General features: G+C 40.5%; 5 protein-coding genes across 7 annotated transcripts in view; 3 read left to right on the top strand and 2 right to left on the bottom strand.

Annotated features, from left to right (window-relative positions):
- Positions 1-16741: 16741 nt before the first annotated feature.
- On the top strand, positions 16742-22162 carry fsta (follistatin a). Of its 2 annotated transcripts, none has more exons than XM_056250586.1 (6): positions 16742-16940; positions 18184-18375; positions 18687-18905; positions 19130-19354; positions 19740-19970; positions 21467-21581. In XM_056250586.1, the coding sequence occupies exons 1-6, from the start codon at positions 16847-16849 to the stop codon at positions 21487-21489; spliced, it is 984 nt and encodes a 327-aa protein (XP_056106561.1). In that variant the 5' UTR covers positions 16742-16846; the 3' UTR covers positions 21490-21581. The 2 variants fall into 2 exon arrangements, with proteins under 2 accessions (XP_056106561.1, XP_056106560.1); XM_056250585.1 differs by having other exon boundaries at positions 16743-16940; positions 21490-22162.
- A 1627-nt stretch (positions 22163-23789) lies between these two features.
- Positions 23790-40916, bottom strand: ndufs4 (NADH:ubiquinone oxidoreductase subunit S4). The gene is made up of 5 exons (XM_056250583.1): positions 40762-40916; positions 35562-35640; positions 24420-24592; positions 24261-24334; positions 23790-23981 (listed from the first exon to the last, which is right to left on the bottom strand). Exons 1-5 carry the CDS (start codon positions 40842-40844, stop codon positions 23878-23880), a joined length of 513 nt encoding a protein of 170 aa, XP_056106558.1. The 5' UTR covers positions 40845-40916; the 3' UTR covers positions 23790-23877.
- An 8754-nt stretch (positions 40917-49670) lies between these two features.
- Positions 49671-277462, bottom strand: arl15a (ADP-ribosylation factor-like 15a). 2 transcript variants are annotated; one of them, XM_056250580.1, is made up of 5 exons: positions 277177-277462; positions 194863-195007; positions 180784-180843; positions 135316-135524; positions 49671-50032 (listed from the first exon to the last, which is right to left on the bottom strand). In XM_056250580.1, the coding sequence occupies exons 1-5, from the start codon at positions 277228-277230 to the stop codon at positions 49880-49882; spliced, it is 621 nt and encodes a 206-aa protein (XP_056106555.1). In that variant the 5' UTR covers positions 277231-277462; the 3' UTR covers positions 49671-49879. The 2 variants fall into 2 exon arrangements, with proteins under 2 accessions (XP_056106555.1, XP_056106556.1); XM_056250581.1 differs by lacking the exon at positions 180784-180843.
- Positions 277463-279762: 2300 nt separating this feature from the next.
- hspb3 (heat shock protein, alpha-crystallin-related, b3) lies at positions 279763-280596 on the top strand. The gene has a single exon (XM_056250582.1). The coding sequence runs from the start codon at positions 279867-279869 to the stop codon at positions 280347-280349; it is 483 nt and encodes a 160-aa protein (XP_056106557.1). The 5' UTR covers positions 279763-279866; the 3' UTR covers positions 280350-280596.
- Positions 280597-285399: 4803 nt separating this feature from the next.
- The window catches only part of snx18a (sorting nexin 18a), a 25899-nt gene continuing 22940 nt past the window's right edge, over positions 285400-288358 (top strand). Inside the window, exon 1 of the mRNA XM_056250579.1 lies at positions 285400-287200. Within this exon, the coding sequence (XP_056106554.1) occupies positions 285736-287200 (1465 nt within the window). The 5' untranslated portion in view covers positions 285400-285735. The remainder of the gene's footprint in view (positions 287201-288358) is intronic.

Here is a 288358-nt window from a genome sequence, read left to right as displayed (position 1 = left end):
TTCTATAGTATTGCATTTTTCTCATGGGTATTTAATAATTTTACTTTTCAGTGGGAGCTCAATCTTTTTGGCCAATTTTACCTGTAAAAGAAATCCTGCTTAATGCACATCTGAATATAAGGTGTTTTTCACTTCCAGCACTGGTTAACAATTATATATCACTTATAAATGATTATATGCTAAATTAATACTAGTTATTAAGACTGATGTGGTTTGCAATTGGTCAAATGTGCTTGAAAAAAAAAATATGATCAGAATATTGACTAGCCTAATAATTATGCACACACTGTAGATATAGATTTAGACATATACATGTAACAGTAAGCCATTAAAATCAACCAGATTGTCTCCTGTGTGACTCCATTTGGATAATGCTGGTCAGTGGCTCACAAAAATAATAAAATGTAGAATTTCTCTAGCATACCATTTCCAATTTCTATTCTGCCCAGAATAGCAGGTGTATTTTAGATACATGAAAATGGTATTTGAGAATATGTTTGTCAAAAAAGCATGTCTGTCTGCCAGTTGTCCTATTCCTAAGTCAACACAAGGGGATACATGTATACGGAGGCCACCCCTCCACTCCTCTTGACCTCCAGCAGAAAATCATCTTATTCCTCACCCTGAAGGAGAGGGTGGCTTAATGGGTCTCTAGTGCCACCCTTTGGCTGCTGTGATTAGTGACCCACTCTGAAGCCACAGCACAATTGACTAGCGAACAGACGCCCTGAGAAGTCCCTATTCAGTTCTCTCCATGCAACACTTAATTTCTTTAATTATACAGTTTATTAGTTTTCTTGGTTCAGCACGCACTAACACATCCTTCGTATGTTGTTGTTTTAGAGTGTCAAGAATGGCAAACTCCAATCAAAGAAAATTCAATTCCATTAAATAGCAGCCAGTGAAGCAGTTTGAGTTCTTAATGAGAAAGCTCACACTGGGGGCCACTATGAATGTTGTGTGTTTGCTTTGCTGGTCTCTCTCTCTCTCTCTCTCTCTCTCTCTCTCTCTCTCTCTCTCTCTCTCTCTCTCTCTCTCTCTCTCTCTCTCTCTCTCTCTCTCTCTCTCTCTCTCTCTCTCTCTCTCTCTCTCTCTCTCTCTCTCTCTCTCTTTAATTGTATGAGAATGCATTTGCTTTACTCGGTGAGCTAATTATGGATTAGACCTCTTCTCCTGCATCACAGTGGGAAGAGCCTTAATTATAGACCTGAGCATTATTGGAAACATGTCAACAAAGCCATGAACTGCAACATGTACACAAACAATTTTAGCAGTTTACCCCATTCTTTTTTAATTAGTTATTTACACTGTGGTGAAGTGTTTTTGTGCATTCATTGGGGAAAGGACAGAACTATTTTATTGTATTGTATGAATTATGATAGCATGTTATTAACTTAATTTTATATAGTTTCCCAACACATTAAACATGCGTTACAGAAGACATTACAGGCAGTAACAGATTTCAATGTCCTCCTCATTCCAAAGCCCAGAATAATAGACAAAGTTGTTTTAGATTCTCTTATCTCATGGAATTGATAGGTCATTTTGTGGGGAGATTTATTTTTTTGTTCAGCTTAGAAATAAAATGTGAGAATGACACTCCCTACTGGTGAGAAGTTATTTATTAATTTATTAATGATCCCATTTTTATACCTATCCATTTGTCATTACAGAACATCGCTACTGTTAAATAGCAGACTTTTTTCATCCACTATTGGAAATGTGATGTCAACTTTACTGGTTATATGGTCATATTTTATACCAAAGTGTCTATATTACACACTTGCATGTTAACAAAAGGACTAATTATAACAATGTGTGAGCTGCTCCAGGAAATAAGCAGTGTTACATGTAACGCAAGTTACGTAATCAATTACTTTTTCAAGTTACTAGTAAAGTAACACGTTACTTTTAAATTTACAAGAAATTTCAACGCATTCTCATCCCAAAGCGTAATATTTTGACTCTTTTGCCAAAGCGTCTATATCCAACGCATATGGCACCCTTTAGCGTCAATATAACACGCTTCGGTTTTGGGTAGGTTTAGGTCTGGGGTAGTGTTAGGGTTAGACCACTAGGAGGCGCCATATATCTGCGTCTCATATGACGCTAAAGGGTGCCATGTGCGTGGGATATAGACGCTTTGTCAAAAGAGTCAGTATATTACGCCTTGGGATGAGAACGGGCTCGAAATTTACAAGAGTTACTTTTTCAAATAAGCAATGCAAGTTAGCCTACTTTGTTTTCCCATTTATTGACTGACAGCGTCCCCATGTTGAGAGAAATTGGGAGTAATACAGAGGTGTTGTGTGCGATGTGTAATAATAAATGTTTATTGTAGTTCTAATTCCTCAAAATGAATATAACGCAAAGTCGCAATAATTAAATATGTTTTTTAAATTAAATAAGTATTTTAATCAATGTCTTTGCTGCTGACCTTCAATGATCCAATTCACCCATACTAATAAGCAAAAATGACTTTAGATAAACATCACATTTGTGTTTCATTTTTTGTTTTTATTCCTGTGTCCTATTCTTCTGCGCACCAGAATGGCAGCACAGCTGAAAGGACAGTTTGAGCTGCGCTTTACAGCGTATTTCACTTTTGGTGTGAAAGGGTCTTTACATTTGTCAAAAATTGCCATATGTATACACTCACCAAAAGGATTATTAGGAACACAATACTAATACGGTGTTTGACCCCCTTGCCTTAATTCTACGTGGCATTGATTCAACAAGGTGCTGAAAGCATTCTTTAGAAATGTTGGCCCATATTGATAGGATAGCATCTTGCAGTTGATGGAGATTTGTGGGATGCACATCTAGGGCACGAAGCTCCCGTTCCACCACATCCCAAAGATGCTCTATTGGGTTGAGATCTGGTGACTGTGGGGGCCATTTTAGTACAGTGAACTCATTGTCATGTTCAAGAAACCAATTTGAAATGATTCGAGCTTTGTGCCATGGTGCATTATCCTGCTGGAAGTAGCCATCAGAGGATGGGTACATGGTGGCCATAAAGGGATGGACATGGTCAGAAACAATGCTCAGGTAGGCCGTGGCATTTAAACGATGCCCAATTGGCACTAAGGGGCCTAAAGTGTGCCAAGAAAACATCCCCCACACCATTACACCACCACCACCAGCCTGCACAGTGGTAACAAGGCATGATGGATCCATGTTCTCATTCTGTGTACGCCAAATTCTGACTCTACCATCTGAATGTCTCAACAGAAATAGAGACTCATCAGACCAGGCAACATTTTTCCAGTCTTCAACTGTCCAATTTTGGTGAGCTCTTGCAAATTGTAGCCTCTTTTTCCTATTTGTAGTGGAGATGAGTGGTACCCGGTGGGGTCTTCTGCTGTTGTAGCCCATCCGCCTCAAGATTGTGCGTGTTGTGGCTTCACAAATGCTTTGCTGCATGCCTCGGTTGTAACGAGTGGTTATTTCAGTCAAAGTTGCTCTTCTATCAGCTTGAATCAGTCGGCCCATTCTCTTCTGACCTCTAGCATCAACAAGGCATTTCCGCCCACAGGACTGCCGCATACTGGATGTTTTTCCCTTTTCACACCATTCTTTGTAAACCCTAGAAATGGTTGTGCGTGAAAATCCCAGTAACTGAGCAGATTGTGAAATACTCAGACCGGCCCGTCTGGCACCACCTTTCTTTCCCATTCTGACATTCAGTTTGGAGTTCAGGAGATTGTCTTGACCAGGACCACACCCCTAAATGCATTGAAGCAACTGCCATGTGATTGGTTGATTAGATAATTGCATTAATGAGAAATTGAACAGGTGTTCCCAATAATCCTTTAGGTGAGTGTATATATATATATATATATATATATATATATATATATATATATATATATATATATATATTGGTGTTAATAAACAAACAAGCAAGCCCAGCCCAGATGAGAAAAAGTAACGCAAAAGTAACATAACACATTACTTTCCATAAAAATTAACTAAATAACACAATTAGCTAGGGTGAATTCAGGTTGATTGGGACACTTTTTCCAAGACATCTCAATGGCAAGAAAGTGTCCCAATCAACCTGAATTCTTTTTTAGGCAGTAAAGCAATATTGCAATGCATTTCTTTTAAAAGTAACATTCCCCAACACTTAAAAATAAGTATATTTTAAAGCTGTTGTTCATTAGAATTAGTCACTGCATACTAACTTTTTAGCAACTAATTAGGCCTTTAAGCAGATATTGATATGATAAAAATGTTGGTTTAAAATACCTCCCTCCCACTACCACCAAAGAATGATTGCATTTTACTACTTTTTATGCAGCAATTAACATAAAAAATGTCAAGTTTACCATCTCAGGACTGAAGGATCTTTTATGATATTTCTTAACAGTAGTTTTTACTATCACAAACTTTAGACCTCACACAATGACCCATGAGTTTGTATCTTGTGACATTGTCCAGACATTGAATTGAGTCTATACTGTCAAGATACTTGTGTTTTGCAGCCAATCAAAGTGTTGGAGTCCTGTGAAATGAAGGCCAGCTCTCCTCCATAGTGAAATTGCTTATGGTAGTCAAGCCATACTTGTTCTCTGGTCTCTAGTGCATGACATATCACAGTCGGAAAAAGCCCATTAGCAAGGGTTTGCCCTCTGTTAATGGCATTTATAGTACTTCAGCGGTCTCTCACTGCTATTAAAGCATATACATAATGAATATTACTGGACAAACCATATATTCTCTTCCAAGAATCTTTTTTTTCTTCTTCTCTATAAGTGAGAGACTGAATAATATCACTCGGAACCATGTCAGACTCCAACTAATGATTTATTTATCAGAAATAAGATTTAACCATTCTTGCTCCTGTCGTCATTACGTGGCAGTTTTACCCAGCTACTGAAACAGCGAAATCTTTTTTGCGTGTGTGTAGTTGCCAACATTCCCGGCCAAGAGTTGTATTGATTGATTAACCACTCTGCCAATGAACTAACAAATACTGACCTTTTAAAGTCCACAGGGCATGTGCCAAAAAAGAGAAAAAAGTCTTTACTACATTGATTATTTAATGGAACCTCAAAATGATGCTTATCACACAGCGTTTTGTCACTTGTCAGAGATCAATAGGCCCTCAATACATTGACCTTTCTAGAGATAAGCTAGTGAGATTCTAATGTACTTAAATGCTGTTTACTTTAGTTGCTGTAATTTAAAACGAAATCTGTATTTAAAAAAAAAAAGTGAGCAAATTGCCATTGATCATCAGTTCGAGGGTAACAGGACCGGACTATTGTGCAATCTAAAAAAAAAGAATTCATAGCAATAGAAATAAGCACAAAACGGTCTGGGTTAAGTAGTCTGCAGGCACATGGCCTTCATGTTAAATTTCAAGTTGTAAGTAACTGTAAAAAACATTGGCCTTGTAGATTCACCCCATCACTACACTGTAGACTGTCCCATCTGATCAGTTTGTCAAATCAACTGAATGCACATGATAAAAGGAACAACAATGCAGCTGATCCATACATTTTTATCGTTGGCTGAGTGGACTGAGATATGAAACGTCTGGAGCAGGACTGGCTTTCTCAATAGACATCAGCCACATTGAGACAAATGGGAGATGACATGGAACATAATGCACCAACTAAATGCCACACGGGGCTGCAGTAATGGGTCAGAAATCCAGGAGCCTGGAGCAAAAGCTGTCAAAACTAGGCAGCCCACGAACGGCTAATGTTTTTCATCCATTTTCCCTTGCAGCTAAAAGCGGATGTCCAGTATCCCGAATCTAATGCACCCCTCCCTTTCTCTTTCCCTTTTTCTAATCCGCACTGTTCCACCCTGCAGTGCGAATCAGCCAGCCGTGCTAAAAGACGTTTGCTTTTTAATTAATCACCCTGATACGATGGCCGCCCCGTTGCTCCCTCCCTAAATTTAAATCAATGACGCAAGCCATAGCTCCCTGTCAATATTGTCCATAGTGCAAATAAATAAATGCTCAGAGTTGTGGCTTGGGTTGACCTAATAATGTACCCTGAGGGGGAACTGGCACAATAGTGCCTTCACCTCCCTATGATGGTCAGACTCCATTGTCCCTGCTAGTTCAATGTTGCTACAGGCTACAGTGGAAATCAACCCATCCAGAGCTCAAGAGTTATGCACAGCTAGCTTCCTGAGTCCTGACAGATATAAAGAGATATATGTTTAAGTAGTTGTATTTTTGGAACAAATACTGAAGATGTATTGTAATTTTAAAATCGTGTCCCATTCCAAATCGTGTCTTTTGTATTAGTAATGGAATGGACATTATGGTGCAGAATTTATGCAATGGACTGAATTTGCTTTTGTTTACTTTTTTGTTTCATTATTTAAGTGTTATACGGAGTGACATTTGCGAATAAGAAAAACCTTGAGGCTTTCGTATGTGCACGAGTAAATTTTGGCATACAGGCATAAGTCTCTTTTACATGCACTTGGTGCAAAATTTAACATGAGCTCAGGAAAATGTTTGTGTCCACACGTGTTAAATAAGCAACATTTATGTGAAATTTTGCTGATTTGATTCCCGCAAGCAGATTTTGCAACAGGTTCAAGTTGATGTGGATTTGTCACGTTTATCAACAGAAAGCTGCTTGGGTTGAAAGTGACTTTTGTTCGAGCTGCGCTTCATACGTTGCTGCACTACTGAAAATAGAAATAGATCTTTTTGTCCATGAAATTTCGCTGATGTGACCGCATCTCTACCATTTCCAGTTAATAAATATGTAGTTTTCTTGTGCATGCGCACATGAAATCTCATGTTTTTTTCTGCTGTGTCACTTTAGGAGCTTCTGGCTGCTGGCCAATCAGACACTGGCTATGTTTGCAGGTTTTGATTGACACTTCTCCAAGAGTTGCTGATCAAAGATTAGTACACCCCTGTTCATGATATGTGTTATTTGAATCGGTTTCATATTACATCAACGTCCTAAAATCACTGTTACACAAAAGCAATATTAACTTTGATCTGCTGGTTTGGATAGCAGATACCAGCTAACTGCTCAAAAGAAACATATAGGTGAGACCACAATAAAAGCCAGAGCAAGTCAGAACACCTCCTCACAACTTGTCACAAGTGATCTAATTTTCATCTTTTGATGCTGACTAATAACTTTATTGCAGCTACATCAACCTTTTGATCTGAAACTCCATCAACAGAAATACATTGTCATGAAAGCAATAATGTCTAGACTAGGTTATCTCTTATGGTGGGTTTATCTTTTATTGACCTTGTCAGGCCAACAGCTGACAGAGATTGATTTCAGCTTGTTTTTCCTTAGAAATGGGATCCTTGTGGAACACCATGGGAATCGTTCAGCTCCCTGATCAATGTTGTGGGACCATGTGTAGTCAAAGAGCATCAGGATTACATTGTGTATCATGGAGTCAGTGGAGTGTCCAGTGCTCCTTACCTCATCGCTACAGCCTCCATATCAGCATAATTATTAACATTCATTTGACTACCCTAATAATACACTTAAATGCAAAGCCATGATTCCTTAAACAGCGCTGTTTCCATTCCAGTCAGAGACTTTATGTTTGAAGTCTAAAATGTTGATAAATGCTGCCATCTATAGGAAAAGCGCTGCATTGTTAATAAATATGCTGAATGTCACATGCGCAACAAACTTCCTTATTCTGTAAAACAGGTTGCATTGCTTCCGGTTCAGGTCTGTATGTTCTTTGTTAAATATTGAGCTGTTTTATTCACGATGCCTTCAAAGAAGCTACTAAAGATTAGCGTGGCCAATGTTCATCAGATATGCAGATTGATATCTAAGGTTTTTCTATTATTATTATAATAAAAAAAATTCTTCTTTTTACTAACATTGGAATATTAAAATTGAATAAAAGGCAAACAATAAAAAGAACTAGCTAGGTTAGCTGTTTACGGGATTGCCAGGTCTGTGTAACAAAACCAGCTCAAGCACCACTCAAAAAATAGCCCAAAACAAGCCCAATGACCCTATACAAATATCAAAACTCAACATATGCCACTCCCATAAATAAAATACATCTTTTACAGTCACTGTTATGCTTTACACGTTACCAGCAACAAGGTAAAATTATGTCAGATAAGGCAAACTCCTTTTCAGCTTATAATGGCAAACCAAGCTTGTTACTCTGCTGAGATGCAGCATGAAATCACAGGTAGCCTAGTCTGTAATTATTTTGGTATGATACTGTCACACCGTGTAATTACTTATTGGGAAATTGAGCAATCAGTTTTTGGTATTTGTATTTTGTTCCATAAACACACAGGTAACAATTACTAGTTAGGCAACCAGTAGTCATTACCTTTGAACACACACACACACACACACGCACACACACACACACACACGGTGTTATTATTATTATTATTTTATACAAATGTCCCCAAAAGGTGGTTTTGTCAGTTTTAGCTAATTTCTTCCCCAAAATATAGGTATACAGACATGCACACACACACTTGCCTCTGACAAAATGTACACAGCAGAAGAGTCCACATGAGGCATGTTCAGCAGTTTTTAAAGACTCAATAAATCCAGCTTGATCGAGGACCTTAACATTAAGGATTAATGTAGCTGATATTATATGTATCTTCTGTGGATTATGACAAACTGAAAGAATGCCTTTGACCCAGCTTTTCTTAGATGATTTTGTATATAGACTACTAATAATGTGTTATAATAATAAAAAAGATTATACATAATAAATTTAGTTATGGATATATTTAGAAGTTTTTCAAGTAGATTGATTCAAACTGATTTTAATTTAAATGTTGGGACTGTAGTTCAAACTATAAACTTTTTTTCCTTCTGCCAAGCTGTAGAGTGCAGTAATGCAGGAAAGACCAAGACCTACTACACCCACACACAGAGTCATATTATGATAACTGCATATATATATATATATTATACTTCAACTACTATTAGTATATAATTATATTGCATCACAATGTTGCATAAATTGTAAGAGAGGGCTGGGATTGGCCCAACGGAGGATAAACGGGTTTGGATGGCTGCTGGAAACATACTGTTCAGAAGACTTCTGTGGTTCCTTTTATAATCCACTAGATGGTGCTCTTGGAAATAGTTTTGCATGAACATTGGTGCTCATGTGCACTATTTCCACACTTATATTGGGTTTTCAGTCAGTTGCTGTTGACTATTTGAGCATCACCTATGGTTTTGTACTGTAAGTAGACTTGTACTGTTAAAGACCCCCTGTGGTAAAAATCAAGTTTTTAATGTTGTTTATATTTCTATGTGTTGTTTTTAATATGCTTTACATAGCCTAAAACCAGGGCTTAACATTAACATCAGCCAAATGCGGGTGTATTTCAGCAGTGGCTTGTAATGCAGTCACTCCTATAGCCACTTTGGCGGGTTGAATTTTATTTTATATTATTACTAATTTTACGCAGAATAGATACACAATACCAGTTGTGCTTTCTAGCTCTCTCATCTCTCCAACACCGAGTTAGAACAAATCCGCCTCCTCTCACTCACTTGTTACTAGCTCTAGGGCTTGAACTATGGCACGGGATTGTGCGTATTGCTAATAATTTTACTCATTCCTGTAGATTTTGTGCTCACACCCAAAGTGTGCACACATAAAGTCGCATCTCAGTACTATATTGAGTTCTTTTTAGCTGCTTATTGCGCTTAAACAGTCAAATAAACACAAAATGTCAAAATGCCGGTCTTGGGGAGTATTCACGTAAATAGTCAGTTATGTTTTAAGTGAACGTATACAGTTGAGAAAGAAAACCAATTGCCACAGTGGCTGGTGAGCAAAAAAGTGAATGTCTAGCCCTGCATAAAACGTATTACCATTCTGAGACATCGACTTGCAGACAAGCCTGTATAATTCGCTCTTCTTCTTCTTCTGGATCATTTTCTGGTTGAAACATATGGCTGAATTAAACCAATATTTCCACTTGACATTGTGCAGTGTTTACAGTAAAGTTGTCAGAGTGGATCAGGTTGTCCAAGCTGTGAGTGAGGGGAGGTGGGGACTAATATGCATATTCATGGATCCGCATATACTAAATGAAGCAAGGGTGTAGAGTTACATTCAAGCTATTTTAAGGCATGAGGAAATCATTTTCACTGGATTTTTCTTTTTTTAAATATGTCCTTTTGGTGATTAAAGATGAGTTTTAATTTACATTACATTTAATTTACAATTATTGACCACATGGTGACTTTAAATGTTTCCCAAGGCTGTAAACAGTGTGTTAAGTGCAGAGCGAGTCTAAGCAGAGGTTATTGAAACACTTACTAACTCTATTGAATATTATCAAAAAAAGAAGAAGAAAAGTACTGGACTTTATCTGTGAGACACTTCCTCTATGATCCACAGACTGACACTAATGATAATAAGTGATTTTAGGTTGTATAATGACGACATGTTTTTCACCAATGTTCAATAGCTACATTCATTATTATCAGAATTAATAATAATTCCTCCAAATAATATAGTTCATTATTATAACTGTAGGCTGTGTGCAGGTGCCAAGCAAATTCCTAAATAGCGCATTAATATGGAATAAGCGGCCACATAATTTATAGGGCTTTGAATGCAGCTCGTTCACTGTGTTTAATAAATGCTTTTTGAGCTCAGTGTACAATTGGAAAAAACAACAACTATTTAGAGTCTAAATTTAGCTCTGAGAGTTTGCTTTTATTCTAAGGTTAATCTAAAGTTACTGCACAGTCACAATCCAAATGTGGTGACTTGTTTTACACTGCTTTTACTGCATTTCTTTTTACTGCATTGCAATTATTATTATTATTATTATTATTATTATTTCTTTTTCCAAGACAAAACAACAGAATTACTTAGACAGGGGCGTTTCCTCCGAGGGGTCAAGGGAGGCGGTGCCTCCTCAAAAAATTGGATGAGGAAAACAATCCATATTGTAAAAATAAAACAACGCAATGTGACATTATGTAATTTTATTACGTAAACGTTTTAAGCAAGTAACACTATCCACCCGCGACAGCAGCAGGTAAAGTTGCAGCGGGAGGCCTCGTCTCTTGCCTCCCCTGAGCCCATTGAGTTTGATGACTGTGGGGTTTTTAGTGACCCATAAGCTTGGTGAAATACTTAGATCTTCGTGTCTGGGACACGTGTTTACTGAGCTTGATGCCTGATGCTCTGAAAATTAGTTGACTATTAAAAAGAACAGCTGAACATCAGTTCACAAGTAAAATATATTGTTTAAAATGTTACTGCCTTTAGTTATTGTTTTGGAATGAATATAAAAATGCTTAACTCTAACTTGACGAGATTTATCCTTGGTTTTAATAAATAGAGCATAAATTACATTGTTTATGTAAAATCCAAAATCCAAAATCCAAAATATGGTGATGTAATTTAAAGTAATGTTCTTTTAACCAGGGAAATGTGACAAAATTAAGTGTAACTGCATGGGATATGAATTTACATTTTATTTATTTAAAAAAACTGAGGACTCCTCATTTCAGAACACCACTGCATGCAACTGTAATCAGATATCAGATATTCTTGCTTATTTTCTCTCTTTTTGCTTACTCCTTAAATGGTAAAACAGGATAGATGATGGGCAGTGTCATGACAAGAGGTTGAGAAATGAGTGGAAAATATGTGCAATAAAGCACAAGAACATCCAGCACCTCAACGCTGCTGCTGAACTCTATTCTAGCGTGTCTATAAAAAATTGGTTTTACGTTTACATTTTGTCATTTAGCAGACGCTTTTATCCAAAGCGACTTACAAATTAGGACTAAATTATAAGCGAGTCATTGTGAAGAGGCAAAACCGACGCAAGAAGTGCTCAAAATACAAAGTGCAGGCATTTCTCAGAGTAGAATAAGCCAGACAAGGGAGGATTAAGGGAAAAGGAAAGAATATATATATATATACTGTATATACAGTGGGGAGAACAAGTATTTGATAACACTGTCGATTTTGCAGGTTTTCCCACTTACAAAGCATGTGGAAAGCCTGTAATTGTGAGTGACGGAATCTAAAACAAAAATCCAGAAAATCACATTGTATGATTTTTAAGTAGTTCATTTGCATTTTATTGAATGACATAAGTAGATCACCTACCAACCAGTAAGAATTCCGGCTCTCACAGACCTGTTAGTTTCTCTTTAAGAAGCCCTCCTGTTCTCCACTCATTACCATATTAACTGCACCTGTTTGAACTTGTTACCTGTATAAAAGACACCTGTCCACACACTCAATCAAACAGACTGTGTAAGGGGATAAGGGATAAACATCAGGGATAGAATTGTAGACCTGCACAAGGCTGGGATGGGCTACAGGACAATAGGCAAGCAGCTTGGTGAGAAGGCAACAACAGTTGGCGCAATCATTAGAAAATGGAAGAAGTTCAAGATGATGGTCAATCTCCCTCGGTCTGGGGCTCCATGCAAGATCTCACCTCGTGGGGCATCAATGATCATGAAGAAGGTGAGGGATCAGCCCAGAACTACACGGCAGGACCTGGTCAATGACCTGAAGAGAGCTGGGATCACAGTCTCAAAGAAAACCATGAGTAACACACTACGCCGTCATGGATTAAAATCCTGCAGCGCACGCAACGTCCCCCTGCTCAAGCCAGCGCATGTCCAGGCCCGTCTGAAGTTTGCCCATGACCATCTGGATGATCCAGAGGAGGAATGGGAGAAGGTCATGTGGTCTGATGAGACACAAATAGAGCTTTTTGGTCTAAACTCCACTCGCCGTTGTAACACAGTTCAGATGTTATGGGAAGAAGGAGGTGGGAACCGGCGAACATTCAACAATTTAATAATAAAATAAACACATACAAAATGAAAGTAAAAGAAAGCAGCCCCTCACGGACGACTGCTGTCACATAATAAAACACTAACAATACAAAACACAGGAACAGGCCTGTTCCTCTCTTGATCTTCACTGTCGTCGCTCCTCCTTTATGCCTCCGCTCCTCCGTGAGAGATACGAGACCGGTGCGTCATGCAGGTTTCGCTCATTATCAATCACGCCACCGGCCTTGCGCCGTTCTCCCACGGCCCTCGACCTCGTCCTGCTCGGACCTCGTCCTGCTCGCCACAGCCGTGTTTGGAGGAAGAAGGATGAGTACAACCCCAAGAACACCATCCCAACCGTGAAGCATGGAGGTGGAAACATCATTCTTAGGGGATGCTTTTCTGCAAAGGGGTCAGGACGACTGCACCGTATTGAGGGGAGGATAGATGGGGCCATGTATCGTGAGATCTTGGCCAACAACCTCCTTCCCTCAGTAAGAGCATTGAAGATTGGTCGTGGCTGGGTCTTCCAGCATGACCCGAAACACAGCCAGGGCAACTAGGAGTGACTCCGTAAGAAGCATCTCAAGGTCCTTGAGTAGCCTAGCCAGTCTCCAGACCTGAAACCAATAGAAAATCTTTGGAGGGAGCTGAAAGTCCGCATTGCCCAGCGACAGCCCCGAAACCTGAAGGATCTGGAGAAGCTCTGTATGGAGGAGTGGGCCAAAATCCCTGCTGCAGTGTGTGCAAACCTGGCCAAGAACTACAGGAAACATATGATTTTTGTAATTACAAACAAAGGTTTCTGTACCAAAAGGTCTGCTTTTCTGATGTATAAAATACTTATGTCATGCAATAAAATGCAAATGAATTACTTAAAAATCATACAATGCGATTTTCTGGATTTTTGTTTTAGATTCCGTCACTCACAGTTGAAGAGTATTGTTGAATTACAGACTTCTACATGCTTTGTAAGTCAAGTCAAGTCACCTTTATTTATATAGCGCTTTTTACAATACAGATTGTATCAAAGCAGCTTCACAGTGATAACATGAAAATAATACAAGAAAGTTTGTTTCTAAAAGAAAATTGCGTGGGAAAACCTGCAAAATTGGCAGTGTATCAAATACCTGTTCTCCCCACTGTATACATATATATATATATATAAATATTATGAGGTTAAGTGCTCACGGAAGAGATGAGTTTTCAGTTGTCTTTTGAATGTTGTCAGGGATTCTGCATTCCGGATGACGGTGGGGAGATCATTCCACCAGCATGGAACCGTGCATGAGAATGTTCTAGAGAGTGATTTTTTGGCTCTCTCAGTATTGTTCAACTGAGTAAACCTCTTTTTCTTTTTCTTTTTTATTCCCAAAGATTTAGTTTCAAAACCCACTTGTTTTAGTCCAGTTTTAATAAAAGAGTGACATTTGTGAAGCTTCCTAGTTTTGTCATTTATAAAAACATAATTCCAACCATATTTCTAGGTCTGCTATGAAAACCACATTCTGATAAATATTCAGAAAATACTTCCAGAGGGGAGGGATTAGCTCAGAAACCACTTGGAACTATTACTCACATCTTGACCTTTTTACCTTTCCCAGGTGCCTTTATTTTCAGACCAGTTTGTTTCAGAACATTCTGTTTGTTTTGAATGGTTTAAAAATCCACCTGCTGGGTTCATGTAATTTACTGGTTCCTGAGGTCTGAGCTAAAGCTTGTTTGCAGTATTTTTGGAAGCAATCTAGTGGATACTGAGGCATGAATAATACATTCTGTTCCTGATCTGATCTTTGACTAAGGTAATCACGTTTTGATTTTGTATTATTTTGTGAGTCGCTGTCAAATAGCTCCAAAACCTCTATGTTATAATGTCTTTGTGTCTAAATGCAAAGTTAGCAACAACTGTACAAGCACTACACTGCCACTAGATGTCAGCATATTATTATTCAATAAAACTGTTAAGGTGACGACAACAATATATAGCTGGAGGAACCTTATGAAGGTTTTGGCCTTCATAACAAAAGTATAAGGTGACTTTAGCTATATTTGTTTATATATATATTTGTTTTATTTACTTTGGTTTCCACCGTATTTTAACAATTCGTAATAAGTCAGGCTAGGTTTATTTATCATTTTGCATATCTGGAAACACAGGACATCATATTGGTAGTTAGAACATCAACTAAATATTCTATCGACCAAATATTATTTATTCATAATATTTAAATAATGGGGGGTTTGGAATGTGGATTTTGTTTTGGATACGTGTTTTTGAAAAGCAATGCTTAGTTGTCTCAACGTGCACCACGTGACCCAGGACAAACATTGCAGCTAGGGAACTTGTTCTAATGATAGGCTACACTCCCAGTCATTGGGCTATGCTTGTCATCCGGTTGGCTCATTGTAACTGACAGTCAGTGGAAATACGTGTAAAATGTTTTATAATTTCTTGGCTTGAACAAAAATGTTTTAGCCTTCATGCTTTGATCAGACCCTGAGACTTTGTCAAACGCAGATAGCCTATTATTAAAATGAAATCACTGCCAAAGTATTGGGAAGTAGACTTTGTATAAAGTCTGTTTGTGCCAAAAGTTAAACGTACAGGCTACAATTAGATATACTCTCCTGGAGTTTTATGTAGCCTATTGGCTATAGTCTACAAACATGAAGTTAAAGTGTCAGAAGGACAGTCAGTTCTGAATGGAAAACATAGGCTAATCATTTTCAAATAACATAAAAATTAGGCTAATCTGACTCAAACAAACTGGAATTTTTATTTAATCGATTAATTATAGCATAACTATAGCCTAATTGCAGATTGTCTGATTTGTAGAAAAATATATTTTAAATACGGTTGGCTTACAAATAGACACATACAGAAATTGTAGCCAAGATTAATGTGCAATTCATCGCAATTAGGCTATCATACACACGTTTGTATAATGACTGGTTTTGCCTAAATAAAAATAAAATCTAAAAGTTGAATAAAGAAACAGATACTCCGAAATCTCGTGTGTTCGCTACAGTCTCCTTCAACATACGATACTCCCGTCCTCTAAACTAACATGTAGCTAATGGCCTAAGTGAAGTGAAGTTGAGCGTGCGCGCACACGTCTGTTTTCTGTGCTTCAAGAATCTTGCAGAAGAGGTCGCGCGTGCGCCTCCAGCACAGAGGCTAAATCCTCCTCCAGTCAGTCTCGCGTCGCGTGTCTCACTTCTATGGAAATGAATTCCGTGTAGTCTGCCTCGCGCCACCGCCGTTCGGAAATTGAATGGGATATAGATTGTGATCCCGAAAGGAGACCGCAACACCTGTCTCGTCTAATAATAGTCTTTCTCGCTTTTATTCTGTAATCCATTGTCTCCTTGCTCAGATCACCTTTCGGCAGTAACCTTGTATTAAATTAACACCCTTAGGCTACTGTTAATCAGACCTGTCATGGCCTAGAAAGTTGTGACATTTCCCATCTCCGCAAAGGTTTGTGGAGACTGTCGCAGGCTATCAATGTGCAGTTGTATTTGTAATTCACACCCGCCTATAGAGTCTTAAGGCTATCGAATCATTCACCTACAAACATGTTCCCTTTTGTTAACACTAAACACGCAATATTCATTGGTAACTGTGTCTTTGGTGTGAGTTTAAAAATGCTGTTTATGCTAATATTATTTCCCTGTGTAATTGTAAAGTCACATCCACGTCTGATCAGTTCTGGATATCCATAAGGATGGTTCTTGGTTACAAGATACAAATTGGACCATCTTATTTAAATGCTTCCTGCGACTTAGTATTCTGCAAAACTCTGATGTGATTTAGAGGCAAGAGAAAGTTTCAACCAGCTATGTCACCTGATTTGGATTGAAAGAACTTGGGGGGGAAAAAGTCTTTCTCCCCACCCCCACAGAGAGGAAGACCGCCCACACCACAGACAGTCGGCCCGAGACCCCTTATACACTTAAAAAGAGGTGGCACTCTGAGAGCAGCGTTCATTCAGCACTGCCTGAGTAAGAAGATTACTTTTGCGCTGCTCGTCTCAATACTCTTTCTCTCTTTAAACATGCTAAGGATGCTAAAGCGTCAGCACCTCCACCCGGGAATGATTTTATTACTCTTATGGCTATGTTATTTGATTGAAGATCAAAAAGTGCAAGGTGAGTGCACTTTTTCTATATTTGTTTCTTCAAAATTATTCTTTGACATGCTTTAGACATGGGCTTGGGCTGCAGTTCCTTTAGAATTAAAGTATTCCTTTAGAATGTAGAGAGCTGCTTAAATACTAGACAACTGTAAAGTTTTGTTCTTGGCTCGCGCCTGCATTGGTATCCTCGAGACAGGTGCGTCCTTACATGCACCATTATCTAAAAAAGAAAAGAACAGCCGAAATTCAGGCTAAATTAAGAAATGAACATTTTAACAGAAAATTGTATCGTTGTCTAAAATAAATGCTCACGTCAAGATTGTCAAAACTAGAGGACACCGAGATGCAGTTCTTGTCTTGATAATAATGAATAAAATGTTGATCAATATGATAGTATTTTTTGTCTATCAATAATATGAAGAATGAATGTTTTGTTTAAATGCATATTTAACACACTCTCAAATAAACCCTTATGCATTAGACATTCGATTGCATTTTTTCTCAAATAGTGATTTTAGACTGTCTACTCGTCTGGCTTCCAAATATCAGTGGACACACACACACACACACACACACACACACACACACAAACAAAAATGCATTTAATTATTTGAATCGCTTTGCGTATCTGTCATTAAAAGGGCACGATCATTTTTTAAACAAAGTTTGATGAAGCTCGCGTGACTGTATGATTTAATTGGATTGTCTGGCTCGTGGAAGGCTGTCCCCGGCGCGAATGCCTAATGTAATAAATAAACACGACTAATTCCACTCATGGTTGACCCGACAGTTAAACAAAAATATCTGAACCTTATTATGAGCAGCGGATACATGCGTTTGTGTTGGTAAAAGCAGCGTTTGTAATGCTCCTGTAAGTGTGGTGAAACGTGATGAGCGCAGACAGTTGGCACAGAGCGCTCGAGGAACTGGAGTCTAGACTGCCATGCACATTGTTTAAATAGGTAGGCTATACGAGTCTGACAGTCTGCCACTTAATTTAAGACAATAAGTCTCTGCCCGGTCATAACATAATCGACGACAGGAAAAGCATATTCCCGACCAGACCCAGAGCCCTTGAGTTGTCTGGGTGAAGGCATGCAAGTGTAAAATAGTCGCATTACGTTGGGAAAAATCAGACAAAATACAGCGGGGGAGGGGGAGCAAGAGAGCTCCAGCTAATACAGGCTGCACGTGTTGTGTCTGGGTCATTGGCTTCAGACTTTAATACGACTGGCTCTTTTTCTTTTTGTTTACAGCTGGTAACTGCTGGCTACAGCAAGGCAAGAACGGGAGATGTCAGGTCCTCTACATGCCTGGGATGAGTCGAGAGGAATGCTGCCGGAGTGGGAGGCTCGGTACATCTTGGACCGAGGAAGATGTGCCAAACAGCACATTATTCAGGTGGATGATCTTCAATGGCGGTGCTCCAAACTGCACACCTTGTAAAGGTAGAATCCCATGTTCGTTTTTTTCAGGTGGAAACGTCTAATACGCATATGGTTGCTATTATATGTAATCAAAACGTATTACATGCATATTTCAAAAGTTATGCATAGAAACTGTGCCGCAGTGTCCCCGTCCTCATCTCTCACACTTTCTTGCTTTAATATAGCCTAAATAAAAACAAATAAATACAATTAATTAATAATAGATTATTAATGTGTGCTATGAGTGTATAATAATAATAATGAATAAAATCTTTCAATTAGATTCAGCTGCTTTTAAATGTCATGTTCCTGTGTGCCTCTCTGAATTTTAGAGACATGTGATAATGTGGACTGTGGCCCTGGGAAGAGATGTAAAATGAACAGGAGGAGTAAGCCTCGCTGCGTCTGCGCCCCAGACTGCTCCAACATCACCTGGAAGGGGCCGGTGTGCGGCTCAGACGGAAAAACATACCGAGATGAATGTGCCCTTCTGAAATCCAAATGCAAAGGGCACCCAGATCTGGAGGTGCAGTATCAAGGCAAATGCAAAAGTATGTAACACTGCTTTCACACAAAAAAAGTCTTACAAAAACAACAGAACTGTCTAATCATAAGAGAGATTTCAGCACTTTTATCCAGCCCTGCAGTACTTACAATAGGTATTTATACTAAATAAAGTCACACATGAAATACGAATAAAGAAATATTTTGGTCAACTAGGTCACTGGTTGTGAAAATAAGAAAATCATTCAGTCTTCCCTTCTCATCTTCACAGAGACGTGCCGTGATGTCCTGTGTCCGGGAAGTTCGACTTGTGTGGTGGACCAGACAAACAACGCGTACTGTGTGACATGCAACCGCATATGCCCAGAGGTTACATCTCCGGATCAGTACCTTTGTGGCAACGATGGGATTGTTTACGCCAGCGCGTGCCATTTAAGGAGAGCCACGTGCTTGCTCGGTAGATCCATTGGAGTGGCATACGAAGGGAAATGCATCAGTGAGTTATTTTGACACAAATTTTGCTAGGAGTTGTGATGTTTCATTTAAATGAGAAAAGTTACAAATATAGAAATAGTGCACTTTGGTGGGGTATTGGTTCAGAGTGCATAATGCAACAATGGCGAAATCCCAAATGCATTCTGTTCCATTAGTCTTTCGTAACAATCCCAGTTGGGATTATTACTTGCAAAGGAAAGTCATTGGCGTCTAATTGTTTCCTGATGTTGGCAACAACATCATCTCCTCTCGTGTGTTATAACAAACTGAGCGTGACTTGCCTACAGTTCTCCACAACAACAACTACATTTATGTATTTCTTTGTATGGAACACTGGAGTGTTATCAGTAGAAATTGACGGTTCTTTTCCTCTGTTGTGTTTACAGAGGCCAAGTCATGCGATGATATCCAGTGCAGCGCAGGGAAGAAGTGTCTATGGGATGCCAAGATGGGTCGCGGGCGCTGTTCAGTTTGTGTGGAGTCATGCCCAGAAAGTCGCTCGGAGGAGGCCGTGTGCGCCAGCGACAACACCACATATCCCAGCGAGTGCACCATGAAGCAGGCCGCTTGCTCTTTGGGGGTTCTCCTGGAGGTTAAGCATTTAGGATCTTGCAACTGTAAGTAATACATCTTAAAAGACAATCCAATGCTGCCCCAAGCAACCTCCTCCCCAAAACCTCCCACCCCTCCAAATAACGCCTCTTCATTCCCTTCCTGCTGCTAAGAGTTAAGCTACAGAAAGGACTTATGATTGGAAGTTCTTTGCATGTCCTCTTTGGCTGGCTTCATTCATTTTGCATTTTCTTGAGAAGAAAAAAACGAAAAGAAACAAAATGTTTATTTAAAAAAAAACTACTAAATCAATGGAAATCAATGAAAACAATGTATAAAAAAAACAAAAATGTTTCAAAGAGCTCTTTCAAGGAGTCCTTTGACATACTAATTTTCTTCATTTAACTAACAAGAAAACATGTGCGGACTAACTTTTGCAGTTAGTGGACATCATCATGTTTGAATTCTAGTTCGCTCTTACCTGTTACTGACCAGCAGGTTGAGTTCATATTTCCCCCTTTGTTATAGTGTAATGTAGAGACTTATATAATCATATCAACTTGTCAATTCCATATTCATGGTTATTATGTAAGTGTTTTATAAATTTTGTTTTTTGTTTGATTTATGCGTTTGGCTGTAATCAATGATTTCAAATGCACTATGACATAAATAGCCCTGAGGGTTTGAAAAGACACGAATCCTTTTCCTTACACTCGCATAAGGTGATTGTAACATTGGTGCCATTGTTTAAAAGTTAACTAGACTACCTATTTCGACAGATGGTTAACTAGCTTTGAGAATGAATTGATGAAGCTAGATCTGCTATCAATAATACAGCATCAAAGACATTCCAATTTGTGCTAGCAAACCAATCAAATGATCAATGTGAACGAATCGCTTACCTTAATGTTCTCGTGCCTTAAGGTATCATTTCAAGGGACCAACTTTATGATCACCTCATGATTTGAATGACTCCAGCATTTTACAGTTTGCAGGACAAGATTGTTATTATTTCTCAGTCTCTGCTGTTAGACATCTAACATTAGAAAGGTGAATATGTGTGTGCAGTTCTGCTGTGATCGTGTTGTCCTATTTGTTTGTGAGGGACTATTTGTTTCATTGCTTTGCCTGTGTCATTTTTTCAATGTAAACTTTTATGTAGAATATATATACCTATATATATTATATACCTCAGAACTGTGCCATTGCTTGACCACGTAGCTACGGTCGACCGGTGCACAACAGTGCATCCAAAGTGATGGATATAGACGCAAAACCAGAAAAAAAGCAGCCAGTCGTAGAATGCAAGAGCATTTTATTTTTGGTCTTGATTCGCAAATCTGCCAAACAGACCTGAGCCATTAAAGCCTCTGATCAGCCCTGTCCCGTCACACCAGTGACTTCCTTTATTATGTACATCTTGTTGCATAAATTTGGGAGCCAGAGCACCTGGTCAAGCTGGCAAGTAGCCTAAAACCCACTAGATTGTCAGAGGCTTTGGGATAAAAAGACAAATACTCACATACATTCTGCGCTGTTGTGGTCTATATTCATGCAACAGCTACCATGTATTCTCCCATATAGCCATTACTGAAGACCAGGAGGAAGATGATGATGAGGAAGACCAGGACTACATGGCTTATATCCAATTATCACCTGTACTGGATGGATAAAGCCCTATCAACCAGTGGAACAGTCCTAGGGCACGGAATCATGTCCACACTGTACATATGTGTATGCTAATTTATTTTTCAGAGAAAAAAGAAAGAAGTATACATGTAGTTCAGTCTGCTTGATGTTTATTTATACAGTGTTCTGTTTTATAATTTATACATTTACAGTGTCTGGCTTACTTGTCTATCATGCCATTTTGTTATCACTTGTGTTGTCTTTCCCTTTTCTTTCTTTTTTTAAATTATGACCGAGAGATATATTTGTCCAAAGAGAAGCAGTGTTATTTATTGTGAGGTAAAATGCTATCATGTAAAGTGTGAGTCTTCTGCAAGCTGTAAATTGCATTCCCTGAGCTGTATAAATGCTTATCAATGTCAATTCTGTATCACAGATGTTTATTTCAAACATACCTGCATGTTAGCTTGTGAGTTTATTTATTGGAAAAAAATGGAAATGCATAGGAAAAAAAATGTCACTCTTTAATGTACATGTATATTTCTGGTTTTGTTTACAGTTTAGTGTAACTGACCAAAGGGATTTTCTCGCACGTTCTTCAATGTTTTGTGATATGGTGCAGCAGGATAACATTGAAAATGAGCCGTTTCTCATATAGGAAACCCCTGATGATTAACTTGTACAAAATGCTATGTGTCATCAACAGCAACAGTTTGCGATGGGTTTAAAGAAATTAGCAGTGGGTGATACTTGTTTGAGAAAACCGTGCCATGCAACTTTTTGTCTTGTTTTTGCCAATATTCTGCTCTATATTGCTCTTGCAGAGCTAAAGAAAAGGTCACAAAGAGGACTCCGTATCAATATATAAAATGTTCACTTTTTCACTGTTTTCACTTTGTTGTCAAAATGCATTTTTATTTTCAGACATCTCAAGATAAAAACAAAATTCAGTTATAAATATATAGTTTTGTATTTTTATGTAAATGTCATATGTATATACAAAGTTTGATGTATTTGTACAGATATTAAGAGTGAAATCAATAAAAAAAAAAATACATATCAATTGGTCAGTGATGGGGATTTTTTTTCAAGAATTGAGTTCTGCCATTGGTAAAACAACAATATTACTCTCATTATTTTGTATGTAATTGCAGTGTCTTGAGTTTGACCCAAAAAAGGTTTGTTCTATATCTAATCTATAGCCACAAAATACACAGAGCTTTTCCCACACAATCCAACTAGTAGGGAAATCATTTTAAACTGAATCATGCCAATGTTCCCACAAGGACAAAACTTTTAGATTTAAACTGGTTCTCTCTGATGAAACCCAATCACACATGACCACCATACAAGATGATAAAGCAGAAATGACTCTGCATTTAGGCTAAAATGCTCTAGTCTAGTCTGACCTCACAGGATCCCACAATTCACATCATATCCTGACAAACTCCAAAACATTGTTCTTTCAGAGGCTGTTGTCTTGCAGTTTGTGCCACTCTTCCCTAAAGGCCAGTGTTATGCAGAGCTCCTCAAAGTCATCTTGTGCTCATTTCCCCTGTACTCAAGTAGCTCCTTCACAATGATCTGTGTGGTCTCTCTCACTTTCTGTTTGCATAGAACTTCTCTGGATGTTGCACTTTTCTTGAACTTTCAGTCACTCACCAATTACTTCTTTTACATGCACGCCATTATAAGGCAATGGTGTCATGTCCAGTTCAATCAAGTTAGGTTAAACACATCAATCACTCATTCTGACTTTCAAGGCTTAAAAATGTAAACCACATTTTAACGCTTCCAGATAACGTAGATTTGTAATGTGATGTAAAATGAACATGGTTTGAGTAGTAACAGTTACTGTGCAAATGTGCTAGCAGAGACGACAGAGTAAAACGATCACTGCTTTTTCAATTGAACATCATTTGGAGCAGACAGGTGTTTTCCTCATCTCAGCTCATCCCTGGAGGAACATGAGAGTAAACATAACTAGCCGCATTCAGTCTTTGAAGCTTGACATTTACCTCATCTTGCCGTTTCAGAAACATTAACACTAAACTGTCTTCAAGAGGATTTGAAGGGTGGAAAAAACAAACCACCTGACAAGAATTATTTTCTGAGGAAACGGAGATGACATTTCAAAGCACACAGCTAGAACGAACAACAGCTTCAGTAATAAAAAGTGCTAAATACTACCATGGATATTGTGTCATTACAATGATTCGTGAAGTAATCTAAAGGAAGCACAATAAAAAAACAGATGTTGTAAAGAAAGTTTATTAGATACGTAGAGTATATTATTTTTTACAAGTCTGTTAAAGATAACACAGACAGGCAGAGATGGGACAACTACTTGGCCGACCTTCTGGTCCTTTTGTCCCAGGAAAAGTTTGCTCCATATGACTTCACTCTCGGCTTCGGGACCCTCTTTTCTGTTATATCATAACTCCAACCTGTAAAAATAAACAGGCGCAGAGCAGGCTCAGCCAAGTATATCTTACAGGCTGGATTTGGGATATGTCCACTGCTGCTGATGTGCGGTGTAAACACCAGGCCGAAGAAGACAGGGTGAGGATAAATGCAAATCTTTATGCCACAAACACAAACACATTTCCTTTTCAAAGCTAAGCACCCTCTCTCTCAAGAGACATTTTTGGATGCGATTCTAATAGGAAGATTGTCGTGTTTAAAAAATATGGTCACGATAGTGGAAAAACGTCTAAATGGATTACCGTTCTTCTCTGCGAAAGCGATAGCCTCCTCCTTAGTGCTGAAAGCAAGCACCATGTTGGACAGGGGGTCTCCCCTGTATTGGGAATAAAAAATTATTCAGACAATAGATTTCATCAGGCAATTCAAAAAGCCCATTTATCATAATGACGCCCACTCACGAGGAGGCCCAGCCCATCAGTTGGTTCTCCCAGCGCTCTCTGGTGTCAAAATCCATCTTCCACTTTTGAGTGTTTTTGACGCCGGACTGCATGGCATTGCGGGCGGGCACAAAGATACGGACTTTGCGCGTCTTAATATGCTCCTCGGGAACACCAGTCAAAGCTGTGATGTCCTGACAAAATGAGAGAGATAAGAGAACACTTTCATACGGGTACAATATGACTAAAGGCAAAACTGTTCATCAAATCCTAAGAGTTAAAGGGGTGCTTCACTGCTGGCAAAATGGGCTTTCAATACAACTTTGCGGCCTATACAGACTAGAAAAAAAAAAAAAAATTGGAGAAAGGCTGTTGTCTTTACTGTTGCCAAATAGGTAGGAAAACTTCAACACCCATAATGCACTGGGCATGTTGCCGTCCAAGGCCACTCCCAACAGTGTGCTATGGATATACTTGACCAGAGTAAAATACCACCGTGCTTTAGTGGGAAATGCTTCTTCACAAACTTTTAGTTGTAATTGTGTCGCCTTGTATTGTTCCCGGGTGCAAGAATTTAAAGAGTAAAAATTTAGTGGGAGTGAGTTATTTTCTTTTTCCAGTGAAGTGGCTAAAAGCTGCAAAGAATCGTAAACATGGAGAGAACGCCGCAACGGAAAATCTGAAAAACCTCCAAAAACTAGATTACCACGAACACAAATGGAGTGTAAAAACTGCAAGAAACTACTGTTCTGTCAGTTTGGGATTGCACGCTGTCTGACGGGAGGCTTTCTGTGCGCACGCTTCGGTGTGTCAGACAGCGCCAGTACCGCGCCAGTACCGCAATGAGTCATTTTCTGCAGCTTATTGAGCTTAACTCTAAAATCAAGCAAACACGCGTGCAGTCTATTCTCTGCTATATGCGTCGACTTTTCACAACATTTTGAAGTAGCCTATTAAAATCATTCAGATATCGCAAGTCATTACAATATGCTTATCGCAATATATGTAAATTTGCGATATTACGATATATTGTGCGGCCCTAATGCTGTTTAAAGACTAGACACATTACGACTATGATACAATTTTCAGTGTTTTTTACTCTTACAATAACTGTTCTGTTAATAACCCTCGGTCAATTAAAAAAATTCAAAAGTGTAATCTGTAGACTTCACGAAAGCCCTGAAACTGTCAAAAGACTTTTGCTGACAATTAAACGTGAATTTCTCGGTCCAGGTAACACTGAGAAAGAGTAACATTGTTCATTTATACTACGGACACTGTAACAATACAAAGCAGGTGAAAATCGGTGAAGTTACACTTTAATGTGCTCTTATAAAAAAAGGCATAAAAAGAAGTTTTGCTGTTCTCACATATTTGTACTATTCCCCAAAGTGCATACAAGCCCAAATGCTTCCTTTTTTGAATGCAGACGTGCACTTGTCTAGACAAGCTAATTTCTCACACTCTCAAAATGCATCGAGACAGTCTATTGTGATCTTCACTGCAGGTCTCCAGTAAGAGGTCGGAATCCTGGGCTTTCAGGTGTGAAAGTGAAAAGAACACTGCGAACTTGAATTGAATAGTACATTAAACCTGAAGGTTTCGATCTCAGCAGGTGAAATATTCAGGGCAGTTTAAGCTGGATTGCCTTAAAACACACCAATATTAGTGCTAGGTTAAATGAATAAATGAAAAATATTAATAATAAAAAAATGGTCAGAAATGTACTTTTCCATTAAGGGAAATTGTTTGCCTCCTGGAATTGATTTCCAGGGTCATTTTTTAGATTCAAAGGCAATTTTTATAATTACTGTAGGCATGCAGGGCGGGTCACCTGCGACCCACACCAGCTTCGAGTGTGTCACGGAGAAGCTCTTCGACTCGGCGCATATATATCTATGGACTCTGCGCAGTAATATCATCATCACTATATCATTTTTCAGGAGTGATGATATTACTGCGCCGAGTCGAAGTGCTCCCAAGCACTTGCTATGGTATTCCGCCATACATTATAGTTATCCACTTTACACGCTTAGAAAAGCGCAACGTTTCATTTTGTGTCACCATTCTTGGTCGAGTTACACTACTCGTGTAACTGTATTTAAATAGAGAAAACGTGGAGGTGTTTGGTCGCTTCTCTGCTTGGATCCTAATGAATGAACTGGGCTAAGCTAAGTGCTAACAAAGTTTCGCCGCAAGACAGAGCGATTTAGTGCACGCACTGAGACGAGAGAGGGATGCATCAACTCGTCTTAGTTAAGTGAATAACAGTTTAATATGAAAAAACGGTGGAGTATCCCTTTAATTGTGCAGTGGCCAATTTTCAAATACTTTTTGGCTTCAAATCGCAGTTTGTAAGGTTATGATTGGCTTGGTTCATGGCTTAAACTGCTTTCACAGAGACTTTTTTGAAATCCCGATGGGAGAAATAAATGCCATCCCCTAATACCTGGAACATTGTCACCATATTCTTTACGGTGAATTCCTGGCAATCACAACAGCTGTTATTTAGTGTGAATTTGTTTACAGTGCACACCTGATCTTGATTTTTTAAATCCCAAGAATGGTTGTTTAGACCATTTTCAGGGACGGCATGAAAGTGTATTTGTACAGCGATTCCACCCTGAAGATGGCCTCGCTCAACTTTTAAACTTAACATTTGTATTAATTAACTAAATCACAAGGTTCCCTGTATCAGTGTTTCCTAAGCCCTATTCGGACGGGACTAGTTTTCTAAACGGTGTTTGAGTTACATTCTTATCACTCGATGTCTGTGATTTCATGTACCGATTCGGACGGGACTAACACCCCCGTGTTTATTACAGAGGTCAAGTGTGTGTTTTCTAGACGTGGGTGTTTCAGATGGTCATGTGCTGTTCTTGCGGGCATCACGTATGACGTATATGTCTTCATTTATTATTTGTTAATATAATTTCAATTTATTATAAAAAGCCTATTTAAGTAAACTTCACGAGTTTATAGCAGCGGCTGTTTATAACAAACTTACATAAGTGAGCAGCGAAATCTTAGACTAAGTATCTTATTCTGACACTAATATTAAAATGGACAGTCTTCGCAGTTTCCATGATTTGGCTCTATTTATTGATTGTATATGATATTTTTTCGTCGGATACCATCCATATTGAAATATAACGAAAGCATGGCAAAGATTGGTGCGGAAACAGTTGCTTAGATAGGTCAAAAACACACGAGAAGCGGTAGAATCAGCAATCACAGACATTCGCATTCGGACGGGATTAGATTTCTCAGAGGACCGTTGAGTTCAGGTAATTTGCTCGGGAATTTTTACTGAGGTTGCGTGAGAAAAACACTGTGCCGATGTCACGGTTCGGTGCATACAGTCAGACGACGAACACAGTCAGTTACAGGAAATCCACACTCCAGGTCTTTCTTCAGTGCATGTACATCATGTATAATAAAATGAAATGACACAACCCTGTCTCTTTTAGTTATATGTCAGTTTTAATGATCAATATCCATTATAAAAGTATAAGTATAAGAAGCTATACAATAAGAAATAAAGACAAGCAAACAATTCAGTCAAACGTACAAAATAAAACTACCTCATGCTGCTAGGCAAACTGTAATTTGCACTGCTGTCTGTTTAAAATAAATGAAAAGAAACCTAGCATTGGGGATTTGTTGCCTTTTCCTGTTGTACCAAACTTGTATCGAACCGTGAAACCAAAACTGAGGTACGTACCAAACCGTGACTTCTGTGTACCGTTACACCCCTAATGGTTTTAAAACACTTACTCATGTGCATAGCGAGTGGGCGTTGATACAGTTTCCTATGCAATGACGTCAGGCAATCATAACAGTGGCCGTTTATGGAAAAGCCTTAAAGGAGCCACCCCTCCGGGTTATTTCAGACAGATGGGCAGAATGAGGGTTGAAAACAATAGTTTTTCCACATTATATATATATATATATTATATATATATATATATATGTGTGTGTGTGTGTGTGTGTTTTTAGCTTGTTTTTTTAGAAAAAAGCTTTATTAACATTATAAGTGAACCCCAAGGAACATTTTTAAATAAAATAATCCATGCCATGACCCCTTTAACAGTGCTCATGGTTTATTGTATAAAAAGAATAAGAGAGGACTGTTACAAGAAGGTGATCTGAAAGATATGTGTACAGTAGCATGCTGGATGGTCCTAGACTCTAGTGTGGTGCTGCTGAGCTAAAGGAGTCTGCTGAAAGGCAAAGAGAGTCCAATTCCTTTAGGAATTAGCGACCAGCAATGGGAAGTCGGCAACAATACACAGACAAACCTCCCAGCAAGCAACCACCCAAGGTTGTGAATCCTACGAGCAGCTCTCTTTTCAATGCAGGAACTTCACACATTTCAATGGCTATTACAACTTCAAAGAATCAAATTTTCATCATTGTCTATCATCTGCCACTTGATTCATATAAAGGAGGTTCTTTAGCATGAACTGTGAACAAAAGGCCTCCAAACACTGACTTACACAAAGTCTTCACGTGACACTCCAGCAGGCTGGGAAGAAAATACAGTACCATACGCTCCATTTTACAGGATAATTTGAGTAAAAGGGGGAAAAGATGTTTGGCTATATAATGAATAAATCTTAAAAACTGTCAAAGATTACTTAAACTACTAGCTCAGAACCACACTAGTAACTTAAATGACAACAAATATTTGGCAAAATGTCAGAACTTTCCATGATGTGGATATCCAAACCTTAGGATCAGATTCAGTTAGCTTGAAAGTTGAAATGGCAAGCATCTCTACATGATATTTTTTTCTGTTACAAATGTTTAGCGCAATGGACAGAGAAGAAGGGGTCTCGTTCAAAGACACTGCTGAGCAGAATGACAATTAGTCTAAACAGACTTAAATTCAATGTCTGCGCTTAAACCACAATATATATTTCTGGTTAAGATAAATAATTTAACAAGTATTAATTAAATCATATTTAATTATACTATTAGTTATTCCATATATACCCTACCTTCAGACCGAATAATATCTTAAATATTTTCTAAAAAACTAAAATACTTTCCATTGTCCTGCAAAAAAAAAATGGGGAAAAAAATAGTCTAGACTTAGTCTTGCCTGCATACATTAAGGACAACAAAAACTACGAGGGTGATCTAAGCAACAGACGAATGCACAAAGGCACATAGACAAAGCAAGCGGCTGTGCCTTAAATATGGTGCTTCAAGGGGGAAAGAAAAATTAGGCCAGAGAGAGGGACCACAAAAGGAAAACACTGCACTTTTCTCCTTGCATGTACAGGAAGCAAAATGAGAACTATGAAGTTTGACACTATTCAATGAGCCCTTCAATACCTGTATGTGCAGACAGAATGCCAGGCTTAAGAGAGAGGGAGAAAAGACTGGCAAAGTCTCCGTCACGTGAAAGCGTGTCTATATTTCTGACACCTCTGGCTCCTCTGTGAATAAAGAGCATGAGAGCCTTTTCAGAGCGGCAGACTGTGGGGCCGACTGCTTGAATGAGCCCTGCGTGCAGCTTGGTAGAGCCAAGTGTGGCCGACAAGACCGATACCCAAGTGTAAACAAGAAAGAATTTGGTGTACGAACAGAACTACAAGAAAAGAAAAAAAATGCTCTTGAGGTGACACTTTTGAATTCTCAAATGATTTGAAAGCACATGTGATAACCACAAATTCATAAAACTGACATTTTTAAACTTTAACAGTCCCTTCAGAAGAGGTTTCTTGACTTTTGCTTGATCTCTCTGATATTCAGAATGTGAAATACAAATCAGTCTCCCACACACATTCGACAGCAGATTCATACAGTGATGGCATCTGTTGGCTGTTTCTGACATAGTGGACTCCAAGTTATGTACTGGCATGTTTTAAGCTCAGACCGACAATAATATATAAAAGGTATTGGAGGGTTACAGGTGGAGCCTCTGATGGCTGTAGTGTCCGTATATAAATCAAGTTCACATTTAGTTGTTTTTAATAATACTCCTCCTTCCCTGTTTCAGCACAATCCCTTCAGAATCGTTCTGGTGCAATTCACATAGTGATTAATAAAAGAAAAAAAACATCCAAACATCCAAAACAAAAATGACTTGGTAAGACATTAGGCCTATAGGTTGGTGTGTCCACATACAGAAATGTACTTTCTGGTTAAAAACCAATTTGTGACCAATGATGGATGATCCACATGATAAACAGAGACAGACTAGTAACATAAACATGTGAATTCACTCTCCAAATGAGAATGAGAGATCTGCACATCTTTGGGGATCAGCAGACATGACAAGGTTTCTTTAGTGCTTAGAAAGATCTTCCTATCGGCCAGGCATTTATAATCTTTAAATAACCGAGGGCCGAAGGAGTAGATTAAGAGAATTTTTCATTTTTCAATTCTGTTTGGTGCCACTATGTGAGAAACAATACACTTCAACTTCATGAAAATACTTGGAATACACGGAAAGTGTTTAAATGTGGACTTGTCTTCAATGTTTTATGGGCATCCACCTTATTGTGCAATAAGCAACATGATGTTCTTCAATTGTAACACTATATGCCCTCTGAACAAATGTGTTTCTCATTTAATCTAATAGTTTGAAGGAAGCAATTTGCTAAAATGATTTAGATACTAGTCAACAGGCAAAACACTCAATGAAGAAACAACAAAAACCTGTGGCATTGAAAACATGTTTAAAAATCATGTTTAAAATCACATTTCTACATTGGGTAGCCTTGTCTTTAATGCCATTACTGATTTGAAAATTTTCAATTTGTGAACAATGTTCCTCTGAATCTGTTCATTTTAAGGACTTAGTTAATGAGTTGGGAGTGGGACCAGATTGGTCTGAGTTAAACTCATGAGTTAATGTTCTGTAATAGTTTGTCCGATTGTGAGGTAACAACTTGACTATAATCACCACTTTTGGTTATTATACAGGCTTTAAACGAGCCAACAACCACTGATGGTGACAATGGATAGGTGATCAGATCCCATCAGTACTTGCCGCAATTAGTTTACTGATTGGGTGACAAAAACAGTTGCTACTTATAAATAATATTGATTATTAATTAATAAATTAAAACATTTCAAACATGTTTTGATAACGAAACTTGTCAAAGAAGTTTGACTTTAAAAAATACGATGTTTAATACGATGATACAAATAAAATCACACTCAAGAGTTGCAAAAATAAATGTTCAATGAACCATTATTATTGCCCATCCTTATTATATTAAATTTTGAAGTTTAAATAAAAACATTACTATACCTTCAGATGTTTAAGATCCCACTTCATAAAAAAGGATATATATCAGAAGAACTGTAAATTCTGATTTTACTAATAAATCAGTGGCATAAAATGGTCTTGAAATGACAATAATATTGCATATCGCAATTATTTCTGGTACAATAAATCGCCCAACAAAAAAGTAGTTATTGTGACTGGCCTAATGGCAATTACAATTAATAAAAGATTTATATACGAGTCAGACAACCCAATTATATAATTATTACTAAAGGCCAAACAGCTACATTAGCATTCATATTTTTAGACAATGAGCGGTCGAAAAAAAAGTGTGTTGACCCTTTTGGAAGATCACAGGATGATGAAAAAGAAGTGAGGAACAGCGTGCACTACAGCTGGTGCAAGTGTCCTTCCTCTGCCACACAAAGGTGCTGTTGGGCACTTTAAAGGTTACTTTAAGTGTTAAGCAAATGAAATACCATTTAGTGACTAATACACAAAGCCTCTTGTCAGATCCTCTTTAAAGAGCCATATCCTTTAACCTACTTGCCGGCCTTGGTTTTTTTTTTCCTCCTCGGACAAGCACCTGGTATGAGGGGACAACTAGACAAAACAGACACTTGAGATGAACACTGAAGGGAAAGAGGGGGAAGGGGGAGAAGGACAGAATCACGTCTGGATCTTGAATTCTGTCTACCCTGGAGCCTCTAATAACGCTACACGTTTGACAGCTATTTTAACAAGTCCATTCAATTTACGGCTCCTGCTAAACAAAATGCCTCTTGCTTGCAATTAGGCATAATTTCACTGCTGTTTGCATTTATTTTCGTATGCAGAATGGTTTGCAAAAACATTTCAATATACATGCAAATACATGCACTTTCAGTAAATGACCGTGTAATTTCTAGACCACTAGCAGCAGATAGCAAATAAATGACATAACATGAACACTATCCCCTGTCTGCCATTGGCCGCCAAACAGACTCCATCCCAAACTCACACCATTGGTTGAGCCACAGTTGGTGTGTTGGGCTGATCAGGATGTTCAAACTAACAATGCAGTGTTTCACAGCACCACAGAACCATATTGATTATGCTTTTAGGGAAATACAAATGGCTCACTTATAATGGTCTTTTTCATATTAAACAGAATCGACATGAATGAGAATTACACATCAGCATTATAAAAAAAAAAAAGGAGTATATAAAGATATAAAGGAGTTTCACAAGCAGATTAGATCCTCGTGCACTGCTCATTCAGAAAGCTCTGGTTATATGAGCTCTTGCACGGCTCAGACATTCCTTGTGAAGCTGTGTCACTGGCCAGCCATGCAGGCTTTCTCGTGGCCCAGCATGCTTAATCAAACTGTAATTACTAACAAAAGCAAGTCAGTGCAGGCACCAGAGGGTGAAAGTGCCCAGACTCTGCCACAATCACGCAGGACCTTAATTACCGTCATTTGCAATGCCACACATTTGACTGCACTGCAAAGTGGCACATTTGCAAGCACTTTCACTGGAGCTCGAGATTTCTTTATATTTCCCTTTTCAAAATTAGATGTTCAGAAATAGTAGACTGAAATATCATTCATAAACACTAGAGCTTGATTTTATAAAATATAATTCTCTCTTTATTCATTTTACCTTTTGATATCATCCGATAAATCTCTATCTAGACTTAATGGAATATAAAATATAAATGACAATAATATAAAATATTTCCCAATAAATCAGACTATAAATTATTTCATCCAAGTTTATCAATCAACCAACAATATGATCAATTATATTTTTCATATTTTCATTTTCATCTACTGCTGATTTTAGTCAAGTATGATGAATGTAGTTACTCAAACACACTCTTAAAAATCCATTTTGTGATCACATGATGCACATTCAAATTTGATTTGAGATAAAAACTAAACAAAAGCACTTTTTTAGTTAAAAAAAGTAATAAATCTGTCTGTGCTGAATTTGATGCTCTTTGTGATGCATTCTCCCTAGTCCCTTCCACATCAATCCTGGTCAACATGTCTCCACGTTTCGGTGTTAAATTACAGGGTAAACAAATAAAGAAGTGTGAAGTCCGCACACTGAAAATTACTGCTCCAAAAGAATTTATGAAAAGGTAACGTTTGGACCCTCAGGTCTTCATCAGGCACAATATCAATGTAGAGTGAAGTCAAGTTTAAAAATCGTCCTGAAAAATCGTGCTTCCACTCATGTGATTTAATTCGTTGTCCTTGAGGTCTTGCATACGTGGGTAAAACATTCAGACAATTACGCACTCCTATTAGTGAACATCTCAGTAATATTAGAACTGGAGATATGCGCAGTCCTAGCGTCTCTGCGCTTTGCAGTATATCGGTATAGAAAAGAGAAGAAATTATTGCAGAGCGAATGTTTTTGGATTTATACTTTAGGCACTTTGTCACCTTTAGGGTTGAATGAGGATTTGGATATTAAGCCATTTTTATAGTGATGTGTAATTATTAATAAAAGTTTTTTTTTTTTTTTTGTGACTTGTAAATTTTTTATTTATTTATGTTGTGTGTGTGCCCAATTGAGGTGACCTGTGTCTATTTAAAGTTGACTTCCCTCTACATTGATATTGTGCCTGATGAAGACCTGAGGGTCAAAACGTTGCCTTTTAATAACTTCTTTTGGAGCAGTAATTTGCAGTGTGCGGACTTCACACTTCTTTATTTGTTTATATCACTTAGTTGTCCTGCACCTGAGCCCAATTTGGGTGTTTGGGATGTGCACACCATTTTTGTATTTTTTGAAATTACAAGGTAAGCCATGAAAATTAGAGATCCAATTGTCTTGTAGAATTTATTTTGGTCAAATACAAAAACACCCAATATAAATTCTACAAGACATTCAGAGATGACCTCAGATCACTGAGGCCCTGCACATCATCTTCACCCCTTGAAAAGATGCTTTCAATTCAGACAATACTGTAGTCATATGCTTTCCATATGATCTACAGACATGCCATAAATGCACACAAGTTAAAAAGAAAGGGCTGTCCATACAGTACTTCCATAATGGAAAAAATGTATTGTTTCTTTTCTTCCTTCTGCAATCTTGTGTAAGAGTTACATTACCACTACTGCAAATTGTATGATGACATTTACAACAAATATGAATATCTATTACAAGGCGGCTCTCTAAAATGTCTTGAATAAGACAGGTAGTCCTCACCACAACCAAATATCCCGCTCAATGGGCACAGCTCGACTGAGAACAACAATGAAAGCTCTGTGGCCAATTATAAAAGGACAGCCGCCGTCTTCCTGTGAGTCTGCTACTGTCGGACTGTTTTCCCCCCTTTTTCTTTCAATCCCCTCTTTTTGGGGGTCCTTTTGCAGCTTTACTTTAGAGTGGCCCCTACTATTAAACGAGAGCCCTCAACCAGGCGGGGTGTACTTGCCCGCTGACAATCAGATAGTCTGAGAGTCCACCCAAACACGCCACTCTGCCAAAAACTGTCCCACACATTCAAGCCAGCAAAGTGTCTGAAGTCTCATAGGTAAACAAGGTCATTATTGTTTCACAAGGACATGAAAAAAAAAAAAGATTCGAAATCTCCATTTCAGTATAGATGGATTTTATGAGAGGATGTTTTCCTCTGTCTAATGCACAATAGCATTTATTAAAAAATCTTTATTATTAATAAAAATAATCTACAAATATCGTGATCTAAATATTTGTGTAAAATGTATATATAAAACAAATTAAAATACAGGAAATATATACACACCAAAATACCTTTGTATTTCTTTTTTTTAATGACTATTTTTTTTAAGTGTTAAAGAATTTGAACTTTTACAGAATTACAAAAGCAAATAAGAATTGTGACCCAGTACAATCCAAAAGCAAACGCAGTAAAACAAAACAGCCAACGTTCATACCAGTTTCTCATCCACAGTGATGAGCTGGGATCCCCGTCCCTGCTGTTCTGCAAGCCTCCATCCTGACGTGCTTATTGACCTGCAAAACAGGAAGATGAATTTAAAAAATAATAGAGATAACAAGCAGACACATACACAAAAAATTGTACTTGGGTATAAACAACAGCACAGTGAAATGTTTTGGAGGAGGAGGATGTGTGTCGAGGGACAGGAGAAAGGAAGGCACACATCTCTCGCCTCGGCCCCCATTAATTCTGCCTGCTGACTTTCTGGCAAGTTAGCAACAAACAGCCATTGGTGTAGTCCTGCCAGTCTGCAGTCACAAACAATAATTCAGAAGTACAGAGCAACAAAATCGCTTACTGATCTCTCTCATTTCAATTAAGTAAACGACACACAGCCGACAGGTGAGGAAACATAAAGCTGCTTTTACATTTGGGCAAGATTCGAATTACTGACTTTTTGACAGGAGGCCACAGTCCAACACTTCAATGGATCTTATTCATTTCAACACCATAAGAGTAGGTTTTTGCATTAATCATTCAGAAATATGTTCCTATGTAAACTGGTGCAATAAATTGAATGCAATGATATATTTAAGATCTGTTTCACAAATTATTTAAACAGAAATTAGCTCTGCATATGTTTGTTTCGCGAATAAGGCCCAAGGTGTTATGCAACCAAATGTGATGTTTATAACCTACATTATGAACATTAGCCAAAAAAAAAAGATAATAATAATGAAAAACATTCAAATCAACTAATAACAGTATAGAGAAAGGGAACATGCAGGGCGAGAGCAAAAAGTGTGTGCATTTTAAACATGACAAAAGACACAGAATTGCATAAACAAATGCGTTTTGGCCTTTGCCACATTTTATTGATCAACAGAAAATCAAGTGTAGAGAGAGAGGGGGCCAGAGTCAACCCAAAATCTAGGAAAGTCTGTTTACTCTGCAGCCATATTTGCAAAGCCTCCGGGCAGCTACAGTTGTGGTCAGAATTATTGGCACACCTGGTAAATATGATCAAAGAAAAAAAAAAGAAATCTGCATTGTTTATCCTTTTGATCTTTCGTTTAAAAAACTGTGCAAAAATGTAACCTTTCATTGAGGTAAAAGAAAAAGAGTTTTTCTCCAAAACACATTGGCCATAATTATTGGCACCCTTTTATTCAATGATTTTTGCAATCATCTTTTGCCAAGATAACAGCTCTGAGTTTTCTCCTATAATGCCTGATGAGTTTGGAGAACACCTGACAAGAGATCAGAGACCATTCCTCCATACAGAATCTCTCCAGATCCTTCAGATTCACAGCTCCATGTTCCCACTCATTTTCTAGGGTTCAGGTCAGGGACTGGGACGGCCATGGCAGAAGCTTCATTTTGTGCTCAGTGACACAATTTTGTGTTGATTTTGATGTTTGTTTTGGATTGTTGACCTGATGGAAGATCCAACCACGGCCCATTATAAGATTTCTAGCAGAAGCTATCAGGTTTAGATTTTTTTATCTGTTGATATTTGATAAGAGTCCATGATGCCATGTATCTGAACAAGATGTCCAGGGGCCTGTTTCAATAAGGAGGATCAACCAACTCTGAGTTAAAACTTGAACCGAGTGTTGATTTACCCTGAGATGGGAAACTGAGTTTTCGGTTTCAGAACAGCTGAATTGAATTAGTTCAATCAACTCTGAGTTGGTTGACTCTGAGTTAAGCACGTGCACCACGACTATGAGAAGCCATGATCAATGGAGCTCCGAAATTACGATTCACCATGGCAACAGCACCCGACAAAAAGACGTCCACATACTTCCGAGTCAATACGCTGATTTCACGCTGCCGCCATTTTGAAATCGAAAGCGAGGCTCCGGTGGGAAGAACCCCGGAAGTACAGATAAACAACAATGCCTTGGACTACCAACCTGAAGCTGCTGCCGCGATTTACACTATTGGATGTTAATATCCAACATAGGGTATAGTTCGTTCCTGCTTCTTTTTTTACGTTCTGAATTATATATAAAAAAATGTTTTATTTATAAATTAATTTCACTGTATATATAGTCTAAAGTATGAAAGAAATGTATGTACATTTTTAGAATAACTAATTTCTACATTAACACAACAATACGCCATCGCATTCGCGACTCTCCTATGATTAAAAGCGACACTTCCGGTTTTCTTCCCACCGGAGCCATTTCAAAATAGCGGCTGCGTGAAATCAGCATATACACAAGTATAATTCTTAATCACTGTTATATTATCAGATGAAAACTGACAGACAGAAAGATAAGTTATTGAACTAATACTTATTTTCATGGTATCCCACAGAAAAAAAAGAACGAAAAAAGAACGTGGCAGCAACTAAAAATGAACAATAAATTCATAATTCAATCAGTTAAATCTTTAAGCAGAAAAGGTTCATGGCTACATGACTTTACAAACATTTGATATATTAAATAAATATAATTCAGTGTCTATTTCAATGTGCAGCAGCTGTTTCCACATAGTGCAATACTCTTTTCACATAATTAAATGTTCTCTAATCCAACCTGTTACATTTTTTAAATTAGGCTAATGAAATTAACATTTGACTTCTACTGGGCCAACAGCAAGAAGGCATAGGCTGGACCTGCACCACCACTGATAGATGAAGAGGAGATACACAATATTGGAAGAATATTAAAATCCAATATTAAAAACAACAAAATCCAATCTTGGACTATCCTTCCATCTGCCATCCTTCCATTCCATACAGTAATCTGTTTTATTTTCGGAATATGCACTTCATCAATGCATCCAACCACATTGGAAATCCTAAAGGAAATTCTAATTATTAGGTTCGTTTCAGAGGTCACAGCAAGATGTTATCAAATAAACGTCATTTATCAGATTAGCCTCATTTAAACTGCTTTCTCCACCACTGTCCTGCAATCCTGTGAAACCCAGAGTTTCCATCATTTCAAGGTTAACATACTCAGAGTTTTCACTTAACCTCCTTTCTGAAACAGGCCCCAGGACCTCCAGCAGAAAAATAGGGCCACAACAATAAAGATATATTTAATCGTACACATGGGGTGCTTTTTATCCTTGTGTGCAGCTGTGCACCAAACCCATCTGGTGGGTTTGCAGCTAAAAAGCTTTGTTTAATCTGACCACAGAACCCTGTGCTGTTTAAAATTCCAGTCTTGTCTGACAACAATTTGCTGGAGTTTGTTTTTGGACGAGCGAGGAGGATTTTTCTTGAAAGCCTTGTTTGGTAGGCTTTCTGACCCCAAGACTCAACTAATCTCTGCAATTCTCCATCTGTGATCCTTGAAGAGTCTTTGGCCACTCAAACTTTCCTCCTCAACATGCATTAAGACAATATAGACACCTGTCCTCTTCCTGGCAGATTTGTAACTTTTCCTGTTGATTGGAACTTCTTAATTATTGCCCTGATGGTGGAAATGGACATTTTCAATGTTTTAGCTATTTTCTTACAGTCACTTTCTGTTTTGTGAAGCTCAACAATCTTTTGCTGCACATTAGAACTATATTATTTGGTTTTACTCATTGTGATGGATGATTAAGGGAATTTGGCCTTTGTGTTTCCTCATATTTATACTCCTGTGAAACAAGAAGTCATAGCTAGACGATTTCATTTTCCTAGTCACCCTGGTGTGAAGAATATTAATGAGAATCAGAATATACTTCAGAGATATTTTACTCATAAAATATTCTAGGTGTGCCAATAATTGTGGCCAATGTGTTTTGGAGAAAAAAAAATGATTTCATAATGTGATGATTCCACCCATTCTTTGGTCAAACCCTCACATCACATTCGAATGGCAGCTCATTTAGCTGGAGCACTCTGACAGCAACCACAAGGTCAACAATTTAACAGAATTATAAATCCTCTAAAAATCCTCAGATCATATTTATTTATGAAAAAGATCAGCAAAGCGTATGTGCTTGCATTTCATTTTCTAGTATGTTGTTCATTCATAACCTAAATCTTAATTAAATCGAAAGAAATGTAGTCATATGTTACATCCTATAGGGTCTGCACAGTGCCTACTGTGTCTTGATCTGATATTCAGCGGACAGAAGAGACAATTTAAATATCAGCATGAATGAAACAGAAGTTGTAATGATCTTTTCTTCCCCATTGTGACTTATATCCAAAGTGAAACTTCTCAAAGAAGAAAAAAAATGTAGGGCGAGACTTGATTCTGTCCATGGGGAACTGATTGGAGGGTTGTGGTTTGCCATTGCTGTGATCTCATGTGAGTGACAGTTGCCACCGCCCTCACGCCAATAAACATGTCATCAGAGAAGAGATGTCCTTACAATAGGGAGGGGAAGTTATTTCGATTAAAGATATTGATAAAAAATAATGATGTGCGCAAATAATAAATACTGCACTATTCCATAAAAAAAACTGAATTCATTTCATGTTGACTTTAAGATGAGACAATTATTGACTTGAATTAAAGTTTTAACTTTATTGTAATAATTCTAATGACATGTTTTAACGTATATCGGACTGAGTAAATTGGTACTAGAGCATAGCAGCACAATTTCCAACATAATCTGTCAGATGTTTACAACAATGTGATGTGAGAATTATCTTGCAAATTCCAGAACTTCGGTAACAGATAAAGAAACATCTGTTTTGTCATATTCCAAAGATGAACTCTTTTCACTGGTTTCATAGTACTATATCATAGATGTTAATATGTTACTTAACATATTCTGAATTTTCAGCTTACGTTCGAAGCACGGGCTAACAACCTTCACACTAACAGTCAGCTCAGTCACACTGACATCTGACAATAACAATCAATAAATCAGCATAGAGGAATTAGAACAATATATATATCACTAATATTAGCCAGTTTCATTCCTGTAACGTTATGTTATAAATGGAGCACATCTCAGATTATAGCCTATTGTTTGGTTGACTATCATAAAAAGTTGTTACCCGTGTAACGTGTTAAGAACATAGGAGGGACGATACAATCTATTACGATACCACAAAAGATATGCGTCAAACAGACATCTTTTAAAACTAAAGAATTAACAGATGACACTCTGACTGTTAGTTAGCTAGCCGGCTAACACTGTAACTCAAAACAGGTAAACAAACCGAGCAAGCGTTATTTCTTTGCATCTAGATATATAAATGCAAAACAATTATATGAATTGCTGGTTATTACCTGGCAGGATTCACAAATGTTTTTGTGACTGAGTTCAGAGAGATAATTCGGCTTAAACCAAAGAGTGACATTGAAGACGCCATGTTGATGTCTGACCGCTGTACGGCAACACACAGCGTCCAAACGCAAGCGATGCGTATTTCTTCTCTTCATGAAGTGAGAGTAGAGACTTTGAAGTGGGAAAGTTTCTGAAATTCTTTGTGATGTTCAGCTTAAAATTACAACACCTCTGGATGTGTCTGTTACTGATACAGAGCAAATGACAAATTGAGCTAATAACTTTATAACAACTGATTTTGATTTCACACTGTTTTATGGTTGCATAATTTGCCCTATAGTTTTGGCTCATGTTAGAAAGGTTAATCTAATTACCTAATGCATCAAATGAATCATAATTTGTACAAATGGGTGCCAACTTGCACAAAAAGTACAATTTCTCCATAACTTCATAGCAGTGTTAATAATTGCATGTTTATCACCAGGTGATGATTTTTTCAGTTAACATGGCAATAGGGTTTTGTGACAAGTGTTTGCTAATTCTGATAGCAAATAACATTTCTCTCGTTTTATAGGATCGTTTTATAGGAATGTCATAGAAAGGCAGTTAATTTAAAAAATAATTAAAAGCACTCAAAAATGGTAAATTTGCAGCAAACGAGTTGCCTAATTAATAACATTAAAATGATGCTGCTGAAAACATGCAACTTTTATTTGATTAAAAAGTCTCCTTGTGCTTTTTGGGGAAATTTGAAGCATGTAATATACAACGCATGCATAAAACATAAATTAGCTTTCACATGTTTTTATTGTTAAGTTTATTTGGACTCCTTATTTGTTGCTTAAGCTTGAAAGATATTTAGCCTATATATCCCATGAAAAAAAAGGGCTCTTATAGAAGAAAAACAGAAGCAAGCATCCATGGCATGTCCCTTAATTTGAGTTCAGGTCTCTTCAAAGGCTCTCTCTAGATGGGTCGATTTCCTCCTCAGTTCTCAGGACTGGACTAAAGCAAGACAGCCCTCTCTTGGGACTTCAGGCATGCCACAGCATGATACACTCATTTTCTGCTATTTATCAGTTCCCGGATCCTTCTTTTACTTTTACATTTCCCCATTCATTGCCATTAGGTTGTATATGTGTGTCGCCTGTATAAAGGGACCAGGAATCTTCTCTAAGGATGAGATGAAAGTTCCTATTGATCATTGAAAGAACTGAGAGGTCCAAGGACCATCCCCACACTTCAGTGCCGGAATCTCCATTTTGCTTTAATGAGGCCCATTCATTCATCTACACTTTACCACAGAGAGGGCGTGAGTGTGGCAGTCCTGTCTTGGACATAAACACGTTCATTTCCATTTTGAAATGTGAAATCAGCAAGGATGATGTCAAAATGCCAATTTAATCTTTAATTTAAAATTCAGGTGAATTTTCACCTTATCTGCAAATATAAATAGCATTTAGATGTATTTTTAATTTAAATGTTTTTTGTTTTTTTTGGATGTCTAAATGTCAAACCTGTGTATCGTTTATAATATATAAACATTATAATCCAACCTGTGGCGATAAACTAAACACAAGTGATAAGTAACACATTGTCTCTCAAAGAGTTAATCTATGGGAAAGCAAAAGGAGAAAAACAGAGTGGCTTTACTTTTCTCTATTTCCCTCCCTTCCTCCCTCCCTCTCTCTCTCCTGTCCCGTTTGAAGGAGATGCGAGCTGGCAGCACAGGAGAAGCTTGAAGATTAATGGTGTAAAGGGGGGCTCTGACAGCCTTTCCGCTGGTTGCAGTTCTCCTGGGTGGCCCGATTGGTCTTGGATGTCACTTTTGCTACTTAATCTTGTGTATGTGAAACAGCCTGACATGCCTGAAGAACTCAGTCTGTCCACGTCTGTATAGACATCAACCTGTGAGACAGTAACTAAAGTACTTTTCATAGGATGTCCACAGCTCTAATTTTAAGAGCCAACAAAGTTCTTAGAATCTTTTTGATAGGATTCAAAACAGCATTTATTTGATCAAAAATACAACCATATTATTGTGAAATATTATTACAATTTAAAACGGTTTTCTAGATTAATACATTTTAAAATGTTATTTATTCCTGATGGCAAAGCTGAATTTTCAGCATCATTACTCACTCCAGCCTTCAGTGTCACATAATCAGTGTTGAAAACAGTTGTGCTGTATTTTCTTTTGTGGAAACAGTGAAATATATTTTTCAGGATTTTTGATGAATATGAATTTCAAAAGAAAAGCATTCATTTAAAATATATATAACTTTATGACCTTCAGTTTGGATCAATTTAATGTATCCTTGCTGAATGAACATATTACTTTGTTTAATTTTAAATCTCACTGACCCCAAACTTTGGATCAATTTAATGTATTCATGCTGAATTAACACATATTGATTGTTATTATTATTATTTTTTATCTCACTGACCCCAAACTTTTGAACGGTACGGACGGTGTATGTAAAAACTAAAGCACAGCTTGTTATCCAGTTGTGTTATGGTGAGAAGGGATTCCCAGACAGATTACTGATCTGAGAAGCTCAGTTCTCTGGAGAATAGTCTGCCAGCCTGTCGTCCTGTGGCTGCAGGGTAAATCCTAAAAAAACAACTAGGATTGCCACAAAACGTGTAGAGATATATTACTCAATATAGTCTGATACATTTGATGCTGTAATCGGTAATTGTGGGAAAAGTATAGTCTATACTTTTTAGTATCCGTGAATGAGTTATTCTGTTTAATTGGGCTAAAAGTTTAACATTATAGCCGTCTTTCTATTTCAGCAAGAGATGAGGAAATCATTTTCGATGAGACGTGGGAATAAATGTTTCTGCTGTTAATTAGACATCTTTTCCCGTGCCTTCAATTAGTATTTTAGACATCAGCAGAGTGGATGTGAACTGGTTTCTTGTGTGACCTTTGTGACTTTTAACCCTAATCCTCTCCCCCTTAAAACCCACTTTCTGTCTGTCACCCTGAGCGTTTTCTCATTATCTATCCCCTCGCTCGCCTTCAGAGCGACAGTAAAGCTTCACTGTATTTTGCCTCTCTTCTCTTATCCTACTTTTAATCTCCTCACACCTGCTGTGGCTCCTTCAGCCTGCATTTGAAAACATGTTTTGAGAAAGTCCACTTCCTGTCCACTGAGGCGTCATTGCAAAATCGTGACTTGTTGGTCACCTGATGTACTCTAAACAACGTCATAGTCTCAGTTTAATTTGTAAAGCCCAGGTGTCCTGCATCCTGGGAAACTGTGTGTTTACTAGTTTGTGATGACGAAGAAGTTGCTCTTTCTTTTAAACCTCAGTTTCGTGTATTTCTGAGCCGTAAGCTGCCCACATAGTGTCGTAAGTGAAGCTGTGGCCTGGTGTAAACTGTTTGGACAAAATGAAATAATCCACCTACAGCGCTTGGAGCACAGCCCTAGAGGAAATCAAATAGAGTAATCAAATATTTACAAGACGAAAACGATTCATTGAGTGTCCCATGGTATGATTTACATTCGGTGCTTCTTTGAATGGGGATTATTTGTCTCTTCAAAGGAATCCATGTCACCGGAGGTCTAATGCCATGTTAAATGTTTCCATATGGGATGACATTTGGCTTCAACAATTAAGTAATTAGTGAGAAATAATTACTTGAACACACATTATAGGAAGATAAATAAACTACTCGGTGTGTAAATAAAAGTCTGTAGTGAGTGCACAGAGGAAAGCATTTACTGAATTTTGTTTACTGAAACAAACACCATATCGTTCAAAAGTTTGGGGTCAGTATTTTCAACGTTTTTGAAATTAGTCTTTTATGCTCATCAATGCTGCATTAATTTGATCAAAAAAATATAGTAAAAACTGTAATATTGTAAAATATTATTAAAATTTAAAATAACTGTTTTCTATTTTAATACATTTTATTACTTATTATAAATGTTGAAAAGTTGTGCTCTGTAATATTAAACTATGATATATATTACATTTTCTGTCACATTTGAACAAATGAATGCGTCTTGAAATTTTTTGAATGGTAGTGTAGTGAATATAAGCCAATTACCACAAATAAGGTACAAAATAGACCCTCACATTTTTGTTGTTGTTGTTGTTTTTTTTGCAACATATAGTCGGTGAAAGAAGGTACTCAACATTCAGGAAAAGTTGACTGCCAACTTAAGAAGTTTAGAAATTTAGTTTAGTTTTTTTTTTTCCAATGGGGTATTACAATTTTTGCAAGCCTGTTACCAAAATATCTAAATATAGTTTAAAAACATTTGAACATTGTGTGTGATTTTGTGAATTGTATTTAGGACACATTAAATCAACAAAAAAAGGAAGTTATATAGAAATTATATATATATAAGTAAAATAATTACAATAGTTGTACAATACTTCCCTTGAAGAAAGGATCCAATAATCTTATTTTTTTGGGGTGTCACAATTTTAAGTAATGTTATAACACCTTAAATTATTTTAATTGTTAGATATAGACGAAAGGTTCATCTAAGGTGGGATATACAGTATTACTTAATTTATTCTGAATATATAAAAGGTTAAAAAAAGGACACTAAAGTGTATTCATGGAATGTAAAAATCTAAAAACCTCAAAGACTTGCTCAAAAATGATGACATGCTTATCTTCTTTAGGACTCCATGATCTGTTACATGAACTATTAAGGCGCTGCGTCTGGACGTCTAAATCTTCCACTCAGTATATCTGAAGGGGGAGTTAGTCCAAAGTGAGGTCAGTTGGATAACCTGGATTGTCTTTTCCATTCATGCAAGGAACACAATGGCTGCAATGACCACCACTCGATGACCTTTTCAACAGACCTCATGCCCTCGTTTGATTGACATTTCTCTTTGACAGCAGGGGGCGGAGACAGCTTTTGGTGGGCAATGGGGAGGGAAGATTCTCCTGGGTAAATCCTCATCCACATCTTTTCCTTTGGACAACAAAGAGTGTGATGTTTTTGTCTGAAATAAGGAGCCAGATCCCTTGTGTTTTGATGAGTGGGCCACCTGGGACACACATCTCCATCATCGCGCCAAAAGATGAGAGAGAAAATAAGATGGGAAGAGAGGAGATGAGGACGGAGGAGAAAGAAATCCTCCAAAGGAGCACAAACAGAAGCTTGAATGACAAGCTCAATGGAGACTGTTGTTCAGCCAAGTGACCAAACCTCTTGTCTGTGTCATTAGATTGTCTCTTGCAAATGAACCAAAAAGAGCAGCTCAGACACTCCAGTGACGCAAGCAAGTGAAGTTATCTTTCCAACTCCTACTCAGAGTAATCTGCATTGGTTACACAAAACATGGCGGTAGAAGGGTCAGAATGTTCTGTCATCATAACTAGCCCACTTACTTAATCGTTTCTCTTTTTTTTTCTTCCTCAGGTTTAGTCATTTTTAAACTAACTGTAAACAATGACCAGGCATTTCAAGTGTCTGAAATTATTTTTGCCAGTGCCAGCTCAATTATTCAATTATTGACTTTGTGATGAATTAAGATTCAAAGCTGAGAAGTAATTTACTGAATAAGTGTCAATGATGAAGGAAAAACATTTGTGATAAACTCTTTTATATGATTTTGAAAAACTTTTATACCATTTTCGAGAGTTTTAAATTTCGAGAATTTAATCACAAAATGTCATGTGATGTAACCCATCAAGTCAGGTAAGATAACATACTGTAACATATTTCTTTACACCTTGAAATCGTGTACACATCTTAATTTTTATTTTCTAAAATACAAAAAACTACTGTAAAATTATTATTATTATTATGTATACACATCTTAATCTTTGGTTTCTAAAAAATAAATGAATAAAGAAATGAAGGTAAAACTTCAAAGTAAAATTATTATTTTAACAAATATCATGAATTGTTCATTTATTTTGGGGAGTTTTTCATTCCATGTATGAATTGCATTTGAATGTATTTTTTTTATTAGTTAAATAGCACAAAAGCTTCACCCTTAGTGGTCCACAAATAAATAAAAAGTCATATGGGATTAGAACAAACTGGAGGATGCGCAAGTGACATGATTTACATTTTAGTGTGAACTAATCCTTTAATATTTGGCTCTTATCTGGGTTTCCCACTGCAGCTGATATCACTGATAGCTCACACATGTTGTTTGCTTTAGTGAGAAGATGTGTGGTGCCATGCTGAGAACCCTGACATGCATAGGAAAACACCTTTAAATTAACCCTGGCCGTATGTCAATTTCCTTCTCTCTTCAAAACACAAACACGGGAACACAAACAAGATCTCGCTAGCTGGCTTTTGTTCCGAGTCCTGTTGTCAAGACCGACTCAGGGTGCGAGAGACTACTGTGTTTATTTTTAATCCTGGGGCTTTGAGTAAAGTCACCGGTGGCACTGTATCCCGGACGGTCATGCATAAGACATGGGAGATCAGCCCCCTGACTGGGGACAAGCTGTAACTGTTAAAAAAGAAAAACCCTTCACAGTGTGGCACGGCACTGGATCACGAGGACCAGATGGATGTCAAGGGAACATCTGTTGCATTTCCACAGGGGCAAGCCCCTTCAACAGGTTGTGAAAGCTTGAGATTACTCGGCTGTTTAGACTGAGGGAGAGCAAAACATTCGCCGTTTGAGAAAACACCAACGAACAAGCTTTGTTTTCCTTGTAAACAAAAAGGTTCCTCGACGAGTCACGCATTACCATTTCTGACTGAGAGGACTTAAATGATGAGGCGAGCAAACAGAACTGGGAAAAGACTTTTCAGAGGAGAGCAAGCAAAAGCATTTCCCCTCCTTCTCAAAAGTCATCCTAACAAAGATCACCACGCTCTGTTCCAAGTCTTTGTCAGTTGCTGGTGAATTCCTGCTAAGGAACTAAAAATAATCTCTGTCTAGACACAGCAAGTGTGAAACTGAGCCAAGCGAGAAAAATGATATGCAAATAGAGTTAAGACTGGCATTATAAAAACATCCCATGTGGGAGGGTTTTAAGACAGATCCCGCTCGGTGGGATAAAAAGCAAGACTGAAGCCAAAAACAAAACAAAAACAAAAAAGCTGGGATGTGTTTGTCTCAGTACCTACAAGGTGTCACGGTGTGTATCTAATTACATTATTGACATTCAGATAGTGTCGCACGAAGCATAGGAATGGGGCATTTAATAAGTTCCTGGCCCTAGGGCCTGTGCAATCTGTCTGTGGGCCTCTTATTCGGAGAGACAAGCCAATTCTAACAGGCCAAACTGGTTTTCTGCAGCGTTTCTGCTTTGAGGGTGGGCTCCATTAGCGTGACCAAAGGGAAGCAGAGCGCCCAGAGAAAGAAGGGGCAAAGGGCTTTCTCTGAGAGCGGATAGACAAGAGCAGCAGACTAGAGAAGAGCGTCAGACGCAGACAGAGGAAGAGCAGATCAAAGAATCGCAGGGGCAACCTGCGTGACAGACATTGTATCAAAGCAACGTGTATAGTTTGAAAAGAGAGGGAGAAAAAAAATGAACCTGGCTGGATCAGGAACCCTGTCTGAGAAACATTAACTTCCCTTTTTTTATCTACATCAGACCACGAGCGCATGGAATTTGTGTTCGAGACAGAGATTAGATGGGGAAGCAATGATACGATGGACAGTTTGATTATTTTACTGGCTTGCTTTGATTTTGCCATTGAGAAGCCAATGGCTTAAAAATAACCAGCAGCATATCAGATGTATTTTACACTGAAATGCCCTTGTCAGCAATAATCAACAATTCCACATAATAAATAATTCCAAATAATTTGTATTTATAGTAATGAAGACAACACGCAGATTCAAATGTGAGACGGTGATCATTTAAAATAAGGTTAACATGAATGTCATAGCTAAAATAAACTAACATCAAACTATTTTTTACAAGTTTACAGCATTTAATAAATATAAATTGTTTCTAATAATTTGATATTTAATAAAAATCTTAATTTCAACAATACATTTTTAACATATATTATTAACAAACATAAAATTAACAATAGTATCTATTTAACCAAACATTAACCTAGATTAATAAATGCTCTAAAAACGGTGAATGTGCAGTTCATACCTTATAGATTAACTAATGTTAATATATTTAACCTTAAAGTCGTGAGGATTGTAGGTTGAGGGTATACTAAGGATCACGTGATATATCTAACTGGTACATGTGCTCAAATCGATTTAAAAGCAGTACAAATGGTTTACCCCCAAAATAAGACATCAAGTGGCAATTGGCGGGCAAAACATACACAGGTTAACACCATAAATATACAGAATATACAGAGTCCTAAACTACTCTGGAACAAGTCTGGTGACAAAATGCACATCAGAGAGGTGCACAGTCAGGAATCTAAATTTGTGGAGAGGAATTTGGATAATACCAGCAGGAAGCAGAGGGGGTGAGGCCGCCGAGCGCGGTTGGGCAAAGAGTGAGGTGGCAGACGGGGAGGAGTCTCCACAGATAGTTGGAGGGCTTAAGCCTGGCGGACAGGGACTTGTCAAATGCAGCTGTTGCGGACACTGATTGATAGAGTTTGTATTCCAGCTCAAACCAGTGCCAAGTAAATGGGTGTGTCGTATTTTCGAACAACAAAAAAGAACGTAGAACTCATTTTGTCTAGGAAGTCATTCTAACATTCTCTAAAAAGAAGAAAGAATAATGAGTTCAAGGGACACTAGATTTGCTATAATAATAATAATAAACAATACAATAATATAATATATAATATAATAAAAGTATTTTCCATAAAGGTGCTGAATGAATGCTCGGATTTTAAGCCATTATAAGAAATATGGATTGGTTATTATTAACATAAATTCCACACACACACACACACCACATGACAACCAACTAATAAACAACATATAGCTTATCATCAGCTTATTAGTTTTACTAATAATGGTGAAAATTTCTGAAGGACTTTGGTTCACCTGCTACTAAATCAGCATATGTGTGGCCCTTGACCTAAGGGTGACAAATATGTCAGTCAGCTCATCAAAACATGTGGCTTTTTGCATCTATGTCTCCAGTGGGTTATAAAACAACGACGAATGAGAGGTCCAAAAAATTCCTTCTAGCAAGCAACACTTCAAACCCACTTTCCACTTTGAAGTTTGATTGAATCATATCCTGCTAGGTAGCACCTCCTTTTCTTCCAAAAGGCTGATGAGTTGACTGAAACTCTCTCTCACAGCCTCCATGTTGTTCGTTGTGGTGCCTGCAAGAATCCACCGCTTCCCTCGGTTCAGCGGCTGCAATTCAAAGTACTTCTGTATCTGAAAAATAAATAAATATTTAATTATGACCACTCTCTAAAAAAAGCACCAAAAGAATTTTGGCTTGTCTTCCATAAAATACCTAAAATGATTGTGCAGATTTGGTGAGAATCCAGCAGGCAATTACTCAAATTCAAACTGAAATGCTGTTTAAAAAATAACTGAAAATTGAAAGGAGATATATTTGACTGTTTTTATGTTTGGGATACAAATTAATCTTTCATTTTGCCTTCAAATTCTTCATGTTCCTCTAACCTAATTAGAACCCAGGAAGCAGATACCATTAAGCCTATACTATTATTACACAGTATCTCTGTTGTATCTTAAAGTATGCATGCACTTGTCCTTTTTTTTACCTTTATTTTACCAGGAAGTCTCATTGAGATCAAACATCTCTTTTACAAGAGAGACCTGGCCAAGGTAGCAGCCATACATAAACACAACATATTAAAATGCTACATACAAGGTAGTAGCCAGCCATACATAAACACAACATAGTAAAAAATGCTATATACACATACATACAATCATACAAAGATCATTTAAACACAATGGCCTCTCAAGAAAAACAACCACATGTCTTGCAGGTGATCAGTATCCATTTGATGTTATTTCTGTTTGGGGTTAATTTGACCCCAGCAAAAAAACACTTTATAGAATAATTATAATGTGAAAATGCATTGCATTTAATCATGTTTTACATTAGAAGTCACAAGACCCCAAACATACAGTATGTTGTCAAATCCTTTTTAGAGGATCTTTGAAGTGTGTTGTCATGTCGAGATATTCAAGCTATTAAAATGGCCTTGTTTCTGAGACCCTAAAACATAATATATGGGATATTTTACTATAACAATAAGACTTTCTTTCGAAACAAACCCTCTAATAATCTCTAAATAGTTCAAGGTAAAAAGGTAAAAAGCTTGGTATCTACTTATTAGTTCAAAACATTCCTCACAGAACAGCAGAAATGTGTTTGTGTCCAGGCGGTGTAATGTGAGGCAGGGAAACTATGCAGATTTGGTTAATATGTAGGCTACTTGGTATATACAAAACTGATAGTAACAGCTGATTAAAATGACCATATGTCAAAGCTTTGTGCTCTGTCAAAGCTTTCTTGATTATACTTTTATGTCAGCACTTCATTATAGCACTAGCAGATCAGAACCATCTGTTAAATTTGATCAAGTCAAGGAATATCATACAGCTTCTGCTCAAAAGTCACAAGACTAACTCTGTAAGTCATAGCAAGGACATTTTCAGTTTTGCAGGAGTCATTTGTGTTAAAAAAAAATACATTTAATGTAGAAACAAATTTGATGTCCTTTTTACTTAACCGATCTTGCTTCACAAAATCTATCAGGCTATTTAAGGTCACAAAAAGTCTGGACTATTGATATCAAAGTCCACCAAAGGGTGTACAGCTTTTTTTGCATTTGCCTCCAAAACTCTGGAACAGCCTTTCTGATAATGCTCAGGGCTCAGACACCCTCAGGTTTAATCTAGATTAAAAACCTCTCTTTAGCTGAACTTTCACAAAATGCATCTCATAACCTACAATTTCAGTCATGTCTGATGAAATGTTAAATGCAAATTATCATCTTTCTGAAATTTGAACAGCAGCTTTTTACCACAGGATGCCCATAACTAAAGACATTACCAGCTCGAGTTTGGACCCAGCCTCACTTGACAGCAGATAATATCAACAACGGATGGACTTACATGGTCCTTATTGCAATGGTTACGATCACAACCTGTATTTACTGCCTTAGCGTTGCCAGTACCACAATAGTGTTACGCTTTTACATGCTTCACATTACACACGTACATCATTCATCATTACTCACCACCGTATCATCAAGCTATATGCAAGATCTATATCAACATCAATCATAATGCAAATTGAAAGGCGTCACTAGCTTTTTGCTCAGTTTAGAGTGACAAATCGTGGAGGTAAAAAAGGCAACCTACTACGCAAAATGCATAAAGATTTGCAGGCCTGTATATTGTCTTGTTATATGACATTATTTTGTTGCTACAGATAATAGAAACTACTGGGATTATTTTTTTTTTTTTTTTTACATTCCACTGTGGCTGGCTGCTCACTAGGGCATTGATTTAATCCTAAATTCCCTGTTAATTAGAATTCAGTGACATCATTGTATCATTGAAACATGTGTTTTCTGTAAAGCTGCTTTGAAACAATGTGTATTGTAAGAACCACTATACATATAAAAATTAACCAAATTGCATATGAGCTAAATGACAATTACACCTTATTGTACTATCAATCTTTTATCCACAGAAAATTCACTAACACACAGCAGTGCAAAAAAACAAACAAAAAAACTACCGTTCAAAGTTTGTGGTCTTTTAAAAAAATATTCAGCATAGAAGTATTAAATAGATCGTCTCGGTTACATATGGTAACCCTCGTTCCCTGAGGGAGGGAACGGAGACGTAGGTCAGACTGACCAATAGGAATCTCGCTAGAGAGGCCAATCTACTTCGAGTGAAACTAAAACAAGCCAATGCACATTGGCATGCAATCATTTGCATCAGCTGCGCGTCCTCGTCAGCGCGGGTATTTAACAGCAGCTGTTATGATTGCACACTAGTTTTTTGCTGAGGAGCCAAACCTGAAAAAGCTGGCCGCCCCAGCGGGCGGCAGCAGATGTGGCGACGGGACCTACGTCTCCGTTCCCTCCCTCAGGGAACGAGGGTTACCATATGTAACCGAGACGTTCCCTATCGGTCAGTCACTACAACGTAGGTCAGACTGACCAATAGGAATCCCTACCAAAGCACCACAGCTGCTGCACCCCATCCAGCGCCCCATGCAAGCCTCTACACCTTCTTGCCTAGAAGGACGATAGGAGGAGGCTACACACAGAGTGTATCTGTCAGTGTTGTTCCGTAATAACCCATACAGTGAGATTATTGGATAACACTGGGAAAGCGTGCCCTTCAGTTAGGAAGGAGGACGCTGCGGAATCCACTTACTTCAAGGAGTTATGTGGGGAATACATATGGACTAGCCCGAAGGCTGTACTACATATGAGATAGTGGGTGACTTAGCCCAAGGGAAAGACACGGGCTTCCGTTAGGAGCAGCCGTGGAAAATATACACATATGGGATCCCCGTAGGGTCACACATATGGAACCCAGCCCAGATCCGGTTCTCAAGGATTCAGCGGATAAAGGCCTGGCACCGGACGCTCCGCCATGTCCGGGCCGAGGGGTTTTTGGAGGACTCGACAGGTTTTTCACTCTGGAGCAATAAGGGTGCACAGTAGGGTGCAGCAAGCCGACAGAGCCGGGCCTCTCGGTGCTTCTACCCGTTTAGGGTGAGAACACGGGAGGAGACCGGCTCTACACGTAGGCTATAATATCTAGCGAACGTGTTAGGTGTCGCCCAGCCCGCAGCTCTACAGATATCTGTTAGCGAGGAGCCACGTGCCAGCGCCCAGGAGGATGCAACGCCTCTCGTGGAGTGTGCATGCAACCTGAGCGGGCAGGGCACGCCTTGAGCTTGGTAAGCCAAGGCGATGGCATCCACTATCCAGTGGGCCATCCTCTGCTTGGAGACAGCCTTTCCCCTCTGCTGGCCTCCATAACAGACAAAGAGCTGGTCTGAGGTCCTGATGCTTTGAGTTCTGTCCACGTACATACGCAGAGCGCGAACGGGACAGAGCAAAGACAGGGCTGGGTCTGCCTCCTCCAAAGGCAGCGCTTGCAGGTTCACTACCTGGTTTTTGAAGGGAGTGGTAGGAACCTTGGGCACATAGCCTGGCCGGGGTCTTAATTCCACATGGTTGTCACCCGGCCCGAACTCTAGGCACGATTCGTCGACCGAAAATGCGTGCAGGTCTCCTACCCTCTTGACAGAGGCCAGTGCAACCAGTAGCAAAGTCTTCATGGAAAGAAGCTTTAAGTCTACTGACTGCAGAGGCTCAAGGGGAACATCCTGAAGTGCTCGAAGCACCAGGGGAAGATCCCAAGAGGGTATGGAGGGGGGTCGAGGAGGATTTAATAGTCTCGCCCCCCTAAGAAACCTGACGACCAGGTCGTGCTTCCCCACTGTTTTGCCATCTACGTGGTCGTGATAAGCTGAAATAGCTGCAGCATGTACTTTGAGGGTGGAGGGAGACAGGCTTCGCTCCAACCCTTGCTGCAAGAAGGAAAGCACAGACCCTATCGAACATCTTCGGGGGTCTTCTCGGCAAGAAGAACACCACTCGACGAACAGGTTCCACTTCAGGGCGTAAACACGTCTCGTGGACGGCGCCCGTGCTGAAGTGATGGTGTTAAGTACCTCAGGGGGTAAGTCACCTAGAACCTCCGCGTCCCATCCAGGGACCAGACATGGAGTTTCCAGAGGTCTGGACGCGGGTGCCATAGGGTGCCCCGTCTCTGAGTCAGAAGATCCTTCCTCAGAGGAATGGGCCAGGGAGGGACTGTCCCAAGGAGCATGAGTTCTGGGAACCAAGTCCGGGTGGGCCAATAGGGAGCCACCAGAAGGACCTGCTCCTCGTCCTCCCTGACTTTGCACAGTGTCTGTGCAAGTAGGCTCACTGGGGGAAACGCATATTTGCGGAGGCCCCGGGGCCAGCTGTGTGCCAGTGCGTCCGTGCCGAGTGTTCCCTCGGTCAGGGAGTAAAACAGCTGGCAGTGGGAGGTCTCTGAAGAGGCAAACAGGTCTACCTGAGCCTCTCCGAACTCTCTCCAGATCAGCTGAACCACCTGGGGGTGGAGTCACCATTCTCCCGGAAGCACAGCTCGTGATAGCTCGTCGGCCACACGGTTGAGCACGCCAGGGACATACATGGCTCGAAGCGACCTCAGACGCTTCTGACTCCAGAGGAGGAGATGGCGGGCGAGTTGCGACATGCGACGGGAGCGTAGACCACCTTGTCGGTTGATGTACGCCACGGTCGCAGTGTTGTCCGTACGGACCAGCACGTCCCTGCCCCGTAGCGGCCTTTTCAGGCGGCTCAGAGCGAGATGTACTGCTAGCAACTCGAGGCAATTGATGTGCCAATGCAGTTGGGGAGCCGTCCACACCTCTGACACTGCATGCCCGTTGTACGTGGCACCCCAGCCGGTGGCAGAGGCATCTGTGAAAACCACAGCATGCCTGGAGACCTGTTCCAAGGGGACTCCTGCCCGAAGGAACGAGAGGTCTGACCACGGGCTGAAGGTCTGGCGGCAGGCCGGTGTGATTGCCACCCGGTGAGTGCCATGATGCCACGCCCATCTCGGGACTCGGCCGTGAAGCCAGTGCTGAAGCGGTCTCATATGAAGCAAGCCGAGCGGAGTTACCGCTGCTGCCGCTGCCATATGCCCCAGGAGCCTCTGAAAAAATTTCAGTGGGACCGCTGTCCTGCCTTTGAACGTGTTCAAGCAGTTTAGCACCGACTGAGCGCGCTGCTCTGTGAGGCGCGCTGTCTGTGCGACCGAATCCAACTCCATACCGAGAAAAGAGATCCTCTGCACAGGGGCGAGTTTGCTCTTTTCCCAGTTGACCTGAAGGCCCAACTGGCTGAGGTGCGTGAGCACGAGGTCCCTGTGTTCGCATAACTGATCTCGAGAGTGTGCTAGTATAAGCCAGTCGTCGAGATAGTTGAGGAGGCGAACGCCCTGTTCTCTCATGGGAACAAGGGCCCCCTCCGTGACTTTCGTGAAGACACGGGGAGACAGGGACAGCCCGAAGGGCAGGACCTTGTACTGATATGCTCGACCCTCGAACGCAAAGCGCAGAAACGGCCTGTGTCGAGGAAGAATCGATACATGAAAGTACGCGTCCTTCAGGTCGATCGCTGCAAACCAATCTTGGGGACGGATGCATCCGAAAATGCGTCTCTGCGTGAGCATTTTGAACGGTAGCTTGTGGAGGCTCCGATTCAAAACTCGCAGATCCAAGATCGGTCGTAACCCACCACCTTTCTTGGGTACAATGAAGTAGGGACTGTAGTGCCCTGACCCCATATCGGCTGGAGGGACCGGCTCTATCGCGTCCTTCGCCAGTAGGACTGCAATCTCCGCACGCAAGACATGGGCATCGGCTGCTCTCACTGTAGTGGAGTGGATGGCCCGAAACTTGGGGGGACGCCGGGCGAACTGAATCGCATAGCCGAGCCTGATGGTCCGAATGAGCCAGCGAGACGGACTGGGGAGCGCTAACCAGGCTCTCAGAGACCGTGCAAGCGGGACCAAAAGGACTGTAGGTGTACCCGGAGTGGGGCAGCGAGGTGGAACACAGGGACGTGGCTCGGGAGGCTCTCTCTGGGAGGCGGCCCGTAGCAGGGTCTGTGTGTGCTGTGCAGCACTTACCTGGTTCCACGGGGCAGGAGGTGCAGGAGGCGGCTCGGTGGCGTTCTCGAACTGCACACTGCTGCTCACTGGCGACAGAGGAGGCGGATGAGAGTGGTGAGGATTCTGTCCCCCCACTGCTCTCCGGGTCCTCTTCGGACCCAGAGATGGTAGAAACTGCTCTTTTATTGAAAATTTGGGTACCGCTGGTTTTAAGGCCAGCGGCGGAACAAAACGAAACACAGGATTTTCCACCCGGCCCTCTTCCGGGGGAAGGAGCGATGCGGTCATCGTCTCCTGGAGAGCAGTCCCTTCCATCTCCGGGTCGCCCGTCCTGGGGCCGCTTACCTCTGGCTTTGCCACCCTTCTTGGCGGGGGCCTGGACGGGCGGGGCGGCGTGCCTGCGACTGGCTCCACGGCGCCGTTTAGGTGGAGGCTGCTGCTGCAGCGCGGGAGCAGGGGCAGACGCAGGAGGACGCCCCCGGCGACGAGCAGACTGAGGAGCCGCAGGCGGTGGGTTGGAGGCAGCAGCTGACCGCCGCGGCAGGATATGCTTGATGGCCTCAGTCTGCTTTTGTACAGCCGAGAACTGCTGGGCGAAGTTCTCGACCGCGTCGCCGAAGAGGCCGGTCTGGGACACGGGGGAGTTGAGGAACCGGAGCTTCTCAGCCTCACTCATGTCTGCCAGACACAGCCAGAGATGGCGCTCCTGGACCACCAAGGTGGACATCGCATGACCCACTGACGGCGCGGTGACCTTCGTCGCACGAAGCGCGAGGTCCGTTGCGGCACGAAGTTCCTGGAGAACTTGTGGATCATGACCACCCTCGTGCAGGTCCTTCAGTGCCTTGGCCTGATGGACCTGCAGCAACGCCATGGCGTGCATGGCAGAGGCAGCTTCCCCACAGGCCTTGTAAGCCTCGTCGAATAGGTCCGACGAGTACCTACAGGCCCGGGAAGGAAGACACGGTTCTCCGCGCCGAGTGGAGTTAGGGCACAGTTGCATAGCAACGGCCCGTTCCACTGGCGGGATGCGCGTGTATCCCTTAGCTGCCCCGCCATCAAGGGTGGTGAGGGAGGAGGAGCCACCGGAACGGTTTCTGGCAGTAAAAGGTGCCCTCCACGTTCCCGTAAGCTCCTCATGCACTTCCGGGAAGAAAGGCACTGGGGTGGGTTGCTGAGAACCAGCGCGCGCCACCCCGAGATACCAATCATCCAACCTCGAGGGTTCGGGACACGGTGGAGGATTCCACACGAGCCCGACCCCGTTGGCGGCCCGGGAGAGCATGGCCATCATCTCCGGGTCCGTCTCAGGCACCGCTGGCACCCCCGAAGGAGGCAGCGGTGCCGAGTCGTCGTCCGCAGAGAGGTCTGACCCACCCTCCGATGCAGCGATCGACATCTGGTCACTGGGAGCCCCAAAGGAGACAACCGGTACACACCTCGAGGATGGTCCAGCTTTCTCCAATGGAAGCTCAACTGGCTGCGGAGCATGAGAGGGGTGAGGGCTCCTAGGGGGTTGGTTCCCCGAAGGAGACGCGCTCACCGTGATCCTCAGGTCACCCGCGCCCCCGCCCGAAGCAACCCTCTGAGGAGGATTGGAACGAGGCAGAGGCACGGGGACTCCGCCCCTTTGCAGGAACAGGAGTCTCGACCGTAGCTCCGCGATGGTCATCTTCCCACAATGGGTACATGACTCATCCACAAACGCTGCCTCAGCGTGTTCAATGCCCAGACACACGAGGCAGCGCTTGTGACCATCCTGTGAGCCCAGGTAACGACCGCATCCAGAAACACACAGATAGAAAGTCATCTTTTTTTTTTTTTTTTTTTTTTAAGACGCTGTCTATCTGTGTAAGCTCTTTTAGGGACTACTCTCACTGGTGCTGAAGCACGCAGGGGAACAGTCACTGCGAACACAGACGGGAATGTGCACCCGTCTGTGCGCTGTCTCTCTCTCTCGCTGGCAGGTCTTACCGGCTGTGAGAACAGCCTTTGAGCGCTGAACTGCGCACCTTACCAGCTGTTAAAACAGCTTTTTTGAATTTGCTCAAAAAAACAAAACAAAAAAGACAGACAGAAGAGAGAGGACACAAGACTGCTCGCGCTGCCGTGCTGTAACGCCCGCACCGAACAAGGAGAGATCCAACGAAGGCTTGCCAAGTTTCACACTCTGTAGGATTACCATGAAGCGTTTGGCTCCGAAGCAAAAAGCTAGTGTGCAATCATAACAGCTGCTGTTAAATACCCGCGCTGACGAGGACGCGCAGCTGATGCAAATGATTGCATGCCAATGTGCATTGGCTTGTTTTAGTTTCACTCGAAGTAGATTGGCCTCTCTAGCGAGATTCCTATTGGTCAGTCTGACCTACGTTGTAGTGACTGACCGATAGGGAACAAAAGTGACAGTAAAGACGTTTATAATGTTACAACATATTTCCATTTCAAATGTATTGCCGTTCTTTTATTACTTTCTATTCATCAAAAAATCCTGAAAAAAAGATCACAGTTTCGATATTGAGCAGGATACCTGTTTTGAACATTGATAATAATAAGAAATGTTTCTTGAGCAGCAAATCATCATATTAGAATGATTTCTGAATGATCATGAGACACTGAAGACTGGAGTAATGATGCTGAAAATTCAGCTTTGTCATCAGAAATAAATTACATTTTTAAAATGTTCAAATAGAAAACAGTTATTTTAAATTGTAATTATATTTCACAATGTTTCTGTTTTAACTAAATAAACGCAGCCTTGGTGAGTAAGTAACTTTCAAAAACATTTTACAAAATCTTACCGATCCTAAACTTCCGAATAGCAGTACATATTTAATTTTTTTTTATTTTTTTTTATCTGATTGAACATTTTATATGAGATAACAATATATGACACGTGGTGAAACCATGATATCCATACACATTGAGATACACAGAGATAATAATCTGTTATCAACCATCTACCTTCCTCAACACAAAAGAGATACAGCATCAGATGTCCCTAACCAAATGAGATAACCTGCAATGTTTTGGCAGATAAAAGCACAAGGAAATACAGTTAATGGGCACATAAAGTAAGACCTGAGGATAAGTTGCTACAACAAACAGATGCAACTACGTCTATCATTTCGCAATCTGCAAGCATGATGGACACTCGCTGCTAATCTATTCATAACAGAAAAGAAAGACCTGAAAAATCAAGCAAAACTGTTCAGTGTAATGAGTGAAATGTACTGTAACTGAATTCTAATCGAAAAGAATCACAAATGTAGCACTTGGTTTTGCAATGCAGCGCAGGCGTCTAACTGTGCCATGTTGGGTTTTATTAGTGTCTGCTGTTTTCATGACAGCCTACTTCAGTGAGTCAGAAGATTGTGTCTCATCTTTCCTCCAGCGGAGTCTTTAGGGGGCACTGAGCTGTGCCTCGCTCATAGTGTAACAGGAGTTTAATGACAGATTAGGTCACTTCAGCCCGGGGCTCGACCGACCCAAACAGTGTTAACAAATCTGTCTTGGTAAAAGGAGCTGCCCCGGGCCTGCTGGCTTACCAGTCCGTCTGCATGTCTGTCTGAGGCAGGCCCCCTTCTGGTGAACACAATGTTTGCACTGGATCGCTTAGGTCATTCTCATAAATGAATAATATTAAGTGTAAACTGTGACAGAACATAGAACAGTTTCCTTTAGCTGAGCTCACATTGGTTTGAAGGTGCATGGCAATGTGGACATGATAAGCCTTGCTTACATCTTGTGGCAGATGGCTGTTTGGATGACCACTGGGTCATACAGTCTAGACTCCAGGAGAGAGCAGAGAGCAGCTTACAGCTTTGAAAAGTTGTCTACTGCCATTAAATTTCTCTTAAAATCACAATAGGCGGAAAGTGGAGGAACAACAAGAGGAAAACAACATTGTAAATTGTAATTGTACTATCCAGATAACCGTTTTTATCTACCTGGACTATAAAAGTTCAATCTTCAAGCCATTTTTAGATTGGGCTTGGGCTTCTTTTGATCGGGTTGGAGCGGAGAAAAATGCATTGGGCGGGTGGACAAATTTTTTAAATAAAAAGCAGCCAAAGCAGCTGCTTTTTCCCCTTCGCATTAAACAGCATATAAATCAAAACTGCCTAAAGTTACTGAATGAAATGTCGACCCAGGACGAGGTATAGGACTGTAAAGCTTTGGGGGTGTTGATGGACTCGATCTACTATATACATGTTTTGATCACCGTTCTGAATCCGATCTGGATGAAGTCTTTGACAAAAACAAAATTTTCTCTCATTAGTTGACAATGAAAAATACTTCTAAATCATGTATTAATCTTAGTTAATTGCAGCATTTAATAACATATTATTGAAGTCAAAGTAACTGTATTATTTAATGGACCTGAGATAACATGAACTAAGATGTTGTATTTTTTTAACAAGTTAACAAAGAATAATAACTTCTGTAACAAATGTAGCTATTGCTCATTGTTAAAGTTAGTTAATGCACTAACTAACGTTAACTAATGAGACTTTATTGCAAAGCGTTACTTGTTCCTTATTATTTTTTTGCACTTAAATCTGTTCAAAACATTTATTCACTTTACACATTTTTTTGTATCGCTTTATTGTATTTAAATGTTCAGTGCTTTTTGTTATAGGAAAAAAGTTACTAAACCTGTTATGACAACACTATTTTTGCAACTTATTTTAATATCATGATAATACCATATACCGTGATAAAAGCTTCAGCAATTATCGGAACATGAAAATCCGATACTGTCACATGCTGTACATTGTACATTGTACTGTACATTGTATTTGTTTTTTGATTTACTGAAAATATTGAAAGCAGAAAAACTTAAAGCATTTTTTTTAGGTTCAGGCGTAGCATATGGATAAACATAAAAAATATCAACCTGTTCTTTTGATATAGAAAAACAACGAATGAAAAAACACAAATAAACCAGACCTGTTTGCGCCCTCAATTCAAATTCAGCAAATACATTTTTAATGACACAAAAAACGCTGTTACAAAGGCACCACACAATCACAATGAGACAGAGAGGGAGTGATATGAAAGAAAAATCAATCATTAAAAAAATCAACATGACATGTTGTTTTAAAGCCAGCTGATACAACAAAATGCTAATGTGTCATGTGTCCAAGGGTGGTTGATAACTAAGACTGGCCCACACTTGACTGTAACTTCATAGGGGGCCGAGTGCGCCCTGCTGCTTTTTGGCCTGCAGAGATTACTATTACATTTGATGCTTTCAAGAGAAGAGCAGCGAGAATCAGTGTCTTCACAGGAGTCACGTCTTTTTCTTCAAGAAACACAAATAGGGAATTGTCATTCTTTCAAAGAAAAACAATGACAAAACAAAAGAGCAAATGCACATTTATACAGTGTGTGCAAGAAGGCATAACTATTTTGTATCAACCATTTATGCAAGCTAGAATTTTCTGACCCGTCTATAGGATGAGATGACATAATCCGCGGTCATGTGAGGGGCTAGGGCCAGACATGGCACGAGCTGAATGGGCTGTCTGGCCTGCACAAATAGGCCAGTGGCCAGAAGCCAAACTGTAATTCCTCTTGTTGCTCTCTAGCCAAAGCGAGCTGCAATGGATCCAGTTCTTCTCTGGAATTCTCACCATTATTTATGTTTTTCACAGTCAGCTGCAGATATGAATGTCTTTTCATTTCCATTCTTGAGGTTGGGGTTTTACCAAGGCAATTCAGGTTACATGTCATTCTCTTGGGTGCGATGGATAAATTCCATGTGGGCTCGGAAACCACAAAAACTCTCTGGTTACTTGCCCAAGCAAACAGCCACTGGACCATTTCATAGCACCAGTCAGAGTTAAATGAACATAAATGAGTTCATATGTTGAGCTGTGCTTGGATAGTGGTGCATAGTACTGTAGATCTGAATTATATGGCTGGGCTGCATAACTTCCAGAGGGAAATAAATATCTGTTAAACTCATGGTTTATTCGTTTGAAAAAGGAAAATGAATAATCAATATGTCAGAGTACGACTAAAAAAAACTGTCTGGATTCTCATGTTCAATTGCAATATTCATTAAGTTTGTGTTTAAATTAGCTCAAAAGAACAACTGAAGAACATCTCCAGGCCTGTACCTTGGGCATATAATTTTGTTCTCAGATATCAGAAAGCCAATTACTCTGTGTGACAAGTTTCTCCCTGAAGATATCAGTCAGCTGTGGAGAACACATTTGAAAGAAATGTCTAGATATCGCCAGATGCACTTACCATGAAATTGAGCTGGTCTTACTTGTTTTTTTTTTTTTTCAATGTCTAAAGAGCCTGCAGTTATGTGCTTGGCAAGGCACACGACTTTCAAAGAGGCCCCATAAAAAATCACTTACAGACAATATCTAATGCTTTGGACACATTTAAAAAGAAGCAAATACCTTGACTTGGAGGTGGGTCGCAGACTGGGAAGGTACAATCTTTTAAGAAGTATTTTGAAACGGAGATCAGCTTGGTCAATTGAATAAAAAAAAAAATCATTTCTTCAGTTTCCTCAGTCTAGCAGCATGTGAAGCATGGTGAGGTGAACATGTAAAAACAAAATTTAAGTAAGACGTTTATACAAACAGTCCCACCTTTCTACACTCTTCGTTGTCTGTGGATGTAAGTAATATAGGGGAGCGCGGGGCACAACCTAACGCAGGGTTAAATGTAACACGGACCATTTACATAGTTAGTCAGGGTCAAGCAGGTTGTGTTTCCGCTTTTTTTCTCTCGCTGCCAGAAGACGGTCTCCCGTGGATTTGTGGAAAGTTTTGATAAGATTTCGTGAAGATACTGGACAAAGAGTGTTTTGACACCATGCAAGTAAATTTTTTCATCATATGTTTTTTTTCGGTTTCTGAGTTAGGTGTGTACGTCACCAAATCTATCTTTATATTACCTTAATCACTGTCTTGTTGGATAAAACATAGCAGCATTTTGAAACATATCAGCAACTCCTAGCAACTGTTAGCTATAGGCTTAAAATATTTTTTACACTGCGGGGTTAGTTGTAGCACAGTGTTACAACTAAGCCGCCAAGTGTACAACGATAATGAAATGAAAAACTTTTCAGGTTTTGAGTATTTATTTATTTATATATTCATTTTGCCACATTTAACTTTGTTGGACTTTCACAAACAATGTTGGAATTTAAATGTCAAAGTGTGATTTTTTTTCACATTTGTTAAATATGCATTGATCACTTGTTTTTTATTTAAAAGCATGTTTTTCATGCGATAAACCCTTTAAAATTTGATTTTGAGCTCGTTTTTATTATTATTACTGTTATTATTAATAATAATAATTTTGCATGCAGCTGCCACACACAAATATAATTCAACAGCAATTACAATATTTGATTATTTTATTTATTTATTTATTGCAAAACTGTGCAGCCATTTCATATATCTCTATCCATGATATTGATCCATAATAGAAGGATGTTTGGATGAGGGATGGATGTATGGATATCTATCTATACAGATGTACAAACAATATCGGTAACACTTTACAATAAGGTTCATTAGTTAACTACATTAGTTAGCATGAACTAATAATGAACTGTACTTTATACAGCCTTTATTAATCTTTGTTAATGTTAATTTCAACATATACTAATACTTTATTAAAAATCTTGTTAACATTAGTTAATGCACTGAACTAAGATGAACAGCTGTATTTGTATTAACTAACATTAACAAAGATTAATAAATACAGTAACAAATGTATTGCTCATGGTTAGTTCATGTTAGTTAATGCATTAACTAATGAACCTTATTGTAAAGTGTTACCACAATATCAAACTATACAGATAAAATAGTACTGACTTATGTGTGTTATATACACAAGTGTTACAACTAACCCCTCTGTCTGTTACAATTAACCCCGCATAGCCTATGGGGTAAGTTGTAACATTTGCACTTCTGTCACTTTCAGTGCAACTGTACGAAAATGGTAGGTCCTAGAAAAAAACTTTAAGTGTTCATTTGTAGCAGAGATGTGTATGTTGCTTGTGTAAAAAAAAAGATTAATCTAACCTAATTATTTTTTTAATAATTGAGCGAAAACTAAAATGTGTTAGGTTGTGCCCCGCGCTCCCCTACTCTCCAATAACAACCTGCTTTCCTGTATTCGGGAATTCGCACTGCGTCGATTGATGCTTTGGGGAACGCCTCAGGCGTGACAGGTGTCTGAAATCACTATCAAATCACGGCAATCCTATTGACCGGCCATGACATCATCACCGTGCGACCTGGAAGTATAAAAGGGGCGCCTTGCAAACATGACATTCATCTTTTCGTCTTCAGGGACTGCTTTGTCTGTAAGCGCTTGAAAATCAGGTAATTATGAAATGCACTGAGAAGGCAGAGTGCTTTCAGAAGTGTGCAGACCCGGGCTCAAGATATTTGCCGCCGGGTGACACACACGAACTGTGCATTTTCTTTCTGGGAAGGAAGAGCACACACAGGCAGTTCTCAAGGGAGCGCGCATCATGGGCTTCCCAGATGGAGCTCGCCGATCATCTTGAGAGGGGTGTAACCCTCTCAGACGATTCGGCAGCTGACGAGGGTGAGCTGCAGTTTGAAGATTTCTCTCCTCCTCTTAGCCCAGCAGCGAGTGCTCTTCAGGATCAGCAGGAGATGACTGATGAGGGTGATGATAATCAGATTCTGAACCCTCTCAGCCACTATCCTGAACTGGTGGATGTTATGGATCGCGCTGCGGTCAGGCTGCAGTTGCCACGTTAGGGGAGAGATCGCTCGCGGTAGGCTTGACGATCGGTTATAAACCACCAGATCAGGTGAGCCTTCCATTCCTTCCCGATCTTCATATGCCGCCCATTGACAAGATGTTTGCAAACTATCTTGCATCCGGGCTGGCATCGACACTGAGAGCTCTAACCCTGCCATCCAAACCTTTGAAAGCAACATCGCGTTTGAATGGCAGAGCATACACGGCAGCGGGTCAGGCCGGTGCTTCCCTGCACACCATGGCGGTGTTGCAGGAGTACCAGGCCGATCTGCTAGGGGATCTCGAACAGGGGGCAGGGATGTCCCCTGAGGTGGTTGCTGAGCTGCGCCGCACCACAGATCTAGCTCTCCGGGCCACTAAACAAACAGCGTGGGTTATTTTTGCCAGCTAGTAAGACCACTGTCAGGCGGTTGGCTTTATCAGGCCACCATGAAGCAGTCCCCAACCTTACTGGTCCATGGCAGTCAGTTTCTTACCTTAGAAAACTTTCAGGCGGCCGGCCTTAACAGACTGCTCTGAGACTGAGCCCCAGGACTGGGCAGCTGGGCTTAGCAGGCCACTCTGGGACTGAAACCCAGAATCAGGGTTTATAGCAACCAGTTTTCTAGCTTGCTATCAGGTAGTAGGCCTCTCCAGGCCTCCCTGAAGGCGAGTTCCCACATATGGGCGACTGGACAGCTAGCCTGACTGGTTATCAGGTAGTAGGCCTCACCAGGCCTCCCTGAAGGAGAGTTCTCAAGTATGGACACTAGGTAGCCAGCCTACTGGTTATCAGGTAGTAGGCCTCACCAGGCCTCCCTGTAAGTGGTTTCCCAGCGATACTGGGTTCTGGCAGCTAGTGGTCGCTTGCTATCAGTTCAGCTGGCATTAGCAGGCAGCTTCTGAAGGCGAGCTTGCGCCCTAGCACGATTAAAGTGTTCACTTTCTGCTACTGGTTCCCTCTCGGAATCTCTTTTTTAGCCTACAGCCTGATTTGCCTACCAGGCAGGCCATGTGCTCCCCTCACTGAGGGTCACTATGAGTAAGCGGCCTCCTGAGACTGGTCAGACGGTTGTAGGCCTCTCGTGAGGCCTCCCAGTTAGATCAGTCCTTAGGCCTTTTCAGGCCTCCTCAGTGCTTTGAAACACAAGCGCTGGGTATCTGTGGATCGAGCAGAGAAACTCCCCTCGCTGACAAGGGTTGTAAGCGCTATGCTGAGTCATGCTCTCCTGTATACCCCGTCTCTGAGATCCGGGCCGAGTGGTTCACTGTCAGCTTCGCAGTCCCTCGGGTTGGATGCCTTATCTAAAGGCAAGTGTCCAGAGGCTCTGTCTTCGGACAGACAGGAAGTTGGCCAGACGGAAGTGTCCAATGTAAGTGACGCCAGGTCAGGCCTTCCTGGTGGCATTTCGAGTGAGTATGTTCCCCTGAATAGTGATAGGCTGGGGCTCCTTCGGGTCCCCTAGCCACATTCCCTAGAAGGGACCCGTTCTAATTTGAAGCTGTGGTCCTAGGCCCTTGACCAGGCCCAGGTAGAACTTTCATTAAACAAAGTTTATGGAGGTTTTCCTGTGAAGCCTATAGCTTGGGCTATGACCGTAGGGAATGCTGTCACTGACAGCATAGTGTGACCTGAGGGTGAGTAGTTCTGGCATTTCATTTGAATTTTGCTGGTTCTGACAGTCCGCATGTTGGTGTTGGTATATTGTTCACCAAAGCGTCAATCGAAGCAGTGCGAGTTCCCTTTCGAAAGGGAGCGTCTAGGTTACGACTGTAACCTCTGTTCCCCGAGAACAGGGAACGAGACACTGCGTCTTTTCGCCATGTTTCGGGGCCTGCCAACCAAACAGTCCCTTCAGACAATAAGGTGAATGTCATGTTTGCAAGTCGCCCCTTTTGTACTTCCGGGTCGCACGGTGATGATGTCATGGGCTGTTGCCGGTCAATAGGATTGCCGTGATTTGATAGTGATTTAAGAAACCTGTCACGCCTGAGGCTTTCCCCAATCGACGCAGTGTCTCGTTCCCTGTTCACAGGGAACAGAGGTTACAGTCGTAACCTAGACGTTTTTCCAGGATTCTCTGATAAATAGAAAGTTCAAAATAAATATGATAAAAAAGCTTAAAATGTTTTTTTTTTTTTTATAAAGTGTGGATTTGCGTAGTATGAATAGAATTTATACATAGTACATATGGGCATTGTCATGTGACCAGTGACTCTCGTATATCATGACTCCTCTCATGTGGCCTTGTGGGATAGTAAAGTGTCTATCAAATGCACACTTTAGAATCCTGGAGAAGGTCATCTGGGTATGTTTTGCTCTTTAAAACTCTTTCATTAATACTGCATATTTAGGTACACTACTCATTTGACATTCTATTTGAGGAAAGAAGGCATTTTCAGACAAGGGGAATTAATTGTTTCTGGGAGGTTAGTAAAAAAAATGGGCTTGCGCAGTAAAATATACGGTGTGCACAACTGTTTGGTGAAATGGCCAAGAGGTTGGCCGTGAGCGGTGAAGTGAGAGTCCCTATAAATTTGCATGGATGCTAAGGTAGGTCCCAAAATCCCAGTGAGGAGAGTGAGCAGCCCTAGCCAAGATCAATAAGCCCAATGCTTCACTGGAACACCGCCAAGGTCTTTCAGGGCAACAAATGAAGACTTTAAGCAGTCCTGTGCCGCACAGGCTAGAGATTTACTGTCTTGTGCCGCTCATATGGGAGAGCAGCTCCCCAAAAAGCGCAGCCTTGTAAAAGTTCAAAGCAGACCGATTCTCACTTCACTCTTCTAAAAGCCAACTGACCAGTGCCAGATCAGAGCTGTCCTCCAGAGGATCATAAATCCAGACGGCACAGGGACACTTACCGTGGTCCTTTCCAAGGCTTCAGAACAATGCTATTACACTTAAGGCCCAGGGACTGTGATAATGTACTTTCCATATAAGCAGCGACTACAAATGCATATAAAAGATGTCTCAGATATATTCCCATTTGGACAGAGAAGAGCTTGACCTTTCTTTCTTTATTTTTACAATCCCTAATGTTTGTATTTATGCTTTTTTTTCTTTATTTTCACTGGGATTGAATGATTACCAAAGCCACTGGCTGTTGTTTTAGTGAACTACCAGATTTAACTTGCTCCAAAATATATATGGGAGACCACCATGATGTGGTAGGTGAAACGTATGAGTGCCATACTGTCCATAAAACAACACAATTCCATTGAGGGACGTCATACACCCAACGTTTTTGAGGAAGCACCAGTGACACTTCTGCAGTGCCAAATCATATATAATGCCTTTTATGTACATTTTAAACTCCAGCCTAGGTTCAGAGTGTCACATATTTTGGGTGAGGGTAAATTGCACCTCACCTCAGTGTTTGGAAGCATGTTTTGTGAATCAGGGGCTGTTTTCTGTAGTGATTCAGAAAAAAGTGTGATGCCAATGGGATGCAGATTCTTGTGCTTGTGCATGCAAATTGTCTAGCAATAAGCTTTTTCACACATAATAAATATTGAAATATATATATATATATATATATATATATATATATATACCTTTTGGCAACATTTTAGATTTAAAACGGCAGATGGCATTAAAAGGTTACGATGTTTACTTATCTATCTAAATGGGGACATTCCATAGACGTAATGGTTTTTTTTACTGTACAAACTGTATAGTCTCTCCCCTTACACTAAACCTACCCCTAAAGCTTTCTGCATATTTACATGAAAAAAAAAAACTTTAATTACTTTATTTTTATACCAGATTTTAATTAATTAAATTTATTCAGCAAGGATGCATCAAACTTATCAAAATTGACAGTAATTTTTACAATGGTGTTCTTTCTTTCTATTCACTAAAGAATCCTGAAAATAAATGCGTCACGGTTTCCTCAAAAGTTAGCAGCACAACTGTTTGCAACACTGATAATAATAAGAAGCATATTAGAATGATTTCTGAAGTATCGTGTGACACTAAAGACTGGAGTAATGACTATGAAATTTCAGCTTTGCAATTACAGGAATAAATTACATTTCAAAATATAAAAAAAATGTAAAAGAGTTACTGTTAATTAAATAAATGCAGCCTTCTCTCAGAGACTTCTTTCAAAAACATTAAACAACCTTATTGATCCAAACTTTTGACAGTAATGCACGTATTTTTTAAACATACATTTAAACATAAAAGACTATCATACATGTATACATACATACAAACACACAAACGACACAAGCTTAAATATCTACTTCAATATCTGCTCAAAAGTCTGAAGGGCACTTTGAATTCCCATGCAAATGTCACTTCCACTACATCCGTGCAACTAACAGGGGCAGTTTATTACTTTTTAAATGATGGTCATCCACATCCAGCGTCAGCCTGTGAACTGTTGTCACTGCAGCTAAACTGTTATAAAAGTGAAATAAGGCAGTGAAAACATGCTCTGTGTGTATAATGGAAAACCCTCTTTGCCTGGATTAGTAAATAATTGGCAGGGTCAATGACTGGGTCTCAACCCCTGCGCTGACGGCAACCCCAGCACCATTTATGGGGAAGCAGAGGCTGTGACACTGCTTGTCTGGACTTAGTACAGATTTACCGTGACTCATTCATTACAAGCTGGGAAAATCACCCCAATAGCTAACATCTGCGCTGTGCGGTTTTAAATGGGAGAGCTGGCAGCCTCCGTAAGCCATCACATCCAGAATCCATCTGTGTGCACCTTCTCCAGACCAGCCCAGCCCCGAACAGCCCCTCTCTACCTTGGCGGTTGGAGGAGGTCTGGGTGGTGGCACAGCAGACCACACAATGGGGATCAGGGGGCCTGTGAAAGAAGATAAAACAACAACCACCCTCTTCTATTCCCTTCGCTGGCCCACCACTTTTTACTTTCCCAGCACTGACAGGTGAACCACAGGAGAGAAGCGCAACAGAGCGTCTCTCAACACACACAGCATGTAGAGAATCAAAGAGATCCTCTCAAAATGATTTAAAACACTCTGAGGTGAAGCCCCAACCCCTTTCCTGTACCTAATGTCTTGGGACCTCAATCTGAAATCTGGGCTTGCATGCAGTTTTTTTCTCCCTCTCTCTATTTTTTGTGTGCCCTTTCCTCACTGAAGTCTTGTCAACAGCTTAAGGATGACAAAGTCAAGAATTGGGACGTGGGGAAGGGGATATGGGGTGACTGTTTTCAGTAAATTGAAAACATAGCAAGTGAGCCCATGGATATTGATGGTGCAGGGAATAAGAGTCCAAGAACAAAAGAAAGTAATGAAGAATTATTCTTTTTCTCAGTGGCTCAAATCATATCTGATGGGGTTCATATTTAATCATGTACCACACAGTACAGAAGTATCACAACCTGTTCATATTGTTTTCCAGAATATATTAGTCATTTCATCTACTCTATATCCCTAAACAAAATGTATCCATTTAAACTTGCATCTGCGCAGATTTCGTAAACAGAGTGTACCTAAATTTCTTTAAATTGTTATGTCTGTGCACCAGTAAAAAACACAGTGTCAGCATATACCAAGCTATTGAGACTGGTGGATTCACTAGAAGGTACGCAGATAGACAGACCAAGATATTACATATCACAAATGGACAAATAAAAACTTGGCAGCAGAATATGTGGGCCTGTAAATCCTGATTTAAGTTAAAGCATGCTACTACCAGGGTTAGCCCTCAAGTCATAAGAGTAAACTTAAAGGTACACTATCAAACCTTTGGCTCTGTAGCAGTTAAAAAAACAAAAACTGCATGCATTTTGCAGAAGGACATTGGGTAACACTTTACAATAAGCTCTCATTTGTTAACATGAATGTATTAACTAACATGAACTAACAATTTTTGCCATCAGACTCCCCTCTGTTCTGCGTTTTCTTTTAAATGGATGACGCCCCAGAGGTTGGAGATTTATCGTGCTCCTTGTCAACCTTTCTCACTCGTTGTGACAACTAACCTATGCCACTCCCACACCATACACGCATCAAAGTAGCCAGAGTAACTTTTCTCTATTTATGGACATGACGAGACACGCACAGGCGAGTGACATATGTATGCAATTTCCTGAGAAAACCATTCCATCAGGTCTAAAATATAAACAGTTATAATAGGCTTATCATAGTAAATCAGGGTAAGACAAAACAAGTTTTGGAAAGAGGATTGATGATGTATTGATGTATTATTTAAATTTAGTCAATTTTGAACAAAATAAAAACATAGTTACATAGTGTACATTGTGTAGTGTAGTGTAAAGAGTTGTTTTAATTCATTTTACACTTACATGTAACCATTAAATGTATCACTAACATCCTCTTTAGCCTTAGTCAGTCTTATCCAGCCATTAGCATTACACAAAACAGCCATGCTGATGCCTTTTGAAACGGTAAACCATTCACACTCTCTCTCTCTCTCTCTCTCTCTCTCTCTCTCTCTCTCTCTCTCTCTCTCTCTCTCTCTCTCTCTCTCTCTCTCTCTCAAAAAAAAAAAAAAAGCATTTGCATCTTAAACATCCCCATGCCCGAACAGAAACAAATGCTTCTCTTAAGAATATAATTTGTCACTTTGGTTGCTCTTCAAACAGAAAAACACCAATAGAAAAAAAGATCTGGGAGAGAGAAGCCAGATTCCCAGCGTTTTATCCCTATGACTCAGCACTGAATAGGGGGTCAGGTCAGATGTGAATGGGCTTACGGAAGTCTTGCTCTAGCCTGTAGCAGCCAGTCTTCTGACCTCGCCTGCTGGCTAGACAATGGAGAGGCGTTGACCACAATGTGAGTCGGGCTTTTAAATACAGGAGCGACACTGAATAGAAATTGTTGACTGAATGGAGTTTCTTCCCGCCATGGTGAGGACCTTGAGGGGTCAAGGTTCATCCGTGTCCGGCAGAGACGTGTGGGAACAGCAAAGCAAGATGCCCACACAGCTTGCCCGGTGCCCTCCATATTAAGACCTAACCCAGAGGTGGACTGACAAGCAACTAAATACCTGCAAAATATAGCCTAGACTTAAGAGTAAATGTACACATCAGGGGGCGTATTACAGAAAGATCTTAACTTTAGAATCCTATCTTATCTGTTTGGTAACCATGGCAATTTCAGTTAGGACCTCATTTAGGACAAAAGCTATAACAAAATGACATTTCTTAAGTGCATAATCTTATCCTAACTACGGATAGGAAAAGGGTATTACAAAAGCATCCTAACTCCACAAAAAATCCTAAAAACTTTCTTAACTTTAGGACAACCCCAATGGTGTCCTAACTTCAAAATAATTTGAAAGCCAATTGTAAAAATCACAGAATAATAGCCCTGTCTGAGAATGACGTCACATTTATTAATGATACAAGATGAAGAACAGCGATGTTTTATGGTGGAAAGACTTTGTGAACACCCAAATGATGTGCTGCACTTTGATGACAAAACTCTGACAAATAATTACACACTCCTATGAAATAAAAGGATTAAACTGCCTTTTCTACCAAGCTTATCAAAACTTAATTTAATAAAAAGCACCACTGTGGCAAGCAGGGCGAGGCCGGTGGCGTGATTGATGATGAGCGACACCAGTGCCGCTGCACGGGTCTAGTATCTATTACAGAGGATGCGGAAGCATAAAAGGAGGAGCGACGAGAGAGGACCAGGCCTGGACTTTTTATGTTATGTTATGTTTATATGTGGTGGCAATTGGCTGTGAGGGGCTGCCGCCTTTACTTTCGTTTTGTGTTTATTAAAGTTGTTAAATGTTCGCCGGTTCCTGCCTCCTCCTTCCCACAATGACATGCCTTCGTTACAACCACTTATTTTGTTTCTTCATTTTAATCTCTAGAGTTTTTCCGTTTTACTTCGCAGCTCTTTGTGCGTCGTAGGTTGTTTGGTAACAGACCTGAGAGTTGATTACTGAACTCGATGGAGGGGTTTAAGATTTCCTAACTACAGATAAGATGAGATTTTGTAAGATAGGATAAGAATCCTAAATCAACTTAAGATTTGCTTCTGTAATACGAATTTGTGAAAAATCCTAAATTAACTTGTCAGATCTTAACTTAAGATATAAAGTTTCTGTAATAAGGTCTTCAAATGTAGAAAGCAACGCTATACATTCTGAAGGACACCTTCCTATACAGGTTTAAATGCCCCGAAATATTCCCAGTGAAGTTCTTTTTCGCTCTTTGCTTAGCGGTAAAAAGAAGTCGAAATACCTTTGCAGCGATATAACGAACACCCTGATGCCATCCACGCTGCTGAGAGTGGCATTTAGATCAATATGTGAATATGTGCTGCGCACTTTTCTCTGTCACAAAATAAACACACTACAAAAATGACAGCAGTGAGAAAACAGAAGTTAAGAAAGCACCTGACCCATTATGTTAAAGTACATTTTGTTAACTTTTTGCCATTTGTCTTATAATAATTGTATAATAGTATTGTATCAGGAGTTCAGTATCGTAAATTGTATTGAATCATAACATGACGTTACACCCCTACATCCTTGCTCATACAAAATCTTAGATAACATTATCTTGATGATAAATAAGCAGAACTTGCAAAAACATTAAAGAATAATTCAAAGAAAAACAAATGTTTAAATCTGCATGGCATAAAAAAGGATGTACAATAAAGATCTAAGAAAGACCTATTTGTGTAGAATTTTCTCCATCCTTTCATCCAATGTAAAGCACACTGTCAACTGTTTATACCTAATTTAAAAAAAAAATTGGCTTCTTATTCATGTATTTACTCAAGTCTTGATGAAGTAGTGTTTTTGACATTATATTGTTCTGGTTAGCATGTCTATAATTAGTGATGTAATCTACGGTTCAAAATCAGTTTCCACAAAAATATTAAGCAGCACAGATGTTTTCAACTGTGTTAATAAGAAATGTTTCTTGAGCAGCAAATCAGCATACTAGAATGATTTCTGAAGGATCATGTGACATTGAAGACCGGAGTAATGGCCGGATGAATGAAAATTCCGCTTTGACATCATAGGAATTAAAAACATTTGTAAAAACATTTAAATAGAAAATAATTTTAAATTGTAAAACAATTTCACAATAGGGTTTTTACTGTATTTTGGTCAAATTAATGCAGCCATGGTAAACAAGAGACATTGTCTTCTAGAGGTTGTAAGTTAACCCACTAGAAGACAATGTAGAACTAACGCACCTTGGCTATCCATGACTGTATAGTTCGTAAAAGGCCCAACCCCAAAAGCTTGCATTAGTGTCTCCTCTTGTGTTGACTGAGAAACACACGAGACAGTGGATTTCTGGATGTCCCACTTTCAAAAAGGAAGTACAGACCCATCAGTCTACACGCAAAATGCCTGTTCTCTCACCCAACAGGGGCTGTCTTAAGAAGTTATTGTATTCTGGGGAAGCAAATGGTGTTTAATAGGCACTTGACTCTGAGCATGAATTGAGGGTGTGCGTGGCCATATTATGTGTATGTCATCACACACTATATTTGTATCTACAGTAGAGCTGTTATCCTGTATTTAGAGGAAGTATCTACTACGTGTAAGACTAGGACACTATGCACACTTGCCAGAACCTGCCTGTTGACACCCTTTGTTCTTATGGGCACAACATTTATGTACAGTACCTTTTAATTAATGTGTTAAGACACCTCTTAAAACCACTACTTCCCCTCAAACAAGTAATGTTTTAGATGCAAGCAAACACATATGAACGTCACATTTAATGAACAACCAGCTGGGACTTAGACGTAGTCTTAATGGCACTTTTAACCCGTATGCCTGTTTAATCACATCACTTCTGCCAAAAACATGGTGAAATAGGCTCATCTGATCACTCTCATCTGATCTGAAATGACTCTCATCTGATCTTTGAGCGACGAGCAGCACCTTTGTTGAGTCAAACACAAAATGGAATTAAATGGAAAATCTCTCAAATTCATGCATAGAACTGCTGAGTGAGTATGGTAAAATGAATGTCATCTTGAACTGCCACAAAAGGTTCCTATAAAAGACATCAAACATTTATGCGGTAGCTTAAACTGCATGCAGTCATGTTGGTAATAGACCTTACCCATTTAAGAGTCTAACACCTTATTAAAACATACAAACATCTGAAGTGGCTAAAACAGGAAATTTGCTCTTGTATGTGCATGTGAATGTGTTAAATATACTCATAAAGATATCTAATAAACTGGGTACAGGATCCAAGAAAACTGATGAAATTAACCTTCAACAAAATGTACAAACTGTAAAGGTTTTAAATTCTGTGAAATGATTAACATGACATATTTTACTGAGCATGTATTATAACAACTGTAAAGGGATAGTTAACCCAAAAATGAAAATTCGGTCATTATTTACTCAACCTCATGTTGTTCAAAACCTGGAAGAATTTCTTTTTCCTTTTTTTTCAGTGAAAAACAAAATAATATATTTAATTGTTTTGTCTCAAAAACAACCCTGGACACCACTGACTTCTGATTTGTGGACAAAAACAAAATGTTATTTTTTTCAACAGAAGAAAGTCATACAGGGTTGAAACAAAATGACAACAGAATTTTCATTTTTGGGTGAACTATCCCTTTTAATTATTTACAACATTTTGGACACAGTGCAGTCAGAGGAGAAGCAACATAGGGACTTTGGTCTATCCATTGGTTGTTGATTGGCTGGAAGCAGATCTTAACGTGAGATACAACCTTAGATACAAGTAAAATAAAAAAAATAAAAAAAAATAAAAAAAAATCACATAAAACCAGGTACGTTGGAATAGGGTCCAACTGACATGTGGTAGATTTATGTCCGTTCAGGACAAATTAATCTGTGTTCGTTTGGTAACGCCTTGATGCATGTGTTGAGTATGCAGCTGTTTTGGTCTGAAATGGGAGTTCTCGTTTAAAAAAAAAAGTAAAGTGAGTTGTGTGCATTAACCTCTTGTCCAGCGTCCTTTTTATATGCAACATTTGGCGACGAGGATGGCTGAATTTTCACTTCCTCCTCCACCTCCTTTCCTCGCACTTCCCGGTGAGCCCACAATACCGTGGAATCGCTGGCATCAGTCTTTTGAAACATACCTTCAAGCTACGGGACTAGCCGACGTGAGTGCAGTTCGGAAAACAGCTTTGCTGAGGCACTGTTTAGGAGTCGAGGGACAACGCGTACTGGAGACGTTAACCGGCAACGGGACAGATACAGACTATGCAGAGACAGTTAAACTTTTAAAAGACCAGTTTGCTGCCCCACAGAGTGCTTTATTGAGACGGTTTATGTTTAGACAACGACATCAACTCCCGGGTGAGTCTGTCCATCAGTACGTCTCCAACTTGAAAGGTTTAGCCAGCCATTGCAAATTTGGCGCGTTGACGGACGAGATGATACGAGATCAGCTGATTGAGCACACTACACAGTCTAAAATCAGGGAGACGTTACTACTCGAATCAGATGATTTGACACTAGCTAGGGCTGTTGCCATTGCATTCCAAATTGAAAGTGCAGCTGAATGTGCAGCTAAATTAACACGGACAGAATCATCATTAAGCCAAGCAGTATGCATAAGTGCACAGTCACATGAGCAGCAACAGCAGCAGCAGCCATCTAGCGCTGGGTTGGATGTACCAGACACAGCCCCAGACTCAGTCATGCATCTCACAAGACAACAAGGACTGCGTCAGCGTCAAAGGCAGCTTTCCCGTGGTAACTGTGGATCAAACACACATGCCACCAGAGCCCAGAACTGTCCAGCTAATAACCAAACATGTCGTAACTGTGGAAGAAAAAATCACTTTGCAAAAATGTGCCGCTCTGCCCCCTCCAGGTCGGATGGACACACTCCCCGTGGTTCACCCACCATAATTCGCCATGTAACATCGTGGCCCATGCAGTTCAAGTCATTTACAGTGAATATTAAGGGGTGAATATTAACACAGTGTGTATTCCCCTGCTGTTAGACACAGGCGCAAGTGTCTCCCTCCTGAATGCCAGTACATACCATAAGTTCTTACATTTCTGTCCACTGTCTACGCCCACTGCTGTCCTACACGGGTATGGTGACTCACAAATTGACCTGTTGGGGTCCATCACAGTGACTGTTAGCTATGGCACTAGGGTCTTGCCCTCCTTTGTTTTCAATGTGGCCCGACGAGGGGCGAATCTAATGGGGCTGGATCTGTTCATGGCATTGGGATTTTCACTCATTGACACAGGGGGGGGCTGCCATCATGACTGTCGCTGCCGGACCGCATCAGAAGTGGTCATCACTGTTTGAAGGGATGGGCTGTCTGTCTGCCTTCGCACATCAACCCCTCATTGACTCCTCTGTGACTCCAATCGTCCAGCCACTGCGCCGTATTCCACTGGCCCTGAGGGATGGAGTGTCCGTTGAGCTGCAGCGGCTGCTGGATGCCGGTATCATTGAGCCGGTTGATGCTTCACAATGGATTTCGAATTTGGTTGTGGTTAGAAAGAAAACAGGGGCTCTGCGCATCTGTGTGGACCTCCGTGTAGTAAACAAAGCAGTCATCGCAGACAGATACCCATTGCCCACGTCTGAGGAGCTCACGGCACAATTTCACGGCTCCACTGTCTTTTCAAAACTGGATCTTAGAGAGGGCTATCTCCAGGTGCCCCTCCACCCTGAAAGCAGAAACCTTACGGCCTTCATTACACACCTCTGTGTTTTCCGCTACACGAGGATGCCATTTGGCCTTAGCTCCGCCCCCTCCTGCTTTCAAAAGGTCATGACCTCAGTGCTGGCTGGTATACCAGGTGTGGTTATTTACCTTGATGATGTGGTGGTACATGGTGCTACTACTGCTATCCATGACAGTCGGCTGCAAAGTGTGTTCGAAGCCCTAGCCAAGCACAGTTTAACCCTCAATGGCAGCAAATGTGTTTTTGCGGTGCCGGCCATTGAATATGTAGGCTTCCGACTTTCCAATGAGGGCATCTCTCCCCTTCAGTCTAATGTGGAGGCCATCCTCTCCGTTCCCGAACCAACCTCGGCTGCCCAGCTCGCTTCATTTCTGGGCATGACGGGCTACTACATGAAGTTCATGCCCCAGTATTCAGCCATAACAGCCCCACTGCGCGAGCTGCTTCGGAGAGATGAGCCGTGGGTCTGGTCTCTAGAATGCACTAAGGCAGTGCAAACTCTTAAAGCTCAACTTACCTCACCTCCAGTGTTGGCGCATTTTGACATATCTAGTCACACCCTGGTCACCTGTGACGCCTCGGCCATGGCGATAGGTGCCGTACTATCACAAGTACAAAATGGCGTGGAGAGGCCTGTGGCATTTGCCTCCCGTGCTCTGAACCAAACCGAACAAAGATACTCAGTTGGGGAGCGGGAGGCACTCGCTTGCATGTGGGCTTGCGAGAGATGGCACCTCTACCTTTATGGCCGCCAGTTTACGCTGAGAACAGACCAGCAGGCATTGACAGCTCTGCTCTCCTCTACAGGCACCGGTCACAAGCCGCTGAGACTGCATCGTTGGTATGACCGCCTCCGCCAATACAACTACACTCTTCAATTTACCCCGGGCCGGGATAATGTCGTTGCAGACCTTCTATCTCGGTCAGTTCCTACCCAGGCCCCACCCACCAGCGTCAACCACATCGAAAGTGAGATTATTCACATGCTACACACTCCGCTCGAGTGCACGGTCACTCTAGAGGAACTGAAGGCAGCCTCAGAACAGGATTCAGTCATCTCCCAGCTCTGCACCTACATTCGTCAGGGATGGCCAAGAGAACTACCAGAGGAGCTGTTGGCCTTTTCTCGGGTCAAGCAGGAGCTCTCTTGTTGGAATGAGATATGTGTGGCACGTGGGCTTTGCATTGTGATTCCACGGGCTCTTCGCGCCCGCGTGCTGGCCATGGCACACGAGGGCCACCTGGGCATAGTAAAGCTTAAACAGAGATGCCGCGACCTGGTGTGGTGGCCAGGCATAGACAAAGACATTGAGGCTCTCGTTAAAGAATGCCCAGCATGCCTCGTGAGTGGAAAAACCGGCCGCCGACCCCCATCACTCCTGCAACCTCTGGCCTGGCCCTCAAAGCCATCTGCAATTAGACATATGCGGCGAGATCCACGGTGCCCCCCACTATCAGCGGTTCTTGGTCGTAGTGTATGACTTACACTCCAAATGGCCTGAGCTGACCACTACCGGCTCTGTCACTTCCCAGGTCATTGTGGACTTTCTGGAGTCCCTCTTTTCCCGCTGGGGCCTTCCACAGACCATTACCACCGACAATGGTCCACAGTTTGTATCTTTGGAGTTTACTTCATACCTGGAGAACAGGGGCATTCGACACATCCGCACAGCCCTGTATCACCCACAGGCAAACGGCGGGGTGGAGCGCTTCCATCAATCACTAAAAAATGGCATCAGAGCACATCAGGCTCAGGGCTGTTCCTTTAAACAAGCCATACGTCTAACACTGCTACACTACCGTGCTACCCAGCATTCAACCACAGAGGTTTACCCAGCCTCACTCATGCTGGGTAGGGAGTTACACCTACCACTGGACAGGCTCCGCCCCACTGCAGTCCAAAACACACTCACACCAGTCAAAGCCTCAATCACCCGCCGTCAGAAGCGGATGAAACAGTGGTTTGACAGGAAAAAGAGGGTTAGGATACCAGATATCACTGTGGCAGACTGGGTGAGAGCTCGCCGACCGCACAGGGAGAACAAGATGGCATCATTTTGGTCCAATCCACAGCAAGTGTCCCGCCGACAGGGACCAGCCACATACCTCCTAGATGATGGCACCCGCTGGCACGCCAGCTGCCTTCAGAAGGTGCCAGCACCTCCTGCAACCTCAACTCAGAACAGCGGGGACATAATGCCACCCAGAGCAGAGCAGGAGGACTTCTTACCTCAATCAGCCGCATAGCCTGAAGATACTCCCTCGTTGTCACACCCAGTACCCCCATCACCATCGCCACTGCCCCTGTCTCCAGCCTCCACACCACTGTTCGCCTCATCTTCAGCTGTGTGTCCTCCACGGCCAGTGCGCACGAGGGCACGCCCTGATTACCTGAAGGACTATGTTTCAACCTTTCATATTTGAACCCCCCAGAGAGAGGAAAATGTTATGTCCGTTCAGGACAAATTAATCTGTGTTAGTTTGGTAACGCCTTGATGCATGTGTTGAGTATGCAGCTGTTTTGGTCTGAAATGGGAGTTCTCGTTTAAAAAAAAAAGTAAAGTGAGTTGTGTGCATTAACCTCTTGTCCAGCGTCCTTTTTATATGCAACAATTGCAGTAAATCGCGCTGATTAAATCTAACAATCACTTATAAGTTATCATATCACGCAAAACCGTGCAAATTATACTTTGTTCTCAAATTGTTAATGTTAACAACGTCAGCATTGCGTAACAACATGTAATGTCCTTCGGATATGTATCCTTGTTTTCGCATGGGTCCGGTTGCGGTCTCTTTTTTTCTGTAGCCACTCCGAAGCCCGAACGAAGTCTTTTGCATTTTACAGCGGGTGAATCTCTAGTTGTCACTGATGATTGTCGTTTGAACCTTTCTGGATCCGCCATCAAATTGATAAGTTTAATTATATCAAGTGCTGTGAGAAAAGGCTATAAATCTCCACCTCCAGCATCCTCACACGCAATATAGCCTACTAGCCGAGACTCCTTCTTTATGTGTACAGATGTGACGTAATGACGCAAAGACATGCTCGAATCTCCCGCGGAAATCCACCAGTACCACTGGAATTAAAAACATTATTACAAGCTTACTTTTGCATGACACTTCACATACCCTGATTGCATTTGTTTTCGTTTCGAGTTGTACAATTATACTGACTTTAATTTTTTTATGTTGCTCATTTCTTGTCTTTAATAAATACATTATTATAAGAAATCAAATAATCCGCATGGTCTCCCCTCTCTGTTGCATAGGCCGGCACAGGCGGTATGTAACAACATGAACTAAAAATGAACTGCACTTCTACAGCATTTATTCATCTTTGTTAATGTTAATTTCAACATTTACTAATACATTATTAAAATAAAAAGTTGTATTTGTTAATATTAGTTAATGCACTGTGAACTAACATGAACAAACAATGTCTGTATTTTTATTAAATAACGTTAACAAAGATTAACAAATACAGTAACAAATGATTATGGTTAGTTAGTTAATATAACTAATTACTAATTAACTAATGTAAACAAATGAGACATTTTTGTAAAGTGTTATCGAAATGTTTTAACCAAACTGCAAGATTGCAATTGCAAGATAACTGTAAACATTGCAACTGAGATATGAAGTTGCAGTTCGTGAGATTTAAAGTAGGGATGGGCATATTTGGGCTCATAAATATTCGAATATTTGGGCTCATAGAAACGATTAATCATTTATTTAAATGAACTTTAACGAGAAAGACATTATTTTTTAATCATTACGCTTTTGTCAATTTCTGAACAAGCTTATGATTAGGCAATTTAAAAAGTCCCTAGAAAAAGTTTCCAGGCATGTTGTTGTCTCAACAGATGCCTCCACAACTGGCTTGGGTGCCAAGTGCAAAGGGCATACTGCTTTGGGCTCCTAGACAGGACCTTGGCTGCAGTGACACATCAATTGCCTTGAGTTGCTAGCAGTATGGCTTGCTCTGTGCTGCTTCAGATCGCTGCTACAGGGCAAGCATGTGCTTTTCCGGTCAGACAATACTGCGGCCGTTGCGTAGATCAAACAACTACGCCTTTGTTATTGTAAGAGGTTAGCGACCCCTAGTGGCGAATTCTTTTTTTTTTTTTTTACATATTGTAGCTTTAAGATAACTCAGTTTCACCCGACAATGTTTGCAAATGACATGATTAATTTGATCAAAAGTAATTCCATTTTGTAAGATCATTTTGATCAAAGTAATTCCAAACTAAAGGCAGACGACAACATTCTTCGATCAAATACAATCAACTTGTTTACATGCTCCACAGCGCCACCCAATGCATTTAATTTGCATGCTTAGGATTTATCATGGATTCACTGCATTTGCGGCCAGCAAAACAACATGCAGCAAAATGTGAATAATATTTATAATAATATAATATTACAATATATATAATAAAATAATATTTACAGATAGAATATTCGACTATTCGTGCACACCTCTAGTTTAAATTCACAATTGTGAGATATAGTTGCAATTACAAGAAATAAAGTCAACATTCCCTTTCTATTTTTTTATACTCTGATGAGCTTTGACACCTTTGTCTACCTTTAGATGACACTTCTACTTTGCAGCTTTTTAACACGAGTCAACAAAAGGACATCTTTTGAATGTGACAAAACTACAAAGGAAAACGCACAAGAACACTTGATTAGCTTTGTTATAGGCATTTGGCAGTGGTAGCAAACAGCATTGAATGTTGCTTTTAATGTGAATGTGGTGTTAATGGTAATGGTATGATAGACATGATTGACTGGATTACGTAATGCCCTATTTCCCGTATTTCCATTGGCTAAGGCCCGACCTATTTGAGTTTTTTTTTTATTGAACAGTGACCTCATTCGAAAATGGCTGCCAAAATACCTTTTTGGAAAATATCTTAATTACAGAGAGAGACTTACTTGGCTGTGTGCTCATCTTAGCGCACGACTCAATGCAAAAGGGCTCTCAGCAAACTGACATCTGCTGAATTACTCTAAATAACTTGAAATCTGGCAGCACGCTCCAGCTCTTTGAAACTACGACAGTGCAGACTAAATTTCATAGATTCATCCTGATAAAAATCACAACATACTCCTCATGGCTCCATCAAGTGCGTATTTATAGAACAGGACAGAGATGAGGAAAATTGTCGCTGGTGCAGCGATGATTTTCACAATCTCTCTGTTTATAGAGAATCAAAGCTGGTCAGCCTCTCTTCTCAGGACACCCAAAATATCACAGCACTTTCCTTACCTGAAAAATAGTCTGTAAAAACAAAACAATATGGAGAAGATAACGGCTGTAGCCCACCATGCTTTGGACCATCCCTGAGAAACATTCATACCGAGTAGTCTGTTGAGAAGCGGTTTGTTTATGCTCTTCTTTTCTCTTGTCTTATGTCTTTCCTAGTGAGACAAACCGTTTCATCAAGTAATGTCCATACAATGATACTTTACGATACAAATGTACTCAGGGCAGCAATAGCAACAACAACAAAAAAAAGGCTTTAAAATGCATTTCAAATGTTTTGTTCCTGGTTTCTATATCACACATTACTTCTGAGTGATCTCCATAAATTCTGAAGTCTTTAAGGTTAATGTGGTCAAAAAGGGAAAAAAAAGGGGGGAAAAACAAAAAAAAGGAAAAAGGAAAAGGCAAATGATGGAAACTTGTTGAAGTAAATAAGCCCATTTAAGTAATGACTCTGTTTTCTATGACTGTTAGGCTTAACCTTCCAAATCACATTCTTACATAATATATCATTTTTAAATATTTATTTTGGTACTTTTTGCTTTTGCTCACAAACACATGAGACACATATAACTCATATATAAATCAATTAGGTAAGAGAAAACTTTGTCTATTCACCTAGCGATTGGTCTTCAGAATAAATCAACACAGTAAACTGCTAATGTTTTCTTGTATAATTACTTGGTTTGCATATCCAACAGAACCTTCTAAGATCCCTCTCATTGCAGTTAGACTTTGAAAGAATAATTCCCAACAAATTGACTTTTCAATAAAATTAGGGTGAATACAGGTAAAGTAGGGAACTTTATGTGCATATTTTTAAAACAAAACCAAATGATCAGAATGTGTCTCTCTAATTTTGAATCATATCAAAATTATGAAATGTATAAATTAGTAGTTCTGCTAACTACTATTGTAACACTTCATTCAAATATCATCTTTGAATATTAGTATAAATGGCAAAAACAATACAATAAAAATTATGCTACAGATCATTACACAACAGTAATTAAAATAATTCAAATTAATTTTTTTTGTGTCGACCAAGTAAAATAATATTTTCTCCAATAATGAAATACTACAAAAGAATTACAAATTTATTTGAAAGTATAAATGTTTTTATATTGCATTCACTTACCTAGACTGTAAGAGCTCATTAAACAATTTATAATTATAGAGACAAAAGCCAGTATTTCAAAGAATGAATCCATGCCAGTGTTGGACAGAATTTTCAGACCCCTACCTGCCTGATGTCCAACACATCCCTCCCACCCATAGACTCAGTGCGGACCACTAGCGTCACATCTGACACTGACATACACAATGTGCGAGACGACTGACAGAGCATTTATGGCTTTTTTTGGAATCTGTGTGTACGATGTGTAACGTCCTGTTTGCATATGCAACCCACCGTTCCATGAAGGAGGGAAATGAGGACGTAGTCGACGTCGACTGAATGGGATCACGCCAGGGAGCCAGTCATCTTTGAGTACTATTGAACGAGCCAATGGAATTTGGCGTGCGTGACTTGCATTGCACACTCCGCCCCTGCGGCGCGGGTATAAATACGGAAGTGGATGCACGCACTAGTTGCTTTTTCGCTGAGGAGCCGAGCGAGCCAAGCCGATCCAAATACTCTACATGAAACATACACTCACCTAAAGGATTATTAGGAACACCATATGTGGCATTGATTCAACAAGGTGCTGAAAGCATTCTTTAGAAATGTTGGCCCATATTGATAGGATAGCATCTTGCAGTTGATGGAGATTTGTGGGATGCACATCCAGGGCACGAAGCTCCCGTTCCACCACATCCCAAAGATGCTCTATTGGGGTGAGATCTGGTGACTGTGGGGGCCATTATAGTACAGTGAACTCATTGTCATGTTCAAGAAACCAATTTTAAATGACTCGAGCTTTGTGACATGGTGCATTATCCTGCTGGAAGTAGCCATCAGAGGATGGGTACATGGTGGCCATAAAGGGATGGACATGGTCAGAAACAATGCTCAGGTAGGCCGTGGCATTTAAACGATGCCCAATTGGCACTAAGGGGCCTAAAGTGTGACAAGAAAACATCCCCCACACCATTACACCACCACCACCAGCCTGAACAGTGGTGTCACTCACAAGTCATGATGGATCCATATTCTCATTCTGTTTACGCCAAATTCTGACTCTACCATCTGAATGTCTCAACAGAAATCGAGACTCATCAGACCAGGCAACATTTTTCCAGTCTTCAACTGTCCAATTTTGGTGAGCTCTTGCAAATTGTAGCCTCTTTTTCCTATTTGTAGTGGAGATGAGTGGTACCCGGTGGGGTCTTCTGCTGTTGTAGCCCATCCGCCTCAAGATTGTGCGTGTTGTGGCTTCACAAATGCTTTGCTGCATACCTCGGTTGTAACGAGGGGTTATTTCAGTCCAAGTTGCTCTTCTATCAGCTTGAATCAGTCGGCCCATTCTCCTCTGACCTCTAGCATCAACAAGGCATTTTCGCCCACAGGACTGCCACATACTGGATGTTTTTCCCTTTTCACACCATTCTTTGTAAACCCTAGAAATGGTTGTGCGTGAAAATCCCAGTAACTGAGCTTATTGTGAAATACTCAGACCGGCCCGTCTGGCACCAACAACCATGCCACGCTCAAAATAGCTTAAATCACCTTTCTTTCCCATTCTGACATTCAGTTTGGAGTTCAGGAGATTGTCTTGACCAGGACCACACCCCTAAATGCATTGAAGCAACTGCCATGTGATTGGTTGATTAGATAATAGCATTAATGAGAAATTGAACAGGTGTTCCTAATAATCCTTTAGGTGAGTGTAGATCTTGGCATTTCTTACTTACCGGTATTTCAGACTCTGTACATGATCTTTTTAACATATTATATTATGATGTTCTTAAAGTTTAACATATGAAGTATTACTAAGCAAATCTAGCTTTTAAAATACTGGAGGCCTCTGGGTTGGCTTAGAGTCTGGCTGGTGGTCCCTGGGTCTCTAAAGGTTGAAAACCCTTAGTGTAAGAGACTACATATGTAACTAACATGAGGCTAAATTCATTTATCACTGTCATCATTAGAGAAGGGAGAAATAACTAAATTAATTTTAGGAAGGACCCTTTCTATGGCCATTGTGGTAATTCACATCTTCAACATAAAAAAGAAGCCTATTAGTGCAAAAAAACTTGTGGATCTGATTCATGCTATGAACATTAGAGCTGCCTGCCATTTATTCACACTCAAAATGGATTCGACAAAAGGGCCTGTATACGCAGGCCTGGGATGAGAAAAGGATAACCTACAAGGGCTGGAGGCCAGGGTGACACAGATGGAACAAAGCCATCTGATTTGGCTGCATTCATCTCAAAAAGGTATTTTCCTGCCCTGAAGATGATCATTGAAACTTAAAAAAGGAACATTTTAGTTGTTGGGAAAAAAGAGAAACCCTGAGGCCCGGATGCATGTTGCACTAAATGTTCCCCACTGAGTGTGTATGAATGTGTTAAGAGGTGGTAAAACAGGATTTAACCCCCCTGTTGCCGAAACATATCAATGGCAGAAGATTTTCCGAATAACAATCTCTTCAGACTAGGGATGTTCATTTCCTTTTTTTATCCCCTAATCGACAACCGAAGCTTGTTAACCGATCATTTACCGTTAACCAACAAGATGTTAAATTAGAATTAAATTAAATTAGAATGGACAGGTTTAGATTTACATGAAAAATAGCAGCATAAACAGAACATGTGGATTCATCATCACATCACGCACCTGCAGCGTGTGTGCAGAAAAACAGAATCGAATCATTTATATATAAGGAATAAATCCGCAAAATACATTTCACTTAAATAATTAACAGATTAACAGGATAAAATAAAAATCTGGTCAACAAGTAGTATATGCTGAGTTTCGGTACATTTTTTAACATGTTTCAAAAACAACTTCACGGAAACTTTGTTTGTTTTCTTCTTTATTTTACAAAAGCACAATGGTTTGTTTTAATTCTGAGTGTTCACAAATAAAAATCAAATGATGTCTCACTCTAATCTTTATGACCAGTGCTTGAACTGGAAAAAAAGTGCCGGTACTCTCGCTTGGACTCGCCGGCAACATGTGAAAAGTGGTGGTACGCAAAAAAAAGTGAAGGTAAACTTAAGATTAAAATACAGAAGTGTCGGTACAGTGTACCAGTGTATACAGGGCCACTTCGAGCACTGTATATGACTATAAATGACGGATAATTTTAAGTTGTTTCCACTGTTATAAGGAAACGATTCATGTGATCACGCAGATGCTTCACATAGACACACAACATATCGCTAACTTGACATCACAGCCTGTTCATTATCAAAATAAAATACAGAAAACCAAACATATAAAAAGGTGCACTGCTCATTTTAAATAGTCTGTAGTAAAATCTGTGATGTTCTGCCCCTCTGTGGTGTTAGTCAGCGGTTGTCCAGCAATAGTGGTGAAGGGACTACGTCTCCGTTCTCTCCTTCAGGGAACGAGGGTTACCTAGGTAACCGAGACGTTCCCTTTCAGTCGCTCATGTTCGACGTAGTCGTACGTTACAACTGATTGGGATTACTATGAAAATGCCACTGGTGCTGGCACCTTCCAGTGCCTAGACAAAAGCCTCCTGATCCTCCAGCATCTTGAGGCGGAGATGGCAGGGCTTAGGCCAGGGAAGTCACTGCTGTTCCACATGACTACTGGGAAAGCGTACCTTATCAATGGAAGGAAGGGACACTGCGGAAGCCACATCCTGCCCGAAGGAAGGTAACATGTGGAAAATACACATATGGACTGGACGGATGACCGGGGGTGGCTCCAGCCTATGACAGGGGGAGACTTAACCGGACAGTGACGGCAGAGCAGGCTCTGCCGAGGGAAGACACGTGCTCGCCGCAGGGAGCCATACCGTGGAAGAAAACACATATGGGATCGCCGTAGGGATCACAACATATGGACCCAGCCTAACACAGGTTCCACCAGTGCATACGAGTGATAGGCCTGGCTTCGGACGTTCCGCCACGTCCGTTGCCGAAGGGTATAGAGGAACTCGACAGGGTTCGGCTAATAAGGGGAACTCAACTGGAGCAAGAATTGTGCATGTATCCAGTCCATAGGAGGGGAATGGCGCAGCAAGCCGACACTTCGAACCGGGCTTACAGTGAAACTGGCTTCATGTGAAGCCCCCAACTCTTATTAAACATCTGTTCAGCGAGGCATTCTGTGTCAGTGCCTAGGAGGGAGCAATACTCTCACTTAGGAGGAGCTCACCACCCAGGTGGGAACGTGCATCTTGGGAAAACTTTCTCACCAAAATGAAGGTAACCACTATCAAGTGGGCCTACCTCTGCTGGGAAAAAGCCTTCCCTTCTGCTGGTCTCCGTAACAGACAAGAGCTGGTCTGAGATCCAGGCTTTGCATTCTGAGCACGTATAACCACAATGGAGCGGACGGACAGAGAAAAGCCAGGGCTGGGTCTGCCTCCTACGGCAGCGCTTGCAGGCTCACCACCTGGACCTGTAGGAGAGGTAGGAACATTGGGCACATATCCAACTCCCACACTCCAACCCATTAGCAGGAAAGCAGCACTGAAGTGATCGAACACCTTCGGGATCTCCTCACGGAGAGAGGACTTAATTCAACAAATAGGTTCCACTTCTAAGGGGGGCATGCCTAATTTTGAGAGGGTGCTCTCACAGAAGTGATGGTCTCCACGGCATAAAATTTTCTTGCGGTAGTAACCAGAACCTCCGTGTCCTGTTATATTTAGAACCAGTGGAACTTTCCAAGGACGCGGGTGCCATCATGCCCCATCCCTGAGAATGTACTCAGAGGAAGGGAGTCAGGAAGGGCTGTCGAGAGGAGAGGTACGGATGGGGCAATAAGGGGCAATTAGCAAGAACTACTCCATCTCCTCCCTGACTTTAACACAGTTTTGTGCAAGAAGGCTCACTGGGGAACGCATTTCTGCGGGGGCCCCAGGGCCAGCTGTGGCCAGAGTCTTTCTGTGTCGAGGGATGTCCACTCAGACAGGAGAAGAAGAAAAAAACAACTGGCGAAGGGACGAGTCCGGAAGGGCAATATATGTAACTGTGCGGCCCCGAAGTGGTCCCAAACAGCTGGACCGCCTGGGGACGGAGTCTCCACTCTCCCTGGGCCAGAAGCTGTCGTAAAGGCTCATCAGCGGCACGATTGAGCAGGCCGGAAGAAAATAAGTGGAATGCGAAATGCGAGGGAAGCTTAGCGCAACGGTCTCAGTCATTGTCTATTCAGACCAGTACAGGCTCGCTGAGCAGCGGTGTCTCAAAGCGAAGGGAACTGCAAGCAACTCGAGGCAATGGATGCCAATGCAGTCGGAGGCCCGCCCAGACCTCTGTACTGCAAGCCCTTTGTATGTGGCCCCTCAGCCGGTATTGATGGACACTCGTTCTAGGAGTCGTTGGCCCGGAGAAACAAAAGGTCTGATCACGGGCTGAGAGTTTGGTGGCCGGCCAGGGTGATTGTCACATGGAGCGTGCCGCTCTGCCACGCTCTCTGGGACTCGGCCGTGAAGCCAGTGCTGAAGCGGTCTTCATATGGAGGAAGCCGTGCGGATGCATCTGTCATATGCCCCAGGAGCCTCTGAAAAGTTTCAGTGGGACCCTTTCTCACCTCTTCTTAAGAGACGTGTTGGACCGAGTCCATCTCCATACTGGCAAAGAGATCATTAGCCCGAGGGCTAGTTTACTCTTTCCCAGTTGACCTGAAGACCCAACTGGCTATGGAGCACTCGAAGGGTAGGACTTTGTACTGATACTTCGAACGCAAGCACACAGACATGGCCTGTGGTGCGGAAGGATAGAGATCTGAAGTACATGTCCTTCAGGTCAAACGCTGCAGACAAACTTCGGGGATGGAGCACTCGAAAATGCATCTCTGTGTTAGCAACTTGAACGGAGGCTTAAGAAAAGGGCCTGTTACAAGAGTCATAGGTCCAAGATGTCCGTAACCAACCACCTATCTTGGGTACAAGAAGTACGGGCTACAGAAGCCGGCCTTCATAACGGTTGGGCTCCATCGCGTCCTTCGCCAGTAGGACTGCGATGTCCGCACTCATGACAGGAGTGCATTTGCTCAACACCGAGGTGTATAGAATAGCACTGAACTTGGGCGGACGCTGAGCGATATTGATCACAAGCCGAGTCTGCTGGTACAGAGGAGCCAGCTGGACCAGTTGGGAAGCATCTTAGGCTTCTACGAACCGGGCCAGGGAACCAGAGGTACTAGAGATGTACCCAGAGTGGGGCAGTGAGGTAGAGGATAGGGACCTGGCTCGGAAGGCCCGAAGGTGTGGTGCAAAACACTTACCTGTCTCCACGTGACTGCAAGGGGTGCGTGATAAGGGGTGACCGGGTCCTCGAACCACACCCAGCTTCCGGCTGGCGATACAAGAGGGGGCTGAGGGGTGCAAGGCTTTACAGGGTCGCACACCGCCAGTCTGGCCCTCTTGGGACCCAGGAACAGAGGAATTTGCTCTTTCTTTTAAGTCGGGTACCGCTGGACTCCGGGGAGCCAGCGGCGGAACAGTAACCATCTCAATAGCTCATTCCCCCATCCCTGGGTGGCATGTGTCACCTCTGTGACGCGGTGGAGAACCGCGCCCAACAGTTCTCTGCTGCCAAAGCGCAGTCGGAGGCCATCCGGCACATCCTGCCCCGGCGGCCTGCTGCTGCCTCCACCCCGCTGCCGGTGGCAGTTCCTCTGCCTGCTCGTCGCCGAAGGCGTTCCCCTGCCGCCGCTCCTGCTGGGCCTCTGCAGTAGCCTCCACCCAGGACTCAGTGTGGAACCAGCCGCAGGCCGCCGGGGCAGGATGTGCTGCATGGCCTCCGTCTGCGCTTTGGCAGCAGAGAACTGTCGGGCGCAGTTCTCCACCGCGTCGCCGAACAGCCCAACCTGGGAAATTAGGGAGTCCAGGAACCGAACCTTGTCCGCACCCGCCATATCAACCAGGTTGAGCCAACGATGGCACTCCTGGACCACTAAAGTGGACATCGCCAAACCGATCACGCACGCCACAACCCTCGTGCCCCAGAGGGCGAGGTCGGTTGCAGTGCGGAGCTCACCTATGAGTGCACGGTCTGGGCTACCCTCGTGCATGTCCATGAGTGCCCTGGCCTGATAGACCTGTAGCAGCGCCATGGCATGCAAAGAGGAGGCGGCTTGCCCACAGGCTTTGTAAGCTTTGTCCGTCGGAATGGATGAAAACTCACAGGCCTTAGGGGGGAGAAGAGGATCCTCCGTCCAAAAGGCAGCAGCCGCCGGACACAGGTGCACTCACTTCTTTGCCCTCTAACCAACCGTCAACAAACACACAGAAATTATGCTGTTAAAATAGCAGTTGAGAGCTCAGAAGCTTTCAATCACCGCTGCACTCGCGCTGTAGAACCACCAGCACTGGGAGAGTCTTCCAGAAGAACACGACACACTCGCTCGTTGAAAACAACAGCACTCTTCAGAGACATCAAACGATCGGCTCCGAAGCGAAAGGCAACTAGTGTGTGCATCCACTTCCGTATTTATACGGAAGGCGGAGTGTGTGATGCAAATCACGCACGCCAATTCCATTGGCTAGTTTTCAATAGTACTCGAAGATGACTGGCTACCTGGAGTGATCCCAATCAGTCGTAACGTACGACTACATCGAACGTGAGTGACTGAAAGGGAACTAAAATAGCCTATAGCTATGGTATGTTTATAATGTTCCTAATGTTTGTAAACATTTCGCTTTATTTACTGGTATACATTATTTCTGAATGTAATAGCCCAATAAAATACGACTTTAAACTAAAAATGAGTGTTGGTCTACTCTTAGACATGTCTCACACCAATGTTCAAATGAAACTCACGCCACTGCTAGATTATACTGTGCTCAGCATATGAGGACAACATCCTGCCGGTAATATCATCTGCGGTTCTTAAAGTGGCTTTTTTCTTACAGACTAAAAAAAAAAAAAGAACATTATATATGCCCCAGAGAAAAAGCGATTCCAATTACAGGTAATCCTACACTAAAGTGTATGGCAGACAACAGAAAACATGTCTCTGACAGGATAAAAGAGAAAATGCTTAGTCAAAGGACAATCATCTCAATTACTTCAATGTAGCAAATGCCACGAGGAGTACACAAATAGTGTATAATATGATCTAAATGTACATTAAAAAGCAAGATGGCTCAAGCCAGCTTGCTAAAAAGCACTGATAAAAGTGTCTGCTTTTACCTTTGCATAGACTTTTAATTTGATACAAAAAAAATCCATGACTTTTGGCTTTTGTTGGACATGTTCAGACGATTTTAATTGCAGGAAGGGATACAAAGTGTCCTGTGGCCTAGTTACAGTGATTAGAAAGAGAGAAAAAAGGATGGAGACACAACGATACTGGCATCAATAGCTTGACTGCTCTGAAACGCTGCCTCCAAAGGTGTAGCTGAGTGATATGTTGGTTAGCTTTATCAAATAATTGGCCTGCAGGGTACAATGTCAGAACATCCTTTATTGCACAATGGCAGCCTTCAACCCCCTTGTATTGCTTGCACTGTACCTGAATTACAAGCGGTCATAACATCTTAAATTTTCTGAAAAACAGACAATTACCAGGATGTATAATATTACAAGAAATATTGTGGAAAGAAACTCAACTTTCCTTTGAGTGAGAGCACCTGGAATGCATATGCTCTGCCCCAGAAAGCATGTGTCATGGGCAGCCTGTACAAAACACAAAGCTTACATTGAACAAAGAACAAATCGGAAAATGCTTGAACACACGCTGTATTTCAACAGTCTTTGGCTCTCAGAAGCATACAAACATAGACCTGTTGCTCTTCACTGTGGATAATAATGGCTGCCGATTCAGTCTAATCTAATCTGGCCACATCAGTGACACAGAGCTGGTGGTGGACGTCACCTTTGTGTCTGGGTGGTCTGTCTGGGTACAAATGTTACTTGGTACAATCCAAACTCAGCCAAGCACCAGAAATATGGCATTCCGATCAACATGCTCCACATTTTTCACACTATAAAGAAAAATCAAAGAAAGAATATGTAAAGTAGGCTGTACCCACTACTAAGAAAACAGCAGGGGGGTCATCAAAAACATATTCTAGTATGAACCAGATGGTAAAGTTTTTGAATCTTTCTACCAGCAGTGGCTAACCGGACAAAAATGTACCCCTTAAGTAGACCAGCATCACAAACAACAGGATGTTCAACAAATTTGTCACAGATAGCAGGTCCAGAACAGTCACGCTGTTATTTTAGTATTATTCATATACTGTTATTATTTATATAGTATTTATTAATACTTTGAATTAGCTTTTACTTTTATATTTTCAGTTTTCATTTCAATCTTAGTTAACATTTAATTTAGTTATAATTAGTTAACAATAACAACAATGATCCAGGAAGTGTTGAAGTAAACGCTTATCACAGCCAACCTAAATGTATTAAAAATGAGCAATAAATTAAAGCTGCTGTCCGTAGCTTTTTTTGGGTTAAAAATTATCCAAAATACATATTTGATAAAATACATAACCAGCCAGTGTTCAAAACTATCTGCTTGCCTTAGCTCGATGCAAAACGGTAAGCTTGTAATAATGTTTTTAATTTTAGTGGTACTGGTGGATTTCCGCGGGAGATTCGAGCATGTCTTTGCGTCATTACGTCACATCTGTACACATAAAGAAGGAGTCTCGGCTAGTATAAGCTATATTGCGTGTGAGGATGTTGGAGGTAGAGATTTATAGCCTTTTCTCACAGCACTTGATATAATTAAACTTATCAATTTGATGGCGGATCCAGAAAGGTTCAAACGACGATCATCATCAGTGACAACTAGAGACTCACCCGCTGTAACATGCAAAAGACTTCGTTCGGACTTCGGAGTGGCTACAGAAAAAAAGAGACTGCAACCGGACCCATGCGAAAACAAGGATAATATCGGAAGGACATTACATGATGTAGTCACGCAATGCTTGCTGACGTTGTTAACATTAACAATTTGAGAACATAGTATAGCTACTTTGCACGGTTTTGCGTGAAATTATAATTTATAAGCAATTGTTAGATTTAATCAGCGCGATTTACTGCAATGTCAGAACCAGAACAAAAGTGAATGTTTCTTACTAGTTCAGATGACATTTCCCGGTGAAAATTGTTATGTTGGTCATACTTCCAAAAAGAATAATCTGTGATTCTGAATGACAATATCCACATCGGCGCGGTGACTGACAGCTGCACACTCTCCTCAAACATTGTGTTCATCCGCGCTGTGCCGTGTCAAGGGTGTTGAACTACAACTCACGTAAAGTTGATAATTCCGCGAATGACTGCAATTGCAGATTTCGAACAGAGATGGCGACAAAGAGGAAAAATGCCGGACTGCAGCTTTAAATAATTAATAAAAATTAAATTCATGGATGGCACAATTTGAGCAAATACAAGGATAGTTGCTTTGTTGACTGAAAGAAACATTGGTGTCTTTTTAAAATATCAATCCTTTTGTGACTGTATAACTAAAGCTTAAAAAAAGGCACAATATGTAGGGTTTTTTTCGCCACAAGAGGGCGCAGTTTCCAACAATAACAAAGGCGTAGGTTTATGACGCAGTGATAAGCGGAATGATGGGACTTGCTGTCAAGCTGATGGATCTAATAATGTTTATGGATGAGTGCAAACATTCATGTTTTTTAACATTACAGTGGTATGAAGCAGGTCGCGATTACTAAAGAGACAGATATCACACGCGAGTCCCGCGGATATAAAGGAATAAGGACATTTAATTCTACCGAACTACCCGCAAGTGCTGGATTACTCACACAGGTCAGTTTATTAGACGAATTAAACTTGTGAGGTAACGCAGCGCTGCTTCACTTGGTCTAACGTTACACGAACTGCGTGCCGCTAAACGTTACGCACTACGCAGTTGTCCACGTCTGTCGCCATGGTTACGTCATGGCTATGGCAGTATGCGGCGACATTTTTTTTCCGGGACGGCCACTTATTTAAAATTGGAATTTCTCTGAAATAAAAAATCTTTGGAGACTTTTGGGATATTGTAAGTACACAACTGCAGGAAATATATCACACTGTGCAAGTGGTTTTTGGATATTTTATTACAAAATTCTTATATATTGTACCTTTAAAAAAACAAAAACAAAAAAGGTAGTCAAGTACACTAAACTTTGTGAAATGTTTATTTCTTTCTTTTGTGGAAGATTAAGATTATATACTTTTTTATCATCTAAAGCCAGATTAGAACTAACAAACTTACAATATTACTCATACAATATGATTTACAAAGCATTTCTGTGTACTTACAGTGTACTTACCTAGAAAGTACTGGCTAATATAAGGTAAGTACATGGGTTAGGGGTAGGTTTAAGGGTAGGTTCAGGGTTAGTACCTAGTTATTACCCAGTAATTGTAATTACTATAATAAGTACATAGTATGTACATAGGTAACAGGACTGTAAAAGGAAGCGTTACCTGCATACCTGCATAACTATGAGTTAAAGTAAACTTATGCTGTTAGTACATGTTCTTTGAACAAATTGACTTCCAAGAACATTCACAATGCATAAGTGGCAATTACCACAACAGGAAGTAACAATTCAATTTCAGGTGCTTTAGTTAAGCTTTAAAGTCAACATGGACCCAGTTTACTTTCTTACGTACCTATTTTCGTTCCTGGTATTATTTATGAACAATCTGTGAAAATGAAATATAAAGTAAATGATGAATCACTGAAGACGAAATGAGTGAGGTAAGTAGAAATGTTCTTTAAGTATAAAAGTATATTCTTTAAGTAATTTTTATAGAATAATTCATGAGAGAGGGATAGTATGCAAGTAGGAAAAGCCCCAAGTGATCCTAAAGTGTTTTAACCTGCATGAGTGAGAGTTCAGAGATAGAGGAACAAGGTGGAGTATCTAGCTAGCAGCTGAGCTGGGTTATATAGTTTGATTAAAGACTAGTATCAGGGCCGGGTTAAAGTCTACAGACAGTGTGTTTAACTTAACTCTGGCATCTACTGATAGCTATTATAGAAATCTGAAGAAAGTAGCAGCATGAGAGAAACTATCTCTATAGGTTGACAGCAATTTTGATGCTAAACAGGAGATGTGGCCAATGGGCTGAAGTCTTGATTGACAAGAAGAGGAACTCAGTTTAGTTCAGGCTGAGGAGAGGCTCTGTTCCAACTTCAAAAGACAAAAATTTAAAAGCCCATTGCAAAGGACAAACTAACTTCAAGTCACCAATTAAAACACAAATAATCAACACTCTTTGGGTTTAATAATTGTTCACTTCATAAATCCACATATTTAAGACACTAAAGTGACCCTGCTCTGGTAATACCCTGTATCCCGCTCTCAGATTTTCTTTCCAGATTTTTCTTCCTTCCTTTTTTTTATAAAGTAAGTCATTAAAAATCATGTGTGACAGAAAATTGTTGTATATAATTTTATTATTTGTGGCTATTGTATTAACTTAAGTGGCTAATGACATGCTGAGCATACCCAAACAAACACAGGGAACTGGATGAATAAAAATAGCAGAATGGAAATGGCAATCTCTGACAAACCTGAATGGATCATAAACCAACTGGTCGATATACAACCAGACTTTGTACAAAACTATAGTAACATCTGAGCAGTATTTTAACCTCACACATTTCTACTTCCACTACGACAACTGATATACTACTACTTATAGAAATAACAAGAAGCAAGAACATGAACAAGTTAATATTGAGTAACTTACATTTCAGACAAAATTGGTCAGTTAGTTCTTCTCCTCCACACAAAGTCAAAAGAAACCAAAGCACCAAGTTTTGGGTGTCGTCAAGCAACAAACAATCTGAAATCGCACGTGAGAGTGAAGCGGAGCGACAGATTTCTCATCGTCTGTAATCACTCAGTTCCAGCTCCACTTCTGGTTTTCCATTTCCCGCTACTCACTGGTGAGAGAAACCCCAATCCGAGCAATCCTTTAGTGAGGAATCAAGAATAGCCAATCTAAGTCAGTACTCGATTAGCAAAGGAATGAGTCCTCCAAACACACACAATTTTTACCATTACGTGAATGCAGAAAGCATATTCAGCACAAGGGTTTCAGATGTTCATGAATGATCTGAAGGATAAACTTTGCAAAAGTTTTAGTGGGACTTCCAAACATTTGTTCTATATAACATCTCTTCCCAGGTATGTGTGTTTGTAAATCTTTGTACAGGGATTCAGGTGTGGGCCCCCAGGCATCTATTTATCTTACTAAAGAAGTCATCACATTCAACCATGTAATCAGGCATGCGCCCAGAGTCAGGCTTACTGATAGCGCTTGTTTACTGGCATCTGCTTTGGATATCTGGCATTGATGTAACGCACAGGTTATGGCAGAGGTGGGTTAATGTAGTAGTTTTTCAGAGAAAGAAATGTGATCAAGAAAACACTTGTCTTAAAGGATTAGAGGCATTTACAGTAGGAAGGTTTCAAAGAGTAGGATACCATTACTTTTAAAAGCATGTGACTACATCATTGAAGGAGTTGTCAGACTGCAGCAAAAGACAATGGGTTTCCACCACTCAACACATCCCTTAAGGATGATAACAATGCTTTAAGCTGCACATTGTGTAGTGGAGATAAAAGATGGATCCTTCTGTTAAACAAACTTGTTTTGATTTACAGGTGTTGATGTTTCAAAAATGACCTAGCTGGATTTATGTAATGATAGACCACATCTAAAGATATGTCTTTAAGTTATCATCCGCTGTTTTTTTAAACCCTTTGGCTGATCCTACTACAGGTGTTATGACTAATCTTTGCAACTGCACCACAATAGCAGTTCAGTGATGTGTCTTTTTGTGGTATTCAGTGATGTGTCTTTTTGTTTTATCTTCTGAAATATGCTTATAATACTTGAGGCAACATTTTTATTTTGTTTTATTTTATTTAACAGACAGACATATAGACCAAAATAGTGCAGTAACGAACAATCTAGTAATTCCATAATTCCAGAAGTGAAATAAAAGTGTGTAAATGTATAGTGTGTGTGGGTGGGTTTGAGTGTGGGTGTGTGTATGTGTGTGTATGCATAAGCAAAGTAACCATTTATTATTACCATCATCATTACCATCACCATCACCACTCCTCACTACCACCATACTGCCAACATTGTATTAGTCAATTTTTATTTTTATTCTTATTTCCATCTTTCCTCCTATGTAACAATTACCCTTGTCAGCACTCTCCAAAAATAAAAGATACTATAATAAGATAATATAAGATAACCCTCCCCCACATCTCTTCAGTCCCTATTTTCTCCTTTTTTTGTATGTTATGTGTAGTGTCTAAGGTGCATTAAAAGAAGGGGTACAGTGTGAGAGTGTCTCAACTTGGGACAGAGATGATGTCCCATGGAAACCACTTCTCGCCTGTCTTGCCAGCCTAAGTGTGTATGAGGTTTTTCAATGTATATATATACATCTTTTTTTCTATTCTAGGTTGTGGTGCATTAAAAACACATGAAAAGATTAGGGGGGAATTTGGAAACAATCAATTGATTTAACCATAGCAGTAGTAATAACAATAAACACCAGGTTAGTAATTCCAAAACAGCACTAACAATAATAATAATAATAATAATAAAAATGATAATGATGATAATGATGATGGCAATGGTGATAGCAATGATGAGAGCAACGACAATAACAACAGCAATTACAACAATAATTAAGATAAAAAGTAATCATAACAGTATCAGTAATGATAATAATGACAATGATGACAAAAATAAAAAAATGCAGTAATATCCGTGGGTTGATTAAAAAGGTGGGAGGAGTCGGAGTTGAGAGGAGAGAAAGGATTCATAGTTGTAAGAGGTCAGAAAGTGTTGGATGGCAGATGTCGGTTTCAGATGTGTAATTATAAGGGGGAGATGTGTATTCCATTGTAATGGAGTCTGTAATAAGATTTTTCCAATGGTTAATGTGTATGTTGTTACGAGTTTTCCAGTTCATGAGGATAGGCGATGGTTAGAGCTATGAGGAGCATTTTAGAGTTTATAGTTTTATCAGTGGTTATTGTGAGGTCCCCCAGCAAGCAGATGGATGGATGGATGGATGGATGGATGGATGGATGGATGGACGGACGGACGGACAGACAGGGGGATGGGGGAAAAATCAATTCACATATGAATCGCGATTCTATCTTCTGCCGATTCCCATCGACTCACACATTTCCAAAAATCGATATTCTAAAATGTTACATTTCTTAAACGTTGCTGATTCAAATCTCAAGTTGTAGATGAAAAAAACGTCTTGTCTCAAACCTGGTTTGAATGGTCCGAGCCATTTATGTATGACAGATAAAAATGTTAAAATAACCACATCATCTGCAGCTCTTAATGTGGTGCTTTAGCTTCTTTAGCGAGAGAGAAACAACGCACACAGAATGGAAAGAGCAAGAAAATTCTGAAAATCACTCACTGCTTTTGACTGAATCACTTTTGTATCTTTATTATGATTCAATTTATATTTAATTCATACAATGAAGACTAGTGTTTTATTTTTACATTTAATAATTCAATTTATGTAGTATTTCTTGAGACATGTTAAATAAAACTATATATATATATATATATATATATATATATATATATATATATATATTCACCAAGAAGAGAACACCAAGCTTTCATATATGAATAATGTAATACAGTACTGATAAAGGCCTACTATGTTTATGGGATTAACATATTAGTCCCAAAGCTAAAAGGAGTATTGAGTCTAGAGCTGAAACCTGGCCCTTTTATAAGATGGTGTCTGACTTTTCAGAAGATGTTTCCAACACGGAGAAGTCTAGTCGCAAGGACAAGCCTAGACACATCTCCTGGGCACTGCCACAGAACGCTGTGACTTAATTCTGGAAGTGAAGTGCTCATATCACATTGCCAGTGCGTCTCCATGTTTACTCACTGACATAAGCAGGAACTTAAGGGGTTACTGAGAGAGTGACAGACTGCATTGCTTCGACAACACTTGAGAAAGGGGCCAAGCCATTACTTGGGTGTATTACATTGCTCTTGTACTGATGACAACCTCAAGAGGTCGGGGGTGTTGAGGGGGAGGGATTTGTCTTCCTGTTTAGTTATACTGGATAAAACTAGTCTTGGATAATTATACAAATGCCTTTACAAAAATACAAGAAAGTAGCAAAAAGGAAACAGAAGCTACACATAATATATTCCATATCATCTTTGCAAGCAATAATAGGGCAAAAACTAAAAGAAAAACAACAACCAAAAACAAACAAACAAATCTATAAGTCATTCGAATAAACGAATACATAAGTACAAAAAATGATAGAGAATAAATATATATATATATATATATATATAAAACATAAAATATTCCGGGTCAGTGAGTACTTTTATTCAGTATTTTATATTCAGTAATGTTACAAAAGATTTCTATTTCAAATGAATGCTGTTCTTTTGAACTATCTATTCATCACAGAATCCTGAAAAAAATCACGGTTTTCACAAAAAAAAGCACACCTGTTTTCAACGTTGGTAATCAATATTACTGTTTTTACTGTATTTTTGATCAAATAAATGCAACCTTGGTGCGCATAGAGACTGCTGCACCGACCCCAAAGTTTGAACAGTAGAGAGAGTGTGTGTGTGTATATATATATATATATATATATATTGTACATTTATCAATTGTTTATATTGTTATAAAACCATTTAAAGGTTGATGTAGTGATGAAATTGCAACCAAATTAATCACCACAAAGGCAATGAATTCAGTTTTGACATTAAATAAACTCCACAACTAAACTAGACAAGCATGAACCCTTTTAAGAGAAAAAAAAAACCTCATAAGGATGTAATTACTTCATCACCCCCAACATATAAGACAGGAGTCAGGAAGTTCAAGTTGCCTGTATAAGTAAAGTTTGCTGCTTTGGTGAGAAAGAGAAGAACCCAAAGCAGAGGTGAAGACACTGAGTGTGTGAGTACAGAAGTGGAGGACCATGTCGGCCTTTGTGTCCCTGAGGGCAGAGTGCATTCTCCCTGTGCCCCTAGACTCCCATGGGCCTCATTCAGAGGTAATGTACCAGACAACAAAGATGACAAACTTTTAATGCTCTCTACTCGCCTGAAGCATTCCATGCCTCTCCGCCGGTCCTCCCAGGCTCTGTTTTCACAGCTAAGGGCCATAGATTCTTAAACATAATAGTGTCTCAGTCCAAAAAAAAAAGATGAAAGAGTGCAAATGAGATCAAGGAAAGTGCCACCAAAGTGGTTGGAAGAGAGCCAAGAATCAATTTATATTAATAATAGTAATATTATACGGCAAATCCATCCAGGTTTTTATTTCAGTGCATGTTTTCCTTAAAATTAGCATTGCTAATTTTATATTCAAAGGATAAGATTATTTGAAAGAAAAAGTCCGTCGGAGGGCGAAAAACATAATTTTGCAGCATGCGGCAGATTTTTTGACAGCTCCAGGGCTTTTGTTATAACTGCAGATTGAACTTCCACATTTATGTATTCCCGCCAACTACAGACAGTTGTATCAACCAAGGTGTGGTGCCAAAATCAAAAGTACATTTCTGTTTTTGGCAAATGTGAATACCACAACCCTTTTTTATGTTTCCTCTAGTTATCTAGCCACGTTTAAAAACAGAGAAAAATGTATTAACATTCGAGCTTTACTAAATGCCCATCTTACCAGTGATGAATTCTCCCTTAAAGTTTTCAAGTTACGATGACTGTAGAACTTCTATAAACTAATATAAAGACACTTGGAGAACTTTTCTGATAGATGGCTCGTCACAGCTTTTGTCTTCCAATTTACAAAAGGAAAGAGAGAGGTGCTGTGCAATGAGGTGTTGACGGCAAATACACAGACTCTTTGACTTCAATGATCCACCAAAATCTCACTAAACACATACATTACCCTTTTGCCACTTTTAAAAAGAAAGGGGGAAAAAAAACATGAAAATGAGCTTCAAGGCAAGGTCAGTTTACAGATGTTTCTAATTCCCTCTGAACAGCAGTCTTGACCTGTCAGTTGTCTGTATCTCCTGTCTACCGCACGAGAGGGACGTGAGCATCAACAGTGGCTTTCATCAAAGCAGTGATAACAGTCCTAAAAGGCATCATAGTGAAAGGGGAGAGTGGGGGCTACAGAGTGTACACTGACAAAAGATGGGCAAAGAGAAACAAACAAACAAACAAGCTAAGAAGAGAAACTGCTGCGCCTTATCCAGTTATCTTCACTGTGAATGTGTCCCACCTGCCCCAGTCATTCATTTTTATTGGCATTGAAGTATCTTTTCACACTTGAGTAATCTACATTGCTCCATGGACCTGTTTGACCCTGTCGGTAAACGTTATTGCTCACGATTAAATTAATCAAGCATTTCTAGGGATCATTTGGGAAGTCTGTGTTATTTGGGTTGCTCAGTAATCGCACAACAGTGATTTCCATTACACGAGAGTAGATGTTAAAACTTCATGCTGATTTGTACTCGGCTTTCGCCAAGATAAGCAAAACTAAGACGTAGCTTTACAGTAAACTATGCTTCTCCATCCATTTACGCTTCTTTCCATATGGTGGTGTGACTCCCCTTCTGTCCGGCGTTAACGGCTGCAGTGTACTTGGCGCGTCAGCACACGTGACGGCTGCAACTACAGGACCAGCACGACAACCATCTGGATTGAGCCGAGTAGGGGACATCTCTAGGGTCTTCAAGTGGGCACTTTCCGTCCTCAGTGTTTCGTCGTCTAGCCCACGACACCTCAAGAGGGCTCGGCAGTGACTCTGGCGTCCCAGAGTCACCCCCTGGATATATTTGCATCTGATTTCAAACAGCAATTTTGTAATAGTAAAAGTAAATATTCTGAATGCCTAAAGTCTTTAACAATATAAAAAGTCGAGATTAGTCGAAAACAGATCTATCTTTAATTAATCAAAATAAATTAGGCATTCAAATGTAGAAAGAGCAAACCTAGTCTGATTCTAAAACATGCTAACTATATGTATGTGTTACAGTTACCAAGATGCTAATGAAAGTAACTAATTACAATCTGGGGTGGCAACTCATTTAAAAATATAGATCTCTTTTTGCACATTTTAAATGTTAATGCACGTACAGTTCTTTATGTAGTAGTGTGGGATTGGTTTTCCCCTTTGCCTGGTTACCTCGTTATGGGAGTGAGTGATTGGGATAATTAGAAGTACCTGTTTATTTAAAAGCTTGGGTAGGAAGCGTTATGACGTAAGCTCTGTCATACCCGCCCCTCTTCCGGTTTCCAGTGTTACGATAGCTGAGGAAGGTGGTTGTTGCTTATGGGAAGTATTGCTTGTTTTGTGCTCATAGTGAGTAATTGTTTCTCTTTATTTTAGTTTGCTGTAGCAGTTACGGTCAAGTCTTCTGTGAGTTGCGTCAAGCACTCACTAAAGTTGTTAGGTATGAAGGCCATTGCGATGTCATGTTACTTTGTTTAGTATTATTATTTTGAATCATTGTTTTGTATTGTTTGTTTTTAGTGAAACGAGCATGAGGGAACTCTAATGTTATGTTCCCTTGAATTTGAGTATATGATCTAGATATTGCTTTATATTATTTAGATTTGCATGTTTTTGAGAATTATGTTTTAGTTTGCAGTACTTTGTGGTTCGTTCGGCGGCCAACTGTGGGTCTTGCTGCTGTTTTTCTTGTTTTTTCCTTCTTTCTTTGTTTTATGATATGATTGTGTTTTTATTTGGATATTTCTTGTTTTTTTTGTTTCATTATTGTGTACCAGGTTGTTCAAGCTGAGTATGTAAATCTCTAGGTGGGTAATGTATAAAACTTATTTGGTTTTGTGAGATTTGTTTCTGGTTTTGGGTAGTTCTTGTATTAATGTATTGAGAAATGTCCCTATTTAAGCTAGTGAGTTTTTAACATTATTGTTAAAATAAATTTGTTAATGGGCATATGATTGGTTTGACTATTGCCAAATCCTCTCTTTTAGCATTTCCTTTTTGGTGCATAAGGATTAAATAAAGTGTCCCTTTGTTGTTAAATTGGATAACACGTCCTTGTCTGTACCACCGAACCTGTGTTTCTTTGAGTATTTCTTTGGGTGAAAATCCTAGCTGGTTGTCCTGCATCCTCGATAAACAAGCTACAATTAGTCCAAAATGCAGCTGCTAGAGTTATTACTAGGTCAAGAAAATACGACCATATAACCCCAATTTTATCATCTCTACACTGGTTACCTATTAAGTTCCGTATCAATTACAAAGTGACCTACAAGGCCCTAATTGATTTAGTTCCTGTGTATTCAACCAATCTTTTATCGCCTTACAATTCATCATGCTCTTTAAGGTCACAAATCTCTGGGCTTCTGATAGTACCTACGATATCTAAGTCCACTAAAGGAGGGAGAGCGTTTTCACATTTGGCTCCCAAACTCTGGAATAGCCTTCCTGATAATGTCTGGGGCTCAGATTTACTCTCCCAGTTTAAATCAAGATTAAAGACACATCTCTTTAGCCTAGCATTCATATAATGCATCTCCTAACCTTATACAGTTGTATCAGATCAAACGCACATGATTATCCTTGCTTAATGTTATAAACAGCAAAATAGATAGAGTCTTTATTGTCCCATAGGGATAATCATTTTCACACATTATTTTTTCCTTGTTCCATAGCACAGAAATATCACATATGAGGAAACACAGAACATGTAACATATCCAAATACATATACAAACACACAGCTCATAAAGAGACCCAGATAAACACATCGAATGAGAAAACTACAAAGCAACTGAAGTGGGGGGTGGCAGTATTACAGTTTGTTCAGCACTGTGATGCCGGTGGGGACAAAACTTTTTTTGTAATAGGCTTTAGTCCAGGTTAGTGCTCTGTATCTGCGACCGGATGGGAGTAGTATGAAGAATTTATTCAGGGGATGGTCTGTGTCAGCTGCTATTGCACGTGCTAGGCGTGTGATGGCTGTGTCATTCATGTCTGATAGGCTGGGTGTGGGGAGATTGATAATCTTAGAAGCAATATGTGTGATTTTAGTGAGTTTGTTTTTGCAAGTGACAGTTAACATTGTGTAGAAACAGGTTGAGCAGTACAGCAGGGTGGGTTGAATGATGCTTTTGTAAAGTAGGAGCAGGAGATGTGGTGCAACAGTGAGGGCTTTCAGTTTGCGTATTACATGTAGTCTTTGTTGTGCACGTTTCTGGATGGCAGTGACATGTTCCTTGAAGTTGATTTTATTATCTATAATGAGTCCCAGGTATTTAAAGCTACTGACCTGGGGTGTGTTTCCCAAAGCCAACTATGGTCGCAAGTTCCGCCGTTACCAATAGAGTTCAATGGAAATTGCGATCATAGTTGGCCAACGATGCTTTTGGGAAACGCACCCCTGTTCGATTAGTTGACCGTGGATGTGGGTATGGTTCAGTCCAGGTGGTGATTTGGATGTGTACATGACCAACTCTTTTGTTTTGTCTGTGTTTATTTGAAGGTAATTGTTCTGACACCACTGTGAAATTGAGTCCTGATATGCTGTAATGAATGAATGAATGAGGCATTTATATAGCGCTTTCATATGTACTACTGTACACCCAAAGTGCTTTACAATCATATCAGGGGTTCACTCCTCAACCAGCACCAGTGTGCAGCATCCACTTGGATGATGCGACGGCAGCCACAATACAACGGCGCCAGTGCGCTCACCACACACCAGCTATAGGTGGAGAGGAGAGAGAGTGATAGAGCCAATTCAGTGGATGGGGATTATTAGGAGGCCATGATTGGCAGGGGCCAATGGGTGGAATGTGGCCAGGACACCGGGGTTACACCCCTACTCTTTACGAAAAGTGCCATGGGATTTTTAATAACCACAGAGAGTCAGGGCCTCGGTTTAACGTCTCATCCGAAGGACGGTGCTCTTTGACAGTATAGTGTCCCCGTCACTATACTGGGGCGTTAGGACCCACACAGACCACAGGGTGAGCACCCCCTGCTGGCCTCACTAACACCTCTTCCAGCAGCAACCTGGTTTTCTCAGGAGGTCTCCCATCCAGGTACTAACCAGGCTCAGCCCTGCTTAGCTTCAGTGGGCAGCCAGTCTTGGGCAATAGCTTATGATAAGCTGATGGTATTGTTGTTGTTGAGTAATCCAACTATGGCAATGTCCTCAGCGTATTTGTAGTAAGTAGTGACAGGTGATAAGCTATTGCAGTCGTTAGTGTACAGGGTGTAGAGGAAGGGGCTGAGAACACAGCCCTGTGGGACACCAGTGTTGGTGATGATGGTTGATGATGTTGTTGAGCCAATTCTGACGGTCTGCAGTCTGCGGTCTATTGCTGAGGAAGTTATTGATCCAGTGAATGAGAAGTGGGGGGATATTGAGGTCATGTGATTTCTTGATGAGCTGGTGACGTTGGATTGTGTTGAAAGCGAAACTGAAATCAATGAAGAGGACTGATGCAAAGTTTCCAAATGTCTGTAGGTGTTGAAGAATAGGATGGAGAAGGCATGCCACTGCGTCCTCCGTACCTCGCCTGGGTCTGTATTCAAATTGATGTGGGTCCAGGTGTTGTCTGACAGTTGGCAGGATGAGGTGGAGGATTAATTTTTCCAAACATTTCATGATTATGGGTGGTAGTGCAATCTGTCGATAGTGGTTAGAGTCTAAGGGGCGTGGTTTCTTTGGGATTGGTGCAATGAGGTTTTCCATAGGGTGGGTATTGAGGCTGTCCTGTATGACTCCCAGAAGACGGTGTGGAAGATGGGAGAGAGCTCCATGGCACAGAGCTTAAGCACCCTTGCTGAGATGCCGTCTGGCCCTGTTGCCTTAACAGGTTTGCACCTGGCCAGCTGCTGTCGGACATCCTCCTCTGTGAAGGGTGGGTGTGTGGGGTCTTGGCGGGAGAGGGCACTGAGCAAGTCCTCACATGTGGTAGAAAAGTCATGGGTGTCAAGCCGAGCAAAAAAGTTATTTAGGTTGTTGGCAAAGGTTAATGGGTCTGGTGCTGTGATGTGGTTCTGTTTTTGTTCCTGTCCAGTTAGTATTTTGACTCTTTAAAAAGCTTGTTTTGTGTTCATGTTACTAAATTCTTGCTCCATTTTGTCTTTATATTTTATTTTGGCTTTGGTGGTCATTTTTTGTCTGTCTATTAAGTAGTTTGACTTTGAGAGTGGTCAAGTCCTTCTGCTTGAAAGATTTTTGTTTTTGTTTGAGAGTGAGCTTGATATGAGGGGTGATCCAGGGCTTAGAATTTGGATATATGGTGATATTCTTTGTCGGAATCGTTGTCATAATGCAGAACTTTATGTAGTCCGTAATTAGTGAAATCCGCTCATCCAAACTTCCCTGAAAAACGTCCCAGTCGGTTCAGGCAAAAGAGCCCTGCAACTGTGCAATTGCGTCTTCCGGCCATTGGGTGACGCTGTGCATTTGTGGCTTGATGCGTTTCAGTTCCGGTTTGTATTGCGGAAGGAGGAACACGACATTGTGGTCAGAGAAGCCGAGTGGAGGGTGAGCCCGAGCGCTGAAGGCATCAGTTATAGTACCATAACACAAGTCCAGAGTGTTCTCTTTTCTTGTGGGAACATCCACGTATTGTTGGAAGGATGGCAGTACGTCACCGAGGATGCATTTATTAAAGTCCCCTAAAATAAACGCTGGTGCCTCAGGGTAACTACGCTAATTATTTTCTATTTGCGTCTGTTTTATCTTGGGATGCTCATCCTGAGGTAACTAGAGAGTATGTCAGCTCCAGTTTGGATCCAGCCTATTATGAAGACTTCAGATGACGCAAACTCTGAATCAATATGCACCAATGCTACATTTTTCTAAATGTCATAATCAATCAAGTAAGTATTTATTACTTCAATGAACATATTGTTTCTGCCTTAAATTATTACATTGTTTAAATGTTTAAATAATTTTTTCGCTAAATGTGATTTTGTATATGTACATTTCTAAACAACATAACTTAGACAGTTACCTCTGATAACAGATCACTCTAAATTGTAATGTACATTTTCTGTCAAGCTGCTTTGAAACGACTGTGAATTATGAAAAGCGCTATACAAATAATAGTAATAGATGTGAATTGAATTGAAAATCCCAGGCTGGTGTAGTCATTGTCATCTGAGTCTAACCATACAGAAAGTACCGCTGGTCACATTTATAATGGCAAAAAAACATAGATAGGTTCCTGGAAACCGCTGAGGAAATACTAAATCATCATGAACAAAGACAGTACAATCACCCTGCGGCGCTGCAGTTAGCCTTTGTTTGAAAAGTATATAGCTTGGTTTCAAGACATGACTTAAAATTAGCTAAAAAATTTAAATAGCTTTACCCCATGAGTTAGTAAAATAAATAGTCTCATGCAACAGCACAAAGTCAACTGTAATATATTTTTATAAAAATCAAATAGCTTGTGGAAATGTTTCATGTGATGCTGAGATTAAGGACCATGAATATCTTCATATTGAAATGTGCTCCGCGTGAATTTGTCCACTGACTACTTCATTTTTTGCTCCATTAAGCTAGCATAATGCAGAACCTGCTTTATTTAATTTTGTTGTGTGTGTGAAAATTTACTAAGCCTTTTTTGGAAAGTTTGATGAATGAGCCCCATGGAACCTCAACCTACATTTCTGGACAGGTTCAAAGCCTGTCCTTCAGCAGTCATTCAGTAATTACTTGTGAAAGCATAAAAATGCATGTAGTCTGTTGAAGGCATTTTTCAAAAATCAGACTGTTTATATTAAATTGTTTTGTGAAGTGATTACCTTCTCCATCCCACATAGCATACCTATTTCCACCTGGAAGGATTTCAAATATGTGACAGACTGAATATCACAGCACCTTTATATCCTCTGCATGACAGTGTAATTCCTCCTGCCCTGTGGCCATGTCTACAAAACTCAGACAGTTTACTTGTTCATGTAGCTACACCTACAAAAAAAGGGCTTTGCCAAGAATTTGTGCATTTATTACACCTTCACACTCTTAGTTAACCCTTTTAATATTTAAACCATGCCACTAGAACTCACGCAAACAGTCTAAAGTATGGCTGTCAGATTATTAATTAAGTACACTTAATTAATGTAATAAAAAAACAATTAATCCCTGACCCATGGAACAAAAAAAAACTTACATAACATAAGATTTTGACATCTTTTTAAAACTTGTTTGAACTGTTTTAACTTAATAACGTTCAAGGTGAGTGAGATGGGGGAAACAAATCTAATTCCAGTCATTTCAACATGATACAGGAATTTTGCGCGAGGGTGAAATATTTCCCCACACAGATTTCGTAACATACAATTTGGTCACAGGATTTGCCACGTTTACCACCAAAAATCAGTTAGGTTTGAAAGTGACTTCTATATGAGCTGTGCTTCAATATCGCTACACTATTGACAACAGACAATGGACCTATTTTGCTCATGAAATTTAGCTGAACTATAGCTAATGTGTCAGCACCTATGTTTAATGATTTTGAAATAAAACAATATTTCGACTTTTAAAGCCATTTATGTTGTTAGTTCAGTGCTTTACTGGTCTGCCAAAAATTTGTAACTTTTTTGAGGGATATTTTTCAGCAAAGTCGCAATTTATTGCAAATAATTGTATTTAATTAATAGGCATATTATGTAATAATTATATTAAAATACATATAATCTTACACTTTAACAATGATGACCATGTTGCAACTTAAAGAAGCCAGGAGTATCATATTCCTTTCATTTTCATTACAACCCGAGTATTTCTTACCCTTGGGATTATCTTATTGAATTTTGCTAATAACTTAACATGTACAATGTATATTATACCTTGGCAGTTACCTCAAGTTGATTTTGACACACCTATCATTTGGCTGAGTAACACTAGAGACGGATGGTCTGGATTTATAGGCCAAACTACACTCAATCTCATGCAGGCAAGTCCTAGAATAAGTCAACTTGAGGTCTTGTATGTAATCACGTATGTGAAAGTACCTTGCTTCAACCTTACCTATCTAGGTCACAAGGTTAGAAGAGTGAGGACTAATCCTGTCATGAGTGTCTGGTCACAAGTGCTAAATGTAGGTGAGATGGCATCTGTTTGCCATTAACACTAGCCTGAACTAATTACCACATGATATGGTGGAGCACAGGAGATACTTAATTATGAGATATCTGAAGATGAGTTATGGAATTCAATGACGTTTCATTAAGCCCTAAAAGTCAAAATAGTTTTTCAGATATGTTTTTATTTTGTAATGTTTAACACATACCCTCTTCAGGATGGTCAATCTACTGAACTACTGTACAGTCTGATCAATTTACACTTAAACACTACATTTTAATTACACTACATTTTATTCAGCAAGGATGTATCAAATTGATATTTTTTTTCAACATTGTATTTATTGATTTTAGAAACATTTACATTAAAACAAGCACAGGAAAATAATAAAATAATAATAATAAAAACATCATAACATGGTGAATGTTATTCCTGGTTACACCGAAAATAAACTATTTGGTTTAGCTTCCTTCAAAAATTCTGTAAAGGGGTTCCATACTTTGAAAAACTTTCTAGATTTTCCTTTAACAATATATGTGAGTTTCTCCAAAGCCAAACAACCTGACAATTCCTGTAACCATTGTTTTCAAATTGATATTTAGACATTTATACATTTTACATTGTTACAAACATTTTATTGTTATTGTTAATTGTTGTCTAAAATTTCAAATAAATTATTTTCTTTTGAACTTTCTATTCATCCATTCATCAAAGAATCCTGAAAAAAAATGTATCACGGTTTCCACAAAAATATTAAGCAGCACAACTGTTTTCAACATTAGTAATAATAATAAGAATATATGTTTATTGAGCAGCAAATCAGCATATTAGAATGATTAAGAATGATTAGAAGGATCATGACACTGAAGACCCTGAGTAATGGTTGCTGAAAATTCAGCTTTGCCATCAAAGAAATAAATTAAATTTAAAAAATGTTATTTTAAATTGTAATAATACTACAATAGTACGCTTTTTACTGTATTTAAATAAATATATGTATGTGTAAAAAAATAAATAAATAAAAAACGCAGGTGAGCATAATCTTACCGACTCCAAACTTTTGAATGGTAGTGTATAACAATTTATGGTTGTTATGTTGTTTGTTTGTTACATGTTCCCTGGTTTTGTTTTTTTGTAATTTAACTATAAATATTGTATTATATTGTTGTTTAATGAAAACAATTATGTGTTCTCTCTATAGGCCATATCATACATGGGGTGCAATGCAGCGCCAGGCGCAACGCAAGTGTTTTTTACTAGTTTCAGCCTGACGCAGTTATCATTTTCACGTCATGTGCCACGTTGTTTAAACAGCAAATGCATTTGTGCCCATTTGTTCGCCCATGGGCGTGCTGGTCTGAAAACGAGGTGTGTTCAGGCGCATTGTTGGCGCGTTGCTATTTTGAGGCAACTGAAATAGACCGCGCCATTGACCAACAAAAACCTGGTCTAAAGTCAATGGCGCAGTATTTTTTTTTTGTTATTTAAAGAGCGCGTTAGTAATGTGCGCCTATAGGCGGGTGCACAACGCACGTACACTCTGCTTATTACACACACAGAGATGCGCAGCAGTACACAAACTAGCCATGTATAAAAAATGAAAGGATTACAATGTAAAAGATTATTATTGGGAACAAAGATATGGTGGAATCCAGCTTGTCCCGAAGATGGTCGGCTTGCGCGCTTTGACCTCGTGCACGAGCAGATCCGTTTCCTCTCTGGAGACGCGTTCAGTCTTTCCGCTTGCAAATTATGCCATGTAAATAGCTAATCCGCCATGGCGCAAGCGCAGCTGGCTTTTAAAGGGAATGGAAGATGAGACTCTGATTGGTTTATTGCACATTACGCCCAAAACACACCAATTACTCATTAAGAGAATAGGGACAACCCTTTTAGACCATGCGCTGGGCACGCCGACCATTTAAAAAAAATTTTTTTTTTTTTTTTTTGCAACTGTAGTTACCCTTGTTTTTTGCAACAGATTGGTTACCTTCACCTGTTCCTAGTTAGCCTCTCCATATCCCATGTATTTATACCCCATGTTTCCCTTGTTCAGTGTCTGGTGCTATCCTTTGTGGCTGTATCGCGTTAATTGTTGTCAGTTCTGTTTTTGCCTGTTTCTCCTTGTTTTTGGATTTACTCTGTTTTTGTCTACATCTCTCTGAGCATGGATTTACTCTTGTTTTGTACATCTCTTAGCTGTACTTTAATATGATGTCATTGAGTGCTCAATAATCAATACATGGACGTAAACCCCCATCCTTTTTGGCCACGGAAAAAAAACTTGAGGCTGCCGGAGAAGTGGACAGACAAATGTATCCCTGCCAGAGTGCCCCCTCAACATACTCCTCCATGACCTTCTGTTCTGGGCGAGAGAGGGAATAGATACGTCCATGAGGAGGTTTAACGCCAGGCAGGACGTCAATGGTGCAGTCCCACTGCCGGTGAGGTGGTAGTGCGTGAGGTGGGCAAGTGCCTCTTGAGAGGAGAAGAGAGAGTGAAAATCTTGATATTCCAGAGGAATGTGGGAGTTAAAATGTGTGGCTGGACTGAACAGTGGTGGCACAAACTGAAGGAGATAGAGGGTGCACACTGGGGAGAAGCTAGCAGACAGGAAATATAGAAATGTAATACAGTCACGATAGCACTCCTGGCTCCACTGAAGAATTTCCCTGGTTTTCCAGGAAAGTTGAGGAGAATGCTGAATTAACCAGGCTCTTCCTAGTATGATGGAGGTGGTGGAGAATGGGAGTCCATAGAAGATGGTTTCCTTATGGCAAGCCCCTACATGCAGTTCTAATGGTGGTGACTGATGAAGGGTGATTTGTCTTCTGCCCAAGAAGAGGCGAAAATCGGGACTCACATGTTATCTGCACCCGAAGCACGCGCACAAAAAGAGAAAGAGAGAGAGAGAGGCGCGTTTCAGACAGCGCTTGAACACCGAATTGATTCCTCTTTCGTGTTTCCTTGCCATTGAACGGACACATAAACACAAAATTATGTCAAAATACCTGTCTAAATACCCATCTTGGCAAGTATTCTCTCGTTTATGTCATAAGTGAACAGTTGTCAGTTTTTTCGGTCGGAGCAGTCGGTCTTAAAGTGACAGCAGACACCTAATATTCCTACTGTTGTCTGTGTCATTAATGTTAATAAAACAACAAAATACAGCTTTAACAAAGATAAAACTATATTTAATTTCTACAGTGAACAAATAGTGTTATTTTACATTTAGACTTAATTATTAATTTTCTGTACCTGAATACTACTGTTGTTTTAAAAGACTTTGTAACTTTGTTTAGTATTCACCTCTGCTTGTAATTTGTGTAATTGTTCTTATTTTATTACTGACTGTTACAACCATCAGTAACAACCATCTTGTACCCTTCCACCATCTTTGGTGCATTTTCTGGGTTATGTCATTGGCCCTCAGGGTGTGCAGATGGACCCGTTATGCGGCACGATCATGGCCTCTTCCACAAACAATTAAGAAACCTATCCAGTGGACCTTGAATGAGAGGATTGTCTTGGCCACTCTCCAGGAACCAGCCCCTACAGGTTGTCAACCCGAGCGAACATACGTCCCCACGTTGTTGTGGGAGGAACTCCTAGAATCAATTAATTCTTCACCTGGTTCTGGTCCCCAGGTAGTCTCCCAAACCCTTTCGCTTCTTCGCAACAGGTACTGGTGGCCACAAGATTTTCCAGAAGTGGTCCGGTTCGTCAGGTCCTGTCTGTGCTATGGCCAAGAGTCCTCGCCACTTACCATCTGGCAAGCTCCAACCTCTTCCGATTCAACGGGGCCCTTGGTCACACCTAGGAGTGGATTTTGTTACGGATCTACCACCATCAGACGGCTGCACGACGATCTTGGTTGTAGTGGACAGATTTTCTAAGGCCTGTAAACTGATTCCATTTAGGGGCTTACCTACGGCATTGCAGACCGCAGAGCATCTCTTTCAAAACATATTCAGAAACTTTGGCATTCCTGAAGACATTGTGTCTGACCGTAGGCCGCAGTTCATCTCTCGAGTCTGGAGAGCCTTCATCCGACTCCTAGGTGTGACCATTAGTCTATCATCTGGTTACCACCCCCAGTCAAAGGGGCAAACCGAGCACAAGATACAAGAGGTAGGACGCTACTTTCACACTTACTGCCATGACCAGCAGGGCCAGTGGAGTCGCTTAATCCCTTGGGAAATGCACAGAACTCACTCAAAAAGTCTACCACGGGGTTAACACCTTTCCAGTGTATACTCAGCTATCAGCCCCCACTCTTCCCCCTGGACCGGCGAGGCGTCAGTGGTTCCAGCTATCGATCATTGGTTTTTCGCCAAAGCGAAAGGGTTTGGGATTCAGCACATCTTCATCTTTAGCAAGATTTACACAAATATCAAAGTCAGGCTGATGTCCGAAGATCTACATCACCTAAATATCAACCCGGGCAGAAGGTCTTTCAACAAGAGACATATGGCTGCGGCTCCCATCAAAGAAGTTAAGTCCCCGGTTTATTGTTCCATTCCCCATCACTAATAAAATCAATCCTGTCACATACAGACTACAAATTCCAGCACAGTATAAGATCCATCCTACTTTTCATGTGTCTATGCTTAAGTCCTTTCACCGCTGTCCTTCCTTTACAGAGCCAGGCGGTGATGGTGAAACCCCTCCTCCGCTCCTGGGGACTCAATTTATGAGGTTAAGGATATCTTGGACTCCTGAAGCTGATGCAGTTGTCTCAAGTACCTGGTGGATTGGGAAGGATTTGGACCGGAGGAAAGATCTTGGGTGGCTCGAGACAACATTCTGGATCCGGCCTTAACAACTACCTTTCACACTGCTCATCCTGATCGTCCTGCACCGCGTGGAAGAGCGCAATTACCCCTGTCGTCTTGCTCATCGCCTGATATCTATTAGACAAAAAACCCTCAAAGATATTTTTTTTTTGTGAGAAGTAGACATCATAAGACTTCAAGACAGTAAACTCATTGAGCAGACTGAACTTACCTCACAGTCTCTTTTTCATTCTCCTAAAAAAATACAGTGTCTTCGTTAAGGTTGTCTACAACGACTTTCATAGTGCTAATTGATAAGTTCAGATGTCCGAGCCACAACAGGCAAAGACAGAAGTGTTTGCACATGAATTACAAATGTACACCTTTTTTGTTATTTTTCAATCATAAAATAAGTATAAAAAATAAGATTATAAAATATATAAAAAAGTAAATTATGCATGCAACATTTATAACCTCATATCAAAAAAGAGATAGATAAAAAAAAATTGTTACTTTCAAAAATGTAGCACACAGCAGAACTATTTAAAATAATTGGCTGCGACACAATGAGTCACAACACCTAAAATATACTATAGCGGCAGCCAGTAACCGCTAAGAGGCTGAGTAGAGGGCATGAAGTTGACGCGTTTCCACTGCGTATCTGGTGGTTTATTGTAACATTGAAAATGACAGAAACATGATGAATGATGACAGTAAAGTAAGCATAAAACAATTAAATGAAAATAAAATAAAATGAAATGAAAACGGTCAACAGAAAGTGAGCGTCCCAGCTACTCACCCCCTTCGTACATGCTGACCTCACGCAAACTAACAGGTAATATACACCTAAACCAAGTGACGTAACAAACTGAAAGTAAAAATTTCAAAATAAAATACATCAACCCAATTCTGGCACCTACATATACCATTTTCCTTAATTTCTAAATGTAATTTAAAATTTTGATTTAAGCTTATGTACATATTGTGTCAACTGGCCATTTGGAGGACTAGCCTTATGTTTCAGCTTCCTTAATCGATAAAATATAGTTGTCAGCTTTGAGAAATTAGTGTATCACTTTTCTTATGACCTTTTTCAGCTCTAAGGACACAATGCAAAGCCACTCAATTGACTGCCCGATTAGGTCAGTGTAAAGGATGCGGCGGTGTTGGAAAGGTTTGTATAGAAGATCAGTAGACCAGGTCTGGCAGGAGAGACACAGCTACAGCCCTGCCCTTGCTCATCCCGGGTCACCGGACGCACTGATTACTGGCCAGCCCTTGACAGAGCAAAGCCAGGTGCTTTTATCAGTGCCGGTGGCTCTTCCCCAAAGCTCTGTTATAGGATTCATGTTTGCAATTAGTGCAGATCAGAGTCAATTAGCTTTTGGCAAGCTGCTCTGATATGTCACATGGCACCTACTTTGCCTTGATGGTACCTGACAGCGTGGCAGATCAATGATGACCACGCGGGAGGTCTGCCAGAAACAGGCCTAAACCAACCCTGGAAAATGTGCAGTGGAAGCATTCTAGAGCAGTAAAGTAGTACTCTATGAGCATGTAAACAAGTGTATTTTAGGACAGACTTAGCAAAAATGCAGAAATTATCTGCAATCTACTGCAAAGAACCATAACCTACTTATTTCAATAATTCTTACAAAATGAAATATGATCCTATAAATGCAATTCAACCTGGTCTTTACAGTCAAACCTTTAAAAAAGTCATGCAATTATACAAACACATTAAAAGCTCAAACTAGGCTACAATATTCTTAAGTTCTTCTCCTTTTCTTACCACATACACTGGAACTTTTTTGCAATAATATTAATATATTAAGATCTTAAGAATTTGAGACATAATGATTAATCTAGATCTGGGGGTTTTCAAACTGGGGTCAGGGGACCCCCAGGGGGCTGCAAGGGAGTGACAGGAGGTCCGTGGAAAACTGTGGAAAACAAAAAAAAAGTAATAAAATAAAAATACATTTGATTAAAATAAATACAACACTGTCAATAAATACACAAATAATGTCATTAAAATAGTTCAAACTTATTAGATAGTTATTAATCTATTAAATATGTTAAATTAGATTAAAATAAATATTAAAAAATCTAAATAAATAAACATTACATTAAACTTAAATAAATAAATAATACATTTAACATTACAGTACTATAGCAAGTTGAAAAAGTATATAATAAATGTAACGTAATATAAACTAAATTTAGATGTATAATATTAATTTTTCAATGTATAAATTAGGTGTTTATGAAAAAAAATGCCTTTTAAAATTTAGAATGGGAGTCCCTCACACGAGGGTGATCATATTTGGGGGTCCATGGCATCTAAAAGATTGAAAACATCTGATCCAGATCTGTCAGTGCCTTAAATAACTCAATAGGAACCCTGCAGGGAAAAAAAAAAAACTTAACGTAGATTGTTTAGCTGGGATTAGGTTGGTCTTCCTTCCTGATCAAGCTGTTCTTTAACTAGCTGGACTCCCAAATTGATCAGCTGAAGAAGTTCCCAAAACCCCTAAAAAACAAGCCAACAGATTGGCTTGACCAGGCTGAGAGACCAGCTAAGATCACTAAGCATGTGGTGTTCATTCGACCTTGTCATAAAGAATACCACATGTACAGAAAGCCAAACATGGTTGTGGCATAATGGAAGTGAGGTCAAACAAATTAGCTTGGTTTAGGTTTTATATTACATTATGTATGGTTTTACATTAATGATATTTGTTACAGTATGTGAATAAATATACAAAAGCATCTCCAATAAGCTGATTATTGATGAAAAGGGCTTGTAATGGTCAAATTAAACATGCCTAAAAAAGCACCACTTGTAACCTGCAACTTTTCTATTAACATCACTTTTTCACAGTTATGTAAACTACAGAATATGGGATTCAACATTCTCACTATATGCAGCATGTATCCCCAATCCTCCAGTGTTAAAAAAAATCCCCCAAAATATCCTAGACGGTCTAGACGGAGCGGTCGCAGGCCAGGCATGTTCTGGCGGCACACCTCATCTGATAAAGCCTTTTGAATCTGGATGACTTGTGGAAAGTGGAGACAAGCCGAGAATGTAATTATGAATGCAAAATGAGAAAGCACTTTGAGGAAGCGCTCAAATCTTGTTTCTGTGATAGCAGCAGTTCATGTGTGGTTAAGGGAGATGCCACATCCTGAACATGAAAGATCCAGATGATGCATCCCATCAACACTTTGTTAATTACTACAGGAAAGCATCAAAACAAATATTTTTGACTTGATCTACATTGCAGTGTGGTTGAGATATACAAAACACATCATGAAGAAGAGTTATTTACACAATTCTGCATTATATATTTATGCAGGAATCATATCTAAACATCAATTAAATATGAACCACATATTTTGTTTAATCTCAAATAAACCAAATAAACTAAAATGTCAGAGCATTTCCTGCCACTGTTACAAAATTTCAATTTTCAGCCCTAATTTTCTCATTCATTATTGTCTGTATTTTTTGCAATAATATCTGAACCACCAGATCAAACTGCTTTACAAGACTTAAAAGTTGTGTGAATATATTTCAACTGCAATCACTTTATGTGACAACTTCTCATTGCCTGGAACTTGACCAAAGCATAAATCAAACTGTTGCAGCAAACTCACAACCACTGACGTATTATTTGTTTCTAAGCACCATCAGGTGCAAATGCTGCAAAAATTGTGGTACACTTAAAACCACTGATGACTGTTCCAGAGTTAGAAACTACTCAGTCCCCTTATGAAGTCATGTAAAACTAAATCCAACATTAATCAATCTAATCAAACAAAACTTCCTAGATAATCACGATAACAGCTCTTGAATTATTTATCACCACAGAAAGAAAAACAATCACTTGACCAACAATTTCCGGCAATATACATAATTTTGCTTTTTACTTTTCATCAAGTAATGGGGATTCATTTGTGGTATTGTCAAGGTTCTAAATGAGGAACATTTGAATGAAGAATGAAGCATAAAAAATGATTGGGTATAAAGAGAACAACTGTGTATTAGTCATCATAAATGGCCACTTGCCTGAGGATTTTGGATCACTGCTGGCTCTATCAGTGCCACCAAATCCGACTAATGCTGCATCCTAATTCGCCTACTTATACTATGCCCTAAACTAAAGTAATCTTTTTGTGAAGAAAAAGTACATTCTAAAAGTAGAGTGTGTAGCAGAAGAGTAGGCAAGCTTTGGGACATCGTCATAATTGCGTCTTTAACAGACAGTTGTCGCTTAGTTATGTGCGTCCTCTCACCATTTAAACTGCCCTGTCAATCATCTTGTCACAGTTAAAATCCTCAACCTCAATTTAATTTCATTTCCTACCGAAGAGAAATGTAGTAGCACGTTGGTCTGCGCTTGATGTTTAAACTTTTTCCAATCGCTTTGGATAAAAGCGTCTGCTAAATGAATAAATGTAAACTGGCAGGACTTAAAAGCACATACAAATGATAAACTTTCACTCTATGATGGTTAAACTTTGCAATTAATCCGTGAATCACATGCGTTCCGAATCGGGGGGGCAGCTGGCCGGACCGGACCATAGATCAACTACGATCCCTACACTTGACGTCGCAAATCCTGCGATGCGATTATCGCAGATACGCACATTGTGATATCATTGCTAAAACGACACATAGTGCAGCCCTAGTTCTTGTTTCCTTTGTCTCAGTTCATTAGTTGCCATGGTTTTTGATCTGCCCTCATTACACCTGTGTCTATTTAATTATCTTGATTAGTCCCATACTTCTTTTGTATTTACAGTCCTGTGTTTGTTACATTATTTGTCAGATCTCGTCTCATAATAGTGGTTGTTCTGTTTACAGTGTTTTTGTTCCCTGATTACCTGAGAAGTGTTCATTTAAGTTTGTGTTCATTAAAGAAACTGCTTGCAAATAAATCCATCTGTTTATTTTAGTTTTTGCAGCATCCACTCCGTGACAGAGACGTAAATTACATGATGTTAGTTTGAACTTCTACTGCTGATAATGTGCAACTACATTAATTATGGAGTAGAGATATTGAATATTTGATCGCCAACAAATTTACCAAGCTACCATTCGAACAGCAGCTGCAAATTAAAAATGACGGAAGACCCATGTTGGATATATGCTTCACTTCGCTTGAATAAACGGCCGAACGTGCTATTTAAACAAAGACATTTAAAAAGGACAGAAGGATGGATTTTTGCTTCAAGTGATAGGCTAGGTAGTCAAATAATATTTATATTGTCTTGCTGTATACATTAGGGATGCTCCGATCAGGATTTTCAATTTCTTGTCATCATGACCTTTCAAATTTTGAAGAAAATAGATTGATCATTTTTGGAGGTTCTTATGTTAAAACCCTGAGAAACTCCTTAGAAAATGTGATGCAATTTACTGATTAATTTTATTATTATTCGTGCTTGACATGATGACTATTAGAGCCCGCCAGCCACCACTGATCTGATGTTATCTTAAAAAAGAAAAAGAAAAAGGAATCAACACGCAAAAGGCACAGCTGCATATATTGTATACAAGGCTAAGGATTTATACTCACGTCAGAAGGTTGAAATTTGGCACGGATCTGTGTGAATAGGTGTTAACAGACTCTTAGATCTCCATAAGAAGAGTTACAGAGATGAAGGTTTGACCTGTGACATCCATTTCCCCCCACGTGAATCGACAATGACAAAATAGTTCAATAAAAACCAAACTGTCCTTCAACATCTGGTGAATGTAAGAAATGTAACCCTGTGGGAGGATAATACTGAGCAGGGATCCAAAACAGTTAACTAGGACCACCCACTTAAAAATATGGAAATGGTAATAATAGTGAATATAACATTATAATAATTGTTCATTGTTATATTATTATTAGTATAATTAAGTTTGGTTTAAATATTGGTGGGAACACATTTTGTTTTCATGTGTGAAATTATTGTTGAGGTTCATGTAAAAGTCCTTAGATACTGGGAAGGACTTGAGCTATATAAAATTCAAATAGCTTGTGTACATTATTATGTAAGACCATTTTATTAATTCCATATAACAGTCGACTGTCATATGATCATAACCAGAGATCATATCCCAGAGCCTTTGCTGCTTATCCTGTGGCTGAATGTAAGAATCCTGGATTTCATCATCTTGAGTCACTTTGAAAGGTGAAAACTATAATGTATTACTCAGATACTCACGGGTTAATCCATCTCAAGTGATCCAATGAATGTTGCGTGACCATTTCAAATTTTTTTTGCTCTATGTATTGGCTTTACAAAACATGTTTTTTTACTTCTATTTTACTTTAGATGGACTGACCCTCACTTTATCATCACATAGTGAGTCCGTGTGAAACCATGAGAATAATAATTAATCTTTACTAATACATTAATTCAACACCATCTCAAAGTCAGTTATAACAGGGATGAAATTACCTAAAACGTTTACTACAGTTTTGTATTTATCAAATTACTTCATAAAAGTTAGACCTGTTCACTGCCATATGAGGGGAGATGTTGCTCTAGTCTAGACTACCTCATTAGATGGGTAAACTAGCCTGTATGTAGTCAACCAGACCACCATTAAAGCTTCTAACCCTTTCTTCATTCAAGTGGAAAACCAGACAGTTCCGTCTGGTGTATCCCACTGCCAAATCAGTTCAGGTCAACTGAGAGATTAAAAAAAAAAAAAAAATCCAACTCTTCAGACAGGGTCAAAAAGATCAATGTTCAAAAGAGGAGAAAGACCCCTTGTTAAAGAATATACTATATCAATCCATTGATTTAACAGGACCCAACAATACATACAAAAAAGAAACACAAAAATAGAAAGAATTGGTATTTACTCATCGTTTCTTCTAAGAACCATAGAATAAAATGTTTTTGACTAAAATCATTAGTGACTCCCACCATGTCAGGATGTCTCAAATCTGCTATACATGTGGAACTGATGGACCATCAAAAAGAAGCAGATAATGGCAACAAATCTCTGAAAATCTGAAAATAATGCACCAGATATTTACTGAACCAAACTCAAAGCACAGAACTAAGATACAAAACGTGGGAAATTTAAACTGTTACACCCCTAGTATACACACATAATAAACATGTACGGATATAAATACACAAACAAGTGATAAACAATGAATATCGACTTTCTAAAAAGGGTTGTACCGTAGCGTGAGTAAAACATGGCTTCACTTCAACACTACCACCCAGGACTGTACTCTCCAAAAAAAAAAAAAAAAAATCTGCTAGAAGACCCGATAGGACAGGAAATATTCTTCTTCATGTGCCAATGGAATCACACTATCCACATCTGATTAACAAATGAAAAGATGTTTTAGACTTGGAATGAAGTCCTGTACACACTAGTTAAGATGTGCAGAAAAACAAAGACATTTCTGACCTGAAGTTTCCAGAATAGAAAGCTAACACACAAGGAAAGAGCTGGATTCATGCAATTTCCACATCCACACAAACCTTTTGGAAACAAATGACACATACTAGCCTTGGTTCCTCAGGGAACATGAATGTCAAACACAGCAGATCTTTATGATTAATTATGTGTTTGAGGCAGTGGGTGCATGAGGTGGGAGAGAATCGGGGTCTGTAAACTGAACTGTTGAATAGTTGTGTCGTGAGGTTTTTTCTAGTATGAAAAGTAGACAACACATTCTGTAAACAAACACATATTTTGGCTGAAAGTTACAGCACAAGTAAGTTAAAAGTCCCAAAAGGTAGAGCTTGAATGCAGCTTGATGGCACAGTTACTTGTGTTGTATTACTGTCACAAATTCAATTGGTAAGCAACATGAGTTATAAATTTGGTTCACTGAAACCAGATGTGAACTAATTCACTCCTTACAGAGAGCATTTTGTACAGTCATGTGGACTGTTTACACTTGGTATTAATATTCATCTTGGGTGATCCGATCGGTCAGCACTGAATACAGGTGTAAACAGGGTCCAAAATGCTTAGTGATCTGATTACTCAAACCACATTCACAGACAGATGAAAATGCAAGTGATTATATGACATTGGTAGTGTAAATGCTAATCCAACCTAACCCAGACAACATCAACGGACTGCCTACTTGCCTGTCTATCAATTACTGTATTTAAAGAAGTGCTGTGTCCGAAACCACATACTTTTAGAGTATGCGCTGTTTTCAACTAAGAACACACTTTTTGACTGTTGATGAAGTATGTTCTGGACAACAAACTGGATCACATACGACTGCTGAGGTCAGCGAACCGAACAGTGAGTAACTGCTGTGTGTTTATATTTACTGAAACCTGGTTAAATGACAACATTCCCGACTCTGCTGTACAACTGGAGCAATTAGCATGCTACCGGGCGGACAGGGCCCTCATAGACGGAGGAAAGACGCGTGGCGGAGGAGTCTGTGTCTATATCCGCAACGAGTGGTGCCGAGACGCTGTGGTGGTGTGCAAACATTGCTCACCACTGGTGGAGTTTATGATCATGAAGTGCCGACCATTTTATTTGCCTCGGGAGTTCAGCGCGATCTTGCTAGTTGCGGTTTATTTACCTCCCACTAACAACAGCAGCGATAGGAATGAGGCCCTAAATGAACTGTACCAGGCTATCAGCGAACAACAGACAGCACACCCAGACGGTTTTATCATCCTCGCCGGGGATTTCAATCATGCTGACCTCAAGACTGTCCTTCCAAAATTACATCAGTATGTTGATTTTCCAACAAGGGGAAATAATATCTTGGACTTAGTGTACACTACACACAAAGGAGCCTACAAGGCCGTTTCCCTCCCCCACCTCGGACTCTCTGACCACAGCACTGTTATGTTAATACCAGCATACAGACAGAGAGTGAAAGCCATCAAACCTGTTAGGAAACAGGTAAGAGTGTGGCCAGAGGGAGCAACTTCGGCTCTTCAAGACTGCTTTGGAAAAACAGATTGGGGGATGTTTAAAGACGCAGCCACCTACAATAACCAGACAGACATTGAGGAATATACAGACACTGTGACCTCCTACATTACCAAGTGTATCGATGATGTGACCCACACAAAAAACATCATCACTCGGGCTAATCAGAAGCCATGGCTAACAGGCGATGTCCTCAGGCTGCTGAGAGCTAGAAACATAGCCTTCAGAGCCGGGGATGAATCTGGACTGAAAACAGCGAGAGCCAACCTGTCCCGTGGCATCAGGAAAGCAAAACAGGATCACACACATAAGATAACCGCTCACTTCAGAGAGAGTGGAGACGCACGGAGCCTCTGGGAGGGCATTCAGGCCATCACGGACTACAGGCCTGAGCCACAGAGCTGCGAGAGCAACCCCTCTCTGCTCAACAGCCTAAATAGTTTCTTCGCACGCTTTGAAGAACAAAACAACACAAGGCCACAGAAGACCCCTCCCCCCCTCTATGATCAGTCCTTGTGCCTCTCCACCGCCAGTGTGGACACTCGTCACTATCAACTCACGCAAAGCAATAGGTCCAGATAATATTCCGGGTCGTGTACTGAAGGACTGCGCAGAGGAGTTGAAGGAGGTCTTCACAGATGTCTTCAACACTTCCCTGAAGCAAGCCACAGTTCCATCATGCTTCAAAGCTGCTACCATCATACCTGTGCCAAAGAAACCCGTACCATCCTGTTTCAATGACTATCGCCATGTGGCACTAACACCCATCATCATGAAGTGCTTCGAACGGCTTGTCATGTCATACATTAAATCCGTCCTCCCCCCTACCCTGGATCCCCATCAGTTTGCATACCGAGCTAAACGATCTACAGAGGATGCAATCTGCTCTGCCCTTCATCCAGCCCTTACCCATCTGGACAAAAAAGACACATACGTAAAAATGCTATTCATAGACTTCAGTTCAGCATTTAACACATTAATTCCGCAACAACTCATCTGTAAACTTCATAAACTAGGACTAAGTACTTCACTCTGCAACTGGCTATTGGACTTCCTCAGTCAGAGGACTCAAGTAGTGCGTGTTGGCAATAACACCTCAAGCAGGATCACACTAAGCACAGGGGCCCCTCAAGGCTGCGTGCTCAGTCCACTGCTCTTCACGCTGCTGACACACGACTGCACAACAACTCATAACACTAATCACATTATTAAGTTTGCAGACGATACAACTCTGGTGGGTCTCATCACCAAGGGAGACGAGACTCACTACAGGAAGGAGGTAGACCTTCTGGCCACGTGGTGCAGAAAAAACAACCTCCTGCTGAACATTAGAAAAACAAAAGAGATCATTGTTGATTTCCGGAGAGGTCACACCGAACACCGGCCATTGTCCATCGATGGTGCTGATGTGGAGAGTGTGAGCAGTGCCAAATTCTTGGGGGTGTACATTAGTGAAGATCTCTCCTGGACCACCAACACTGCATCCCTGGTGAAGAAGGCTCAGCAGCGCCTCTACTTCCTGCGCAGACTCAGACGGGCAAGTGCTCCACCACCCATCATGAGCACTTTCTACAGAGGCACCATTGAGAGCATTCTTTCCAGCTGCATTACTGTGTGGGGTGGGAGCTGCACTGAATATAATAGAAAAGCTCTTCAGTGCATAATTAACACAGCTGGAAAGATCATTGGTGCGCCACTCCCCTCCCTGAAAGATATATATTCTTCCCGTCTCATCCGCAGAGCGACCACAATTGCGAGCGATGAAAGTCATCCAGCTCACAATTTGTTCAACCTCCTGCCATCTGGGAAGAGGTACAGAAGCCTCCACTCCCGCACTACCAGACTCAACAACAGCTTCTTCCACCAGGCTGTTAGGATGCTGAACTCTCTCCCCTCATCCACCAGGTCGTCAAGAAGATGACATACCCCACCCCCACGGTCGTTAAGAAGAGAAGAAGTCATAGCTCGCTGCCACATCACAAATGGTGAATTTATAATTGTTTTCTTTATATTTAAAACATTTTCAGACTTTTTTTCTAAAATAATTGAATGGATGCTATCTTTTGAACTCTTGGTATGAAAACAAACTAGGTTTCTACAATTTTTTTCATGATTTTTCATGTTCATTGCTATTTCAAAATAAAGGTCTGAACACGCCTAGGAGTATGAAAATATTCTTGTTGCAAATTGATACATTACGGCTCCTCTGTAATTTATTTTGAAAATCAATCACCAAATATGGAAACTAGAGATTGTAAGCTTTCAAATGATATATAGTTTGTCAATATTACTCAAGGTTTTCACTAAGATATTATTGTTTTAAAAATATAATGGTAAACGTCCCACCTGTGGGACGGTGACAGTTAAGTTAACTACATGTTTAATTATACTTTTTTTTCTTATACTTCACCGTGGGATGGAGGGAAACGTAATTTCGATTACTTGTATGTCTGGAGCATGTGAAGAATCGACAATAAAGCTGACTATGACTAATGTTCTGAAGGAATACAGATGAGTAATATAAATTCCTTGTACATACTACATTGTCCTTTGACTCGTACATTCCCAGACCAATCAAGAAAATAATTTACTGACCGTGAGGAACAACTTTCTTGGTACCTGTAGCCTTTTTTGAATTTCATGTACAGTAGGCTTAGTATATTGAAAATTCAAACATACTACTCATGTGATGTGCCGCTTTATTGTAGGGAAGTGTAGATATTTGCATGTAGGGAAAGTTTTAAACTTTTGCAGTTACTTGAAGCTTTAAAAGACTGCATGTAATAACTGATCGAATATTTGAAAAAACGCATGAAATGTATTTTTACAAAACGAGAGACCCTCCCCTTATAATCTGATCAAGCATGTTATCACCAGGTGAACACGTCAACCTATCTCACTTGACTTCTAGCGATAGACGGTTATGGTTTCTTTTGATAGCCAATGCCAATATCCTGTGTGGATGATGACAAATATAAAGCAGATATATGATATCACACTCTTTATCTAAATAACACAAGCTGCAGCATTTATCCCTTCTGTTACTAATAATAGAAAAGCAAACACTTTAATTCTTTCACATACCTTTTAATTTCTTTATTTGCTGCTAATTCATTAGACAGAACTATTAACAGACAGTAAACTAATGAAGACAGAGAATGAGTGCTCCTGTGAGTCTGCGCTCAAGCACTGACGTTCACAACGCTGTCAATGGCTACATTTACATGCAACCAAATAATCCGTTCGTAATCGGATTGACGGCTCAATCAGACGGAAAAGCCTTCATGTAAACACCTTAATCGATCTGACTGAGCTCGATCGGATTGGAAGGGGTGGTTTATTCCTTTTCTAATCCGATCAATAGGACATGTAAACACTTGATTGGATTGAAAACCGAAACAGGAAAGTACTGCGCATGTGCAATAACATAGAAATGGCATAATGACGTATGACGCGTGGAACAAGCTGTTGTTGTTGAATGAAGTGTCATAGTTGACTGTTGTGTCATACTAAAATTCCCCAACCACTCATCATCTGTGAAGTGGAGCAGGACAACGTCCCACCAGTCCTTGTTTCATACTCTCGTCCACAGACGGCTGGTTTTGGTCACGAGTATAGGGGCATTTTTACTGCGTGATAAATATAAGCAGCACGGCACAAAGGTTTCATATGCTCATTGTCTCCTAATTAAGACCGGTAATCAGTCCTTCCAGAAAAACGCAACGTTTTTTTGTGATTGTTGCGGGCAAAAATCTGGCCCGTTTTCTTAAAAAATGCGATGGAATATGCGGGATATTTATGCAATTTTATGCAATGAAAGTGCGGGAACTTGCAAAAATTGTGGGAACTTGCAAAAACTGCGGTTTGATGAAAAAGAGAAAAAAAAGTGACTCCCCAAACACCCTGTTCTCACTAGGCTACTACCTTAATGTAAAGAGTCATTTCTTATTACTTCCTATGATAAGCAAGCATACTACATCACAGAAAGTGCTGGGAATATTTAAGTTCTCATCTTGTTTTATTTCAGACTTTAATAAAAACATCAAACTTACAAAACATTGATGAGTCAAACAAGTTCTGTAGCTTTACAACAGGAATATGCTACAACTTCTGTAAAAATGAATAAATAAAATATATAAAAAATAAAGTGTGCTCCTGTTTTACAGCTTTTCGATGATGTTCACGTCGCGTAATTACGTCACTTCATGACATTCCCATGGCAACAGGGGGAAATGGCTGCTCTTGTGTGAAGCAAACTTTTTTGCAACGAAAATGCGAGGATTATGAAATCATGCAAGCCCTGCATATTTTGCACGGAAATCGGCAATTTAAGCGCCGAAAGTGCGGGTATTTGAAAAAATGCGGCCCCCGCATAAATATGCGGACTTTGGCTGATTATGCATGCGATCGCATAATCGCGTTTTTCTGGAGGGACAGAGGCGGACAGAGTACAGAGCTTTGTTACTTGAGTAAAAGTACAGATACCCCTTGCTAAATTTTACTCAAGTACAAGTAAAAGTACTACAGTCAGATGTCTACTTAAGTAAAAGTACTAAAGTACTTGTTTTTAAAAGTACTTGAGTATCAAGAGTACAAGAGTAGATTTTCTAAATATTGCATTAGTAATCTACTGCCACAGTGCTTACATTTATGCACAGAAACGTCCTACATGGAGTTATGAAAAATGTTAAAGTTAATACCTTGGAGAATGTAAAAGGAATTGAAAGTAAAATCTAATTCTAAATCTAATTTAATTTAATTTTTGGGGGGGTCCCATCTTTAAATGCGGGGACAACACACACACACACACACCACATGTAAGGGTGGCGCTGCCAATAAACCACCTAAAAGCTGTCACAAAGAACCGGCAAAAGGAATGATTATGAATATGTAAAATATAGCAAGGAGATATTTTAATTGTTTATTAATAAACACTTGTTAATAAACAAGTGTTTTCTTTGTCAGTGTCGGCTAAGATGAAGTTGACGATGCTGACTCGCGATATTCAGTAGTGAACGCGCCAGAGAGAAATGCACATTTCATACGGATTACATAAGCAGAGAGCAGTCTGTAGTCTGTTTTCTTTCGTTTTGAATTTTTCTGTTTAAAAGTAGACATGTCTGTGAGAGGCAAGTAGGCTACCTTATATGAGGAGACGAGACGAGACGAGATCCAGTTCACGTGCCGGCGCCTCCATTTCTTATCTATCGTCTGCTATTTACTTCTTATTTATTAAACCCAGGCAACTGGTTGAAGAAACATTGATTAAAATTAAGATACAATTAATGCAAAAGGAAATTCAGGTTAAAGAAAGGTTTTGTGTTTTCTGTTTGATGTCTCTGTGAAAGTTTTAAAGCATTTTTTATGCCGCTTTCAGAGCGCTCACGTCCGTAACGGAGAACACGTCCATAACATTGTTTTTTCCTCATAAATGCAAACCCGAAAAATAAAATAAAACAAAATTAATATTTTATGTACTGTGGAGACTGAGCGCCAACCCTTCTTCATTCGCTGGGTAGTAGCCTACTTTGGTTTGCGCAGTGTAATTCACATAATCAGTAAAAATATATTTTGCCTCCTAAAGTTTTTTTTTAAGAAATCAGAAATCCCTCGTGGCTACGCCACTGCCACATTTGAACCTGACTGTGTTAAACACACCACATACTCAAGAACATCAAACCAAATGCTTGGCTTACATTAATGTGTAATATAAAATCTGACCATGGAGTTGACTTTGGCGGAAAGCTGAAAGTGATTGCTGATAGGCTGTCCCAATCAGTGGCGCCTGCACAATCCAATCACGTTTGAGAGGGAAACAACAAATTGAGGGTTTCCGAGATTTTTTTTTTTTTTTTTTTACTCGGGTACTCACGGTTATGGATAGAAATGTATTGGAGTAAAGAGTACAATATTTGCCTCTCAAATGTACTTGAGTAAAGTCATGAGTACTCCCCAAAAATGATACTCGAGTAAAGTACAGATCCCTCAAAATTGTACTTAAGTACTGTACTCAAGTAAATGTACTCCGTTACTGTCCGGCTCTGGGACTGGGTAATAGAAAAGTAGCAATGTAGGAGATTTGTGCAAACAGCGGGAAATTCTGTATATTCTTGCAGTGTGCGCATGTCAAAAACTCAATTATGATTTTATGCTTGTGACAAACACGCACATCAACCCGATCACTTTATTTAGAGTTTGTGTAAACACTACATTCAGATTCACCAATCGGAATGAATTAACTCTGATTGAAACAAAAGTTGTGCATGTAAACATAGCCACTGTAAAAGCCCAGCTTCCATCACTTATCGGGTGATGCAGATGATTTAAAAAATGTTAAATATCACCTGATATCAGCTGACGACTAGATCAGATCATCTGAAATTGATCTGGAGACTTACAGGGTGATGTTGTCAGACCTGTGATGTAACCTCTGGAACATCAGCACAGACTCTGTGTGGAACTACGGTTGATTTCCTCACAGTTGATAATATGATGTCTTCTCTATCCTAAGATCAGTTCCTCAGCCCAACATTAGCGCATTCATGCAGGGAACCTTCATAAAACAAGAAAGCATTGGGGGAAAACATCCACACAGCGTGCTTTGTTGAGGTGTTGTATCAACATATGATGCCCCTCTCTCTGCTCACTTCCTCCTTGGGCCCCAACAGCAGGAGGTTGGTGTCAACAAGGAATTCCGTCCCATGAATATTTCCCTCCTGAAAAAAAGTCACACACAGGGCCCTAGTGAGGACTTTACAGGTCCAACGAGTCTTTTAAACTTCACTGCGGCAATGTAAAAATGAGAAGTCGCCAACATTATGCCATAAAACGATACCAGGCAGCGCTAATAACTAGCTTGCAACAACACAGAATGCAGAGTGTACACACTGGGTGCTGCTATGCTTGGGAAAACCTAAACACAACTTATCTTTAAAACTATTTACCAGAAACAAATAATACCTGTTACATATCAGCATAAACAAATATTTCAATGTACAAAACATCTAAACCAGTCTGTCTGTAAACAGCATTTAGTGTGACGTGAATCAACTCACCATAGTCCAGAAAAGTTTCTCAATGGCTTAAGATGCTAACGTCACAATTTTAGCCTTCGACTTTGTGATGAAAGCTCAAATCTGGTCAGTTATGACAGATGGCAGTGGCACTTCTGAGAGAAGAATAAGAGTCAGTTGTGTAGCTGCTTAGTGGGCAGTGATGACCTGTTGATTATACATCATGACTCAGAGTTTGAAGGGTGTTTAGTCTCTGCAGCTCTCTGGGCAGGTTACTGAGCCTTTGCAGTAAACCTCATCAGAGTTTGGATCATGTTCTTTTAACCACAAATTCACAACAACACCTGCTATACAAAAACAGTGGATATCTTACAACCCCAAATACGTCTGAGAAGAATTTGATTATTATAATGAAATCAGATGGCATGGTGCACAACAATTAAGAAAGTTTAATTAATCTACAAAGATGAATATTCTTATTTAGCTTGTCCATCTTTATCTAACCCTTTTCTCACATGAAGAGTTAAGCAAACAATTTGCTTGTACACGCACTGAGAGACATTTAGTATGTTTCATTTAATATTAAGTATGCAAGTTCTGCACGAAAGCACCTCAACAAGACATCTGGATTATTTATGATGGCACGTAATGCCTGAAAGGTTTGTTTGAACTAAGATTCAACTATCTGAAGCTTTTTATCATGGCGAATGTTGAAATGTTCAGGTGCAAGCATTTCAAAACCTCCAAGAGAATGTGAAGCGCTTCTGCTTTAAATAGATGTGGAACAAGATCCAAAATAAAACATGTAAACATTTTAAATTTGCAATCTTTTAAATGAAAGGAGTGTGTGGGGCAAAAAGAGGTGAGGAAGAAGGAAGCGAGAAATGCAACTACAAATGCCAGTTCCCCTCTCAGGGATCAAACCCGTCTCTGGTATCCTGCTCTGCTATTCCGCCTCTCTGCTTTGATGGGTCAACCACAATCAATCTCAATCTCAATCTCAATCTCAATCTCAATCTCAATCTCAATCTCAATCTCAATCTCAATCTCAATCTCAATCTCTCTCTCTCTCTCTCTCTCTCTCTCTCTCTCTCTCTCTCTCTCTCTCTCTCTCTCTCTCTCTCTCTCTCTCTCTCTCTCTCTCTCTCTCTCTCTCTCTCTCTCTCTCTCTCTCTCTCTCTCTCTCTCTCTCTCTCTCTCTCTCTCTCTCTCTCTCTCTCTCTCTCTCTCTCTCTCTCTCTCTCTCTCTCTCTCTCTCTCTCTCTCTCACACACAAACACAAACACAAACACAAACACACACACAATGCACAGACAGCATGAAAGTTGAAATTAATGCTTTCAGTCTTTGCATGTTTGAGTTCTATGATACCATTTAATACATTTATTAAAGACAAAAAAATAAAACCGCTAGACAAGTGACAATTCAAACACTGTACCTCCCTCAGATACCTAGGACAGTTAAATGACAATCTCTTCCACACACAGATGTAAAGTAAGTCAGGCCATATCCCATTCAATGCGATTGCCAAGTATGTCAGAGATAAGTGAGCATCGACTTGTGGGATTCACTGTGACAGGACACGCAGTATCCCTACAACAGGAATAGAGATGACACCGCAATCAAATAAAAGGCCTGTGGCAGAGCTCACTGCCTCTCTAAGCCAAACTCACGTGGCTCTGGAAGTGTTTGCAAACAGCTAAAAGAGGTCAAGCGCTGTGACTTCAACTTCTAAAAATAGACCAACACATGGCAAACTCCCCAGTAATGTGGTTTGCGCTGATCAGATGCAACTGACCACATTTATGAGCTTAAACAAAAGAGGGGTCTGTGTGGTCTCTCTCGGTTGACCACCAACTGAGTGAAGTCAACACCAAATACAGTTTCCTCAGCATGCACTCACACAGTACGTCACGCGTGCTGTTAGCCAATATCAGGATATCTGCTGACCAGGTGGCACCGTGGCACACAACCCTACAGGCTTATACACTATACAAATCAAAGGGTACCAGCGTCTAAGTCTTTGTTATTTTTCATTAGTAGTTGTCAATAAAATCCTCTCTGACATGCTAAGCATTCCAGCAGACAATGTTTGTAATTACTTTATGCCTGTTGCACAACAATGCACACTCGAGTATAATGTGATACTCATTTCCATCGTCAGGGCCTAAGCTTTCAAAAACATCTCCAGCATATTTCCTTATGTCAAGAGTTGGCAACAGGCTTGTCTGAAATACGTTGCAGGCTCCTTCTCTCACTGCCAATTGAGTTCTCACTACGACCACAATACATGCCTCTTCAGTTGAGAGAGTCTAGCAGTGAAACACAAGTAGAAAGTGGAGGTGGCTAGCCAAAACATCCCACACCGAACAACCGCACTGGAAGAAGGCAGGTGTCACTTTCACATGCAACCACAGTGAGTAAATGCTCTTCCCTTTACTTAGGCCAGTTTCACAGCGCATGCATAAGCAGCGTGTACTGTAAGCAAAGCTGCAATGCGACATTTGACAAATTGTCGATAGAGCTGCATTGCTATTGAGAACTACTATACCTGAATCTGCACTGCAGCCAACCCCCAAAGTAGTCTTTATATGCGGAACTTGTGTCAAGCCTGACATTGGTGTCTTTTTTCAATCAATAGATTAGTAGATTTTTATTTTCTTAAAAAACAAACCTATATTGCAAAATATTGAGGTGATAAATAGGTCTAAAATGTCTATTTTTTACGTATCTATGTTTTATTTTCCATTAATAAAGACCCATTTGCAGTGTGACAAATAAAAATATTATAAATAGGTGTAAAATGTTATCTGGAAAATATGACCTTCTTAATTCCACCCACCATTAAGGGAGCTGTTATGTAAGTGTATAAGCCTGAAAAGAAACACAAAACTATGGCTGTCAATGTAATAAAATAATTTTAATTAATTTCATGATTTCTGTAGTCTTTAGCAAGAATGAAACTGTAATAATGTCAATTTTGGTGAATTTTTTAAAAACATTTTAATTTTAAAAAGCACAACCGTGCTATATGTCGGAGCGCTGCCCACGAGGCTATCAGCTCCGACAAATTTTGTGAATTCTATTTGTTTAAATGTAATTTCATTTAAAATTTACAGCAGACAGAATAGCATTCCCTTGCGGCCCCCTGAGCTTTGAGGCAACATGCTGTATATGCATATAAGAACAGCGAAATAAATGTGCTCCCCAGGCCTTAATTTTCCAATTATGAGTCACATTTATCAGCCAGTGATATAATCTGTAGTTAGCAGCAGGCGTTTGTTTGGTTTCTTGAATTGCATCACAGACAACAGCTTCTGTGCCATGCAGCTAAAAGGTGCCAAATGCAAGATTAACGGAACTATCTGCATAATCAAGAATAAACAAAAAAGCTAACAAAATGTGATGTATACAAAAATGATGGGAATCATTTGGGCTGACGATGCCCATGTCTTTCCTTCACATTTAATAGTGAAAACTTAAAAAAATATATATTTTTTTTTTTCTTTAATTTTTATACCTCAGCACAGTTGAATGAGACATCCCAAATGTTTACATTATGACTGGTTTAAAGAGATTTTAGGGAAATTATCAATATGATTTAGGATTTTATGAATGGGCAGTTTTCAGGAGAATAAAAAAAACAGGTACCATCCACAATTTATTTTAATTTAATCAAATTAATCTATGAAATTAGTGTGATACTAGTGGGTTTTAAACAGCAATTTGTTTAAACCACTGCTGACAAATTAAAAAAAAATCTATTATTTATTTTCATCTTATTTATTAATTAAATTAATAATCTATCAGTGATTAACTACAAATATTACTTCTTGTTCCAAATATTCAGCCTAGCATGTTGAACTAAAATATGACGTCAAAGTTTAAATTCTGGCAACCTGTAAAAATGTGTACTCATGGTATTTACATAGATTGATCATTTCCTGTCTCGGATGCATAACTCCAGCACCAAACTGTCATACTTATGTCAATGTCTAGATTTAATACATACTTGGAAAACTTCAAGTGCCTCCTGCAGCATACTTCCTCCTGAGGAGAACAAACTCTACCGGGTTTTCTCAGCGTGTGGAAAAAGACTATTAGTCAGCCAGCCCACGTCACAGCATGTTTACACCATCAGCTCTGGTTCTGTGATGCAGTAGGGAGGGCGAGCTCCACACAACATCCTATCCCAGCCCTGGTCAGTCATCTTCCAAAACTGACCATAAACATCAGCTCTTATTACATAGCAACAGGACGCTTTCCAAAAACCACGCTTCCCATTGCTCAGTCCAAACACTTCAGAGAGTGTGTACAAACAGAGGCCAGCAACCCTCAACAGCAGCGAATCACAGAGAAGATGGTCGGCACTTAACATAGAGCTATATTTGGTGTGGAAAGTTACCATACCTCCGACACAGAGTGGGCAGCTGGTGAATCCTGGTGGTTGGCGAGAATGAGGAAAGGTAGGGTGCACAGCTGAGGATGCTGCATGGCCAAGTGGAGCTCAGACCGGGAAGCCTCCATCTCTTCATCTGATGCAGTACTATTGAGGACAAACACTACACCTTGGGAACCTTGATAATATCGGCTCCAGTATATCTTGATGGTCTCAGCTCCTAAAAAATGGGAAATAGTTATGATGTACCATGTGACCCTCTGTTCATATACGATGTGTAATTTTGAATTGAATTAGCTATGCCCTACAGCAAGATGAACTAAAATTTGAATTCAAAATGACAGGAAGAAGAATATACAGAGTTGTAAATGAAAAGAAAATAAATACAGATAATGCATTCTGTGAAAAACTGTTTTTCCACTGTGGTCCACAAAAGTTAACTTAACAAATATGAAGAAATGTGTGAATTTAACAAAAATAATTATAGGTGGTATCCATCCAACATCCATTATTCAAGGTTTTTAAGCCTTTTTCCCCATTATTTGCAAAGCAAACATGTAATAGTTTGTATTGAAAAACTTTGATTTTCTAGCTTAAAAAGTTGTTCATTTTTATTTCACTTCCTTGCATTCAAATTGCAATTCTGTATCCTGTTCGCTACCTGAATTCAAATTCAAAACGAGGAATTTAATTGGAATTTAAAAATGCATTCTAACTTTAATTCAGAATGGCACACAATCCTGGTTTAAAGCCATTACAAGTCTTTCATTTCTGATGCTAGTAGGTTCACAATTCACATAGATTTGGTCTTGCACAAATCTGAAATATTCACTGGGATCTACATGGCGGTCTCACTGAACAGATCATGTAATAAAATATTCCTCATCCTCTTTATTTATTCTGTCACAATAATCATCAGACCAGAAGTCAAGTCATGTAAACAAATCTAGTGAGATCTTGACGCAAGTTTGTAGAAAAAAAGTGTTCTTGAAGTCTCAAAACAACATTGTTTAGCAGAAACTGCAAGAAATAAATCACACTCATCAGAAAAGAAGCATTTTGCATGCAATAGTGTAAAATAACAGCACACAAGTCTCCTGGGGAGATGTGAAATGACAGTATGGTCATTTGCTCAGTGTTTTCTAACAGTTCAGTTCAAATTTCTCAATGATTTGGTTCTGCCATCTCATGCGTCTGTGATCAAGATTCTAGTAATTCAACAACCGATTTAGAGTTTGAGTTGAACTTTATTGTCCATTCTGTTTGTCACAGAGCGGAAGCTTGTCTTTGACACTGGTGACAGATACATTCACATTAATGCTTAAAAACACATGCCACATTAACAATACAAACACAGAATTCACAAAATTATACAATTAAACACTAATTAAATTAAACTACAATTAAACACAAACTACAATTAAAATAAGTACAAATGAATAGTACAGGTGTAGTACAGATGTAGATAATGAAATAAGAAAATGTATTTCCATTATATAATAAGGGATTTAATGATTACATATAATTAATTGTCAAGACAAATCGGTGTCATCACATGTATGACAAACATGTACAAACCTGTTTGTATTATCACAGAAATGTTAATTTACCTACATCTATTTCAAAGAGACTGAATAGAGTTAGAAATAAACAGTCAGTCTATCATCAGAAAGACACGGTTCTGCAGCAAGTTTCTCTGTAGAGTAAATGCACAGGACTTTTTAGGAACTATACAATGTATGGGGTTCTCTTGGTTGCCAGCTCAAATGTTTTGCTGGTTTAGAGTCCACATATGGTTCTTTTTTTAGTGCTATAAATTGATGTGTATATCTTTACTATGCCACCTTAGCTGTTTTTATTACACAACTCTCTGGAACACTTCATTCTGATTTTGACATTCTGCAGTCAAATGCTTATGTAGAATGACTGCTAAACTGTATATTTGATCGTTGTCGGACAACCGATTCCCACAGCTGTACATTGCAGCACTCAACTGCCTCATTTTTTCACATCACAAAGTAATTTCAACTCAAATGTCAATTCATTTATTTATTTGGCAAATAGTCATGTAATAAGCGGGATAATGTACAGACAGACAATCGTAATGGCAAAACCCTATCAGGGCTCATTGTGCAATAATGATCCTCTTACTGTAGGTTACGCCCTGTGCAAGTTTGCTGTGAATGAGCCCTACATGCTCACAAGGTGAATCATCCACTAATCTCTAGTCTTCATTTACACTACAAAACCTCATAGGTTTGAGGGCATAAAGCTTTTTAAAAAAAAATTATTTTATTTTATTCAGCAGGGATGCATAAAATTGATCAAAAAGGACAGTAAATATATTTATAATGTTACAAAAGATTTCTATTTCAAGCAAATGCTTTTCTTTTGAGCTTTCTATTTATCAAAGAATCCTTAAAAACATAATATATTTCCACAGAAATTTCAAGCATCACAATAGACCTTATTCAGAGCAGCGCCATGGCAGGTATGAAAGCGAGGCTGTGACGGATAGACTTACCGTGTTTTCAATGACATCCGCTGTAAAAAGCTGTATAAAACTCCTAATTACTCATCATTTTCCACAGCTCATATTTTCTGGAGTTTTTGTCAACTGAAATCTCTCAGAAAGATATTTTTGCAGTGTTTCGTTAGCAGAACAATTCAAAAACACATTAAATAACAAAAGTACAACCCACTGAAGAGATGTCTATCCCTCACATATTTCAGCCCATACTCACAGCCTCACTTTTATTCCCATTAAAAATCAAAGATGGTACTGCTGTGAATATGTTCTATTGTTGTCAACATTGATAATAATAAGAAATGGCTCACAGGAATAAATTACATTTTAAAATATAACGGTTTTCTATTTGAATATATTACAAGTTTTACTGTATTTTTGATCAAATAAATGCAACCTGGGTAAGCCTAGGTAAGCAAAGACTTATTTTAAAAACATTTTAAAAATCGTACTGATCCCAAACTTTTGAATAATAGTGTACGTCAAGTACATACTGTAAGAACCTCATTTCAGACTTCATCCAGATGATTCACCACATTTACTGTTTTCCAAAACACACTAGGAATAACAGCAACAAAGTACACACAAGCTGACTGCATAGTGTAAAGGTAAGTAGAAGTGTCTGCAAAATATAATCTCAGGCAGCATCTGATGACTTTCTTTTTTCAGCACTGATTTTAGGGCAAATCAGTGGAATTCTTCAAAATGGATTTAAACATGGAGAAATGTTAAACAAAGCTGTACACTACACTTAAATTACTGCTATGTGAAATCATGGTCAAATTAGACAAATTCTTGATAAACAAAATGATCTGGAAATACAGTATGTGCATTCTGAGGAGTTTTCTGTGGAGTTTAGTGGGTGAAGATAGCAAATAGGCCTGGTCATCTATTTGTATCTGTGTACATGTCCCATACCCATCTATCATCATACTGACATCTTCTGCCACCTATTGGTCAATGGCCCCGTCAGAAAGTCAAATGTAAATTTGATGGGAAAACATACTCAGAAAACCACAGTCATTGATGTTTCTGTGAAGCATCTCAAGACATAATTCAAAACATATTCTGGTTTCTTCAGACAGAATAAAGGAGTACCCACTGTACATATGATGTTACAGGGCACCATTATGTAAGACATATGTGAGACTAAAAATGAAATTTAGCAAAAACAATCTACTTCTCCTAGGACCTGTTTTCTTGACCTGCCAAAAGAGATGTAGATATGTTGAAACAGTCTGTCTTGGCTGCTAGTCTATCCACATCTCCATGGTATAGTGTTTCATCTTAACTCATTAAATGTCAATCATTTCAGTCTGGATCACATCAGAAAGCTTGAGTTTTCAAATGCCTTTCCACAGCTCAGATCCAGGTTATGGTATTTAGCTCGAAACCATCTAACCACAGGCAGCAGACAGTACAAACAACCAAGCATAACAGAGTCTTAGGTTTCTTTTCTCTTTAAAGGGGACATATCATGAAAATCTGACTTTTTCCATGTTTAAAGTGCTAAAACCAGGTCCCCGGTGCATCTACCAACCCAGAAAACGTGAAAAGTGACAACCCAGTAACTTTGTTTTGGTAAGCCTTTCTCAGCAAGCATGTCAAAAAATAAGCCGATCAGATTTCTCTCCTCTTCTGACGTAGGAAGGGGATCTTATAATATTATTAAGATTATAATATTACCGCCCCTTACTTAATCTGCATGTTTCCATCCACGGCGCCACCATTTGGTTTTCGCAAACAACAACCTTGTAACCAGTTCTAACGTAATGGCAAAAGTTCAAGCAAAGCATGCAAACTGTTCTGTCTTTGGCTGCACAGACGAGCACAGAACACTATTTGACCAAAAATGTCACAGCTGTCTTATAAAGACCTCAGGGAAAAGTTAAAAGTTAAACATGACGGTGCATGCAAGTCGATGAGATGAATCAATGTAACAACTACATAAATGTATCCACTAACCATTCAGAAGCATCCAGGTGTAGTCTCTCCGTAAAGGCCAATTTATACTTCTGCGTCGGGTGCGCGCAGTAGGTACGGCGTAGCATACGCACAGACGCGTACCATACGCCGTACCCTTCGCCGTAACCTGACGCGCACCTCCTCAAAAATGTAACTACACGTCACGACGACGCGGACCGCAAGATCTGTGATTGGTCGGCTTGGTAGCATCGCGTTTCCTCCTATGCATTTCCGGCGTGTTCTTCTGCACCGCCCGCCATTTTTAAATTCTAAGTACAGCGAAACTGTTAAAAAAAACTAAAAATTTACTTTTTCCACCTCGATAAGCTCCAACTCCAACATGATCTGCTCTCTTTCAGTCGCCATTGCTTGTAGTAACCTAAACTCAAAACAGCCCCGAGGAATCTTCTTCTTCTTGCCGCGAGGAATCTAAACACAGTGGAACATTAAAACCCTCCGCCGCCAACTAGCGTTTCGGCGCTGTACTCCAGAGCAACGCAGACCTAAACGCAGAAGTATAAATGCTCATGACGGCGTTGCCTACGTGCGTAGCCTACGCCGCACACTACGGCGTACACTCGACGCAGAAGTATAAATTGGCCTTAAGGCTGCACTCCGCTACTGGTTATTTCTGAGATTTTGGATGAGTACAATTATTTGCGTGTTTTGTTATTGCCGCAGTATCCGAAGCTCGTTTTAAAGGATCGTCCGTCTTCTGAACGGGGGCAGGGAGCAGCAACTCATTTGCATTTAAAGGGACAGACACAAAAATGGCACGTTTTTGCTCACACTCAAAAAGGGGCAAATTTGAAAAGCTGTAATAAATGATCTGGGGGGTATTTTGAGCTGAAATTTCACAGACACATTCTGGGGACACCATAGATTTATATTACAACTTGTGAAAAGGGGCATAATATGTCACCTTTAAATATAAATGAGTAACATACTTTGTACATCATAAATAACATGAAAATATACTAAAATAGAAAACAGTTATTTTAAATTATAATAATATTTCACTAATTTATTGTTTTATTGTATTTTTGTTCAAATTAAAACAGCCGTGGTGAGCAGAAGACTTTAAAAAAAAAAAACCATCTTACCAACCACAAATTTTTTAATTTTGGGTGTATATGTAGAAAAATATCAAACAAGCAGGTTGGGTAAATCAGTGCAGCATTTATGTGAGTGATTTTGCTTTTATACACAAATCTTATTAACAAGAAGTTATTATAAAGTAACTTGGTTTTCAGACTAAATTTGGTCAGTTCACATTTTTTGGTTGGCGGAGAAAAAAAGAGAAAGCCAATGTTTCATGCAAAAGAGACTGGGAAAGTGTTTATGAGTGGTGCAAAATGACTGAGATTTCTGTTCTGATCTGGAGCACTGGAAAGATAGAAAACACGGACGAGTGATGCAAACCAATTGACCAATCACATTTGAGAATGCTGTCATCCAGAATCCTATCCCCCTCCTCAATGCCTGATCAAAATTGTTGCAAGTTACCGTGATATCTTGTTCCAGCTAATCAGAAGAGCTTTTCTTTACAGTTAACACTATGCGTTATTTTAACAAGAATAAATGAATGCTTGAATGAATTAAATAAATAGGGTAACCATTCAAAATTCTTATCCAATGAAATGGTTGACAATAGGATTCTGCAGGGGGATAGAATAAGACAGCCAAGGCTACTTATGCATGGAATATTTATTTATTACCCAAGGTCTAGCTAAGACCAAGGAGCAGGACCGGAGTACACAACGTTTTAAATGATTTTGTTAGTACAAAATGACTAACGTTTCGACTTCCATGCGTCTTCTTCAGAGTCAAACAGTCAATGGCAACGATGTACAGAATTAGAAACGATGTAATAAACGCCCCCTCAAACTACGCATTGCAGAACACAAAGCAGCAATTCGGAACCGTAATATGGACTATGCAATTGCGAGGCATTATGTACAAGCTAATCATGGCTCCAATGCGTCCTTAAAATTTTGGGGTATTGAAAAAATTCTACCCTCCTAACGAGGAGGTGATATAATGAAGCTCCCTATCAGGGAACTCGAGCTGCGTGAAAACGCTGTGGGAATGCCCTGCGTGAGTGCGTTATGAAGCATGTATGAAATCAATCCAATGGCGAGACGGAACGTCATAGGCGGGTGACGTCATCGACCAGGAAACTATAAAGCACTCCCAAAACACAAGCGCGTCAGCTTCTGTTACTTCAGCAAGCGCTCTGTGTGTGAAATCTGCCAATACTGTGTTTTTGTCTGTCCTTAGTTGATACTAGGCAGGAGTTTTTCACTTATATATCACATATATATATAAAAAAACCTATATCTCATTATGGCGAGCGAGCAACAGTTTAGGAAGTGTGTTTTCCCCTGCACTTGTTTTATCACTGGTGGGGATACACACCAACTATGCGTTGCTTGTTTGGGAGTGCAGCATGCCCAGTCAGCTCTCGAGGGGGCTGACTGTGAGCATTGCGAACGTCTACCTCTACGGACGCTGCGTTCCCGCCGATCGCTCTTTGAGGAGGGCGGTTCGGTGCGCGCTCCCCGCGGCTCGGGTCCCGCTTCTGTAGAGGCAGAGCGGTGGCGCTTGTTGTGGGGATCGCAAATGGATCTAACAGAGGGGTCTGAGACGGGTTCTGCCTTATCTCAACCTTTACCTGTTAGATCCAGTGCCCCAGTCCCGGGTTTGGAAGCATGTGCTGCGGTTTCTTCCGCCCAGGCTGAGGCACCAGTTCTTCAACTATCCAGTTCTGAGGAGCTGGATGTAGAAAGTGTTGACACAGTAGAGACTGGGGACTCGTCACTTCAGTCTCCCGCTAGTGAGGAGCTTATGGAGGTGCTCACTCGAGCTGTAGAAAAACTGAGTATTGAGTGGCCAGCTGATAGGCAGGAGTCTAGAGCAAAGAGTAAACTAGACGAAAGATTTTTGCCTTCCCGTGCTATGCCTCCACGCTGGTGTCTGCCTTTCTTCCCAGACCTCAACACTGAGGTGTCGAGGTCCTGGAAAAGACCGGTATCTTCACGTATATATTTAGTCAACAGACTTCCACTTATTCTAATATAGCTGGGGCTAAAGTTTAAGGGTATGGGGCGATGCCTAAGGCTGAAGAGACTCTCGCCAACCATCTCTCTGATGAGTTGGCATCGTCTTTTAAGACACCGGTATTGCCCACCAAGCCTTTAAGAAATACCTCGGTGCTGGTGGGCAAAGCTTATTCGGCGGCAGGTCAAGCAGCATCATGCCTTCATACTATGGCGATACTTCAAGCTTATCAGGCTGATCTGCTTAAAGATGTGAGTGAAGGGGATGAGATTAGTGCTGACGTTATTAGAGAGCTTCGTCAGGCAGCAGATTTGTCTCTCCATGCCACCAAGGAGACGGCCAAGTCAGTGGGCCGTTCTATGGCAGCCCTGGTGGCCACGGAGAGACACTTGTGGTTAAATCTCTCCAATATGAAAGAGAAAGAGAAAAACGTCCTCCTGGACGCCCTGCTTTCAACTGCTGGCTTCTTCGGTGACTCAGTAAACTCCGTCATCGAGAGGTTTCAGGAAGAAAAAAAGCAGGCGGTGGCGCTCCAAAAAATCCTTCCCCTTCGTGTTCACGTCTCCAGGGCTGCTGGGCAGGGGCAGTCCCGGCCGTCGACTAGCTCCTCACACCGGGCGCAACAGAAACAGAGTGTTGCGTCTCTTGCTCCTCCTCAGCAAAACTAGGACGAGACGCAGCGCTCTCAGGCGAAGTCTTCGAGGGGTAAGACTGATCTGAGGACAGTCATTATCGCCAAGAAGGCTTCGTCAAAGAAGTCCTGATGCCACTGGCAAGAGAAAGGAGTTCTCTCCCCACCGTGAGAGAAAGGAGTTCACCGCATTACACGGTGCCCATTCTCTCTCTGTGCCCTCAGGGGTCCGTTCTACCAACCCTGCCTTTATGCCGGGGCGTAGACGGTCGAGGAGGGGTTCAGAGCTGTCAGACCAGTTGTTCCCTGCCGGTGCGCCGTTACAGGGCATTGTGTCTGCAGTTCCAAATATTCCAGAGGCCAGCCTCGAGAGGCTGGTACCCTTAGTCTATTTTTTGGCAGAGTGGAAAAGCCTTATAAATGTATCTCGGTGGGTCCTGCAGACAATCGAAAAAGGTTACGCTATTCAGTTCAGGTCTCGTCCGCCTCGATTCAGGGGGATCCTGCCTACAGTGGTGGGCCCCGAGCAGGCTCTGGTAATGGAGCAGGAGGTAAAAACTCTGCTGCTGAACGAAGGCTATAGAACGAGTTATTCCTCCCAGCAGGGAGTCAGGTTATTACAGCCGGTACTTCATCGTTCCGAAGAAGGATGGGGGGTTGCGTCCAATTTTAGATCTGCGCCTGTTAAATCGTACAGTAGGGAAGCTCAAATTCAAGATGATCACTCTCAAACAGATCGTGTCACAAGTCAGATCCGAGGACTGGTTTGTCATGATAGATCTAAAGGACGCCTACTTATATGTGTCTATCCTTCCACAACACAGGAAGTTCCTGAGGTTCACTTTAGGTGGCGAAGCGTACCAATATCAGGTACTTCCGTTCGGCCTAACTCTCTCTCCCCGAACGTTCACGAAATGTATGGATGCAGCTCTGGCTCCGCTGCAACTCCAGGGCATCCGCATATTGAATTATATCGACGATTGGTTGATTTTAGCTCAATCGGAGCATCAGGCGGCTCGGTATCGAGATGTCGTTCTCGCTCACATCAAGAAACTGGGGTTGAGGCTCAATGCCAAGAAGAGTGTGCTATCTCCACTTCAGAGGACCACTTTTCTGGGTGTAATCTGGGATTCAACGACGATGCAGGCACGCCTGTCTCCTGCTCGTATCGCTTCGATCCTCACGGCCGTCAAACAAGCAAAGCTAGGCCAGTCACTCACTGTCAAACAGTTTCAGAGACTGTTGGTTCTAATGGCAGCAGCGTCCAACGTTATACCTTGCGGCCTGCTGTGTCAGGGTCACGCGGCCCTGGCAATGTGAAAAGAACCTTGGTTCCTATTCCATGGGCCCATGCTGGGAGCTCCTTGTCATCACGTAACGCTAACCACGGATGCCTCCCTCATGGGCTGGGGGGCGATCATGAGTGGTCGCCCAGCTCAGGGTCTGTGGCAGGACCATCATCTCTCGTGGCACATAAATTGTCTAGAAATGTTGGCGGTGTTTCAGGCTCTGAAACACTTCCTCCCAGACCTGAGAGGTCATCATGTTCTTGTCCGGTCAGACAACACGACGGTGATCTCTTACATCAACCATCAGGGGGGTCTGCGTTCGCGCCCGTTATACAAGCTGGCTCGCCGGTTCCTTCTATGGTCCCAGGGGAAACTTCTGTCATTGAGGGCGATTTATATCCCAGGGTATCTAAATCAGGGGGCAGACATCCTTTTGAGGCAGGGGCCGAGGCCCGGGGAATGGAGACTCCACCCCGAGGCCGTGGAGCTCCTCTGGAATAATTTCGGTCGTGCTGAGGTAGACCTTTTTGCATCCAGGGAGACATCACACTGTCCACTGTGGTTCTCTATAAGTCATCCCGCCCCTCTGGGGTTGGACGCTATGGTACAGGCGTGGCCGAGGTCCCGATTTCTCTGCTCCCAGGAGTTCTGGAAAGGGTTCGCTGGGACGGGGTCAGTCTACTGTTGGTAGCCCCGTACTGGCCGGCCCGAGTATGGTTTGCCGACCCGAGGAGAGTGTCTCTCCTCGTCGGCTCTCCTCTGGAGATTCCGATCAGGAGGGACCGTCTCTCTCAGGCGAGTGGGTCGATACTTCACCCCCGCCCAGAACTGTGGAAACTGTGGGCTTGGCCTCTGAGGGGGCCCAGCTCATAGAATCTGGTCTTTCGACTGAGGTCATTGAGACCATCCTCCACTCCAGAGCTCCGGCCACTAGGAAATTATATGCCTTGAGGTGGAAACTTTTCACCTCTTGGTGTGGAGAACACCGGTTGGACCCAGTTAACTGCCCGGTGGGTGCAGTGCTGGAATTCCTGCAGGAGCGTTTCTCCACAGGGTTATCCCCCTCCACACTGAAGGTGTACGTGGCGGCCTTATCTGCTTACCATGTCCTTTTAAGTGGAGTCTCTCTGGGGAGACACCCACTTATATCTCATTTTCTTCATGGCACTTTGAGGCTGAGGCCAGCAGCTCGCACGAGGGTGCCGTCTTGGGACCTGGCCATTGTTTTAGAAGGCCTCTCCCTTGCTCCTTTCGAGCCCATTGAATAGGTTTCTGAGAAATGTATTACTCTTAAAACTATCTTTCTGCTTGGTATTTCTTTCCTAAAAAGATTAAATTTGAGATATGAATCTTAAATATAAAGCTATTTAGTTACTCTGCTTTTCATCTGCTGTCCAGCTGGTTCAGAAGCCTGCAGAGTGACCTTCCCTCTGCAAATGCGAGACACATCAACATCCCTGATGTCACCACCATTGCAATCTAATGAAATTTTGTGGAAACCAAATAACAATAGAATAACAGTCGCCACATATTGCATTTAGTCATTTGCGTAGCATTAGTGTAATCATAGAAAAACCTGACAGCAGCATGTGCCATTGCAAACTACGAGTTGCAGCACTCAATATTTAAGAACAATGGACAAAACCACTGACTATACAGACTAATTTGGTTTGGCATAAGCAACTCAACCCTGGCAGGACATCCTAAAAAAATGTACAGTGCAGTCCAACCGTCTGCGACTACATTGAAAACCTGGGATTATTTTTTATTTTACCCATTTTAGGATTTGCCAAAAAAGTTATGGCAAATGAAAAACAAATTTTAGATTTTTGAAAAAAATGTTCTGTACCTTCTTCAGATGTGCAGAACAAAAGAAAATAGCTAACCTACACATCTAAATTTAAATCAAAATCTGTATTTGAAACATCTTCCTCAAAACTTCAGCCTCTCAAGCGTGTATAAACAGTATATATAGAAAGAATACTGACTGTTACAGAGCACCTGTTTTCCATTAACTCCATGAAATGGAAGCTTTAGCGTAAGTTCTGCCAGGAAGACTAAATTGTTACGTCACTTATTACTTTCTCATCTAACCAACCGTGTTCTAATACTCGTAGTATAAAATATCGGTAATTACACATGTCTGAGTTCGCAGATGCTGACGCCAACATTCACCTCCATCCTCCCCACCACCTACGCCTTCAGGCAGGAAATGCAGAATCCGTTACCCTCGGATTGCGAGTTACGGACAGGGCCTACGCCAAAGAACTTTATATCACAGTACTTGTTAGCTGGGCTGTTAATAAATTATGCTTTGTTACGCCATTTTGCCTCCCGAGTCTTTCTGGTAGAACTTCATAAAACTAATACAAGACGTGGCAGAACAGCAAAAAATATACATTATAACATTTAAGCTTAACATTTTAGCTCAAAGCTAATAAGATTAACACACATACAGTACATTAGCTCCAGGAGTAAAATCCAAGAGAACTGTATAAATACAAAAATATTAACCCAAACTACAGACATTGCAACCCAAACAATGTTCTAGATCATTAATTTACTTTGACATTATGGGTACAGTATGCTATTGTTACAACTGTAACCCTCTGAGAAGGGAACGAGACGCTTCGTCGAGAATCAACACATTGGGGAACGCCTTCAGCGTGATGCATCTGAAGCCTGTATGGAACTAGTCCAATCTTGATTGGTGTTGCATCATGACGTCGCATGTGACGGTGATGTGGAAGCTATAAAAGGACGCCGGATCATAACAGCCTCAGCTTCTGATTGGTCGAAGCAAGTCGTTCTCAGGAGCGCGAGAAGTGTGGCCGAGGGACGCATCGTCTCGTTCCCTTCTCAGGAGACATTCCCTTTCGAGGGAACTCGCGCAGCGTCGAGAATCGACACATAGGGGAACGAAATGCCCACTGCGCCACACTGAGAGATATATGCCCTGGTGTGAAGCAATCTGGCACACTCAAGACGAGAGAACTTGTGAACCCGGTGTAGAGAGCAGATCCAGACTGTAATGTTTTATGAAGGTGCGAGGGGAGGCCCAACCTGCGGCATCACAGACCTCTTGAAGGGAAACTCCTGCTAGTAGAGCTTTAGAGGAAGCCACTCCTCTGGTTGAGTGGGCTCTTATCAGAAGAGGCAAAGGCAAGCTGCACGCCTCGTAAGCTGAATAAATAGTTTCTACTATCCATCTGCTGATAGTTTGCTTTGAAGCAGGGGAACCCTTCTTAGGTGACCCAAAGCACACGAGTAACTGGTCCGGCTTCCTCCAGCCCCTAGGTTTTTTGAACATATGCCTCCAGGGCTCCGACCGGGCATAATAAATGAAGCTTAGCTTGCTCATCCGACACATGCGGAGGAGGATGGAATGCCTGAAGAATTATAGGCCGTGCCACATTTGCCGGCACCTTAGGCACATAGCCGGGTCTAGGGTGGAGAATGGCCCTTACTCTGCCAGGAGCGAACTTGAGGCAAGAGGGAGCAACAGATAGCACCTGCAGGTTCCCGACTCTTTTTAGGGACGTAATAGCGAGCAGGAAGGCTTTAAAGGGCATATTGCAGGTTAGAGGACCCAACGAGTCAATGTATAGAAAAATAATGTTTTCTTTAAAAATATACTTATAAATACGCTACAGAAGCTTCTGGAGTCGTTTTTGTGAGAAAATTTTACTTCCGCGTCTGAAAATGGGTGTGGCGGGCGTGACGTAACGGGCGGGAGAGCGGTCGATTCAAACAACAGGAAAACAATGGATCCCAATGACATTTCGGACGCTGAGGAAGTACTTACTCGTATGACGGACCACAGCCATACAATTATGAGCCTGCTATGCTGCCAAGAGAGCAGGACAGGCCAGGACTAATGTCAGACCGAACGGTCAGACACACCATGAGTTGTGGTTTGAGAACCAGTGGAGAACAGGACAGGTGTCTTGGTGAGAGGCGTGCTTATAGATATACACGTTCGCTAACAATATACACTGTGCTCACAATATTGTACAGATTATTACCATCGTATATCAGGCCAGCAGATATTAGTATTTTTAGGGTAGATTTATACTATTAAATGTATAAAAACTATAGCCTACTTGAGTATATTTCTATTGTACTAAAAACATACCCAAGTACATTTTTAATACATATTTTTCACCTGGGTTATAACATAAACAGAAAATTAAAGATTTGAATATTTAAACAACCTGAGTAATTTTGTTTTTCAATTACAAGTTGCCTCTATTTAGGGCATGACTACCTATATCACACTATTTCATGCCATTGGTACAGTATTAGACGATCAATATTTTTGCTTCGGCATCCCATGTTGAACTCCATCATATCGACTGGATGATAATCCTCCGATCTGAAGTGAAAGCTTCACACGAAGCCGATGCGGAAGAGAAATCCCGTCTCTTCACCTGCACAAACCGCACCAGGCACGAAAGATATACAACACCGTCCCTTTTCTTGTTATGGAAACCTGTGGACTCGATGTCCTGACAGGCCGGAGTTTTTGCAACCTCCACAAACAATAATTTACCATGACGATGATAAATTAAAATACAAAAACTACAGAAAACACACTGACTCACGGCCGCTCTCACTGAATACCAGCCTACTCTGCACTGAGTCGAGGCTGAGGCTCCTAGCGTGACGTAAAATGACGCGATTTTGAAAAAAAGCTGTTTTTACGAGCAGTCCAAGAAACGCTCACTTTATCTACAAAATTAGTGCCCTTATGTCGTTTTATTTATTTTCATACAAGGTTATATATTAATTTAGATTTTTTTTTACCTGCAATATGCTCTTTAAGGATACAAATTTCTTAGACACCTCATCCAAGTGTTCGAAGGGTGCCAGGGATAACCCCTCAAGAACCACTGCCAGGTCCCACGTGGGGACCCTGGACTGGATGACAGGCCTCATTCTCCTAGCTCCACGAAGGAAACGTACTATAAGTGGGTGTCTCCCACGGGTGCCCATCCCTTAAAGGCGTGTGGAAGGCAGCTACAGCCGCCACATAGACCTTAAGCGTGGACGGGGAGAGCCCGTCAGAGAAGCAACTCTGGAGGAACTCCAGCACTAAAGCCACTGGGCAGTTAACTGGGTACAACTGATGTTTTCTGCACCATAAGTTGAATACATTCCATTTTAATGCATACAGTTTCCTCGTGGAGGGGGCTATAGAGTTTAAGATGGTCTCAACAACCTCAGTTGAGAGACCAGCATTTATGAGTTGGTCCGCCTTAGGGGCCAGACCCACATCTTCCACAGCTCCGGCCGAGGGTGAAACATTGTGCCTTTGTCATGAGAAAGAAGGTCCCTCCTGATCGGGATTTGCCACGGAGGGCCTGCTAGAAAGAGCCATGATGTCCGAAAACCATACTCGGGCTGGCCAGTACGGGGCTAATAGGAGCAAGCTGATCCCGTACCGCCGCACCCTCTCTCAGAGCGGACAGGGAGTGTTCTTGTGAGAGGCGAACAGATCCACTTCCGCCTGACCAAACTCCCTCCATATCAACTCCTGCGATCTGTGTTCGCTGAAAACCGATGCGTCACGAAGCGCACTTAGCGGCGGGAAGCAAACATCGATTTCCTGAGGGCTCCGCGAAGGAGCGAGCTGTTGGTGCTCAATCGCAGGGGGAACCACACTCAGAGCCCTGAGCATCGCATCAGGACCTCTTCGCCGAAGCCTTCCTCGCCTGAATGACAGTCCTCAGAGCTGCCTTTGGGTTTGGAGGACACTCTCCTTCTGCTGCTGCAGGTGTGAGGAGCTGGCGGCTGCCTCCTGGGACTGCCCCCTGGCAGCAGACCCACGAGACCTAGGACGACGGAGGGGGATACGCTGTTTAAAAGCGGTTGACTGCTGTTTTGCCTCCTGAAACCTCTCGACGACAGTATTGACTGCGCCGCCAAAGAGGCCAGAAGGCGAAATTGGGGCATCGAGGAGGAAGGCCCTGTCCTTGTCCCCAATGCCCGAAAGATTCAGCCACAAATGTCTCTCCGAAGCTACCAAAGTTGCCATGTAGCGGCGATGGTGCGGGCAGTCTCCTTGGTAGCACGGAGAGACAAGTCGATTATTTGGATTACTTTATCAATGTAAAGCAATTTCCTTTTAATTTGATTAGTAACTAATTAAATTACACATTTTACCTCAGTAAATACAATTACATTCATTTTGTAATTAAATAACATAATTTCATTACAGTTAACTCACTCCTCACCCTGCATACATTTTGTTCTAATATATATACATATATATATATATATATATATATATATATATATATATATATATATATATATATATATATAAACAAATGTCCACCTCAAATTGTTTTTTTCTTCTTCTAAATATGTACTAAAGTAATTCTGGGAAATGGAGTCATGTTCTATCATGTTCCACAAAATGACAATTATAATAAATCAAACTTAATTATTTGTTCTGTGACTAGAGCTTTTAACATTCATTGCTGGGGGAAAATATTTCCTGTTAATGTAATCTGTACAAGTAGTTCAAACTAATATCATTCATATAATATGTAATGCAATCATATCTGACATATACTGTAAAGCTTCATTGTTAAACTTCACTTAAAATATCTATATGAATTTCTTAGAATTTGTTTTGAATTGCAATTCTGCTTCCTTTAATTCAAATTCGAAATATAATTCTAGATCCTGTTTTTGACATCAATTCAAATTCAAGAATTGAATTGGAATTAAGGAGTCATTCTCAATTCAATTCTGAATTGTGCACAAGCCTGGTGCAGGTATGAACCAGCCCGACCTGCCGCCATATGTGCTTTCCCTACCAAGGCCGATGTTGTACGGCAGGGCTTGGAGGGAAGCGCCGGAGCTCTTAGGGACGATGCAGCATCGGGCAAGAGATGGGGGGCAAACGTCAACCCGAGGCATCATACCATAGCCCTTCTCTTTCGACCCCATTATCGAGGAATAAATGTGAATGTTGGGGCTCGATAATCGTGAAGAGAAGGGCTTATTCCACGATCTCGACACCTCGGTGGAGGAGAATGGGGTGGCGAATCCTCACATTCTCCTGCCTTTAAGGAGCTGCTGGAGGTTGTGACCAAGGCAGTGGATAAATTAAAAATTGATTGGCCACAAGAAAAGCAGGAAGCAACAAGAAAAAGCAAACTCGATGAACGCTTCCTGCAAGCCCGGTCACAGCCTCGATGCTCAAAATATCCAACTCCTCGGAGCCAGATAGTTCGAGCATCGGGTCCTCTTCACGGGCGGAAGAAGCCGCAGAACGGGCTTCCAATCCGTGAGCGGGAGCTGGCCGATGAATGTTGAGAAAGGGCAAAGGGCGTCTCAACATCATCAGCCAACTCCCTCTGCGATCCCACTGAATGCAAGCGCTACCCTGCCTCGACAGACGCGGGACCTGATCCATGGGGAGCGCATGCCTGGCCTGATTCATCGAACAGGCACAGGCGGGAGCGGAGCGTTCTCAGGGGCAATTGGTCACAGTTAGCACACACAGCGCCCTCGAGCGCTGCCCGTGCATGCTCCACTCCCAGACAAACAACACAAAGCGAGTGTGTCACCTCGTTTCTCCTTGGTCGCCATAGAAAAATATATATATATATTAGGGGTGGAACGGTACACAGAAGTCACGGTTCGGTTTATACCTCGGTTCAGACATCACGGTTCGGTACGATTTCGGTACAATGGAGGGAAAAGCAAAACAAAAATGCAGAAGGCATTGTATTTTTTAAATAAGTTTTATTAATAAAGGCATAGAACCAGTTTATTTGTAGTGCACTGACAATAGTTTAATATAATTAGTTTATTAATTAAATTAATAAAAAGACAAAAAGACCTTGCAATATGTTTGGTAATTGTACCTGAATTAATTTAAAATTAATTGGCTATATTTCACATCAATATATTTGTTTTCCTTAATTTTAATTAACATTATTAATTAACAATGTAACATTATTCTCATCTGAATTATAAATAATTGATTTCTGTATAAAATAATACTACCATTAAAAACACATTCGATTTTCTTTTTTAATCAATGTAGAATGTGTAAGATTAGTGCTCCGAGGACAAGAAATGAAAACCAATGCAATATGATGAATGTCCAAAAGATGGGACCCACAGACTGTTTTGAAATGGAGTTGGATAAATATGTTTTGCTTTTAAAACAGTGAGTGTGTGTGTGTGTGTGTGTGTGTGTGTGTGTGTGTGTGTGTGTGTGTGTGTGTGTGTGTGTGTGTGTGTGTGTGTGTGTGTGTGTGTGTGTGTGTGTGTGTGTGTGTGTGTGTGTGTGTGTGTGTGTGTGTGTGTGTGTGTGAGATTTTGGTTGGGTGACAGTATTACAGTGTGACAAAAACACAATGTTGTGTTTTATTGCGAGTGTACACAAATATAAGTAAACACTTGGCAGGTTTAATGATCTGTATGAACAAAATGACGGAGTATGTTTTCTTTAAAAAAGTATGTCGGAGTATGTCTAGTTCGACGCTAGTCCAAAGCGAATAGGATGCGCGTCTAAATTAAGCCAACGTTTGAAGTGAGCACGCGTTCAGAGCTAATGTGTCCCTAAAGAACCCGCGTATCTAACAGTAGTTCCCCATTACATTAATTAATTTGCACACAAGTTTTATTTATTTTTATACCGTGTATTCTCCGTGTAAATTCGTGCACCGAACCGTGACGCCCGTACCGTTTCGGTTCAATACGAATACATGTACCGTACCACCCCTAATATATATATATATATATATATTAGGGCTGACTTCTAATAGTCGAGGATTCGACGATTCGATTCGGAGAGGTCTGATTTGACTATGAACCTCATAGTCGAATAGTAGGGAAGTGTAACCAATAGGGGTGTGACGGTTATTATATAACCGTCAGACCGATGGTTATAGTTGAACACCGTCATTAGAACTCTATAACCGCCAAAACCGTGCTATTAAAATATTTTTTACAAACATTTTTATCATAGAGAATGTTTAAATACTAATATCATCTTACGAGGGAAACGAAGTTAGTGGTGCTTCGGAGGCTGAGTGCTGGAGATGATTCGGGGGAGGTCTGTGCACCTTTACCGATCCGAGCGCGCGCTAACACGGAGTAAAGCCTTGTTTATACTCGACGCGTCCGCATGAGCGTGAAGGTGCGCGCGGCAAAAATAACGTGTTGGGTGCGCAAGACCGGCAAGACCCCATTTCGCTTGGCTGTGTGCACAGCTTTTTTTGTAACAGCGCGCGCGACGCCGCATCTGAAGATGAACGACTTCAAGCCGAATCTGCCCGAGCATGTAGGCTACGTCTCACCGGCACGCAGTTTGCGCGTCTAAATTGCAAAGTTCATTGCAAAGTTTTTTTGTAAAGGTTTTGTTTATGATTTATTTAAAACAAAGCACGTTTTGGCACGTTGTTTTTGAAGCCAATTTGTTCCTATTTTATGTGTGACATGTTTTGTTCATCTGGCTTTAAATGAATAAAAGGTATTTGTTACACACCATGTTTTTCTTTTAGTTTTTTTTTAGCTCTTTTGTTTGAAATGGAAAAAATCTAGCTGCCAACTAAAAAAAAAAAAAAAAGGTTCGACCAGCAGTCGACTACGGCAAAATCTAACGAATCCGATTCGACTATGAAAATCCTTATATATATATATATATATATATATAACAGACAATATAACACCAAATAAGACACACAGTCACACAGAACGCTTGCTGAAGAACAGAAGCTGACGCTGTTATGATCCGGCGTCCTTTTATAGCTTCCGCATCACCGTCACATGCGACGTCACGGGTGACGCAACACCAATCAAGATTGGACTAGTTCCACACAGGCTTCAGACACATCACGCTGAAGGCGTTCCCCAATGTGTCGATTCTCGACGCAGCGCAAGTTCCCTCGAAAGGGAACATACATTCAGCACTAGGAATATGCTGTTAATATTGATTAATATTCAATCTGTCTTTAGGTGAAGAAATTAAATAAAGCAAAGAACTGAAATGACTGAAAGTTTCAAAGCAGTTTTTAAAAAAAAATATATAATATGAATAAAATAAAATAATAAAAATGCAAACTAGAAGCATTTTCACTAGTGGTCAGACTTTTGGACCCCACTGTACTGTGATTTGTTTTCCAAAATGTGCAGAACAAAATAAAATAAAATTAGAAAAACATCATTCAAAACAGTACTTTATTTAGATGCAAAACACTGCAATTTCCTTTTTATCCAGATGGTATGAAAATTCATGCTTTCCAAATCTAAATGGTCACCTGACTGTAAGATACTCAAGTGAAAGGAGGGTGATAACACAGATGGCTCTAAACTACTCACACACTGAAATACGCATGCTGATTCAGTCATTTGACATTAAGTTTAGTAAAAAAAAAAAAAATCAGGACAGTTTGGTCTGTGCCTAAAAATGAAGTGGTAAGGAAATGAATAACATTGTCTGACATTCACAGCAAGGGCTATCATCACACATAAAGTCACGTCTAATCTCGTTTGACGTCAATGTCACTGGAGAGGGCACATTCACAGACTCCATTAACAGATGCCTCTTCACTGTGCCAGTCATGCCTCACACCTAACGGACATACTGCTAACAAACACCGGGCATCGCTGGCCTTTGTGTCAAAAGAGTAGCAGACACGGATTGCCTCTTGCCATCAGGGCGGATTATTACACGGATGAGGGGAGCAGTTTGTTAATCGCAGCAGGATAACAGACTTTAGGCCACGATCTGTGTGACAAACTGCCGACATGTCACTATGGCAAATTCTCACTGGTCACATTCAGAACACTCACATTCACATTCATCCATCCTGTCATTCCACAGTTTATACAGCACCAATCTTTAGAGATGTGTTCATTCTCATGCCGCCTGTAAATCATGTCGAAGTGATCATATTCATGGGATGAATACTGACACAACCAGTGGGAAAACTTTATTTTCTTTAAAGAAGAAATGGCCAATTAAAGAATTATGGATGAAGTAAATTGGATAATTACATTTTAATTGTGAATGCTGACTATACATTTACTAGTTTAGGAGTTATAATAGGAGTTTCACTTACACCAGAACATACGGAGTGAGACATTTTTCCATCTTTTCAAGCATTAGCTTCTGCTGCAAACGGAGATTGCAATTACCTTGTCATTAAATTTTTCTTTTTGTTTGTTTTGTTTTTAACTCTAAGGGCTGAGACTTTTATGATGGTGGCTAAATAAAGACTCCAGGGTCTTGCCACAAAAGACGAGGTTTTCAAACCAAATAGTCTAAAAATATCAAGTTTAGTATGCAATGCCTGTTTGTAAAAGGTAAAGCAAACAAGAAAAGAGTATAATGAAGCATGATGTTTTATTTTGTGAATTGTGCTGCTGAAATATACAGTTTGGGATTAGTGAGATTTATTTTATAGAAATTAATAATTTTACTCAGAAAGGATGCATTAAGTTGATCATAACATTCAGACATTTACAATGTTAACAAATATTTATATTTCAAATAAATAAAATCAATTTCCAGAATAATCAACTGTGATAAGAAAAAAATGCTTAGAGCACCAAATCAACATTAGAATGATTTCTGAAGGATCATGTGACACCGAAGACTCGATATCGATAAATAATGCTGAAAATTCAGCTCTGCAATCAAAGGAATAAATTACATTTTACAATACATTACAATAGAAAACAACTTTTTTTAAATGTAAAAATATTTCACAATATTACTGTTTTACTGCATTTTTGATCAAATCCCCTCCCAAAGCCTTGGTGAGCATAAGAGGCTTCTTTCAAAAACTTTTTTTTTTTTAAACGTACAAACCCCAAACTTTTGACCAGTAGTGTACATTAATTACACAACACATGAAATACTTTATGATTACTACAATGAGTGGGTTTGAGAGCCTGGTGAAAGTCCGATATGGTTTTAGAATATAGTTTTCCTGGCTCTTGAAGGAGAAGGGAAGGGCTTGACAGTTGTAAGCTTTGCGGACACATGGGAGAGGGTGTTAAAAAATGCATTACTCAATTTAGCAGCGGAAACACACAGTCATAATAGTGAGTCAGCCTCCTCTGCCTTTTCCGCTCCACAACTAAGTTAGCTTTGCATATGTAGTTTAGGTTAAGTAAGTCTCTGTGCCAGGTCCAATGGGATGTTTCAGTCTTCCGAAACACTGGGTGAATGGAGGGACAGTAGACCTTTTACTTTGAAAAACTACATGCAATCAAATCTACAGAATGAACGTGGGAAGAATGGTCTATATGTATCAATATCCAGTGATGTAGATATACAAATTTTAATATGGCTAAATTCTGTAAAAGAAAATCCTAAATAAATACACACAATTTAAAAAAATCAGTACTTTTAAATGCTACAAGTGAAATTAGGCACTACAACAAATCAATATTCATTTAGAGATTTGCAAAAGATTGCATTTAACAGTGTTAATAAAAATATCTTTAAATGACTGTTAGATGACAGCAAGAGTAATCTAAACATAAAAATAAGGGAAATGAGCATGCACAATTAAATATACAATATCAACCGAAATTTATGAATTAAAAAAAAATACTGATATAGTACCAATATATCGCACATCAATAAAAAGACATTATGAGGGTAAATCAAATTTCCTTTCTCTTGCTGCTTAAATTCAAGCGCAGTCTAGACCAGCAGATGACATATCAGGGTCTTTGACTTGCTGAAGTAGCCACTTAGTCACTACAGTTGCTTAAAGTGGATCAATAAGGGCAGAGATGATTGAATACTAAAACAGAAAAAGAATACTATGTAATAGTAGTAACGTAGTAACTTGAGTAGTTTTTCAGCAAACTACTTATTTACTCTTACTTGAGTCATATTATTTTTCAGTACTTCTACGTACTTGTAAAGGAGGACTAATTAACTAAAGAAGTAAATTATTTCTTAAGTAGCAATACTTTTACTTAAGTACAAGTTTTTAGTACTCTTCCCACCACTGTGTATTATATAATCCATATATAAAATGATATAATAAAATTATTAAATAATACAATTTAATTTCATCTTAAATACATTCCATCATACAATTAAAGAGTAAGAAAAGATGTGTTATAGCTTCAGGTGCGAGGTTTCTCTGAATAATGCAGATATACGCATATGTACAGCTGGGTAATGAAAGGTCTGTAATCTGGGTCTGTATAAAAGGTGTTCTCTTTCATAGGCAGAGAACCATTGTTTCTGTGTAAACTACAAAAAACTAATTTGTGAAAACGGTGATGTCACGTGCATGTGTATTACATGTTCAGTCTATAAGTGCGTAGTTTTTTCTTTACAAAGTGACCTCGCCAACTACTGTCCAGGCATGTACTGTATAATACAGCGTTTTAATCGTTTTCGCAGATACGTGTGAACATGGATCGTTTTGACAACATTGTCGTCTGTACACGAAAAAAAGCCAAGGAAAACCTTTCAGTTTTTAGTACATTGTTGTTGTCAATGTACCCTTAAGTGCATTCCAGTAAATTATTCATGGGATATATAGTAAATTAAATTAGGAGAGCAGTCCACAAATGCTCAGCATAGGTTGTCCTTTTTCATACTGCTACAGTGGAATACAAAGGAAATTAGAGAAAATAATCAGAAGGGAAAAATGCTGTGAAGGAAAAGAGCTCTTGCCATAGATATTCTTGTTATACCATATCACATTAAAATACCAAGAGTTACATTAGTCTCCTGACGTCTCAAAATCGAACATGAAGGACATTTTCCAGCTCATTCGGTCAAACCGACGGATAAGGAATATATGTAACCTTATGATTTGAAATTATTTGTTTCAGTCTTTATGAGTGGAACTTTCCCAAACCGGAAGTGCCTCTCATAATCTAAAACGGCTCGAAATCAGGAACAAGGAGGATAGAGGTGGATCTTGAGTGGCGTGCTAATGGTGGGTGATATCCAGTTGTGCATCCGTTGGAACAAATTGGCTGCCTTTCCAATGCGTTGGTTTACGTCCGGCTCTGCGTCACCGCCCTGTATGTACACCAAGTACATGCGTCACTGTACCGTCACAACACCGTCCTGCGTCACTGTACACCAAGTATGTAAACCGGTCTATATCAGTGAGTAGCTGGTTGACAATGGTGATTGGCATATTAAGTAGATCTTCATCTTCCCCGCTCATGAGGAATACTTGGGTGTTTTTGATGTTGCGGACCGATCTTAAGTTATTTGCTGTAGCTTCACCCGTGAGTAGAGTAATATAATCTGAAAAGTCCAGATCGGCCAACCTTGTCTGGGTCTGTCCATGAAATGCAGCAGTCATTTCCACTTGTTGTGCTCCGCATGACATAGTCTATGACGAACAGGAACAGCAGGGGTGACAAAATGCTCCCTTGCCTGACACCCGTCACGACGTAAAATATCTCAGATGTTCCCGTGTTGGTTTGCAAGCAACACTTTCAGTTATGATAGAGGTTCAAGATTTGCCAGAGTGGTGAACGCTGTATGATGCTTTCTTGAAGTGAATGAAATTGACCACGAGAGGATGTTGAAAATCAACACACTGTTCAATGTTTCACTGTTCAAGATTTGTTCTGTGCAGGACTTTGTTCTGTGCATTAGTTCTTCTCACAATTAAGCATCTACCGCTTCTCAGAGCCTTACTTGCAGGACAGTGCAAAAGGCCTTTCCTGGCACTGACAGTAGCGTGATACCACACCAGTTACTACAGTAAGTGATGTCTCCTTTCTTCAGCAACTTCACAATCATGCCTTGGCACCACTCATCTGGGGTCTCATTTATAAAGCGTGCGTACGCACAAAACGGGGCTGGAAACGTACATTCGCCAGTTTCCACGCAAAGGTTGTGATCTATAAAAAACAAACTTGACGGGAGAATGTGCGCACCTTTAAGCAAACTTTGAGCCGTGCGTACGCACATTCTGGAGACAAAAGGGAATTGGCGACACAGATGGTGAATTGGAGTTAAATGTCTTTTTGGTCACTTTTAGACAGAAAATCTAAAGAAAATTATACATATACAGAAAGATAATACAAATATAATTTCACTCACCAAGCCTATCACTTGAAGCAAATATCCATCCCTTGTTAAATGTCCGCGCCAGCGAGCGCGTTGGGCCGTTTAGTGAAACTGACGCATATATAGCCTATCTAACGGCAGATGAAGTAAAACCGTAAATCTTTATTATGAGTCATAATCATAAATAGAGTGCATGTTCACAATGACACTTTAAATAAATAAAATAATGAGGTAACACTTTATAATAACTACACGCTAATAATCATTAGTTAAGCATGAGTAAACAGTTCATTCATCATTCATAAAGCATTAATAGACATTAATAAGCAGTTTATAAATACAGCTATAAATGCTTCTTGATTTACAAGCATATCTATAATGTATTTAATAATTGTATTTTCATCCTTTATTAATTATCAATTTATTATTTCTAAATGAATAATTGCATTTTTTATAAACCAGTTATTTAAGAGTTTTCAGTGGTTCATAAGATTACTTAGAACGTGTAAGTAAATGATTAATAAACTATTTAAATGTACATTCATACATCTTATTATTCAGACATGTAGTGATGGTTACTTAGTGTGTTAATAAATGCTTTATTAACATGTATTTATGCTGTAATTCAGGGTTAATTTGGGTAGTTATAAAGCATTTAGTAGATTTAAAGGCTGTTAAATATTTCTATGTACTGTATCACTGTGTTGTGTTTGTTACATTTTACTGTTTAGAAGATTGATGCGCCTTCAAATCTCCTTTATAAATGCTTTACAAGGCATGAATAGTCCTCACTTTAGATTAGCTCACAAAATAGTTAACTGACCACTACTAAATGCTTTATAACTACCTGTATTTACTACATTTACTTACACTTTCTAAGTGATCTTATGAATGACTGACAACTCTTGTTTGTAAATAATGCTATACTTCATTTAGAAATTATTAATTGATCATTAACAAAGTATGAAAATACAATTATTAAACGCATTATAGATATGCTTATAAATCAAGAAGAAAAGCGTTTATAGCTGTATTTATAAACTGCTTATTAATGTCTATTAATGCTTTATAAATGATGAATTAACTGTTTACTCATGCTTAACAAATGATTATTAGCATGCAGCACGGCCGCATTAACAATAGGGCTAGGCGGGGCTAAAGCCCCGGGGCCCGAGCAAGGAGGGGGCCCGTGATTGGCTGTGGAGTAGATACTAGCCATCTGATTGCCAAAGCCTTACCACGCAACGCCCCCCACAAATTAGCCCCGTATTTAGTGCAACAATAGTGGTGCTTTGCCGTATATTCCATGCATTATCATGGAATCATTATCATTAATATTATAGTGACCGTTCGCAAAGACCCGCCTTTTTTAGTTACAGTGTGACAAGCCAGACGGCTCTCACGAGTCACGCATATCATGTTCTCACTCACGCAGTGAAAAATACATCGCGTGGCAAAGACTAACGTTACACCGATTGACTACGAGAGAGAGAGATCAGAGCAGCTTACTGTTGATATGAAACAAAGTCTCAACTTTCAAATATTGTCATTTAAACATTACCGTTTTCAAGTTCAAGTCCACCGACGTTAATCTACTGACAGCTTTGTTGTCGGACAAAATTGCGTATTCGGCGTTATGATTGGCCAGTTCGCCTGTCAATCAAACCCCCGTGGGCAGCAAGGAATGGTGAATTGAAACGTCACGTTTTAATTTGATATAACAAATACATTTATTCTATATTTAACTTGTGAACGATCGACCTGCTGCTGCACGTAGGCCTATAGATGGCTGCCTGCGCCTTATTAGAATATACGCATCAACCAATCAATCGCATCCACTCTTCACTTCATTCTATTCTTAAAACACATGCGTCATCATCGACCCCAAAAAATTTCGGTAAGTTTGATTATTAACATGATGGATGTATGATGCTTTTTGTGTTTGATCAAACTCTATTTTCGCCTAAAGGGCTGGCGATAATATATCCGGTAGAAATATGTACATTTTCCTGCGCCATCATGATACAAGTTTATAATTTAAACGCGTTTTTAAACATTGTGGTTTGGATACAAATTATTTTAAACTGCTCAGGCACAGTAAGCAGCGGGAGAGAATTCATTTTGGTTTTGAGACCATGGTGAACTTGAGACGGTTTTGCACAGCGAACTTGAGTTCCGACCCTGAGGTCTTAAAGTGACAGTAGCTGCTAATAAAGCTGCTGTCGCCATTTGTGCAATAATGTTAATCAAACATTAGAAATAAAGTTATTTACTGCCCTTGACTGAATCACTTTTGTAAAATTAATAAGAATGAATGTTGAATTTATAGTGAAAACTATGTATTATTTATTTGATTACTTTATACAATATAATATTATTCAGTGCTTAAAGTTTTTCAAGTAGGTCGATTTCTTATGTGCCTTTGTTCTATTGTTATTTGTGACTCTTGTCATCAGTAAGCTTGAGATTCTTTTCTTAAGCTACTATTATTTTTTGTGATATTGAAATTGGTCACAAGAATTATGAAATTTGAGTGGCATAAAATTTTGATATGATAAAAAATCGTATTAAAAGTAATATAACTTAACTGTGAAGTATATCATAGATGAATAAAATGACTCGTATAATGATAGAACATTTAGCTCATGTAGTTGGTGACCTAAAGTGGTGGTGGGGGGGGGGGGGGGGGGGGGGGGGGGGCCTGCAGAGCTCATAGCCCCGGGGCCCAGTGAGCTCTTAATGCGGCCCTGGCATGCAGTTATTATAAAGTGTTACCTAATGATTTAAACTATGTTTTACTTTTGATATAAACATTTAGATTAAATATGCCATTCCCATTAATGGAGTTAAACACTTAAACTACATGAAATCATTATTGAGAAGTTACAACATTTTTTATATTCAATAAATAGAAATATTTGTTGTGGATGCAATGCTTTTGAACACTTTTCCTCTGGCATTCTGTGTTTTAATGTTTTACATACATAATTGCTTATCATGATAATAGCAGATTGTCTGAGAAAATAGTTTTGTGCAAATAATGCACAAGATCTATCTGTTTCCATTAAAAATATAATAAATTAAAAATACTATTTAAAAATATAATAAATTAAAAATACTATTTGGCCAGTGAGATTGAGAAACTTTCTCTGAAATGTATTTTACACTATTTGATTTATTTATTCAAAAACAAGGCAAGGATATAGGCTACTAAATTATTTTTTATTAATGTAACTAATGTGACGGCACATACGTATTTCATATTTTCCAAATGTCTTGCACCGTTAAACATGTTATCACGTGGATGAATAATCATATGCAAATGATATGCAGATGAGGATATGCATAGTAAAACTAGGTGTTATAAGCTCCATATATGGTTATTTCGGGGAGGAGACGCATGTGCGCACAATCTTCCGCTGACTGGGATTTATAAAGTGAATTCTGCGCAGGTTCTGGCGTACGCACGGTTTTATAAGTCAGAATATTTGTTTGCGTACGCCATTTTTGGCTTTCGGACGCACGTACACTTTTAGTAAGGATTCTACGCACAGTTTTATAAATGAGACCCCTGGTACTTTTTCTTCTTCCTAACATTTATTCATCAGGTGTGCTTGTCAGTTCTTGTCCAACACTAGTTCCGCCATGTTTTTAGAAGTTCTACGGGAATCTGGTCTTGACCTACTGCATTGACGCTCTTAAATTTTATTTTAGTGCTTGCTCCACCTCATCAACTGTGATTGTGTCTGTTTTCAATTGCAGTTCTGGGAAGAAATCCCTGGGGTCAGAAACAAAAGTGCTCTTTTGGCTCAGGCTGGTTCAAAGTCTCTCGGAAATGCTCCACCCAGCGCTGGTCTTGCTCTTCTTTTGTCAGCAGCATTTTCTCGTTCTTAAGGCCCTTGTGAATTTTCGTATGCGTTTTTTTCGTATTCGTGATTCGGTGGCTCTGAATTTTCAAAACACCATTCAAACTGCTTGCTACGGATGCGAAAAACGCAGAAAATCGAACCTGATCCGATTTTTTTATGACGGACGAAAGTTTCGCAGGCGTGGTTGACATAACGTGAGGTCGTATTTATTTTTTTATAAATTTTTTCGGTCTCTGGGCCAGATGTACGTACATTTGCGAATGCAGCGTTAATAGCGCCATGGCCAAGACGCAGAAAGCGCTTGATGTCAAACCGCAGTGTGCGTGTTACAGTATGTACCAAACCTGCAGTTCATCAGGTAATCAGCGCCTGTCCCCACAGACCGTAATATACCGTAAATTGCGCATATTTAAGCGCGCAATTGAATGGGCCGCCTCCTCTCACTGCTGATGCTATGACTGTTTGAAATGATCCTGATGCCAATAATTGTAATGTAGCGAGAAGTTCAACAACTGCTGGAATGGAATGTGAATGCCGAGTCGGAGATTCGATGTCATCTTTGATTTCTTCCAGTAACTGTAATATTGCGTAGCTGCTTAATCTGTAACGCTTAATGATTTCATTTTCACTCAACTGAAAAAGTGTGATTCTTGTGGCAAAAATATTTTCAGCTCGTCTCCTTAGCCTATGTCTTCGTCTTGCTCGGATTACTGCTGCCATTTCACCAGGAGGCATATGCCAGGAAACCCGCTTCCTAAGTTACACCTGCTGTTAAGAGGCGGAGAATTTTCAGCGCAAAATAGAGGCGTGCTTTCACCGGCTTTTTCTGTACATAACGCGGAATACATAATTAGGCGCAGTTTACGCTTCCCCTCCCATCTCTTTATGTGACACTCCCACTTTCCCCTTGACCATTCCATGAATGCATATGCATGACACGAAAAGCGCATTTTGCCATTTTCAGTTCCCGCGACAGGCAGTCTGCGCTTTCATCTCGGTGCGTCCCGTTCGTACATGCCTCGCCATGGTTTTATGCGCACTTTGCGAAACAAATATGCCTGAAGTGGGCGCAAAAGCGTTAGTACATCTGGCCCTCAGTGTGCAAGGACCTTTATCTCTGAATGGGTGCATTAATGTTGCTCCTTGTTCCAGTCAGTTCTTTAACAATCCGGTACAGTATTTTCATGTCATTCTTCAGCACTCCTTTTTGCACTGCCAACTAAGGACCAAATAGCGGTCTTAATAATTTTTTTATATATAAATATATTTAAACCTAAATGAAGAAATATTTTGGGCCTTAGGCCCCATCCACACTACTGCGTTTTAGTTTAGAAACGGATAATTAAAACGAATACGATCTCCGTCCACACCAGCGTTTTAGCTGCGTATTAGAATTGATCTCAGTCCACATTAAAACGACTGAAAACGCGGATCACGTGACCATTCACCAACACTGGGCATGCGCGTGCCGGTGTAAACACAACTTCATTGATAAAATTATCCCACCATGCTCTGGGTTAACCCCAAACCGACGCTCCATGTACGGTCAACGCCGCCGCTGCACACGGGAATTGTCACAGATCACTCGAATAATAGCTTGACTCCGGCGCATGTAGGCAGTAATAGCATTGTAAAATGCAGAATTTACTTGTACAACAGCTGCTAGCAAAGATATACGCCATGACTGATGACACCCAATCATAGAGCCGAGCGTGAGCCTCTACTACGTCATTGTTTCTGAAGTCCACCGTCTTGACCCGTCTACACTAAAACGCCCTCCGGAGACTCAAAACGAAAAACGGATCGGCAGCGTTTCTAAACTTCTCCGTTTTGGGTCTCCGTTTTTGCCGTTTTAGTGTGGACAGGAGGTGCAAACGTAGCAAAAGGTCTCCGTTTTTAAACGAAAATGCAGTAGTGTGGACGGGGTCTTAGTGTCAAAAAGATTGAGAACCACTGATCTAGATGCACAGCCTAAGAATAATAGTTTCACCAAGAATGGAGACATCTCAGTAGGTTATATGCATCAATGACCAAAGGAAGGCAGTTCATGGGCAGCATAAAACACTTGCACAACACATCTTTAACAGCTGTATTCCCTTTCAGGTACTCTGCAAACTTTCAGTCAGAGCAGATGTGTCCTGCTCCAGGTGATACATTAGCCTCATCTTAAAGAACACTGGAGGCCGCAATCCATTAAAAACATCCCAGTGGGCTCTGACCTCACCTACTGGAGAAGCTTCATTTCACGGCCCTCCATATGCATTTCAGATTTAGTCAGGCCTCCCCATGGTTTACAGTGTTCTCTATCCCTGTTGTTTTTCTTTAAGTGGGCTCTTGATTCTGTTGCATCGGTAGGGCCACTTGTCATGATACAGAGTGCACCTGTAATGTCCCCCGCATCCCGCAAAGCATATAAATCACTTCAAAGAGCAGCTCCCCTAACATTCTCATAAACAGAGTCGGGCTCTGATTTATTTCTCTCTCCACAGACCTCTTTCTGTTCAGCAGTCCTACAACAACAAGCATCTTCCAACATTGTACCTGTGGCCTTGTATCCGGTCCAAATGAACCAAATTTCTAAATGAACCATCCTGTCAGATTAGTTATACGTGTAAAATAGAGAGGTTGAAGGAGACTGAGATTTTGATTGACAATTTAAATATTAAATTTATATTAGGTAAATATCAACTCTAAAAGGATGTCTAACATGAATAATGTGTTATGCTATTCACAAGCATGAAAAACCGAAACTAAAACAACTTCTGTAACTATATTGTACAGAAATGTCTAATTCAGCATTTTTGTCTAGTTAAAAAAAAAACTTGTCTTTAAAAAAAAAACTGACACTATGTAATCGATGGAGATGAGGCAGCTATGTAATTATGACAGAAGAATACTTTGTATCGTGCATATAATAACAATGATTTATAATAAACAAAAATACATATTTTCTATATCTTATATTTTCTACACTGTATTTTTTTATACTTTAATAATAATAATACATTACATTTATACAGCGCTTTTCTATGCACTCAAAGCGGAATGAATGAATGAATGAACGAACGAACGAACGAACGAACGAACGAACGAACGATTCAAAATTTAAGCGAAACTGCTATAAATATTATTCACAATGAAATGGAAGTAGTGAAAGATCTTTTCTTTCATATTGTGATGTACATTTGAGTGTAAATACTGGGCGGGGCTTGTTTCTGCCTATTGGTTGTTGACTGGATTTTTAGATGTGAGTGTTGCACTCAAAAATGGAGGCAGATGAATGCAAGCATGGAAAAAGACTGTGTACGTCATCAGAAAGAAGTGTGTCGTTTCACTAGATCAAGTTATGACATTTTGAATAAAAATCACAACGTCAAAAAAAGTAAAAAGTTCAATTAAATTAACCATGCAGGGATGAATCGTTCACAAGTTTAATAAGATGCATTTTTAAAATAGATTTGTGGAATTTTCATTTCATGCTGACTTTTTTTGTATAGAATATATATTGAATTAAGTTTTTAAAAATACATTATTACTGGGAGGTAGGAGTAGTAATGTAACAGTTCTCGGTAAAAAAAGAAAAAAAATCGTACCGTTCTCCACACACAGCTCGGCACGCATTTGCACCTCGGTTCATCTCAAATCTGATGACGCATCTATAATCATTTACGCAGTCATCACCCGGGTGTTCATAGCGTGCAAACGCAGGCGAGACCTGAACTGCACATGTTGCCATCTCTGTTTAAACTAAACTCATTTAAGCCTTACCAATTAAAAAATTTGAGCGCAAGACGCGAAAGAGAAATCGTGCGCGCTGTGAGAAGATGTGTGTGTGTGTGTGTCCACTCATCCGAAGCACGCACACGTCTCAGACGCCGCACAAATATTGAGTTCTCTTTCAATTCTTGCGCTTGAACAGAAAAATTCACACAAAAATGATGTCAACATGCCCGTCTTGATGAGTATCCAAGCAGACATAGTCTGTTGTGCCTCAACTTATACAGTCGAGAAAGACATGTAACGGTATCAGTATTTTGGATCTGTGCATTGTATCTTAGGCCATGTCCACACTAATACGTTTTCGTTTGAAAACGTATATTTTTCTCTCCGTTTTGGCATTCCGTCCACACTGAGACAGCGTTTTAAGTCAACGAAAACGTAGCTTTTGGAATACGCTCTCCAAAGCGGATAAATTTGAAAACGCCGTTTTCGCGTTGTAGTGTGGACTGTGAAGCCGGAGGTATTTGAAAACGATGACGTAAGTTTAGTCATGTGATCCATGTTGTACCAATAGTTCCCTTTCGAGGGAACTCGAACTGCGTCGATGACGACACTAGGGGAACGCCCTTCAGCGTAGCGTGTCTGAATTTATGAATGAAACCGAATCCAATCCTATTGGCGTTGCGTGATGACGTAGCGTGTGACGGCATACACGGATGTGTACAAAGGCACGCCGGCACAAGCAAAGTCAGCTTTTTGCTATTCAGCAAGCGCTCTGTGTATGTGTGGAACAATCTGTCCTATTTGGTGTTGTATGTCCTGTTTAAGTCTGCATTTCAATACAGAATCTAGTAGCTCGGATCTCGCGTTTGCCGAGGCAACGCTTAGATTACGAGTGTACTTTGCAATAAGATTCTGTGTCTGGGATCTCGCGTCTGCCGAGGCAGCGCGTAGGTCTAGGTTTGCCTTGCAACACAGAATCTAGTAGCTCGGGTCTCGCGTTTTGTCGAGGCAACGCTTAGATTACGAGTGTACTTTGCAATAAGATTCTGTGTCTGGGATCTCGCGTTTGCCGAGGCAGCGCGTAGGTCTAGGTTTGCCTTGCAACACAGAATCTAGTAGCTCGGGTCTCGCGTTTGCCGAGGCAACGCTTAGATTACGAGTGTACTTTGCAATAAGATTCTGTGTCTGGGATCTCGCGTTTGCTGAGGCAGCGCGTGGGTCTAAGGTTTGCCTTGCAATTCAGAAGTAGCTCGGGTCTCGCGTTGCCGAGGCAGCGCTTAGATTACGAGTGTATTTTTCATTAAGATTCTGTGGCTGGATCTCGCGTTGCTGAGGCAGCACGTAGGTTTTAAGTTGCCTTGCAATACAGAAACTAGTAGTTCGGATCTCGTGTTTGCCGAGGCAGCATAGGTTACGAGTCTACTTTACAGCTTGCTGTGTGGGTGCGAGGCATGAACGATCAGCTCATGAGGGTGCTGGCTATGTTCATTAAAAAAAAAAAAAAAAAAAAAACTCGCCGCACACGTGCGTTTCGGGTGTCTCAGCCTCGCGCCGGTTGACTTTCTTCTCGAGAGATGAAAGGCAAATTTATTGTGTATGACTCGTATCTCGCGTTTGCTAAGGCAGCGCGTTACGGGTCTGCAATAAAATGGACACACGCGATCTGATAATAATACTGTTGTCTTTCTTCTCGAGGGATGAAAGCCAAATTATAACGTCTCGAATCTCGCGTTTGCTGAGGCAGCGTGTAGGTTACGAGATCGTTAAATTAAATATAAAACAGTATTCTGGTGTTTTTTTGGCTGCATTTATTTCCTACAGCCTACCATTCAGACCGTGTTTCACTTATCCAGTGGTATGGCTGCATTTAATTCCGAGGAGTTAAAGAAATTAAAAGTCATATCTGACTTTATCTCTAGCCTTGGCTACTGTATATAGACCTCCAGGACCATATGCTGATTTCCTAAAAGAGTTTGCAGACTTTCTCTCAGATCTATTGGTCAATGCCGATAAAGCAATAATTGTTGGAGATTTTAACATACACGTAGATAACACAAACGATGCGTTAGGGACTGCGTTTACAGATTTATTAAACTCCTTTGGGGTCAAGCAGAATGTCAGTGGTCCCACTCATCGTCTAAATCATACACTAGATTTAATTATATCATACGGAACCAATCCAACCGATATAGATATTATACCGCAAAGTGACGATCTCACCGATCATCACATGGTAACTTGTATAATACGCACTGCTGAAATTTGTCATGTTGCGCCACGTTATAGACCAGGCAGAACAATCCTTCCGACCACTATAGATAGATTCTCAAATAGCTTACCTGATCTATCTCAGCTGCTCAGTGAACCCAAACAAACAGATGAACTAGAGGAAATGACTAGCAGTTTGAGCACCATTTTCTCTAGTACATTAGATATTGTTGCACCAATTAGATCAAAAAAGGTTAGAGAGAAAACTAAAGCACCATGGTACAACAGTGCTACGCATGCTATCAAGAGAGAAACTCGTAACCTAGAGCGTAAATGGAAACAAACTAATTTAGAGGTCTTTAGAATCGCGTGGAAAGACAGTATGTCTCGTTATAAAAAAGCTCTAAAAGCAGCCAGGGCTGAGCATCTCCGCAAACTAATAGAAAATAACCAAAATAATCCAAGGTTTTTATTTAACACCGTGGCTAGACTAACAAATAAACAGACATCACCCGAGCAAATTATTCCGTTACAGTATAGCTGTAATGATTTTATGAACTACTTCAATGAGAAAATAGAAAGCATCCGAAACACAATTGTAAATGTACAATCCTCTATGGTGTCTTATGATTCAGCCTCAATTATCGCCCCTCAAGAACAACTACACCGCTTTACAACTATAGGACAGGAAGAGCTAAATAAACTTATCATTGCATCTAAACCAACAACATGTTTATTAGATCCAATACCAACTAAATTTCTGAAAGAAGTGTTACCTGTAGTGGAAGAGCCTCTTCTTAATATTATTAACTCGTCTTTATCTTTAGGTCATGTTCCAAAAATATTCAAGCTGGCAGTAATAAAACCTCTCATTAAGAAACCGCAATTAGATCCAAATAACTTAGCAAATTACAGACAGATTTCAAATCTTCCATTTATGTCTAAAATACTAGAAAAGACTGTGTCCGCTCAATTGTGCTCTTTCATGCAAGAAAATGAGATATATGAAAAATTTCAGTCAGGATTCAGACCGCATCATAGCACAGAAACTGCGCTAGTTAAAATTACAAATGATTTACTTTTAGCTTCTGACCAAGGCTGTATCTCAATACTAGTTCTACTCGATCTTAGTGCTGCGTTTGACACTATCGATCATAAAATACTCTTGGATCGACTACAAAACTACACTGGTGTTCAGGGACAGGCATTAAGCTGGTTCAGATCGTATTTATCAGACCGTTATCATTTTGTTTGTTTAAATGGGGAAAAATCGAAGATAACGTCAGTAGACTATGGAGTGCCGCAAGGATCAGTGTTAGGCCCTCTGCTATTCTCAATATATATGCTGCCACTTGGTAATATTATAAGAAAACATGGAATTAATTTCCACTGTTATGCCGATGACACTCAATTATATATTTCATCACGGCCAGATGAAAACACTAACTCATCAAAATTGACAGAGTGTCTTAAAGATATAAAATGCTGGATGACGCATAATTTCCTGCAACTAAATCCAGATAAAACGGAGGTATTACTTGTTGGTCCAAAAAACTATCCACAAAACCACTTACAATACAACTTTAATATAGAAGGATGTCCTGTTACTTTATCCTCTACGGTAAAAGACCTGGGAGTTATACTAGACCACAACTTGTCTTTCGAAAATCATATTTCATATGTTACAAGAACGGCCTTTTTCCATCTTAGAAACATTGCTAAATTACGTAACATGCTATCTGTTTCCGATGCAGAAAAGTTAGTTCATGCATTCATGACCTCGAGACTAGATTACTGTAATGCTTTATTAGCCGGTTGTCCTGCATCCTCAATAAACAAGCTACAGTTAGTGCAAAATGCAGCCGCTAGAGTTCTTACTAGGTCAAGAAAATATGATCATATAACACCAATTTTATCATCTCTACACTGGTTACCTATCAAGTTCCGTATCAATTACAAAGTACTATTACTGACCTATAAAGCCCTAAATGGTTTAGCTCCTGTGTATTTAATGGACCTTCTATCGCCCTACAATCCATCGCGTTCTTTAAGATCACTAAATTCGAGGCTTCTAGTCATTCCTAGGATATCTAAGTCCACTAAAGGAGGGAGGGCGTTCTCACATTTAGCTCCTAAACTCTGGAATAGCCTTCCTGATATTGTTCGAGGCTCTGACTCGCTGTCCCAGTTTAAAACTAGATTAAAGACGCATCTTTTTAGCCAAGCATTTACATAATGCTTACCTTTTATTATACTGCTGAATCAGATCAAATGCATTTAATACTATAAAACTTGAAGAGACTGTAGGTTATCTGTATAGGTTGCATAGTATTTGCAGTCATTACGTTCCTGTGTATATTGCGTGAATGACGGGTGGTTGGGCAGATATTGTGTTGCGGTAGGTAGTATGCCATACGGAACCGTTGTCCACTGAAACTGCCTATTCACGCACCAGTGGGGCTCGACAGCCTTAGTCAACGGGTTGGCGCGTATGGTTGGGTTGCGGAGAGATTGTGAGATTGTGGTTAGGTCTCAGCAGCAGGAGGGACGTAGAGGTCAGTAAGCTGGGCTGAGTTGAGTGGGGGACGGAGGGGGGTGATTTTGGGACGCAAGAGTCACTGTCTTCATGTTTTGTCTTTTACGCCTGTGTTATGGAAATCATCATTATGAACAGCAGCTACGCTAATTATTTTCCCTTTGCTTTTCTGCTGTTATCTCGGGACGCGAGTCCAGAGAAAATGGCGTTCGTCAGCTCCAGTTTGTATCCAGCCTCTCACGGAGACTTCAGATGCTCCAATCACAAAGCCTATGAAGTGACGACTCAACACGGGCGATATGGACTCTCTATGGTGGACGGCACTGATCCTCAACAACTCGTCTTAAGACCGGCGTGCATACTTGGACTTCCAAAAAATACTCTAAATGTTCCGATCCAATCTGACTTGTAATGCTGCCCGAATCATGCACTGTTCCTTCGTTGGCCAGAGGAGAACTGGCCCCCCGACTGAGTCTGGTTTCTCCCAAGGTTTTTTTCTCCATTCTGTCACCTGATGGAGTTTTGGTTCCTTGCCACTGTTGCCTTGGCTTTTGGCTTGCTTAGTTGGGGACATTTAACATTTAATATTCAATAATATTATTGATCTGCCTTACTTAAGGTGGACGTTGACGCAATTTCTTTTAGAAACAAACTTTGTTATATTGTTATATTGTTTTTGTTATATTGTTTTCATGTTATCACTGTGAAGCGCTTTGATACAATCTGTATTGTAAAAAGCGCTATATAAATAAAGGTGACTTGACTTGACTTGACTTTAAAACTTGGTTAGATATTTTTTAGCCTACCATCTGAAGGAGAGTATCGCTCTAGAGGTCCCCCTTAGGAAATATATATGTATATATATATATATATATATATTTATGTGTGTATATGTATATATTTATATATATTAATATCTGAGCTTGGGACTCTAGGCGGTGCTCTTGCCCAGAGCCTCCTGAGAAGACGGATCTGAGGACCATCCTTCAGTCCAGGAAGGCTAAGGGAAAGAGGTCCTAACGTATATGAGACCTCAGAGGGCACCCCCCCGAGAGAGAGCGATTGTGGTCCCCTCTCTCGCCGGGCCCTCAGGGAGCTGGCGTCAGTATCCCGCCGTCTTTGACGCTTCGGGACACACTAGCTCCCAGCGAGCACACACTGGTCTGTCTGCCCCAAAGGCTTGCAGTCAGTCAGTGTTCGGGTTCGCACACTGTGGGTCGTTGTCGGTTTTCCCCTGCCGGTCTTCCGCTTCAGGGTGCCGTCAAGGACTTGCGCAAAACACTGGACACCAGCCCCAAGGGCTGAGGCATGGCAAAATTTCGCAGAGAAAAAACCTCACGAACATTTCTCCATGGGTCCTGCACACTGTTAGAAATTGGATACAGGCTGCGGTTCCAGATCCGCCCACCAAGGTAAGTATCAACGGGGTGGTTTGGACTGCAGTAGATCCACAGCAGGGTCTGGTGTTGGAACAGAAAGCTCACTCGCTGCTGGAAAAAGGGGGCCATAAAGGTGTTCCCCCACCAGTCAGGGGGTCCGGGTTCTACAGCCGGTACTTCATAGTTCCAAAGAAGGATGGAGGGTTGCGTCTGTTTTAGATCTGAGGCTTCTGAACCAGTCTCTGAGGAGATTCAGGTTCAAGATGCTCACTATTATCATTGTGAGTCAAATCCAATCCGAGGATTGGTTTGTCACGATAGATCTAAAAGACGCCTACTTCCACATCTCCATCCTTCCATCTCACAGGAGGTTCCTAAGGTTTGCTTTCGGGGGCGAAGCTTACCAATATCGGGCTCTTCCGTTCGGCCTAGCACTCTCCCCTCGCACCTTTACCAAGTGTATGGATGCAGCTCTAGCACCCCTGAGGCTCGAGGGCATCAGGGTGCTCAATTACATCGATGACTGGTTAATACTGGCACAGTCGAGAGAGCTGGCGATTCGGCATCGAGATGTCGTCCTCGCCCACATCCAGAGCCTGGGGTTGAGACTCAACACGAAGAAGAGCGTGTTGACACCAGCCCAGAGAACCACGTTCCTGGGAGTGGTGTGGGACTCAGTCACGATGCAGGCACAATTGTCTCCTGCTCGGATCGAGTCTATCCTGACCTCAGTGTCCAGGATAAAGCTAGGCCAGGCCGTCACTGTCAAACACTTTCAGAGAGTGTTGGGTCTAATGGCAGCAGCGTCCAGCGTGATACCTTCTGGCCTGCTGCACATGAGAGCCCTGCAGTGGTGGTTAAGAGCCAAGGGGTTTTCCCCGAGGGGAAATCCATTCCGCTTGATAAGGGTTACGCGCAGATGCCTTCGTTCCCTATCAATTTGGAAGAAGCCTTGGTTCTTGTCCCAGGGTCCCAGGCTGGGAGCGTCGTGTCACCGGATATCTATTTCGACAGACGCCTCCCTCACGGGCTGGGGCGCGGTCATGGACGGCCGTTTTACGAGAGGTCTCTGGCAGGACCAACATTCCTCTTGGCACATAAATTGCCTAGAAATGTTGGCGGTGTTCCGGGCTCTGAGGAGCTTTCTGCCAGACCTCCATGGTCGCCATGTCCTAGTAAGATCCGACAATATGTCGGTGGTATCTTACTTAAATCATCAGGGGGGTCTGAGGTTGCGCCCTCTGTGCAGACTGGCGCATCAGATCCTCCTGTGGTCCCAGCGGAGACTGTCGTCTCTCAGGGCGATGTATGTCCCGGGGGACCAGAACCAGGGAGCAGACATGCTGTCAAGGCAGGGGCTGAGGCCCGGGGAATGGAGACTCCACCCCGAGGTGGTGGAGTTAATATGCGAGAGGTTTGGCCCAGTGGAAGTGGACCTATTTGCGTCTCGAGAGACGACACACTGTCCACTGTGGTTCTCCCTCACACATCCAGCCCCGCTGGGGTTGGATGCCATTGTGCAGACGTGGCCGAGGCTGCGTCTGTACGCCTTTCCCCCAATCGCTCTGCTCCCAGCAGTTCTGGAGAGGGTCCGTCAGGACGGAGTCAGCCTGCTATTAGTAGCCCCGTTTTGGCCGGCCCGAGTATGGTTCTCGGACATCATCCTGCTTCTGGCAGGGCCGGCATGGCAGATCCCTCTGAGGAGGGACCTGTTGTCTCAGGCGGAGGGCTCAGTTCTCCACCCTCGGCCCAAGCTGTGGAAACTGTGGGTCTGGCCCCTGAGGGGGCACAGTACCTAGAAGCCGGCCTGTCAGCAGAAGTGGTTGAAACTATACTCACTTCCAGAGCTCCCTCCACGAGGAAGTTATACGGCCTTAAGTGGAATGTATTTTCCAATTTGGTGCAGAGAGCGTGATTTGGACCCAGTTCACTGCCCAGTGGCTTCAGTGCTGGAGTTTCTCCAAGACCGCTTTTCTGCCGGGCTTACCCCGTCCACACTCAAGGTTTATGTGGCTGCCATTGCGGCTTTCCACGCTCCTCTGAGTGATGGTCCTCTGGGGAGGCATCACCTGGTCGTACGCTTCCTCCGTGGAACCTGGAGGATGAGACCTGCGACTCGCACCAGGGTTCCCTCTTGGGACCTGGCAGTGGTTCTCGAAGGACTGGCCGAGGCCCCCTTCGAACCATTGGAGTTGGCTGAGGCCAAGAACCTTTCATTTAAGGTGGTCTTTTTGTTAGCCATTACTTCTCTGAGGAGGGTAGGAGATCTCCAGGCGCTCTCTATTTCCAATGGGTGCTTGGAGTTTGCTCCAGGCGACATTAAGGCCATCTTGCACCCCAGGCCAGGCTATTTGCCCAAGGTGCCATCTAATGTGGCACGGCCTTTGGTTCTGCAGGCATTTCATCCTCCACCTCATGTGACGGCGGATGAGGAGAGACTTCATCTGCTCTGCCCTGTCAGAGCACTTCAGTATTACATCCAGAAGTCCTCCTCATGGCGGAAGTCGGACCAGTTGCTGGTGTGTTTTGGGTCTCCCAAGAAGGGGCTTCCCGCCTCTAAGCAGACCATCAGCAACTGGATCTTTCAGACTATTTCCCTGGCCTATCAGGTGCGCAATTTGCCTTCACCTATGGCCGTGAGGGCTCACTCCACCAGAGGCATGGCGTCCTCTAGAGCCCTCCTTTCAGGGGTTTCCATACATGACATATGTGAGGCGGCTGGCTGGGCCACTCCGCACACATTCATGAGGTTTTACAGTCTGGATCTTCCCTCTACACCCGGTGCACGAGTGCTTTCGTCCTAGGTTGTGCCTGAAGTCAGTTCACACTAGGATGAGCAGGGTTCGTTGTGGTATAGTGGGTATCTCGTTCCCCTAGTGTCGTCATCGACGCAGTTCGAGTTCCCTCGAAAGGGAACGTCTCGGGTTACGTATGTAACCCTTGTTCCCTGAGAAAGGGAACGAGACACTGTGTCGGTTCGCCACACCTCACCCTGCTTGGAGCACTTGCTTCATAGCAAAGAGCTGACTTTGCTTGTGCCGGCGTGCCTTTGTACACATCCGTGTATGCCGTCACACGCTACGTCATCACGCAACGCCAATAGGATTGGATTCGGTTTCATTCATAAATTCAGACACGCTACGCTGAAGGGCGTTCCCCTAGTGTCGTCATCGACGCAGTGTCTCGTTCCCTTTCTCAGGGAACAAGGGTTACATACGTAACCCGAGACGATATTCATGTTTACCGGTATTGTGCCTGTTATGTGCTATTCACTTTTACACTGTCGCTAAAATATGTTACTTTGCTCACTTTTCATATCACAGTACTGCAAAGATGACAGAAAATGTACTCACATGCTGTCCTGCGGCAATACAGGAGAGCAGTTGCGTTTTAGACCAAACATATAGTGACTGAGTGCGACCTGGAAAAATTTACCAAATTTACCAATTTACCTCGACCATTTACTCATTACTATATTTTGCTACATAAAATTATCCTGTTAGAAGAATTGACCGATAACTTTATTATTTATTTTTCCATCGGTATCATCTCAGTGAGCTTTTGTGAGGTTTCACGCATGCACAGTAAGGTGAATTTAAAAGTTTTTCATCCACACTGAAACGTCGGAAAACGCTAGTGTGGACGGAGAGCGTTTTTAAATAAAAACGGCGTTTTCAAATAAAAACGGCGTTTTCAAATAAAAACGGCGTTTTCAAATGTATCTGGATTAATCAGTCCCTCCAGAAAAACACGATTATGCGATCGCTGAATTCAATGCATGCATAATCAGCCAAAGTCCGCATATTTATGCGGGGGTCGAATTTTTTCAAATACTCCGCAATTTTGCCGCATAAATTGCTGATTTCCGCGCAAAATATGCGGGGCTTTCATGATTTCATAATCCCCGCATTTTCGTCGCAAAAAAGTCACATATATCTTAGCAGAAAGTTGAAAAATGTTGCGTTTGCTTCACACAAGAGCAGCCATTTCCCCCTGTTGCCATGGGAACGTTATGAAGTGATGTAATTACGTGACGTGAACATCATCGAAAAGCTGTAAAAACAGGACCACACTTTATTTGTAAATATTTAATTTATTCATTTTTACTGAAGTTGTAGCATATTCCTCTAGTAAAGCTACAGAACTTGTTTGACTCATCAATGTTTTGTACGTTTTTGGCATCTCACAACTCGCACTTTATTCCCAAATCGAACTCGTAACTGTCTGTCACACGTTCTACCGTCCACATCGTTACTTAATAAACAAAATAAGATAAAAGTAGCATCAAACAGAAATTACCCGCACACATGGGGTGTTCAAGGCGCATGGGTGGCACATACAATATAATAACGTTACTGCAGACATTTCAACAGGGAGCGCGCAGCTCTTAAAGGGGCCACACCTTATTTTCACTCGTTACAGTCTGAAATAAAACAAGATGAGAAATTAAATATTTCCGGCACTTTCTGTGATGTAGTATGCTTGCTTATCATAGGAAGTAATAAGAAAGGACTCTTCACATTAAGGTAGTAGCCTAGTGAGAACAGGGTGTTGGGGGAATCACTTTTTTTCTCTCTTTTTCCATCAAACCGCAGTTTTTGCAAGTTCCCGCAATTTTTGCAAGTTCCCGCAATTTTTGCAAGTTCCCGCAATTTCATCGCAAAAAATTGCATAAATATCCCGCATATTCCATCGCATTTTTAAAGAAAACGGGCCGCGTAATCAAGGATTTTTGCCCGCAACAATCACAAAAAAACTCTGCGTTTTTCTGGAAGGACTGATTAATGTAGACGTAGCCTTAAAGGCAAAATATGAAGGTTTTTTTGCCACAAGAGGGCGCAGTTTCCAACAATAACAAAGGTTAACAAAGTTGAACAAATTTTATGATGCAGTGATGAGCTGAATGATGGGACTTGCTGTCAAGCTGATGGATCTAATAATGTTTATGGATGAGAGCAAACATTCATGTTTATTAACATTACAGTGGTATGAAGCAGGTCGCGATTGCTAAAGAGACAGATATCACACACGAGTCCCGCGGATATAAAGGAATAAGGACATTTAATTCTACCGAACTACCCCGCAAGTGCTGGATTACTCACACAGGTCAGTTTATTAGACGAATTAAACTTGTGAGGTAACGCAGCGCTGCTTCACTTGGTCTAACGTTACACTATCACACTAAACGGCATTTAAATGTGTGTTGAAAGTTATAATGTTATACTACATGTTAGTTCTTTTGCTATACGAAACTAGCAGTAAGCTAGATCAACATTAGAATAACAAACTGACCATATTCTAATATTTCATCATGTTGAGCTAACGTTATATAACATTGATTTGTTTTATGTACATTTGCTCACCTGTCTAATAAAGCTGTCAAGTCGTGACTCGTGAAGCTCTGTCAAGTCCAAGTTAGTCGCGGACGTGGAGCTCTCGGCATCTCAAAAACACCACGCTGATATTGATCCTCATTTTAGTTCTCCTTGTTTGTCCCAAAGTCTGCTTGCCATGGTCTATGTTTGAAAGAAACAAGAAGGGTAGGAATAGCCTACCCTCAAATATCAGATCTGCCCAAACTCTGACACTTTTTAAAACCTCTATAGCCGCGTTTCCACCGCAGGAACTTTCCCCAGGAACTAGGAACTTTGGGGTGGTACTCCGTGTGTTTACACCGCAGGAACCAGGGTCTAAATGAAGTTCCGGGTAAAAATTTCCCCCCCAGAAAGTCCCTGCTGGCGAGGTAGTACTTTTTCAGAGTTCAGGAACTTTCGGGGTGGGACATGCTGATTGGTTCTTTTACCTTGTTCTCTCTGCCGGATGGCGCGCGTTCGTCCCATCCATCTCACGGTCATGTCCGCTATAGCTGATAACAAACGTTGTCTATCTAGCATTACGAGCTTTCTGAAATGAATACGCTTTGGTATTAGTGTTCGTCTCTTTTGTGCCGTTTTGTTAATTACCTCGTTAGTAAACCAATAGATCGCACACAAAAACAGCACAGCTTGAATCTCCTCAATACTTAAAACTCAAAACAAGTACGCGCAGACTGGGAGGAGCAGTCGCACGCAGTTCAACGTCACCAGACTAATCTTCCCGGTACTTTAGTCCACGGTGTAAACGCAGTGAGCAACCGTTCTGGGGCAAAAAAAGTTCCTATGAAAAAAGTTCCTGGGACAAATAGTTCCTGGTAATTGCGGTGGAAACGCGGCTTTTGAAAACGCACCTTTTCTCACTAGCTTTTAATATACCCTGATGAGTCCGTCTTTCTCTCTTTGATGTGTACTTGTTGGTCTCGTGCATGTATACCCTTTTTACTGCTTTGTTAAGCACTTTGGTCAACACCAGTTGTTTTTAAATGTGCTATACAAATAAAAATGTATTGTATTGTATTGTAAGAACTGCGTGCCGCTAAACGTTACGCACTACGCAGTTGTCCACGTCTGTCACCATGGTTACGTCATGGCTATGGCAGTATGAACGGAAACCGAGGATAGCGCGGATATTGCGTCATTGACAGGCGACATTTTTTTCCGGGACGGCCACTTATTTAAAATTGGAATTTCTCTGAAATAAAAAATCTTTGGAGACTTTTGGGATATTGTAAGTACACAACTGCAGGAAATATATCACACTGTGCAAGTGATTTTTGGATATTTTATTACAAAATTCTTACATATTGTACCTTTAAAGGGACAGCTGGCTAAAATTCCTTCTGTCTGTGTTTTTAATGGTAATCAAACAAACTACAAGGAAATCACTCACTACTCTTGATTGAATAGCTTTTGTAACTTTAATAAGGATTAATCGTTAATTTATACAGTCAAATATGCAATGTTATTTTATTTTACATTTGATTACTATATTCAATTTCTGTACCTGAAAACAAATGTTAGACCTACCTGAAATACACTGTTTATTTTATTTGTATCTTTGCTTTATTGTATTTATTTGTGCTGTTGCTTCTAGTTATATTGTTTGTTCTTATTTTCTTTATTTTTATTTGACAGAAGTCCTTTTTTCCCTGAACATAGCACATACCGAACCGTTCCAAAACTGTGAACCTAAAACCGTGATACAAACCGAACCATGAGCAATTTGAACTGTTACACTCCTAGGTAGGAGACACTGAGGTAAGCACCCCTTCTTAGAGTGCAGGTGGCTAAACTAAGAGATCTGTCCCTGAGGCAACAGTCTATTGTCCAGTTCTTGGAGAGGATGTGATGAATCTTAGTCTATTTGTTTGTATTACCTCCTAGTTCCTTCACATTCAGTATCGCATTTTTGAATGGCACTGCCTTGATGCTGAAACCTGTGGAAGAAAACATGATTTCAAAATTTGCACAAACCTCACAATGAATTTCACAATTTACATTCGACAGCAAAAATTACTCGCCTAACTAATATAAAGTTCAAACATTATTAAAGACAAGTGAACAGTCAGCAATACAATAAGAACTAATACATTTTTTTTACAAGCAATAGCACAAATAAACAATAGAGCAAAGACACAAATTAAATAAATTAATTTGTTAAAATAATTTATTTAAAATTAAATAAAATTAAATAAATTAATTAAATAAATTAAAATTAAATAAATTAATTTGTTATCGAATAATATGTTTGTCCAGCAAACTGATCGTACGATCTTTCATCAACCCTCAAGAGAAATTATCCTTATAGACTCGCAAGAAAGGCTATCTTTCTGGCCATGAAAAATAACTTTCCTGTTTTATAAAAATACTAGTTAAAGTATCAACAAATTGTAATTATATCGAATTTGTGGCTCATTGTGGCCTATATCGAACATTTAAGGGACTTCGTAATATGAGCAACAGACAGAGTCTATAAATGAATATAATGGATTTTAATAAAGGAAAACTATGTATACCGGTGACTAACATTACAAGGAATAAATGTATATACAACAAAATAAAGCAAAAAACAATGAAAGAAAATGAGAATAAGAGAGTGATAGGAAAGGGGAGAGAATGATCAGTCAGTTACCTAGGCCGAAAAGAAGAATCCGATATTGGTACACTTCGCCCCCAAAAGCGAACCTCAGGGACTTCCTGAGTGGAGGACGGATGGCTACATGGAAGGACGCATCCTTCAATCTATCGTGACAAACCAGTCCTCGGACTGAATCTGTGACACAATCTGTTTGAATGTAAGCATCCATCCTTCTTTGGAACAATGAATTAACGGCTGTAAACCCCCAACTCCCTACTGGGAGGAGGAACCCTTTCTATATGAGATATATGGTCCCAATGAGATATATTTGGCAGTAGCTTACATGCTGCCAGAAAATCTACTAAGGGGACCAGTCTCTCGAGACTGGCCTCTGGTATCGGTCGAACAGCCACTTCGGCGCCCTGTAACAGCGAACCAGCAGGGAACAACCGAACTGGCAGCGCTGCGACCCTCCTCAGAGAGTCGCTTCCCAGGAATGATAACATAACCAGAGCCTGCTCAGGGTCCACCACCGTAGGGAAGACCCCTAGAAATATGGGTGGATGAGAACCGAACTGAATTCTGTAACCCTTTTCTATAGTGAGCAGGACCCAATGAGATATATTTGGCAGTAGCTTCCACGCTGCCAGAAAATCTACTAAGGGGACCAGTCTCTCAAGACTGGCCTCTGGTATTGGTCGAACAGCCACTTCGGTGCCCTGTAACGGCGAACCGGCAGGGAACAACCGAACTGGCAGTGCAGCGCAGCGACCCTCCTCAGAGAGTCGCCCTACAGAGGGCGCCAAGGAGACACGGATTCTCGAACCCGTCTCTGCCCGGAGGGGACCACCCTCAGAAGCCTGATAGCCTCAGCGTCAGGACTTCTTCTTAGTCGAAGCCTTCTTCGAGATAACGACTATCCTCAGATATGTCTTATCCCAAAATGACTATGGCTGAGACTACTAAAAGGCCTCTCGAGACTGGTCTCTAGTATAGCTTGAGAATCCAATCCGGCGTCCTGAAACGGATGACCGGCAGGAAATAACCGAACTGACCCCTCTTAAACCCCCCTTCTGCGAGTCAGACACTGAGACTAGAACTCGCTGGAGGGCACCGAAGGGATATGTGCACCATATAATGAGTGTTATCCATTTCTCCCTGGGAACAACCATTTATTTCCTCAGAAATAAATGACTCCTCAAAGATCAGATGAGACATATTTAATTTTCTCAATTAAATACAGCCAAATATCAACCAGACAAGTAGAAACGGTCTGGATGAAAAAGCTGAATAGTATATTAATACAGACATCTAACTCCAGGATAAGATGAATACATATTTAATTTTCTCAAATTAAATGCAGCCAAATATCAACCAGAAAAGTAGAAACGGTCTGGATGAAAAAGCTGAATAGTATATTAATTTAGACATCTAACTCCAAGGATAAGATGAGTAGCTATATATTTAATTTTCTCAAAAATTAAATGCAGCCAAATATCAACCAGACAAGTAGAAACGGTCTAGTTTAAAGGCTGAATATAGTGTATTAATATAGACCTCATATTATAATCTCAAACAATAAAGAATACAAAATTAGTTTTCAAACAATCATAAGAGAACGAGAGAAAGGGAAATTTCCCGTCTACTCAGTTCCCTGTGCATATTAGCTACCATTATCTACACGTTGCCTCGGCAAACGAGAGAAGAGCCACTTTATTATGCAGATATGCAGACCCATAATCTACGCGCTGCCTCGGCAAGCGCGCAATACGAGCCATAGATTCTTATTGTAGAGATGCAGACCCACAATCTACGCGCTGCCTCGTAAAACGCGAGATCCGAGCCAATAGATTCTTATTGCAAACCCGTAATCTACGCGCTGCCTCGGCAAACGCGAGATCCGAGCCACGACTCTTATGCAGCCCGTAATCTACGTGCTGCCTCGGCACACGCGAGATCCGAGATCGAGTCACAGAATCTTTATTGCAGACCCGTAATCTACGCGCTGCCTCGGCAAACGCGAGATCCGAGACAAATCTTTATTGACTTTCTTCCCTCGAGAAGAAAGCCAACAAGAGCAGAGCTAAAACTCTCGATAGTGCATATGTAACACGTCGGGAATTTATGAATGAACACCGTCTGCCCCAATTTACTAGAGATGACCGTGCATGCTCCACTCCCAAACAGACAACACATGAATCGCGTGTGTCCCCACTCGTAATGAAGCGAGGGCAGGGACGAACACACGATCCAAGGCTGTTTGCTCTCCATACTCCTGTCTAATATACACTCACCGGCCACTTTATTAGGTACCCCATGCTAGTAACGGGTTGGACCCCCTTTTGCCTTCAGAACTGCCTCAATTCTTCGTGGCATAGATTCAACAAGGTGCTGGAAGCATTCCTCAGGGAGTTTGGTCCATATTGACATGATGGCATCACACAGTTGCCGCAGATTTGTCGGCTGCACATCCATGATGCGAATCTCCCGTTCCACCACATCCCAAAGATGCTCTATTGGGTTGAGATCTGGTGACTGTGGAGGCCATTTTAGTACAGTGAACTCATTGTCATGTTCAAGAAACCAATTTGAAATGATTAGAGCTTTGTGACATGGTGGAAGTAGCCATCAGAGGATGGGTACATGGTGGCCATAAAGGGATGGACATGGTCAGAAACAATGCTCAGGTAGGCCGTGGCATTTAAACGATGCCCAATTGGCACTAAGGGGCCTAAAGTGTGCCAGGAAAACACCCCCCACACCATTACACCACCACCACCAGCCTGCACAGTGGTAACAAGGCATGATGGTTCCATGTTCTCATTCTGTTTACGCCAAATTCTGACTCTAACATCTGAATGTCTCAACAGAAATCGAGACTCATCAGACCAGGCAACATTTTTCCAGTCTTCAACTGTTCAATTTTGGTGAGCTCTTGCAAATTGTAGCCTCTTTTTCCTATTTGTAGTGGAGATGAGTGGTACCCGGTGGAGTCTTCTGCTGTTATAGCCCATCCGCCTCAAGGTTGTGCGTGTTGTGGCTTCACAAATGCTTTGCTGCATACCTCGGTTGTAACGAGTGGTTATTTCAGTCACTGTTGCCCTTCTATCAGCTCGAACCAGTCTGGCCATTCTCCTCTGACCTCTGGCATCAACAAGGCATTTCCGCCCACAGAACTGCCGCTCACTGGATGTTTTTTCTTTTTCGGACCATTCTCTGTAAACCCTAGAGATGGTTGTGCGTGAAAATCCCAGTAGATTAGCAGTTTCTGAAATACTCAGACCAGCCCTTCTGGCACCAACAATCATGCCACGTTCAAAGTCACTCAAATCACCTTTCTTCCCCATACTGATGCTCGGTTTGAACTGCAGGAGATTGTCTTGACCATGTCTACATGCCTAAATGCACTGAGTTGCCGCCATGTGATTGGCTGCTTAGAAATTAAGTGTTAACGAGCAGTTGGACAGGTGTACCTAATAAAGTGGCCGGTGAGTGTATATATATATGCTTGTGGACAAACAACAATAAATATACACAGACAAGATCACACAGAGCGCTTGCTGAAGGCACAGAAGCTAGCGCGGTCTGTTTTCAGGTGTGCTTTATAGTTTTCTTGGTCGATGACGTCACCCGCCTATGACGTCTCGTCTCTCCATTGGACTGATTATACACTTGCTTCACGACGCAATCACGCAGGGGCGTTCCCACAGCGGGTCTCGAAGCAGCTCGAGTTCCCTTGAAAGGGAACTGTTATATTTTGAAAATCAAATTAATCGAACGATCTCCAACCCAAGAACATTATGGAAAACAATTAAATCGATAACTGGTGAAAATATAATTTAAAATAATAACAGTTTACAAATATCCATAAATGGTACTCTTCTCACCGATCATGATAAAATTGCTAATTCTTTCAATGAGTATTGTATTGCATCTGTACAAGAATTATCCTCTAGATTTACTATTCCTGTTTCTCACATCAGTACCAGCAGCATCTCACAGGGAACTACACTAACATTTTCCACTGGTGGCACTTGCGCTACTAACTTTTTCAGTTACTAGCGCAAAACATGATTTGGTCGCACAAATTATTTACATAGTAAGCCGCTCTGGATAATAATGACCAATAGTGAAACTGTATTGCATACAGATGTGCTTTTTATTTTACTCTCCATCTTTTAAAACACATGCCTTCTTGTTTTCTTTAAAAATGGTTGGGATAGATTTACTGCAATAGAAAATACAGTAGCCTACACAATAAAGTGCTAAATTAATTTCTTTTGGATTTCACCATGCTATGGTTGGCACAGATGGGCAGACTTCTGAACTCTTAAGGAAAAGTAAAATAAATATAATATGTCATTGTGAAGCTTCAATGATTCGTGTTTGAATTGTTTTGACGCAGTTACAAATTTGGACAGTCCTGCAATTGAAGGCCCACAGAATTTACAGTAGGGCTGCACGATATTGGTAAAAAATGACATTGCGATATTTGATTTTTCTGCGATATATATTGCGATATAAAAACAATTTCACCAGATGACTTGAATAGCTCTACTTGGAAAGAATGAATCATTCTAGAATGACTCTTGAGTTCAGTGTTGGACAGATCAGTTGTTATTTTAACCATTCATTAAAGTGAATCGGTTCAAAGGAGTCAGTTCGCGAATCGGACGTGTCATTAACGGACCACGGCACACGTTGTGTGATTATCCAGGCAGTTTAGGACATCGCACAAGATTTGTCTCAACACAGAAAACATTTCATCACCAGATAGATTTTTTGTTTTGTTTATTGAAAGAGTGGTTTATGCCATCTGAATGTGTGGAAAGCTTTTCAGAGAAGATGAGGCAACGTTATTTTAGCACAATTCACAACCAGTGGTAGTTCAGAAAAAAAAAAACTTCGGTCTTCCGACCTTTTACCATCGTGTATTCTCAAAGATATTCAGTCAACTCAATTCATTATTATGAGCGAGGGAGGGAGAGAGAGCGCGCGCGCGACTGGGGCTTTCACTCTCTCTGCTCGTTCTCTCAGTTAAACAAGCGCGAATCCGCGAAGCCAACTTGATGTGTTGAATGCTGAGAGCGCGTTATAAAACGTATTCCCTAAAATACACATTTCTGTTTTAATAAATGCTCATAGTAAATCATAGCATATTGCCTAAAACATTAGGTAGGTACAAAAATAATCAAACGGTGATACATTTGCGACCCATTAAAAATTAGGGTCGCAATGGCATTTCAAAAGGTCGCATATGCGACCATTTTGGTCGCAGTGTAGTTCCCTGATCTCAGCAATTCTCTTTTTCTGAAATCGCACAAAATTATATAACTAATATTTTGTGTTCTTTGAATGCTTCCCATGCTTGTGATTAGGGGTGTCACGATTCTCCAAATCTTCGATTCGATTGAATTTTCGATTCTAAGGTCACGGTTCGATTCGATTCTCGATTTTTACATTTCTTTTTTTTAAAGCGCAGGTTGCTATGCCATTATACCATTATATTATATTATATAATGTTAGAATATATTATATTAGAATATACTTTTATGCAATATAATATCTGACCTTTGTTCGCAATGTACCACACTACATTGTCAAATTTAAAACATTTATTAACAACATAAAGTGCTTTAAAGATATAATGTATTATATTATATTATGTCAATTGGAAACTTAAGCAAAATAACCTGCCATATTTTGCCATAACCTGCCATACGCAATTATAAAATCAAATCAGTCATTTTAAACTGTCTGCGAAATGCAATTTCACGAACAGCGTGAGTGTTCAGCGGTGCCGAGTCTTCTCTCTCTATGTCTCTCAAAATAGGTTGCAAGCGCGCTGCTCTCACGTTTCGGGAGTCGTGACATGACGGAATTGTCACTTGCATAATCGGGCCAGCATTGCATCGTGAGTAACTAAAGTTTACCATTTGTACATCTTTTTAAGTCTTACCAGTTTGAACATTCAAGCGATTTTAAACTATTCAGTACTCACGTGCTCTCTGAGAGATGGTTTTCTTCGCACACATACATAAAAGCAGCCTCGCAAACAGGCAGATGACGACATTCAAGTTCACAAAACAAACAAACAGTTGTTGATTTAACAGATAAATCTATGTTTTTGTGGAGATGCCCTGTCATGTTAGTCGTGCTGCCAGTGGAAGAATATGGTACACGCACATAGCAGAGCTTGCAAACTGGCTTTTTTGAAGCACGAACGTAGAACGCGAAAGCGAACGTTGACAACATAACTCACTGGAAATCCAAAATACTTCCACACCGGTGACTTCAATGAAAGAGTAGACGGTTCAAGTTCTGTCGATGGGTCTCCTGCATCTGCAGTTGCCATGCTATTTTTTGACTGGCTGTAGCTAAGTTAGAGGAGGTTGACTCGCAGCACTTCAAGACGAGTGTTTTTTCCGTGACATGGGGGCATGGCATGGGGGCGTGGCAGCATCGACGATTCCATTTTCCATTTGTGATGGAAAATGGAATCGTTCCATTTGTGACTTAATTTCGATTTCCATTTAAAATCGAAATCGTGACACCCTTACTTGTGATGTAAATAATTTAAACATGATTTTTCTTAAAACTCATGCCAGTACTCATATTCCGCTTTTTCATCATTTAGTTAATCTGTGTATTAGGCAATCAGTATTTCCTGCCATGTGGAAAACGGCCCAGATCACCCCGATTTTTAAGTCTGATGATCCAACCAATGTCTCCAACTACCGCCCAATTGCAATTCTTCCAACTGTTTCCAAGTTACTTGAAAAAAACATTATATAATCAACTAATTAATCACCTTGAATACAATAACCTGCTCAGTGATTGTCAGCATGGCTTCCGACCCTTGCGGTCAACCATGTTGGCTTTGCTGGTTTTTACTGAGCAGATACGGGCATCTTTAAATAAGGGTCAGGTTACTGGAAATATCTACAGTACATAGATTTTCGAAAAGCCTTCGATACAGCAAATCATCAAAAATTTTTAAATAAACTTATTTCTTTTAATTTGTCCTCCTCTGTAATAGATATGTTTATATCATATTTAAGTGACAGATCTCAGACTGTAAGAATTGGCTCAGTAACATCTCAGTCATGAGTGTGTTCTTTGGGAGTTCCACAGGGCAGCATTTTAGGTCCTTTACTTTTCCTTATGTACATTAATGATCTTCCTTATGTGTTTAATTTTTCTAGTTCTTTGTTATATGCTGATGACACTGTTATTTTTTTGGCTGGCCCAAACATTGACACAATTAATTGCAAACTTAACACAGATCTGCAGCATTTACATAATTGGCTGCAAGATAACCATTTAACACTTAATATTAAGAAAACAGAATGTATGTATTTTTATTCATCTAGGAGACAGCTATCTATATCCAATCCCATCACCTTTTCTAATCAAAAGCTTTCAAACGTATCCAAGTATAAGTATCTGGGAGTCTCTCTTGACTCACATCTTACTTATCCTGACCATGTCCAAACCTTAACCAGAAAGTTAAACCAAAAGTTATTTGTTTATAGTAAAATTAGACCATATTTATTGCTTTCTGTTTCTAAAACATATCTTCATGCCATCATTATGTCCACTCTGTCATATTGTTTACTGTCATATTGAGATCCTTGAACCTGTAACAAGACTCTATAATAGAGCCTATAAGATCCACAACAGGCTTCCAGGCTGGACTCACCACTGTATTGCACTATCTTTGAGTAATGCCTTGACATTTCAGAACTATAAAATAAGCCATTAAATAAACTTGTATTATCAAATCTTAAATGGACGCACTTCAGCAGCATTGACTGCACTGGTTCCAAAACTCAGCTCAAGGCTCGAGCGCACTACGAGATCTGTTACAAATGGACTTCTGCCTATACCGGCTTTTAGGAACTGTTTTGGACAGAGATCTTTTTTTCATGTGCTCACTAAAGCCTGGAATGAGACTCCACAGCACATCAGAACTACTGTATAACATCAATAAGACTATTTAAAATAACATTTGCTCGCCATCTAATGGATAGGTATATCTGTGACCACTGAGATGGCTTCATGGGCTCCCTCTGATGCTTATTCTCTTGGTTTGTGTGTTTGTTGCTATTTTGTCTAGGAGTTTTGTTGTGTATGATGTATTTATTTTCTGCAGAACAGGAACCTGCTGAAAATCAGTTTTATACTGAGTCAGGCCCGATTGTCTTTAATCTTTTCCTGTTTAAAAATATAAAAAATAAATAAAAAAAATCCTGAGAGCGTTCGGTCATTTCAGTGCTCTCTTTCCTGCAAGATGGGTTGGAGTAGGCTGTTTACCTCCACCCTCAAAATGATGTTCCCTCTGTTTTTCTTGATGCACATCATGAAGCAGCATGGGAAAAACGTCCTGATCGTCAGGTTCCTGAGAGAGCAAGGGAATCTAGAAGCCCCTCTTTATCTTCTTGGGCCTTATCTCTGGTGCTACTGCACTGCAGAGACCGCCCCTGAGCCACTGCAGGCAGTGAGTTAAAAATTCTGTTTTGAAACAGTTCTCCTGCTCACATGGTCTCTACTAGAGGGTAGGAACTTGCTCGCTTTTGGTCAACGAGTTGATCCTGGAATTCAGGCCGGCTACTCTCATGAGCTGAGACCCCGGCCTGGATATGTGCCCAAGGTTCATACCTCTCCCTAAAGGTGGGACTAGGTGGTGAGCCTGCAAGCGCTGCCCCGGAGGAGGCAGACCCAGCCCTGGCTTTTCTTTGTCCGTCCGCTACGGAGACCAGCAGAAGGGAAGGCTGTTTCCAAGCAGAGGTTGGCCCACTACATGTGGTTGCCTTCATCTTGGTGAGACAGTTTTCCCAAGATGCATGTGCCCACCTGGGTGGTGAGCTCCTCCTAAGTGAGGGTATTGCTTCCTCCTAGGGGTTGACACAGAGTGCCTTGCTGAACAGATGTTAACCCTCTGGGGTCGGCGGTCGCGCCGGCGATACCAGCTCGTTTTTCTTATCAGTGCAAAAGAGACTCAAAATACTCTGTTGATTTTAATATTACATATAAGTGTTACACATCACTCAAAACTGTTAAATTCTTTTATTTGTGTACACTCATAATAAAAACAAAATGTTGTGTTTCTCGTAAAATAAAGAAAATAAACATGATGCACGTTCTGCCGTCTCTCTAAATGTGAAGTTCATTCTGAAACGCAACAGAAAATGACCTGTAACTCAGCGAATGTTTGTCACACAGACTTCAAACGTATGTTTTTACAACGCTTGGAGTCTCTATTCTATCCAAACAATCAAAAATCCATTCTTTTTAAAATTCACTCCTCATTCTTCCTCATAATGATATGGACTGATAGCACCTAATAGGGCCATTATGGGAGGGTCTTTGTCTTTCTCAGGTGTGAAACACTCAATATTAATGGGTGGTTTACGCCTCTTCGCATAAAGCTTTCTTACACAAAACATGTCTTATTCAGATAAAACAATATATTGATTTAAAATTTGTGAGTATGCAGGATGATTTTCACATAGTTTTGGAGCAAATATTCTAGGCTACTGTCACAAATCAGAACAACACAAACAGGTAGAGTTTGCAATGACGTTTATTAACGCACTCAAAAACAGTCACGGCAGGTAAGTTGAAGAGTTAGTGGAATAATGGTTGAATCAACAGATGAAATGGATCGGACAAAGTCTCTTATCTGATATAGGAAGATAGATGAACAACGGACTGAAGAAGACAGGCGGGCTGAAGAAGGAAGGCAGGCAGGCTGAAGACTGGAGATCCGAGAGACAGGCTGAGTAATCCGACGATACAGGAAGTGTACGTAGAAGTTAAGCGAAGTTGAAAATTATCTCGGTAAGAGAGAGAGTCAGTAAGTCGATGGAGTATCAACGAGACCTGACAACTGAGTGAGGGAACTGGTGGTGTTTTTAAACAGTGAGTGAAGTGATAGAAGATTGGCAACAGATGATAATGACAGGTGGAAGTGATCAGAATTCAGGGGATGCAGAACGAGTGGGCGGAGTGTAGAGGTCTGACGCTGACGCTGATGTATCCGTGACAGCTACGTGATACAATTTTCAAAAGTCTTGTGAAGAAATAATCAGTATGGGTTTCATGGCCTTATTTCAGTGACAATTTTTTTTGTTTTTTCACAAACCACACATAAACGTCATTATCTTAAAACTACAAACTTTTACATAGATGCTGCTGACATATTATTGTAGCAGAGTTTGTTCTGAATACAGTGTAATAAGACTTTATCAATAATAATGTCACAAGTAACAAAAATAAGCTCAAATGTCAGAGCATGTCAGAACAGGGCCCAGAAAACACCTCAGACCCCAGAGGGTTAATTAGAGTTGGGGGCTGGGCACAGTGTTGGGAAGGATAGTTTCAAAATGTATTTCGTTACAGAATACATGCCCAAAAATGTAATTTGTAACGTATTCCGTTACATTACTCAATCTAAGTATTGTATTCTGAATACTTGGATTACTTCCACAAGTAATACATAATTTCCATTCAACTTTTTGCCTGCAACAATAGAATAATGACAAACAAATAATAATAATTAAAAAGAGTTTAGCTTTTAACACCTTTTACATGACACAGTTTCTTTTCTTGGCCATTGGTTAAAAGATTTATTTTATTTTTTTACAGAAAAACACTATTTCAGTAAAAAAAAAAAGATTTCAGTGCTTCTGATGTTCTCTTGTATAAGTCTACTTTCCTTATGTAGGCTTCTAGGTCGCTATCAAAACGGCAATCACTTGTTTAGCATTCATGTAAACACTACATTCAGTTTCATCAATCTGAATGAATTCAGTCCGATTGAAACAAAAGGTGTGCATAAACATAATGAATGGCGACTGTAGAAAGCAAAAGCCGAATCCCCGACATTTTGGGTGATCTAGAAATGGGCGGCCGGACGCATTTATTTAGGTTCAAAAAGAAGACATGTCCGGGAAAAAGAGGACGTATGGTCACCCTAACGTTAATGTCAAATGGGGCAAACGTTAGTCAGTCTTTCAACGGCTCGGGGGCTAGTAAATCAGAATGTGAAGTCGCACGTCAACTAAGCAGGTAGCTACCGGATATATAACTATAAAATAGCAAGGTGACCAGTAAAACTACAGCAGACGACTAACGTTAATAAAAAAATAAAAATTACTTTAAGATGCTTCTTCAGGTTGGAGATGGAGTCTTTGACCGCTGAAAGGAGGTTAGTTGCTGGCAAGCAGAGGTTGCACTGCACAGTTATATTTCGTCCCCCTCCCTTCTCTTTCTTTAACGTAAAATACTGTTTAAATTTCCAAGATATAAATGCATTCTTGCTCTGCTGTTGTTCCGGCTCCATCTCTAGCTCCCGCTGCACCTCTTCCAACTCCATTGACTGATCAAGCACGCAAACTGCGCATTTTTTTCGTTTTCATATTGGGGCTTCTGGGAAATTTTGAGTTGCCTTAATTTATTTAGAGACTGAATAAACTCGTGAAACAGAGAAGTATCGTCATGTAATCCATTGATTTCAACAATGTAACTGTATTCTAAATACCAACTATTTAAATTGTAACTTTAACGGAATACAGTTACTCATAATTTGTATTCTGAATACGTAACGCCGGTACATGTATTCCGTTACTCCCCAACACTGGCTGGGCGACACCCATCATGTTCGCTAGAGAACTAACCTGTGTCGAATCGCTGCTTCCCGTGGGCTCCCTTCACATGAAGCCAGTTTCACTGTAAGCCCGGACACATTGGCCATGTTTAGGACAAATTGGATTATGCATGTCCACGCAGACGTGCATAATCCCCATTTACTTTCACTTAAGGCATAACCGACTGTCTGTACGAGGCTACTTGCGGAGACAGGCATTTTGACATAATTCTGTGTGAATTTGTTCATTCAAGAACAAGACGATGTGAAAGAGAACTCAGTTCAGTACTCGCGCACAATCTGAGAAGCGGCTTTCCGAATTGAGTTATATACTGTATAGTACCTGTCAAAAGTGTGGAAACATTACAATTTTTTAATGTTTTAGTCTCTTATGCTCACCAAGGCTGCATTTATTTAATCAAAAATACAGTTAAAACAGTATTGCTAAATATTATAAAAAATTATATTCTATTAATATTATTAATAGAATAATATTAATGTTATTATAAATGTCTTTACTGTAAATTTTGATCAATTTAATGCATCCTTGATGAATGAAATTAAAAAATATATTTTAATTAAAAGGTATTGTAATCTTACCGCAAATGTTTGAATGGTATCATTGTTTCCACAAAAAATAAGCAACAAAAACTGTTTTCAACAATGATAATAAAAATGTTTCTTTCAACATTGATAATAATAATAATAATAATAATATTATTGATAAAAATGTTTCTTACCAAATGACTGCCTCCTTGTTAATGATTATCAACTAAAAACATGTGAAACTGAACCTCTGAACCCCACATTCATTTAAAGCTAAGTTTCATAAGGCAAGTTTCATCAAATGCTCAGCAGGTGAGAGTATATTTCAGCATATTTTCACAAGAGCTTCCAAATAACACTTCACTATTGTAATTACTGCTTCACTAGACAGATAGAGACAGGTGTATTCGCTCCAAAGACAAAGGGCGATCATTATTGGATGCACATTCTGGGTTTGTGTACAGTCTAGCGTGCTGTATACATCACACTCCGACTGTTTAAGACGTGCCGAAGAAAGCCTGACACAATTGTGTCTTCTCTTGTAAAAAGAACCATTTGTGTTGTTGGTAAAAACGGAAGTGATGTCGTCCATCTCGAGGGATGAAGATTTTCATGAATACACCAGCCTGTCGCCAAGAGCTCTAATGAAATCAACAGTCTTTTCACAAGGAAGAAAGTCTGAGTGACAAAACCCAGATGTTCTTAAAAACAGACACACATACGCACCAAGAGCTCCTCCACAATTGTGCTCTTTCTTTGGTAAAGTAACATAGTGTTCAAAGGCAGGCTCTGAGGTAACCTACAGCAATAACGTTAAATATATTTCAGCGGTCAAATAGGCTGAAGCACACATGGTGACAATGAAGAGATTTTGCAGACGTTCCAGAGCACTGAAAAAGCATAGTGTCGAAGACATGATATATGTAGTACAAGTGTGGACTACAAGTGCGAAGGTTTAGGTAAATGCACTGCAAAAATAGTGCGCTAAGTCGATTTGTTGGAACGATTTGTCACATTTGTTTGAGAAACAGGAACTGAGCCTTGTATTACTTGTAAATGCTTAGTCTTTTTAGGTATCACGGCTGAATATGTAATACTTTCTTATTTTTGTCCCATTGAAAAGCATGTTTTGATGGTTTAAAAAATGCTGCAGTACAAAGCTGCAGAGAAGTTTTATATTACCTGTGGTTGGTATTGTGCCATCACTGATCTCATTGCACAAGCGAGATAGCAGACTGGTCTTGCCGGCACCGCTCAGTCCAATGCATACTACATCATACTCTGGTCTAGCTGGAGGGGGGGCCTTACAGCACAATTTCTGGAGACACTAATAATACAAAAACACAGAAAAGACAAACATGGTTAGTGACTATGAGTGGTACACTTTTCACTAGCGTGCTGATAAGGCTAAAATGAACAATTTAAGCACGTTTGCCAAAACAGACAGTCTGAAAATAAACTGAGGAACACGAGCTGACAAATGCTAATGAAGTACCAGAGAAAGATGAACTAATGTGGTGATTTGAAAGCAACACATCTGGAGGAGACCTCCAGAACTCACAATGAAATGACTTCATTGACAAAATGGGACATGAAATTTACCACACAGCTATTGCTTTGTCAGTGACTGCGTTTACCGGTGTTCCTTAAGCTTTAATAAAGGGTTTTTATTAAAACTAACTGTTTTTAATATTTCTAACCTTTTGTTATATGAAGATGACATGAAAACATTTTAGGCATTTATTTTTGCTGCTTTTTTTTTCCACATAATTATTTTTGTGCCGATTTTATCATTTAACTCTTGTCCCATGTCCAGATTAGCAATCTTTGAATATGAAAATGCACATTAAAAAGTGAATATATATAAATTGTGTGAAAACATAAATGATTTACAATTGTGACTGTTATTTTGACGTTTCCACCTTTCAAAGGTAAGTGTGGTTGTTTACCAAGGAGACTACAGTATCAGTGAAGAACATGCTTTAGATGAAATTATTAAAATACATTTTTTTTTTATGTATTTTCCCTCTGTAAACAGGCATGCGCATATTGAATAAGCCACCAGAACGGCAGAAAAGGTGTTTAAATATGGAGCAAAATTGTGGTAACGGGCAAAACTCTCAGATGGCCAATTGGGTTTTGCTTAAACCATTTATGTCCTTTACCTTAAAAGAATAATGTTTAAGATGTTTACCTTACAGGTTGTGTTGAGGTTAAGCATAACTGGTGTAAAATCATGCATATAAACACACTAGATGGTTTACTGACACTCCTGAACTAATGTGGCTGAGACCTCCTTTCCTATTGCTTGATAGAGCAGGCTTTATTGTAGAATTTGCTTGCCCTAACATGTAAAATAGATTGTTACAAGACAGTCTAATGCAGTCTGTGTCTGTTTAAGGGGGAGGGTGTGGAAAAGAGAGAGAGAAGCAGGATTCTGAAAGCGTGTGTCCTCATGGAAGCAGACAGACCAGTCACTTTATGAATCACTGTCTCTGACTGGAGGCCTGCTGGGAGACATTAGGAGGCAAATGCAGTGTGAACCGTGAATGGGACAGTTAAAGTCGGTGTGGAGAGATCAGTATACAGAACTAAAAAGAGATATCTTTTATTAGCAGGACAGAACTAGCCTAGGCTAGGCAGGACTTGATTCTAGCCTTGACCTCTGGATTATTTCATTCCACATGGAAACATACCCGTTGTAGTCTCTTTATGAAGAGCAGTTTCTTTTTAAATAGACAAATACTACTTTAGAAGAATGTTCACTTGGAATGTGAACGTAAATGTTCTGAATTCCCACAAGCCAAAATTGTACTCCCATAAGGCAAAATTATACCTGGACAAATTATATTTTAAATACATGATCAATGTTAGAGTGTGGATTTAGGAAATATAATTGTCCAATTTGAAAGTATATTTCTTTTAAATCTCCAAATGCCAAAATAAAGCAAAATATGCATCAAGGGACAAGAAAATACATGTCCAAACTTAAAATACATTTAAAATGTATTTTGGACAATATAAATATATTTAGATAGAAAGTATATTACAAATGACAACATATAAGTTCAAAATCAATTATAAGCATGCAAATTCCTATGAAAAAAATTATGAGCAATATTTTGTCTATTTTGGAATACATTTAAAATATATCTGAAAATCTTTTGCTGCATGAGTTTGTGTACAGCAAAAGTATTGTTGGCCAAAACATCTAAATTTTGCCACAGAGACCAGTCTTCTATCATTACAGCTCACTCATGTATTATGTAATTCTTCCTGAATCCTTACAGGGAAAGGCTTGTAGGCAAACAAATGTGTCATTTGCTCTGGTGTTCTTCCATCAGTAAAAAGCCTAAATTGCTTTCACAGGCCCTCCTTCACAGGAACTGCCACAGAGAGGCCATCCTACATAGTCGGTCGGCCGCACATGCTTCTGCTTTGTCACACAGCAACCTGGACATCTGGTTCTGTAAGAGGCTGATGAATTTACCCTATTCACCCCACCTTCACTTACAGTGCTCAGATGGGATGATAAATTTACATCAGTTGCTTAAGGCACGTCCTGGAGCTTTGACCCCGCGGCCCACAGGAGCACAGGGCCACACATTTCAGTGCCCCATGTTGTCGCAGTAGAGCAAAATAAAAGATTTCCCAGGTGTCCGAGAAGTTGCATTTCAAACAACTGTTTGGTCAGGATTTTTCTCGTGCCAGTAAGGCAGGTTGAAACTAAGGCTGCCAAAAAGGTTTCTATATGTTGAGAAATGCTAACTCTTGATTGATTCTTTTGGCTCTAGTCATTCATATTGGACACGTTTAATTGTTCGAGAGCTTCGAGACATTACCTCACCGATGTTGGGGTTGTAAAAGCTGATTAACTGCTTTTTATGTAAATGAAGACTTTAAAAGGTATAAATATTCCAGCCTGACAACAGCTGTGACACGACTGCGGCGCATTTTCAAATGAAATGTTTCGCTAAAAGGTGCGCAAAAAAATAAATAAATAAAAAATTCTCTCAGGCCCCCTTATCCCACCCAGCTTTCTATTTGAAAAAAAGATGTCAAAGACATCAAACGGCTGATGTAATTAAAAGGCCTGGCAGAGATCCAGGTCCTGGCACCAAAACAAAGATACGACAGCACTAGAATCCTCCAGCACAGCAGACAGGAGAACACAGCTGGGCCAAATCCACTCAGTATTGCAACAATATTGAATCTTCAGCCCTTATGGAAGCAACGCTGAACAATACGCCACTGCAAAAACAACTCCCCGCCTGCCAACTTCTCCTGAATGGACCCCTCGGCTGAGTGAAGGGGACCCTGTCTGCTCTGTCCTTTAAAGAAAAACAGTCGTCTGACTTCCATCATGAGAAAAGTAACACGCTTTGCACTCGGCAATGACAACAGTGATCGCTCGGCGGGGTTATTGGCGAAAGACTTAATCCTTACAGACATATACTGTATAGAGATACTGTTGGCTGGGTGGGGAGGGGGGTCTGAGGGTCCGTCTGTCCCCCAGACATGCGATGGCCAGCCGTTGCTCACTTGTCTGCTCTATTTTAAATGACAGCTTTGTATTTTTAGAGCCAATAAATGAGGGGGCGAGAGCGAGGGAAGCACCACGCAGACAGACAGGGCTCACATTTCACTCATTTGCCCTCTGAGAGTGTGGAGACAGAGCAGACGTCTGCCATTGAAGCGTCAGGCAGCGATGCCATCCTGTTTTCCCCAACTGCACCTCTAAGCATCGCCCATCGCCATGGCTTTGACAGTGACACTTTGGCACCTCAAAGGATTGCTGCATTCCTGCACCGCTAAAAATGGCAATTCTGTTATTTAATCACCCTTACATCATTACAAAACAGTAGGGCTGGGAGAAAAAATTGATTCACCTAGCTATTGCGATTTTTTTTTTTTAACGATTCTAAAATCTATTTTTTTATTCCAGAATCAATATTAATTAAAATTAAATTGCTTTATTTTTGTCATTGCTTGTAGATGAGGTTGACAGAAGTTAGCTACTTTCGTTCCAACAGAGGATGAAATGTGTCGTTATCTATGAGTGTTGAGTGACATAATATCGCAAGTGGACGCGTGGAAGAGACGTGAGACTGAAAGCACTGAAAAGCCCTCGCGCTACTCATATGCTGAGAGAGAGAGATAAGACAATAGAGCTGCACGATTCATCTTTAAAAGACTGATCTCGATTCAAAACACCCACGCGATCTTTCAATTCGTCTGTCTATTAAACTTTGACAAAATCATATCGCAACATTCAAAGCTGTGTTGGCGCTGCCGCTGACTCGGAGAGAGTTGTCATGAAACAGCTTCACAAACAGTCTTTTCAACCTCATAGTATCATTATTTCTGTGATGCAATAGTTCAAATTATCATAGAAGTACTTGGATAAAAGTTTAAAGTTCAAATATGAACACTGATGTCTACGATAGCGTTTAAAATCAGCTTTTGATAGAAACTTTGTTGCTTAATTTTAAGGCATTTATGGATTACATTGTTTCGCCACTATGTGGCGACAAGTGACTTAAAAAAATGATGTGTTATTGAATCATTTATTCAAGAGAATGTAGTATTGTCTGATGCTTCTAAAATAAAAGTCAGAAAGATTTGATGATTTGTTTTTGTAAGTACAGTCTGTATAAGTGTATGATTTAACTTTTCCCGATGGTCTAGTGTTAAAAAAAATTGACATAGCAATATTGAATCGCAATACTTAAAAAAAAAATCGCCATACATATCGTATCGGCACCCAAATATCGTGATAGTATCGAATCGGGTGATAGGTGTATCGTCTCAGCCCTACAAAACAGTACAGTTATTTTGGACTATGGAATACAAAACAACAATAATTTTAAAGAATCTTCACAATTTTTTATACAAAATGTGGAATATCAATAATATTGAAAATTATTGTCATTCATTTTTATAAACAATGTTGATTTGAGAGCTGCACCAAAGGGAAAGATCATTAGAAAATAACAACTTAAATATTGGTCTTGTCTAAGAAAACACAATAAATCGATACTATATTGGTTACTGGCTGATATTAGAAACAAACTTTTTTATTATTTATTTTTCATTTATTGGATACATATCAGCTTATATTGGATTGTGCATGTACATTTTTCGTTTTTACATTTAGATTATCTTTGCTGTATCTTTTCCAAATGTCATTTGAATTTAACTTTTAAATATAAATATTTTAATAACCAATAATAAGTGCAATCTTTTTCAAATCTCAAAATGAACATCTAGGCCCCTATTGTTCATACTGTACATTATAATGTAATGCCTAAATTAATTTGTAGCAATTACAATTTCAATTTATAATTTAGACAAAATAATATAGAATTTCAATATCAGGCTTTTGTCAGTATCCATAACTTGAAAATAATGATCTGCTGATCAGTATCAGACAGAATTTCTATATAATGTATTCCTAATCTTGTTTTACATAAAACTATCGACTTGGACTACAGCACAAATGTAAACCACACAAGGTTCACATTTCCTATTGTGAGTTCTGCAATGAACGAAATGCATCTGACTTGTTAATGACGAGAATATCTGTAACTAGTATTACCAGTAATGTTTCACATCTTTCAAAGTGAAATGTGAATGGAGAATGTAATTTGGGCTGCGGTGCTGAATTCAGCACAAACCTGAGTCAACATGAATCTGCTTTCCAAAGCCACATGCATCAGGTTCATCTTTCACTGATCAGGAGGGTGTGTCTCTGGAAGTGAAGACATAGATCATCTCCCCGCATTCAATAGATGGCGCGCTGAAGCCAGCCCCTCTTTGCCTGATCAGCGTATTCCATCTTGCTATTAATTTAAGGTGTGGAGGTAACCTGCTCTAGATTGAACAGCACATTGGAAAATTATTAGCAGAAAATTGTGCCAGCAATGACCAACAAATATAAAAATGCCTAGCTATAATCGATCACAGCAAAGAGCCAAGCCGCTTTAGGTCATGCCAAGACAAGTCCATAATGAACTACATCTGATAAAAATAGCACTGCAGAGTGGAAAATATTGCAGTAAAATTTGCGCAGGTCCACACACTCACTTCAGGACATCATATTTCACTCAGATGCTATGACAATGCCATCCAAAAGCTGCCTTAAAAAAATTAGCTAAAAGCCATATGAAGTCAAATAACAAGGTAACTAAAAAGCAACATCAATAGCACAACCCTCATAATGTGTGAAGACTCACTGGGTCCAAGAATACGGAAGCTTATTTTCACTTCAGTGTAAAAGTAATTGTGACTTTATTTCTCATAATGGTGACTTTATTTCTCTTTATTTCTTTATTTCTCTATTATGGATTATTACTCATAATTCTTTTAGTTGCGACTCTCATAACTTGTAATTGTGACCTTATATCACAGAATTGACTTTCTCTTCTACTTCTTTATTTGTGACTGTCACTAATGCATTTAAAAACAATAGTTTAAAAATTATAATTAAAATTAAATTAAGCTGCAGTTTTGTTCTTATTTTTAAACAGTCACAATTACCACTTTTATATTTTACTTGGTAACAGGGTTCCATAAAAGAGACCCCAGTGCTTTGTATGTACAAATAAAACTATTCTTATTTTCCCTTCGCATTTTAACAGGAATCAGAAAATCTTTTTAGGCTATTGCATTTGTTCCTGATTCATATCTGGAACACAAACAAAAGTAATACAATACTTTTTGGAGGAGTTATCAGGTTAAAATTTGGTTTATAATCAATTCTGATAAGGACCTTGGGGTCTCTCAGACTGCAAAAAGTGCTCAAATAGTTTTGAAATGTACACATAATCTGCAGTTATGCATAGCATTTACTGCATTAATTACAACGTTGATGCATTTTCAGAGCGTTTTGGGGTCAGTCAGGTTTGTTACCTTCATTCATTTCTGTACTCTTAATATTGATGTTTGTGGCTTACAGAGGGTTGGCAAGCATGGGGACGGAGGTCAGGGGAGCGGTTATATGGACCGTGGTGGAGCATGGGTTTGTGCCAGTATAGTGGCGCACCACATATGGAGGAAGGCGGAAAATAATTGCCAGTGAGACTGTTGTGTCCACACCATACCTTGCTGTCTCCGTACCAATCAAAGGCTGTTTACTGCAGTGTCTGTTGGGTAAATCTGGAGGGCAACTGCTTTTGAAACTCAGTGCTACTTGAAAAAAAAATGGACAATGTTTCCCATATTACAGATTTTAGTGTATCAAAAGTATGAAAACATTAAGCTTTCCTACTTCCTGAAAGTTGGGGTTACATTTAGGGGTACAACTGCTTGTTACTGGGGCAGTAACCTTAAAGGGACAGTTTTGAAATTTGTAGGGGTAAATAAGGTGCATAGTAGTATCTTAAGGTACATACTGTATTACTATTACTATAAGTATTAATATGAACCATCCAGGGGTAGATGGGGTACAAAGATGTCCCTTTAAGGGTAATGCTGTTCCCCACTTTAAGATTTTGCACATTTTTCTGACAGTGTAACAACAAGAATTAATCATTTATGTTGACATTGTATTTAGTAGTACTTTGCAACATGTTTAGACTGATAATGTATGTTTTCATACTTGCAACCTGTGCCACTAAAGACCTTCTACACTTCAAGAACCACTTCGCTGATGTTCACTATGTAGGGCTACAACTCCCCCTAGCTACCACTGTATGTACTTGGCTCTGACAAGCCTTGCTGTTATCCATCACAAACTGACCATAATTTACCTCTTTAATGATATGTTCTGAATTGAATACCTCACCGACATGAAAGTTAAAGACGCAGCAATGCTTTCTTAACTTTGTTGTAATGAGAAGCCAAGGCGTGTACGTACAATTTCCATCACATTTTGGGACAATGCTTCATGAAACTGCATAACTGCGAGTCCACAGTGTCCAGATCCATTTTCTCTCCTTAATAAAAACATTCCTTTCATTTGCAACGCTAATCTGACAAAACTTTTCTGCTTAAACTCAGCGTGTTTTTTATTATGCAGTTTACATATAAGAAACAAAGTTCCTAAACAAATAAATACTTAAAAAGCAAGAACATAATACAATAAAATGGCATGTGTTACATAACCACCCCAGTCAATAACAACAAAAAACAACAACAGCAAAAATGGAGCTGGATCATTTCTATGCATGCCATATGTAGCGTCAAGCCCTTTCCCAACACAAGTCTTCCGACAGAGGTTAAAAACAGCCCAGGAAAACATTTGGACCGAGGACAGGCAAAATATTTCTCAGTAGGTGATCCTCTTGTTGAGATCAGGTTACTTGTGGCTGGCCACATGAAAGACCCCAAGTAACCTACATACATGGGCGTCTTCGGTTCCCCTTCAAGCCCTCAACCTAGCCCCCGTGGCCCTTCATCCAAAAGAGGAGAAACCCCTAGACAATGGAGCGGTAGTCACTACTGTCATGCCCCACGACAGCCTCCCCCCCAGCTGCGCTCCACATGCTCCACAAACACTTCAGCCTCATCACAAGGGATTATCAAACCCTGTGCAGCCATTGTTCTGACCTACCTTGGGTGGCTCAGCTTCACCAGAAAGCTCTCTTTTAATGGGCCATTTCTTTGGGCTGTAGCCCCCTATGTCTGCATAAGGCCAATGTGTGGTGAGGTGGGGGGGGGTTGTATGCAGCTGTAAATCTTGATGTCACCGACGAGAAGGCTGTTGCGAACCATTACCATAAATCTGACAAACGCTAATTTGATGGGAGGCTGTATCTGTCTGGGCTCAGGCTGGTCTAGACGGCCTATTGAGAGATCCTATGGCAAGGGGAACTTTTTGTTCCCCCACCAGGACCATCTGGATATAGCAATAAGAGGCAAGCGGCACAGTTCACACACCGATCACAGTGGATCTTTGCAATTGTGATGGGTACATTCCCCAGCTCACCTTTAAATACACATGTACGGTTCATTTCAACGAGGCCGTTTTTCAAGAAATCGCCATGCACAGAATTGATTGGAAGTTGCCTTGATATACTGATGTGGAAACAGTGATGTGAACTAAAATAATAGTTCACTTTAAAATGTAAATGTCATTATTTTACTCATGTCATTTGAAACCTGTATGACTTTCTTTCCTCTGTGTAGCACAAAAGGAGACATTTTAAAGAATGCATAGAATAAAACAACCAGTACAATTGAAAAAAAAAAGGAGACTGGGACTTTCAAGCTTTGAAAAAAGGAAACAAAAGCATCATAAATTAATAAAAAGTTGTCCATTTGATGAGGAACAGACCCAAAATTAAGTCAAGATTCACTGACATCCACTCTAGCTTTCCTTGTCACACTAATAAGAGAAGTAGCAATGTTTGAATCTCTTTTCTTTTGTATTTCAACTCTGTTTCACAAAACAATTCTGAATCATTTGTTCATGAATCAAACTGATACAATTAACGATGCTCAAGTCTAGTGATCGACCGATATATCGCCCGGCCGATTAATCAGGCCGATATTTGCGGTTTTTACATGTATCGGCATCGGCCGATACAGCTGCTGCGTTCGCCAATAGTTTTTTCCCCGGCATTATTTACAGACAGGCGTCCACAGGCCGCTCTGTGTTGCTGGAGACGCACTGCAGTTCATGTGCAGATGCACTGCCTCTCCCCACTAGCAGAGTGCTGGAAGCCTGCTCTTCAAGACAGCGGCAAGTTTTAAACTTTCAACGCATCTTTTAACTGTTCGACTCATAGACTGTAAAAAAAAAAGACTTAGTTTGACTTAGCTGAAAATATTGCCATACACTTTGAAAGTGGAAACACGTTGCTCTATATGTGCTTGCAACTATAAGCAAGTTTGTGGGTCCAAATGGAAATGCCGCGAATGCAGAATGATTCGTCTATAAAACTGCTTGCCATTGTATTTAGGGAGCTGCAAATAGCTAAGTTGTAGGCTATCCGTATGCATATGGTAGCTGTTACGAACACTGGTCATAGGATTAAGTAATGCCGACATTGTTCCGTGGTATTTGTGGGAGTTTTATTGAGTGACCACCTGGCTGAGGTTTGGACGCGTGTGGTGTGTCTCTCCCTCTCTCCCTGAGCTGGGCGGAGTTGCCATCGCAGTGATATCAGAGCGCAAGAAGAGCTTTAATGATGAGATATATGTTTTACACGTAAATGAATATTAATTCGTGTTAACGTTTATCATGTACCAGACATACGTGCACCATGTATGCCTTGTGTTTAGAGCCGTTTGCTGACGTTATCATTATCAATCCAGTTCAATGGTGGTTGAGTTTTTCAGTCAGCGTCAGCTACCAATCAGAAGTTTGTGTGTGGGTGTGCGTGTGTGTGTGTGTGTGTGTGTGTGTGTGTGTGTGTGTGTGTGTGTGTGTGTGTGTGTGTGTGTGTGTGTGTGTGTGTGTGTGTGTGTGTGTGTGTGTGTGTGTGTGTGTGTGTGTGTGTGTGTGCACGCGCGCGTCTGTCTCACTCAGTGGCACATTTTCCTTATATTCTTAGGAAAGCCATTTGCTCTACAAGATATTAAGTCTGCTTTTCGAGCAAAACATTCGACAGAAACAGCACTCACAAAGGTGGTAAATGATTTGTTACTGGCTGCTAGGGGTGGGCGGTATGACCAAAATTCTATTTCACGGTATGACTCATTTTATTTCACGGTAACGATATATTTCACGATATAGATATTTATATATGTAGTTATTCTCGAAAAATCGACAAAAAGGGCTTTGTATAATAAATAAACCCAAATACTTTAGAAATGAAAAGTACTTCACATTGTTTTCTTTTTCTCTTATTTGGTAAATTATTTATTTGGTAAACTATTTAGATAGCTAAATATAAACAAAACACACTCATCAACTTTTAGATAAACTGCCCCCAACTGATTGATAATAAATACAACTCATAGGTGCAATTAAACTTTAAATAAAGTGTTTCTGAATCATTTTTCAATCTCATGTTATGCTTTACTTCATCAATCAGTTTATAATATCTGAATATTTTATATTGAACTATTCTATTCATGATAAATTAGTTACTTCCTTTTAATTTTGTAGGATAGTAATACTAGTTATGTTTAAATGTGTTCCCCGGTACATTTTTGCCATGTCTGCTTAGGCTACACTGCGTTTTTAAGGGGCTTGTTTTGCTCTTTTTGTGATATCTGGCAACCCGTCACCCTGCGCTTTAATCAATATAAGTTCAGAAGTGACTAGCAGGAGAGCAGCAGTTTGAAAACAGAACAGCAGCTACTGTTAGTGTTGACTAAGTAGCGTAGTTTAAATTATACACACCTTGTAACTGCGTCATTATTTGACCATAGGCCGGTGAACACCGTGCTCCCTCAGTGCGTGTGCACGCGCGCGTCTTCTGCATCAGTAAAATGCGATCGGTTAATTTGAGTGTCAAGTTGTAATCACGGATCGAATCAAAGGAAGATTTTATCAGCTGGTTCGGTGGCCAATTATTTGGAGTTAGAAATATATAACTCGCGATGCATATTTAGTAATTTTGCCTCAGATAGGCTACAGGATTATACATTCACTTTAACAAGCAGGTTGTTCATTACCACGGGCGGCAAGCTGTTTGCGTGTTTAAAAACTATACATAAGAGACGGAAAGATGCAGATAACTATACATTATTTAAGGTTATTTCTATTCGTTACGATATTGATAACTGTTGTTGTCCAGCTTTCCCCGTTGCAGCGTGCAGTAACACTGTCGCCTGGGGGCTGCACTGCTCTAGTGAACTGCTGCGCCTTTCCCCCCGAAAATATCACGTTAACAACAACAACCCTTTAGAAAATGTAATTCCTTTGTGGATCCTCTTGATCTGCTTTCTCCGTGTTTCTTTTTACAATTCTCAGTGTTTCAGTCTTACGCACGTTGCACGCGAGTTAACCACGCCCACTTATTTGCATTTCGCGGTATACACGGAATAAAAAAATCTGTTACGGTTGACATTTTCTACCGCGGTAACGATATATACCGTCATACCGCCCAGCCCTACTGGCTGCTGACTCAGACTTAACATCAGTCCTTTTGTTGTTGGACCTTAGCGCAGCTTTTGATACTGTTGACCACAGTATTCTTTTGGACAGAGTCGAGAAATACTTTGGCATCTCTGGTCAGGTGCTTAAGTGGTTAAGGTCCTACCTCTCAGAGAGATTTCAGTGTGTGTTTTATAAAAACACATTTTCAGACCATTTTCCTCTTCAGCACGGGGTTCCACAGGGTTTAGTCCTTGGTCCGCTATTGTTTTCGTTATACTTAGCGCCACTGGGTCAAATCATTCGTTCTTTTGGGATAGCTTTTCATTGCTATGCTGATGATTTACAAATATATATGCCAGTTATTGCAGGAAATGCATCTGATTCGGTTAAGTTAGCGACCTGTTTGGCTGCTGTGAGAAGCTGGTTATCAGCTAACTTCTTGTTACTCAATTCAGCAAAAACTGAGATGATAGCTATTGGACCAACTAGATTAGGACATTTGTATGGCAATTTTACTCTGTCCATTGATGATTTGGTCATTCAGTGCAAGGATAGAGTAAAGAATCTTGGGGTAGTTTTCGATCGGTCACTGTCATTTGATTTACATATTAAAGAGGTGACTAAAGTAGCCTTTTTTCATCTCCGAAAAATTGCAAAGATTAGACCAATATTAACACTGAAAGATGCTGAGGTCCTTATTCATGCCTTTGTTACATCTAGACTTGATTATTGTAATGTATTGTTCTCGGGGTTGCCTAAGAAAAGTTTGTGAGGTCTGCAGATGGTCCAAAATGCTGCAGCTCGTATTCTGACTGGATCATCTAAATACATGCATATAACTCCAGTGCTGGCCTCACTGCATTGGCTCCCTGTTCAGGTTAGAGCAGATTTCAAGGTTTTGTTGTTAACATATAAAATAGTGAGTGGCCTTGCACCATTGTATCTGTCTGATCTTTTAAATTCTTATGTGCCTACGCGGGTGCTGCGCTCCCAAGGGACAGGACTTTTGACTGTACCAAAGGTTAGGAAGAAAACGGTTGGTGAGCGAGCCTTTTCGGTTCGTGCTCCAACATTATGGAACAGTCTCCCAGCTCATATTAGGCTGGCAAGTTCAATTGATGTTTTTAAATCTAAGCTTAAGACCTATTTATTCATTGCTGTGTATGAGTCCTGAATGTTCAGTGATTTCTGATGTTTCTGTATAGCGGTAATTACTTCTTACTATTTCTTAATTTTTACTGTATTGTTTGCAATTTAATCTTTATTCCTGTTCTAAAGCACTTTGATGGAAAGTGCTCTATAAATAAATGTATTATTATTATTATTAAGATATTAAGTTAAGTGCACTGAAACTTAGGCTTAAGCATTAAATTACTAGGTTGTAATTAGTTGGTTACTTTTTAAAATTAAGTATAGTGCAGTGTGCACTTTATTATGCTGCTTGCTTGTTGCTACTGTGTGCAATAGTGTAATTATTTTATTTATGCTTAAATATTTTCAGAATTTATTTTCAGAATTTTAATTATGCTTAAATATTTATTTTCAATATTTTCAGCACTGAACTTTTTTTTTTACTTGTTCTACCTCACCTGTTTTTACTATTTGTTAAATATTGGGTTTTTTTTCAATAAAAAGTTCCTTTTTTAAATTGAGACTTATAACATGTTATCGTCATTGTGTCATTTTTATGATGTAAATTGAGGGAGCAAAAGCAGTATCGGCTCCAAATATCAGCTCAAGAAAATCGGCAGCCCCTATCGGTCATTGGCTAAGGCTGATGAAAAAAACTCGGTATCGGCATCGGCACTAAAAAATCCATATCGGTCGATCCCTACTCAAGACTGTGACTTAGTCACACTGGTTAACAGGGGAGGATTATCAATGAATAAGAATAAAATATTTGTCTATTCCTTAAAAAAAAAGGTAGTGTATGACTTCAGAATATTGTATGAATTCAAAAGAACACCATAGTTCTTTTGCGTACTTTAAAAAATAATAATAATAATAATAATAATACCAGTACATTCTTCAACATGTCTTGTTTTGTGTTCCACAGAAGAGTCAGTCATAGAGGTAGGGCTGGGTGATAAAACAATTAAGATTATTATCACGATGTAATTTTCCTAAATAAAATTATAACAAAAGTTCGACAAGTGTTCGATATAATGTTTATGCACTATGCAAATAATGCTGCGTGTGTGTGTTGCAAACCGTTGCACTGGTGCCAATAATTAATAACTGCTATGTCTGTTGCGTATGAGAAATATCGGGGATCAATATGATATCAAGATAAAAAATATGATTGAAAATCAACTCTCATTAATGTCAAATGTTTGAATCTGAGACTTTATCTAATAGTCTTTATTTAATACAGATATAATATGTTCTGCAAGCAAAAGGCTGTTTAAAGTAAAAAGACAGGTGCTGCATCATTTCGTCCTGATATAATGCAAAATAAATACTTATCTATCTGATGTTCACTCAAGAACAAATCAAATTTCATGACTATAGCAAAAACTTATTACGGGAAAGTAAGCAGTTCAGATTAGTGTTTTCGTGTTCCTCACAAACCAGGCGGGGGGACTAAAGCAATGGTAGCAGGACAGAAGGGCCTTGGCATTTGGGAAGCATTTGGCTATATAAATTTTGTAATTGGGAAGGGTGATTAGCTTGGCTGTATTAGCACAAGGCGGTGAAAACTTTGGTCTCCACAACACAATGTAAGCAAAAAGATGTTTTCCGCATTGATCGAGAGGATCAAAGCCAGAGGGCCCCCTTTTGAATGTGCTGCAGCTAATGTGTAAGGGCCAAGGGGGTTGGGGGTACCCCAAAAACAGGGCTGTGGAGGAGGGTACTTGCCCGTTTCTAACATCAGTAATCAGACATTTTCAAAAAGCATCTATTTATCTGAGATGTGCTAAATTTTTTATAGAAACAAATCTATGGGCCCTGGTGAGTGTGGGAAAGATCCTCCATTAATGCATTTGCATCAAAGTCCTCCTTAATAAGCATCTCTAGGCCCCTCTGAGACAAAACGATGGGGATCCCCTGAATAATAAATCTGTGTTTATACATTGTGTGACATTGGAGAATTAGGTTGACATAACTGAATTGCAAATGGTCTTGAGTGCATTCTAAGTCCTTTTGGCAGAAAATGGTCGCTTTGATTTCTTCATAGAGACCATCCCTTGTGCCAATTTAAGCTCATGGGCCACCGTAATCGTAATCGCAAAAAAATTATGACAAAACATTTTCAAAAACCTAACACTAAATAACAAGTGGCATTAAAATGATTTTAAAAAGTTTCACAAATATGTAATAAATGAAAAATATATCTGCATTTATAATGTAGTAACAGCCTCCATGTGTTCACAAAGTTCAGTCTGTCACTAAACAGGACATTCTTTTCGCATTGACACAAACCTAAAATTACATTTATACTGCAAATCCTTATATTAAAATATACATTATACTGCTGTATTGATGGGACAAACTGATAAATGGGAAGTAAAAACATCCTCTTGCCTTATTTTTGATTTCCTTCTTCAGAATACATTTTTAGGATAGCCTATATATTAGTGCTGGGCGGATTTAATTTTGTGTGCAATTTGTATTTTTCAAATACCGCCATAACATTGTGTAGCTGAACAATTGCTGTATCAATGGCCATGAAGAGTGCTACAGTATGTAGAGTGTATTGAGAAGGGACCTCTATTAACTGCATACCTATCTTCCCTTATGCAAAAAAAGAAAAATAATTCCCTATATATGAATGATTGATATGATTTAACAGTATATTTAAAAATATCCAGATTAATATATTTTTCATATATTACAATATATTTAATAATACATAAGGAATTGCCGCTTTTCATCTATTGAAAAAATATGTGACAATATAAAATTACACACCTTATGATATATAAGTAAATATATTAAGTAATACACTTCATAATATATAGATGTACATGTGATAAGATATGGTACTGCATGTGTATAAAATATATTGCAGATAGGCTACATTTACTCATGCAGTATAAACAACACACATTTATAATGTAATACACACTCACCTAAACTAAAGGATTATTAGGAACACCTGTTCAATTTCTCATTAAGGCAATTATCTAATCAACCAATCACATGGCAGTTGCTTCAATGCATTTAGGGGTGTGGTCCCGGTCAAGACAATCTCCGGGGGCCGGTTGCACCAGCTGTGCGTAAGTTACAGCTTAGCCTAGTTTTGACGTAAATGGGCACTAAGTTACAACTTACACACTACTAAATATTTTTACGTTGCACCATTAAACTTAGTTTAAACGTAACTCTACATTCCAACTAAATATTTACGGCAGCCTCCGATCGGGAGTAACGGTTGGAATAAAATATCAGACAGACTGAACTGCATCAATAAGCTCTTCTTTTACCTGACAGACTTCAATTCTTTAGACATATGATAATGCTTACATTTTAAGAGAGAACATTATGTGAAAAGATTACTTTGTTAGCAGCTCTTTAACACGAACCCGTCCTAAACAGCGCCGCTGTGTGCATCAGTCCATGTTTTGCATGTCAAATATCAGTCATAATCAATAAATGTAATTTCTTGTTTTTTGTATCAATATTTATTTATTGATCCTTATTAATTTAATTTCAAATACAGTTTCTGAATGTTATTTATATATAAAAACACTTGTTATTCGTGATCAAGTATCGTATTAAATGGAAACTTATTTTTACCGTTAGTAACGTGAGGCAAAAGAAGTTAGAATGAAGGATAAACTGAAATTCACGGCATTTCAACAACATCTGCTCACGTATTTGAAGCTATTGGTTCATCGAGGCTAAACGTCATATTATGCGACAACGCATTACTTTACGGAGAGTTTACGACCTACTAGCTACGTTCTACCTTACGAACTAATGTTGCAACGGAATAAAGTACAGAGTTAGTTACAAACTAGCTAGTAGTTACTAAGCCTCTAGTGTGGACTTTACATTACAATTTAAGAAAGAACTTACGAACGGCTGGTGCAACCCTACCCTGAACTCCAAACTGAATGTCAGAATGGGAAAGAAAGGCGATTTAAGCAATTTTGAGCGTGGCATGGTTGTTGGTGCCAGACGGGCCGGTCTGAGTATTTCACAATCTGCTCAGTTACTGGGATTTTCATGCACAACCATTTCTAGGGTTTACAAAGAATGGTGTGAAAAGGGAAAAACATGCGGCAGTCCTGTGGGCGAAAATGCCTTGTTGATGCTAGAGGTCAGAGGAGAATGGGCCGACTGATTCAAGCTAATAGAAGAGCAACTTTGACTGAAATAACCACTCGTTACAACCGAGGTATGCAGCAAAGCATTTGTGAAGCCACAACACGCACAATCTTGAGGCGGATGGGCTACAACAGCAGAAGACCCCACCGGGTACCACTCATCTCCACTACAAATAGGAAAAAGAGGCTACAATTTGCAAGAGCTCACCAAAATTGGACAGTTGAAGACTGGAAAAATGTTGCTTGGTCTGATGAGTCTCGATTTCTGTTGAGACATTCAGATGGTAGAGTCAGAATTTGGCATAAACAGAAGGAGAACATGGATCCATCATGCCTTGTCACCACTGTGCAGGCTGGTGGTGGTGGTGTAATGGTGTGGGGGATGTTTTCTTGGCACACTTTAGGCCCCTTAGTGCCAATTGGGCATCGTTTTCAAATGCCACGGCCTACCTGAGCATTGTTTCTGACCATGTCCATCCCTTTATGGCCACCATGTACCCATCCTCTGATGGCTACTTCCAGCAGGATAATGCACCATGTCACAAAGCTTGAATCATTTTAAATTGGTTTCTTGAACATGACAATGAGTTCACTGTACTAAAATGGCCCCCACAGTCACCAGATCTCAACCCAATAGAGCATCTTTGGGATGTGGTGGAACGGGAGCTTCGTGCCCTGGATGTGCATCCCACAAATCTCCATCAACTGCAAGATGCTATCCTATCAATATGGGCCAACATTTCTAAAGAATGCTTTCAGCACCTTGTTGAATCAATGCCACGTAGAATTAAGGCAGTTCTGAAGGCGAAAGGAGGTCAAACACAGTATTAGAATGGTGTTCCTAATAATCCTTTAGGTGAGTGTATGTTAGACTTAATTGAATTAAACAAAAAATTAGAAACATGAATTGGCAACTAACTGAAATTTTTAAGAACAAAAAATACTGAACTGAAATAAATAAAGTAAAGCAAAATACAAATATTTAGAAAAAAATACAAATAACAAAAAGCACAAAAAAATCTAAAACTTGAACTAAAATAAGAACGAAAACTGAAAATAGTAATAACCCTTTTAAACATGAATTATGACAACCTCAAGATTTGAAGTCAAGATTTTGTGTGTGTGTTTTTATTGCTCTTAGGGCAAGATTTGAACTTTCAGTATGCATTTTTGTAGAGATACTGAGATACTGTATTAAACAATACAGTAATAACATAGTAATAACATGTGTATTTAACAAACCAATGAATAAAAAAATATAAAATCATGTGAAAACCATCAAATATATAAATATATATAATACAGCTTCAATTATTGCAAACGCAATTGAGTTTGTTCCCGTTCGACCAGCTGACGGAGAAGAACTTCATACAAGTTGATCTTTGATAAAACATTTTTTTAAAAAAATCCTCGATTGCAATTTATGCCAGAATCCATGAACCGCATTATTAAACCATTTTCTAAGGCTGCACAATGCATTAAACAATTTAAAAGCCATACTTTAGCATAGTGCTATTGTGAAATCACAAATGCTGCAATTCAATAAAATAAATATATTCTAGGGCTGCACGATGTATCGCTTTAGCATCGATATCGCGATGTGCGCATCCGCGATAGTCACATCGCAGGATGTGCGATTTAGTATAGGGTTCGTAGTTGATCCGTGATCTGTACGGGCCAGCTGCTCCCCAGTCCATAACGCGTGTGATTTACAGATTAATTGCAAAGTTTAACCATCATAGAGTGACAGTTTATCATTTTCATGTGTTTTTAAGTTGTAAACGCAGTCAATTATCAGTTGTATACAGAAAGAAAACGAATGCTTGTTATTACCGGTATTGGATACGTGCATTCGTCTTAAAGTGACAGCAGCCCAATATACCCGCAACTGTTTGTGTCACCAAAGCTAATCAAACATCAAAAGAAATCCAAATGAGTCCAAATTGAATCATATTTAATTTATACAGTGAAGAACTTGAGTGTTATTTTACATTTTATTATTCAATGCCTGTACCTGAATACAGTTAAAGGCAGGGTAGGCAGTTTGTTTCTAAAACACTTTTTCCCAAATTTGTTTAAACTGTCTTTATATACCAATACATATCTAAAATGTAAGTACTCTGAAAAGGAGAGTATAAATCGAGTGTCTGTAGTCCTCTCAGGGCTGCAATAAACACAGCTACTCTTTCCATTCGGAATGAATGCAATGATTGGCTGGGTGACTGTCACTCTCCCTCGCTACCATGGCTACCACCCCTGCTGCTACAGGAGATGCCCACATGCGCGCACCCGGTTGACTCGCTCATTTCGAAAGAGGAGAGGCACGTACCGGCCGGAAGTTTCATAATTATGGCAGAGAAAGAGCAGTCAAAATTCCCAGTACCACCTGTACCTGCATATACAGTCAGCAAAGGCAAACAAGGCAAAAAAAGGTGATGTCACTCCATGCACTGCGCTCCTCTCCGCTCGGTGCTGGTAAGCGCATCCTCCAGCTGAGCGGTCGGCATCACGCGTTCATGTGTTTTGGAGGCGTGGCTTTGGAAGGAGCCCAGAAGGGAGGGGGTGGGAGTTTCCCTGTTGGATACTTTCAAAATCCAGAAGTTTTCTGCTAGTTTCTCAAACTTACCTACCCTGCCTTTAATTTACCTGAAAAACAAAGCACTGCATATTTCACCTGTGTCTTATGTGTCTGTGTTCTATTGTATTTATCTATGCTTATAATTTGTTTATTATTTTCCATGCAGATGCACTACCCTACAAAATTTTCCCAATCATTCTAGAATGATTAATTATTTACAAATAGAGATATTCAAATCATCAGGTGAAATTGTTTTCATATCGCAATATATAAATCGCAAAAAAACTAAATATCAGTTTTTTTCCAATATCGTGCAGCCCTAATATATGCCCTGTGGGTTTAATAAATAGGCACTTTAATTATAATTATGCGTGTAGGTAACGTGCGTCTTAGAGCGCCTCCGTTCACAGTAAATGCTGCTCCACATTAACTGTTGTCATTTAAATGTGTGGAGTGCGTCTCAAACTCCATCTCTGCATATGCTGTGAGTTTGGGTTGCATAACATTCAAATGGGAATGCAATGTGCACCAATTCATCAGATTTGTAAGGTAAATCATAAGGGTGCTCCCGATCAATGTAGGCCGATAATAGCTTCACATAGTTTGATCGGTGGTCTCTATAAAGGCTGATGCAAAACGTGCAAGACAATTATTCAATGGTTCTAATTTTACATTTTACATGTATAGGCTATTCAATTACACATCATTGTTATTCCTTTACAGTTACAACTCTCATAAAATACTTGAATTACATAGACTGTTAAACCTAAATTTAACGTCCAAAAGATATTTCAGCAAAATTTATATTTTTGCGCTGAATATTAATTGTCACCCTCTCTAATGCGTCCCGCATGCATTTGACGCGCATGCGCACTTCAGTTAAGTTTGAAGTTTAACACAGACTGTCAGGACGAGCCTTCATGCAGAAAATAAATACTCGCTTGAATTTGTAACATTTACAGATAATGATATAACCGTAAAATGCAAGTTTTGCACTGAGGAAACATCTCACACATTAAACAGCGCACACATATGTCAAAGCAGCCAAGAAGCTGCATTAAACTTTACACTTGCATTAGCTCAGTGTTTCCCCTACAATGTATTCAATGGCGAAGCGCTGCTAATCCGTTGACTCTGAATCCACTTGTTGAAAAGAAAAGAGAATATGTCACGTTGGCATAACCCTAACATTAGCCTAATATTTTCGATTAGGCTAATGTCACGTTGGCAGCGTGCCCTTCCGGTTGAAGGGCACGCTGGCGCGTTTGGCTGCTGCTCCTCTCTCCCATTTTTATTTTTAGTAGTTTATTTGGCTATGAGCCAGTGAAGTCTATCTGTGTTTTTTATTTTATTTTATTATTCTACCGTGATGTGGAATTACGCTTCGCACGCTGGACTACTGCTTCTATCTCTGAGTGCTGCTTACTGGAATTTACTCTTCTGTTGCTTGGCCCAGGACGTACACTGCTTACACCGCTGTGAGGCTGCTGTTGGTGTGGACCCTCCCCAAATGGCTATCAGGTACACTGCTCGCCAGTTGCTGAACCTGAACGGACATTTAGATACGGCGAATGATATACGTGCTCTCTGCAGTCATGTTGGAATACTGCGACCTAAGCGTTACATACATCGCTCTTCAAGGTTTTTTTTATGCTCAACATCTAAACCTGTCACTTATCTGAGATTTCTACGCGAACCCCATAGACTGCCGTTTAGACCTACAGGGGTCAATTTCAATAACTTATCAGCATTCAGGCGTGAGTAGGTTGCATCGGATTCATCTGCTCCCCCGCGTCTGCTGAAATCAGCACTGTTTAACGCGCGCTCTGTCAACAACAAAGCTGTCCTTTTATCTGACATTATGAACTGACTCCTGCTGGCTATGGATTATTTGATCTACCGCGTTCTTCTGGTAGAGGTGGGGGTATCATTGTGTTGCACAGTCAACAGTACAACTTGTGTCCCGTGGCTGTTCCCAAATCTGATTTATTTGAATGTCTTGTTCTGAGTGTCTCTGCGCCCCTTTCTACTGCAGTGGCTACAGTCTACAGGCCTCCTAAGACAAATAAAGACTTTCTATCTGAATTATCAGATATGTTGTCTTTTCTCTTCCTCAGATTTGAAAGAATTCTTCTACTGGGGGATTTCAACATTCATATGGATATAAAAGACTCCGCAATAACAAAAGACTTTCTGTCCATATTGGAGTGCTTTGAACTAGACCAACTAGTGGACTGTCCTACGCATGACAAAGGCCACACTTTAGACCTTGTGATTTCCAATGGTTCATTTGTGTCTCAGTTGTCAACCTCTGACTTAGGTCTGTCTGATCACCGGGCTGTCTTTTTTAATTTGGAATTACCTGTCATGAACACTAACACTTCTCGCATCATAAATTATCGCAATTGGAGATCTATTGAGCCCTCTGATTTTTCTGATTTTATTGACTCTCTTTTAAACTGTGACTCTCTATCTGATGATCTGGATGACAACGTTTCTGTGCTGAATTCTGTACTGCTGTCTGGCCTGGACACGCTCCCTTGAAATCACGATCTGTTTCCTTTGCACGCTCCGCTCCATGGTACAATGATGATCTGCATGCTATGAAGACTTTGTGTCGCAAAATGGAGCATAGAGGGCGCACATCAGGTTTAACTGTACATCACCAGGCCTGGAAAGACAGCTTACTCAAATATAAGGCTGAAATTGTGTCAGCTAGATCTGTTTATCTTTCTCAGATAATTGTCAGCAATCAGAGAAACCCTAAAAAACTGTTTCACTCAATCAACAAGCTGCTTAAAGATCACAGCCTCTCTAATGTTCCTGCTTCAACTCACCTTTGTAATATGTTTTTGGAGTTTTTAGCACCAAAATTGACAATATACGTAACCACATTGTTGCCACTCAGACCGTTGCTGCCGCCTCCTCAAATACTTTTGCATTTTCTGGTGTCTCTCTAACTTTGCAATTCATGACTCCCAGTCTCTGTGTAATACGGTTTCAAAACTGAAAGCCTCAACTTCAAGAGTTGATCCGATACCGCCTTGTCTTTTTAAATCATGTTTTGATTCCTTCTCTCCTGTTGTTTTGAGAATTATCAATAACTCTCTGTGCACTGGAGTTGTGCCAGCAGCACTTAAAATTGCTTCTGTCACCCCTGTTAAAACTAACAACATGGACTTTGATAATCTGAATAATTTTCGTCCCATCTCTAATCTTCCATTCCTCGCCAAAATTTTAGAACAAACAGTGGCTTCTCAACTACTTTCTCATCTCTCCTCTAATGATCTTTTTGAGCCACTTCAGTCTGGATTTCGGAAACTGCACAGCACTGAGACAGCGCTGGTCAAAGTGACTAATGATTTGTTAATGGCTTCTGATTCTGGCCGTCTATCTATACTGATTCTTCTTGATCTTAGTGCCGCTTTTGACACTATAGATCACTCTATTTTAATCAACCGCTTAGAGACCATCTTTGGAGTTTCTGATTCTGCATTAGAGTGGTTTAAGTCCTACCTCTCTGGTCGCAAGCAGTTTGTTGTGATGGGTGATTGCAAGTCTGAGGTCGGTGTGGTGCACTCTAGGGTTCCCCAGGGATCAGTTTTGGGCCCGTTACTTTTTAGTATTTACATTTTTCCATTTGGCCAACTTTTAAGAACACTTGGTCTTAACTTTCACTTTTATGCCGATGACACTCAGATCTATATACATTCAAAACCTGATCTCAATATGCCTGTGTCTTTTCTTTCTCAATGTTTTACTGAGATTAAGAAATGGATGTCTGAAAATTTTCTGTCTAAACAGTAGGGGTGTAACGATATTTGAACCGAACCGAAAAACGGCGATACACCACCCACGATACGTATCGCGATACTCTCATGGCGAACCGAACACGCCCCGCCCCCTGCTGCCCCGCCCAGCCCCGGCTCATTGCACCTCATGTGTTATGTGTACACAACGAATACAGGGCTGTTGCCTAACCACCATTAACCATATATAATCGCAATAAGCTCAGTGTTTTGTTACTTTTGATAATAAGCAAGGTGTAATCTTTCAAATTATGTCTATTTGATCACGAAATGCAAACAATAAATGCCGTTTTGGCGCTCTTAGATGTGGCGTGCCAGATATCACTGTATGCATGCGGCAGCACGGAGCGCGATCATCTCTTCCTCAGTTACAGAATAAACATGAATGGACACCCGAAGGTATGTTGAAAGATACAGTATACTTACTGAAAGGCATCATAACTCGTGTAAACACTCAATCAGTGTTTCAACAGCGGAAATACGTCAATAAAACGCTTAGTTTTTCACATAGCTTTATATTTAACTACCTCAGGCAAGTCATTCAGTGTCCACAGCTTGCTGGTTTGCTAACTCTTTCACTAAATAAATGATATACACTCACCGGCCACTTTATTAGGTACACCTGTCCAACTGCTCGTTAACACTTAATTTCTAAGCAGCCAATCACATGGCGGCAACTCAGTGCATTTAGGCATGTAGACATGGTCAAGACAATCTCCTGCAGTTCAAACCAAGCATCAGTATGGGGAAGAAAGTTGATTTGAGTGACTTTGAACGTGGCATGATTGTTGGTGCCAGAAGGGCTGGTCTGAGTATTTCAGAAACTGCTAATCTACTGGGATTTTCACGCACAACCATCTCTAGGGTTTACAGAGAATGGTCCGAAAAAGAAAAAACATCCAGTGAGCGGCAGTTCTGTGGGCGGAAATGCCTTGTTGATGCCAGAGGTCAGAGGAGAATGGCCAGACTGGTTCGAGCTGATAGAAGGGCAACAGTGACTGAAATAACCACTCGTTACAACCGAGGTATGCAGCAAAGCATTTGTGAAGCCACAACACGCACAACCTTGAGGCGGATGGGCTACAACAGCAGAAGACTCCACCGGGTACCACTCATCTCCACTACAAATAGGAAAAAGAGGCTACAATTTGCAAGAGCTCACCAAAATTGAACAGTTGAAGACTGGAAAAATGTTGCCTGGTCTGATGAGTCTCGATTTCTGTTGAGACATTCAGATGTTAGAGTCAGAATTTGGCGTAAACAGAATGAGAACATGGAACCATCATGCCTTGTTACCACTGTGCAGGCTGGTGGTGGTGGTGTAATGGTGTGGGGGATGTTTTCCTGGCACACTTTAGGCCCCTTAGTGCCAATTGGGCATCGTTTAAATGCCACGGCCTACCTGAGCATTGTTTCTGACCATGTCCATCCCTTTATGGCCACCATGTACCCATCCTCTGATGGCTACTTCCACCATGTCACAAAGCTCTAATCATTTCAAATTGGTTTCTTGAACATGACAATGAGTTCACTGTAATAAAATGGCCTCCACAGTCACCAGATCTCAACCCAATAGAGCATCTTTGGGATGTGGTGGAACGGGAGATTCGCATCATGGATGTGCAGCCGACAAATCTGCGGCAACTGTGTGATGCCATCATGTCAATATGGACCAAACTCCCTGAGGAATGCTTCCAGCACCTTGTTGAATCTATGCCACGAAGAATTGAGGCAGTTCTGAAGGCAAAAGGGGGTCCAACCCGTTACTAGCATGGGGTACCTAATAAAGTGGCCGGTGAGTGTATATTACCCTATATATTATATTTTACTTAACCTGTTTATGATATCTTGATTATTTAATGTATGTTTAAAATAGTTGTCATGAAAATAACAGCAACTGTGTAAATTATTATATAACAATAACAAATTAGAGTAAAAACATGTTAATGCAAAATTTGCCTTATGTGCAGTTTACATGTTTTCATACAATTTGTTATTTGAGTGTTGCTTATTATATCATTTAGGCTAAAAGTCTAGGCTGTTAAGCTTTAATGTTATTGTAATGTGCAAGTAAGGGCTGTAGTTTACAGCATTAGCAGATAATTTTGTTATCCTTGAGAAACGTTTACTTGTAATTGAATTAATTTAAAGACAAGGACACAATTTGTTCATTAAAGCACTGTTTAATAAAAAATAAAAGCAATTTTAGCTTTCTAAACCCCCCCCCCACCCCACCGAAATGAACCGAACCGAACCGAGACCTCAAAACCGTGGGACGAACCGAACCGTCAGGTTTGTGTATCGTTACACCCCTACTAAACAGTGATAAGACAGAAGTGATGCTTATTGGTTCACCTCTTCAGTTGCGTAAAGCAGAGTCCATAACCTTAAGTGTGGATGGCTCTGCTTTGAAATTGCAAACTAAACAAAAAAATCTGGGGGTGATATTTGACGCCAACTTAACATTTGACCGTCATGTTCGTAACACAGTCAAAACATCATTTTTTCATCTCAGAAACATTGCCAAATTACGCTCTATGTTGACCTTCTCTGTGGCTGAAAAGTTAATCAACACTTGTTTTTTCACGTATTGATTATTGTAATGCTTTGCTGGCTGGGGTTTCTAAAGCTACCGTAAGTAAATTACAGTTGGTACAAAATTCGGCTGCTAGGGTTCTGACTGGGACCAGTGCAAGGGAGCACATTACACCAATCCTGGAAAAATTGCACTGGCTTCCTGTTAGTTCTCGTATTGATTTTAAAATTCTCATGCTCACCTATAAGGCCTTGAATAACTTGGCCCCTCAATATTTGTGTGAGCTCTTAACCCCCTACACTCCTACACGTGCTTTACGATCTTCTGAAGCTGGTCTTTTAACTGTCCAAACAACACGGCTAAAAACTATGGGTGATCGGGCTTTTTCTTCTATGGCTCCTAAATTGTGGAATTCCCTGCCCTCTGAGATTAGGAATGCAGAATCCCTTAGTAAGTTTTAAGGGACGATTTAAAAACTCTATTTTAGCGTGGCTTTTATGTGATTCGTGTGATTGCTGTGTTTGTTATTATATCGGCCTTCTATTTTTATTGCTTGTTTAGTTTTTACTGCCTAGACTGTTGTGTATCTTTCTAATTTCATTATTTTTATGTAAAGTGCTTTGAGAATGCTACTTTTAAAGGCACTATATAAAATAAAGTTTATTATTATTATAAGGGGACGTGTTCACATAACGAATTTGCAGGCGCAAAAAACCGCGCTATTTCTAATGTAGGCGCGCGGCAAGCACGCTCATAGATGCGACGCGGCGTGCTCGTTTTTCCAGGCGCGCCTCTGTTCATGGTTGCATAGCAATGATAGACGCCACTGGAGAGCAAGCGCTTGTGGAAAGGAGAAAGCGGTACGAACTGCGCTCTCCATGAGGACGAGAAAGTATCAGCAAAGAATTAATTGATTTCTAGCCCTTGCATTAGCTTTACTAGATATATTTAAGGAGATGAGAAATAAAAAGCCGCCCTGTACAGCTATTCGGCCGAGCTTTCGATGTAGTAACGGAAAGGCCGAAGCTCGGTTGGTTTTTGTCACATGACCTGTTGAGATGAGATGTTGAGATGTTTTCATCTCGCCACGCGTCGCTTCTATGAGCCCGCTTGCCCCGCACCTACAATTGAAATAACGAATTTGCGTGCAAAGAACGGGGTAGTTTTACGAGTACGAGTAGCCTACATGAGCACAGTATCGGACCGACACTTGAGTACTGGTATCAGTATCGTTGCATCCCTATTTATGTCATTAATATTAGTCCGTCAGAAAAGCAGTTCTAGGCTTATTCTTGGCAGGATAACTCTTAGCAGGTTTAAAAAGCCCTTTTAAAATTAAATATGACCGCAGTTTTGGATTAAATAAAAGTACAGTCAAGTCATATTCACATAATGCCCCTTTCTTACATTTGAGCCTGCCCCTGATGAGCTCTCTGCATGTCCCTGGAGGTCAGTGAAGTAAAATAGGCTATGTAAGCTAGTCACCTTTTAGGTGAAGACAGATCTTCTATGAAAATCCCAGAAGAATTAAGTGCTCACAGATTGGTTGTGGCCTTTGCCATTAAGCAAAAATTTTCAATAATTTGTAAATAATCTTTTTCTGGGTTGTGTCGTTTCCTTTTATTCGCCTATCAATTACTACCTTATAGCTGAAAATTAACACAAAAGAAAAACATGAATAATCCTGTCTAAAATTAGGCCTATAACATGAAAGTTTCTGTTTGTGACTAGGCATGTGCCGGTATTAAATTTTTATGCTGTGATTAATTGATTGAGCTTTTATCACGGTATACGGTATTATCACGATATTTTAATTGCACAAGAGAAACGGATGGATTGGGGGTATCTAAAAAAAAACTTGCATCACAATGTGTAATTGTAATTGTCAAAACATTTGGTAACTAAAAAGAATTGTATTAAGTTTAGTGACAACATGTTACAATGTTTACATGGTACAATGACTGGTAGGCTACTGTTTATTGTATTATTGCTTAACACAATTTTCAAGATTCCAATTCAATTCTTGGATTTTCATTATAATAACAATTATGCAATGACAAGTAAACATATAATAAATATGTAATATAGTGCACATATTTAGCAAAATACTCCTCTCTGTAGCAATTTTTTTCTAGTAAACCAACTAGAAAAAATTAAATGGCTTTCCTTAGGTAAATGTAACGTTCTGTGACAATTGTTCTCCTGCAGTTTTATTGACCTCTTTCCGTGGCTGAAAAACACTGGTTGATCGATATTATGTATGAGGCATATACCTTTAGGTAAGTTGTACTGTATCTTTAAAAAGTAACAGTTGATCGGTTTACTTGAACTAAGGCGCTAGGGATCTGTCACATTTACAAGCGCCAAAACGGTATTTATTGTCTGAATTTCGTAATAAAATGGACAGAACCTGATAGCTGATATTTTTTTTCATATCAAAAGTAACCTGCTCTGTCTAGTCTGTCGGTGTCAGTGTCCTCTTTGCAGGGCCGGCGATTGCTATAGGCGAACTAGGCGGTTGCCTAAGGCGACAAATGTGTTGGGGGCCCGGGCGCCCTCTAGTGTCGCCCTTGGCCTACTTCCCATACACAGAATTAGAATGACAAGCGAAACAAAAACATGTTTATTAAACATGATCATCCTAAGGCGCCCCTCAGCCATACGTTTAATTACTTGTCAACCTGATTATTAGATTGAATGGATGATTATTGTCGATCATTTCCTAAAGGGGGGGTGGGGGTTAGTTGCGTTACGTTACGTTCTATGGTTACGTTAGGCAAGTGCTCAGCTGATCAAAAATGAAGCGGTCTAAACCCTCTGGTGCACAGGGACGAAAACGGAGAAAGCTACAAGATGTATAGAGGTAAGTCTTCTCATCTCAGCCATTATAAGGTGTCAAATGTTCTGGCCATCGAGACTACGTACCGGGAGATTCCCGCGGGGCCGACATGCTTTTTGGGCCGATACATCTCATACTTTTATTTTTCTATTTTTCTCTTAACGGCCCATAAAACTCGTACATCGGTGGCCCATTCGTTTTGTTTTGTTTTGTTTTGTTTTGCTTAATTGGCGGCGCTAATTACTTCCAAATATATAACTTACTTTCAAGTAAAGAAATTTGTACAATAGCCTACTTATGAAAGTTTCCTTAGGCTATGGCTATTACTTTCATGGGATTAATATTATATCTATTATTATGTTGTAGTTTAATGTAGACAGACACTGTTATTAAAAGAGGTTTGAATTTTTCTTTGTTCAATTTGCACACTGAATATGGGTTGGAGCTTTTAGTTTTGAACTCTCAAAGTGCACCAGATTGATGAATTTAACATTAAAATGCAAAAGAATTTCTTAACGGGAAAATACCCCCGAAACCCCCTTAAGCTTGTAGCAGCCTAATAGATTAGTAATAATAGTAGGCCTAGTGGTGGTAGTAATTGTAATTTATCTACTACAAGTTATGGTCAGATAAGATGGGGGGGCGCGCAAAACTCAATATCGCCTAGGGCAACCAAAGGGTTAGAGCCGGCCCTGCCTCTTTGCTCCGCGATTTTTCTCTGCGTGAGAAAATTGATGCGTGGCGTGAGAGCGTGTGAAAAGTGTCAGTTGGGTAGCGCTTTTCAGACAGGACGCAGAGTGCGCGGCCAGGGTTTCCGTTGTCCGGTAATTACCGGACATTGGCCGGGAAAAAAATGAAATGTCCGACAAAATTAAATCTCTCCGGTCAAATTGTCCGATTAAAATTGCGTAATAATCCCGCCTCCCTCACACAATATGAATTTGAGAATAAGCCTAAAATGTATAAAGCAAAAATACACCGACCTTTGGCTTATAAAGGAACAGGCTCTACCGTTCATTTGAAAGTTATTAAACAACATCGCATGCTGCATTTCAAATAAAGCGCACGCCTAGAACGGCTGTAATATAGACCTAAACAACGAACGATTGAGTGAGACGTTTCAAATATGGCCAGGTCCATTGATATTATTGATAAAGTTGATAAAGTTGACGATGCAGACTCGCCATCTTCGCAGTAGTGAACGCGCCTATAGAGAGAAGTGTGCACGCGCCGACGCCTCCGTGTCCTGATTAGCCTATATTGTCCACTATATTTGCTTCTTATTTAATAATCCAGGCAAATTTGTTGATGAAACATTGATTAAAATTAATATACAATTTATACAAAACGAAATTTTCAAGCAAAAATAATATTCGAAGATCGCTGGGTTGATTAGGCCTATTATTTGAAAATTGCACCCCTCCACCACATGCACGCACACATGCATTAGACTACACACCAGAGCATGTGAGCAAAGCGGAGCGGTGTGACGCTTATAAGTTAAAAAACTTAAATATACGTTTCATTTTTATAAATAATATAATGTTATTATTTTTTTATTTCATCTGTTGATTAGGGTATATGAAAAGGGAACCGCATGAGATCAGTAAGATAGGATCATAAGATGACCAATAGGCCTATATATAGGAAAACATTTGGAATTGGTCAGACATGATTTTGACCACTTATTTAGTTTTGTTTTGTAGAAAGCCTTTCTTTAAAGTTTATTTCGTTTTGTATAAATTGTATCTTCATTTTAATCAATGTTTCATCAACAAATTTGCCTGGATTAAAAAATAAGAATTTATTCATATGAAGTGTGCATTTCTGGCGCGTTCACTACTGCGAAGATGGCGAGCATGCATCGTCAACTTTATCAATTTATCAACAATTTAAATGTTTCATGCATAATCATTACTTTCGCCGGTTCTTTGTGGCAAGCTTTATTTCAGGTGTTGTGTGATATCTCTGCGCCCAAGTAGCAGTGCTTCGCCTGTGTAGAGTGAGAGTCTCCGCAACGGCGATAGATTGAAACGCGCGTGCGAGTGAAGATTGCGCAACTCGCGCAGCGCGTCGTCCATGCAACTGATAGCAGCGGACACGAGCGCTCAGCTTGATTTAAAAAACAACTGATTTTAGCGCTAGATCTCTTATTTAATAGCAAACTAAATGAATGATCTGCTAGTTAAATGGAGATGTTAACTAGTTAGCTAGTTATTTATTTGTTTTAGGTACATCCGTGCCTCAATGTTTCAAAAAGTGAATCCTCAACTTGACTAATTAAGAGGCGATATTTGACCGGCATATCATCAAAATGTCCGTTAAACGAAAACTCTGCCGGTCACTTTGACCGGCACCATTTTTTTCTAGCGGAAACTCTGTGCGCGGCGCTGGCCGCTGGGTTCAACGTTGCCCTTCAGATACAACGCGATTTGCTATTTTGAACTTTGACCGCGGAGTGGTGCGCACCGCTGCGCTCGCGCTTTGCTTGAAGCAGCAACAAAACGTCCTCGCGCAGCGCGCGCGTATTCCGCTTCCTGTCTGAAAGGCGTGTGAGTCTCAAGCTGAATGCGTGAGAGTTGAAAGCCCTGCTTTTAGAAGGGGGATAAATCGGCGGCAGCGTTCCTCCCTCCACCATGCTTCTTCTCCATGTGAGGATTGTTTAAATTAGACTAGAGTGCGCACTGCATATACATGTGGGGATGAGTGTGCACTTGTTTTGCGCAGCATATACGCAGTGTTTTTTAAGCGGTTGATGGAAAATAAGCTTATGCGCGCTCTAAAAATCTAAATTCGGATCTATTATTTTTCACGTTTTTTTTAAGTGACCGCGATAACAATATCGTGCATATTCATTACCGCGATTTATCACATTACTGAATACCGGCACATGTCTATTTGTGACCAGTTCAAGGTACGTGCTGCAATAATCATGCCTTGAATCTGTTGATGGTATGTCATATTTGTATGTCTCAATAAGTCCATTTCTATCCACAAAACTTGCCAGAAGTCATGGTTTAATCTTCTGGGGTCGGCAGTATCGGCTCACCTTTTTTTTCTTATAAGTGCAAAAGAGACTCAAAATACTCTGCTGATTTTGATCTTACATATAATGTTATACATCATTCGATCCTGTTAAGTGTCTATTTTTTTGTGTATACTCACAATAAAAACAAAGTGTTCAGCTTTTTGTCAAATAAATAAAAATAAACATGATGCGCGTTTTGCCTTCTCTCTGTGAGTGAAGTCCATTCTGAAACGCGTCCGAAAAATGAACTATTCTCAGTTTATGTAATCTGTATGAAAAGAGAGAGATGTCAGTCTTTTTTTCTTTCAGCTAATTATAGCGTATAACGTGTTAATCTGACCACGCCCACTGAGACCGCGTGCTATTCAAAAGCAAATGTTGAGGCGAGCCATGAAAACGCCCACATCAGCTGGATAAAACATCCAGTTTAATATTAATCTTATACTTTACCTTGTCTTGCTGCGCTGTGAGGAATAATACTATCGTAATGATCCTGGAAAAGTTACCTCAGAAGTGCTGGTAGTTTCATTTCGAGGAGCAACGGATTCAGCTGATGAAGTAAGTTATTTATTCTTAAGTGCTTTGTTCTAATCGCGTTATTGAATAGTGTCTGTAACTGCATAAAGACTGTTTAAATATGAATTGCGTGTCTGTGTGTGAATGAATGAATGGCGATGTTACTACAACATCTGTGCCGTTCATTCACTCTCGCTCTACATTATTTTACATGAACACATCCAAACTATATTGCTATAGCCTACTGAGATCTGTTCTAATCGCGATATAGAGTAGTATCTGTAAAACCAAAAAGACTGTTTAAATGAATCGGGTGTCTGTGTGTGTGAATGAACGAACGCACAGATGCGCACTGTTACAGACGAAATAAAAGACAATATTTCGTTGACTAGTTCTAGATAGATTATAAAGTTTTTACTATAAAATAGACATCAAATAAGCTTTTGTTAGACAGTTTCTGCTCATATGTTAAATATATAGTATGTTTTGTCAAAAATAAACTAATCAACTGTTATCGTGTTTGTTCCAATGCAAGCTAGGCTATATCAAAATAATGATTCCTTAACTTTGAAATATGCATGATTAAATGTATTGGCCTACTTAAAAAAATAATACTTTATAAAGACATTTATGGAAAAAGAAAATAATATACATACACACTAGGGGTTGAACCGACTAGTCGATTAGTCGACTAGTCGACCTTAATGAAACACCACGACGCTTTAAGCTTGACGTCGACTAGTCGCGATGATCATGTGACACTATGATTGCGCTACTTTTGATACTAACATGTTGCAGACGACAACAGATGAAGAGCCCAGAGGGTCATTGCAGCAAGAAAGCAGCATTGGTACATCAAATGTGTGTAAATACTTTACTAACCTAACACTAGATATTGTTGAAAACGAAAGTAAAAGCATGACGCACGCTCACTACCGGAAATGAGAGTTCAGTATCTTTATTAAAATCATTAAAACATTTTTTTTTCATTTATTTATTTAAACATATTAATGATGTAGCTAATTCACCTGCAGTTAATTGGAATATTATTTTGTATTACTTGGATCTGCGCATCACTAAGGCACAGATGTGAATTTATAGCTTTTTTTCCTTTTCTTTTCATCCTAAATGATGATGTAACTGCGGGCTGTTTACACCAGGGCACTTCATGTGTTTCTGTGATCTGATAGCTATCCGATCGTGAAAAGACCAGGTGTAAATGCCCTCCGAAACGCACTCGAGACGGATTTAAATCCGATCGCTCAAACCGCCTCAGGAGGAGGTCTGGGCCGCTTAACAGACGAAACTGGACAAGTGTAAATGCATCTGGTTGTTGAAACTGGACTTCTCCCAACAATGCTAAAAATAAACGTGTGAGAGCGTATTATAGCGATGAAGCTATGGCAACGCGCATCGCCGCATATGAGCAGCTCGAGCATCTATTCATCAAGCCAACGTGCAAACTATCGCAAATCAAAGTGAAAGTAAGTCGCAGACGCTTAACACACAATCATCTTCATTAAAAGTAAAGAAACAGAAATGATCTTACCAGTGCTGTCTCTCTTATTGCGGTCTTTGATTTTGAAATTAGCTGATGATCAATAAAATGCAGCTCATTATTGTTGCTTTCGGTGACGTGAACTCCGATAAATCTGCATAGCGCGTTGTTTAAAGATCGGATTTATATCTGTTTTGCGAAAACATATTTATGTGACCAGGTGTAGGCTAAATGGCATCGTTTTGATAAATCAGATCAGTAAAAAAACATGAAGTGACCAGGTGTAAACGGCCCCATTATGAGCTGTCTGTCAGCATCTGTATAATTTTCTGTTAATTAATTGCAAATTGTGGCATGTTGCAAAGCAGTCCCATCTCTTGTGTTTTTATGAATGACGTCATCGACTAGTCGACGTCGACTCGACTTTGATGTCATAACAGTCGACTTAAAAAAATCTGAAGTCGTTCAACCCCTAATACACACACACACAATATATATATATATATATATATATATATATATATATATATATATATCAGGGTTTCCAATACATTCATTAACTTGTGGCAGCCAGCCACAAAATCAATGCTGACCGCCACGGATTGATTTTCAGATTTTTTAACTATTTAATATGGGTAAAATTTTATTTTATTGTAGAGCTGCGCGCAGCTTGCTCCCTCCCTCCCACTCTCACAAACTGACAACGGAGACAAGTCAAAACATGAGCATGCGTTGGAGGACGGATTGTTGCCGGTGCTTATTCCTCCAGAATCAATCCGGAGTTGAATGCTTAGTATAATGAACACTATAACTCTGAGAAGTTGGTCTATGTTAAACGCTGTCGCGTTTCCATTACAGATTCGCGCAATTTTCTTTCTAAATATCGATAAAAAACTATTGCGAAATGATGGCGTTTCCATTAAACGATGTTATGCGACTAAAACGTCATTTTTTCCTCGCGCGATCAGTCATTCCAAAAATCATGGCAACCGACGTTGGTAGGTTTATAAGGCTGTGATATATATCCTATAAGTCCTACATGGCGGCTGGGCAGGCAGGCATGACCCTGCACACTATGGCCATTCTTCAGGCCTACCAGGCGGACGTCCTGAAGGAAATGGACGAGGGCGACGGCGTGACCCCTGAAGCGGTCAAGGAGCTTCGTAAGGCTACGGATTTAGCCTTAAGAGCCACCAAGCATACCGCACGCGCTATAGGTCGCTCTATGGCTGGTTCTGTTGCAGTGGAGTGCCACTTGTGGCTTAATCTCACGGAGATCCGTGACAAAGAGAAGGTTTTCCTCTTGGAGCCCCCATTTCTCAAACGGGGTTGTTTGGTGAGGCGGTCAACACAGTGGTTGAGAAATTCCGCTCCTCCAAATCCCAATCGGCCGCGTTCAGACAGTTCATGCCCAGGAGGGCTAGGGAACCTTCTGCCCCCCCCCCCCCCCGGTGCGACCCAGAGAACGTCCCTCTTATAGACCGGAGTTCTCTTCCAGAAGAAGCGAACCGGGGCATCCCCCACCTACCACGGTTTGGGGAGCCCGCGGTCGCCCGTTTCCCCGTCAACGGCCTCACAAGCGCCTCCAGTTGAAGCGGTCCGACAAACCGACTGCTCCGGCGGCACAAATTTCCGGTCAGAAAAAGGAGAGCTCCTCTGCTTCCTCAAGGTTGGGTCAGACCGCGCAAGCGTTTCTGCCCACCTCCCAGCTCTCCTTTCCTTGCCCTGTCACCTTCGCCACTCAGAGTGTCTCGAAGTGCAGGCCATATTTCACCTTCTCTACTCAGTCCGGTACGGGAGGAAGGAGACGCTTTCTGCTTTCTCCCCTCACCCCCCACACTCTCTATAACTGCCGGCCGCATCCTCGGAGGCACTTTCCGTTTTTCTCCGGAGCAGGCGGATCTGGTCACCATGACCCACGTGCCAGGACGCCTATGGCCCTCCTGCCCAGTCAACCTCTTTACCCCAGAAGCATCAACACGGCACCCTCACTCAGGTATGTCGTCTGCATTACAACATCCCTCCTCCTCGATCACATTTCCTTCCAGAGTGGGAGCGCTTACCAGGGGTATCGTCTTGGGTTCTTCGCACAATTCGGTTCGGCTACACTCTTCAGTTTTGCCGCAATCCCCCCTGTTTCAACGGGGTGTTTCCTACTGTAGTAGACAGCGCCACTCAGGCTTCTGTACTTCAGCAGGAAATCTCTTCCCTCCTTCTCAAAGGAGCAATAGAGGAGATTACGCCAGGGGAAACCGAGCAAGGCTTTTACAGCCGTTACTTCCTGGTCACGAAGAAGGGCGGCGGTTTGCGTCCCATACTGGACCTCCGCCGACTGAACTTCGCCCTTTACAAAGGGAAATTCAAGATGTTGACGCTGAAAGCTATCATATCTCAGATTCGGCCAGGGGATTGGTTCGTGACGATAGACCTAAAGGATGCTTATTTTCACATCCAGGTTGTACAGCGACACAGGCAGTTCCTCAGGTTCGCCGTTGGAGAAAGGGCGTTCCAGTTCAGGGTCCTTCCCTTCGGCCTATCTCTGGCCCCGAGGACATTTACAAAGTGCATGGATGCAGCTCTGGCCCCATTGCGACTCCAGGGCATCCGTGTTCTAAATTACCTGGACGATTGGCTCATTTTAGCCCAGTCCAGGAAGCTAGTGGCCCACCACAGAGACATCGTTCTGAGTCATATCCAGTCTCTCGGTTTGAGGTTGAACTTGGAGAAGAGTGTTCTTGCTCCGGCTCAAAGCACCGTTTTCTTGGGGGTGAACATGGATTCCGTTCTCATGCAGGCCCGCTTGGCCCCTGCACGGATTTCCAGCTTGATGACATAATTGGCTCGTTTTTTGCTAGGCCATCATGTGTCTGTAGGCACCTGCCGCAGGATGCTGGGCCTTATGGCCGCGGCCTCCTCCGTGCTACCGCTGGGCCTACTCCACATGAGACCCTTCATGTGGTGGGTGAAACTCTCAGGGGTTCGACCCTCCGGGTCAACCCTTCGCCTACTGAAGGTATCGCGCAGTTGCTTTCGAGCCCTGTCAGTTTGGCGGGACCCTCTTTTTCTTCGGAAAGGGGTCAGCATGGGTGCGTGGGACCTCTTTGCATCTCAAGAGTCGTCCCAATGCCCGCTTTGGTTCTCCCTGAGTCCCCCGGCCCCATTGGGGATAGATGCGTTCGCTCACCCTTGGCCAACGCAGAAACTCTATGCCTTCCCGCCCATCAAACTGATCCAGGCGGTCTTGGCCAGAGTGAGAGAGAGCGGAGTCCGCCTCCTCCTGGTAGCTCCGTTCTGGCCATCTCAGCCATGGTTTTCGGAGCTAATTCCTCTACTGGAATCTTCCCCCTGGAGGATCCCGGTCAGGGAAGATCTGCTGTCCCAGCTACAGGGCAGGATATGGCATCCTCGCCCTTGACATGTGGAAGCTGTATGTTTGGCCGATCAGAGGCCGTTAGCATTAAGCTCTGGTCTCCCAACTGACGTACAGGAGACCATTGCGAGTGCTAGAGCCCCTTCTACAAGGAGATTATATTCTTCCAAATGGAAGGTTTTTGAGACTTGGTGCTTAGCACATGATAGGAGCCCAGTTAACTGCCCTGCTGGTTCAGTACTGGAATTCCTGCAGGAGAAGTTTGCGGCTGTAGCAGCCGCTACCACTCTCAGAGTTTATGTCGCGGCTATTGCAGCGCATAGGGAATCGGATGAGATTCCCCTGGGCAAATTAAGGTTAGTTTCTGCCTTTATGCGTGGGGTGAAGCGCCTGAAACCGGCTCGCTCCCCTAGAGTTCCCTCATGGGATCTTTCTGTTGTCCTAGAGGGTTTGACAAAAGCCCCCTTTGAGCCCTTGGAGTCAGCTCCGGAGAGGATTCTGACTCTCAAGGTTTCTCTTTTGTTAGCTTTGTCCTCATTAAAGCGGGTGGGAGACTTACAAGCTCTTTCTGTTAGCGAGTCTTGCTTGGACTTTGCCCCTGGCCTGGTCAAAGTTTCCTTGAGGCCGAGACCATGGTATGCTTCCAAGGTTCTTTCCTCAACTTTCCGCTCACAGGTAGTTAACCTTAACGCTTTCCACCCTCCTCCATTTTCGTCTGAGGAAGATAGGAAGCTTAACTTGCTCTGCCCAGTTCGTTCTCTTAAGATATATGTAGACCGCTCAGGCGGTTGGAGGAAATCTAACCAGCTTCTGGTTTGCTTCGGTGCTAGCCGCCGTGGGCTTGCTGCATCAAAGCAGAGGATTTCTCACTGGGTCACAGAGGCTATCTCGTTGGCTTACGGGGTGCGTGGCTTGCCTTCACCTCTTAGCATTAGAGCACATTCCACCAGAAGTGTAGCATCTTCTCAAGCTCTTTTCGGAGGAGCACTTTTGGAGGATATTTGTGTTGCGGCAGGCTGGTCCTCTCCGCACACTTTTGTAAGGTTCTAAAGCTTGGATCTTGACATGACCCCGGGTTCCCAGGTTCTTTCTGTTTGAACTCATTTCGGTCGTTGTCTCTTATCTACCAGTTATAAAAGCGCTCTAGCTTGGCGAGTTTGGTAGTCCGTTCCCACTGCGCTTTCCGCAGCGTTGAGTGAACCTATGAAAGAGAACGTCTCTGGTTACTTGCGTAACCTTGGAAACTTGGAAAATGCCCATCGCGTCGGTTCAGCAGCTAAATCTGGTCAGCGCGCAATGATTGTAAGGATGCATAGGTTGGATACGAGAGATGAGATTCTACGTTTAGCCAAGAAAGAAAAGCTGTTTGAGATTCGTGGGATGAAGCTGCGCATTTTTCCTGACTTCACTGCGGAGACGGCGAAGGCCAGGGCACGTTTCCGTGAGGTTAGGAACAAGTTGTGGAGCGCAGGAGTGAAACACGGGATCATTCATCCGGCTATTTTGATATTGACTTTTAATGAAGAAACTATTAAGTTTACTGATCACCTAGCTGCAGAGACATTTTACAAAACTGTGGTTGAACCTGAGATGCAAAGTAAGAACGAATGAACACTGATGGTCAAGCGCTGGTACAGACTTTAACCTAATCTTTAGACATATTTATGCCTGCTTTTTGAAGTTCTAATTATAAGGTATATGTTCTCAGTACTTCGGTTTAAATTATATCAGTTTAAATGGTTATAGTTAGACTGAGTGGTTGGCTTGATTTATGACTTATGATATGATTTCATGACCATAGAAGTAATGTGTATAATACTGCCCTACAAAGGCAAAAGACCTTAACTCACCAGAGTGTGAAACTGAGAAAAATGACTTTAAAGTTTTTTTGTTGTCCAGCCAATTGTATGATAGGTAGGACAATGAAAATTTGCCAAGTAGTTGTCATAATGAATATATTTATCTACATAAAAAAAAATTAGCTCAAACTTGACCTTTGACCCTTATTCGGAAGTTACTGTATTCTGCCTTTGCATTATCTGCAAAACAATAATGGGTCATACAAAGGCAAAATACCTTAACTTCTAATTTATTGACCATTTTGGCTTTTATCACTCTATACAAACATTTCTATGATAACAACGATAGCCTTAAAATAACATTTAGTAAGTTCTGTCTAGTAAGGGTTAATATTACATCAATAGTTACAAAATAAAAAAAATAATGAGAAAGACCTTAACTCAGAGTGTGGAACTGAGAAAAATGACTTTAAAGATTTTCAGTTGTCCCTCCAAATTAATTATAGGTAGGACACTGTAAATCTGGCAATTAGATGTTTTAGTAATGAAAATTATCTACATTAAAATAGTGGTCAAAAGTCAAGTTTGAGCTCAAGATTTTTTAAGTTACTGTACACTCTGCCTTTGCATTGTCAGCAAAAAGTGAGAAGTCATGCCAAGTCAAAAGGCAGTAACTTCCACATTATCAATATTTGGTTGCTGATCACCATTAACAAAATCATTATAGTAACACTTGTATAAAATCTAGTGATCATGGCATTTATTTTGTATGATTTACACTTATAGACATCTACTTATTGCTACCCTGTGCTTTGGTTGCATTCTGGTGGCATTATTAATACATGAGACATGGCAAATACCTCCATAGCGGTAAGATCTTCAATTGGTACCGAGTGGCATAAGACTTGATAAACGCGCGTTCAAAATGATCACGATAAAACAGGTCCTCGCGCACATTCGACCCAGGGACTCGTTTATAGTATATTCGTGTTCGAAGGTGTCATGCTCCTCGTACGTTCACGAAAAGTACGAAGTACGAACGCAGTGCTTTCCATCTTGAGACTCGGTGGGGAGCGCGCTCTGGACTACTTAGACGACTAATGCATTTATAGCACAACCTTCTGTGTTCTGCGTCTTTTCAGTATGCGTTGGTTTCAGCTGTCTGCCCTATTATTGTGCAGTGCACTTCGCTCGTCCCGCGGATTTATTCCGGACAGTGTGATTGTAGGTACAACCCGCTTGTAACAGCTTGTCTGATGTTGTATGCACCAGCAATTCTTGCTTCATTATGTTGTATGCACCAATATACCGTTGTTGCTTCATTATTATCACTCCCTGTGACATATTAGTCCCGCGTCGGCCCGAGTGTGTTCAGGGCGGAGCTGAAGGCGCCGGCAAAGTTTTGGCACTCTGCCAGCTAGATGCATGATTGTTTCAACCAGGTCCGGTACCCGATCTGGGTGAGGCGGGGCTTTAGTTCTTTGTTGTATTCACCTGCTACGGCGTGTGTAACATTTTTTCTGTCAACTCTGCATATATCATTCGCGATGGATAGCCTATCGCACGTTTGTCGATGGAGCGGGTTCAGACCATACTAAATGTTCTGACCGCATTTGTGCTGGACAAAGCTCTGAGGACATCAGAAGTTACAGGGACTGATGGCAGCTGTACAAAGTACACCGGCTACATCGTAATTTCAATTTTAATGGAGAGCAAAACAAAGGCAGAACACTGTACAATTTGAAAGGTAGCATTATTTGATATAACGCCAGCACCGTAACTTCATATTGACGCGCGGCTAAACAAAGGCAGAGTGCCGTAACTCAATATGAGCGTTCCAAAACAAAGCCAAAGAGCGGTAACTGGTGTTACGGTGTTCTGCCTTGGTTTCTCACGGGCTTTTGGAAGTTACTGTTAAGACAACCTATTATTTTCTCGAAAAAACGACGGAATTGACTCAAGATACTTATCCACATGATAAAGGGGGTCTTGAATGTGCCAAAAATATAAAAAACTAATTTTCGACCAAACACGAAGTTACGGTCTTTTGCCTTTGCACGGCAGAATAGTAGGCTTGTCTGAGTTGGTGTACATCTTATTAGTTGCTGTTAACAAATGTTGGCAATGTGGGGGTGCATTTGTATAATGTGTGGGTGTGTGTGTCTTTGTGTGTTGTGTGTCTTTTTTGTCTAATTTGTTCATTTGATAGCTCTTTACTGTGTTTAATTAGAAGTTACTGTTTGGGTAAAATAAAAAATGGTGATGGATAAAATACTCTCAAATAAAGGGTTAAAAATAGCTCATTTGAATATTTGTAGTTTGCGAAATAAGATTCAGGATATTACTGGAATTTTGGAAAATAATAATTTGCATATTTTGGCAATATCTGAGACGCATCTAGATGCAACTATAGAGGACTCCCTTTTGTATGTAAATGGGTAAGTATTATATAGATATGACAGAAATATATATGGAGGAGGAGTGGCTTTTTATGTTCAGGATCATATACCAGTAAAGACTAGACTGGACCTTGGTTGTATTGGGGTTGAAGCGCTGTGGTTGGAAGTGCAGTTACCACACTTAAAGCCTATTTTAGTTGGTTGCTGCTATAGGCCACCCAATGCACCAATAGTCTGTTTAGATCGTATCTGTTATATGTTGGATTTAGTTTGTGATTTAGATATGGAGATTTATTTTTTAGGTGATCTAAATATTGATTGGAGTTCGAATAATTGCTCATTGAAAAATAAGTTACAGTTTATATCCGACACATGCAATTTGTCGCAAGTGGTCACAAAGCCAACAATAATTTTTTATAATGTTGACGGGACAAAAACGGAAACATGCTTAGATTTACTATTTACTAATGTAACTGATTTGTGCTCAAAAGCAATCTCAATTTGTGTTGGCTTTAGTGATCATAATTTAATCGCAATTAACAGAAAAAACTAAATTCTCAAACCAGGACAGAAAATAATAATCAAACGGATGTTTAAATATTTCAATTAGGCCAGTTATTGTGCTGATATTAGAAATACGGATTGGTCACAAGTATTAGAGGAAGTAGATCCGGATCTAGCTTTGAAGGTTTTTACAGATTTATTAATGCCAATTGTTGACAAACATGCTCCATTAAGACGAATGACAGTAAGAAATATTGCTTCTCCATGGTTAGATGCTGAACTTAAAGAATATATGAGGAAAAGAGATAAATTAAAGTTAGAGGCAAGTTTATCTGGGGATCATGGAATATAGGAAAGGTACAAGCAATTAAGAAATTTTGTTACAAAATTAAACCGAACAAAAAAGAGGATCTATTATGAATATAAATTTGAGGAAGTAAAATTAGACAGGAATAAATTATGGAATACATTAAATCAATTAACAGGGCGGAGAGATAAATCTGTACCAACATTTTTAGATGTAGGTGACACTTTTTTGACTAAACCTGCTGATATAGCTAATTATTTAGGAGAATACTTCACAAAGAAAGTTCAGAATTTACAAAAAGATATGATCTCACAGGAATACTCATTAAAGATACAATCATGCTCTATAAATCATGTACATTTAAATTTGACAGAGTAAGTCTTACTACAGTAGAAAACACATTAAAGTTAATGAAATATAAACCTCCTGGTGTTGATGAACTGGATGTCAAGCTATTAAAGATGGTTGCTGATGTGATTACTAAGCCTATGTGTTATATTATTAATTTAAGTTTAGAAAAATGTGTTTTTCCTGCTGATTGGAAAAAAGCAAAAATTGTGCCTCTTCCAAAAAATTAAAAGGAACATTTTTCTGGGAAAAATAGCAGACCTATAAGTATTCTACCAATTTTGAGTAAGATTATGGAGAAAATAGTTTATGATCAAATTAATTTATATTTCTCTAAAAATGGATTGAATTCACTTTATCAACATGCATATAAGAAAGGGCACTCTACAACGACAGCCTTGGTTCAGATGACGGATGATTGGTTGCAAGAAATTGACGATAGAAAATTAGTTGGTACTGTAATGTTAGATCTTAGTGCAGCATTTGATTATGATCTATTATTGGAAAAATTAAGTTGTTATGGATTTGAAAAGTGTGCAATCCAATGGATCCATAGTTATCTCACTAATAGGAAGTTGAATGTACTGTTTAACGGTAGTTACTCTGATATAAAGGTTTTACGTTGTGGAGTGCCTCAAGGGAGTTGCCTTGGACCACTGTTATTTTCTATTTTTATTAATGATCTGTCTTTTATTTTGAGGTGTGCCACTATTGCCCTATTTGCAGATGACTTGACTATTTTTGTGTCTGATTATGACTCTACCAGACTTAATACTGTATTAAATAATGAATTACAATTAATTGAAAATTGGAACAGAGTAAATAAGTTAAAGATTAATGTTGGGAAGAGTAAATGTATGATGTTGGGATCTAATCATCTTTTAAAAGATTCCCCCGCTTTGAATTTGTCAGTTGGTGGTTTGAGAATTGAACAAGTGGCGGAGGCCAAATTGCTCGGTGTGATTGTAGACAACAGGTTGACCTGGAACGCTCAGATAAAATTAATATTGAATAAAATGGGCAGGAGTATGGCTGTAGTTCGTCATTGCAGAAAATGCATACCGCTTCGTATACGGAAAACTCTGGTGGAATCAATTGTTTTGTGTCATCTGGACTATTGTTCCATCATTTGGGCCTCAACTACAGAGAATAATTTAAGCAGATTAGGGCTGTCACTTTTTATTCGATATTCGAATATGCATTCGAACATGACGTGAAATATCCGTAATCGAACTATAAATAAACTAACCGGTTTTTAAAGTGCCATGTTTAGCGCATTTTTACAGTCTATGATTAGACCGTTTGTTTTTTATTTTATTGTTTGCCATCTTATCCAGTAGCTGGCACTCTAAACGTATTGTAGCGTAAGCTCATGACCAAATCAAGCGAATAATAGCCAATAGCCACCCTGTTTTGAAAATGGAAGATATAACGCACAGAACGGCCAGCCTGAGCGGACAATTTCTACCCCAACAACTCATCTAAAAAGTAGTGTCTAGAAATGGACAATCCGATTGATGAATCCGAACACGGTGTTTACATGAACGATACATAAAGTAATGTGCGCGTTATATGTCACAAGATTCAAATCGGAATTGATTTTTTTGACATGCGCACACTGCACGAATATGCCGCTGTTCGCGCATAACTATTCTCCTCTATTGGTTCTTTATTTGTTTTAACTTAATATTTATCCGTCTCTGGTCATGATTTGGAGACGATGAGCATGATTTGTCGTGCTGCTTATTGATCCAAAACCAGTCATCTGTGGATGAGAATCTGAAACAAGCACTGGTGGGACGTTGTCCTGCTTCACTTCACAGTGAAATGATAATTTTTTAATAACGGAACACTCATTTATATGACACTTTATTCAACAGGAAGAACAGCTCGCTCTGTGCGTAATACGTCATTCCACATGCGCAGTCCTTTTAGTTTCGGTTTTCAACCCGATCAAGTGTTTACATGTTCTCTCGATCGGATTACAAAAGGAGTAAACCATCGGATCGATTAAGGTGTTTACATGAAGGTTTTTTAGTCCGATTGAGCCGTCAATCCGATTATAAGGGTCCATGTAAAGACGCGCAAATGTGTGCCAGGCACGTGTGCGCGCTCCGCACGAGTGCGGGGGGGGGGGGGGGGGGGGGCTTGTAGATATTCGAATATATTCGAATACATTGCTTGATATTCGATATCCGTTCGAATTTGATTTTTCTCAAAAGTGACAGCCCTAAAGCAGATTACAGATTGCACAAAATAAAGCATCTCGGCTTGTTCTAAACTGTTGTTTTAGAACAAGTATCAGGGACATGCACAATCAGTTAGCATGGCTTCATGTAAGAAGCAGAATTAATTATTCTCTTATCAAATTCTTAAAAAATATAATTATTACAAAAGCACCTGAAATTATTTATAGAAGATTGACTTTCTTCAGTGACGTTCATACCTATTCCACTCGTCAATCAAGTGAAGGGCGTTTCTTGTTACCTGCCTGTCGAACAAATCAGCTTCAAAGAACATCGTGTTATAGAGCAATGGTGGCATGGAACTCGCTCCCGTTATTTTTGGTCTCAGAGAGTCACAATGTTAGTTTTTCCAAAAGATTGAGACTGTATTTATTTACTTTGGAGTAACTGTAATTATGTAATTAATCACTGTATAATGAGCTATGGTTATTGAAATGTGATTTTCAAATTTTGTGTTTTACCCGGACAGTGGTAATATTTTGTATATAGAAGAGCTTACATTGTTATATTATGTTATGTTTAGTGTATATGTGTTGTGCTGTGTTGTGTGTGGGTGAATTAGATCTCTTAGATGATGTTGTGTGCACTTCTGTATTTGTCTTGATTGTTGTACAGCCTTGATGTTAATATTTTGTTAAAAATTGTTAAGACCCCAGGAAGAATAGCTGCTGCTTAATGGAGTAGCTAATGGGGATCTAAATAATAAACAATAAACCTATGTTCTCTGAATAGGGAACGAGACGCTGCGTTAGCGGCCAAGCTCCTCGCGCTGCTTACAGTTTCTTTTCGGCAGAGAAATCTGAGGAGCAGATGGCGCACGCGCGAATATGTAATGATGCGACGTAAGAGTGTCGGGGCGGAGCCATATCGCGCGGACGCCATCAGCCAATGAATTGGCGTGATTCTATAAGGCTTCAGACAATCGGCACATTCAGAGAATATCCCACTGCGCTTTCCGCAGCGTCTCGTTCCCTATTCAGAGAACATAGGTTACGCAAGTAACCAGAGACGTTTTCGTGGTGCAGAGTCCAATTGGGTTGAATGCAGTGGCGGAACTAGAGTTTTATACATGGGGTGGCCAGGGGGTGGCCACTGCTACATTCGGGGGTACACAGTAAACACACACACACATACACACACAGTGGAAAAGCTTGTGGAAGGAATTGGGTCACTCTGTTTGTGTCTATAAGTGTTGAACATCCAAAATATTTGCAGAAAACAAAGCTGAAGCACCAAGTAGATAAGATACCGCATGTGTCTGTTATGAACTGCTGCATTTATTTACAAAAAAAACTCACATTTACAACAAAAAAAAATTATTTTTTTATTTTATCTTTTATTAGATATAGCAGGCATCAAGCAGACATGTCCTTGAAAAAGTTAAACAATGTTATTGCCCATCAATATAAAATCTTATCCTGGGAAGATTAAATACAACATAATTCTTTCTTTATAATAATTTATAATAATTCTAATTCTAGTTATTTAATTTATAATTATTTTTTTTGTGTTAATTTTTGGGTGAACTATCCTTTTAATCTGGCAAAATCATCTCAACTTAAATTCCTGAATTGGGTATGTGATTGACTGCCTGTGTCTGGTAGATGCTCTGACCTGTTGCTGGTTCTGAAGTCTGACCACACTGACTCTGACTAGCCAGGTGATGCAAGGGCTGGGGGGTCTGTTTGCACCTGATCTGCCTGTTAGTCCAGTCATTTTAAGCCAAAATGGGGGTCAACCTTGAACAAATTGCAACAAGCAAACTCAACTGATTTTGTATCCTCAATATGTCCTGAGTAAGGAAAAAAAAAGTCCCAAAGAATCCCATTGGGAAAGTTTAGAAACAAAAACAAATATAGCCTATTCATGCACCTATTCATTCTTTTTCTTACGAGAATAGGGTAAAAAGTTTAACCTTTAGATATCACCATGAAAATTACTGAGTTGATTACTTGCATCAAGACAAACAAAAAATGTATTCCAAGTTTTTTAAAATTGTTTGTTAAGATGGACAAACGGTGCATAATCTAATTACGTATGTGCTAATTTGCATAAATACCACAAAAGATCTAAACATTGGGTCTAGCCAGGTGAAAATGTCTTGTTGAATCTTGTTGACACATAACAGTAAAATACTTAATGTTAAGGTCTGAATGGAACCCATTTAGGCTACCCATGAGCATTAATACATAGAGGCAGGAAGAAGTAGGCCTACTTTAGAAACCAGCCTTTTTTAATTATTAAGAGATGGGGTTTGGGGCTGGGTCTGTGCGACTGTTTCTGGGGGACGAGTCTAAGGGAAGAACAGGAGACAAGGGTAAGGAGAATTAAGACAAAAGGTAAGTAAAATAAAAAGTGAATCCCCAGAAACAGATTTCAAAACTTTCCCCTATGGGATTCTTAGGGACTTTGTTTCCTTACTCAGGACATAATGAGGATACAAAATTATTTGAGTTTGCTTCTGTTGCAATTTGTTCAACCTTTTTTTCATAAAATGACTGGACTATGTTTGTGCTTATTTTAAAATAACTCTGATATCTCTCCCTTTCTTTTCATGTTTAATTGACCCTGTTCAAAAATATGACAAATATAAAATATGATTCCAATCATATTCATATTCGAATCATCATCCAATTACCAACATTTAACTCTTTCTCGCCAGTATAAAAAAAAAGTGGTTTTGGTAATTTTCGCAATTTCATGGCACCCCAGAATATTTTGTTGTATGAATATCTGAACATACCAAAAGAAAGAACAAACCTTGTGCTTTAAAAAAAAAAAAAAAAAATTATTCTAGCTTCATGCGTCTTTTTTTTTAATCAACACTTGAATGTTGGCAAGTTTCATAAAAAGCAACATGAGCAAAAAGCTGAGAAAATCGCATTTTTATCAAAGACAACATCTAGATAAGATTCATAATGATGATCAAAACACAGTAGATCGAGTCCATCAACAACCTACACCCATAAAGCTTCATAGTCCTACAGTGATCGCATTATGATATCGCTTGTTTCTGCTCTGCTTTGCCTGCGTTTTGATCTCCTATCCTCACATTAGAACATTTGTATACTGTAACGTACACACGGCAAGGTACTGTATATGCGTGTATTAGGCCTAATGTAGGCTATTGGGAGCAAACCACCAGATGCTAAACCTTAAAAGCTTACTTCAAACATGATGTTTTCTTATTCGGTGAAGTTCGGTATCTTGCAACCATCTCTCGTCCTCTGCTCGTCCGTTTGAAAACTGCGCGCGCCGCGCTGCCGGCGAACGTAATTTTTTTTAAAATCAGCATCAGCAACTGCCAGTAGCAAATAAAATTTTGGGGTGGCACCCGGGGTGGCCAATCGCATGTCAGGGGTGTCCAGTGCCACCCCGGACCCCCCTCTGGCTCCGCCACTGGTTGAATGTGTTTCCCCGCGATGCTGCCCGGGCTAGACTCTGGCTCCGGGCGGTTGGTTTTCCATCAACCACGGACACAGCTAAACGTGTGTGCCGCAAACATTTTTGAGCTTCGAGAATTGGAGAATGGACTTCGCCTTGTTGACAACCAATGCAGGTTGCGTCTTGCGAGTGATGCGGTACCAAGTCCCGAGGACTTTTCTATCCCTTCAGAGGTGTGTGTGTGTGTCTAAAATGAGAAGTCATCCACCTCCACAGAGCCTTCTTTATTATGGGGGTTCAGGGGGCGCGTAGATCTAGGCTATCCATGGAACGTTTTTGTTAAGCGGAATATTAATAATTTTCAAATATATGTATAGTGTCTATAAACAACTATATATTTTATAATGACATTATAATTATACATGTAGCCTACATTAATATGTTCTCAATAGAATTATGATTACTGTAGGCTAACTAGGCTAATATAGCAGGGCATTCAGTTACTTTTGAAAGGACAATAATAAAGTGTCGTATTTCATAAGACTTTAACTTTGCCAGCTATAAAAAAAAAATCTAGCATTTCCTCACGTTTTACCACTGCTTTTAGTGACAGTCGATATGCATGGGATACTGGTGATGACAGTGATGGCCTTACCACACCCCTTCTCACAGCCATCCACGCCCATTTAAGTTGCATTTTTTCAAAAAGATTGTGAGCTAGACTTGAGCTGAAAGAGGGGGGGTTTCATGACCCTTTAATGAGATTTGTATCATATGTTTATGATTCTATTCACTATTCTCGACAAAATTGATAAAAATAAATATTAATAAAACAAAAACTTGTTGTTAACAATTGGTGGTATTGGGGGTACTCCGGAAGATCTATAATGTCTCAGGGGGTACATGCCTGTTAAAAGTTTGGGAACCACTGGTCTATATAGTTCATTTTGCCCTTCATGACAACTTCATGTGAATTATAAGCCTTAAAGTCCCTGTAAAGGCAATTTCAAAAAAAAATTCTAAACACTTTATAAATGTTAGAAATGTATTGCTAAAACATATTACAAAGACTGTACTGTGAAGTACTGAATTGTGGAGTTAGACCGTTAAACAGTTTTTCACCATTGCTATTTTCCGGATTTTATGGGCGGGGCTAAAACAGGGCTCGATGACGCACTGGAGCCCTTGAGCTCCTGGACACGCCCCTACTTGATGACGCACTGGAGCCCCTGAGGCTGGCCGCTCCTAACAATATTATAGAGCAGATTCACATCAGTGTGCCGCTCAATCGCGAGTTACTGTCAGTACTATTATTAGTAACACAGCCTACAGATTGCTAGCTACTAGCTATGCCTTCGTCACGGAAATGCGTAGGCCTACTACCTGGATGCGATCACCGGATCACGTACAAAACAGATCGGTGTCCTTGTTTAAATTTCCGAAAAACGATTACATCGCAATTAATCGCACATTTTTATCTATTCTAAATGTCTCTTGATTTCTTTTTGTCCCATTCTTTTTTCTCATTTTAATGCTCTTATCAACATGGAAAAGTGGATCGGCTTGCTTTGTGCAAATGTTTTTTATTGAAAACAACATTGGCATATACAGTGTTCAATTTCACACAAACATTCTCACTTGGAGCAAATAATCTCTCTCACAATGTAACACTGTCCATCAATAAAAGGGTGAAAGAAATACTGACGAGGTACTGATATTGACGAGGGGGCGGAGAATTCGCATCGTCTGTGTGTGTGCTTGGCCATCATCAAGTGGTATTTCAGACTGGACGTGCTGCGATGATGATAGCTCAGTCCACAACGACAAAACACACAGATCACTTTGGTCTTGTCAATGGAACCATTTGGCAACTTTTTAAAAGTAAACTTTCCATTCAGAATCTTATTGGCATCCATTTCGGCGTCTCGCACTCGTCATCCACTCAAAACGTAACGTTAACCTACTATTTGGCCAGCTCTCAAGCCCAAACAAGTGTGTGCGGCGTGCCTGTTGTTTTGTTTCTGGTCTAGCTAGATCCGCTTGCGCTTTCAAAACGTCCTCGCGCGGCGCAAGCCATTGAAATGAATGGGTTTCATAGCGTATGCCGCGTCCTGTTGCAAAAGCATGTGAAAAAAACTACAAAGTTTGCTAGGCCAAAAAGACCGTTAATCGCGCGATAAAAAAATTAACGCCGTTAAAATGGGTTTGCGTTAACGCCGTTAATAACGCGTTTAACTGACCCATATATATATATATATATATATAATCAAAATATAAATGAAGGCCATTCTATAGAATTGGTAACATCTTGTAAAATTGTACTATAACAGTTGATTAGTTTATTTTTGACAAAACATTTTTGACAAACACTATACTAACTATAAAAACAAAAGCTTACTGTATTTGATGTGGCTGTAGTCTATTTTACAGTAAAAGGTTTATAACAAAAACTAGTCAACGAAATGTTGTCTTTCATAATTCGTCTGTAACATAGGCATATCATAGGCGTTCTCATGAAAGTGCGCATCTATAGCACAAATTTAATTTCTCATACCAAAAATAGATTTTGCGTGCATATGATACGCAGTTTACGCGTGCATATGTTATGCACTTTATGGCGTGTAATACACACGCACTCCACACACTTAATCCTACCCAAGGGGTTTTCAGTGCGTAACATTTGCATGCAAAACCTATTTTTGGCGTAGGATGGTACGAGAAATTCAATTCGTGCTATAGGTACGCACTTTCATGAGATCGTGTTGTTTTTATGAGATATTAGGGCATATAAATGTTAATTTGCAGTTTAAGTTGCTTATACAAAGACATTTTATTTCAACATATTTCAGTCGATTTTTACTCATCTCAGTATAGCAATATAGTTTGGTAAAAGCTGTTCATTCATTCACACACAGAAAGCGATTCATATTTAAACAGTCTTTTTGTGGTTTACATAGGCTATTCCATATTACAACGATTACAACAAAGCACTTAATAATAAAAAACTTACTACATCAGCTTGATCCGTCGCTCCTCGAAATTAATATAAACCAGCACTTCTGATGTATCCCAGGATTCCCAGTCGGTCAGTCACTACAACGTAGGTCATGACTGACCAATAGGAATATCGCTAGAGAGGCCAATCTACTTCGAGTGAAACTAAAACAAGCCAATGCACATTGGCGTGCAATCATTTGCATCAGCTGTGCAGCCTCGCAGCACGGGTATTTAACGAGCAGCTGATGTGATTCCATACTAGCTTTTTGCTTCGGAGCCAAACCCTTCATGTTAATTCTACAGAGTGTGACTCTACGAGCCTCTTCGTTGGATCTCTCCTTATCCGGTGCGGGCGTTACAGCACGGCAGCGCGAGCAGTCTTTTGTGTCCTCTCTCTTCTGTCTTTGTCTTTGTGTTGAGCAAATTTAAAAAGCTGTTGTAACAGCTGGTAAGGTGCGCAGTTGAGCGCTCAAAGGCTGTTTTCACAGCCGGTAAGACCTGCCAGCGAGAGAGATAGAGACAGCGCACAGACAGGTGCACATTCCTGTCTGTGTTCGCAGTGACTGTTCCCCTGCGGGTTTCAGCACCAGTGAGAGCAGTCCCTAAAAGAGCTTACACAAATAGAGAGCGTCTTTATAAAGATGACTTTCTATCTGTGTGTTTCTGGATGCGGTCGTTACCTGGGCTCACAGGATGGTCACAAACGCTGCCTCGTGTGTCTGGGCATTAAACACGCTGAGGCAGCGTTTGTGGATGAGTCATGTACCCATTGTGGGAAGATGACCATCGCGGAGCCGCGGTCGAGACTCGCGTTCCTGCAAAGGGGCGGAGTCCCCGTGCCTCTGCCTCGATCCAATCCTCCTCAGAGGGTTGCTTCGGGCGGTGACACGGGTGACCTGAGGATTACGGTGAGCGCGTCTCCTTCGGGGAACCAACCCCCTAGGAGCCCTCACCCCTCTCATGCTCCGCAGCCAGTTGAGTCCCCATTGGAGAGCTGGACCATCCTCGAGATGTGTACCGGTTGTCTCCTTTGGGGCTCCCAGTGAAGAACAGATGTCGATCGCTGCATCGGAGGGTGGGTCAGACCTCTCTGCGGACGACGACTCGGCACCGCTGCCTCCTTCGGGTGTGCCAGCGGTGCCTGAGACGGACCCGGAGATGATGGCCATGCTTTCCTGGGCCGCCAACGTGGGTCGGGCTCGTGTGGAATCCTCCACCGTGTCCTGAACCCTCGAGGTTGGACGATTGGTATCTCGGGGTGGCGCACGCTGGTTCTCAGCAACCCACCCCAGTGCCTTTCTTCCCGGAAGTGCATGAGGAGCTTACCTTCCCGGAAGTGCATGAGGAGCTTACCGTCCCGGTGGCTCCTCCCTCACCACCCTTGATGGCGGGGCGGCTAAGGGATACACGCGTATCCCGCCAGTGGAACGGGCCGTTGCTATGCAACTGTGCCCTAACTCCACTTGGCGTGGAGAACCGTGTCTCCCTTCCCGGGCCTGTAAGTACTCATCGGATTTAACCGGCAAGGCTTACAAGGCCTGTGGGGAAGCTGCCTCTGCCATGCACGCCATGGCGTTGCTGCAGGTCCATCAGGCCAAGGCACTGAAGGACCTGCACGAGGGTGGTCACGATCCCCAAGTTCTTCAGGAACTTCGTATCGCGACGGACCTCGCGCTTCGTGCGACGAAGGTGACCGTGTGGTTGGTGGGTCGTGCGATGTCCACCCTGCAGTTCTCAGCTGTACAAAAGCAGACTGAGGCCATCAGACATGTCCTGCCGCGGCGGCCAGCTGCTGCCTCCACCCCACCACCTGCGGCTCCTCAGTCTGCTCGTCGCCGAGGGCGTCCTCCTGCGTCTACCCCTGGTCCCGCGCCGCAGCAGCAGCCTCCACCTAAGCGGCGCCGTGGAGCCAGTCGCAGGCAGGGCGCCCCGCCCGTCCAGGCCCCCGCCAAGAAGGGTGGCAAAGCCAGGGGTAAGCGGCCCTAGGACGGGCGACCCAGAGATGGAAGGGACTGCTCTCCAGGAAACGATGACCGCATCGCTCCCTCCCCCGGAAGAGGGCCGGGTGGAAAATCCTTTGTTTCGTTATGTTTGTGTTCCACCCAAATTTTCAATAAAAGAGCAGTTTCTATCATCTCTGGGTCCGAAGAGGACCTGGAGGGCAGTGGGGGGACAGAATCCTCACCACTCCCATCCGCCTCCTCTGTCGCCAGCGAGCAGCAGTGGGCAGTTCGAGAACGCCACCGAGCCGCCTCCTGCCCAATGGAACCAGGTAAGTGCTGCACAGCACACACAGACCCCGCTACGGGCCGCCTCCCAGAGAGAGCCTCCCGAGCCGCGTCCCTGTGTTCCACCTCGCTGCCCCACTCCGGGTACGCCTGCGGTCCCTTTGGTCCCGCTTGCACGGTCTCTGAGAGCCTGGTTAGCGCTCCCCAGTCCGTCTCGCTGGCTCATTCGGACCATCAGGCTTGCCTATGAGATTCAGTTCGCCCGGCGTCCCCCCAAGTTTCGGGCCATCCACTCCACTACAGTGAGAGCAGCCGATGCCCATGTCTTGCGAGCGGAGATTGCAGTCCTACTGGCGAAGGACGCGATAGAGCCGGTCCCTCCAGCCGATATGAGGTCAGGGCACTACAGTCCCTACTTCATTGTACCCAAGAAAGGTGGTGGGTTATGACCGATCTTGGATCTGCGAGTTTTGAATCGGAGCCTCCACAAGCTACCGTTCAAAATGCTCACGCAGAGACGCATTTTCGGATGCATCCGTCCCCAAGATTGGTTTGCAGCGATCGACCTGAAGGATGCGTACTTTCATGTCTCGATTCTTCCTCGACACAGGCCGTTTCTGCGCTTTGCGTTCGAGGGTCGAGCATATCAGTACAAGTTCCTGCCCTTCGGGCTGTCCCTATCTCCCCGTGTCTTCACGAAAGTCACGGAGGGGGCCCTTGTTCCCATGAGAGAACAGGGTGTTCGCCTCCTCAACTATCTCGACGACTAGCTCATACTAGCACACTCTTGAGATCAGTTATTTAAACACAGGGACCTCGTGCTCATGCACCTCAGCCAGTTGGGCCTTCAGGTTAACTGGGAAAAGAGCAAACTCGCCCCTGTGCCCCATCTCTTTTCTCGGTATGGAGTTGGATTTGCTGAAATAACAGCCTGTAGTCACTTCTTATAGCCACTGTTAAGTCCCTGAATTGTGGCTGCAGGAATTTTGGACCATTCTTCCTTGCAAAATGTCTCCAGTTCAGTCAGGTTTGATGGTTTCAGAGAGTGGACAGCCCGCTTCAGACCGATACAGAGACAGACACACCAGCACGGAAACCGGCACGGGCATGGACACCGGCACTGACACACCGGCACGGGCACTGACACACCAACACGGACACACCAGAACGGACACACCAGCACCTGCACTGACACCGGCACTGGCACAGACATGGACACACCAGCATGGACACTGACACCGGCACACCGGAACGGGCACAATGACACGGACACACCGGAACAGACACACCAGCACCTGCACTGACACCGGCATGGGCACACCGGCACCAGCACTGACACCGGCACAGACATGGACACACCAGCACGAACACCGGAACGGGCACAACTACACGGACATTGGCACCGGTGCGGACAGGGACCAGATGCCACTGATGAGTCCTGCTGACTTAAACATTCACATGAGTCTCTGTACATGAACATGGAAAAATGAAAAAGCCTTGGAAATGACAGGTATATTGAACAGGAACTGTTTCAGGAAAGGCACAGTCTTTCTGTCTAGATCATTGTGCTCAATGTGCTTTTTCGTAATGTATCTTTGAATTATGTTGTGTTTAAAATAACGGCTTTTTGATTGTTTGGATTTATTTACATCTCTCATTCTTTGTTCAAGTTCCCTCACAGTCCCACCTGATAGGGCCATTAGGGGAGGGTACGCAGCAAACACAGAACGTTGGCACAACGTTCCCAAACTTCTAACGTTTTAACAATATGGCCAAAAGGTTGCAATAACTACATTGTGTGGTGAAGGTTGTTACAGCGTTGTCACAGCGTTGTCACAATGTTGACATTGAACCACCGTTCAGGGCCATTGCTTAAGGTTGTCCCTAAGGTGTCTGGACAACCACTGGACGACATATTTACTCGTCACTGCCCCGAAGCGCGAATCAGCCTTTTAAATTTCAACAGACTGTTGGGCCATCTCATTCTTCATCGAGAAAGGATATGCGAGTATTGCGTTTAATTTACCTCAGCTAAATAAGATGCGTAATTATTCAAACACAACCTACAACTTCCTTGTCTAATGTGACATTTATTTGTTCTGTCTAACTGAAGGGACAGAATAACGTTAGCTGATAGTTCATGGAGTTTGCGATCTTGTGTAAATTACAGTACCAGTGCTAACGTTAGCTATATTTCTTTTAGTATTCAGATATCCTTTAATCCTTACCGTTAGGAAAAAATGTTAAACATCTTCTGGTCAGGTATGACAAATATTTAAAATTTTATGCCAAAATTACTTTAATGATGAGTAATTGACTTTTCAGCACTCCTTGAACAGACAGCGACTTAAGCAGGTACTTGTTGCACATTCATGTTTTTTCCTTTTTTGGAAACGCACAGAGAAAAAAAAAAGTTTGTAGCGGCTCGTACACCTGTTTATTTTTTCCTTTGATTAGTCTACTATTTAGTCTCATTCGTTTCTTTGCTAGATTCTCTCATGTCTGCTCATGCTAGTTAATGTTAGTCACTCCCTGTATAGTCCTGTCACTCCGATTTGCTTTTTTTTTCTGCCAAGTTTACCTGTGCTTGCAGTGCCACCCTCTCTGGTCCTGGATTGTCTAACTGGTTTTGGACTCATACCTGCCTACTGGTATCTGGGCTTGCATCTCTCCTCTGGATTTGTTGATATTTCCTGGACTGACTCCGGTTACCGACCTTTATTGCCCGGCTTTCGACTACGCTCCCCTGTCTGCCATGTACAGAACCTGGTTTTGTTCATTAAATGTTCTGATCTGCCCTTGCTTTTTATGTTTTATTTATTATACTTAAAATAAATTTGTATATTCGTATATTTTTTATTTTATTTTTTTTCACAAATGTATGACTTTTGGAAGTGCAATTTGATTACCACATGCAGTTTTAATAAAGTTGAATTAGCTAACCTTCTATGTAATTTTTAATGAATGTCGCGCAACAACGTTGCTACAGCCCTGTTGCGTCTTACAATTCTACGTTGTTAAAATGTTGCGAGCACATAGATAGTGACGTTGCCATAGTAGAAATGCAACGTGCCACAGACGTTGCCACAGCGTAAATGTGTTTGCTGGGTATTTGTCTTCCCAGGTGTGAAACACATCAATATACATGATGATTCACGCCCTCCCCGCATACAGCTTTCTTACACAAAACATGTCTTACAAATTTTTAATCAATATATTGTTTTATGTGAATGAGTGGGAAGGATGATGATTTTCACAGTTTTGAAGCAAAAATTCTAGACTACATGATACAATTTTCAAAAGTCTTGTGAACAAATAATCAGAATGGGTTTTATGGCCTTATTTCAGTGACTAATTTTTTTTCACAAACCACACATAAACGTCATCTTTCTCAAAACTATAAACTTTTACATACATGATGCTCACATATTATTGTAGCAGAGATTGTGCTGAATCAGTGTAATCAGATTTTAGCCATGAAAGTGTTACAAGTAACAGAAATAAGCACAAATGTCAGAGCATGTCAGAACACCTCCAGAGCCCAGAAAATACCTCATACCCCAGAGGGTTAAAACGCCTCGGGTTACTCGCGTAACACTTGTTCTCTGAATAGGGAACGAGACGCAGGGTAGAGATGACGCAATGGGAACTGCCCTCTAGGCCGTGCAGATTGTCTGAACCCGTATAAAATCACGCCAATTCCGTGGACAAACCTGCAGGACAAACCTGCAGGACAAACCTGCCACCACACAAATATCCTCTAAAGGAACTCTCTTGAAAAGAGCCTGGGAGGACGCGATACTCCTAGTAGAGTGAGCTTTAACGCCCAGAGGTGAAGGAAGCTTCCGCACCTCATAAGCCAGGGAAATTGCATCTATCCCCAGAGGCGTCGGATGAGACAGGGAAAACCACAGGGGGTTGTGTGTTGAGCTCTGCGACGCAAAGAGGTCCACCTCCGCCTCGCCAAACATGGTCCAAATTTGAGCCAATGTTTGGCAGTGCAGCATCCACTCCCCCCGACTTGAGCTTCTGTCTTGACAGAAAGTCTGCTGCGACGTTCAGGTCCCCTGGAACGTAAACTGCTCTCAGCAAAATAAACTTGTCTTGAGCCCAGAGGAGGAGGTGGCGCGCATGCCTTTCGAGGGTCCGCGACCACGAGCCTCCCTGGCGATTTACATGGGACACCACTACCATGTTGTTCGTCCTGACAATGACATGACAGCCCATCAGGGCCAGGAGAAAATTATACAGAGCCAGAGAGACGGCCCGCAACTCGAGGCAATTTATGTGCCATGAGAGAAGCTAGCCTCTTGCACGGTCTCTGAGAGCCTGGTTAGCGCTCCCCAGTCCGTCTCGCTGGCTCATTCGGACCATCAGGCTTGCCTATGAGATTCAGTTCGCCCGGCGTCCCCCCAAGTTTCGGGCCATCCACTCCACTACAGTGAGAGCAGCCGATGCCCATGTCTTGCGAGCGGAGATTGCAGTCCTACTGGCGAAGGACGCGATAGAGCCGGTCCCTCCAGCCGATATGAGGTCAGGGCACTACAGTCCCTACTTCATTGTACCCAAGAAAGGTGGTGGGTTATGACCGATCTTGGATCTGCGAGTTTTGAATCGGAGCCTCCACAAGCTACCGTTCAAAATGCTCACGCAGAGACGCATTTTCGGATGCATCCGTCCCCAAGATTGGTTTGCAGCGATCGACCTGAAGGATGCGTACTTTCATGTCTCGATTCTTCCTCGACACAGGCCGTTTCTGCGCTTTGCGTTCGAGGGTCGAGCATATCAGTACAAGTTCCTGCCCTTCGGGCTGTCCCTATCTCCCCGTGTCTTCACGAAAGTCACGGAGGGGGCCCTTGTTCCCATGAGAGAACAGGGTGTTCGCCTCCTCAACTATCTCGACGACTAGCTCATACTAGCACACTCTTGAGATCAGTTATTTAAACACAGGGACCTCGTGCTCATGCACCTCAGCCAGTTGGGCCTTCAGGTTAACTGGGAAAAGAGCAAACTCGCCCCTGTGCCCCATCTCTTTTCTCGGTATGGAGTTGGATTTGCTGAAATAACAGCCTGTAGTCACTTCTTATAGCCACTGTTAAGTCCCTGAATTGTGGCTGCAGGAATTTTGGACCATTCTTCCTTGCAAAATGTCTCCAGTTCAGTCAGGTTTGATGGTTTCAGAGAGTGGACAGCCCGCTTCAGACCGATACAGAGACAGACACACCAGCACGGAAACCGGCACGGGCATGGACACCGGCACTGACACACCGGCACGGGCACTGACACACCAACACGGACACACCAGAACGGACACACCAGCACCTGCACTGACACCGGCACTGGCACAGACATGGACACACCAGCATGGACACTGACACCGGCACACCGGAACGGGCACAATGACACGGACACACCGGAACAGACACACCAGCACCTGCACTGACACCGGCATGGGCACACCGGCACCAGCACTGACACCGGCACAGACATGGACACACCAGCACGAACACCGGAACGGGCACAACTACACGGACATTGGCACCGGTGCGGACAGGGACCAGATGCCACTGATGAGTCCTGCTGACTTAAACATTCACATGAGTCTCTGTACATGAACATGGAAAAATGAAAAAGCCTTGGAAATGACAGGTATATTGAACAGGAACTGTTTCAGGAAAGGCACAGTCTTTCTGTCTAGATCATTGTGCTCAATGTGCTTTTTCGTAATGTATCTTTGAATTATGTTGTGTTTAAAATAACGGCTTTTTGATTGTTTGGATTTATTTACATCTCTCATTCTTTGTTCAAGTTCCCTCACAGTCCCACCTGATAGGGCCATTAGGGGAGGGTACGCAGCAAACACAGAACGTTGGCACAACGTTCCCAAACTTCTAACGTTTTAACAATATGGCCAAAAGGTTGCAATAACTACATTGTGTGGTGAAGGTTGTTACAGCGTTGTCACAGCGTTGTCACAATGTTGACATTGAACCACCGTTCAGGGCCATTGCTTAAGGTTGTCCCTAAGGTGTCTGGACAACCACTGGACGACATATTTACTCGTCACTGCCCCGAAGCGCGAATCAGCCTTTTAAATTTCAACAGACTGTTGGGCCATCTCATTCTTCATCGAGAAAGGATATGCGAGTATTGCGTTTAATTTACCTCAGCTAAATAAGATGCGTAATTATTCAAACACAACCTACAACTTCCTTGTCTAATGTGACATTTATTTGTTCTGTCTAACTGAAGGGACAGAATAACGTTAGCTGATAGTTCATGGAGTTTGCGATCTTGTGTAAATTACAGTACCAGTGCTAACGTTAGCTATATTTCTTTTAGTATTCAGATATCCTTTAATCCTTACCGTTAGGAAAAAATGTTAAACATCTTCTGGTCAGGTATGACAAATATTTAAAATTTTATGCCAAAATTACTTTAATGATGAGTAATTGACTTTTCAGCACTCCTTGAACAGACAGCGACTTAAGCAGGTACTTGTTGCACATTCATGTTTTTTCCTTTTTTGGAAACGCACAGAGAAAAAAAAAAGTTTGTAGCGGCTCGTACACCTGTTTATTTTTTCCTTTGATTAGTCTACTATTTAGTCTCATTCGTTTCTTTGCTAGATTCTCTCATGTCTGCTCATGCTAGTTAATGTTAGTCACTCCCTGTATAGTCCTGTCACTCCGATTTGCTTTTTTTTTCTGCCAAGTTTACCTGTGCTTGCAGTGCCACCCTCTCTGGTCCTGGATTGTCTAACTGGTTTTGGACTCATACCTGCCTACTGGTATCTGGGCTTGCATCTCTCCTCTGGATTTGTTGATATTTCCTGGACTGACTCCGGTTACCGACCTTTATTGCCCGGCTTTCGACTACGCTCCCCTGTCTGCCATGTACAGAACCTGGTTTTGTTCATTAAATGTTCTGATCTGCCCTTGCTTTTTATGTTTTATTTATTATACTTAAAATAAATTTGTATATTCGTATATTTTTTATTTTATTTTTTTTCACAAATGTATGACTTTTGGAAGTGCAATTTGATTACCACATGCAGTTTTAATAAAGTTGAATTAGCTAACCTTCTATGTAATTTTTAATGAATGTCGCGCAACAACGTTGCTACAGCCCTGTTGCGTCTTACAATTCTACGTTGTTAAAATGTTGCGAGCACATAGATAGTGACGTTGCCATAGTAGAAATGCAACGTGCCACAGACGTTGCCACAGCGTAAATGTGTTTGCTGGGTATTTGTCTTCCCAGGTGTGAAACACATCAATATACATGATGATTCACGCCCTCCCCGCATACAGCTTTCTTACACAAAACATGTCTTACAAATTTTTAATCAATATATTGTTTTATGTGAATGAGTGGGAAGGATGATGATTTTCACAGTTTTGAAGCAAAAATTCTAGACTACATGATACAATTTTCAAAAGTCTTGTGAACAAATAATCAGAATGGGTTTTATGGCCTTATTTCAGTGACTAATTTTTTTTCACAAACCACACATAAACGTCATCTTTCTCAAAACTATAAACTTTTACATACATGATGCTCACATATTATTGTAGCAGAGATTGTGCTGAATCAGTGTAATCAGATTTTAGCCATGAAAGTGTTACAAGTAACAGAAATAAGCACAAATGTCAGAGCATGTCAGAACACCTCCAGAGCCCAGAAAATACCTCATACCCCAGAGGGTTAAAACGCCTCGGGTTACTCGCGTAACACTTGTTCTCTGAATAGGGAACGAGACGCAGGGTAGAGATGACGCAATGGGAACTGCCCTCTAGGCCGTGCAGATTGTCTGAACCCGTATAAAATCACGCCAATTCATTGGCCTGATGGCGCGGGAGACTCCTCAGCGGCGCTACGTCACTCACCCTTTATATAGTGAACTCGCCATCTGATTCTCAGATTTTCCAACAATGATGAAGCAGCTCCTAGGCAGCAAGAGGAGCTTGGCAGCGAACGCAGCGTCTCGTTCCCTATTCAGAGAACAAGGGTTACGCGAGTAACCCGAGACGTTCTCTTTCATAGGTTCACTCGACGCTGCGTAGCGATGACGCAATGGGAACGATATACCACACACGCCAAGCGCTGCCGGATCTGGCTCAACAAGGAACTTTCCTAAAAAAAAAAAAAAAAAAAAAAAAAAAATTAAGACTCAACTAGGACCTAGGCGACCAGTTCATCCAGAAAGAACCCGGGATCTAAATCCAAGTTATAAAATCTGATAAAAGTGTGCGGAGGACAAACCTGCCACCACACAAATATCCTCTAAAGGAACTCTCTTGAAAAGAGCCTGGGAGGACGCGATACTCCTAGTAGAGTGAGCTTTAACGCCCAGAGGTGAAGGAAGCTTCCGCACCTCATAAGCCAGGGAAATTGCATCTATCCCCAGAGGCGTCGGATGAGACAGGGAAAACCACAGGGGGTTGTGTGTTGAGCTCTGCGACGCAAAGAGGTCCACCTCCGCCTCGCCAAACATGGTCCAAATTTGAGCCAATGTTTGGCAGTGCAGCATCCACTCCCCCCGACTTGAGCTTCTGTCTTGACAGAAAGTCTGCTGCGACGTTCAGGTCCCCTGGAACGTAAACTGCTCTCAGCAAAATAAACTTGTCTTGAGCCCAGAGGAGGAGGTGGCGCGCATGCCTTTCGAGGGTCCGCGACCACGAGCCTCCCTGGCGATTTACATGGGACACCACTACCATGTTGTTCGTCCTGACAATGACATGACAGCCCATCAGGGCCAGGAGAAAATTATACAGAGCCAGAGAGACGGCCCGCAACTCGAGGCAATTTATGTGCCATGAGAGAAGCTAGCCCGTCCAAACACCGCACGCCGGTCTGCCCTCGAAGACCGCCCCCCAACTAGTCAGAGAGGCGTCCGTCGTGACAACAGCAAACTGCACCCATCTTGACCCCCTGAAGTAAAAAGGGGGAGTCTTTCCACCTCCAAAGAGCGCAAAGGCAACTGCGCGACATTCTCAGCAGGCGGAAGGCAGACCAAGAAGGGCGGATGCCCCTGAGTTTCATCCACCACAGGAATGGTCTCATATGAAGGAGACCCAAGGGCAGCACAGGAGAGGCTGCTGCCATGAGCCCCAAAAGCCTGCGACATATGCCCACCGCTACATGATGGCAGAGCCTGAAACGGGCCAAGCACGCACGGAGACTCGAGCAGGGGCAAGACGGGCCTGCATCAAGAGAGAATCGAGTTGAACACCCAGAAAGGTGGTCTGCTGAGAAGGAGTTAAGACACTCTTCTGAGCTTTCAACCTGAGCCCAAGAGGACCGGAGGTGGCGGAGAAGGACGTCCCTGTGACGACACATTAACTCTCTGGAATGAGCCAGAATGAGCCAGCCGTCTAGATAATTTAGCACACGGATGCCCTGGAGCCTCAAGGGGACCAGAGCTGCATCCATGCACTTGGAGAATGTCCGCGGAGCCAGAGCTAGACCAAAAGGAAGGACCCGATACTGATATGCCTTTCCCCCAAAGGCGAACCGAAGGAACTTCCTGTGCCGTGGAATGACCTGGATGTGGAAATAGTCTCTATGGTGCTGTTGGTGACAGTGGAGTGAACCCCATCGAAGCAAGGAGGGTTGCGGTGGAACTGAAGTGTGTATCCGAATTGGATTGTGCGGAGAACCCAGCGCGACACACCTGGCAGAAGTCTCCACGCTGCTAAGTGGTGAGACAAGGGCTGCGCGGGAATGGGCCCTCCAGCGAGAGGTGGTGGGCACAGAGCTAAAACAGCCGAAGGAGGGCTTGAGGCGTCCTTCGACTGTGAAGATTGGCCCACAGGGGTCAGCGAGGTCTCTCTCATTCCAGGGTCTAGCATAGGGACTGGAGCATTCGACACGAGGAGAAAGCCAGATGCATCTCCTTCCGTGGGTGAAACAGCTCGAGCGAGAAGATGCATTGAGGGGAAATAGCCTTGAGCGTCTCCATCCTTCAATAAAGGAAGATGAGCGTCAGCCGCGGACCCGAAATCCTCAGAATCAGACGCCGTGGTGAATAAAACATCCTCCAATCCAAAGGAGACGACATTGCGTGCCTCTGGACTGGGACATAAATAGTCGTGAAGAAACTCCACCGAAGAATCGGCGAGAGAGAGAGAGGGAATAGCAGGCCTGCTCACTTTCTAAAGCCTCGAGCTCGACGTCCGATCCCTAGGCCTCGTCATTAACAGCAGCGCGGCGGAGGAGAGCGGACTGGATATCTTTATCAAAGCAGGCAAGCCTAGCACGGAGAGTTTTTAGTCTTAAATTCTCACAAGACTTGCAGCTAGAAGCGCCAAAGATAGCTTTGCGAGCATGTGCTATGCCAAGACATTTCACACACTTACCGTGCGGGTCCTCGCTTGTAATGAAGCGAGAGCACGGAGGCTGGCAACGACGCAAATCCATAGTTCCTCACCAAGAGGAGAACAAAGTTCCACAGAGTGCGGTCGCTGAAGCACAAGACAGTAATCCTGTTAAAATTCCGAAGAAAAGTGAAACTAGTTCACAGGCCAGAAGAATCGCTTCTTCAGAAGAGAAAAATCTGAGGATCAGATGGCGTGTTCACTATATAAAGGGTGAGTGACGTAGCGCCGCTGAGGAGGCGCCCGCGCCATCAGGCCAATGAATTGGCGTGATTCTATACGGGTTCAAACAATCGGCACCACCCAGAGGGCGTTTCCCATTGCGTCATCGCTACACAGCGTCGAGTGACCCTATGAAAGAGAACGATTCGTTCAGGAACAAAGCATGTGGTGCTTGGAGACGCACAACTGTTTTGCTGTGGCTTAGTTTGGAACTATTTTTGTTGGCGAAATAGAGAAAACAAACTTACATAATTGAACATTTTTAGCTACAGATGTGTCCCTAAATAACCCGCGTATCTAACAGTAGTTCCGCATTCATTCATTAATTTGCACGCGAGTTTTATTTATTTTTATACCGTGTATTCTCCGTGTATATTCATGCCCCGAACCGTGACGCCCGTACCGTTTCGGTTCAATACGAATACATGTACCGTTCCACCTCTAAGTTATGCCAGAGAATGTCTAGGTTATGCCTATAGCCTATTTACCAAGACACCTGACCAACTCTCCACTGGTTCTCTTCACAACAGATTTTTATGTTTCTTCGATAGGAATTATTTAAATTTCTGTTTGGCTCCTCATCTGTCTCACGTCTGGGAGGCTCAAAATTGTATGGCTGTGGGCCATCGTAGGTTTGAGGGGGATTTTGGATCTCCTTAGACTCAAAACTCTCCATACTTGAATAGAACTTTTTTGGCACGTCTCCCTCTACTGACGTCACAGCTCAGCTGTGTTTTAAAAATATGATCTTGACTGAAATGGCTATAAAGCTTACTGTAGGGCAATTACAGTAATAATTTTAATGATAATTACATTTTCACTCAGACATCTAAACCTTATTTAATATATCTAAAAAAAAAAATTAACCTGACATACACACTTTAAAAGAATCGGAATCGTTAGGAACCGGAATCGAAACACAAAAAAGGAATCGGAATCGTTCAAATTCAAACGATACCCAACCCTACACCCGATTGTCTCTCAAATCTTTGCTTTCACTTTAGACATAACCAACTGTGTTTATGTAAACCTTGTGTGTATTTGACAGTATTAACCCAATAAGACTCGAAAGATAACTTAGTCCAGTAATCAGGCGCTGTTTGACAGGCTTTTAAGTGCATGTGCGCTTCGGGTTAGGGCTGCACGTTTTCGGCCAAAATGATAATCACGATTATTTTGATCAATATTGAGATCACGATTAATTATCACGATTATTTGTTTATTTTAACCTAGGGGTGGGCGATATCTCGATATTTAAAATATATCGAGATATTTTTTAAACACAATATGGATTTTGACATATCGTATATATCGATATATTGTTTATATTTAATTCTGATTTCGCCACTTTGCCTTCTCTGCGCTGTGCTCGCCCCCGCCTCCTTGCTCTTGTTCCCCCTCCCCTCGCGTGTTGTCTCATTCAACATGGCGGCGCCCGCAACTAGCCCGGAGCCTGCAGAACTCGTCTAAAAAAATCGTCTTAAATGCTGTCTTACATGCACTTCTTGAGGCACACACGCACACTAGCAAACACACGCAAGGTCTCTCGCTCTCTGTCGTGCGCGCGCTACACGGTGCTATCTCCCTCTCTGCCGTGCGCACGCTACACGGTTTGAACATAGATATTCACGCAGCCTTTCGAAAACCGGGACATTCTGTGTCCCGTGAGAGTGGATAAATTTCCCGGGATAGGTTATTAAAATGAATGACAATCCCGGCAAAACGGAACAGGTGGCAACCCTGGCCATTGCCGTCGTTGAATCATTATTTTTGTATACAGGGATTTTTTTTTTTTTTAAATGTCGCAGAAGCACTTTGGACTACATGAACTACCTACCTCTTTGCACTCCAATAAAAAAAAGACTGGTATTTGGCATATTTGTTTTTGCAGTAGTTTTTGTTGGGTTATTTTTCCTGTAAAGATATCGAGATATATATCGTATATCGAGATATAGCTAAATATATCGAGATATATTTTTTGCTCCATATCGCCCAGCCCTATTTTAACCAAAACAAATTTTATTGTCACATAGACTAATTATAACTGCTTTCACATCCATATTATACTACATTCCTGCTAATGTACAACTATGTGCATCAAAATAAAACAGGTCCTCTTATTCACCAAAATTGCCTTAAAGAATAAAGAAAAATAAAGAAAACAATAAAGAAAATGTAGCAAAACTTCAACAGGGCACTATTTTACATTTTACATTGTGTAAATATATTTTAGGAAGCAAAAATATAAACTTACATTGTACCTGCATAATTGATGTGAATAAAATGCGCAAAATATACAAATCAATAAAAAACAAATATTCCATAACAGAATGTAACCAAATGAGAACATGTCAAGGCAGAACTATGCACTATGGAAGTTCGATTAATGGATGAAATTCAGAGTCAAATGTCATTTGACGCTTAAGAAATGTAAAATGTTGTGGTGTACAGTGTCAGTGATTAGTTGTGAAATCTTACTGCATAAATTGAATCTATTTAATCCTCCATATGAAAGTTTATGTGCTCGAATTATTTATATATTTTTTTTTAAATAGTTCAAAACAAGACGTTTGTAGTACTGATTATTGGAGTCCATGATTAATCGAACTTTCATGCCTCTTATACAGTAATTATATATTACTATGTAGTATGTACCAATTTACTAATGCTCACACTCTATGGGATGATTTTAGTATCAAAATGATTAACACGTGCAAGCACACTTATCAATGAACTTGATACATGTTGCAGAAATGTTTTATCCATGCCTTTCAACTTGTGTGTGCAAAATTCAAAATTGAATGAATGTGAAGCAATTTGTACAAATAGAGACATTTTTGTGAATACAAATGTTTTCCTTTGTATTAGTGTATCATAATTTGCACATGCAACACAGAAGACGTGCATGTGTGGATCAGGTGACGCGCGTGCATTCATTGACTCGATTCATTGAGTCGATCCTATTTGATTCATTTGGATTTTGAGACTTTCATTTCGCGGGTTTCGCCTTGCACGATCCACACACAGCTGTCTGAGAAAAGCTGCTACCACTAGATGGCAGTATTCTGCTAAAACAGACAACGGCAGCATAATCAAGCGTTCTTCCGCATTTAAGACGCTTAATGAGAGTGATATTGAAGCACCAAATTTAGTACACAATAATATAGGCCTACCCTATTAATAAAGCATACTTTAGGCAAACATTACGTCAGATTATGAACAACACCCATAGAAAACCATTATAAAACGCTTAACGTGCAATCGCGCGTTGCATGTTCAGTAAGGTGTATTGGCTACTGAGTTTAAATATCACCGTCTTACTGCATTGACGTTAAGCTTTTTCTTTATAATATGCTCTATGGGAGGAAAACTATATAGCCTACAGACAAGAGACTACATGAACGCAACGCACGGCGTTTCAAGTTAATACAATTTTCCTTCCTGTTAAAAAAAAGGTGAAATTTCGCAGTTGCGTTCATATTATATGCTTAAAATAGAAATAGCCCATTCGTTTTGTTTTGCTTAATCGGCGGCGCTGGGTTAGTGCTGGTGTAATGCATTGGTAAAAAAAAAGCTTTTTTTCTGACACCGCATGAAACGCGTAGATCAGCGGCCCATTGGTTGTTTTCTTGATTGACACTGGGCTGGCCCAATCACATCTTTAATGTGAAGTACAGACAAATACTCTTTCTATTAGTATAGAAATTAGTACAAAACTTATGAAAGTTTCCTTTATTTTTCAGTGCATTGTTTTACAATGAGTATTATCATGGGATTAATATTATAACTATTATTATGTAATGTAGACAGACACTAACTAAAAGAGGTTTGAATTTTTCTTTGTTTAATTTGAACACTGAATATGGGTTGGAGCTTTTAATTTTGAACTCTCAAAGTGCACCAGATTGATGAATTTAACATTAAAAATGCACAAAATTTTCTTACGGGGGATCATGCCCCCGTACCACCCTAGCCTTGTAGCAGCCTAATGGATTAGTAATAATAGTAGTGGTGGTAGTAATTGTAATTTATCTACTACAAGTTACATGGTCAGATAATATGTATTTAAACAATGCAACTATGTAGGATGATTGAAATATCCTTGAACGTTCTTTTTTAGCATTTGTATAAACAATTTATTACAGTTCAAGTCATAATTTGCTTGTTGAAGTTTTGGAGTGACTATAAGAGCATTTTTGTTTAGTTAAATAAATACTCATTATTTATGTATATGATTTATGTAATGAGTAAGGCGCAAAAATCAATCTCGCCTAAGGCAACCAAAGGGCTAGAGCCGGCCCTGGACTGGACGTTTATATTTTTTTGACTGTGAGTGGAGTTTGCAGATGGTCCCTTTATAAAATGAGGCGAATATCAAACCTAAAACTTACTTCACTGCACTCTCGGACCGGTTGCTCTCCCATTCACATGCAAAGTTAAACGCAACTGCAGAATTTTTATTTCATGTTAAGCTTTTTCTTTTTAACAGGCTCGGGAAGGAAATGTTATTAACTTGAAACGCCGTACATTGCGTTCATGTAGTCTCTTGTCTGTAGGCTATATAGTTTTCCTCCCATAGAGCATATTATAAAGAAAAAGCTTAACGTCAATGCAGTAAGACGGTGATATTTAAACTCAGTAGCCAATACACCTTACTGAACATGCAACGCGCGATTGCACGTTAAGCGTTTTATAATGGTTTTCTATGGGTGTTGTTCATAATCTGACGTAATGTTTGCCTAAAGTATGCTTTATTAATAGGGTAGGCCTATATTATTGTGTACTAAATTTGGTGCTTCAATATCACTCTCATTAAGCGTCTTAAATGCGGAAGAACGCTTGATTATGCTGCCGTTGTCTGTTTTAGCAGAATACTGCCATCTAGTGGTAGCAGCTTTTCTCAGACAGCTGTGTGTGGATCGTGCAAGGCGAAACCCGCGAAATGAAAGTCTCAAAATCCAAATGAATCAAATAGGATCGACTCAGAAACGAGTCAATGAATGCACGCGCGTCACCTGATCCACACATGCACGTCTTCTGTGTTGCATGTGCAAATTATGATACACTAATACAAAGGAAAACATTTGTATTTACAAAAATGTCTCTATTTGTACAAATTGCTTCACATTCATTCAATTTTGAATTTTGCACACGCAAGTTGAAAGGCATGGATAAAACATTTCTGCAACATGTATCAAGTTCATTGATAAGTGTGCTTGCACGTGTTAATCATTTTGATACTATAATCATCCCATAACACTCGGTCTCTCTTGCACGCACTGTCACTCGGTCTCTCTCGCGCGCAGACAATCGGTATCTCTCGCGCACGGTCACTCGCACAAAGACACACTCGGTCTCTCTCGTGCACTGTCGCTCGCGCGCAGACGGTCTCTCTCGCGCACTGGGGCTCATGATCAGACAGTGGTTTACGGAGCGCTAGATTGGCTTTAAAAAAAAAAAAAACCTTGATACGGAGCGTCACGCGAATTTGATCGTGGGAAGCCAAAATCGTGATCGTGATTAAAATTCGATTAATCGTGCAGCCCTACTTCGGGTATATGCCCATGAAAAGATCAGATCAGAATCAGAAAAGAATCAGAACACCGCATCAGCACGTGAATGAAATGTTTAACCGGCAAGGCTTTAAAGCAGGGGCGTAGCCAGTATTGGGCCAGGGCGCCACTGGCCCGCCCACATTACTCACTGGCCCGCCCAGGCAAGTTTGATAAAAATAAATTTTTAGTTTATTTTTATTATTCAAATGTATTTATGAAAATATATTAATATATACCTGAATTATTGTTGACTGCTGTGTGTGTTTAATTTGTTTTCCGAATAAAATTTAACTGGTGAAGCAAGTTGTAGAAAGCCTCTCTCCGGAACGTTATTGGTTGCTATTGTTGCTGGGGGTTCCGACAGGAAAACTCTCAGTGGCGTCGGCGCCACAATAATGGCTAAACAACTTTCTTTAATGTGCTATTTGAAAAAAAGCAAGAGTTGAGGAAGAAGACACGCCACTGCCTTCATCTTCCGAGTCCACCCAGCCCAGTTCTTCCGACTCATTACCCCAGGAGAAGGCTAGTCAGGTGCTGGCGCCGGCCGCTTCTTGCTCCCTCTCTCCCCGTCAGCCTGACGCGGGTTTATCCGCCGATCTAACTGTGATATTATTATTTTAGCTTACTTTATTTTCGGGTGCACTGTATTTGCACTGCTGAATAGCCTGAATAAAATAGACAGGTTATAGTCTATACTGGTTTGTCCAGCCTTTATTGAGCTCTATTGGTTGAACATGATGATTTGCCGAATATAAAGGTGTAACTGTTATTTTCAGTTTGTCTATTAATGTTAATTATTATTGAAGTCATTTTTTTCTAGGAAAAACTATAGGCCCAGTCACATTTTCACTGGCCCACTCAAAATACAATTTCTGCCTACGCCACTGCTTTAAAGCACATGCAAATAATGAACTTTTGTGAATTGCAGTATCCAGTGAGTGTAACTCTACCTCTGCGTTAACATGTGATGTGAATGTACGTCGCATTGTACAGTATGTTGGGACGGAGGCGCCAGAACTGCAACTGATAGAATGCACTGTAGCACGATCAAAAATCGTGATATCGCACACCCCTACTTGAACTATACTTATTTTTCGTAAGGGTTACCATCCTGAAATACTGCCTAATAATCACTACTGTGTGTTTTTGAACAATCTGAGCCAAACATTTCCTAAAAACATTCTTCAGCGAACCTAATGAATGCAAACTTTGTTACTGTCAGTCAAACTATTAGCACAAAGACCACCTGAATTAGAACAAACAGGCAGTTAACAGACATCTCATTGGTATTCTGTACAGGAAAACTGTGCTCCTAATAACAATGAACAAAGGTTTACCATCTCATGAACACCAGAAAAATACAAAAGCAGTAGAGTTCTATCATTAACAGTTTTGTATAAATAAGTACATGTCAGACTGACATTAGAACTGAGTAAACACACATGCAGTCGCATGCAAACGCACGTATAGTATACGGAAAACTGAGAATGAGGGAGGGTGGGGCATTTAGAGCGAGAGACCCCTTGATTCTCACCCCTTGTATCATGAGTTCTATCTTCTCCCGTCTGGTAGCAGGTACAGAACTCCGCTCAGTAAAACGAATCGGTTTAAAAATTAATTTGTTCCATCAGCTGTAAAGTTTTTAAATTCTAGGTAAATGTGTTTATTGGGTTGGGTATCTTTTTTCCCATATTTTCGTGTATGTGTGTGTGACATTGTTTTATGTGTAGCCTATGCTTGTTTGCTGCAAACCAAATTGCCTTCGGGAAATGAATAAAGATGAACTGAACTGAACTGAGACCTGACAACCGTTAGCCACGTGCCACAATTTTAGACCACAACTAAAATAGAAGGCATGTGATTTTCCCCTCCATTGCCATCTCAATGAAGGTCCTACAGAAAACTAATGAGACGCAATAAGACCTTCACCCGCACAGCCTGTGCACCATTCACACTGGGCCACACACCTTTTGCCTTCAATTTCTTATTGTGCTGACTCTGCTGAAAATTAAAGATTTACAATATATAACACATCTAAACACATATTAAAACAAACTAACTAATAGGATATTGGCTAAAATCTACAATATACACTACCTTTCAAAAGGTAGTTCTCAAAAAAATGTTTTAGAATAAATGTCGTTCTTTTGAACTTTTCATTTTTCAAAGAATCCTAAAAAAAAAGTTAGGCAGAACATATGTGATCAAAATTGGTATAAGAATTTTTTAGATAGTAATAATATTTTACAATATTAGTGTTTTACTATATTTTTGATCCAATAAATGCAGCCTTGGTGGACATAAAAGACTTATTTCAAAAACATGAAAACATTTTACTGAACATGAAAACATTTTACTGAACACAACCGGGTTCAGATTACACGATATCAGCCCAATTTTGGCACAATCCACTTGACGTAGGGTGATGTGGTGATTTGTAAATGACAATGGGCATCGGGACACAAGAATCAATCATTTAATCTTGTATAGCGGTGTTATAGTGGATGACAGCCAACACCGTGTCCGCAACGCTTCACAAGGTCCCGACAGAAAGAATAGCATGTTTAAAGGGCCCTTATTATGCTATTTTAAAGTTTCCTAATGTTGCTGTGGAGTCTCCTACAACATGTTTACATGCATCAAAGGTAGGGCTGGGCGCTATACCGGTATCAACGTGACTACCGGTATTATGTTGTACCATGATATGAATTTTGCAATACCGAGAATACCGTTAGATATTCATATATTCGAATTTTTCAGTTATATTGTTTTGTTCAATTTGATACAACTTTTAACACTAGGCCTACTAATAAAGATACAAAATCGAGGCTGAACTGAACGTTTAACCTTTTCCTCTGTGTCCAACTCGCGTGATGCACAGGCACTCCTATTTGTTGTCTCTCCCGAAAGTCGCTCTTCATTTGCATAAAGTTAAACAGATCTCAACTTTGTCGCGTCGCCAGCACGCCCCATCCGGTCGCCAACGGTCACTGTCACGCGTGTCGCACAGAAATCGTCCGCTCCCCATTGAAATGAATGAATGGTATAGTGTCGCTTTGTCGCTTGTAGTGTGAATGGGGCTTAAGGCGCCGGACTGGACAAAAGCGAAGCGAACTCCGCGAGCGACAGCGAGAGACCGCGTGTGTCCGAGCATTAGTAAATTGATACATAGTAATATTTAATTATTATATAAGAGGTATGGAAGTTCGATAAATGGAAAACAATATAAATAAAAACAACTATTCAATTCTCACCACTGAATTAGCAGTATGTAGCCTACTTCTCTCTTTTGGTCAGTATACAAAAACTTCTTGGTTAACATAATGTTGTTTTCATTTAGGCCTAACTGTCAAACCTCTCTGAAATCACACTATTTCATATTTATTGATTACAACGTATTCAATAAACCAAACTCTAGTGTTACTCATCTTACGAATTATTAACGAAGGAATTACTTTGACCCCCGCAAAATAAAAAGTGGAAAGAGATAGCAAGTGAATTCAGGCCTACCTCATGTTGCACATTTGCACTAGTAATGGGCGATATAAACGATATGCAATATAAACGATACAAAATTGGTCTACGATATGGATTTTAATTATATTGCACTATCGCGATAATGCATGTTGACGCAATCTACCCGCAAAATTTAGAGCCACAAGCTGCAAACGGCTGCAACGCATCATCGTATTCGACATCTTGAGTAAACATGGCTGAAAGCGAAACAGAGGAGCTGGTAAAAAAAACCGGTGCAACATCCATTGGTTCGGATTTAAGCCATCCGACGAGCAGCAGCAAACTATACTCTGTATGGGCAACAGTTCTGGCTAACGCCTGTTTCACACATACTCTGCAGTGCATATGTAGGCTATTATTTTTTTCCGTACCCATGTTAACAGGCCTGCGGTGCGGCAATGCGTTCCAGGAGCGGTGTGTATACAGCAGTGCAGCGATCGTTTCCACACAGTCTATTTTTGCTGTGCTGCACGTGCTGAATTAAAGTGATGACAGCGCATGGTTCATGGTCAAAATGAACACGGATTGATATGAAAATATAGTAATCTTTTTTACTAATATAGTAATAAAAAAAAATTTATACTATTTTTCAATCATTTTCTTTTTAACTTTAAGCTCGGGGTAATTAAAGCAAGGAAACTACACAGTAACATTAGCTCAACAACGCGACATAACGGATGCACTTGTCTCTTCGTGAAACAAGTTCTTTGTGATTGCAATATTTCTTGTAAAAAAAGATTTAAATGCAAAAGAAAAGGTATGAGAGAGCTGTTTATGTCAATTATGTAGGCCTATGTTTTAATTTAAAATGTTTGCGATGTTAACATAAATGTATAAATGTTTTGCCACTTGCTTAAGCAACTTAATATATAAATCTATATAGAAGTAATACGTTTTTAAGTGTATTAAGTTTAAACATGAATAGCCTAAGTCTTGTGAAAGAGTGCTATTACTAGCCTACTGTCTGTGTACAAATAGAATCACAATGCTGAAACTCTTTTATATTATTTTATAAAAGACACTAATAATAAAAATAGTGATTTGAAATAAAAAATAGAGGATTAATGTTGTTTGTCGTAAAGCCGTAGATCAGTTGCGCACTGCAAACACACCATATGTGAAAGCACAATAGCGCGTGCTGCTCCTGCGCCGCATACCACCGCACTGCACTGCACATAATGTGTGTGAAACAGGCGTACACTACAGGAAATAAACCCAATACTTTAAGCTTTTTCTTTGTTAAAGTCTCTGCAGCTAGTGTACTTGAAATTTATTCATCTGCAACATTATGTTCTATAATTACAGTTTTGCATAATAAATGTTTTTAAAACAAATACATTTAGCAGTTTGGCTTTCCTTATGGTCTGTCTAACCTGTTCTGAAATGGTTCTATTATAATTTATATATCGTGATATACTATATCGTTATCGCAAGAGGCTGCAATGTATATCGCAATATGGATTTTAGGCCATATCGCCCATCCCTAATTTGCACTTTTTGAGAAAAACAGTGGCACAATAAAAAAAACATTTGCAGGTCTATGTCCAATTAAAGGGTTAGTTCACCAAAAAATGAAAATTATGTCATTGATGACTCACCCTCATGTCGTTCCAAGCCCAAGGTATTTAAAATATCCAGATATGGTTTTACAGGTCCATTTTCAACTCTAGAAATTGGCCCTAGAATGAAATGGTCTGTTTTTACCTTATTTGGAAGGGTCATGAATAGTAATGAGGAGTTCTGCTCTGATTGGCTGTTTCACTGCGGCCTCATTGTGTTCAAAGACAGCTGTGTTCCCTTACACAAGATGATAGGATCATCTGTTTGGCAGCCTACATCATTAGTACGCAAGGGCTGTGGTGCACTCTGTTATACAAGCCTGCAAAATAATCATACGTCAGTTTTCAAAAATTAAAACATTTTAACAAATGGACTAACGTTAGATGCCTTGTCAAATAAATATAGCTTCAACGTGGTGGAGAATGTGACGTTAGCTAGAAGGATCGAGTGAGCTAACATTATCTGTGAGCAACTGAACTAACGTAGTTAGCCCCTGACGTGTTGTTGATGAAATAGACGAAAGTAAAATTATTTGACAAAAGGGAATTTACATATGTATCTACAGTATTATTTTGTAGATTTATATGACAACACAGGCAAGAAATATTAACCTCAGCGTAAATACTTTGTCATACTATTTTTAGTTATGTATGCTCGTTACTTGGAGTTTGCTATTTGTTATTACACCACAGCCCTTGCGCGTTATGTGGAGATACTGTACTAGTCTAGGATCTTGCGCTGGATCTAGATAACACAAGTGTAAATTATCGTTAATAAAATCACTACTTATCGCTTGCGGGAATATAGTTGGAATTCCCCCCTTCTTCAGTATGAGACGCTGAGAGACGCCTGCTTGATATTGTCTCAGGTTAGAAAATAAGTCCGTGGTGAAATGGGCAGAGCAAACTAACAGCTTTGAATTAAACTGTTGCGGTATCCGATTATATATAAACCTCAACCACGCCTGTTGACATTTCTTTTCTGTGGGAAGGGTATGTTAAGTCCTAACATCCCCTGCACAGCCTGGAACATAACATTTGTCTCCATGATCTGCCATTTTCCCTATGATCCTCGCTCGTCTCTTCACCTGCAGAACTTCCGATGATTCGGCTGCGCAGTTCTGCCTGGCATTGAACATGGGCTGGCATATGCAAATTTTTGGAGGCGTACATATTAATGATCCCGACTGTTGCGTCACAGTCGGTGTTATGTGGAGATTCGCCTATTTTTCAGGGGTGTTTTTCAAAAACTAGATTTAAATAAGAAGTAGAAAACAATGGTGTTTGAGACTCACTGTATGTCATGTCCATGTACTGAACTCTTGTTATTTAACTATGCCAAGATAAATTCAATTTCAAATTCTAGGGCACCTTTAAGATATTTTAGATTTAGTCCGAGAGCTTTCTGTCCCTCCATTGAAAATCTATGTACGGTATTCTGTCCTTGTCCAGAAAGGTAATAAAAACATCATCAAAGTAGTCCATGTGACATCAGCGAGTCCGATGATGAAACACTGGAAGAGCTCGTTATTCAACCCGAACCTCCATCAAAAGGACAACTTGAGCAGGACGTTTCTCAGTGATACACTACTCAATTTGAGATACATTATAAGATGTTGAAACTGTAATTCCTCACCATCAGCATTAACAAGTGCATGTCCATCAACAAACCAATTTATTTACCGAGTATTTTAATATCGTAGATTAATTTTAACCACTGATTCTTCACATGCTCGTCCTTGGGCAGTGAAAAAATACTGCCTTTACCTTCACATTGTAGAGCACAGCATCTTCTCGACATGATGCTGTCCAGTATCCACAGGAATCAGCTGCCAGTTTGAGGTTCAAGTTTTCCGTGGTGTCTGCGCTGCAATAAGTGGGCGGCCAATATGCTAATGTTTCGTCTTGACGTCACAACGAAACGGCTTATGACTCGTTTGAAAAACGATTAATTTAATTGATTCAGAGTCGACTCTTACTTTTGAAAGACAATAACTTAATATATGGTGCACTTTTAGATTTAAAACTTTGCAGGATGTTTTCATTCACTTAGAGATATGTTACACACTACATGAAAGTGTATTCAAAAATCTATAATAGGGGCCCTTTAAAAAAAAAAAAAACGGTCCTCCACTAGGGTTCTGTCACAAATCTGAAGTTGACCAATAGGAGAACAGAGGCTCTTCCATACACAGCTTTCAAACATGGCGAAACGAGAGAGGCAATTATATTGGTGCTGCTAGGTGGAATTATATTTGTGGAACTATGGCAACAATAATCCTACCTATATGATGTTTCCTCTAGTGTTGTCACAATACTAGAATTTCTAACTTCGATACAATACCTTGAAAAATATCGATATTCGATACCATTTTCGATACCGCAGAGAAAAAAACTGCCACAATATTAAGGGGGTATTTTTTTTTATTTAAAGCTAAATATAACAAGTCTAGAATATGACAATGAGGTATATTTTACATGAACAAAAATGTCCTGAGTTCTATTTGTTAATATTTTTTAATTGGACCAGAGCTAACATGATGTATTTTTATTACCTACTGTTATCAAAGATTAAAATATACTGTAACAAAAAAGCACTTAACAGTATCAAATTGAAGGATAGAGTGTTTCAGTAATGTATAATAATAAGATTAAACATTCAATTTTAAGTTAAAGGCATTGTATTATTGAATTCAGAGATGCTATTGTCTAGCTGTTTAGTTTAAAGTCCCCATGAACCGGAAGTTGCAAACGACTTTTCTCCAGTGTTGTGACGTATTTCCGAGAGAAACGGAATACTAAATGAGGCAAAATGGTAGGCGTGGCTTTTTCCCAACTAGCACCTGATTGGATCTAGAAAAGTAGGTGTTTTCATTCAGCCTGTCTACTGTCAGTTGGAGGGGCGTGATTACGGATGTTAAGAAGACGCCCAAACCGTGAAACCTACGTCATCAGGCAAGGTCCTCCAACGCAGAGGGGAGGGGAAATTTCAGATTTTGATTAAAGATTACGAAGCCAAAAAAAATTTTTGTGTGGATTGACTTGCATGGATGAATTGTTCACCACAAAACGATCAATTTAGGCAAACAAAGTATGGTCAATTTTGAATTCATGGGGACTTTTTAATTAGTATCTGTGTAATCAAATTGATGATAATCGCTAATGAAGGCAAATTGCAGAATTAAATAATAATTTTTGAATAAAGTTAAATAGGCACAAGTTAATTTACATTTGACCACAGTTACAATATTTACTTGTCTAAGATTCCTCGGTCAGATTATGTTAACTTTAAGAATTACGGTGAAAAAACGAGACAACACAGACTCATATCAACAAAAATACTAGGCCATCTAGGTTAATGTTTCAGAAAAGTTAAAATGAGAAGAGTTACAGTGTTTCCTTTAGAATTTTTTTAGCAGGGGGGGGGGCAGGTCTGTGACCGTCTGTCCAAACAACAATCACCCCTGATGCTGAGCATATGCTTGCTAACCCTGGAGCCTGTTCCTTAAGTCTGTTTTCACCTATACAATAATTGTAAAAAATGAGTGATGTGAGGGATTATTGATAGTCAAACAATCTTTTGGGTGCCCGCAGCCCGCTATTCTCCGACATGCCCGCTCGCGGTGTGTAGCGCGTGTCCACGCTATTCTCCGACATGCCCGCTCGCGGTGATCTTTATCAATCAACCAAAGCCGGTCGCGGGGGCGCCGCACTCGCCATCTTTCCATTCACTTCACTTTTGCTATTTAACCAGAGCGAATGAGACGAGTGCGTCACGTGTGGTGTTTGTCAACGCACCTTTGGAGAGAAGAGAAAGTGACCGCTCTTTAGATTGGAAATTAGTATTGGTACCCACCGTTCATATAGGGACGTCCCGCGTGACGTCACGCAATTTGGAGCAGCCATTTTGACGGAATAGAAATTGCTAGACCGCCGGTGAAAATACAGCTCGTCGCCAAATATTCCTATCATGCCCGAGCGATGCTGTGCAGCTGGATGCGATCAGATACGTGGTCATACAAAAGGAATACCTTTATACCGTATCCCAAAAGAAACAAAACGGAGAAACAAGTGGTTGGAGGCAATAAACAGTCAAAACGCATACCGGTACATGCATTCCTAGATCAGTTAATTCGTTAGGCGTATAATTATCACATTCAATTCTTTCGGTTTCAAATACCAAAAGCTGATCTTGTATTTTATTTGACACTTCTTATAAATCGTTAGAAACACAGGTTGAGACAATAGTCTCAATGACAGTTTATCATAGGCCTACTACAGTGACTGTCACTGTAGTATGATAAACTGTCATTGAGAGTGTTTGGTAGCCTATAAAAAAAGTGTATAAGCTATTATTTCGTTTTTCTTGGATCAAACTAGATTAAACAAATTCATTAAAGATACACTTAAACAAATTCATTTAAGATACACTTAATCTTGTTGGTGATTTTGTTTTGTGTTTTCCCCTGTAAACTCAGTTTAAAATGTATTACAGGTACTATAATTTGGTGATAAAAATAAATTGACCAACCTGTGCGGTGATGATTGAAAAATCCTTTTCTTTTAATTAAGCTCCGGTGTAGCGTGATGGTAAATGAATAAGGTAGCTGTGTAATGCTACAGAACTCAATGTCAGAAAGTTTTTCTACACATTTAATGCCTGTAAAAAGAACTTGTGGTGCTTCATATGGATATATGATTCCTAATTCCTTTATCTTCCTCTTGTATATTTATTTTTGTGATGCTAATAATAAGTGCGATGACATGACGTGGTGGGGGAAAAATCGATTCTGTTCAGTATCGAGATATTTTGCACCATGATTTTGCGCATGCAATTATATCAATATAGCGCAAAGTATTGCAATATAGGCTAATTATACTAATAATTATATTATTAGTATAAATTAATAATATACCAATAATTATATTATTAGTATAATATACTAATAATATATTTTACCCACGGCATTGCCACTGAGTAGCTGACGGATGTATTCCGTCAAAATGGCTGATATGCGGCTAGGGGTCACGTGACTGGGAGATCCCTATATTTCAGTATCGATATTTATCGAAATATCGATATTTTTGACAACACTCGTTTCCTCGAGAAACTAAATCCAACAAAAGTTATTTTTACATTTCTAATATCGAAACAAAACAGCATATCTCAATAGCCCCTTTCACACAGCGCTTTGAACCCGGCAAATTGCCGGCAAATTGCCAGAGTGCCTTCTGTGTGAACGCAAACACGACCCGGGACTGATGCCGGGATCGATGCCGGGTTGGGGACCTAGTAACATTGCCGTGTTCAGACCCGGAACGCGCGCTGTGTGAACAAAAGCCGTAACCAATGCCGTGTCGTAATGATGACGCTGAAGTGAAGTGAAAGCAGGCTAGTGAAACGGTACGTAATGCGTTAGTTTATGATCGAATCAGAGAAAAAAATGCACAATCGTGGTTTCTCCAGAGAGAAATCGCAGCTCATAAGCAAACTATACACGTTGCTGAGACATTACATGTCACATCGATGTCACGTGTCTTTCCGGAACATACACGGGTTGTGTGTGAACGCACTCTCTGATTCCGGCAAATCACTGGCAGTGTGAATGAAGCAAAATCAAACGAACCCGGGTCAAATCCCGGGTCGCTTTATCCGTATATTTTCAGGAATCTCTGTGTGAAAGGGGCTAATGGTAACTGTTAAACTGGAAGAGTAGATAAGAAAAATACCCCGAGTCATAACAAAGAACACGTTACAATATGATTACAGCTTTGGGTTTTTTTTCCTACTGTATAAGGTTACCCTTTGACTTCTTGCATAAAATCACAGAAGTTAACTCGAGGGTTAACTATCAAAAACACCAGCCACACTACTCACTGGGGATGAACAGGCGCTATATTCACCAGTTTAATCATTTTTGATTTGCTACCAGCTAGTGTTGTCAAAAATATCGATATTTCGATAAATATCGATACTGAAATATCTGAACGGTACCAATACTAATTTCCCGAAGTATCGATACTAGCCGAGCAGTCACTTTCACTTCTCTCAAAAGGCGCGTTGACAAACACCACACGTGACGCACTCGACTCGTCTCATTCGCTCTGGTTAAATAGCAAAAGTGAAGTGAATGGAAAGATGGCGAGGGCCGCGCCCCCGCGACCGGCTTTGGTTGATTGATAAAGAACACCGCGAGCGGGCATGTCGGAGAATAGCGCGGACACGCGTAAAAAACACACCGCGAGCGGGCATGTCGGAGTCGGAGAATAGCGTGGACACGAGCTACACACCGCGAGCGGGCATGTAGGAGAATAGCGCGGACACGAGCTACACACCGCGAGCGGGCATGTCGGAGAATAGCGTGGACACGAGCTACACACCGCGAGCGGGCATGTAGGAGAATAGCGCGGACACGAGCTACACACCGCGAGCGGGCATGTCGGAGAATAGCGCGGACACGCGAGCGGGCTGCGGGCACCCAACAGATTGTTTGACTATCAATAACCCCTCACATCACTCATTTTTTTTAATTGTTGTATAGGTGAAAACAGACTTAAGGAGCAGGCTCCAGGGGTAGGCTACTATTTAGCATTATATGCTCAGCATCAGGGGTGTTTGTTGTTTGGACAGACCTGCCCCCACTGCTACAAAAATCCTCAAGGAAACACTGTAACTCTTCTCATTTGAACTTTTCTGAAACATTAACCAAGATGGCCTAGTATTGTTGTTGATAAGAGTCTGTGTTGTCTCGTTTTAATTCTTAAAGTTAACATAATCTGACTGGAATCTTAGACAAGTAAATATTGTAACTGTGGTCAAATGTAAATTAACTGGTGCCTATTTAACTTTATTCAAAAATTATTATTTAATTCTGCAATTTTCCTTCATTAGCGATTATCATCAATTTGATTACACAGATATTAATTAAACTAAACAGCTAGACAATGGCATCTCTGAATTCAATAATGACATGCCTTTAACTGAAAATTGAATGTTTAATCTTATCATTACTGACTCTCTATCCTCCAATTTGATACTGTTAAGTACTTTTTTGTTACAGTATATTTTAATCTTTGATAACAGTAGGTAATAAAAATACATCATGTTAGCTCTGGTCCAATTAAAAAATATAAACAAATAGAACTCAGGACATTTTTGTTCATGTAAAATATACCTCATTGTCATGTTCTAGACTATATATATTTAGCTTTAAATTAAAAAAATACCCCCTTAATATTGTGGCAGTTTTTTCTCCGTGGTATCGAAAATGGTATCGAATATCGATATTTTTCAAGGTATCGTATCGAAGTTAGAAATTCTAGTATCGTGACAACACTACTACCAGCTCATGAAAGCTGTCAGACACAGACTATGATTCCAGCTATTGTATCATACATGCAGATCTACATGGGAGAACTATTGCAGCGTTCAGATTGTGTATTTTGTTGAGAATGCCACCTGTAGCTTCAGGTAGCCTGTAAGATGATATAACAGAACATAATTCAACCAAAATATGTTTGGACAAACATCCAAATAACTAAAATCATAGAAAATGCACCAACATGTGCATGCATAAAATGTACGGCAAAATATGGAGACGTGTGCTTGGCTTACCGTATAAAAGCCAATCCTACACAGGGCAATTGAGAGCTGAATGTGTTCTGACATCGTCCCCAGCAACAGCGTTACCCCAGACAACAAACAAGCCAAGCCAGAGTAACTGAACGAGGCCAGGTGGAGGACGGCTTTGAAGAGGGAACACAGAAAGATACTATACGAAGACAGAGATTCAATAGTCCTTCTTCAAATAAAAGGATGGAGAAAAGAGGAATCAGTTCTGTTCATTCCCCATTCATAAATAAACAAACTAGAGGTGGGTGAATACTCAGGGAGTGTGAGAGAGAGAGAGAGAGAGAGAGAGAGAGAGAGAGAGAGAGAGAGAGAGAGAGAGAGAGAGAGAGGAGATTAGTAGAGCGCATGCAGTCTCAAGAGATTATCAGCTCAGTGACTCGTACTGCAAAATAAAACTGCTAATTGGATTAGTTACTTTTACACACCTACACACAATGAATTATAGAGAAAAATAATTATTAAAAAATGGTCAAAATGAAGTTTGATTTAAATAATCACATCTCCAACCTTGAAGAAAGCAGACAAACAGGAAAATTATGACATTGTATGTTTTGATGAGTTATGTAATAATGTAAAGATCATGTGTTAATCATCATTATTATCGTCGTTATGATCATTGTGTACTCAGTGAGAGAAAAACTCAGGATTGTGGGAAGCTGATAATATTATCAAAGCATGCCACTGGTGTGCCCAAGTAATATACTTATATTATGGTCTCAAATGGTCATCAGGTAAACAAATTCGAAATCGAACCGAATTTGTATCCACCGTTGTTGATTGAAAATAAGCTAATGCATATTCTAAAAATATAAATTCAAATAATGTATCTAGAACTCTTCATAGAAAAGATAAAATACCTATAAACCATTTATCATTTTGACTCATCCCTTTTCTTAAAAATGGGTTAAAGGCTGAAATGTGAGGTTTATTATTTTATTTATTTATTTGAACATGAAGTACATGTTAGTACCGTTTGTTTTTGTTTTTTATTATGACTTTTATTCAGCAAGGACAAAGATCAAAAGAGGCAGTAAAGACATTTACAGTCACTGTTACAAGACATTTTTATTTCAAATAAATGGTGTTCTTTTGAACTCTCTATTTAAAGAACCCTGATTTTTTTATTTTATTTTTTTATGGTTAGGCAGCACAACTTTTCAACATTAAAACTAAAAACGATTTTTTTAAAACGCCAAATTCAGTATTAGATAGATTTCTGAATGATCATGTGACACTGAAGACTGGAGTAATGATACTGAAAATTCAGCTTTGCCAAATTGACATCACAGTAATAAATTACTTTGAAAAAAAAATCTAATAAAATTCAAATAAATAAATAAGAAACCACTTATTTTAAGCTGTAGTGGTATTTAACATTATTTGTGTATTTTTGTTATAAAAACAAAAAGGAGCATAAGAGACTTCTTCAAAAAAACATCTTAACAACAACCCCAAACTTTTGAACAGCAGTGTACAACCAAGCAAGCATACAAATCCTAAACACCAAAGACATTATGTTATGGACATGTTATGGAATATTTTGTTTATTTGAATATATTGTGTTTGGTTATGTTCTAGTGAGATGTGTCCTCTCTATATCATTTATTATCTGAAAAATGTCTTCTCTCTTGTGACTATTCCACATTAAGTAACCAGGTGACGGTCACGTCATAACTAATTAATTGTTGTTTAAAAGGACTCTGAGTGTGTTTGATACCCACACCCTGATGAAGGCTCATTAGCCATTATTTGTGAACTTATTTTAATAGCCTAAGCCATGACTAAATAAAGGCTTTTTATATATTTACTAAAATTTTCAAGTGCCTTGGCTTGATACGTTTTTATGACCAAAGACATTAGTTTCGTAATCCAGGCCTATTACTGCCGTGCCCAGAATCTCTCTCTCTCTCTGTCTATATATAATATACATATATATATATATATATATATGTGTGTGTGTGTGTAGTGTGTACTCCTAATAAATATCCACAAGGTGGCAGTATTGGTTCATTATTCACATCTGTCCGTAAACTGTCATACCTCAGAAGAAAAACTAAGGTATATGCAACCCAAATGAATGTCAAGGCATAATATTTTTATGTGGCAAATAAATCTGAATATATTTATTTAAAAGGAGTTTTGTGTTTGCTACTACTTAGTGTAGCATTTATGTATCCTTTAGAATATATTTTAAAATGTATTTTATTCCTGTGATGGAAAAGCATTATTACTCAGTGACAGTCTCAGTGTCACATGATCCTTCAGAAATTATTCTATTTTGCTGATTTGGTGCTCAAGTGTTCTTATTATTATCAATGTTGAAAACAGATTACATAGAAAGTTCAAAACAGCTTACAGTATTTGAAACAAATCTTTTGTAACATTGGAAGTCTTTATTGTCACTGTATACGGTCACAAAAATGTCCCCAAACTTTTCAACAGTAGTGTGTTTAACAACACATTATGTCATGCTTGTTGAGTACAAGCTTCCTACATACTAAAGTGAACATATCAGTTCTCTTTGCCTATTCTAAAATGGTCCGCCCCATCCCATGCCCAGAAACCTAAGCAGAGGACTGTCTTTTTTTAGCTTTGGTTGGTTGGTTCTAACGGCATCGCGCTACGTCACATTCACTAGACAAAAAGCCAAGGTAACCTCTGCACCCAGTGTCATGGCAAGAGAGGGGATCACTATTTCCCACTGGATATCAAGCCCTGTGCGCTACCAGGAGCACTTCAAAACAAGGAATCTCAATGAATGCACTGAAGATCATCGACTATTTGCCCTGCCGGGACCTGAATGTCTGCCGGTTAAAATGGACACTGAGGGGAGTCAAGCAGACAGTGGGGACGAGGAATCAGGAGAGCCAGTGTTTCAAATCCTGCTGGATGTGACTCAATTTAAACCAGAAGACCTCCTCATACAAGTCTTTGAGGGATGGCTGTTAATCAGAGGTCGGCACGGGGTGAGGATGGACGAGCATGGGTTTGTGTCGAGGAGTTTCACTAGACAGTATCAGCTGCCTGACCGTCAGCTCCAGGCGGGGGACCTCAAAGCCATGCTGTGTCATGATGGAATACTAGTTGTGGAGACCAAGGACCGATGGTGGCCAGCGTATGATAAGGAAAATGAAATGACTTATCATTCATCATGACATGATCAAACATGGGCTGTGTTAGTAGTTGTTTTTGTTGTTTTATATCAGTTACATCGATTGCTGTTATATGACAGTATTGCTTTGTTCTGCGTGTCTGCAGACATTTAGCAACCTTCAGCTTGATTGCCTGCCTAAAGCTTAGTTGCTTACCAGCAAAAATGTATTTTCTAATAAATAAAACAAGCCTCTCATATAAATTTCTCAAAAAAAATCTTGTAACCTAGAGTAATTAAAATTGGCATCAACTACAATAACAGTCCCCTTACAGGAATGTGATTAAGCTTAACTGACTCAATATGCCACATGGCAACACGCTTGTCAGCATTCCACTATCATAATGCTGTCTATTTTTAAAACATTTGGTCAAAACCTGTTAAAGAGATACTCCACCCAAAAAATTGGAACTTTGGCACCATTGACTTCCATAGTATTTTTTTTTTCTACTATGGAAGTCAATGGTGCCAAACAACTGTTTGGTTCCAATCGTGCTTCAAAATATCTTCCTTTGTGTTCAGCAGAAGAAAGAAACTCATACAGGTTTGCAACAACTTCAGGGTGAGCAAATGATGACAGAATTTTCATTTTTGGGTGGAGTAACTTATCCCTTTAAGCACACAAATAGTCATAGGAGGGTATCACATCATAATACTATAAAAACCGTATAAACTCTTTAATTACAGTAGCAGTAAATGTAATGCGTCTTGTCTGTGTCATATTGTATTTTAATCGTAGCACCGGTATAAATGAATGTAACGTTAGATGGAGAAAGCATCTTAAAGGTTGCTTAAAAGAGGTTGTATATCTACATATCAATGTCAGAATTGTGAACTAATCTTTCTTTTGAATCGGATCTTTCAATGAATCGGTTGAACCTGTTCCCAACACACAAACCGGTCTCTGACTGAATCATCGAAGTCGTGAGGCTCTTTCGGCTTAGCCTGGTAATACCAGACTCTGCTACTTCACTTTGCTTCGTACACAGAGTCTGGGATAGCATAATAGAGAAGTGTTTTCTCTCTCGCTAGGGGGCGCGTACTGAAGTTTAAAATCATTGCTTACCCGTAAGCCAATCAGATAAGTTTGTTTATGACGTATGTTATGCGCCGACACAGCCATCGAACCACAGACATCATGCATCGAACTCAAATCTATGATCGAACTTCCACTGTAAACACTTGATGATGCGAGCGAAATACCCGAGTGAACATGGCTGTAAACGACTTTTTTGATCTGTGAGTGATGTAATAGAATGACTGCTGCGCTTGACAGGGCACAAACGAGCAGAGAGAGAGAGAGAGAAAGAGCTCCGGCCGCGCGCGCGCACTCCCACGTCTACAAACAACACGAGCGCTGTCTTGCTCTCTCTCCCTCGCGCATATTCATAAAAATCAATCGACAAGATAGTAAGAGGTCGGAAGACCGCGGTTTCACGTGGAGCATTTGGAGATTTTTAGAGATTATAGACTCTAGGAACAACATCTCAATGAACAACATCTCAACTATAAAGGCCTGTCTCATATAAGTTAGACGCCTATCTCAAGTACAAGCCGGTGCAGTTCGACGATTTGGGCGAATAAAAGCCCGGGCTATTATTTGAAGTTTTACGGTATTTAAGACCTGGAAAAGAAAAGAGACACTGACCTGTCAAAAGGCTCCCCAGTTTCTCGCTGACGATCGGTAATAGTTGATAAATTAAACTTTTCCCAAAGGGAGTAGGGCCACAACATCACCTCCATTCAAAATGTTTAATACACACTCTTCGTGTTCGGGCTTCAGTTTGCTAATGCCGGGAATATTCTCCACAACAGAGCGAATTGCATCCGCGTCTCCATATCAGCGGTCGTTTTCGATTTCCCTGACCTAATCTTAAACACGGCGCTTACCGACTACGTCACGGCTTTCAGCCCGCCCTCTGTTCGTTGATTGGCCAGGCTGTTTTCAGGCCGGTGGAAAACAGAAAGATAGGCTGCTATCTCAGACTGACTGCAGGAGCGAAATGAAATTAGCGGAAGTAGGAAGTCTGACGTAGTCAGGCTACTTTCGGCTAAGACCTTTTCGTAATAAGCCGAGAACCAATGATAGCACAATTGTAGCAGGGATTTAATTTTCGGTTCGTTGTAAGCACAAACAGTATTTTACGTTCTGTCTCCAGCGTTCATCGGGCTTTTTAACGGTAACCGATTAGAACGAAATAAAACTTTAACTTTAAAAGAGAGTGCAGTGCACTGATTAAAAATAAAATTCCGATGGCATGAAACGAGTCGAAACGAAACGAAACGATAAACTGAATTTATCATAAACAGGGGCATTCTTACTTGAAGAAGGATAACTAATGTTTGAAAAATAAAATAATTTACCTTAACGTCGTTTTCTTGAAGACTCTGCAACGGTCGCCAGTCTGACTCCGAACGGCTGCAGTGCATTCCCTTCACACGAGGACGCGGGAAATTAAGCAGGAAGTGGCGTAATTATAATGTTTACCGGCAAAAGTATTTGGTTTCTTGAAAAAAAAAAAAGTAGGAATGAGATAATTACGATATTAACCCCAAAAATATAACTCAAGAACAGATTTAAAACGTGATGTTCCTATTTTAAATTGCATTCAATAACCTTATTTGGAATGGAGAATTTCACTGATGTAGTAAGATGATTTAATATCTGAATATAATAAATGTTAATAGTAGGCCTAGGTGCATGTTAACAAGCTGTTTTAGTGGCATTTTATTAAAGCTTGCAAAACTTTATCATCAGCTTGAGTTTAGTATTTGCATTGCTGATTGCTCGACATTAATGCTTGTCCAAGTAGATTTTTTGAAGGGGCAAGTCAAGTGAAACATTTTTTTACTTGCCGGTGTGGTGCCGAATTCTGACCCCCCGCCAAATTATTACCCCCCTAGTATGGTAGGTTTAGGATTAGTTGTGGGGGAGGGGTTAGGATTAGGGGTGGGGTTAGGATTAGGCAATCAGGTACTGATTTAAACGAGGGGGGTAATAATTTGGCAGGTAGTCGAAATTCGGCACAACACCGGACCGGAAGTAGCCTCCCAGACAGCAACATATCGGCCCAGATCCGGGCCACATCTGGTAGCCTACATGTGAATTCAACGCGTACCAGATGTGGGCCGGATCTGGGCTGACACTATGTTGCTGTCTGGGGATTAAACAAAATGTAAATAACAAGAACATTATTAGGGAATCCCCATAACACAAGATTGATTCTGGTTTTATTTAATTTATTGTAGCATGATTGATAGGATTATATATATATATATATATATATATATTGTAGGCTAGATAGGCATACCCTCCATATAGCAAACTGACATTGAATCAACATAGAAACGACGTTTCTCGTGACATCAAAACAACGTTGGTCTCCGACGTTGATCCGTCATCGCTCATCGAAGTAGGCCTAATGTTGAATCAACGCCAGACACCCATTCCTAACGTTGAAACGATGTTGATTTTAAGTTGGTTGAAACTACGTAATAGAATCAACACATATTTAACATAAAATCGATCTAATTGGTTTGCTTACCTAATGTTGAAACGAATATTCACCTGAATATTCAGCTGATCATTAGGCCTTTGTTATATTTGCATTCATCTACAGTGCATGCATATTTATTATAATATTGTTCATTTATTAAAAGTCTATCTATAGCCTAATCATACTTTTTTCCCAAGCACATTTTATCAATTCCAAACCTAATCATTCTTAATAACTACCATTAATTTGTTAAATAATTATTTATAAGTTATATAGCCTAATTGTTAATGAGGACATCTTTATTCAGGTGTGCATAATTATTAAGCAGGTTTTCTTTGACAGATAAAATGGGCCAAAAAAGAAATGTATACTGAAAAGTCATAAATGCCCATGAGAAGGATGAAATCAGAAAATTAAACTGATCGACTATTGTAGAAGAAATGCTGATTGGGTCAACAGGGCCCAGCCCTTGTTAATTATTAAATATCAGTTGATTACCGGTATACAGTAGGCCTACAAGTCAAACGTTTAGAAACTTTACTATTATTAATGTTTTTGAAAGAAGTCTCAATTCTGCTCATCAAGGCTGTATTAATTTGATCAAAAATACAGACAAAAACAGTAATATTGTGAAAATAATTACAATTTAAAATAATGGTTTTCTATTTTAATGTACTTTAAAATATAATTTAATCCTGTGATCCAAATGTTGAATGTTCAGCATCATTACGCCAGTCTGTGATGTGATATAATATTATAGCCTACACAGAAATACATGAGTATACTTTAATGTACCAACGGCTCACGCAGCCTCTCGAGGAGAAATCGAAACAAATGAGCACAACACAGACAAAGAAACTAACATTAACATAAATAAATGTGTAGTTTTTATTTTAATATTATAATTAACATGATGACACAAAGCAACATCACACGACCAAGAGTGCAGATGTCCTGAATATCATCACGATTGAAAACGTGGCACTGATTTCATACAACAGTTCAATAAGCAGTTAAAATTAGTTAAATAATTAATCTGAATGATTCAGCGTTTGAACGAATCGTTTGAACGAATGACTCAATGACTAACTCAGTAAGACGGTCGCTTGGCGCCACCTAATGGTAGTTTATTTCATGTTTAATCACACACACACACACATAATACACGCACGCGCACGCGCGCAAATACACACACACACGTGTATTGATCTTCACTGACAGTCCAAGTAATGCATGTGTCTTCTCTTCTTTGAAACACAACGTTAATCTTAAATTAAACCTGCCTCCTCCTGGTATATAGCCTCAATTTAGTCCTGGAGTTGCTCGATATCCTCCAGTAAATTTACACGTGGCTTTTCTGGTCATTTAATGTAATATCCCACGTGATGGCGTAATTGCGTGTTGATGTAAAATAATCACTACAATTTTCATTGAACTGTTTAAAAGAGACGATTCGCGAAAATCAGAAGTCCTCACTATGTAATGTATTTGATTCGTGCTGCCTGGTGCTAAGCTCCGCCCTCGACTACCCGGACTGGTTGTGCTCTCCTCGGCGCTGTTTAGGGTGAGTGAGTGTACACTGCGGTCGGTGTGGGACGGGCGTACAGCACAGCGACTGGGCTCTGGATGGTGAATTCTACGGATGAAGAAATTATTCTGCCCACCACTCTGGGAATTTTAAACACGACAGCTGACAGTCACGTTATCATTTAAGCGGTGTGAGGAGGACTCTGGAGATAGATACAGGGTTTACGGTTCCCGCAGCTGACGCGCAAGTTGTTGTCAGTCTCGCAGGTTAGTGAGTGAGTGAGTGAGTTTGGGTTGGAGTTAGCTAGCTGATACGCTAGCCTTAAACGATTTTAAATTCATCGAAGCTTGTATATATTTTGTGTCATGGCTCTGCGAGCGAGAGCTCTGTATGACTTCAATTCAGAAAACCCAGGGGAGATATCAGTGAAGGAGCACGAGATTGTAACTCTGTACAGCGAGCAGGACATTGAGGGCTGGCTGGAGGGGGCGAACAGTAGAGGGGATAGGGGGCTTCTCCCTGCCTCCTACGTCGAGGTATTGAGGAATGACACCGTCTCGTCTTTTAACAACAACTCTCGGTATGCCAACATTCCCACTGGTGGTTTTGACTTCAAAAACCAGACTCAAGAGAGCTACAACAGTGCACCAGCAGCACCCAGCTTCACAGCCTACCCTGCTCTACCTCAACAACAACAACAACATCCAGGGACCCCAGCCAGTGATGATGATTGGGATGATGACTGGGACGATCACTCGTCCGTAGCTGATGAACCAGGGATTGTTGGTGGAGGATACAGGAATTATGAAGGTAACGGACCCTCTAGCTACAGCATCTCCACATCCTCCATGCCTAGAGGTGCACAGCAAGGCAAAAGTTCAGCCACGGTCAGCAGAAATCTGAACAGGTTCTCCACCTTTGTGAAGTCAGGCGGTGAGGCATTCGTCCTGGGGGAAGCATCCGGCTTTGTGAAGGATGGGGATAAAATTTGTGTGGTAATGGGTCAGTACGGTCCAGAGTGGCAGGAAAACCCTTACCCATTTACTTGCACTATTGATGATCCCACCAAGCAAACGAAATTCAAAGGCATGAAAAGTTACATTTCCTACAAGCTGACGGCAACCCATACGCAGAGTCAGGTCAACAGAAGATATAAGCATTTTGATTGGCTCTATGCACGGTTGGTGGAGAAATTTCCTGTCATCTCAGTGCCACACATCCCTGAAAAACAAGCCACCGGTCGCTTTGAAGAAGACTTCATTTCTAAAAGGAGAAGAGGGCTGTTATGGTGGATGAATCATATGACCAGCCACCCTGTACTGGCCCGGTGTGATGTTTTCCAGCACTTTCTCACCTGCTCCAGCACGGACGAAAAGTCTTGGAAGCAAGGGAAGAGAAAAGCAGAGAAGGATGAGATGGTCGGTGCTAATTTCTTCCTCACCATCAGCACTCCAGCAGCCCCTCTTGACCTGCAAGACGTCGAAAACAGGATTGATGGATTCAAGGCCTTCTCCAAGAAAATGGATGACAGCGTGATCCAAGTCAATGCCACGCTTAACGAGTTTGCAAGGAAGCAGATAGCCGGGTTCAAGAAAGAGTATCAGAAAGTGGGACAGTCTTTTAAGTATCTAAGTCAAGCATTTGAGATGGACCAGCAGTCATACTCGGTCGGTTTGAACCAAGCAATTGCGTACACGGGAGAAGCCTACGAAGCTATTGGAGACTACTTTGTGGAGCAGCCTAAACAAGACGTGGACCCTGTGATGGATTTGTTAGCCCTGTACCAAGGACACCTTACCAACTACCCTGATATCATCCATGTTCAGAAAGGTAATCATTTACTCACTTATTTGTATCATCATTGAAATATGCATGAAACTGTGTTCAGCTAGATCAGTGGGCATTAAAGATAACAGGGTAATTTGCTCTCAGAAGTTTGCTTTGCTTGACTGATCTGTTTGCATTGAAGTGCCACAGATTCACTGGCTGTTCTGGTTTCATCAGACTGCTGAGTCACATGGGGTGGTGAGCTGTTGCTGACGTGCTGTGTGTGTTTTTCCTGTGGTCTGTAAATCAGCCACATACAATGACAAAGACTGAAACTTTTGACGTACTGAATTGTTTGGAAGGTTGACAGGAGAGTTTCAGTACACATGCAATTATTCAGTCAATTGCTGTGCATTGATTTGAGCATGGATGTTATTGTTACAGACAGTGGTACATTCTAGCTTAGTGACACATTTCTGACACTTAAAGGGATACTCCACCCAAAAATGAAAATTCTGTCATCATTTACTTACCCTCAAGTTGTTGCAAACCTGTATGAATTTCTTTCTTCTGCTGAACACAAAGGAAGATATTTTGAAGAACAATTGGAACCAAACAGTTGTTTGGCACCATTGACTTCTATAGTAGAAAAAAAATTACTATGGAAGTCAATGGTGCCCCACAACTGTTTGGTTCCAATCGTTCTTCAAAATATCTTCCTTTGTGAAACTCATGCAGGTTTGCAACAACTTGAGGGTGAGTAAATGATGACAGAATTTTCATTTTTGGGTGGAGTATCACTTTAACAGTTGATAATGTCCTTGATTGTGTATTATAAAGAAAAGTAATTTTATTTCAGATCAAAAGATGCATATATACTTCATTTTTCATCTGGAATCATGATGCTCCAGAATGCAAATAAGACCCTCAGAGGATGTGGGAAGTGCAGCAATCACACCTTCTGCTGTTTGATTAACTGCTTGAATATTTATGACGCTCATTATCATTTGCAGAAACATGTGAGACTTTAGGCTCTCAAATTCTAGGTTGAGATGATTTTTGAGATAGACACCCTTTTTTTTAATGGAGCCACTAGCCTTATAATGTAGGTCTCGCATAGCTTGCAATGATCACTTAACATGAATTTTTCAATCAAGACTTTTTAGTTTAAGACCGGATTGCTTGTAATATTTCTTTTTTGTACTGTGTTCTCTAAATTTC

This window comes from Rhinichthys klamathensis, unplaced genomic scaffold, assembly GCF_029890125.1.
Source record: "Rhinichthys klamathensis goyatoka isolate OS25496 unplaced genomic scaffold, OSU_Roscu_1.1 h1tg000071l_1, whole genome shotgun sequence".
NCBI lineage: Eukaryota > Metazoa > Chordata > Actinopteri > Cypriniformes > Leuciscidae > Rhinichthys > Rhinichthys klamathensis.
The sequence above is the reverse complement of the archived record's forward strand: the minus strand, read 5'-3'. Positions and strand labels throughout refer to the sequence as shown.

Excerpts from the sequence above, each read along its gene's own strand:
- arl15a (XM_056250580.1), bottom strand. The coding sequence starts at position 277,230 with ATGTCAGAACACATTCAGCTCTCAATTGCCCTGTGTAGGATTGGCTTT. Across the intron at positions 180,844-194,862 it reads TGGCACAATACCAACCACAG|GTTTCAGCATCAAGGCAGTG; the intron begins GTAATATAAAAC and ends TTTCTTCCACAG. Across the intron at positions 135,525-180,783 it reads GAATGTGAAGGAACTAGGAG|GAGCTGAGACCATCAAGATA; the intron begins GTAATACAAACA and ends CCCATTTTTTAG.
- fsta (XM_056250585.1), top strand. The coding sequence starts at position 16,847 with ATGCTAAGGATGCTAAAGCGTCAGCACCTCCACCCGGGAATGATTTTA. Across the intron at positions 18,376-18,686 it reads AAACTGCACACCTTGTAAAG|AGACATGTGATAATGTGGAC; the intron begins GTAGAATCCCAT and ends TCTGAATTTTAG. Across the intron at positions 19,971-21,489 it reads GCATTTAGGATCTTGCAACT|CCATTACTGAAGACCAGGAG; the intron begins GTAAGTAATACA and ends TCTCCCATATAG.
- hspb3 (XM_056250582.1), top strand. The coding sequence starts at position 279,867 with ATGGCAAGAGAGGGGATCACTATTTCCCACTGGATATCAAGCCCTGTG.
- ndufs4 (XM_056250583.1), bottom strand. The coding sequence starts at position 40,844 with ATGGCGTCTTCAATGTCACTCTTTGGTTTAAGCCGAATTATCTCTCTG. Across the intron at positions 35,641-40,761 it reads ACATTTGTGAATCCTGCCAG|GTCAATAAGCACGTCAGGAT; the intron begins GTAATAACCAGC and ends CCTGTTTTGCAG. Across the intron at positions 23,982-24,260 it reads CGCTTTCGCAGAGAAGAACG|GTTGGAGTTATGATATAACA; the intron begins GTAATCCATTTA and ends TTATTTTTACAG.